Genomic DNA, 283,195 nt, shown 5'->3' with positions numbered 1-283,195 from the left:
TTCCAGTAACTTGCAAACATCAGACTTGTGAATTGAGGATCCCTAGGATCTGGTAGACTAGATTAATTTGTACATGAACGATTTAATTTGGATACTGTGACAACGATTGCTATGTGCTGTAGAATGAGGCTACATCGATGATCATTTTTGTGTTGGAAGCGGAGAATATGTCGGTCGCCATGATCATGTCATTGATGCCGGTGAGGAATGTATAGCAGGTGAGGAAATCGATCAGCAGAAGCACAGAACAGAGGGGAATGTCCAAAAAGGGCAGTATTGTCTGTTGATGGCCATGAATAACTTGAGCCTGGAAGAGCATTATCGGGCACATGAAGACCCACAAAGTGGCATCTATGGTATAGATAAGGATATTACATTCCGCACAACAACGGTACATGAAGAGCAGACAGAAGAAGACCACAACGCAGACAATGAAAGACGTCAGAGCAATGTAGAGCATGGGAGGACATTGCGGCGGTAGCCAGAGTCCGATCAGGAGATAGAAACAAATCAATGCCATGACTTCCAAGACCCAAACATAATCTTCGCCATCCTGGGCGGGTAATAGACAGGCATTTCCCAGGGCCAGCAACAATGCAATCGTGCAGCAAAATATCCAGTTAGCCGGAAACTTGCGACGTAGACGAAGCATATTCACATAAACATTGAACAGGATAAGGCCAAGGCTAATGAGGGAGATGGCCACAATGCAGCTGATATTCCTCGGTTCATCCCGCAGCTCGCCAAGAAACAGAAGTAACAAAATTGACACAAGTATGAAAACGAGGGCAGCTCCAAACACTTGCAGATAGAAGCTGTATTTGTGGAGCGCCACCAGGCCATTCAAAATATCGCTCATCAAATTTCGAATTTTGACTATATCTGTGCTGAGAGTTTTTAAAAGAACACATGATTTAATTATTTAGATTAATACAGGTAAAATCATGAAATCATTAGGGACTCTCTGATTTCAGAAACCAAACAATTTTCATAACACAATATTTTTATTTATTTCCAAAGAACACAGACAAATAACTAAGAATAACATGTAGAGAGACTAATATAAGGATCATTTAAATTTTAGCATAAATGAGAGAATGTAGAAATTTTCTTACGATAACTGACAAGATGCATATATAAAATATAAAACAATATGCATATAGTACAATAAATATGTGAATTAAGACAATTTTAAATGAATAGTATGAAAAAACTGAACGATTTTTGATACAATAATTTCTTTCTTTTGATTTAGCTTTTCCTATTTTTTTTCACTTAATCAAAAGTTATTAATTAATTTATTTTATAATTTTTGGATTCTATTTCCTTTTTTTATCTACCGATGTTTTTCCCCGCCAATTTTATATATTCTTCGTATTTTATGTTAAAAGCAGGGAATAACACCGTAACCGGTATCGAAACTGTTATCCGAAACTAACCGTTTCATTTTTAGTATCAGAACTAAAACCGTAACCAAAATAAATTCTCTTACAAGAACCGAAGGCCATTCAAAATATCGCTCATCAAATTTCGAATTTTGACTATATCTGTGCTGATAGTTTTTGAAAAGAACACATGATTTAATTATTTAGATTAATACAGGTAAAATCATGGAACCATTAGGGGCTCTCTGACTTCAAAAGCCAAACAATTTTCATAGCACATTAATTTTATATATTTTCAAAGAGCACAGATAAATAACTGAGCTACTAAAATAAGGATCATTAAAATGTTAGCAAAAAAGGAGAGAATTTTAATAATTTTTACCGATTACTGACAATACATTATGGGAACTAAGATAATTCTAAATAAAAGTTTGATAAAATTGAATGCTTTCAGTACAATTTTTTCTTCTTTTTGATTTAGCTTTTCCTAATTTTTTTTCCCCACTTAATCAAAGGTTTATTATTATTTTTTTTCAAATAAATTTTGGTACCTTAATTTTTTTTACCTCCTTAATATTTCCTGTTTCTTATCTTCCGATTTTTTTTTTCCGCCAATTCTATAAATTCTTCGTATTTTTTGTTAAAAGCCTTATTATTCACACAGCAATAGACAGAAAAGAGAGAAAAAAGATTCTGTGGATCAAATAAGTCCTTAGGACTCAGAGGTCTTACTTACAAACAAACTTAACCCATTAGAATTCATAGTAGATAATTATGGGATATCAGAAGAATTGAAAATCAACGTTGTAATTATAAAAATATCATTATTAAGATAGTTAAATGTTAAATGAATAATTGATAATTTAGAAAAGTAGGCTACTTTAGATGTTAGTTTTATTTGGCCTTAAAAAAAGTTTATGACGTCACCCATATAATTGAGTTATGACATGTCAGTGTTTGTCATTTAGTCGGGTAGAAAAATAAACAAAATGGGAAGCTTGAATTGTATTTGACAATCAACATGTTTAGCCATATGAGATCTATGTCAGCTCCAGAACTCTACGTACGCTCCACGGATGTGAAAACCACCACGAATCCAACTGGGAATGACACCAACTATTCGTTTAGCTCTGGAGTTGGTTCAAGCACTGATCTTCGCAACCAGGACAGACTACAGCCAGAGCAATCTCAGGAAAATGCCAAATGTAAGTTTTTGATACATCGACCATCTCGGATTGCCTTTCTGTCGTATGTCTACGTGCTGCTCGGGTGTCAAGTGTTTCTATCGACGCTACAATTCTTGTGCTCCACTTATCGCTGGCGTCCTCTGCTCAATGGAGCCGAGAGGAGTCTCTATGTGCTGTTGTTGCTGTTGACCTGGTTGAATTTGTCACTGGCATTTTTTGGATTTCGACGGTTGCAGTTTAGTTATCCCTTTAACTGGATCATCTTTGTGTGCATGTTCGAGAGTCTCACTTTATTAATGGTGTGCCTCTGCATACGTGAATTGGATCTCGCCTGGTACTACATACTTATTGCAGTGACTGTACTTTTACTCTACACACCATTAGGTCTCTGGATTCCCCCCAAGTTGACGGCCAACATTTGGATATTAATACTTTTAGCTGTGTCTGTGCTGATTACCACAATGTTGTCCCTGGCAAGTGGACTCTCCATGCACATCTATGTGCCCCTGACTGCCTGTATTATCTTCTTTGGTCCTTGGACTACCTACAATGCCTTTAGATTGCACACGTTGGCACAGGACAGATACTCCAGATATAGATACTTGGAGTTGGCGGCTAAAATGTATATAACTTATGGCTGCACTGTCGGTGGTCTGGTGTTGGTCAGTCGGATTGCCAATGAATCCATTGAGTCCGAGAATTGCAAAAGTCTTGTGTTTTGCCATAAGAAATCCTTGAGCATCACATATGCACCGTCATCCAATTGAATATGTGTCGAATCGATACATGTTTCCCCACAAACGAAACACAACAACAACAACAAGTATTTTATATTCTTCTTATGTTTTGGTCATTTTACTTACACGGATTGTGCACCAGCAGCCAATAGCACATGGTTACAATGAAGGCATAGACTGTTGCACAGGTGTAGAGCACCCAATAGAGATGATGCAATCGACTCTTCTTCGCCTGCCTCACAATCTCAAAGTCCTCGCGCTCCACCATCATCCCTTGGGTAACAATCCATGCGGCCAGCCAGGCCTGCACTGTACAAAAGAGTAGGCCCCAGTGGGTCAAGTATATCCACCACTTGGCATAGTGGTGCTCATGATGATCCTCAGTCCGGCCAATGTCCAGCAGCGAGCATACCAATGCCGCCAGGCACGTTATGGCCGTTATCCAGCGATAGAACAGATACACAATTCGCACCTGAGTATTGCGTTGCCACTGAAATTGGTTAAAAATGTTTACAATAATTCCAAGCAATGGGATTTCCAAAAACAATTTATGGTTATGCTTATATATCTTTTATATCTATAAATTAAATTAATTGTCGATTTTTTCATTTATTCATATATCTTATTTAAAAATTCAAAAAATTTTTATTCCATACATACTTTAGAGTCTAAAAGTAAAGTTGTGAAGGTAATGTTTTTAAACAAATTTTTTACTCTGTATACAAAACTATTACGTTATTATTAGCAATCTTCGGAATAAGCCTGTTTTTATGCTATCATGTGAATTAATACAGTATTTCGGAAAATAAGTTTTTCTGCTTCTATCTGGAGAAGTGATAACTTCAATCTATATACAAAAATTATAAAAATTTTTATAAAATATGTCTTTTCTATCAATCGTATATTTTCAACACTTTTCTATTGTTTCATATATATTGTTACAATATTACTTAAAATCGGACCAATATATCATATATTTTAACTGTCATACGATCATACGATCGGTCAAAAATGATCTTTTATTTGAAATTGGGTTTGCTTATGTAGATCCAGAGATTTTAATGGTTAACATATCAAACGACTCACAAATTATATAGTTATGTAATCAAAGAAAAAGCAAAAAAAATTATAAATTTATTTTTCAAGTTTTTCTACAATTTTAAATCGAAACATCATAAAAATGTCGAAAAATTTTTATTGTTTCTATTTTTTCAGTCTATATGTCTTAATGTTTGAGATTTAAGAATGGTAAGAAATTATTTATCTATCTAAACTAAACATAATAAAAGTAAAGAAGCTTTTTAGATTGGTAAAAAGTGAATAATTGCTTAAAGTACAGAGAGTGTGACAGTCGATTTTCCCATTTAAATTCCTATAGCATGTTGAAGGGTTCTCAGCTCACCTGACAGAGATAGAAGTTGTGCCGATGTACGTGATCCGGCGTGAACTCCGGAAAGCAACTGTTCCACAATTTGCTAACCATCATTCTCTGATTGCCCAGGCAGCTGGTCGTGTTGTTGGCGAATTGATTGAATCCCTCGCAGCTGTCGTGCGAAGGGTATTGATAGGACTGATAGGCCTGTTGCTGTTGCGATTGATGTCCTGGCAGATGGAGGTGTTGCTGTTGCTGGTGTTGGTTGTGATATTGTTGCTGCTGCTGCTGCTGGTGTTGATGATGATGATGATGTTGCTGATGTTGATGCTGATGCTGATGCTGTTGTTGATGCTGATGCTGTTGTTGGTAGTGATGATAGCGATGTTGTTCCGATTCGCGATGCGACGGATTACCGCTGCCCGTTTCACTGCTTCCACCGCCTCCTGCGCTGCCTCCACCTCCTCCCGATGTTCCGCCGCCTCCTCCGCCCGTTGCTGTTCCTGTTCCAGCTGCTGCTGCTCCTGCTCCTGCTCCGGCTGCTCCGCCGTGCTCCGTTTGATATTCGTGTTGCGGCGGCGTTTTGTGGCTGTGTCTGCTACCGCTGCCGCCGCCGCCGCTGCTGCTGCCGCCGCTGTAAGGGCGTAGAAAATCGGGCAGATCAAGATCAAGTATATGCGCCAGTTGCGCCTCCTCGTCGTCGTCGTCGTCAAACTCCGGATGATGGTTGCTATTGTATTGCAAAAAGCGCACGTCCTCGAGACTCTCACAGTCCGTGGATAACAATGCCGCTGGCAAGCACTCCTCAAGCAGATCGTCCTCGTCTTCAGTGGTGCTGGCAATGCCCGGCAGATAGCCGTAGTTGTCGTACGCGTCGTATCGCCGGCGTGGCGTGGCCTTGTAGCAATAGCCGCCAGCTTGTAGCTCCTCTTCCGCTGCTGCCGCCGCTGCTGCTGCTGCTGCCGCTGCCGCTGTTGCTGTTGCTGCTGCTGCTGCTGCTGACGACGCTGTGAACTCCCGAAACGCCTCCGCTGCTGCTGTTGCTGCTGTTGTTGTTACGGCTGTGGTTGCTGTTGCTGCGGTTGTTCGACTTTTACTGGCGCTGCTGCTGAAATAGTAGTCGGTGGCTACACTGGGCGCTGGTGGCGGTGGTGGCAACACTGGTGCCGGCAGAGCTGGCAGATATCCAGGGGAACTACCTGTGATTGATAGTTACGATTAAAAATAATAAATATAAATTAACAAAATTTTTTAAAAAATTTTATTTTATTTAAGCAAATTTTAATTTGTAATTGAAATTTATGTTTAATAATTACATTTGATTGATATGCAACAGACCCACGAAATCCAATTAAAAACAAAATTGTGTTGTCCCGTGGAAGTACAGTTTGCAAAGTGACAAAGTGATCCTTTCTTGTATATTTAATAATAAATAAATATACTAATAAATAATGTATCAAACCAAAGAAAAAAAACACAAAAAAATGAAGTACTTATACAAATTAATCACAAAAAATAATTACTTTAGTATTTTTTTTAATTTAAATATGTGCACTCCATTTTTATTATATTTTTAGATTGACGCATAAAATGTTTGGCATTTTTCATAGTGTTTGATATTTTAGTTTTTATAGAACTTCTGGTACTTTTGACATTTTCTGATAAATTTGTGAGCGCACTCAATATTTATATTATTTATTCTTATTATTATTTATAAAATATTTTTTTATAAAAAAAATTGAATTTTAAATATTTTTTTCATTTTTTTTTTTGTATTTTGTTAATAATAATGATAAAAAAAATTCAAAGCTGAAAATATAAGATGATTCTGCTAACAGAATACCCCAACCAAAATGATATATCTGGTATTTTTTCATTCAATAGTTAATTTTATGTATATTTTTGATTTTCTAAAGTTGTTAACTCCTATATAGAATGCTTGGTACCTGTCGATGCTGTTAGCAACGGAGTTGGTGAGGCATCAAAATTAATCAACGCTGCTGCTGGATAACCGCCTCCGCTATATCCTAGGCGATATGGATAAGGAGCACCCCCGCTGCTGCTGCTGCCAATGTAAATGTGCGCCGAGGTGGAGGGCAAATGATACCAGCTGTTTAAATTGCTGCTGCCCAGTCCGAAACCCAGGCCCAAACCCAGGCCGAGACCCAGCCCGCTGCCGCTGCTGCTGCCGCGACTAAAGTAATAACTATACTGTTGCTGTTGTTGTTGCTGCTGCTGCAGCTGTTGATGCTGCTGCTGTTGCTGCTGGTGCTGTTGCTGGTGCTGTTGCTGCAGTGGCAGATAGTCGTAGTGATTGCCGCTGGGTAGCCAACGATGACGTCGCTCGTAATATTGCCGTTGATGGTAGAGAAATTGCTGTTGCTGTTGGGCTAACTGCTGTTGTTGCTGTTGCTGCTGCAACTCACGCTCGAGCCGTTGCAGCAGCAGTTGTTGCTGCAGTTGTTGGATCTGCAATTGCTGCTGCTGTTGGGCGAGCAATTGCTGCTGCACTTGCTGCTGTTGCTGGCGCTGCAGCTGCAGCTGTTGTTGCGTCTGATGTGTCTGCTGTTGCGCTAGTTGCTGCTGTTGTTGTTGTTGCTGTTGGCCACTAATTGGCTCCGGTCTAAAGTATAACTGCGCGTAATCCAATGTGAAGGCGTTGCTATTTACTTTGCCTCACGCCTACCACTTAACAAGTGTTGTTGCGGTTACGGCTGCTAATGTTGCTGCCGGTTGCTGGTTGTCGGTTGTCGGTTGCCGTTGTGGTTGCGTTTGCGGTTGCTGTTGCACTTACAGTTGTTGCTGTCGTTGTTCCTGAAATTAGAGCAAGTGAAAAATGCGCTTGGAGTTGAGTACTTCTCACATGTCGCGACATCTTAAGACACTAATTAGACACGTATTAAGTATACGCCTTGTGGTTCTCAATAGATACTTGTGCTGATGTTGCTGTTGCAGTTGCTGCTGTCCTGAGTAAAGATTCGTCAAGTGAATTTTTTCTGACTAAAATATACAACATTTATCTCCCAGGCACTAATTAAATTTATCCCTTGAAGCGTTTCAATGAAATCACAAGCAAAGCCTTTGACTTCTATGAAAGCAGCTGCAACAAAAGAGGAAAAGTTACTTAACGTCAGGCATTTTTATAGACATCACTTCCAATTAGACTGAATAAGCTAAGACGCAATAAACTTGAACAATATGTTAACATAAGAAGTACTTCATAACCCACTTACGTTCTTTTCTAACTTATACTTGTAGTATCTTTACCATTTTCTACTTTTAATTCTTGTTTATACATATACGTATACATGTATACTAAATAAGGTTTTTAGAAACTCTTGCATCACTTTAAACACATTACAATCGAAATTGACGAATTGCGAAATTTATTAAACCATTGTATTAATGGTTTTTGAGTATTTAAATATTAAAAATCAAAACTCTAATTTCAGTTGCTATAAAGTTAAAAAAGTTTGAAAAATGATCCGCAGAATAGAACTTATTCAATCTGTAATTCATAATAATTAAACAGCAAATATCAAATCTCATTTAATTGTAATATTTGAATAAAACAATTTTTTCTATTTAATATATAAGAACGTGAATTAATTGTGATGCTAACAGTAAGTATGCATTAATAAATATCAATAATTTGCAGGAGACTGTGACCCTCATTTTAAGCCACTTTATATAATAACTAATTATTACTAATTTAGAAAACGTGCTTTCACACTTTAATAATTTAATTATTCCGTTAGTAAATTTCAGCTACCCGTAAAGTTTCGAATTCTAATAAAATTGCATTAATATATAATATATTTATTTGCACAACATTTATAAATTTATTTTATACAATTGAATTTAATGAAGCTGAAGCTGGTGCCAATAAACAGAAAGTGGCTAATGCAAATCCTGTTGGCCCACTTTGCTCATTGGATTGTCCAGTGGAGCATCTAATGATTTGTGTGCTTCATTTACCAGCGGCAAATAAATAAACAAACTTAACCGCTAAACTAAATGGTGAAGCAACAACCTGGGCAAACACAAGCGTCAACGACACCAGCAAACAATGCCACGGCAACAACAACAACAACAACAACAACAGCATTAAAATCAGATCAAACTGATTCGCGCGTGCGGCATCAACGACACAAATGGCGGCCACCAACTTCCGGTGCGGCCATTTTGTTTGGTCGGCCGCTTGAATTGAGTTCGGTTCAGTTGAGTTTCAGTTTTATTTTGAGTGTGTGTGTTTTTTTTGGGCTGTGTTGGTTGAGTTGTCTGCATAAAACAACCGAAGCACTGCGCAAGAGTCAGACAAAATATAGAAGAAGAAGGAGGGCGGGGCAGAGGGCGGGGAAAAGGGAGGACAGAGACGTAAGCTAAGTGCATTTTGGTTGAATGTATGTTTGTGTGTGTGTGTGAGTGTGTGAACGTGTGAGTAATAGTGTGCTTGTATGTGCGTGTCCTTTGACGTCAGCAGCGATGGCACGTTGTTGGTGTTGTTGTTATTGCTGATGTTTACACAGCTGCGACGATGGCCGCATTTGTTGTTATTGCTGCTCCGACTGGTTGTTGCAACATTTACATTGGCAATTTGCTTGAATAACACACACACACACACATAGACACTCAAACAACGAATGGCACAAAGTTTCAAGCAACCTAAAGACTGTAAAGCCCTCTTCTAACACAGATACACATACACAAGTTTGTTGTGTTGCTTACATGTACACTTCCGGCCGCAAATACAGTGCTTGGCTTAAACCCAACACTTTCCTTTTTTGCTGTAATTTTCGGGCACTCTTTTGCAGGCCCCAGGGAAAGCGGATAATTCACTTGTTTCACAGATTAAGATTGTAATTTACCAAGGCGTAGATTAGCTAAAAACTAGATAACTAGTCGTGATTTGGAAATGTGAAAGTCCAAAATAAGCAATTACTATTTTATGTTAACAAATCCAATTTCATATTATACAAATTGTGTTCAACTATCCAAGAACATTTAAAAATCCTTTTTTTTTTCCTCAATGTTTTTATGTCTTTTTTTTGCCTTAATTACTTCTAATGCAACTTCCAGTTAATTAAAGGGTATTTACTATTCGCTCAGAAAATATGCAAAGCCCTACAAACCCTTTTTTCTTAGTTTTTTCTTTGAATTGCCTTGGTTTCATTTTTCCTGCCGTTGACTTGAAAAACTTCGTTTAACTTTGAGTTCCAAGTTTTCGCTTCAATCATTTTTACTCTTTTCTGTTTGCGCTAAGCACAGAAAAAACTGAATGAAATATGAAAAGAGAACTGAAAACAAAAAATTGGAAAGTTTGCAGCGGATTCAAGCAGGAATTTGTTGGCTGCTGCTACCGTTTTTTACTGTGTGCTTGGAATGGGGTGTTTATTTATAGCCCCGTTGGCAGGCATGCAAAAAATGTGATAATTATTTTGCAAAGGTAATTAGAAGCATGCAGCACGTAGCATTTGCAACTCATAAGATCGAATAATAAATAAGCCTCCTGGCAATTGTTGCAATTGATATTAAAATAGAAATGTGATAACAGATTACACAGGATAAAGGGAATAAATCTTATTGGGGAGTATGCAAAACATTAAAGGCGTCATAAATTCACTCAAGTGGCTAACAAACAAAGTAAACAAACGTACACGCTTACACACACAGAGGCAGAGACATACATGTCGTATGAGCGATATTTAATGAAGTCACACAAGGCAGCTGCAGATGATGATGACGACAATGGCAACGAGAATACGGGCAGTCTATAATCCCAACGACAACATTAATGCTAATTTAATTACAAAAGCATGTCTCAGCATGTCCGCGTCTGCCCGCCAGCCTCTTCTCCGCCTCTTTTCATGTATGGGCGCAACTGTACTTTCCGCTTGGGCATATCCTTAATGCGTTCAAACTGAGTTTGTTCAAGGCTCTTGGCTTTCTTCTGTCACACACAAAAGAGAATGCACATTCGTTCGATAAGTATGCTTACATTCGTAATGTAAAATATTCTCAGTAAATTTAATGTAGAAATTATTGAGAAATGCTTGAAACGAAGATTTCATAAGCAGAACTTGGCAAGTGGAACTAATGGAAAATATCTTATACATTTCTACTTAATTTAAACTCTTCAAGTTGTTCAAATTACGCTCACATTACATCTAGTTAGTTGAAAGTCCATCAAAAGAGCAGGCTTTTCAAATGAAATTGAAAGCTGTTTTTAGTCAACTTCAGTATAAAGCGAAATTTATAATGACAACGTTCTTAAGAATTTTCTTTAAGTTGAGAACATTTTCTTTGACTGAATAGTATTGTTATGTGAATTTTTAAATGAAATTCTCTTGAATTCTGGGAGTTTATTTATTATATAAAAGAGCAATGAAAGAATAATTTTCTTGGAATTGTGGGACATAAAGGGCACCATGAATTTTATTGTTTGTTTTTTTTTAAATAAAATCAATATTAATTTAAATAATTTATTTCGGAATTATTAATTAATTATTTCGGAACTTGTAGAACATTACTACTTGGTTTCTAGTCTAGCTCCCAAGATCCTTGACTCAATTATTTTCACTAAGTGGTGATTTATCTTGTTTACAGTAGTCTCCACTTTTTTTCTGAGTGCACTTCTTGAGTAACACGTTGAGCTGTCATACGTTGAGCACACATACACGTACACAATTAGCCAGGACACACGCATACAAACACATAGGGAGATCCTGCGTCAGCTGCTGTCACTTGCAGGCCGCGTTGCCTGGTAACGCATTAATTATCCTTTGAAACCGAATTCCGCATTGATTTATCAATAACGGGCGCGTGAATTAATTGCCAACGACTTTTGTATCGAGTGCTAAATGAATTATGACTGCTCCAGACACAGGACACAGACGACTCCAGTCCAGTTGAGTCGAGTCTCAAAAGTTATGCAATATGTTATACAATTAAGCACTTTCATGCACAACGCTGCGTTTGATTAACTGCAAAAATGAAAAACTCTTACTGAAATTCCAAGTCAGTTCCCCTTGGGTAAAACATACAACAAGGCCAAGGGGCAAGAGGCAAGGGGCAAAGGACAGAGTGGCTGACTTCAAGTTGAGTTAAGTTCAGATGAGATTCTGCTACCGCCAGAGAATGCAATTTAATTAAAATGAAAAATATTTCTGTGCCAATAATGTTGCCAAGAGTTTTGTTTTGTGTGCTGTCAAGCAAAAGGAATGAAAACAAAACCAAGATCCTCGTGCTCATCAAATGGCAGCAGCAAAATGTTAAAAATGTCTTAAACATTTACTGCTGCGAATAAGTATTTGTAAAAGCTTTAATCTTCAGCGTTTCCATTGATGTTTTTGGCTTAACTCTAGCTTAGAAAACTATTTAATTGCTTGTAGAAGGTGTTAAAGATCAAACAATATTTACTTGAATAATGTTTATTCGAGGAGAAGCTAACGAGCTGAGAAATTGAGATAACAGCGCGTTTTTGAAATTATTTACAGACTAAATTTATAAAGATACTAAGAGTAATTGTAAATTATGATCAGTCAAGATTTCTGTAATATAATTAAATGTTTGTATAATATACATACATATAATACATAGCTTTTTCTACAAAACAAGATTTTGTTGTTGTATTCTTTAAACAATCTTGAACAAAAATCGAATATAAACTAAAGATAGAACAAAAGCAACTGAGAACGCTCCCTTTATAACAAAAGAAAGTTATAAGTCTTTATGTTTAGCTAAAAGATTTACTCGATTTAAGTTTGTGTTAAAAAGAAGACAATTTTAAACTAAGAATAATTTTTTTCTTAATATTTATTGATTATATTCAAGTAAGTATGTCGTTATTTGTATTATGTTTCTTTTAATTTGGCAAATTTCTGTAAAACTAGGCAGGTGTAATTCTAAAATCAATGGAGTTTTAATGAAAATATACAATGAGTATAATAACATAATTTTCATTTATTTTATTTTTCACAACGATTTTACATTATTCTAATTTATGAAAACATGATATTGAATTGAATTTATAAAAAAAATGCAATCCACAAAGTTGTCCCTCGAGGTAACCATCAAAATGAGAATTATAAAAACATTGTAAAATAGATTTTTAGTTGCCTGCAGGCAAAATTAACTTTTGCAATGCATCCTTCAACGTGAAGCAGCAACAACAACAGCAACAACAATAACGAAAAAAGATGAGCATACAAAATTGCGCGTTGTAGTATTGAAAACAAAATCCTTGTTGAGCTAATGTAAAATTTTTATGCATGTGAGAACGTTCCATATGGGCGAGTGGGAGGTGATCGGTGAGGGGGTAGAAGGGGGCACACAATGAGGGGTAAGCTGCACGTCAGACACATTGATGTGTTTGTTTATGTAAACAGGAAGTGTTGCGCTGCAGGCGCACAGCAAAAACTAACACACGCGGCAAGAGGAAGAGAAGGTGCAATAGAGGGAGAGGATGAGATGGAAGAAGGAAAACAGCGACAGGCAGGAAGCAGAGGGCCTTGCTTGCCAGGCCAGCTATGCAATATACATACTCGCATATATATATATATATATAGTATATATTATACATACGCTTTGCTTTGCATTGCCTTATGACATTTTTTGTTTAGCTGTCTGCGATGCTCGTTTGTTTTATAACCAAATGTTTACCCACATGAAATTATAGTTAAGCTAACATTTAATAAATGGCCCCAACAGGCACTCGCTGCATGTTTGTATGTGTGAGTGTGTGAAAGTTTTAATGAGCTATTTATATGTCCGTTAGTAGCATGCAAGTGCCGTAAAACACTCTTACATCGAGCTGCAGCTTTGAGCACTGAGTCACACGCTGCGTATGAGTAATGTGGCTAAACACTGCAGTCAGAGTTAGCATTTTAGCTATTTTATAGACAGACTTGGCTATTTTAAAATTTAAAAGCCTAGAAAATACTTTTAGATAGAGATCTGAATGTTTTTTTAAATTATTTTACTATTTAATAATAAAATTAAATAAATTAATACAAATGTTTTTCCGTATGTTTGATAATTTTGTTGCCATTTTTAAATGCTACTTTATTTCTATCAAACTAGCTATTCGACCAGCACTGATGTTCACTTAAGTTATTGCCATGGCAACTGACGCATAAAAGGGTTAAACTAAAGTTTTGTTTACTTCGTTGACATAAGGTTAAATTCAACTGGTATTGTGTTGGCCTGTTTATTATCCTGGCCAGAGCAATGGATCCGTGTGTTGAGTCAATTCATTTTACTGTTTGCTTGTTTGTTACGTTAGCCACGTTATGTAAATCCTGGCATTGTCAGTTGCACATATAACACACACACATACAAGCACAATAAACACACTGCCATTCTGTCTGTCAATCAGTCAGTCAGTTGGTCAGTTATGCAGTTGGTTTGCTGGCCAGGACGAGGTCGTGTCTGTTAGTGTTGCATGAACGCCCACTTGCCACAGAATTGGCTGCCAGTTGCAAGCTAACAAAGTGTGTTTAATTGACGCGCTTTTAATGATATTCATTTCATATGGCCATAAATTTACATAACCTACTTGTATTTATCGCATATGTATCTTCATAAGACTCACAACAAACAATGTTATATCCATAATGGTAAAATTCGTTGCATGTTAAAACATTTGTGACATGCTCGTTTAAAACTTGATGCTTTAAGTTGATTGGGTAATGAGTCTTATTTGCAGTTGTGTGAATGTTGTGAATAACAGGTGTTCTGTTATCATGATTATTAAAATTAAATGTTATGGTGATAAAAGTTGAATTTACTAAATGTTGCATTGCAATTATGTCTGAGATGTATATAAGTATGAACAATGTAATTTTTAGAAAAAGAATTACTATTTATAAACAGGTTGTTATTTATTTTTGTATTTTATTTTCTTTAATTGACTCTCCCAGTACTAAAAGCTGTTTTTCAATTACGAACATAATTTTTATTTGACATGACAAATCAAAGGGAGTCATAGAGAAAAAATTTGAATAATATTTATTGATTCATTTTAAATCAATTAATTAAATTTGTGGAAATTAAATGTGAATTTTGTAAAAATGTGATTCATGATTTAGTTTATGCATAAAATATGTTGAACGAAATTGAGATGCGCTCTTACTGTTTGTTTATAAATTGTTATTCGGAGGCATAAAATATTGTTTGCTCGCTTTTAATCGTACATTTTGGACTATCAAATAAATAGGTTGATTCTAAAGCTGAATAAAATTGAACAAAAATAAACATACACTTTATGAAGAGAATTTTCAGTTACATACAGACAAACTCTAGCATAGTAAACTGTATAGTTTACATTTATATATTTTTAATTTAATTAATTTAAATTGAGACAGAAACATTTTAAAGATCAATTTCACAGCTCACTAAAATAAATCTGTTTAATTCATAAATACAAGTAATTATTGAATAATTATAAACTGCAATCTCTCAATGTTATGCTAACTTAAAAATAATACTGCAAAATGCAAAGTTTGAGCAAGAGTTTTCATTGAGCATTTGCTAAAAGAAAAAGCAAAATGTATTATTGTTGATTTAACGCCAGTTTATTGGCAATTATCGGGAAAAGAGATTCATAGATAGAGATATATATGCTTAGCACATCGTTGAATACTACATATACTGGTAGAAGGCATTTGCTGGCTTAAGAATTAAGTCATGCCTTGCGGTTGGCGCATACGATAATCGAAAGTTATGAGCATTGATAAATGGACATCTTAAATTGCAATTTATATGCGAAATTGTTGGCAGCAGTTTGGCGGCTGCCTGACCAGATTAATTTCATTAAAGGGTTGTCACAAAATCCTTGAAAAAGAAAAAGCGGCCAACCAAAAAAAAAAAAAAAAAAATACAGAAATGAGTGAGAAAAAGTGGCCGGGCTGCATATTTAATAGCTGCTCAACTAAAAAGAGAGCACAGAAAAAAAAGAGAGGATAAGCCTCCACAAAATGAATGTTAAATGCATGCCAACAATTTTTCACGCCTGCAACATGAAGCGCACAGCAGCAGCAGCAACAACAACAATAATAACAACGGCAACGACAATGAAGGCAAAATTTATTATCAGTGTTTGCGCAGTTAAACAATAAATAAGAAAAGCTGCCGTTCTCGGAGGGATCTGCGGCCAATGCCTGAGATTATGAATTCCCTGTCCGATAAGCGCATAAAAATTAATTTATACCCTGGCTCAAAGTACAAACCTGGCCAATTGGTTTGGCGCGGCCGTGGCTGAAAAGGATAAAGGCCAGGATAAAGGTGCGTCTGAAAGATGGCCTTCATTTAAGGTCGCTATCTCGCACAGCCTTCCTCTCTCCTTCTCTTGTTCACTCTCTGTTTGTCTGTCTGTCTGTCTGTCTGTCTGTCTGTTAGTTTGTCGCAGCAACAACAGAGCAGAGGCAACTGATTCTGCTATCTGACATTTCGTTTCGTTTCGTTTCGAATGTTTTGACAACTTCCGCGACACTTTTTACATTTTGCCTGATTGTCGTTAGCGGAAATATATTTTCTTCTTCTTCATGTTCGCTTTTTCACATTCAATTTTGCCATGGCATCTTGAGGATACACAAACCCCGACCACCGACCCCACCCACCTCACCCCATTTATCAAGTTTTTCTTTATGCTGCTGCGGCAATATTTTCCTTCGTTTCGTGTGCACATTTTGATTTACGACACTTTCTCCCATTTCTTCCCGAGTTCTGAATCGCATTTGGCAAACTATTTGGTCTCATAGCTTGTGTGTTGCTTCTGTTTTCTATAATCATACCATAGCTAATGCAACAAACACAACCAGCTAATATAAGGGGATGTGATTAAACAACCAGCTCATAAATCGTATCATAATTCAGCCTAGAGTCCTCCAAAGCTAATCAAATTCTGATTACTTCGAAGGCATAAAAGTCTTCACAACGCAATGAAACTTTTTTTCCCATTCAATCAACAGGCAAAAAAAAAATACGAGCTTATAAAAAATATCCTCAACAATAAATTCGAATCCTTCATGCACAAAAGCTTTGTCAATTGAATTCATATAAATAAATGGTTTTGCACAAGCCAAGAAGGTAACAGTTTCATTATCAATTCATTCGTAACATGGCAACGACAATTCATCAACCAAAGATAATTCAAATAACTTGCAATTGCGGCAGCTCTTCCCCCACCCAACTTCAACTACCTCTCGTTGGGGAAATTAACTTCTCATATAACGTATAAGAATGCAAGAGAAAAAAAAGTAACAAGTACAAAAGGCTAACAAGCAAATACCCTTTGAAATTCTTTATATGACCATAACCTTAATATGATATTCAATATAACTTTTATAGTTATTATTTCTTTACAGTAAAATAATGTTCTAATGTTATTGAATGTTGTAGAACTATATGAAATATCTGGTATACACTTTACCATTAATATTGAAATATTGAAAAAATAAATATGTCGGATATCAAAATTTAATTTTTTAAAAACGTTGCTTGTGTATTTATTTATAATTTAATTCAGTGAAATCTGTTCATATTTCAAGAATAGTTAATACTAAGTGTATGAAATCTAATAAATTTAAAAATTTAAATTAAAAGATTATTGAAGATATATTAGTTTTTGATCAAACTGCTCTGATGCTAATTTTTCTTATCAAATTTTAAATACTTCCACCAGGATTTATTGATATGTTAGTTTAAAAGAATAATTAAATTGGTGGCTAACTATCAAAATTTCTTTTAATAAAACAAATTTTTTTATATTCATTAGAGTTGATTAGAAAATGTTTTTATGATTGTTATCTTAATTTCAAATTGAGATTTTAATAAAAGAAACAATAACAACTTACGTATAAATACTTATAGAAGGTTCAACAATTGCTGATAAAATGGAGAAAGAGAGAGAAAGAGCGATAGAGCGATAGAGGGGAGGGAGCGGTAAAGGTAGTCAAGTGGCATACAATAAGCGTTTGTTCATGATGAAACCATATAAGGTATGTCTATTCCATGCTCTGATGACTGCATGAGAGCACAGCACATTTGCAGGCAGAGACAAAGAAGAAGAATAGATGCCACCGCTGCAGCGCTGCTGGCTTTGGTGGCTCAAGTTGAGGGGTGAGGAGTGAGAAGTGAGAATCACATCGACGTTGATTGCGTACGACATCGAACTCAGGCTCGAGGGAGGTAAGGGGTTAACACTGTCAGTGCTTTTGTCGTTTGAGTTGGCTTAATTAAATGTGTTGCCTTTACTAACTATTTTTTTTTTCATTTTTCCATTCACATCGCACAACATTCCGGGGATGGCCTTTCAGATGCCGCTGACAATTGCAGTGTCTCTAAAAGCCCTTTGCCCTACTTGACATGTCATGTAACTAATCAAAGCCGGGAATATCAACCAGTTAAATGAGAGTAGCATAACTCAACTATGAAATAGCTTAAATAGTCTATCATCTTAAAGTAGACTGAATGTATGAATTATAAAAATGGATATATAAACCAATTAATAAAATATATTATAAAAATAGCAGAGTTCTAAATAATATAAAATTATAGCTTTTACATTTTCTGTATCTCTAGAACTATTAGTTAGTGAATTAACTCAAGAAATTTGTATTTCAGTATATAAAAATAAAAATTAAATAAGCAAAATATAAAATAATTACCTGTTCAACAGTATGTGCCTTTATTATTCCCTTTTTACCATAGTTTTTTTTATTATTGTATTTAGTTAAGTTAATTGTATTTAATGAACTCAAAATAACTGGCATACCTTAATAATGGGTTAAAATATGCTGCGAGAAATTCCACACATAAAATCAACTTATAATAAACATATTTTATAAATAAATTTATTTACAGAATGCAATATAATTTAATACTTAAAAGTTATAAAAATGGGTATACTATGTAATATATTCATAAAATTGAATTACAATAAACTGAAATTTCCTTTACTGCATAGAATATAGTCGACCTATTTGGCGCTTCAGTTATAACATGAGTGATTCCCCATTTCAAAGTATTCAATTCATTTTTGCTGTAACTGACAGACACTCATTCGTTCGTTCGTTCGTTCATTCATTCATTTATGTAAATCTATGTTTACTCGTATATATTTATGAGTGTATCGTAAGTTAGTTGTCAGCTGTTGACATTCTTGAAAAATCATACTCACACACCCGCAACACACACACAAAGAGGTAACTGATATATGCGCAAACATGAAAAAAGTATAAAAAAAAAGTAAACGCGATTTTTGCTTTGGGTTTATTCTTTGTGTGTGTGTGTGTGTGTGTGTTTGACCCCCATAAATCACTTAAATGTTGCGGCAGTTGCTGCAACAGCCACAGCAGTGTCAACGTCATTATCCTCAGCAACATCATAATGATCATCAACAACGAGGGAGCAAGCAGCAGTTGCTTTTAGTTCAATTAAGCGGTTACCCCCAGCAACTGGGCAGTAGTTGAGCCTATGCTAATTTATAGGCAATGCCTCTGTGTGCAGCTGTATGTGTGTGTGTGTTTGTGTGTGTGTTCCCTATGATTAATGTGCACTTCGTTTCAACATTTTAAACGTAATTGCAGTTTCATATAGCGTCTGCCTCACACACTCGCACTCGTAATGAGCTACAAATGCAACAAAATTGCGCATACGGCACGTGTTCCAGCTCACATTTCAACATTGCCCAATTATGGGCAATTTTCGTAGCAGATTCATGTAATGAGAGCATGCAGCAGAGGCAACAGTAATTGGAACTGTTACCACAATGGATTTAGTTTCAAATTCAATGGAAAGATGCAAAGGAATAAGCGGCAAAAGGCAGTTGCAAAAAATTGAAAATCATCAATGCATATGGACATCGGTTTAAATTGAAAGGCACAGCATGAGCCACAGTGGTATGCAATGCCATTGAAATAAGTCTAAAACTAAAAAAAAAAATTCAAATAAAATAAATAAAATCATATTTCCTGCTATAAATTTATTATTTAGTTTAAATTCATTATGTGAATAAAGCACCGATTCATTGCAGATTCAATGCATATAACATTTTCAATTAATTAATTAACAGTTTTCAATTAATGTATTATTTCTGAAACGTTTCATTTTTTGTGCGCTAAAAATCATATTTGCTGTTATGAATTTATTATTTAATTTAAATTTAAAATATAAATAAAGCATTTATGTAAATACCGATTCATTGCATATTCAATACTTGTATATCTTAACAATTCTTAGTCAATGTTTTATTTTTGAAACGCTTCACAGTGCGCTGCATTTTCAGATTAAACCGCAATATGAATAAAAATAAGAGAAGCGCATGATGGGGAGAGAACAACGAGCACGCAGATAAACAGAGGCCGACATGTGCATAAAATGCGTATATGTTGCAGTTCCCGATTCCGGCACCACAATGGAAGCGAATCAATTGGCAGCCAGTCGTAAATGCAAACAAACTAAAGCGAAATGTAGGAAAAATAATAAAAGCAAGAAAGCAAAACACGACACAACATGCTCGCAAAACGAGACCACAAAACAAAAATAAGTAAAAGAATACAAAACAAATAAAAAGCAAAGTGGAAAAAGGGGGTAAAAAATACCTGAGCATAGCTCAACTACTGTCAACTACTCGTACCTGCATAGAATTCATGGAAAAAATATTTGCAAATGCGCGTGGCAAGCGCCTAAAACTATGCAACGAAATTTGTTTGTCGAGTTTTTAGATGCTTCCTTTATCCAATTGGATGGAAACAAAGACATAACCACGCTGACCGCAATTAAAGCGAAATGTGCCGGTGAATATGAGCGGTAGCTGGACTGAGGAGGGCGGGAAGGGGGGCGTGGCAACCAGCAGTGCGGTGATGGGAAGATGGAAAGAGAATGGTTTTTGCTGCCTTGGTGAGCAGCCACAAAGGCAGCTCCCCTCTCCCTCTCTCTCTCGCGCTCTCTCTGTCTCTCCTTTGTCCTTCTGTCTCTGACAATTCAGCGAAAATTAAGCACAAGAAATTTACTGTCAACAAAAAAACGTAACAACATTTTTTTGCGTGGCAACAAAGCCCAGGGGAAAGAGAGTGAGAGAGAGAAATAGAAATAGAGAGAGATGGAACTATTGTGATTGCCGGGAGGAAACTTTTCTGAGTTTTGTCAGTTTGACATATGCCAAACTCTGCGAAATGCTTAAACCAAAGAACAAGCGAATGTCCAATATCTTCACAGAAACAAATGCATATGGATAACACAAGGCAAAGATAAATAACAATGATATCTATCACATTTTTTTTTAGGAACTCAGTAACAATTGTCAGATTATATCTATGCGAAATATTCTGAGAACAGAAACCGTATTGGTTGGTTTCCTATTTGATTATGACCAAATTCATATGAACTCAGCGTTGTTTTGTTTTTTCTGCCACTTCGAGGACATATTTTATTACATATTACACTTTCACAAGTTCGATATCCTTGAAGGTGATAACACTTAGCGAATCTTTAAATAAACTTTAGTAGTCAGTTGAAAAATCAATTGAATATACTAAAGGTAATATTCAGAAAGGTAACAGTAAAAGTGAAATAGGTTTTATGTTTTCATTAAATAGGAAAATTTAAAAATTCTTGTAGAATTTAAATTTGTATGTTTTACACTACATTTGGTATACAAAAATTAGTTAACCACTAAAATAGAAAATAGCATATATCCTTTACATTAATTTTTTTTTATTTGTTAAATTTTGGTTTTGAATTTTCAGTCAGCAATCTTGAAGGTTGCTTAAAAAACGGGTATCAAAACGGTTTTAGCTACGATTTCGATAATTCTCAAATTTGGTTATCGGTTTTGCAAAATCGTTCTATATCGGTTTTGTATCGGTTATCGATTTTGTTTTTTGTTTTAATATAGAAAATTGGATAAAAATTGAATTATCAAAAAAAATGTAAAATACTTGTAAGACTGTTAAAAATATGTTAAATATACACAAAAGCTCTTTGAATTGAGAAATATAGAATTATTTAAAAATAAAATACAACAAACTTAACAGCATTATTAATTAACAGCCAAAATATACTTATTAACACTTATACATACTTCGTTTTGAATTATTTCAGTTTATCGGATTCGTTATATAAAAAAGGTGGTTCTCCGTTTACGGTGAGCAATTTCAATCGGTTAATATCGGTTATAGGTTAAAAGTAAAATGCTTCTATATTAATATAAGTCAGTTTATCCGATTAAATGAGTATAATTGACATTAGCTGAACGACAGTTATTTAAGCTCTCGACTGAGTTGCAGGCCAATCTCATTCTCAGTCTCCGTCTGCTTTCAGTCTAAGTCTAAAGTTCCCATTTGCTCTGGCTTGAGACTGAGACATTGTGCGAGCCATGTCAGCTGTTGGCCTGTTTTGCATTTGCTTGATGGCTATAATTAAGGTGCATTTAGAAATGTAAATCGCATTGGCTGTCTTTTAAGTCGTGCATTAATAGTTTATCTGTCAGCAAGAAAGCGAGGCTATCGAACGGGGTTATTGACATGCCAACGTACTGTAATATATAATGTACTTTGTATTGTTCTCCAGTAACTGTTGATGTTTTGATGCGAGTTAATTTGGTTGGGCTTAAAGCGATTTTCCCTCAGGGTTTTCACCATATTCAGCTGGCCAGCTCAAGTGCCTTTGCTGCATTTAATGGTCAACATCAATTTTGGTGTGTGGGCTATTAAAGCTTTAGTTGGCATATCCATATCCAACATACTGGACAAATGGTTGGCTAACCAGACGACAGCTCGTGTCCTTGTCCAATGAGCGGAAGCTGAAAATCGTGGATGTATGAAAATCATGGATGGATAGTTGAGAAAAACAACCAAGTGGCAAGTAAAGCAAAAGCAAAAGCAAAACTGACAACCAGCAGACACACAAGAGACCGAAGCAAATAGCTGAGTGATTTTTATGCTTTTCTCCATAACACACACACATGCTCGCCCTCTCACACACATATGTTCTCCATCTCTTTTTTGGTCTCTCTGGCCATTATATTTTTTGGGCAACAACAAGCAATAGAACATGATGTTAACAATATGCTGAAAAGTATGCCATATAAAACGAAGACCAAGTGATTGTTGAAATACACCCTAGACACCCACACCCAAAAAGTGCAGGGTATGCAAACGAAATTGCTGGCTGAGAGAGATGACGAAGGGGTGCATATGTCGCTCTTTCAGTTTTATGCATTTGTTTTTTGGTTGAAATTGAAGAGGCGCCTAAAAGCATGCAAATGAGCCTTAGAAAGGAATTCTTTTCTTTTCGCCTGTCATGTTGAATGCCAGATCAGGACCAGGAACAGGGTCAGGGAATAGTTGGGTCACAATGACAACTGTCAACAGCTTGTCTCGGCCTGAAAATATATGCAATGTTAAGCCCGCATCATTTGCATGATGACCCAGTAAATTTAGCTAACACGAGAGTATGCAGTGACCTTGCTTTCAAAAACTTTTACTTTTGGCTGCAAATATCGTTGAAAAAAGCCACTTCACACACAAATGCCAAATATTTATCCTCTAATTGCGAGAGATCACATCAAAAGCCTTTCCAATGCCGTTGCCTACTTTGTGTCGCGAAATACAAAGAAACCTTCAATTATGGCATACTCAAAAGTGTGTAGAAGCTGTCTCACCATCTAAAATCATCTTCAGCCTATGAACCGGGGTCACACACACAAACAAGAGGACTCCCTATATCACGACGTGTCTTTTGTGCTCATGCCACTTGTCAAAGCTATCGAAGTTCTCAAATAAACTATGTAGATAGGAACGACACAGTGGGACAAAATGTAATGTAATAGACATACTCACAACAAATCTCTTTCAGTTTAAAAGCAACCTTTTATGATAGAAATTACTCATACTGTTAAGAAAAGCTATGACATCAAAATAAGCAGACCTAGGGGAAAAAAAATTTAAAAATATTTGAATGCAAAAGACCAAATCATGATCAAAATGACATTCCGCTTGAAAATGGGCTCAGTTTTGATCAAGTTTGACAGTTTGAAGTTGGTCAGACTTCGGACTAGCCACTTTACAAGTCCAAATTTTTGTTCAATTTCACATGATTTTTTACAAAAAAATAAAAGGTCTCAGAATCAAGTTTAAAGTGTTGTTTTATACTAATTAGTAATTACGATAAAAAGAGGTTGATTATAAGCGAAAACTTGAGATTTAAAATTTTGAATTTTCGAAATTTCAAAGGGGGGAACCTTAGCATCGAAAATAATGTCTAGTAGAATCTAGAGTACATTTTTTTTAAGAATTCAATAAAACTTAAATGCAGAATAAATTCAAAGGCCAAATCAAGACCAAAATGACATTCCACTTGAAAATCGGTTCAGTTTTGATCAAGTTATGACAGTTTGTTGGTCAGACTTTAGAGCTAGACACTTTAAGTCAAAATTTTTATCCAATTCTTAATGATATTTTACAAAAAAATTAAAGGTCTCAGAATCAAGTTAAAGTGTTGTTTTATACTAATTACGATAAAAGGAGTTGATTAAAAGTGAAAACTTGAGATTTAAAATTTTAAAGTTTCGAAATATCAAAGGGACCCTTACCATCAAAATCGAATCTTGGTCCAAAATAATTAAATTTTCTAAATAAAAAATACAGAATAAATACAGAATGAATTAAGAGGCCCAATCATGATCAAAATGACATTCAGTTTGAAAATCGGTTAATTTTTGATGAAGTTATGACAGTTGGAAGTTGGACAACTCTTTGACCTAGCAACTTTACCACAACCGTACCGGTACAAACGTTTCGGTATTCGGTTCTTGACAGAGTTCTAAAAATGAAACGGTTAGTTTTGGTTAACGGTGCCGTTTTTATTCCCTGATATTAACAGTGATAACATACAAATTAAATAACAGCTTGTCATTTGACTGTTGCTAACAGAACAGCCTGTTAGCATAACTGAAAAATGTTAAAGTTGGTATCATCAATGCTAAAATGCTGTTAGAATAAAGAAACTCTGTTCTCAAAGTAAAAATAGTACAGATAAATAATAAACATGTAACTAATAAAACTTGTGCAATATTTTAGCATGTTAAATAACATACAAATTGCTTAACAGCATGTTAAATCTGTATACAAGATTAAATGCCATAGCAAATTAACCCTGAGGGAAATTACGGAGCGTCCATTAGCTGCTTCGATCCACTGTCTTGAGACTCTTTCAATAGAATACGTGAAGCTAAGTGTGTGAGTGTGTGGGTGTGTGTGTGTGTGTGTGTTTGAGTATGCATTTGTACAGTTGGTTGAGCAGCTGCTGGTTACAAAAGGCATAAGAAATTCACACACACACACATACGTACATATACACATGTAAGTACAAAGAGAGGCCCTAACTGTCATAAACTAGGATTATGTTGCATAAGCTCAGGCGTTCTATTGTTATTCCTACTCTATGTACAAGTGTCTGTGTCTGTGAGAGAGTGTGTGGGTGGGTGTGTGTGTGTGTCTGTGTATGCCCATTGAATTTTAAAACATTTTGTTGTTTGGATGTTTTCGGGATTTCGTTGGCACAACTTGTCGATAATTACTTTTTGGTTTTGACCTTTGTACGGTGCCTCGGGCTTTCTTCTCTATGTCTCCTCACTTGTAATTGATGCGTGTGCGACATTTGTATAAAGGGAAATCGTGTTTATTAAGTATAAAGTCAATGCAAACTCTCGTATCTGGTTGTTGTTATTGCACAATGCTTTCAAATGACTTTATCTACTCCATCGTACTTGTATTGCCAACATAATCATAAGCTTTGGCAACTCCTTCCGATAGGGAAAAAGGCGAGCCGATTCAAAATATGATTCCAAGGTCAAAGTAGGTTGCGAATAAATCTCAGTTTAAATAATTGTAGAGTTTATCTATTTGTGCTTTCATATAGTTATTTACGGAACTTCATCAATGCTCTTGAAGTTATCTCGATGTATTCGGAGCCCTAAAAAATGGCCTCATATATCATGTCGTGTTGTAATCTATGGATTTAATTTTGAAGCTAAGATGGTGAGAAAGGTTTTTCTCTTAGAACATTTTTCTTTCTTTTCTTTTTATTTTCATGTTTTGTTTTGGGAGACTTAGTTTATTATTAAGTGGCAAAACTCTTTCGATTATTACTTTAAATAAAAAGTATAACACTTTTATTTTTGACTGTTTTTAATTGGATAAGGATTTATACTGGGTTTACTAACTAGATGTGTTGAAGAAAATTAAAATTTGTAATAGATCAAAAATTAAACATTGTGTTATAGTATGCAATTTTATTTTAAAAATTTAGCTAAAGAATTTTTTAAATGTTTACTGTTTAGATCAAAAAAATTAAATTTATTCATTTGACTGCCTAATCAAAATATATGAATGTAATAAAAATCCAAATAATAAAATATGATATTGTAAATTTAATGAAGAGTGCATCTTTAAAGTCTTAAATTTTCCAGTTTCAATTTGAAAACAGAAACCATAGTTTCCGTTATGCAACTAAATCAAATTTCCCACAAACACACACACACTCTGCGAAGACATGTGTAGGTATCTAACGGAAGTGGCTGCCGCATAATCGATGCACAGGACAATGGAAAATGGGTAATGGGAAATGGGAAACAGGGAAAGTGGAAAGCAGTCGGTAATAGTTTGACTTGCTGCTTCATTAAATTTAATTTATAAACTTGCTATAAGCACTAAATCACTGAGCACTTGGAAGACTCCAGGACACAGCTGTGCCAAAGGCAACAGAAACGGCAACGGCAACCGCCAAGGCAAACGCAAAGTGAGAGGCGTCTCGGATGCGATGCGGCATAAAAGAAATTGCATAAAATGGCGGCTAGTGGCCAAAATGGTGGGCCATAAACATCATTGCGCTAGCAGTTATTATCGTTGTTGCTGTTGTTCTTGGCCATAATTTGCAAAATAAAAGGAATACTCGTATTTACACCAAAGCCGCAACCACACACAACAAATGCCCCAAACATGGCGATAAAAACCCAAATTGTGGAGAAAAAGCAAAGCAAACAAAAAAAGTTTAATAAAAAAAGTAGAGAGTGTAGTTTTATTTTAGACTAACAGAAAATTAAATACGCTTTAAACGTATTAAAAGTAAATTACTTTACGTAATATATTTTTGAACAAAGAACAATTACTTTTATTATAAATTATGTTCATGGATATATTCGGATAGTTTTTAATTTATTCTCTGTTCCAAAGAAACTCTTAATTTATTAAAAAGCACTAGCTAAATTAAGTTTCTTTACTTGATATCTCTAATTTTCATCATCATCATTTAAATAAATGCAGTACAATTTTCGCATAATATTTATTAATTAAAATAAAATAGATAAAATCTTTATAAGTATATTATATACTTATATTGATTAAAACTAAATGATATCTTTCTAGGTTTTTCACCCAACAGCCAGAAAGATAATCTTAATATAACAATTTTAATAAATGTAAATATGTATGTGTTAAGCCTTTCTGCTGTTCAACCAAAACTAAACAAGGTTCAATAAAGATCTTAAATTAAATATAATACCTAGAGAGCAAGTGTAACTCTGTAAATAAGCTTAATGCTTCCCAAGTTTAGTGTAAGATTCTCAATACAAGGGTATAAAAAGAATAAACTGTAGCAAAAATCAACTCAACGCTTTATACAGACAACAACGACAATAGCCAGCACAAGTGTGCAGTTCATGTTGTTGTAGCTGTCGTTGGCCATGTTGTTAGCTGCCTTTTTGCGACAAGCATTTCCTTTTTTGGCGCTCAAATGTATGCTACACTTTTTGTGTCTGCGCTGCGTTTAGCTTAGTATGTGTTTGTGTGTGTATTGGTGACAGCTGTTGGCCCTTCTGTCGTCTGTCTGTGTCACTGTGTGCGTCTTCAAGTCATGACAATTTATAAGAGGCGTGGCAGCTCGCCCATTTGCCCAAGCTCCACTACAACTTGTCGAAATTAAATGTTTGGGCTGTGCGTGTGTGCCGTGAGATTTTTATGCGTGTTGACTGTTCACTCAATTGACACACCTAAATGTATGACATTTTGTGTGTGTCTGTGGGGTGGGGGGACTTTTTAATTAAGTTGCTGCAATGCGGCTTTGCTTTGGCGACGACTTGGTTGCCAAAATGAAGTTGCAAGTTTTCTATGTAAGCTTCGACGTTGGCGGCGGCGACACAGCCAAAATCTGATGCAAAACTTGGCAGTCACACACGCGAACACACACACACACACGCACACTGCAGTAGCCACACTCAATGTGTTAGCTACTGCATAGCATACTTTTGTGCTCTTGCCAAATTGCAACGCGACCATTGCATGTGAAAATAATGTGCAACGGCAAAACTTTTTATCATATGTGTGACTATGTGTGTGTCCCTGTGTGTGTGTGTGCTATGTGGGCATTTTGTGTGTGGGCTGCTGCGCTTTTGCATGTTAATGTAAATATTTCTCAATGTTGCCAAACTTGCAACGCGTAGGTGTTCTATCTATGGTTATTAAGCCCCATTTCTTACCCCTTTCCCTCTCTCACGCTTTTGATTTTTCCTCTCTGTTTCGCTGTGTATGTGAGCTCGCCTTTCATGTTGGCCCCAGCAGCATTGGGGCAATCATTTGAACTGTGCTTAAACTTTTGCCTCGTAAGCGAGTCGAGAATATGAACACCAAAAATTGTTGAGGTACTTAGAAACCAGCACCGTGCCCATATACATAATATATGTATGAAAGTATAAATGTATATTTTAGTATAATTAATAATTCAAGCATACGTTGCATATTATATGATACTTATACTTTAATATTTATAATAGCAAATGATGAAAGGCGAAAAAGTTAAAACAGTGAGATATTCAGTTGGACATTAATGAATATATATTTGTGGCTTAAATTTTGTACAGTCGTGGACATTTAATCAGGATCATTTACTTCTGGATTAAGGCAATTTAAAAATTAAAAAAAAGTTAATAAAATGGAATATAATAGAAATTAGTAGGATGACAAATATTATTCCTTAAAGGACATTTGATTTTAATCAATTTTAGTTATCAACCACTTGTTTTAAAAGATATTCAATTTAACTATTTATTTTTATTCTTTTACTTTTAAAATAAATATAAAATACTTTTATTTATTTTTGTAATTTTTAAATTTGTAACTATTAAATAAAATATGATGTTTAATTATTATTTTGACTTCTAAAATAAAAATAAAAATATAACACTGAATTTTTTCAAAACATATAAGATTTTTATTAATTTTTCATATTTTTTAGAAACAAAAAGCATTTGAAAAGAAATGTCAAAAATATATTTCCAGCAAGTCTTTTTGTCGATTTGCTAAGAGAATAACTGAAAATTGTATAACATTGAAAATTCATTAGGCTCAAATCGAAGTCAATTGAATGCAGATTGTGAGCACATAATCCCAATTCGTCCATAAGCACAAACGCAGTCATACATATTTGAAACACTCTATCGAATTGGCCAAATATGAACGGCATTTTTAGTGGCAATATCAGGGAGTCATAACTGCAAATGCCGTAAATATAACCATTATCATAAGCCAACCCTGTAAATTTGCCTCATTTGGTTGCACGGACAAGTTGCAACCATGAAAGTGGCACAGAGATACTTTTGATACTTTTGACAGTTAAAGAACGACGAGTACCTAAGCTTGCTTGGCTTACTTGCATTTGAGCTCTTGCTGGCGCCATCTAACGACAGCCGATTGAATTATGTTAAGTGGCTTGGCCGACGCCTGTAGGCGCCACTAAATTTCGTGTGTATGTGTGTGTGTGTGTGTGTCTGAAATTTATTTATTTGCTAGAAATAACGCCGTAAAATGCGGCTCGAAAAGTAGGCAATGGCAGATGACAAAGACGCTTGACCTTAAGGCACAAGCGCAACGAGAGCCTCGAGACACTTTTGCCGAGTCTTTTCGATGGGGTATGAGGAGCAAGAGCAGGGAACGGGGCAGGGACAGGCGAATGTTTTTCGCTAGTAAAACTAGCAGGAAAGGCTACAGTCGGGCAAACTCGACTGGAAAGAGACCAGGTTTTTATTTTTTTTAATCAATTAGATTGGGTCACAGAACGTTTTTGATAAACATAATTTTTAAACGTATATTAACAAATTTAAAATAAAATAGTCGGAAAGGCTATAGGCGAGATCCCGACCATAGAATCCTTGTAACTTATTTCAATATATATTAAAGTACTTTAAAGAAATTACTACCTAATTAAAACTACTGCATACTTTTGGGTGCTTGTATTGCCTTAATTTTTAATAGCTTTGTTTAGCTTTTACTATCGATCTACTTGTCCGATCTTTCTGCGCTTAAGTGAGATAATAGATAATTTTAATATATAACGCTAGTTACCATAACGTATTATCTTAAAAACTGTTGCTGTGGTGGTTTTTCGCGAATTGCGTGGGTGGAAGGGGGCGTGTCAAAAATTTAAAACATACTTGACTTGCGTGGGATCTAAAGAAATTTGGTATCTCTATCTCTTATGGTCTCTGAAATCCAGGCGCTCACACGGAGAGACAGACTCACAACGGACATGGCTATATCGATTCGGCTGTTATTGCTGATCAAGAATATATATACTTTATAGGTTCGGAGATGCCTGCTTCTCCCAGTTAGACAAATTCCAACGAACACAATATACCATTTTACTCATTTTTTAAGTAACGTATATAAAAATTAAGATTAAATAAAATAATTTATAAATATAAATTTAATAAGGTCGCTAGGCGTCGAATCGTGGAACTGAATTGCGAGACTTGCTAAAATCGGGGACACTATTTATCGATTAGGAAAATTACAAATTTGTGATTAATGCTTTAAATGATAATTACTGTTGCAGCAGAACCCAATATTGTATTTGTAGCTTTGTTGTTTATTATTCGAACTCAGGTGACAATATGAAAATTGTAATCTTTGTGTACGCAAAATTTTTAATCTTTACCCTTAAATTGTGCTTATAATTAGGCAGTGTAATTTGTTACTTTAATTTGCGGTTGCGGAAAGAGGTGGGAAAAAAAACTGATCTCTTCAGGATATAGAGGAACATAGAGTCTCTGAAATTTAGGTTTTCATATGGAGAGACAGACAGACCGACAGACTCAGCTGCTGATGGTGATCAAGAATATATATAAGAGAATTTTTTTGGAGGGTACTACGCCTTCTTCTGCCTCTTACACACATTTCGCTTTTGACAATCATATTAGAGCCTTTGTTGTTTTTAAGTACAGGGTCTACAAAAAATTCGCTAAAGTGACACACTGAAATGCTGACACGCCCCCACAGACGCTAAGGTTCGTGTTCATAATGATGCGCTGTTTGTGCCAAGCAGCCTTCCCTCTCTTCTCTCTTCCCTCTTTCTCTATCTCTTTCTTTGGTGCTGTCGTGTGTCCTTTTTCGCAACAGCAGCAATTTTCAATGTTCTGCGCGGAATTGTTGACAAAGTTCGCCTCAAGGCAAACAACTACCGTACTACGAGTATACTCGTCTACAGCAGGGGATTTTTGAGGCGGGGACAAACGAATCAGTTTCAAGGCAACTGTATAAAAATGAAATTGCACAAGAAATTAAATTAGCGCAAATACATAAGTGCGAAAAAAATTTGGTAATAAAAACTGCGAGTCTGACATTGTTGTGACACTTAAGCGGACAAACAGACGCAATGCCAAATAGACAAAGACAGTGTGAGAGAAAGAGAGAGAGAGAGAGAAAGAAAGAGAAGGGAAAACAAACAGTTGTTCAGGCAAAACAATAAATTAAATTCAAACAAGCGGTGCACGTCAAAGGCGATGGCGACTCTTGTTGGCCACAAAAGTGAGACTCAGTCTCAGACCCAGGCTCGGGCTCAGTCTCAAGCTCAAACTACTCAAGTGGCCGCACTCTTAGACCTCGAAAGGACCAAAGTGCCCTTATGATAAGCAGGCAAGTGCAAAGAGGCACAACAAATCCCCCAATACAAATGGCAACATGCAGCTCTGACGTAAAAGTCGCTTCAGTCCCAAGTTACCATGAACAACAATGAACTAACTTGATGATTGTGACGATTGAATACCCTGTAAGCTGCGTTTTGTGTATTTGTTTGATTTTCACAATTCTAGAATTGTGTTTATTGTATTGCGACTGAAAAAGAAAGTGATTGTGATAATTAAATTTCCTGTAATACCCCAAACTTATGTTGCCCTAGAAATAATATATAATCTATGCATTGCAGTTACACTGAAAGAAAGTGAATTTGGCAATTTAAGTATGATAATTGTATACGCTGGAATAAGTGTTTATTGTATTTTTGGTGCAAGATTATTGAATCTCCTAACTCTTAATTTCGCATATTTTTCTTAACTGTAGGGCGTTTCTAAGTTTATGGCGATTTTCTTTAAAAAAGAAAAATAAATTTTCTAAGTATATTTATGTATATTAATTACTGTGACTTTATTATTTTAATATGAAAATTTGTTCGTATTAAATAAAATTAGCTGTTGCTACCCTTTTAAATATAAATTAAACCATGTGTCCAGTCATAAGCTGTTTACTTTATTAATTTGCTTGTACCCTATTCATTGCTTAGCTCACAGGGTATGCATAAATACAATTATGTTTATGTACCTGACCCAAAAAATAAAAACAAATACAATGCCATCCACAAAAACAGCAACAGCTGCTAAAGCGGCTTAAACATCAGATACAACCCAACCAACAAAAAAATAAAAGCAACAATATCTCACCATCATCCTGATACCCTCTCATCTGCACATCCTGCTCCTCTTCTCTCTCAGTTCATTTCATATTTATAAGCTGGCAATTGATTATTTTGTATTTTTTACGGTTTTGTTTTGTTTTTTTTTTTTTGGGCAATTATTTGCAGTGCCAAAAACAGCATTTCCCACCGCAGTAACAACAACAAAGATAAGTGATTGTTTGTATTTGTGTGTGTGTATGTGAGTGAGAAATAAAATAATGGCAACCTGAGAAGATCCTTGGGCAATTTTGATGCACTCACCTTCTGTTTATCCGGCTAAGCTATTGCTCTTTCAATTGCTTTTGCATTCGTGCTATTTCCAATAGATCAACTCTTACTACATCTGAGTACAAATAGCTAATGTCAATAATTAATTATACTTTTTTCCTGGCTAATTATTTTCCGGACATCGTTGTCAATTTACCATAATATAGCTTTTGGTAGTGAGAGTGAAGAGAGAGAAGTACAGTCAGGCACTATACGATTCTCTGCAGTCCTTTGAGAAATGATGACAACAAATTTGCCAAATGGTTTTCGGTCGCTATTTTTGGCAGACGTTGGCATACCTCTGGGTATAAGGAAATATACACACCCACACCCCCACACACACAAACAGTTTTTGGTCTGCAATTTTTTTGCGTTTTGCATATATCAATTTAAAATGCAATTTAAATGCGACAGCAATTGCATCTGACTCTGAGAGTCAGATATATATAGAGAGAGATGCCTGTCAGTTAAAATTTGCCTTGACTTTGGCATCGTTGCACATTTTGTCGCATGTTTGCAAAACAATTTAACAAAAATTGACACACAACTCGTCCGTTGAGTAGACAACGCTGTTGGCCTGGCTTTTCACTTTAACTTTGAGTGGCGCTTTCGGGAATTGGGAGGCGGCCTTGTCACGCCCACATTCCCCAGTCACACCATCGACGCTCTGGCAAATTGCATTTGCCTGCAAATTGTTCTACAAGCTTGTCCTTAATGCACAAAAAAAATAAAGAGAAAAAAGTAAAACACATGCTAAAATGTTATCCAAATTTGTACATTTAAAAAGATTTGTTGCGTGCGACAAACAAAAAAAAGCAGAAAAATTTCCATCACAAGCACAAACTATTAAATTAAATGCTTAAAAACAATTGTGCGTGAGAATTTATATGTGAAGCGACTTAAAAAATGTTCATTTTATAACAGAAAAAATGTAAATTTTATTGCACATAGTTTGTCCAAGCTTTGGACCGGAAAAAAATAACGCTTTAAAATGAAATACAAAATATAATATGCTTGTTTTTTAATAAACGACATCATATGTATTGCAGTTGACGGGGAAATATTATCAATTTCTAATGTGTTTTTAACTCAAAAGTCAACGTAAGCTTTAAAAAATTACGTAGCTTTACAATTTAATTGATTGATTTTCTTTAAAAACAAAAGCTTTGGTATTTGGAGCCTTAAAAGATTCTCAGAAATAAACATCAAACTGCAGCTTAAATGTAGAATATTTTGAGAAACTCAAACTAATTTCAGGAATTTCCGAAATTTAAATTCTTAGAAGTTTTGCAGGCTGAAAATCTTTGATACTATACTTATTGTATTTAACTTTTTTGTGCGCTGTAGGCTTCAACCAAACAATCTCAAATCCTTCAAATTAAAGCTTCAAGCAGATTTGTGCACATAAAATTTGTTAAATTAATAAAAGCAACAAGCAAATGCCAAGCGGCAACAATGCAAACAACTTATTCTAAAGCTCATCAAAAATTCAATACAGTCAGTCTGACAATGAGACAGTTTGTCATTCAGTCAGTTAGTCAAAAGTTGATATCAGAGCCTCGCCTCAACACGCACACAAAACAAACAGAATTTAACAAAAACTCAAGCCCACAAGTCGGGCAGTAAAACATAATTCAATGAAAGTTCAATACACCTTCAGCAACCTGTCTTCTCTCCTACTTCCTAACATGAACTTCCTTCATGAATATGTGGCCAAAAATGTTTTGTGTACAGTGTACACATTTCTTTACGGTGAGAAAAGGCAGATAAATTGAAATTGAAACAAAATAAGAACGAAAAATGTCTTGAACTCTATGTGGGGAGCAAAAATCGACTGGCAACAAACGAACGAAACGAAGCGAACGAGAAGCAAGCAAACGGGCAGATAGAAGGGCGGGTCGATGGGCAGACGTGGCGTATGCGCAATCAATCATGAACGAATTCAATTTCGACCAAACTCAAAGGCCTCGCTGTATAGTTAAGACTGTGCGTGTGTGTATATATATATATATATATATATGTTTGTTCATTTGTATTAGTGTGTGGACTATGGCATAGCAAGGACTTCCTCAACGCCTGGCTATTGCGTAGTTCGTCCTTCACTTTTAGCCCATCTGCTGGATAGCCTGTCAAGTCTGACTCTGTCCTGGCATCAGCTTCTTGTCTATTGGCATCTGCTGCGCAAAAATAACGCTCATTAAAATTGACAAATCATGCGAAATATGTGTAAATAGCAATTATAAGCACTTAATGTACTCACACGGCGTATACGCTACGATAATGGCTACAGTCAGAGCTGCAATTATGGTACACTTAAGTGATGAATCGTTACACACAAAGCATTAACATAATTTTGATTCAAATTTAAATGCAAATTAAAAATACATTATAGTTAAACATGATCTATTTATATTGATTATTATCCAAATATTACTTCAACATTTACATATACATCATTGCACAGTTTAATGTAACAGTAAAAATTAAATAAGAAAAACTATATTTATCACTCAAAGATATTTATTTTATTAACTAACAGCTCGTTAGCATTACTTAATTATTCTACCACGTAGCACAATATTGAAAATAATCTGTACCATAATTATATTTATAATATACTTTAAAAAATTAAATTTATAATAATAAAAATACAAATTCATTTTTTTGAAAAGCAGACATTTTTATGGCTACTTTGACGATTAAAATTAAAACCCTTAGCATCTTTTCTGAAAAGGTAGCAACATAAACTTAACAGCTACCTAACATGACTAAGTAATTTAAGTAACAGCAGACCGAAGCAGTAAATAATAAAATTTGGGAGCTATAAAAATGTATAGCTTATTTCGTAAGAAGTTTTAAAGGTACTCAAAATTCCAAGGAAATACTATTAGTAATACGAGTCGTAAGTACTCGATACTAGAGTATAAAATGGTCATTTTTCTTGTGTATATGCAAATGTATATGTGTTTGTATGTTTATATTCATTTTCTTTTTCGTTACCTTCTTCTGTAAATGTCGGCCTGTTTTGAGGTAGGCCCACATTTTGCATCAATTTGCCCATAGATAGGCCAAAAAATATTGCCAGTCATTTGCTTGCTCCAAACGAGCTTCCTTTTGCCTGGCATTTTCGGCATCTACATCTGCATCTTCATCGGCATCTTTGCTGCCCATTTAACCTAATAGCTTTTCATTGTATTAGTTTCACTTTTGCGGCTCACTCTTACTGATTTTTTCTACGGTTTTTTTTTTTTTTGTTGCTACTCACGGCAATTTGAATTTAAATTCTATACACTTGCTAATATTGACGGAGATATTGGCCCATTTCGAGAGTCATACAAACTGTTTTGCCCTGCACGTCTCACTTGCTATGGTTTGAATTTTAATTACTTCTTTTTAACTCGTCTTTTCAATAAATCAAAACTGAGCCTCTTGATTGATTGCCTAACCGTACTAGTATTATGCGGTTATTACGTAAATTAATAAAATATAAAATATTAACAAACAAATCAAAATTATTTTCTTCTTATAAATTTTTGTTGTGATTCTTTTGGCATTAAAACCTTAACCTATAGACAATTAGATAACGGCACGTTTACTCTAAAACAAACGAGCTCCTCGAGCTATTTAGCCGCTTGACTGAAACGTCTAATGACCTGAATCTTAGCGCTGCGCATTTCCACTTCACCGGCATAATTAAAATTATCTTTTAAATCATACTTTTTTGCGTGGACTTTGAAAAGAAATTTGAGTAGGAGTTTCCGATCGGGATATTCCGTTTTTAAATAGAAAACTTAGTTTGAACAGCAATCTGATAAATTTATCATTAATTTATAATAATGTTAATCAATTTTTTGTATAAATATAGGAGATTGCGACGAAAATATCGATAAAAATTAGAACTATTTATTATATCTATTATTTAAGAAGCAAATAGCAAACTGTAATTCTAAAGTGAATGGGAACATTCAGCAGCAGAATAAACATTTATTTAAATTTTTAGATATATTATACTACTACTAGTTTTTGTTTTAATCTAAATAATAGTCTTAAATAATAATTAAAGTTTAAAATTTTATTTTAGAATCATTATATATCTCATATATTAAATATGTACATAGAAATACGATAAAAATGAATTTTACATGAAAATTGTTTTAATAATTATTTCATAATTTTTTATATCAATTTAAAAAATGGTAGCTTTTTTTTATAATTTGTTAAAAAGCAAGAAATAATATTACACAACATTAAATTATTTATAAATTTATAAAAAGACGGGAAGGATATGATCCTACATAAGCAATTAGTAACCTTTAATCAGCTAACCCCATTAACCCAAATGCTTCAGCTTTCCAGTTTCCCCTTTTGCAAGCAAATTCAAATTGGTTATACTGACGCCGTGCCCCATTTCGTGGCATTTTGGCAGCCTTTTTCACACCTATTCGGCAATTAATTTGGGCCAACACTTGAACGACTAAGCGCTTCAGGCTGTTGGCCTGTAAGTTGGCTCTACGACAGGCCATAAAATCAATGCCACATGTTAAATATCGTGGGAAAAGTACAAATATACGAATAACTACAATACATACCCAGAAAAACATACACATCACACCCACACAGACACACACCCGCATCAACTGAGAGGCTGGCAAATTTGCACAGCGCAATACATAATGAACAATGTTGCTGTTGTTGTTGTCCTTGTTGTTGCTGTTGGGTCATAAAAAGTCGAAAATACTTGAGGCACTCTCAGAAGCCAACGGCTATGACGAAAAGTCAACTTTGTTGTTGTTGTTGCTGTTGTTGTTGCTGTTGTTGCCGCCTGTGCCATAAAGTATGCAATATTTATTTTGTATAAAACGCGTGCAGAGCATTACACCAACAATTAATGCAGAAGTGTGTTCGACTAAGAAATACCCTGCAGCACGTAATGAACATTCAACAGCATTAGCGCTTGCTTATGAAATTCATTTAAACACTTGCCAAGAATCTAAATTTGAAGTCCTTGTAAGTTCAGGATCAAAAGCCTGCAAATTCTGCAGCGAAATTTGTTGGTTATAGTATTTTACAGCTCAACTGACTGCAATGAAATTTCTACGAAACTTTACTTAAATTCCACAAATCCAAAAATGACTTGATGAGTAATTCCTTTGAATAACTTGACTTGAATATTGTTTATAAATTTTTGGTTACAAAAAAATAATTATTGGAAATTTGTTAGTACCACAACAAATAGTAGCATCTAAAATAATCTTAAACCTTTCTTATTATAATTCGAAAGTAATTCAATTTAAAGCAAATATTAAAATTAAATCAAAAATTAAATTCTATGAAGTCCCTCAGCAAGTAGTTTGATATTTAAAAAACATTAGTTTCTCGCACACCAATCAAGTCTCTTGCATAGTTCTTGGGTTATAGGAAGTTCAATCACAACTGTCATACCCACATTGTCCAAATAACAGGTAAAAGGTATACGGACAATAACAACAACGAGAACGACAATGGCGACAACAAAAGGGGCAGCCATTAAAACCGGAAAAGCAAATGAGCGGCGAAAAGACTGCGCCTGAAGGATAAGTGCACATAAATACAACAATTTGCCAGAGTTTCCAGAATACATACACGCGTACATACATACATATGCGAGTATGTACATTTATTTTCGGGGCTCCAGGCACTGTTGGGACATTAATTGAAATATTTATGCCATTCCCAGTAATGCGCTCTGAGCCATCGACAAAAATCTCTGACAGATGTGAGTGACAATTTTGCAAAGCTGTACAAAGAATTTCAATAGCTTTGTTAAGGGTTTTCTGTGAAATGCATTGACCCATTACCAAAAATGCCACGCCCCATTTGCTGATGCCATTTTAATGAGTTTCCACACACTTTTAATGTTTATTAGTTACGGTTCACGGACCACACGATATTTAACTTAAATATTTATCATAATTTATAAACAGTGTTGTCGAGCAGGGGAGTATTTATATTATAATTATTGCTATTATTATTTTGGTTCACTGTCTGTAAATATTATCACATATATTTGCCGTTATCTCACAGGTGAATGGATCTGACCTTTCTTTTCATACAAATAACAACATATTCCCAAGCTCATTAGTAAGCATCTGGTAAACAATAACAAACAACAAATAACAAATCGCAACTACTGCCATAAGGCCCTTTAGCAGTCAGTTAGTGGGGCAGGGTGAAGTATCTACTTAGTTATTATATTATACGTGTACTCATTGTATCTATTGAGCCGTGTAATTATTCTCAAAATATTGCTCAAAGTCAGACCATTAATGATGAATATTTTTGACCTTGACCGACGAAAAGTAAATAATTTCAATAGCCGGTAATAACTGGATTAAATATCTAAAGATAGATTTCAATATTTTATAACAGATTCTGAGAAAAACTCTCTTTATGAGACTTTATAATTATCAGGAAATTAAATATAATTAGTTGAAAGGCAGAGAGTTACCTTTTGTTGTATATGTTCTTATCCAACAGTTAATATCTATACTGATGCCAAACTCTCTCTATGAATTTCAGATTTTATTGTTTTTGGGAAATTATTAAATTGTTTCTTATAAACAATAGTATGAATATAAATATATGTTGAAAAATATTGATATTTATGTGCCTTTTGAATTAAAGTCAACTGAATTGTCAATTAATGATCAGTTATTGATGTCAATTGAATTTGCTGAATTGAATATTGAACGATTTACGCACTTATTACGTCAAAGTTGGATATGGGAGTCTCCCAAAATGTTTTCCCATCGTTTAATTGCAATTTTGCCATTTATCAATATCAACAGAAGCACATAATTCAATTTGTACTGCACGGGAGTCGAGTAGGTGAGTGATCATTGAAGACACAGGTTAAATTTTAATTGAATCAATTGAATCACTGGTCGTGCAATTGCAAATTATAATCGGGCCAATTATGCAGACGCGGAACAAAAAAAAATATATATATATATATCTAATGGTTTCTTAACGATTGCATGACGTTGAGGCTTTTATTGACATTGCCACAATGATTGATCCTTAAGGCAGTGTCAACGAAAGGTGGCTGCCACATGCGTGTGCCCAATGTCGCTGATCGATCGCTTAAAAATCGAGTACTCTCTCCTTCTCCGTCCCTCCCTCTTTCTTTCTCTATTGCCATGCGACACTATCTCTAGTGCCGCTAGATCAATTTAATTAACCGTGCTGACGTCGCGACATCAACCGACAGTTTGACTCTTCTGCAGTGTTGTCATTTAAGCTATTTTTAAGCTAGACTCAGATATTAATTTAATCAGCTAGAAATTTGGATAGTTGGAAATTGAAGAAGAGAGAATAACTTAAGTTTATGGGAAACTAAATATATTCTGCGTCGAAAATATATTGCAATCAAACAAAACCAGTATTAATTAAGGTATTGCAAAATTGTAATTAAGAAAATATTGAGCAAATACGTTTTTTATAGCAATATTATAGAAATGTTATTGATAAAGCTAAATTTTGAGCAAAGGTCTTAAATTATATCTATGCCGAAAATATTAACTGCATTTTAAATAACTATTCTCTACAGCGGATTCAAAAACATTTTAGAGATAAAAGGCTTATCAAAACGTAAACCATGTCTAGTTTTGTAATATTAAATATTTGTTAGTTTACAGATATGAGCATAATAGATGGAAAATATGTTGCACCAAGCTCAAAATTCAATAGAGATCATAATTCGACGAAATATCGTTGATGATAGCGTTGAATAAGAACAAAATTTCATTGTTTTAATTATAAGATAAGTTAAAAAACAATTAACATTTCTAGTTATAAATGGTTACACTTTTTTTTATCAAACTATCTATTTTAGCTGTTCAAGTGTTGGCAACTTTGCTCGTATGTTATACGTACTGTCGATAATAACAATGCTTGCTGTAAGCGTGGGAGCATCTAGCTCAGCGTGTTTCGCTCTCTCTCAAAGAAAGTGCCGCGTAATTGATGCGTGTGTCGCATGTCTCTCATGAGTTGTGTGTCGTGTGTGTCATGTGTGTCGTGTGGAGTGTTGCCACCGAAGGTCACTTGCGATGTCAATTGAGCTTGCCATCTGTTACACTGCTGTGGGCCTAGGTAAAGCCGCAGCGACGCGTCGGCAACAGCATTAACCAAATAATGTGGCACGTTCAATCTGCAATGTTGCGACGCGCCGTGATTTAAGTTGTTGTTGACGTAGTTTATGCCACCAAAATGCATAAGGTGAAGTCGAAACGCAGGCGCAGGAGCACGGATATAAATTCAAGGACATGCACATGATGCACACAGGCAACGTCTGTCCAAAAATAGCGACAGCAAACCAAATGCCATACAACGCCCAAAAGTATGCAATAGAATAGAAAAAAACTGTTACGCCTCATCCTGCCAACTGAATGAAATGCAATTTTAATTTCATTACATTGCAATTCTCCACATTCCACTAATTTGTTTTGGTTTCTGTATTTCGCTTTCTATACGTGTGTGTGTGTCGGTTGAGATTTTATTGCACTCACAGACTCGAAAGTTATTTTAGTTTTCGAATGTCGACATCTGCGTTCCATTAAAATGCATTAGGCGTGGCAAGTGTTGCATGAATGGTTGGTTGCAGCAAAACATTAGCTGTGTGGCAACTAAGAACTTTTCAGCTTTTAAAGCCACCTCTTATTTTCATTTCATTTATAAACAATTCCAAAGCAACATTAAAATTGTGAGAACTATAAAGTTTTCCCCAACCAGCAGTATATTAAAAGTGAGTGTAACAGATGAGAATACACTGGGAGAATAGTCAAGCAACTGCATTAATCTATATAAATGTTGATGACAATTAATTTTAAAAACAACCAAAAACTTAAGTGAGTTCAGTTGGCGGACATAAATTTGGAGTCAACAAATTTATATCAATAAATTAATTACATGAATATGTTGTATGGCTTTTGTAAGAGATTTGCAGAATATGTCTCTATATATATTCAGATTTTATTCCAACGAATCTTTATTGTTTATAAAATATTAAAAATATCGAAAGATGATATGCAGTTCGTACTAAAGAAAATTTGTTAACATATATTCAAAGAATTAGTATTGTCAATATATTGTGAATAAAGCAAATTTTGAAAAAGGTTGATAAACTATGTAAATCCTTAGATTTCTTTATTGAAGAAGTTTACAAATGAATGAATTGGTTTTGTGCTGTCTTGTGAAAATTTACAGCAATTCTCTTTAAAATACTGAAGGATGGTCTGCTTCATAAAATTATTGTTGATGTTGCATGAACACAGTGAAGAAGGAAATTCTGAGAAAATACTGGTAAGCTTAGCACGGGCTTCTTTGCCTAATCGAATTTGTTAGTTTCTTGGAAATTATTGAAATGCATTGCTTCATCAAAAGCAAATTGAAATTCTCATATAATATTTTATTAAACCGCCCACATTGAATGGAGAACACTCAATGCATTAAAAAGTCTCTCGTTCAGAAGGATAAGGATTACGCAAGCTCTTGATGATTACACTTTAGTAGAGAATCATTAAAAACGAGAAATAATAAAGACTTTGTTTAATCTAACTGCAATCAAAGATTCTACTTGAAACAACATTTGAATAAGCCAAAGCTAAAGATAAAAGTTTAGACGTTGCTATAAAAGTGCCGTTTAAAGTCTCTGAAATTCATTATTAGCCATTGGCGAGTAAGTTTTTCAGGAACTTTCGGCAATCCCAGACGTACTGAACTCAAAGCAAGCGTACAAATTTAATTTAACTACCGCAGCTAGGGATCCGGCTCATTGCCGGAACTTTCTAATAGTTTGCATTAATTTTTAATTTTAACGTGTCCTGCGGCCAGAGGGGAAGGGATGGATTTACTGGCGTTTGGCGGTTGGTCAGGTGCTTGCCCGCAGGAAAATGCAAAGCTGTGATGCGCAGCGCGTGAAAATGAAATCAGGAAAACAAGAAAATCAAAAGCAGAATAAAAAGGCTGGCAAAAACAGGCCGAGAAGCTCGTAAAACTCGCACTGGGTAATTATGCGCTTATCTTTGTTGCCCCATTACCATATCCCGAAGTATCCCTCGGCATACCTCAACACCCCAAGCACCCCACAGCACCCTTCAGCACCCCTCGATAGTCCTTTTCAAGGGCTAATTTCATTTAGCATGCAAATCGCACACTTTTCGCCAGCTGCTGTCTTGCGAAAGCAATGCGTTCGATTGTTTCTCTTCGGAAGCGAATTAAAAGCAAAACAACAAAACAACAACAAATGTGAACAAAATAAAAACGAAAACGAAACTTTGAGCAAAAATCTCATTAAAAGTTTTTAGACGCTTGGCAATTCTTAGTCTGAATCTTGGCTTGGCCAGAAAGTCACTGGAGTTGGCCTGAAATGCAGGTAGCCTGCATATCTTTTAAAGCCGCCTCGAGGGCTGCTCTGACCATTCATGCGTGCCTGTGAGAGATCGGAACCAAAAAGAACAACAATTTCAACAGCCTATAATTTTCATTTCTTATTTGGGGTTCTTTATGTAGTCAGCAGCCGGGTGAATGCATCTCGTGCCACACGCAGTGGCAGCCAAAATAATAAAAATAAGGGAGCACGTGGGAACAAATGGGAATATATGTGACATACATATAAGAAATCGAATGCGAATGAAAGTCGAGTGTGTGAATAGAAGAATGCACATTTTGAGGCAAAAAAGTTTGGTTCACACTGTTGGGTGCACATGCCCCTGACATTTAACGGCAATATGTAGCAGCAGCAACAACAACACGAGCCAATGTCATCGCTGTGGCAGCGCCGTTTGCTGATTGGCTGCTGCAGCATAAGGGGAAATTATCATTATTCTATACACTGTTGTTGTAAAGGATATTCGTGAAATATTCATATTCGATACATTGGCATATATATTTGATAAACTCACCTTAAAAGCTACATTCGTAGTTCTTTGGCGTTTTCCAGATAAAATGTCTCAACTCAAACTGAACATAAACAAAAACACTTTTCCTTGCATTTGTTATTGCTGTTGCAGCTTCTGTTGACGATTTGGTTGTGGTTGTTGTTATGCGTTTTGTTGCTGTTATAGCTGCACATAGTTTTTAAAATAGTTGTTGCAAAAATCAAGCGAAAATTTGTTATTATCACGCACTTTTCCCACACAATGTTAGCTAATTGCCAGATCCTTTGACAATTGCAATATTTTCATTGGTTTTCACAAAATTCTTTCCAACATTATACAGTTAGTTACAGCGTTTAACAATTATTCGCTGCGTTTCAGCTCGTCGTGTCTAACGCTTGCAGAGTCTGTAGCCCAACTGAGCAATCGCTGGCGCTGTCAAACGCTCAAAGCCCAATTTGCAAAAACGAGCCTCTCTCTATGTATGTGAGTGTGTGTGTGTATGAGTAAGGAAATATGCTGCCAGGACTGCATGTAGCCCAAAACAGCAGCAGCAGCTAAAACGAATGCCAACCACGTGAACAATAAACGACGACGACAACGATGCATCAGCTGAGCAAGACAGAGAAAGAGCCATGCATAATGAGAGAGAGTAAGTACAAGTACACTCACCACGCCGCGGCGCTCACAAAAGCTTCAAGTCTCTCAATCTCTCTCTCTCTCTCCCCATAGTAACAACGCCGCGGCGTTTGTCTGCGTGAGTCACCAGCACCTGATGTGCGTGTGAGAGCGTGTGTGAGGCGTCACTTATTGTTTTTGTTGTGCATTTGGTTCGTTGTTGCTGTTGTTGTTTTGCAAAAAGCCGGTTTGAAGCTGCTACATTTGTAGTGGCAACACAATTTGCAGAGGCTGTCAAAAATGGACGAAGAGCGACGGTGAGTGAGAGTGAGAGTGAGTGAGCGCAGCTTAGAAGTAGGGGAAGCAAGTGAAAAAAGAGCGAAAATATTTCCTTAGCTCAGCCATATAGTACAAAAGGTACCAGCTATTGCTTTCCTAAAGGGTTAGTAATCGAAGGAATATTGACGCTTAGTCAGGTGGGCTTATAAATGATAGATGTCCGGATAGACAGATGATGGCTTAATATACGACTATACTATATATGGATGGCATCAATAAGAAGAATTGACACTAATTTATATGCAAACAATTTTATTAAAACCAAAGATTGAGACATGCAAAAATCAGCAAATCTAATTTTACAATAATAATAGATATCAAGAATACAACAACACTTTGTTAGTACTCATTTTTTAGTCAGATAATAGTAAAATATTTTATAATGTTTGTTAAACTATGATTTCTTAAAATTTGGATTTTAATATAACGATTATTTTACACATTTAAGACAAGAACAGCCGATCCTAACTGCTGCCAAATTTGTCATCAACGCCATGGTCATTCCAAAGCATCTAAAGGAGACCTTAAGCCGACAGACACCGCGGCGTCAGCTTTCCAGAGAGTTGAGGGTGAAAGAAAGGGTGAGGGTGAGATGCTGTCTCTCTTGGTACATGCATAAAACGGAAATACGCTAGCCAAGATGACGCCTTCGTTTGCCTTACACAGATTCACAGCCTAGTTGAGCAGTCGGTAGGCAGTACCTGCCCCAATGTTCGTGCTCAATGAAAAGCTCCCGCAAGTGCCGCTCACAGCTTTCTTGCTAAAGTTCATGTAACATTTTAAAAAAAGCTTAGACACGGCGGCGCCTACCACAACCACTGCAACAGTGGAACAAACTGCAATTCTGCTGATATCAAAATTTAAATATATTCATATATACAATTGTATTGTATTTATTATTATTATTATAAAAATAAAATCATATTTTAGCATTGTAAAAAACCAAATTTGAGAATATTTTCAACAATTAGAAAAATAATATGAATTATTCAATAAAAACAATTCCAACGGACTTAAATATAATTTTTATTCCACAGTGCGCTGTCCAAGAGTTGACAGTGCAACATGCAAATGTATCCTGGCGCTGAGCATGGTCCTGGTAGCACTCATCACTCGTTGGACGACCCGCTGGGCTGAAGGCCGTTGTCATAATTCTGTATTAGTAAATGTGTTGTGGTTCTTGTTATTGTAGTTGTAGTACTTATTGTTGTTGCTGTGCGTCGTGGGGCGGCTGCAAAGAATAAAATGAAATTTGTAGCAAGTGAAAGCTGCGTTGTGCTTTTCACGAATCCTGTGCACAGCGGCATCTTGGCAGACCTTGACAGCATGCCCAGCCCGAGCGCGGATGGTTGCAACAATAGAGAAATGCAACAAGACAGACAAATGTTTTTTGCGAATATTTGATACCCTATCAATTTGCAACTGAACAGTCCTATGTCATCTATTTGATAAAGAATTTAGGTTTTGAGATATCTTAACAAACAACAATGTTTTTCTTACTAAAGATTGACTTCGATCTTATTTATCTGATCCGGCCGACTTAAATTTAAGAAAAACAACCTTTAGTGTAGTCTGCCACAATTTGTGACATAATTCAAATACCTTTTGAAAGGGTATAAAAAGATAAATGTAGCCGTCACACTTTTGTTATTTGCTCACCTGTCGCAGCTGTTGCAGCAGCCAGTGGCAAGTTAGACTGGCCGATGTCAAAGTGAAAGCACACCTCCTTCAGCCCCGGCAGCTTTCGCTTTTCTTTCGTCCTTTCGTGGATCTGGGTAATTGCCATCTCTTTTAGGCTGTTGTTTTGATTGTTATCCTTGCTGCAGGTCGTGCTGTTGCATTAAAAATTGATTAGTACACAAATTCTCAGGTTTTTAGCGTAATTGAGAAAGTTTTCAGTTTGCTTCTTACTCAAGTAAAGTACAACAACAATAACATCGAAAACAACTATTCCATCACTAAAGCGTTAACCTAGCAACATACTTAACTTTAATGTGAAGGAAAACTGTTTTTACTATCCGTAAGGTTATCAAGTGCTCTTGGGGTGAAATATAAAATATTAGAGCATTTTTGGTAGGTAAAAGAGCGCAAAAAAAAGTTCGCATAACAGACAAAAGGGTGCGCCACAGTTGCGATTAAAATTAAAAAATTTTCTTTTGGGAAAAACATTTTTTTGTTGATTGCTTTCTTAATGATGATGAGAAATATATATACTTTATAATACTCTTGGGGGTTCGAAATGCGGTTTTATTTAATTTGAAAATTTAAAAAAAGCAGTTACAGCAAGCAGTTCAAACAACAAGCAGTTATTTACAGCGCCATCTAGCAGCTGTGAATGGAACTCAATTTAGCGAGTTTTCGAGAAAATGGTTGTTGTCCAATTTTTAAATTTAAAAATAATTTTTTATCTATACTGTGGCGGCCCCTTTTGTTTGTTTTGCGAATTTTTTTTTGTGGCGGCACCTTTTGATTGATTTGCGAATTTATTTTTTTACTCTCTCTCGACAACTCTCGCTAACTTTCACAATTTTTCTGCATTATTTTTGCAAAATTTACGCGGGTAAATTTAAAATTTGTAGATTAATTAAGATTAATTAACTTTTTAAAATGCGATATACTTTATGTATTAAAATCGTTAATGTTTCACTTTTGAGTGGAGTTTGTATTTCGGAATTTTAATTGCCACATGTGGATGAAATTGCAAACGACCAGTGAAACGGATGACGACTTAAATAACGATATCTAAATAAATTAAAATATGAAATGTGAACATAATAATTTGACTAACTTTAAAAGTTTAATCTGCGAAATTAAATGGATGTACTTGCAAGTGGAAATGCATTGAATCCACATTAAACTTAAGCTCCCCTTGCATGCATTCCTATTATCTGGTATCTTTATGACTTCTGGCGATGATAATGACGGGTAGACATCGACACACACACACAGGAAGAGATTTTAAGAATCGACTACTCGAAATAAAATTGCAAGCAAAAAGCAGACGAAACTAAAACGCACTCATTTATCATCATTTTGGGGCCATGCAATTGCGATATTTTGCTTCATTGTGCTGCCAATTGCCAATTGTTGTGATTGGAAGCAAACAGGCGACTAACACACATACAATACACACACACACACAGACTCACATTTACACAACATCAGCATTGATTGCAACACACACACACACACATGCGAGCAGTATATATTCATACATACATACATAAGTGTAATGATTGTTCATGCATAAAGCAAATGGCGCAGTTGTCGAAAATTTCCATTGGCAATTGTGCAAACAGTCAAAGATGCAACAAGTTGCTGCCAATTTGCAAATGGTCTTGCAACAACAAAGGGAAGGGGGCTGCAAGTGTGGTGCAACCAGCAGGCAACAACGTTTTTCGAACCAGAAAATTGCACAAGTAAAGTGCAAAATTAGACAGAGCCGCCAATGACGACAAGAGCGTCTCAAAGAAATTTACAGAGCACACTCACACACACAATCACACACGCACACACACACTCATGTGTGTGGCAAAGAGACATTTGTAATTTACTTTTGTTTGTTAATTGTGGAAGTTGCACTGTGAGACACAAAGGGAACAAGGAAAACGCTGTCAATACAGAAAATGAGGCAGGAGCTTTAAATGTTGCCATTTTAATGGGTCCAGCCAAGCATCATCATTATTAGCATTGTCATCTTCATGATCATCAATTTCCAAGCCAATTACAAATATTCCTTTGGGTTGAAAATATTTGTCGGACAAAGGCCAAGCATCATTAATGAACTAACTGTCAACAGAACTGTAACCTCGTTAAATAATTAAATTAATATTTTTTTAAATATGACTTAAATTCTTGAAATTAACATTGTAAGGCACATTTTGAATTTATATATTTCAACTTATATTAACATTATAAAAATCAAGTATAAATAATAAAAATAGAAAACTAATTTTTTAAAATAAAAAAACAACATTTTCAACGATTTTAAGCTCAAGGTTTAAGGGAAATTTATAAGTTAATGTTCGATAGACATCTCTACCAAAATGTGAACAATTTATTCAAAATTTGAACAAAATTATTTAAATGCTTAATACCACTTTAAAAATGTTTCTTTAATGTAGTTAATTTGCAGAATCCAACAAACTCGTCAACAGTCTTTTATGTTTTAATTTTTACGTAAAATAAATAATGTGTGATGTGGCAGAAAAGTTGGTTAACAGTAATCCTGTTACTGTTGACGTTGAGCCAACTGTCAGTTAATATTTTGGGCCATAACTTTAGTCAGACTGAGTCTCAGTTTGCACATTATCGGGTTTCAATAAATATTTGCAAATTGAAATGTAAATGCAAATGCGATTGCAAACGCATGTGTCAAATGGATTTATCAGTTAATACCATAAATCGTAAAATCTGCCAGGACGCAATCTCCTTCTCTTTTCATTTATATATATTTACATATAACAATATACTCGCATTTAGCCAGAGGTAAACCAAATATGTATTTGCGTAATGTTGTGCGTTACTCAATTAACTGATATAAATATATATTTTATCCATCCTTGTAGTCAGAGTGTCTGCACACATTAATGCAATTAATTTTTGTATTTTTCGCTTGCAAAAAAAAAAAAAAAACAAATTATAATTTAATGCCCTGCGTATTAAGCGAATATCTGCTTTTGCATAGAAAGAATAACTTCGCATTTTTACATTGTTAATTGTTATTTGATCTGCCCATGCAAAATGTATGAATATTTTATTAATAATACTATTTAGATTAAATCAAAATAAAATTATATCTCCCTAATTATGAAATTTGTTGTATGTGAAACTTTGTTTTAGATTTTTTAATTCTATAATTTATAAAAATCATGGCAGTTCTTTTTATTTTCAGCAAGAGTATTAAATACTCACTTAACCGAATCCTTGTACTACTCCCTACTTTTTTTTTGCTTTGCCATTTTTTTACTTTGTTTACTTGCTTTTAAATCGTGTTCGTGGCAGTTAATTATATTTTACAGCTAATGGCAAAATGTCAAAATAATTAAAATGCGTGTTACAATGCAAAAGTTATACACTGCGATAAACAGACAACGTCTGACTCGTTGGGTGGGTGATCAGAATGAAAGGCGTGAATCAACCGGAAAATTTCAGTGTATAATTGACAAGTGGTTGCCAACTGTCAGCGCCGATTAAGGTGTCAATCCGCATAACTATAAATTAAATGTAAATAAAAGTTAGCATATCAACTACAAGCATTTGCTTAAACTAAAAGTAATTATAAGAATATTCAATTCGAAACTAATATATGCTTAATCTGTTATAAAATAAATTGGTCTCATTCTGAATTTCAAATTGGGTAGAAATCTTATCAAGCACGAGTATAATAATACAATTACCACTTGATTTTTGAATTCAAAATCAAACCAATTTGACTTGTATTTAACTTGCAAATAAGCTATTAAATTACAATTATACATTATTGTATATGTGAAAATGCATGTCTTCCCTCACGTCTGCTCATTAAAAATTGTTAAATTTGATATTCAATCTTTTGCAATTTATTTTCTTTTTTTAATTTTGAGTTCTGTTAAGCTCATTTGCAAAGGTCATTAAACATGTGGCACCGCAATTTATTTTCGCACAAAACAATCATTTTAAACTCTCTAATTAGGCGGCGAGTCGATTCGTGATGCATTTTGCATTTATGTCAAATGAAGCGCCTAAAGTTATGCAACAAAATACAAAAGCAATTTATTATTAATAGAACAGCCGCATTGCGAATGGGCGGTGCTATTTGAAACATTTTGTAATTACGAAGAAAAATCCAATGAACCGCATATACTTAACTTCTTTCGACTTTTGGGTTACCCTTTAAAAATAATTCATACTCTTAAAAATACCGAAGCTTTACAATTATATTGTAGAGTACATAAACTAAATCGAGGGAAAAATAGAGTATGTAAATTTTATTTTTTTTCATTCTGAGCTCTAATATTTCTTATTACAACAGTTAATATAAACTCTAATTTTTAATATAAATAATAAAAAACAATGAACTAATTAAATAACCATTTTTAATTACAAATTATGTTTACAAAAACTCTTACTTAAAACTTTTGCACGAAATTTTAGTTTTATGCTTTTAGTATACAAATTTAAATACTTAAAATTAACTTTTAATGAAAATTTATAAGATATAAAGTAAAAAGAAATTGGTAAATAAAAAAATATTTCATTTTTTAATTTATATTTTATCACGATACTAGCTTTAGAGTAAATCATAAAATTCCCACAAGTAGTCAGAAGTACACATTTTGCAGGGTATAATTGGCTGCACGCACAAACATATAATTATAAATTAAAATCTAATTAAATTAGCAGTCTGTCGGAGAACTGACAAAAACGTTCGCACGGTCAACTGACTAAATGAAATGAAATAAATGAATGAGAGAGTAAATGAACGGGTGAATGAATGGATGCATGTTCAAAAGTCGATTTTAAGGGAGGTGAGAGCTAAGCCAAATGTACGCTCAATCAGACATAGGCCACGATAAACGTTGCACGCGTCAATGGCGCCGCATAAGCAATTTAATAATGGAATAAAAGGTGCAAGCACGCACACAGTAATATATAAATATATATATATATATATATAAACACACACACACACATGCACAGATATCAAAACGTGAGTGTTATTTTCTATTCCGACTTAAAACACGTACTCTTGGATTAGTTCCGGTTCGACTTAAACATGTTTTCACTCCCGCAAGACTTTCGTATAGATAGAAGATAGTTCATTACCAAGGCACTATGGGATATATACCATTAATTTTACTTTTATTTAAGTAATCACTTCAGAACTTTTTTGTAGCTCTGTGCAACAAAGTTAGTTTTTTGAAGCATAGAAGTTTGCTTAAGTATTTCTAGTGTGTTGCCATCAAAAGTTTTTTAATTTAAGCAACTTTATTACCGAATTTTATTTGGTAAAATAATCATTTAACCAAAGAACGGTACGTATCGGTACAATAAATGAATTTTGAAACATTTTATATGGTTAAGGTGTCGGTTTATAATAATTATGACCTCGAAATAAATATCTAGATCTAGAGGAATACAGTTTTATAAACGAATTTAATAAAACTTGAATGCAGAATAAATTTATAGGCCAGACTATGATCAAGATGACATTCCGCTTGAAAATCGGTACAGTTTTATCAAAGTTATGAAAGTTCGAAGTTGCTCAAGCCTCCTACGTCGCGACGTAGCAACTTTACAAGTAAAAATATTTCTCAATTTTGACATGATTTTTTACAAGAAAATGAAATGCCTCAAAATCAAGTTTAAAGCGTCGTTTTATGCTAATTACGATATAAGGAGTTGATTAAAAATAAAAACTTGAGATTTAAAATTTGAATTTTCCCAATTTCAAAGGACCCTTACCATAAACGTGGAATCATGGTCAAAAAACAATTGAATTGCCAACTCTTTGACCTAGCAACTTTACCACAACTGTACCGGTAGAAGCTTTTCGGTATTTTGGTTATTGAAAGAGAATTAATTTCGGTTATTTAGCCCATTTTTGGCATTTTCGGCATTTAGCCCATAGTGCAATGCTTAAGAGTGTATCTTTAGGATGCAAGTTGCTACAAGTGGATGCGCGTCAAGTGGAGTAGAGTATACATTTATGCTAGTCTCATTAGCATAGTGATATTGATTTTCTGGTTAACCATCAATCAACAGAACGCCATACACAAAATGAGATTGCTATGCAATTGAGGCTTCAAACCGCAGTACACGCCATGCTCGAATGCCTTGAAGCGTCTGCTTGGAATGCAACAATTTAAGTGCACAGACACACACACACATACACACACACACAACACACAGATACTACAGAGATGAACATACGTTACATTGCGGATGCCTTTCGTATATTCTGGCCAACGACAGAGAAGCTTCAATGTTAATGCTTGCTGCAGGCCTAGAAACTGGTTGGGAGAGCGGGGAACTCTGCAGAAACAGGGAACGTTGTCCTTGCGCGGTCATTTGGCTTCGATAAACAATTATGGCCACAGAGAGAGACAAGTGAATTTGCCGGACGACAAGAACAATTAACAATCTTGCAAATGGCACTAATTAACTATTTGAGTGGAAACAAGCGTATCATCGACGTTGCACTTAAGAACAAATGTGCAGCATTGGAAATTAAATTAAGTTTGTGCTATTTAAAATTTCATAAATTCATCTTTATCAAATCGAAATAAAGTTTTTGTGGGACCTACTTCATTTGCGATTTTTATAGTCTAATATTATTCGCAGTTACATTTTCGTTGAAAAAAATATTCTTAAATTTGTATCTAATTTGTAATACATAAGAGCAGTATATTAGACATAATTTTAGTCAGCTTATTTTTATCGCATAATATTTTGCTTTTCTGACAATTATTTCTCTTTTAGTTAAACAAGAATTACAAGATTTTTCTAAACAATTCAAAATTATAAAAAATTTTCGTATAGACAGATTTTTTAAAGCTTATTTATAAAACTGTAAGTACATTTTTAGTCTTCATTTTAAGTATTTCACAAAATCAGTTGTAATAAACTAACATTATTATATGGCTGCTCATAATTAAAAGTTTCGCAACATATTTTTGACAGCTTCAATATCAGGAAACTTGTTTATCCAAATAGTTAATGAAATTCTATTTATTTTAATTTCTATTAAGGATTTCTAAAGCTTTTACTTTGAATTTCATTGCTGCTCTTTCCGGTTTCAATAATTTAAATAACATAAAACCTTTGACATTCTGTTAATATCAGTAGTTTAACATTGACTAGCATTCTATCTGTTTTTATTTTCTTTAGTTTTTTGTTTCACCTATGACTTATTATAGCGTTATGCATTGTTCCATCGATATCCATTAGCTTACTCAATGATTTATTTATTCATCTATGGATTACATACATACATAAATCATATTGCTGTCTAGTTTAAAAATAGAATAACCTAAACTTACCTGCTCAGTTTGTTTTCACAACAAATTGCACAATTTTGGAACGGAAAAATCATGCACAAGTTGCTGTCAAAAAAAAAAAATATATATATATATAAGAAACTCAATAAGAAATAGTACAAGTCTTTCGGTGCCACGCCCACAGAGAGGCATATCGCCCAAACGCCCACAGACATGGCACAATCAAGTAGATGCTGGGTTACATTCGTTGACTGACTTCCGCTCTACTTGCTGCGACAAAGTAATAGGAAAATTTCATACTTCCGCATATCTTTGTTAAAGCCGCACAATACGCTACTCAAGCTGTTTCCACTTCCACCAATTTCTCTCTTCTGGTTTAGTTTTTCGCATTCTATCAGTCGCTCTCTGCAGTGCCACGCCTCCAGACGCCCCAGCAGTTGTCGCTTGTCGCATATTTTGTGCGCTCTCAATTATACGCTGAAATGAAGCTGCTCATTCAGTGACGCCTCAAGCCGAGCTGCCTCCCATTCCCTCGCTACGACTTCCTCTTTTCCACATGCCGTGGCAATACTTCTTTTAGCCAACCGACTTAGCTGTTTGGTTTGTTGGCATTTCATTTAAGTGCAGCCCCCGAAGTGCAGCATATTTTGTTGTCATTGTTTGTTCTGTGCTCGCGTTGTTTTTGTATTCCTTCCTCTCTGCCATGTCTGCGTCTCAGTCAATCTGGGATGACCCTGCATTTGTCCGTTTGCTTTCTCTTGCTCCGAGTATTTTGTGCAGCTTCAGCACAAATGTAAATCAGTTATTGATAGTCAAAATAATGAATGATTTGCATAGACTATCATTGTGGAGCAGGAAATGTTAGAAGCAGCTACTTTCTCTCTCTCTTTCTCTCTGTCTCTCTCTCTCTCTGTTTCCGTCTTTTTCACTCCACTACTTGCTCTGGGATTTTCTCTAGCAAATCCATTTGCCCTGAAGACATCTAATCGCAGCTATTGCAACAATTCATGGAATTTTAAAATTTTGCGCTCAACAGATTTGCAAATCTGAAATCTTAATGTTAATATATCATGAATATAAAATTGCGTGCTATTACAAAGAGTGCTTCTAACAATATTTACTAAGTAAGACATACCGGATAGTTATTTAAGGCATTGTTTAATTAGCTAAAAACTCAACTGATTCTAAGTTGGAAGTATTTATGGATAAATTTATTTATTTATTTATTTATTGTCAGGCTATGTGCAGACGACACGTAAATATGCTCGTACATTTAAATAATAAATTTAATCACAAAAAAAATTAATTAAATTGATTATTAATATATATTAAAACGTAAATTTAAATGTTCTGTGAGTATCTAAAATGTATTAATAAAAGAACAATTTAGTGTTCTAAAAATTACGTTGCTTATACAGACCCAATTCTGAATCAGAATTATAGCTGAAAACACCTTAAAATGATTTTTTTTTAATAATCATTTAGATAGGAAAAATTACATTTGTATTGATTATAAATTACTGTAAGATATTTACAATAAAAACCATTTGAGAATAATCTCTATAACTTGTAATATAAGCTCTGTTAAAAATCTGACAAGGATTTAATTACTAAGATATTAATTTTGTATGTTGTTAGCTATAATCGGGACAAAATCAAGCTTTTGTGTAAAAAACTTCTTTGTTTTATAAGAAAAAATTTTAGTTGGTCTTATACAGTCGAGTAAAATAAATATTTTCTTTTTTTGGACAGTCTTAGCTTTGCCATAGGAAGTACGGGGTCTCTGGAGTCGAGTATGCTCGACTGAAGCGAGCGAAGCGATCAGTTTATTTTACAGTAAATAAATATATATTTCAACAATTTATATTTATAAATTAATACACATTTAGTCCAGCCACATCTTGCAATTTGTCAGGTATTTTGAGCCACAGCTAATCTTCATCTCATTACGAAATCCGTTCAAAAAAAATACCAACTGCAATTGCAACTGCAACTGAAAGAGACAACCAAATGTGTCAACTCATAGTGACAGCTTGGACACGCCACCACGGGGGATACTTGGACAAGGCAACAGATGGAACAGATGGGACAGATGGGACAGATGGTACAGGTAAACACGTGAACTCTGCGTTCATAAAAAGCTAAGCAACCGCAGCCGGCAAATAGCGAAAGTGTGCAAAATGTAGTGCGAAACAAAAAAAAAAAAATATGAGAATCAGCAAGGACTTCAACTCAACAAAAAAAAACAAGTGCGAAAGGCTATAGTCGAGATCCCGACCATAGGATACCCGTTACTTATTTAAATATATATAAAAGTACTTTAAAGAAATAACAGGCTAAAAAACTACTGCATTCTTTAAGGTGTTGTATTGAAATAATAACTTTATTAATAATTTTGGTTAGCTATTACTCCCGTTCTACTTCTCATATCTTGCTGTGGTTAAGTGAAATTATAGATAATATTAACCCTCTAGTGCCCAAGACCGCCTCTAGACGGGTAAGGTTAAAAACATCGTTATTTTATTCTTTTCATTCCTTTTGACTCAGGTTTGGGTTTTCTAATTCAGGAAAGTCCAAAATTAAGTTCGTTGCGTTTGGAATACATACTAGAGTTTTCAAGCTGCTGTAGTCATTTTAAGCAGAAAATTTGTGCAACTCGGACGAAATAATTATTTTGTAAAAGTGCATAATATATATTTTTTTAAAATATTATAAAAAGTTTGCTGCTGAAATAAAATTGTACGTGTTCCTGATAGTCTCAAGGACTCAAAATACGAAACCCACATTAAAAATAAGTTTTCGCTAGCTTTCTATTGCTTTTATAAGGTATCCCGTCTAGAGGCGGTCTTGGGACAATTGGAAAAAAATTATAGGTAAGTTTGAAAGTGGAACAACCTATGACATATTTAAATACAAATAATTGCTTCAGTAGACATGGAACGACGACAAGTGAATAAGCTATCAGCTCTCCGACGTGGAGATTGAAAAATTTTAATTCAATTGATTTTGACATTGATACGGACGGAGAAGTTCATGGAAAGAAAATAAATCCACAGGAAGAAAACTTTCCTTCGATTAATGATGTACGTTATGATACCGTGGGCCATTTTCAATGTTTTTTATCACGCGCTGACAAAAAAACCTGTAATGGTTGTACTTGAAACTCAAATTGTCTGCCGTAAATGTAATATAATGCTTTAAAAAGTCTGTTTCTATGATTTTCATCACAAATAAGTAATCAAACTTTTGTACACAAATATTTGAAGCTTTGTGAATTTAACTAACTTTAGTTTTAATTGTTATTTTATTTGTTTTCCTTTCTTTATATTATTTATAATAAAACGTGTAAACAAGAATTGATTACCTAATTTTTGTTGGCCTACCTTCCCAAACCGCCTCTAGGCGGTCAGATATAGTCCTATAAAACTCGATCCGTGCAAAAGTAAAGTTTTCTAAAACAAACATTCACTTTTGATACATACTGAATCAAAATAATTTTTTCTTGGAAAAGAAAATTTGGGATAGAGGGTTAATAGATAACGTTAATTACAATAAAAACTGTATTATCTTAAAAGCTGTGTGTGTGGTGGCTTTTCGCGATTTGCGGGGGCGGAGGAAGGCGTGGCTTAAATTTGAAACAAACTTGGTCTGCGTGGGGTCTTTAGAAATCTGTGTGCAAAATTTGGTTAATCTATCTCTTTTTGTCTCTGAGATCCTTTTGTTTATTCAGACGGTTTTTCGCGATTTGTGGGGGCGGAAAGGGGCGTATCAAAAATTTTAATATTAATTAAAAATATTAATTTAATTTAAAAAACTTAAGCTGCTCCAACGTATTTGGAGTCTATGGGTAAAAGTTTGGTATCTCTTTCTCTTATAGTCTCTGAGATCTAGGCGCTCACACAGACGGACAGACGGACATGGCTATAACGACTCGGCTGTTGATGATGATCATAGAATATATACACTTTATAGGGTCGGAGATGCCTCCTTCACCCTGTTACATACATTCCAACGAGCCCAATATACCCTTTTACTTATTTTTTAAGTAACGGGTATAAACATGAGCAAGGGGTTGGTGCAAGGAGTGGCATTGAGACTGCGACTGTAATATGCCAAACAGAAGTGCCATGCAATTCTATCGCATGTTGGCTCGTTGTGAGCCATTGCATATGCACGAGCCACACAGAGAAAAACCCCATGTAGCATACTTTTAGCAGTAAGTGTAAGGTGGGGGCAATGTGTTTGTGTGTGTGTGTGGGTGATAAAGTGAAAGCAGCACAGAACCAGCATGAAAAAACTTTAACTACTTTTTCAATTGTTTGTAAAATGCAAATGCAAATGCGAAGCAGTCGCTCGTCCTTTGGTTCGTTCATTCATGTCCTGTATTTGGTCCGTTGGCTGCTGGCCCTGCTGGTCCTGCCAACTGTCTGCCAGTTTGCTTGTTGGCCATATACGTTATGCATACAATATTTTATGCTCCCTCTGTCTGTCTGTGTCCGTCCGTCTGTCCGTCTGCCTGTCTGTCTTTGTTCTCTTGAACGCCCGCGCTTCGACTGCCGCTTAGCAATAAGGAAAAACATAAAGAAATGATAACGCTTTTAAGCCATTCGAATGACATTATAACTTATGTGTGTGGGCATCTCCCTCTCTACCATATATGGATATGCTCTGTACTCGTATGTGCTTTTGCTTATGGCTTATTCAATTAGAAATTTATTAGCATACGTTGGCCAACCCTTTTAGCGTTTATGAATTGCGGCGGCCATTCAAATTTTGTGATGTGTGAAAAACGCATTAAAGTATGCAACAACTTGTTTCCTGGCCGACTTTTTTATTGGTCTATCTCAAGTAGGCATAAGGGCTTAATTAGACGATATTAATGGTCAACAGCTAACATGTATTACGAGGTAAAAGTCTAATGAAGAAAGCATTTGCATGCCACAAAATCTTTGATATTCTATTTTGATGTCATTAAAAAATGTAACAAATTTTGTAACTCTGTGGTGGTGTGGAGAAACAATTCTTATAGATTTCCTGTCCAAATCAATATATTTAACAAAACGAGTACTGCTTTTTATATTTCTAGAATAATAGTGAAATTAGAGTAATGCCTCAATGAAACTGGTTTAAATGTACACTTCTTCATCCAATCGAAACAATTTTCGAAGCATTTTTGCAACTTGGATCGTGGTACCTCTGAAGGAGAAGTTATACGTGCTGTTCTAAGAATATAAAAACAAATGAGTGCTTTTAGGCGCTTGTATTACTTAAATTATATTAATAATATGCTATTACTGTCGTTCTACGTGTCCGATCCAGCTTGTTCTTCTCGGTTATTATTATATTAATTCTGTTAAGGTAAGTTCCACCTAATAGACAAGTACCAATTAAAAAAAAAACGTATGGATAACTTCGCTTTAATAAGTGGAAACTCGATATTGATTTTAGACTTATGGTTTCTTAATAAATTCATCGTAGATTACGATTTTACACCATACAAATTGACATACTGCAATAATACTTAAGGATAAGATAACAAAATTTGTAGTTTCGGAAGATATCTCCATCAAACTCCCAAGCTATAAATTTTCGTTTGTCTTATACGCTTAGACCGAATTTGCTTCAAATCGGTCCATTATATCATATAGCGGTCATCGGAAAAATCAGTCGTAAATTCAATACAGAGTTTTGCAAGGACAAAAAATCTTCAGCGTCCAGAACGGAATTTAAGAGCCTAAGTGCAGGGTATTTGTCTGTCGAGAGCGCTTGACTGATTCGCTTGTTATTAATTAATGTTGAGATTTGGCTTCGATTGTTATTACAACAGCAATCTTTTATCCTAAAACCAACATATTAAAGCACATCAAGCAAACACTGAATTAATTAATTAAAAACAAGACTAACAGATGACGACAATCAGTCGAACCGCAAAAACCCACTGAGCTAAGTAAATAATTATTAAGTCAAAGTGTTGTCTGGTATTTAATAGTGCATTAGTCATAGTTGTTAGTCAGGCTGTTGACTGTTGACTGTTGCCTGTTGGCCTGGCTGCTTGACTATAAACCTGGCTGTTTAATTCTGTTTTGTTGAAACAAATGCTGCGGGCTTAGTTCAATATGTCATTTAGGCACTTGACCGCTGCAGCACGTTGACCATCGACATTAACCGCCGAACCTCAGCAAACACCTTTCACATGCAACACCAACGGCAACTGCAGTGGCACATGTTGCAGTGGCAAATGTTGCAGTGGCAAGTGTTGCAGCCGCGTGCGTAATTAGTTTTTGGCGTGTTGTTAAGCAATTTTCCAAAAATTTCTTATTTAATGCGCTCGCAAGTGGCCAAAAGGGTTGCCAAAAGCGTTGCGCCTAATTGCAGGCAATCATATTTTGTTTGCCCAAAAAGGCAGACGATGCCACAAGCTAAAAGTGCAAGGAGAGTGGGCGTGGGTGTGCCTGTGGGCGTAGGCGTGGGAGTTGTGAGTGTGGGCGTGGCGTAAAGAGGCAAGTGCATGCAATCAAGCCATGGCTGTCAGTTTCACAGCTGAATGTTCTGGACATGTTTGTGTTTATGCACACGCAGGAAGAGAAAGACAGCTAGAGAAAGAAAGAGAGAAAAAGATGAAAGGAGAAGGAGAGGAAGAGGGAGAAGGAGAAAGGCCGCTTAGCGCCTGAGCTACGCAAATCAATCAATTTAAAAGCAATTGCCGTTAATGTGCAACGCTTGTTTGGCAGCTGTCAAAATACCCTACACATACACACACCCACACACACGTGTGTCTTGGTTTATTAGCCATAGACAAGTACAAGTTTGAGTAGAAATTTTGAGTCAGCGACTGCTTCTCCGAGTGCAGGTCAATGTGTCTCTCTTCTCAGTTCTGCGTCTCAAAAGCTGTTGATTGATGTTTTCAGATTATGATTATTGCTCCTTCAAAGCAGACCAAAAATACTACTACTTATTATACATACTTAAGTAAGTAGGATGAGCAGAATGCTTCAGGAAATTTATTGCAGCGACTGATTGATGTTTCCTGTCAGAGGTCATAATTGGTAGGCTCCTAATTAGTAGTTGAACCTTTCGAGGAGGGCTTAAGCTAGTGCTGGCCCATTGAAAAGCACTCAATTGGTAATAATAGGTACTAATGGCACTTCCAATAATTTAATATTTTGTTGTAATTCAAATTAAGTTTATGACAGTCTGTTTTCGTTTTTCAAAAGCAATCGTCATACAAATCTTTATAAATTTGTAGAAAACACATGAATATAATAATATTTATATTAGATATAACGATTTTTTATCCTGTAGAGACATAAATAATTAATAAATAATATATAAATAAATATATATTATTTTAACGCGCAACTTTTATACATTTATTTAATTCATATAGTTATTAATCTTTGAAAGCGACCTAGTGTCTGATATTGTAAATGACAAATATTTATTCACCATTTTACACTTCACAAGATTAACAGTTTCTTAACTAAATATGTGAAAACGTTGGGTTTTATTTAAAAGAATTGACTTTGATCTGTACATATTTGTTTGCCTTGTCGACAATTGTTTTTCTCTATAATGCTCTTTTTCATGAAAAACAATGGCAAATAGTTGCCAGCAATTATTTCAATTTTCATTTACATTTTTTCCCATAATATTTGAAAAGTTTTTAGCTCTTTTTTTATGAATTTTTAATTTCTGTTTATGAAACATTTTGGGCAGCCAAAGTTGAAAACAAACTCAAAAATAAAGTTGCGTAAATACGAAAAAAAAAAAAAAAACAGCAAAAAGCAAACAGAAAAGTTGACTCTATAATAACAACAAAAATAATGATGAGGAAAGCAGCATTGTTGATCGTCGGTTACCTCTTACTGCTGCCTGTCTGCACTGTTGAAACTGTTCATTTATGGCTACTCGTAGTTCAAAAGAGTTTTAAACGCTTTCGCTGTGCGCACACATACATAAACACGTATATGTATAGCCACAAATTTGACAGGTGTTGTTGGTGCTACTCAAGTGGCATTAAACTTCAACCGACGCGCTCTCGATTTTAGTTAAGCAGCCTTTTAATCAACAAACTGTTGAGGCAGCAGCTGCCACGCCCACTTTTTCGGCAAAAACGCCACACCAAATTGCCAATTTTGCCATATCGGCAGTTTTGTGAGCAATCAATTTCGATGCAAATGCACTTGTACTTGACGACTAAATGAATGAGGCAAGTCTGCGGCCGATGCAACGTGGCGTATGAGTAATGCTCCAACCACGCAACCAGCCAGCCAGTCAGTCAGGCAGGCTGGGTGGCTGGCAGGCAGGCAGGGAAGAGTAGGACTCAACCACATTGACGATGGCAATGCCAACGACGATGGCGATGGAGACGGAAATGCGGATGAGGATCACAATGAGGATGAGCACGACACAAAAGCAGACAACACGCATCATCATCACTCACAACAGCAGCAGCAGCAACAGCAACAGCATCAACAACATTGCACAACTCTCTATTGGGGACTTTCCCGCAGCGAAAACTATAGAAAAGCGCGTATTGCAGCCGGCAGCTTTTGTATCTGTTACGATTACACAGAGTTCAGAGTTAAAATAGGCATTAAATATTAAATAACATATTTTTATACAAATTGGATCAGAGAACTGTCGTGATTTTTAGCCTTAAAACCTTTTCATCGTTAAGCAAAAGGTTGATCAATTCCAATTTTTTGTATACCCCGAAATAAGTTTTTAATTGAAAATTTCATAATAATTAAAGCGTCAATTTATAGCTTAAACTTTAGTTAGAATTTAAATTTAAAACATATTAAAAACAATAATAATTAAAATAAGAACGTTCATTTTAAATTTAAACTCAATTGCTAAAAATTCAACAAAATTTAACTTAGAAAAAAACGTGGAAATTATGAAATTTCACTTAGAAATTTTCTAAAATCAAATGGCGATGAAACTCCAAGGAATAAATTGATCACTCATGAAAAATCGAAGAACAACACCTGCAGAATTAATTATTTTGAACAGATTATCAAATTTCATTTCTATTTAATGTTTAATACTGTTACATGAAACCATACTACTTTATCAATTTTAAATTCCTTGTAATTTAATCACTATTCGGATATATTTTTGAATCAAATATGAAGTTACTTTACTTAATTTACAAAACAAGCTGTACCAACAATTTTAAATGCAGACTTGACTCAACAAGGTTTCTACGTAGTCTTACAGAGTCTGATAAAGTTGTCACTGAATTGAACCCAATGCTTCCTTTCAACTTAACATAGTTCATATTAAATGACGTGTACTTGAAAGTTGTAGATCGTATTCCGATACTAGTAATGTAACTTTTCACCTGAAAAGCAAAAATGTACTTAACTTTTTACACTCAACTCGTCAAGCGGTCATATTTTCACCTCGTTATGCAAATTATTTAAATTGACCGAAAAATAAGATAAATTAAATAAAATATGTATGAATGATCTAAAAAAAATGGGCATGTCGTCGAGATATCCTGTAAACAGATTAAAAATGTACATAAGATAATTTTTAAAGAAACTTAGGTGATAGAATCCGATGTTAGTCAGATAATTAGTAAATGTTACCAGAAAATAGTAAAATAATTTTTTCATTTGAAAATAAATTTTTTTTTTTACTTTTTTATTATTATATTAATTTAAAGTTTTTATCTTAGCAAGAAAAACTAAGAAATATATTTTGAATCACTTCAGGCACGATTAAATATATACTCCGTGCATTTGCTATGTGGGTGGCATTAAAAGAGACAAAAATACAAAGAGCCAACAAGTTGAGCAAGCCGTCCAAATAAAAGAGGTAACCGCTTGCGTTCTGTAAATTGATTTTCAACAATTAATTGTCAGTCGTTACAGCTTTTATTGCTATGGCTGTTGTTGTTGCCATTTAAAATGCAGCAAAAATGTTTGCAACAAAAAAAGAAAATTTTTCAACAATTTTTCACAAGCATTTTTCATATTTTTATGGTCCTCGAAAAGTTAACCTCACACACACATTCACGCACACACATACTCAGATGACCGTGACCACGACCACGCCCACGTCCCGCCCCCCTTTGCTCTATGCAGCGAGAGAGCCATTAAACGTAAGCCGTTTGAGTTTAATTATTTTATAAGCCTATTATTTAAAAAACAAAAATTAATTTCCAACAATTGTTCATAACGATTGGTGCTTTGTCGGCGTGTCTGTGTGTGTGTGTCTGTGTGTGTATGTTTTCATTTGTTGAATGCAGCTGTATGTGTGTATTTGTGAATTGCATTAAACTTATGCGCATTGATTTCATGTGATTTCCTTGTTCGTCGAGTGTTGGCATTTTAAATGCGCTTTAACTTAATATTTATTGTTGTCGTGATTTACCCCCACTCGTCATCATTATACACCGACCCCCCTCACCCAATGCCTGATTTAACCCCAACCTCTCGTCATGTGCGTGTGAGTGTGGCATTTTTATTTTAATTAAAAAGTCGCCGATACAAAGCGAACCAAAAGGATGCCACAGCGGGTGAAGGACGTGCAACAGGAACATCGTGTGGTGTTTCATTGAAGTGGCCATCAGTCGATGCCAAATGTATTTATGGCTTCATTTTGTTGTTATTTGTTCGCCGTTGTCGGTCTGTTGATTTGCCGTACCTTTGAGAATGACGTTAGTCGAGAACTGCAGAAAACGTTACCACTGCATTTCTCATTTCCCAGTTCGCAGCTCCCAGTTCCCAGTTTCCAATTGTATGCCATCGAGTGGCTTTCCAGCTGATGATTATCGACGATTACTTTCATTAGAGATTCGCAAGCCACACGCTGATCATCTAATAATCACGTCTATTAAAACTAACTTATCCAAATTAATTGTTGTTAACCTACATAAAATGCCCAAGTTTGTTTACAATAAAAATTAATATTTAATTTTCAATGTTTATTTCAAAAATTCAAAAAAGTTTTTTTTATTTTTACTATAAAAATAGTTGTAACCGCTTTAATTAAAATTGATGGAACGTCTGACGTTCTATTTTTAAAATATATTAATTTTACCTGTATTCATTTTGTTTATATATTTTTTGAATTATTATCCTAATTTTATTGGTAATCCAAAAAATTGATTTAAACATTTCTCAACATATTGGTTGATTAGATAGAGTTAAATGTTTACTCAAATAATAGCTTAAATCGTTGTGAATAACTTTGAGTTTTATTAATAAATATTTACCTTTCTAATGTGGAAAATATTTGTTACTCTTATCTTATTTATCTTCATAGGAAATTATATACAATAATGTCATCATTCAAATATGCATAAATTTTTCCAGAGCTTCCTTGTTCACATCAGCAATAGAAATGCTGCTCTGCAGCTTAAACACAAATTTGAGATACTCTGAGCATAATCGTCTCAAATGAATGCAGTTTCCAATTAAACTCATACATTGAGCCACGTTTTAAATTTCTTACTTAAGCAAAGAGAAATCTTACTGAGTGCATATATGCAGCTCAAAGAGAGCACTCAAATCAAATATATCTCAAACTCCAATTCTCTTATGCACATCATAAAAATACTCAATTTATAAAGAGAACAAATACAGATAAAAACTCACTTAATACACTCTTTTTGAGCTCACTCGCTCAGTTGCGAGTTAAAAAGAATACTCACTCAAGCGCAAATCATTTCTCTTTCAAAGAGAAAATGTCACTCAGTGCGCTCTTTGAACTCAATTTAATTTCACTCGCATTCTATGCTCAATACTCCCTTTAAATGTTATCCAGCTTCAACTTCATTTGCCTGCAACGAATTCCATTGCAAACACTTTAGCGCCAGCTTGCAAATATTTCAAACGCCGACACATGCAAATATATTGAGAAATTATTGCATACCCACACACACACACATACTCACATATACATGGAAGGAAGCACGCATAAGCATACGCAGAAAAGAAATGGCAGCAATTTGCAATGATTTATGATTTTGATAAATTTTCTTCAGGTGACTTTATTATTTTTCCTAATAATGATCTATGGCTACGTTCTGTCTCAGCATAAAGAAACTATGAAACATTCATTGTGAATGGGGCACAGAAAATCATAGCTGCAAGCTTTTCCATTTTTTTTTTTCACTCTGAGGTAGATCAGTTTACAAATAGTTTGATAAATATTATGTGATATTATGATTTGTTTTCAAACTGAAAACAATAATTTAAGATCAGTTCAAAGTAAATATGTAAATTTATTTATTTTTATAAACTAAGCAAGCACTTATTAATGCTGAGAATTTTGTTATCTTGTAAACTTATCAAATCTGATAAATTACAATTTTTAAATTTTCATGGCATGTTTTTTAAGTCAATTGATAAAGTATACTTTTATTATTAGCCCCAAGTTTACTTTATTTTAGTTTGACAAATTTGTAACTAAATTTTTTTAAATAATTATAAGATATTTAATACAATATATTTAAATTATTGTTAAAAACCTTTGACAAAAAGGTTATATGCCGAATGTCTATTAATTTCAATTTTGATTTAAATTATTTAAAACACATTAATTTTTCGCATTAAATTGCAATAAATGTTAGCAAATTTTTTCAATTCAATGTCTTTTAGTGCAATTAAGTCGAATGAAAAGTGATTTATGGCTGACACTTGTCAGTGAAATGCAAATTGAATGTAAGTTTCATTTCATTTACACATATTTATTTTACTTTAAAAGCGAGCAAAGTTTATTAAAAAGCAACAAACAAAAGTTTAAAGTTGAACGGGGGACATAAACAATTTACAATAAATTTTGTAACAAATTTATGGCAAGGCCACAATCCAAAACCAACGTACCCCCGACTCCAAATCCCTTTGCCTCCCTTTACGCTTCATAAAAAAAAAGAATGTATTCTACAGGAAAACAAACTTGCAATTTTAATGCAGCTTTCGCCAGGCATTTCACATGTAGCAACAACAAATTTGCAACAATAATAAATGCATTTTCATGTAATTGCCTTGCCACACTTTCACATCCCTTACTCCCTCACTACTACCTCTGTCTGTCTCTGTCCGGCGTGTGCGTAGCCAAAAACTCGGCCAAAATCAAAACTTCATTGAGGCAAAAACTTTTTGCATGTCAGCTAAAAATGTTTTACTGGACGCCAAGCAACAAAAACTGAAATGTCGGCTACTAAAACGCATAAATAATAAAATATTTGAGCAATAGCTGTACATACATACCAAGTACATACTATACAGCGTACAGTGTACAGTGTACACATACACACTCTCACATTTGAGAACAACAAAAGTTGCCTAGTCAGAGAGACAAATTACAAGCAAAAATAACAAACAACGCAGCAAAAAACCGCAGCAAATCAACAACACAAAATGCCAAACACACATACACATACAGTGGCAGTAGTGGGAGTGTGGGCGTGGCAGGGCAAGGGCAATTGGTATAGAGCAACAACAAAAATAACAAGATGCAATCGAATATTCACATTTTGAATCAAATTAACTGCACAACTGCCGAAAGCTAAACTCAAAATGCGAATACAAAATTCAAATTTGAATACGTATTCAAATTGGAATCTATTCGTGAATTATACGCAGGCCATGTACACAATGTTGTGTGTGCCAAAAACGCTTTAAGCCAAAGTTAGACGACGAGGAAATAATTCAAAAAGCGCGTAAAATGTCAACTGATACGAGTTTGCCTGTGAGGGGACGGGGGCGTAGTTTAGTAGCAGGGTTAAGGGGGCTAACCTATGAACCTAGCAAATGGCCGGCTGCCAGGAGCAGGAACAGGATCTGGATGTGAACAAGAACTACGATTGGACTACTGGACATTTGGCATGTCAATATAATTGCCTCGAATTAACTTTTAGCTTTTCGGTGCCAAATACCAAACAACAATAAACAAAAACGACAACAACAACAACTGCCATAAGCTGCGTTGTGTGTGTGTGTGTGTGTGTGAATTCTCACCCACACAAAATTTACATATACCAAATAATTTGGCAATACAATGCAGTTTAATTTTGTCTAACATATTTTCACGCACATTGCAATTTTAATTAACGTTCTCTCTTATAAACAATATCATTATTAATTGAAAACCGAAAACAAAACTATGAAAGTCATTTCTATTGAATTATCTATGTATGTGTTTCATTGGAAAACCCATAAGCCACTTTCATTTGGCATGTAATATAAAATAAATAAATTCAAGTTGGTATAAAAATATTCAATTACTGAAATTATTTATTGTAATATTTCCACATTCAATTATTGATTTCATCGTTCAGTACTTTTTATTAGTTACCAACAAACCGCAATTCATTTTCGTTTGATATTCAAAATAAAACTTAAATTAAATGATTCAATAACTGAAGAAAGATGTGCAAGTTGTGCATATGAAGAAAAGTTAAAGTCTTTTCTACTGCTATCTTTGTATATGCTTCAGACTATATGCATTTACCATTTGATTAAAAAATAAAATAATAATTTAATAAATTTAATTGTATATTGCAATATTTCGTGCTGAAATTTCCATTTTATAAACTCAAGTGAGTAAATATTTTCATTTCTGTGGAAAAACTATAATTTTTCACTTAAAATTAACGAATATTAATTAAAATGAAAATATTCAATTAATGAAATTGTTTAATATAATATTTTTCTTAATGAAAATATCGATCGTTTCATGTGGAGCTTTCCATTTTATGAACTTTAATGAACCATTTGCAAAAATAAGCAATGCAAGCAAACTATATTTAATAAAGCGTCATGCATACGGAGTCCGTTTGCTTAAACCACCTAAGCCACCGATCCACTGAGCGACCAACCCCACCCATACTTCATTATTATACAAATACATTTACATATACACGTATGTAAGTGTATAAGTGTGTGCATATACAGAGGCCTATCATGAGCTGAACAGACGCCGTTTGCTGTCCGGTAAGTCTCAGCTGCGTGGACTCTGTTCTGATTAAAACTGATTTATTGCCTTAAATGCAATTTACATGCACAAAAATCGGACAGACAGAAAGACACATAAAAGAGACAGACAGACGGACAGAAGTAAGGCCGAGAAAAATAACGCATTTGCTTTTTAAGTCGTAAATATTAAACATTATGCGTATATATTCATACTTATGTTACATGTATGCAGGTATATGAATTTGTATATTGGTATGGTCAGATATTGCACTACAAGTTTACTTAGCTATGTTTGGTGTAATCGACAGTTGAATGCTCTTACTTATAATATTCTTTTTCTATATATGAAGTAAAATTTCTACGAATTCTATTTTTTTTTATGAAAAAAAATAATTATAATAAATAAAAATGTAGATAATAAAAATATTGAAAAGCATTATTGATCAAAAATGTCATGTTCACTAATTATATGTAACATATAATATACACTGTAAATACTTTTGGCGCACTCTTTTAAACCACAATAAAAATAATAAAATGATTGAAGCTTAGTGTTAATTGAAATGATTTGGATTTAATTCTAAACAAAATGCATTACAAATTTAATAACACACGTAGTAGAGTATCGAAGTGTGAATACCGCGAATGTGCAAATTGAATGTGAAGCATACGCACTGTGAAACATGAGCATTTGCATTCACATTCACATTCACATTCACATTGGCATTCCCGTTCACATTCCCGTTCGCACTCGTATTCGCTGTATTATCAACAATATCGGCGTAAGCAACTTCATTTTGTTGTTGTCGGAATATGGCATGGCATTAATTAAATAAATTACTTGAGCTTTAACGACTGGCGATTCAATTTAGTGCTGTATTTTTAATGTATTTTCAATGCCAGCAGCTAGATTTGGACAGTGTATGTGAGTGTGTGTATGTGAATTGGAAAATACAATACGAGTACAAGTGTGAGTCGTAGAAAGAGTAGAGAGTATGAATAGCTTATGCGGCTGGCCGCATATGTGGGCCAACTTAGTGGCAATAAGTTAAATTAGCATAAACTTAATTAGCATAAAAGTGCTGGGCCGCAGTGCCAACCGGGAATGTAACCAGATACGGGCACACTCTCTCGTCAGTGTGTGTGTGTGTGTGTGTGTGTGTGTGTGAGTGTGTGTAAGTGTCTCTGTCCTGGCATATTTCACAGCAAATCCGCAGCGCATTAAAGGAAAATACGTGGCGAAAAAAATAAAAAATATAAAAGCACAGCAAAACAATGAAAGCAACCAAGCAGCCAGAGTCTGGGGATTGTGCCAATGAAGTAACGAGCGCATCATGCGGTCTATAGAGAGAGAAAGAGAGAGACGGGTCGACCGGGGGGGCAAGTAGTACGCTAAGTGACTGCTGTTTCACATTTAGCACTCTGAAAACCGAGATGTGGAGGTAAAGAGTGTACTGTTTAGTTGTAGATGAGATTGCCAGGCAATATACGAGTACACACAGTCAGTGCAAAGAGTCATAGTATTTTCATATATACAAATGTTGCTCTGCCAGTCGTAGCACCTGCCGCTTGATCCCTAGAGCGACCATACACACACAAAGTGCGCGACAAGATAAAAAACCTGGCACACTAAATCTGCCTCATGTGCGCCAAGGGGCCACACACAGCACTTGCAATGCCAACGCGTCGTATGAGCAACGCAACGATTGCCCCTCTTGATGCTGCCCCCTCAAACAGCTCCTCGTGCATAGGTTTTAGATTTCGAATGAAATCCAGGTATGGGCATTGGTTTGCCTCTTGCCATATGCAAAATAATGCACACCAATTTTTACTGCTCGCTGAATTCACTTAGACAAATGTACTTTATACTAGTGCTTCTCTGTACATCGCTGGCAAATATTTCTGTGTGCAATCTGTGCACGCATTCTACTCGGATTTTTATGATGGGCTTTTAAATTAGTGTTTATGGCAGCATCTAGATGATAACATAAAACAAAGAGTATGCAGATGAGCAGATATCCTGTATAAAAATAAATATATCTAAAATCTATCAGCCGAATTCTTTAAAGCCAGGAACATAAGTTACTTTAGGATTTACTTACAACAAAAAAAAAGTATCTCGTTTTTCAATTAATTAAAATATATAAGTGCAGTTTGAAATATTAAAAAATATGTTAATTAATATTAATAAAAAATATATCATTTATACACTCTAAACTGACGGTTACTGTTAAAAATAATAAGAATTAGCAATATTAAAAGTATAGGGTATACATAACGGATGTCTAGTGGGTATAGCTTCATCCTCTGTAAAGCGTAAGCAACGAGAGGGAAAGAAAAAGAAAAATAGAGCAGAAAAGCAACTGCAACTGGAACTGGAGCTGTTGGACTGCTTAAGTGATTGAGTATGCGCAAAGGCAACTGTCAAATGGGAATAGAAAGCAACATGCACAGATTTTAAGGGATTTAATGATCTGAGCAGCAAGTCTACATGAATCAAATATAAGTAACATTAAGCTTATATTTACACCATATTGGTAAAGGAAAGAAACATGAATATATATCAAACATATTTGTGTCTATCTATCTTGTCATATCCAATCATTTGAACTTGAAACTTGTTGAGTATTAACTATTTTAGGGGAACGTGAGAATGGATAAAAGACTGCGTAAATAAAATTTTACATAAAATACTGCAGTTGGTGACTAGTGTCTTAAACTAGAACTAGGAGGATATTAATAGATCAATAAATATATGAAAATAATTAATATTATTTGCCATCAGCAAATGTTTTAATTCAGCAGTGCGTTGAACTCTGTTATTTAACTAACATACTATTTGTTAAGATCGTTTTCATCAATAAATTCCTGGTATTATAAAATATATTGAAGTTATCTAGATTTTTATAAATTTATTTAATATGCATTCATTTGGGTCACTTTACTTGATGGCATATCATTAATGGCAACTCTTTTAACACTTTTATCGGTGTTGGGCATAAAACTGTTAATTTTACAGAGCACTTTATGTGCTGCAATTTGAGAGGCAGCGTTCTGTACAAGATAACAACAAGAAGTGCATGAAAAACAACAATAATATCGTACATTTGGTGTGCAATAAATTGAAGAAGCAGCCACCTACTTTAAAAGCATTTTCCGAGCAACCATGCAACGGTGCCACCAAGGCAGACACCAGTTCAGAGCACCACCTCACCTCACCTCAACGAACCGAACCAAACCACTCAGGCCACGAGGTTGCTAAAAAGATACCGGAAATGTAACAGGAAACAAAATGACTTAATGGCCGCGATTGCCACGCCATGGGGGCAGCATCAGCTTCAGCTTCAGTTCTGGCTCCATGGGCAACCATTCATTGCTGCCACCGAGGTCAACAGAAAAGATGCAACAACAGAGAAATAACAAACAGTATAAGAGGATAGCCAGCATTGCTGCCCCAAAGCTAAGGTGCACTTACAAAGATCCATAGATTCATAGCCAAAGCAAAATGGAAAATAATGCATTCCATGTCATTAGGACAGCTAAGGGAAAAATATCAATGTTTAATGCGATTATTAAATGAAAGGCAATAATGATAATAAAATCATTGATAAGAATATTTTCTATTAAAACATTTGTCAAATTAACAATAATATGAGAATAATTAAAAACTTTATCGATACGATGTTTTAATAAGTTAAAATTTCATGTTTCAAAACATTTATATACTATAAAAATTAAAAGAAAAAAAACTATTGACATTCTTACTACAATTATAATAAAATGTTAAATAAAAAAAGTTTACTTGTGACTTTAAGCCATAAATAACATCATTGCGCAAAATTTTATGGATATATTTATGTCATCCAAAAATAAGCATCATTGTACAAATTTACTTATTATAATATTAATCATATTAATAGAAAATTTAAACTTTTAATCCAATAATGTTTGATCTTAATAGAATTGCAGTTTTAAATTTAAATATTTAAAATATTAATTTAATTGTTAAATTCAACTTATATTTTGTTTTTATTATTGACAAATATTTTTCGCGTGTTTATTTAACATTAATAAATGTTTAAAAAGTATAAGTAAATATTAAGTTAGGAAAAAGCTTTCTTTTGCTAAACTTTAAATAAATTGGAGAAGAATTAATTACATAGTCTCAATTTTTTAATTCTAATTGAAATCCTTAATAACTTAGCAAAAGTATGCCTAATAACATTGCGGATAAAATTAAACAAAAATATCAAATTTTTGTCATTCAATGAGGTGTCCAGAAAACAAGCTTTCAATGAGCCAAATAATGGACCATCAAATGAACTGCATACTCCTAATTAGCAGCGTTTGGTTAGCACAGACTGCAGTCACACAAACACTCCCACACATATACACTAGAGAGAGAGAGAAAAATACAGAGAGAGACATGTTGCAATGGCTGCGACTTTCTTTGTGCCATAACATATTTCTAATTAAATTAATTAAGCGAAGCGAGAGCGTAGCGTATGCAAGCCAATTAGTGGAAAATGTAAATTAAATGTCTGACCGAGAGTGTCCAACAGACCGCAACGAAGAAGCGACAAGGACATTCCTGACAGACCATCTACTCACTCTTTTGCCCGCCAGTTTAACCACATTAAAAATATCTACGACATACACTTATACTTATATATAAAAAATATTGTCCCCGGGCATTGTTTCACTGTCTAATGTCCGTCTCTCTTTGTTCGTCACTCGGTCATAATTGCGTTTAGACATGTAAGCTTTTATTTTTTATACCCTGGAACTAAACATCCATAAAAGGTGTAGTAAAGATTTTAAAGATTACAAATATTGAATGTTATAATAATAAAGAGCTGAGTCATATTAGCAGTATTTCAATTTGATTTTGAAGACTATAAGAGTAGGGATACAAAACACAGGAAATATTTGCCTTTGATCCCCCCACACAAGTATTTATATCTGTTTTATCATACAGTATTTATATAGCGTTCAATTTGAAAAAGAAACATATTGTAATATTATGATTGAAGTACTTTATTTGTAAGCATGCTAGGTATCTGTTAGTCCATCACTTTCTACATTCTGATTATAACGTTGTGTGATACAATCCGTGTTTACCTGAGTATGTATGTTTATGTGTGTGACTGTATAACAAACTTAATGACAGCATAATTAAACAAAGCAAACAACAGACTAATAAAATTCTTATGCTGCACGTCGCTTACGGCTACCTTGAAAGGCAGCTATACACCTTTTCTCCCCTCTCCTTTCTGCACACTTCTGCACTCCCCGTTTCCCCTCTGCAGGACATTTGTCAAGCGACAATTAAAGCCATGATGATAAAAGTAGGCACAAGACAACGATTTACATACATATCGTATTCTAATACTCCTGTTACCTTTGTCTCACTACTTATCACTCTCTTTTACTTTCCGCCCCCACATTCCCTTGTATCTGTTTAGCCAAATGTGATTCCTTGAATTCCGTGCATGTCTTTTTAGTTATTTATGCACAAAATTCAGCACAAAGGATGAACTCATGCAATGGTTAGAGGTCATAAGCCACCCCCTTCTGCCCCCTGTGGAGTCCCATTTGTTTCAATATTAAAGCTAACTTCGCCTTTGTCTTTGGCCTTTCTTAAATTGGACAAATTAAATTGTTTTAAAACAAAAAAAATTAACTTTCTTGTTTTATTATAGAAAGGCATTCCAATATGTGAAAAATAGGAGGAAAATAGGAGTTATTTTTAAATGTACCCCGCAATAATAAATAGAAAAACATTTATATATTTAATAATTTGCTCAATTTTATCATAAATTTCACTTGAGCTTAAAAATATGCTATATTTTATGTGGATTTCATTTAGAAAATAGAATTCATAGAATACTCCGAAGATTTTATTTTTCGGACATATCTTCTGAGAAGATATTGTTCCATTCAAACTTTTTAATTACTTGTTTGTTTTTTATAATAAATAAATTGGTTAAAAATTAAATGTATGAATTAAATCATGAATTTATAATTAATAGAAAAACATTTCAGTTTTACGAAATTCCCCAACAAATTTTATAGATTTATACCATTTTTAAGCATCAATTACTTGGCTTAAAGAACAGTAGAAGTATATTTTGCGTAATTTTGGGTAGTAGCATAGATTATCAGAACTTGCCTCTTACCTAGAATTTTATTAAAGTTATCTGCTATAGTTTCAACTTTATTGAAGCCAAAACAAATCTTATTTTGGAAAAACTCTTATAAAGTTTGCTTATTAAACTAATCATATTCAAACTTAACAGAAAATATATAAAATGACAAATAATCTTATTCATAAGCTCAGCAAAGTATACAATAGAAATTCCAAAGATTCAACTCGATTTTCATATTGAAATTATATTTTAATTGTAGCCAAATCAAACGTCATTTGGAAATACTCTTATAAAGTTTGCTTTTTAAGCTAATCATATTTAAATTAAACAGAAAATATAAAAAATTACTCTTAATATTATTTACACGCTCAGCAAAGCATACAATAGAAACTCCAAAGATTTAACACGATTTTCATATTGAAATTATCAAATTAATTTATGTCCAAGCACTGCAGATTTTCCATATTAGTTGGCAACTTTTTGTTGACGCGACGTTTGCCCGCATACAGATGCATTTGTAAGCACCAGACTCATGCTCCGAACTGGACAAAGGCTGGCAAATAAGAGTGTAGAGTCAGCGCAGCTGCTTAAATATTTGACAATAAAATGAAAGCAAATGCGATAATATTGAAATAATGCGCAAATTTATTTGCACGACAATTCCCCGGCTCGCTGATATAAAAGCCGCTGAATGGAAATATCTGACGATGCATTAGAAAGCTCATTTAAATACGACTACGATGCAGTTGACCAAGGGAACTTTTCTATTGCTCACGCTCTGCCTCAGTTGTGGTGACATCTGGGCAAAGCCCAGTTTGGATCTGCTCCAAGATATCTGGAATGGACTGGGCGATGCAACTCACGATATCCTCGATGAACTGGCGACTGCCACAAAAAACGGTGCTGAAATTACAAAGGATCTCTTAGGCGATCTGAATAATGCTGCGGAAAGTGCTTTGCATAATACTCTAGAAATTAGTGAACAAATATCGAATGCAATTTCCGAGGCTTTGAACGCTAACCTAAATAACTTATCAACCACCTTACAGAGTACGCTTACAGATCTAGAAACTCTGGTGTCCGAGGAAACAAATCGCATCAAGAGAAATGCGCTGACTAGTGGATTAGACGCCCTCAAAGTTCTCAATTCAAATATTGATAATTTAAAGGAAGAACTGAGCAACATTAGCGAACAGATCGGTGGCACAGTTGAAAGCCAGGTAAATGAAGCAATTAAAGAGCTGCAAGAATGGGGTGAGAATCAATTGGAGCGAGTGAATAACAAAACAGCTGGAGCTGGCACTGAACAAGCTAATGATCTTATTCAGAGTGTGATCCTACGCTTCAACCACGCTCTGAGCAAATCTCTTGAGGAGCTGGACATTTTAACGACCCTGTTCGAAAGAGATGTCAACGAAGCCATCGAAACCTATACAAGATATGCCAGGGAACTAATAGACCAAATGAATAGATGCAAGGCAGCACCTGCTGTTCTATGCCGCATTAATATCAATATATTGTCTGAGAAAGTGCTGACTTCGACCAATCAGCTGATTCGTCTACGTAGATCGGGCCAGCAATTGATCGAATCGGGTCTTTATGCCACCCAACGTGTCGAGAATCTTCTGACTCAGTTGGTTAAAGATATGCTGAAGTGTGAGAAGGATCTTGATGGTATCATTGAGGACAACAAGGACGAACAGGCCGATGGATCTGGTGACTCTGATTCATCTGATGAATCTAGTAATTCATCTGATTCTTCTGATGAATCTAGTAATTCATCTGATTCATCTGATGAATCCAGCAATTCATCTGATTCCTCTGATTCATCTGATGAATCTAGTAAATCTGATGAATCTGGTTCATCTGATGAATCCGGTAATTCTGATGAATCTGGTACAACTGGTGAATCTGGTGAATCTGATGAATCTAATGAATCTGGTAAAACTGGTGAATCTGAGGAATCTGGTACAACTGATGAATCTGGTGAATCTGAGGAATCTGATGAATCTAGTACAACTGATGAATCTAATACAACTGGTGACTCAGACACAATTGGTGAATCTGGTGATGAAACTACTGAGAATAGCACAGATAATGACAATAATGTTGACTAATGCAATCCCGATAGTTCTATCCTAAGAGATACTAAGCCAAACCAACATTGAGACAACAACAATTACATAAACGACTAAATAAATATACATACTTAAGATTTAACGTGGTGGTGGGTGATTACAGCATAATAAAAAAATTTATTTTCAATGCAAAACTTACATCGTTTAATGGAATTTGGTCAATGAATTGTGGCAGTTCAAAATTACACTCAAGTTTCATTTTCATTTTCATTATGTTAAATGTTATTCCTTAAATTTGAGCATGTCAATAAAGTTATAAAATTATAAGCACAAAGTGTGATTCGGTTTTATTCTTAAATTGACTAAGTAAATCAACTTAGACAAATAACTCAAACATCAACCTTCTTGTTTTCATTATCAAAAACGCATCCTAATTGCAAATCAGGTAAATGGATAATAGGAAAAAATAAGAGAAATGTTTTGTGAGACTTAAAAGGGTGTTTCACAAATTAGAATACGGAACTTTATACTGTTCTCTACAATAAATACCATAATAAATTTTAAGTATTTTTGTCTATTAATTCAGTTAAAAATCAATTAAATATATTAAAAAGAAATATTAGACTTGATAAAATATTTCAACAAATATTTTAACATTTTAAAGCATTGATTCATTAGTTTCCAGAACTTAAAAACAATTATTTTGCTTTGCTTTGATTACTTCGAGATTAATAGAACATAAGATTTTTTTAAAGTTAACTGCAAAATTTTTAATTTAATTGGAAATCGAATTAATTTGGTTTTTACATAATCAATAAGAACATAAATATTTAAAAGCAAGCGTTATTTTCAGCTTTTGTTTGTAAGTTATTATTAAAACTAATCAGAAACTATTGAAAGTCGAATTTAATATTATTTAATATTTATTCGCAAAGTGTACAAGACATATTATAAAGATTCAACCCGATTTCCATATTGAAAGTATAATTTCAATTCATGTCAAAATACTGCAGATTTTTCGCATTAGTTTGAAATCATTTGCTGACGCGACATTTTACCGCATGCAGATGCATTTGGAAATTATAATGTACGATATAGCGAGAGCAGCTGCTTAAATATTTGACAATACAGCAAATGCGATAATATTGAAATAACGTGCAAATTTATTTGCACGACAGTTCCCCGGCTCGTTGATATAAAAGCCGCTGAATGGAAACAACTGACGATGCATTAGATAGTTCATTTAAAAACGAGTACGATGCAGTTGACCAAGGGATCTTTTCTATTGCTCACGGTGTGCCTCAGTTGCATTGGCATCTGTTGGACGACTGCAATTTCCGAGGATTTGACGACTAACCTAAAGAACAATTCAACCGCCTTGCAGACTTCGCTTAAAGAACTGGAAACTCTGGTGTCCAATGAAAAAAATAAAATTAGAAAAACGGCACTGACGAGTGGACAAGATTCCCTCAAGGTTCTTCAGTCAAATATTGACGAGCTACAGACAGAAATAGACAAAATTAACAAAGACATCGGTGACACAAATGAAGAACAAGTGAATACTAAAATTGAAGAGTTGCAAACATGGGGAGAAGAGCAATTAAAGCGCGTGAATAAGTCAACAGGTGGCGCTGGCGTTCGACAAGCAAATGATCTTATTCAGAACGTGATCGCACGCTACAGCTACAGTCTGCCCAAGAGCCTCGAGGAGCTGAACATATTGACGGCCCAGTTCGAAAGAGATGTCAACGCTGTCATTAAAACCTATGCAGGATTTGCCAAGGAGCTGATTGCCCGAATGAAAGGATGCAAAGCAGCATCTGCAAATCAATGCCGCGATAATATTGAGATATGGTCAGAGAGAGTGCTTACTTCGACAAATCAGCTAACTCGCCTGCGTAGATCGGGCAAGCAATTGGTCGAATCCGGTCTCTATACCTCTCAACGTGTCGAGAGTCTTCTGACTCAGTTGGCCAAGGATAAGCTAAGGTGTGAAAAGGATCTTGATGGTATCATTGAGGACAATGCCGATGATTCTGATGAAACAACAACAACAGAATCTACTGAAGCGGATGAACCTACTGAATTAGGTGACTAAAACTGGCGTATCAATAAAAAATGATAATAGCAACGCAAATATTGATATTCATGATGACTAATCCAATCCCGATAGTTCAATCTTGAGGGAAACTAAGACAACAAGAACATTGAGACAACAACAATTGTAAAAACGATTAAGTAAACATACTTAAGGTTAATTCTGGTGGTGGGTGATTACAGCATAATTAAAAATATATTTTCAATGCAAAAAATCGCATCGTTTAATGGAATGTGGCAAACGATTTGTGGCAATACAGAATTACACACTGTGGTTCACTTACCTCATGTGCCACGCATTCATTTTCATTTTCATTTTCGCTGCAATTATGATGCCATTCACCGTGCAACATTTTTTCGCTGATCCAAGCGCAACGTGCAACGTGCAGCGCTTGCTTGAGTGCATCGGTGCCTCGCACCGGAACGCTGCCAGTGACCATTGGCAATCGCCAGGCATTAAGTCATTTTGTTTCCTGCTACATTTCCGGTATCTTCCTTTCAGTGCCCTACCTTCCTCCCTCCCTTTTATTCTCCCGTCTTTACAGCTCTCCCTTGTGTGCCATAGATTGAGCTTGGTTTGGGTTTCCAATTGGGTTTATGGACGGAACAGCACTTCTTTTGCTTCTGCTCCTTCTACGATTCTGGTTTTGGCTGCTGTTTGCCAAATTTATTAGCCAACAAATATGTTTCTTCTGTTTTTTTTTATCTTTTGGCCAGAATGTACTTTTTTGCACTGCATAAAAACAACAGTTTTCTTAGATTTTATTACACAAAATCCGTTGCTTAAAACTCAGATATTTTTCTCAATGAAATTCAATAAACGAATTTTATTTTTATTCCATGTCGTTTCAAAAATCGTTCAAGAACACGACAGAAATTAAATTGCAAATTATTTATCAATATTTATTAATTTATCAGTAATGTAATATTTGATTAGAAGGCTTAACAAACACTTTAAATGATAATAAATTGGCGCAAATTGTTTGTTGATTCATGTATGCAATATTTACATGAACGCACTTTAAATATTATTTATGCTGGCAATTTGTTGTTTAGCCAAAAATAATATTATTGTAATATAAAATAATCTTTGTGTGTATCTTTTAGGTAAACCAGCTGATTCCACAAACTATTTAAATAAGTGGCTGTGAAAAACTCTAATGCATTATTTTTGTCGAATTAGAAAAAGTGTACATACAACTAAATTTATTGCTGGAGAAGTAAATGGAATTAGCAAACCATTCTAACAGAATTTTTAATAATAAAAATTTTATTTTTGGAAATATTAATCAAATCAATAAACGCAATTTCATTTAAAATAAGTAAATGAACAACTTAATTTCTGCCATAGCTTAAATAGCTTATTATTGTGAAAAGAGAAATGCAATGTTTGCTCTATTTCTACATAATCAAACCCTTTTTTATATCTCAGAATAATCATATACATAATATTCAATTAGCTGTTTAATTGATTTTCATTGTTTACTGTAAATGCAAATTATTAGAGCGTTCTACAATTGATTAAATATTTGCATTTTTTTTATGTTAACAAACGTGTATTTGTCAACAGTTATCAGAGCATTTTAAAGCGTCACAAAACAAATAAAAACACAATTTACACGCAATTGTTTTCTGTAAGCAAATGAATAGTACGAGTTTTTACCCCTCCAGCAGTAGGTTAAGATATGCTCATTGTCCCTCTTGGATATATTTATCCAAAATTTTGCTATAATTTCAACTCTCCTTTATTAAGTTTCACTTCATGGTTTGAAACTTTGCAATACATTTTCAAGCGTCCTTTTGGACGCTGATATAAAATTAATCCTTTTATAACATTTTAAAATTCTGAACTAACATAGAAAAGTGTTATATCAGCATTTTTGTGTCGTTTTATAATTTTGCTACTGACATAATTTGAAATTTCTTATAACAGTTTAACAGCCAAAGTGTCATATTACGTATACGCAACGTGTTTTATTAAAAGCATAAAAGCTTAGTAAAAGCTTGTTTTACAACCATTTCCATGAAGTATGTATAACAAAAAAAAGTTATAACAGTACATCGCCATAAGGTGTCCTATTATATCAGCACAGCTGCAACGTTCTGCTAGAAAATAAAGTCTACAAAAGAAGGGGTATCTATAAAACATAAAATATATTTCCATTCCACATTAAAAAATAATTTTTTATTATGTTCTTAATTTGCTCACATGCATTTTATTGACCGCAATATAAGTATATTTTGAAAAACAAGCTCCCATATATATGTAAATGGGTTTGCTTAATCACTTAAAAACTATTGAGCACTATTACTAGATATCTTCATTGTATACATATTTGATCTGTTATCATTTAAATTGTTTAGTAGGTGCTTCTGAAGTTTGCTGGTTGCGGTTAAAGCCAAAAATATCATGTGCAATATACTTTGAAGCTTTTAAAATTCGTTTCTGTTTATTGTTAAATTATTTAGTATTTGTTTCTCATTTCAGCGCAAATTCTTGCGATTAGATTAGGGAACTAGCTAACTATATAATGGCTATCATTTTAATTTTGTAGTGCTTAGCTCGGAGGTGTTCTGAAAAAATTAATGCCAAATAGTTTGCAATTGTAAATCTCATATACAGACATTATATTAACAGTACTTGGGGATAGTATTTTCTTTTTGGTACTTATACTTACGAGTAGACTAAACTTATTCTAACAGTTTGACTATAATTTTAGGAATTTCCATAATTTAGGAATAATTTTGTATATATATCGTATTAAGATATATTTAGGATGATCAAAAGAAATGAACCAATTTAAATGCCATTAAATGTAAGTTAATTGAATTATCTTCAAGAACTATGAGAATTGCATTCTTGTGATGGACTGTTGCATGTATTCTCTTTATTGCTCTCTTTGATATGATACGAGTATTGAGCAAAATGTGAGGGGGAATACAACCGCTCTAAAATACAACCGAAATACTATACTCTACTTGAGATATGAAGCTCTGCTCTCTATTTTCGCTGCAAACACTCAACTAATTGGCACAAACACAAACAAAAAATCAAATTATCCAAGGCCTGAGGCCTGATTTATGTCGCCAATTAACTCCAATTCTCAGTGGTATTCCACACGGGCTATAGGAACACCCATATCATCTAAATCAAAAGCGATCATTTTACGTTTCCTTCGCACATTTCCCGGGGGTGCTATCTGCATAGCATTTGCTGTTGCTGCTGTTCTTGTCGTTGTGGTTACTTCCATAAGTGGATTCTTTGGCTTTGCCGTCGTTGTCGTTGTTGTAGTTGTTCTTCTTATAGTGGTTATTGTAGACTTTTGTGTCGTTGTCTTTGCCTGCTGTTGTTTCGTTGTTACACTTGGTTGTGCCTTCACCTGCTCCTTCCCTTCTTTCTGTGTATTTAATTCGCGCATTTTCTGTAGTAACTTTGGTTTCTCGTTGTGCTGCATCTCCGATTGTGCATTTGGACGTTTGGGCAGCGTTGGCAACGCGGGCAGATCGCATCGTTGCCGCAAATGTCGATAAACGGCATCCACACGCTGCACCAATCGATTAACATATTTGGTTGTTGTGCGATCCATTATAGAGGGTGCCTTTATGCAATCATTGCCACCGAATTCACAAACCTGCAGAAATAAAAATATTATAAATGCGAAAGTTTAATTAATGTTTATATATCATTTCATTTCAGTGTTGCTATATATAAAATTTTTTTCTATGGTCAAATAGCAGTGCTGCCATCTTGCAAATTTATGACAGTATGACAGCACTCATTTCACAACCATTTCTTAAACTTTTTAACTTTCAATTTAAATCAAGTAACAGCCCTTTCGAAAGGTAATTTAATTTGCCAAATATCAGACAATTATCAAACTGACGTTGCATAAAATAAATGAATTGATTTAATAATTACACTTACTCGATAATGCTGCAATATGGCCTCCTTTGGCGGCACATTTAACGATCCCATACCGGGTGAAAACTCCCAAACAAAGTGATTCCCCGCCTCGACCACCGCCTCCGGTTTGCAAATATATTTCGAGCGTTGCTTTTGCGGATGCAGCTTGTAGCGCCTGTTGAATAAATAATATTTGATAAGAAATGACTTTATTTAAAGTCTGAAAGACTTACCTGCGTGTCTTGCGCTGTGTGACCAATGAGGCACGCACGCTGCCCAACTGATCGTTGCCCCCTGGTAACCCAGAACTGGCCAGAGGATCGTCGGCAAACTGTAGATAATAAAAGGCATTCTGAAACGAATAAGCGCCTGTATTGCGATTGCGAAAGCGCTGATTAAGAGAGCTGTAAAAATAATGAAATTTAGTTAAATATTTTTGTAATTTGATTAATTTTTATATTTTTGAATATTCTGTATTTAAAAAAAAAAAAAAACAAATGTAATCGCTTATATCCCGGAATTCCTTCTTACCCCAAAAGCTCGTTGAGCGTATCTGTGTAGCGTGGCACAATAAACTCATCAAGATCGACCAGCGCCAGATACTTGTACCGATACATTGTGCGGTAGAGGCAATCGTTGAGCGCTGCAAAGAGTCCTTCGGTGCGTATTTCCTTCTGAGAACGCATGCGTAGATTCCATGGCAGGATGCTAACCGTGGGACGCTGGTAATGCAAGGACTTAAGCACACGTGGCGTTGCATTGTTGGCCGCCTCTGAGGGTTGCAACGGCTCCAGATCATAGGCCGTCAGATTGCCAGGCACCTGTCCACTTTGATAGCTCTGTAGAACACAAGAAGCCCGAGGACCCAGAGTATGATTATAAAAGGTAAAGTGCGAGACGCCCAACAATGCATAAAACTCCAGATACTCCATCAGATACAGAGCCTGATCGTAGCTAAAATGAAAGGGTTTCACACAAACTGCAATCCGATCTGGAATCTGCTCTCCACTGGGTGGTGCATGTGGCAGCGGCCGTCGGGAGTCGCCACTGCCACTGAAATTGGCCAACGGTTGTGCAAAGTCTTCATCCTGATCCGTATTGCGCAAGGTAAGCAAATTGCCAGGCGGTGCACGCAACCTGGACACAATGCTAACATATTGTGGCACATCTAAAGGCGGAGCACGCACCGGGCATAGCACAAAGCAGGCACTGTACTTCAGATTCCAATTCTCTCGAATGATCTGCGGAAACAGAATATGTATTAAAAAGTCGATATTTGTATTTATACATAATAAATAGCTCCAGCAATAAAGGTAATGACACTTAACAGAATGAACTGCAATTTACAGCAGTTTAACATAACTTAACATGTTAACATATTTTATCTAACAGATAATTGACAATTACGATTTTCTCTTATGGTACAATTGTTCCAGACAGAATTTTTAAAATTAGTAAATTGCGTAATTTAATTTTCGAAAATATAAATAAAGGAAAAAACTTGAGTTCAGCAATAAAAAAAATTATATGCAGCATCAGTTTAGTCTTCAAACAATGATCAAAATTACGTTTCGAATAGAAATCAGATAAGTGTTGGTAAATTTATTCAAGTTTAAAATATAATACAATAAAAATACAAATAAAAATAATTCATAAATTGATTTAATATACTTTATATTATATTTATTTATATTATATATTTATATTATATTTTCTTCTTCTACACGTAAAAATGGTAACATTTTAGTAATAATAACATGAATAATCGAGTACATAGTGTACCAGTTTTTGTATTAATGTACCATAATTATTAATCGTGTAGACTATCCGATTAACTGAGTTAACTCACCTTGACGCGAGCCATTACCGTGGCGGATGTGTATTTGGCACGTGCTGTCGACGCGGATGTCTCACTGTTGTTGAGAAGCGTGGGACCGTACCAGAATCTGCACCAGACACGCTCTGGTCCACGTGTTTTGGTTGCGCCAATAACGCGTACCAGGCGTGCACCATCGCGACGATCGAAATAGGCGGAGTAGACAAAGAATTTGAAGCGGGTGCCATTGACAACCTGCCAAGCGCCATCGCTGGGCGCTGTGCCAAATGGGAAATGTGGCAGCGTCTCCTCCACCTTGTCGGGCAGCAGTTGTCCCCATGGTATCAATGGCATATTCAGACCATTGCCAGCACCACCGACACCAACACCGAATGCACCACCTCCCGCACCACCTCCAGCAGCGCCATTGAGCAGCATGCCCGCATAACGTGGACGTTGACCGTCGACGCCTGCGGCTTCTGTGAAATAGTGTGAAATGCATGAGTCACTCGGCGTATACGTTATGAAATGTCGTCGTCCTTTTGTTATCTAAGCGTTGGCCATCTTTGATTGCATTACCAAGTTTGGTTGTGCTGAATGGTTGTGGCATTGTGTCCACTGATTGTTATTTGTTACTCACCTTGAATTTTAAGTTTATTGTCACGAAACTGTATAAAACCTAATTTATTATCACTCAGAATGCTGTCATCCAGATCGTAGTCATCCTGCAAACACACACACAATTTGATTGCCAATCAAAAAATAAATTCAATCATTGGTTGTAGGGCAGGCTTAAGTACATTTCAAGTCCTACAATGAAACTAGCAGCGTAAAATAATCTTAGGACAAACTGTTCAATTAATTCTAAATAGAATTTTAGATTTCAAAACTGCAGCAAAATAGATTAATAAAATAATAAAAAAATCTTTTAATTTACATTTTAGATACCCCCAGAATTTACAGATACATATAATTCCTAATATATTATGTATTTATAACTTTAAAATTGAATTAATTTACTTAGTTTAAATTGTTGCGTCGGCTGTTTATAGTTTCATAATAAACAAATTAGTTAATAAATTATTTGTAAATAAGAGTAAGGAGTCTTTCAGCTAGTGTCATAGTCTCAGTTTATTCAACTGAGATTAAAACGATACACCTGCATTCGTGTTTTCTCATCTCTGCAGAAATGTCAGCTTATGGGTTATGGGAACTATTATGTTTTCACAAGTTAACTTAGTGCATTGCAGAGCACTTGGGTGCAAATAAATCAACTTTTTGTTAGCTTTTGCAACAACAACAAAAATGAAAGATAAAGGAAAAGTAAATCATATGCATTATGCGCTGCGCTGGTTGCTTAAATATGCAAATCTCTTTTGCCTCTCTCGCAAGCCGAAAAGTATGCAACGAAATATGGCAAACGGCAACATCTTTTGTTTTCCCACGGCTCCGCAACGAGTTGAGACCATAAAAAATGGGCGCAATAGTTAAGCTGCCACGCCTTCACCCCCCAACCAACTACTGTAACTACCGCCTCCGCCTTCGCGTTATGGCAGCTGCAAAAATAACAAAAACAATTGTTGACCACTTTTTGGTTGGCAACGCGGGCAACGCACACATTCCCCATGCATTTGCATAACAAAACTTACCTTAACATTATCATAATCCGGCATCGAGTCGCCCATACGACCGCCCAGACTGGCACCGCCCCCGCCGCCCGCCCTCATGGCCATTAAACCGCTGTGGGAGCGTTCGTCGATCATGAAAACCTGCAGCATGAAAAGGATGAAATAAAAGAAGAGAACCATGATAATTTAGAGCTAGAAATGAGCATTTATTTTTAGTCGTGACACGAAATTGCACGACTTTATAAGACTTTTCAGTATAGCAGTAATGATAAATTTAAATGCATAAATATTACTCGTTGTTTTTATAAATGTACAAAAACTTTCGTGCAAGTAAAAAAATATAACAAAAAGTTAAACAAATTAAATTTTTTAACAATATTAGTAAAGAGCCCCTTTTGCTAATCATCCATCTCTATGGGAAGTAACAGCAGGTGCACGAAAAACGTCAGTTGATTTTTAAGCTAATTTCTTTGCCACGCTTTTAGCATTTTAATTGGCGTCTGCTCTGATAATAAATTGCATGCTGAATTTTCAATGCAACTTAATTGCAATTACAAATCTAAGTCCAAGCCAAGAAGAAGAAGCAAAAACAAATTCTATAATTGTGTAATGCATATTTTATAAGCCCTGCGCCAACGAAAAAAAATACTTATGTACTATATGCATGAATTAAAGTAATTTCTAAAGACGTTTCATTCAGGTTACTTTATTAAATTTTATATGTATAACTTATTTATAGCTTTATTTCAATCATGAAATATAAGGAACTATTAACTGAGTTAAAATCAAAGCTTTCATTTTTTAATTTAAATGTAAAGTTTACTTATAATTTTCAATGAATAGAACCGAAACCAATAAGGGTTACGGTTTCGGTTCCTGTACGTACCGAAACAACTATTTCGGTAAAAGGTTCTATTTCAGTTTTCTTCTTTCGGATTCGGTATCAGTGCCAGTACGTAACTGTACACAAAAAAATTAATTTCGAAAAATGATAAGTTGTCGTTTAGTAATAATTATGACATCAAAATAAATATCGAGATCCAGAAAAAAAAAATTTGTTGAACAAATTTGAATTTAGGGTAAATTAAGAGGCCAAACCATGATCAAAATGACATTCCGCTTGAAAATCGGTAAAGTTTTGGCAAAGTTATGACAGTTTGAAGTAGCTCAAGCCTTTGATCTAGCAACTTTACAAGTCAAAATATTTCTTAATTTTGACATGATTTTTTACAAGAAAATTAAAGGCCTCAGAATCAAGTTTAAAGTGTCTTTTTATACTAATTTCGTTATAAGAAGTTGATTAAAAGTATAAACTTGAGATTTCAAATTTTGAATTTTCAAAATTTCGAAGGGGGGACCCTTACTTTAAACGTGGAACCATGGCTATGATGGTCGAAAAATAATAAAATTTTCTAAATGCAAAAAATTTGAATGCAGTATGAATTAAGAGATCGAATCATGATCAATATGGTATTCTGATTGAAAATCGGATCAGTTTTCTTTGAGCTATGACAGTTGGAAGTTTGACAACTCTTTGACCTAGCAACTGTACCACAACTGTACCGGTACAAGCGTTCAGCTTTTGGTTCTTGTAAGAGAATTTATTTCGGTTACGGTTTCAGTTCCGGTACTAAAAATGAAACGGTTAGTTTGGGTTAACGGTTTCGATACCGGTTACGGTGATATTCCCGAAATGTTACTATATATAATTATTTTATTAAAAATTGATTTTGGAAAAAAAAGTAAAATATAAAATAAGGTCAAGGTTGGAAAATTATTTAATTAATATTTCTACAGACTTCAAATTCAAAGAAAATCCGTAAAATTTAGTATTCTAAGCTTACCTCTGTCAATATGATAAGGCCGAAGACAGCGAAGAAGAGAATTACAATAAGGAAACTCATGCTAGATCTCTCCCGGCTGCCCCAATTCTTCTTGCCGCGCTTCATGGTGGGCGTCAATGAGGTGCGACTGCCGTGTGTATGATTTGGATGATGATGTTGATGTCCCAACAGTTGTTGTTGTTGTTGCTGATGATGATAGCAGGCGTGGGAATGACCCAGATAAGCCTGTTGATAGTGATGGCCACTGCACGATTTGGAACTGGAGCCGAGATTGTTGGCGGAGCTGGCGGAGCCCCCCGTTCCCGTTGCGAGTTGCTTGTACGTTGGGGGGCTCCTGTTGCCTAGCATATCGGCGAACAGGAGTTATTTTTGGGTAAGGTGGTTCGTGATTAGTTTTGGACACTTGTTGGGTTATTATTGATGACTTGGCTTATGGACTTGAGTTAGTTTTTTTGCTTTTGGCATGGCTTTTGCTTTTTGGTTTTTGTGGCAACTGAAAAAAACCCAATTGTGACAGCTAATTAACAAATAAATTTGGGTTATGAATGCGCGTAGCAAAACAAAACAAGAAAAGCGGCAAAAGAGCAACAAAAACAAATAGAGAGCGACAGTGAAAGAGAGACAGTGAGAGAGAGAGCGGTAGAGTGGCAGCGAGAGAGTAAGTAAAAGAGAGCGGCAGAACGTCAACTTGGCTGAATGACAGTTTTCCTTGTTAGCCACTTTAAAAGGAAAAATCAATAAATTTCGTGATGCGCTTAACTTTGATTATGTTTTTGAAATTTTCTTATTTTTTTTTTTTGGTTGTATACATATGTTGCTTATGTCAACATTTACTGCCTTTCTGGCCAAAACAAGTGCAATATAAAAAGTCACTTTTGTCTTCCTTTAAAGCACCAGTTTTTGGCTAAGCTTTGCATTTGTTACACACTTTGCACAATCGTTCACCTTTTTAATACATTTCGGTGAACACTGCGTATGCTTAACTGCAACTTATTTTATATTAGTAACTTATCACTGTTGGCTTTTATTGGACTTTTAGCACTTTTTTAACGATTTCTTTCGCTTATTCGTCTGGTTGGTTAGGCCAACTGTCAAAACAGTTTATCTCGCTTAGCATTCTTTCTCATACTCTTTAGCTGTCATTCTTCCGTATTCTCTTTTCAGGAGCACAATACGGAGCAGCTAAAGGACATGCGCAGTTCAGTACAGGACATACTGGAGAATCAGCTGTTTTCCTATATTTATGATTCTAGCCAGCTGGCGTTAAAAAAAAAACATAAATAACCTGTAATAACAACTTTGATCAACTATTTAATTAATCTGATAAATTGATTAAAACGAACTTAATCATTAAGTATTTCTTGCATAAATTTAAGATTTTTATTTTATTCTTAATGAATAATGAACATTCGGTATAATAATAATAAATTAATAATATTAAGTTCATTTAATATATTAATTTCGAATGCTAAAAGTATTTTTATTTAAAATATTTAAAATTAAAATTTTGTTGTCATATATTTTAATATTGAGCATGAAACTTAATTTTAAATAATTTTTAAATGCGTATGCAGATAGAAAGAAAGATGCCTATAAAAATGTGTAAAAATTATTATGTTGATAACAAGGTTAAATTGCATACAAGAAGAAATACATAAATTTTCATTTAAAACTTGTTATTGTCATTTGAATTCTGTATTATGAAAAATGTTAAAAAATATATATTTGAAAATTATTTGTTTTTATTTTTAGAATAGACAAATATGGTTTAATTTTAAATAAGGCTATAGCCTTCTTCTTATTTTTACAATTTTTAAATGAGCTAAATTTTCATAAACCTGCTTAAAATTCACGTAATACTTCTGTTAAATTTTATTAAATTGAAATTAAATTAAAGTGTTATGCACAAGCAAACCATATGCAGTCTCTTAAAAGCACACACGCACACACACAAGCACACACACCAACATAAACATTGAATGAATCGCTACATAATACCCAATCCTAAGTATCTGAAAGTGCTTCATTTCTATGACTTTCATATCCGGACGAACTTTGCTGCATATATCTCTTGGCCATTTTATAGCTGAAAGGATGCCCAAGTCAAATTCTCTCCCTCCACCCTTTGGAACAATCTGTAAGCTGGTGATTTCTTCTTCTTTTTTTTTTGTTGGTGGGGGCGGACTGACTGTTGAATGTGTGTGTTTGGTCTGTTTTCCTCTGACCGGTTACGTCTGTTGAGCTGGACAAAAGAATTAGCGGAAACAATAAAATTCGTAAAGTTTTTGAAAACCAATAAATTTGAAGTGTTTGAAATCAATTGGGAACAAATTGCGAAAGGCAAAAACGAACAGCAAATGAAAACTAGCAGAAAATACATTGAAAAAAAATATAGAGATATATATATTTGCGAGGACACTTTCATGTGGAGAGTATCCCAAAACTTTCTCCAACACTTGCTCTTTATCCCACTAACAGTTGTTGCATTGTATGTGTGTATGTGTGTAAGTCTGCGTGTGCCTTTATTTGTGTGAAAATTCCGCAAGCAATTGAAAAGTTTTCAAAACAAATATGCAAAGAAAAAGGTGCTCGAGTCGACGAGGACGACGACGAGGACTCCAACGCCTGTCTAAGTGGCGATGGAGGTGGCAATGGAGATGGAGATGAAGAAAATGCAAACGGAAACGAAGTGGATGCCATGCTCAGCGTCATCGACCCACAGCCTGTGGGCCTCTGGGGAATAACAGTTTTGTTTGCTAAACTTTTGTCATTGCAACGCCAAACAACGGCAACAATGGCAAAGTAATAGCCAAAGTTCTTGGCCAGAGCTACTAGTAGCAATGATCTAATGCCATAACTCCAGCTAGTACTCCGACAACAACACTTCACATTGCACACTGCACACACCACACTTCTTCAGCAATTTCTTTAATTAATTTGCTTGCTAAATAAGTAACATTGGAATTAACTAATGTGAATTTCAGATAAACAAAAACAAGTTGATACAAAAAAAATGGGGGAAATGTATATATATTCAACAGAATATTCAACTAGGAAAATAAACATGCGACAGTTTCTTTTAGTTGCCCCGTTTCGCTTCCTGCCACTCACTCCGCCAGTGTAAACACTTGAACGCATTCGTTGCACCTCAAGTGAGATTAAATAAAACTGCAGCAAGAAAATTGAAATGAAAATTCAGCAAAGCAAATAAATTCGAGACAACTTATAGCATTTCTCAAGTTCTCTATTTCTCTTTTAGACTGCCAAATATATATTTTATTTATAGACATATATACCTACATATCAGCAGTATATGCCTCTGCCACATGCCACCTGCTGTTTCGCTGCCTTGTAGCCAACTTAACTTTGATGAGTTTGCAAAGTAAAGCTTTTTAGGAGAATCTCTTGTACAACTGAAACTTACCTATTCCACTTCGAATCAGAGTAACCACAGCCTCCACCCTCTTCTTCTATTGCTTGTCCACTTTCTTCTTTTACTTCTTCGTCTGCATCGCGTGCACTCAACTGTATTTGAAATTATGATTAAAATACCAAAATGATGAGCCGGATAACGAGTAAAGCGCACAAAAGTTGAGTAGCTGAGAGAACAGTTTTCCGTTGCTATCTCAATAGAAAATGCAGCGAGGGGCGTATTATAATAAGCGTATTGCTCTGCTAAACTAATTTATCTCAAGAGAACTCAACGTATTGATAAGATAAAAAATAAGTTAAAGGGTATATTGTGTTCGTTGTATGTAACATTGAGAAGGAGGCATCTCTGATCCTATAAGGTATATATATTCTTGATCAGCATCAACCATGTCCGTCTGTCCGTCCGTGTGAGCGCCTAGATCTCAGAGACTATAATAGCTAGAGATACCAAATTTGGCACTCAGATCTCTCTAGATCCCACGCAGGCAGGAAGGTTCCACCACCACACTCACAGATTTAATGGTAGTTAAGGTTATCTTTTATTATTATCTATAATATAACTAAGCCGCAGCAAGATCGGACAAGTAGAGCGGGAGTAATAGCTAAAAAAAATTATTTATAAAGCTATTATTTCAATACAATCATCTAAAAGTATGCAGTAGTTTTTATTAGATATTAATTTCTTTAAAGTACTTTTGTTTTTGAAAAAGTAACGGGTATCCTATGGTCGGGATCTCGACTATAGCCTTTCCCACTTGTTTTTATTATTTATATATTATTATATTGAATACCTCAATATCAGAACTCTTCCATTATTAGGTTGGTTCAATTATATTACATATATAATCATTAATTATTATACAACTGAGCAGCTGAGTATTGCGAGGTTAAATTGAAATTCTAGACGATAAAAGAGAAAGAGTGAGACTATATATTCATGTTGGAAGTGAGAGGTGTTTACATCAGAGAAATTGGCGTAGAATGTGTGAGGCGTATTTGGAGCAGATTCGGAAATACCGAAATCCGATTAACGTCGGGTATCAGATCAGTATGATGGCCAATCTTCAAAATGATTATTTATTTTAATTTTATAATTCACATATTGTCGCATGTATGTGTGCGCTATGATCATGCAAAAAAAAGATAATAACAAGCAGAAATTCACCAATAAATAAAATAAAGAAACTAATATTTAGATCATTAGTCAACGTTTGACTAATTTTTAGTTGGCTCCTTAACATATGTTATTTAAATTTATTTTTTTACACTTTTAAGCTCAATTTTAATTTAGTTTAGAAAACTGAATTACTTTCCAAATCATAAACATCGGTTGTCATAAATGTACATCATATGTTATATGCCATATTATCTTAATTAAAAACAAATGTATTTAACAACAAAAAATCAAAAAGCCAAACACCTATAAAAACATTTGTTATAATTAAATGTTTTGTGAATATTAAATACATTTGTTTGAAAAACACCGCGAATTCATATTCGTTGTTGTTGAGTTTTTATAAATCTGTAAGAAATAATGAATCATTTATTATACTTATCTTTTTGATAGGTCTCTAATTGAATTCTATTACATAAGAAAAAATTTAGCACTATTCGATTGTGTTCTCTGATTTAGTTCTCTTTTGTTACAATACTTATAAGTACTCCTAGTTTATGTCCACATTACTGAGCAAGTGAGCCCAGTGAAAAACCGCAGCTACATTAACAAATAAACATGCAACAATGGCAACAAGCAGCAGTCACAAAAGTTGATGTTGAAAGAATAAAAAAAAGTGTAGCATGCTTCTAGGCATTTCATTAATCTGCACTTCATTTGAGTGGGCAGAGACTGTAAATGCAGTCGGAAAGGGAAAATGACAAAGTGCAGAGAGAGAGAGAGAGAGAGAGAGTAGACAGACGACAGGAGGTCCGGAGCCGACGCCATATCAGCCGGATGCGCGCGTTGTTTGGTAATTTCCTTAACGGAAGCGCATGCAGTTGCAGTTGCCTAGGATCAGAAATGGCCCTGAGACTGGGCTGTGTCTGGGACTAGTCAGGCTAGTCTGGTCCTCGTCTGGACTTATGTGTATGAAAAAAAAGAGCTTGCTCACAAATTTGTTAGAAAAATTTCCGAAGCTAATAAAATGGTAGCTTAGTGTGCAGTTTGAGCATTAAAGGCGTCGCATTGCCCATGGGAGTTGAGCACGGTCATTTCCAATTGATTAAGCACTTTTGCCCAAACAAAACCACAAAAGCACAGACAAGCTCCCCAGTCATCCTCCTAGATCTTGGCTGCCAAACTCTAGGAAAAAATAAAAATAAAAGCACTCATGGAATCAAACCGAATTGAATCGAATGGAATGGAAACGAATCGTTTGGTAACCAAATGCATCGAAATGCGAAACAAGCCGTTTACGAGTTGGCCATGTTAACGCCATGCCTCGACGCTTTAGCTGCATTTGGCTAGATCAGAGCCAGCCGGACTGGACACCAGACCAGGGCCAGACCAGACCGGGAATAGAATCGTGCTTCACTCCGCTCGATTCGCAACTTAAAATACACTTTGGGGGCTTTTTCATTTAGTGCCCCATAAATTAGGCAACGGACTTTTTGCAACTCAGGCAAGGGGCAAAACGTGGCGACAGTTAACTCTCCCTCCCTCCCTTCCTCCCCTCATACAGCCATGTAACCAGACAGTCAAATCCATAGCCTGGCCTGGCAATTAATCTGCCCGGGTCACGTCGGCGCCAGCTAAGTTAAAAATTCAAAAGTCAAAGGGCTGGAAAGGACCAAATAATGGGATAACTCTGCAATTTATAATCAATGTGGTTGGACATGATCGAACACTATACTATATAAACAGCATAAGCAAGTACGCGGGCTTATGGGTGCTTTAAACTATAAGATACCCTGTAAAAGTGCTAAAATTTAGTTAAACACAAATTTTGAATCTAATGGAAATGTCTTAAGTTTTAATTCTTAGAAACTCATAGCTGCGAATTCAATTTATTTATAAATAAAAAAGCTGCTTGATAGCTTAATACGTCTTCAACTTGATGTCAACATTTTTAATCTTTAATAGCTTAAAGATTATTATATTATAGATATATTTGCAATGTAATGTTAAAGATTTATTGGCGAATGTAATTTATTTGATGCGAAAATCGAATATTTATGTATAATGCTTAATAATCCTAATTAATCGGTAAGTTTACATTATTGAATTACCGCTGTTATTGACAGGTGAATGTTATGTTAATTGATAAGTTTAAGAAATTAACAATTTGTTGGACAAATTTTTAATATAATTAAAATTATAGAATGTAAAGCATTTCTGTTCACGGACATAAAATGGAAAATATGGCGATCTGCTATTAACTTTTGTGGAATTTAAAAAATTAAATTAAATTAAAATTTGTAATGAACATAAACATATCTGCTAATTTCCTCACAGAAACTTAACAGTACAGTGTTACACTGTGTGTACACTGTAACTAAAATTTACATTTGATTGCAAAGTTAACGGTTAAACAAATTTGAGAAGAACTTTGGAAAAGTATACTTTGATATTATCAACTTTGTGGTATTCGTTGCTGAAGTGCGAACTTCAAATGGTGCAACGGAAACACAATTAGGCTGAGTGCTGGTCACATGTCCAACTTTGGCCACAAAAGTTCCCTATAAATTGCTACTGCTGAGCTAAGGAGGTTCCTTCGGAACAGAGTACAGACCAAGTCCGAGACGTTTGCCACATAAATTCAATAGCCCAGGCAATAAGTGCATTAGCAGCATATTTTACAGATTGGCAGACACGTCGCTCCATGGGCTACGTTTCGAAACCAAACCAACTGGGGGCGTGGCAGGGAGGGAGGCTGAGGAAGCAACCACGCCGAGCAAGCAGACAACTGACCAGACACTCGCTCGACCAAAAGTAAGCCACAAATTGCACGAGATCATAAATATTTCAAGCATAAAATACAAAATATGCAAAAGTTTTCCATTTTCTTTTGCTCTTTTCGCCATTTGCTTTGCAGTTGCCATTTGCCATTTTACCATTTGGTATTGCAGTTGCTGCCTCTTCTATTCCGAGATAGTATGCACGACATCAAACAAAATAAGAACAGGAAAAGAGCTTTTAGATTGGGAACATCGAAGTTCAAATGCACTTTCAATATGCAAATTTGATAAGAAAAAGAATGCAATTAATCTTGACTTTAATAAAAATGTTAATACTAAATAAAATATGGAGAAATTGGCAAATGTATGTGAAAATATATTATTTTACAAAAATAACAAAAGAATTCATCCAAAAGTTGAGTTTTTCTTCACTTATTATATTTTTCTTGAATGTGAAAGTAATATGCTAAAAATCAAATAAATTAATATGTTAAAAAATTATGAAAATTTGTGTCTGATGGAACGATCCTTGAAAAACCGCAAGGATCCCAACTTGATTTAGGTAATTTACAAATTCATAAAAAATTAAAAAAAAGATCTTTAATTTTTTAATATCTATGTATTGTATGTACCCACGAGTACAATGAGTGTTCCCAGTAAGTCCTCTTGCTTCACCTTCAGGGCTTTAGAAATACTTTACAGTCTATTAACATAGCTAAATCACCTAATGTTAGAGTATAGAACTGTATTGCTAAATTCTCTTTGACAGGAAAGAGCAACTGCAGCAGCAGTAGGAGTTGCAGTAGGTGGTGGGCAGCAGGCATTGAATCTCTTTCTCTCCCGCTCTCTCTCTCTCTCATTCTTGGTACTTGATTCCGGACTTGGCGGCACGTGCACACCAAATGTTGAACGGAAGTTCAAAAAGCGCAAGCAGCGTGTAACGGTACCCAGGAACGGCTTCTACTGTGTATGGTCAGCCGATTGTGGCAACAAATTGCAATAAGCAATTTTTCAATTTTCAATTTTCAATTTTAGACGCGACCATCGACGATACCAAGCGGCGGGTGAACAAACGAAACGACATGCAGAGCACCAAAAACCCAACCAAGACCAGCAGTCAGGTCATAATTCAACAAGAAACACTCACATCCACGTCCGACTCTCAGAGTGTCAGATTCCAGTCACCGGCAGGCGGACAAGACAAATGTGTGCCACTTAAAAAGGTTCCGCCAGTTGACACACAGTTGGCCCATGTGCACAATTAATAAGTAATCTATGGGATTTAGGAACTCTTCTTTCAGTATCTTCCATTCCAATTTTAACTTAGGTTTCACTTGAATGCAAAAAAAACTATTAATACGAGACGTTGTGGAGCATTACTCTAGAGTTCCTGGCTCAAAAAGTATTCAAATATTCGTTTTAATTTGTTTAAAGGGTTTGCTAAGACCCAAAATCTTTTTAAACAAACTTACTAAGCTGCTGATATCGACTATTATTATTATTCATTTAATTAATTAATTAAATTTACAGAGAAAAAAAAGAAGAAAACAACTTGATATGATAAAAAGAATTTAAACCATTTAAAAAAATGTCTATTCAATTTATACTCAACTTTATCAATCATTTGTATTTAATAAATAATGTTTATATTAATATGTTTTTTTTTTATTTGCGCCAACGTTGAATCGTGAACATGGCACCCAGACATAACCACATAATTATGAGAACAATGAGATATGTGGAGATGATAGATTGTTCATCAGAATTTCTTAAAATGAATACCATATTGCGATAATTATGTTCGCAATTCTCACAGCCATTGAAGTCCACATCGACAAAGTCATCCTCACAGGATTCACCAAAGAGTTTTAACTGTCCACGCACCGTCCACACAAGACTGAGCAACGGTATTAACAGACGGCACTGAAAAATCATGGCCAATAAAGTAATACAATTTAAGCCGCTTACAATCAATTAAACAAATGATTTGTTACTGAACGCACGGGCTTATAGACAATTGGGTTTTATAGCACAGTCTGCAGCAAACGCATTAAGTCGAGATTTAAGTACATTCCCAGAATTGAAACATGTCGCTTACAACGATGGAAAAAGTTTACTATTGTTTATAGATAGATTACAATTGAAATGTGGAGAAAAAAAAATAATACTTGCAAGTATACAAATAAATTTTGAGAAGTAGAAACACGTTTGGAATCAAAGTAAGAATCAATCAGATGTTCAGACATCATTTAGTTAATAAATAAAATATATGATGAGTGTGATTCAGACTCATATCTTAAGTATGATTCAAATCGATTCAGAATCATAACTTAGAAATATTGTATTGTACGTATTTATATTGGTCATATAAAGTAAATACCTAAATGTTTTTTATATTGACCAAAGATAGATCATAGTTTATTTAAAATATCTTAAAATTTTCTTTTTCGTAGTAATTGGCTGTAATTTGATATATAGATAAGATTAAATTGAGTACATATTTGATCAATTCAAGAGAAGGTTCAACGTCATAAATTAAAAAATTAGCTAAAATTTGTTATGTCGATTAATTAGATTTAAATAAAGATGTATAATATACTAACCTTTAAATACACACCATAGATTGATCGTGTGTATAAAGTTTAAATCAATATTGGATTGATTTCCAACTGCATATGTACCCATTCATAATTCAGAAACTATCTTATGAATGCAGCTGAAAATTCTTATGTCAATCAAATAAAAAACAAATATGAAAAGTTTGATGTGTTTAGTTTATCATATATCTGTCTAATTCCACATCATGCTCATTAAGCTTAAGATCTATCCACTTTCTGTAGAGCAGCACATTTGAGTAAACTCCCAGCAGCTGAGGACCATCGCAATTTGTGGCACGCGCCAGAAGTCCAATAAGGGCGAACCTATTATTGCTGTTGGACTGGAGGCACATGAGAGGAATGGCACCCGGATCGTCGCACACAAAACTGTCCTTTTCGCCGCCAGCACAGAGTAGGGTGTCATTTAGGGTAAAGTGCCGTCCAAATATGGTCATTCGCAACTTGGAAACGCACTGATCCCGCGGCAGCACGAAGAGGGAGGAACGCCGTAGTAGCGTTCTGTTCTTGAGGAAGTCCCCAAGATGCCAGCCGGCAACATAGCAATCTCTGAGGTTGTGAATAATTTCGGGAGACGGCAGACAAATCACATGCACATGGGCAGTAAGTTGAAAGGGTTTCTCGTGGCTAATTAGAAGCAATGCCAGATTATGACTCATCGATTGTGTGTAATTTGGATGCACCAACAATTTATGCACTGGTCGTGTCTGATGTGCAAATGGTTCCAACTCCACAGCTGCATCCCATTCGCCGGCTACAACACGCAACTCGTATTTTCTCTTGCCGTGGACACAGTTAGCCGCCGTTAGCACCGCTCCTGGTGTGATAAGAGCACCACTGCATAGATAACCACCTTTATCATAGATGGCCACCAGCCAGGGAAATTCGCCAAACTTGGCCTCCTCCTTTGTGGATGTATACTGATGCAAATGAAACCACAAATCCACACGAGATCCACACTTTCCCTGCTGCATTAAGGTGCCATTGTGGGACCTGCAAATGGAGAGCTGTAAATTTAAAGAAAATCCGATTGAATTCAAAGTTTAGTCCCCCAATGCTTTTAAGTTAAATTTCATATTTTTAATAAGGGATTGCAAATCAATTGTCATTAAACTCAATAATCTTTTTTAAAGTTTTTTATGAAAATTAATTTTATTTTTGTTAATAACAAAATTATGGAAAATTAAAGGAAAATTATAATTTTTGTTTTAAAAGGATCACATAATTCTTATTTCTAGTAACACAATTTAATTTTTAATAGAAAATATCAATAAAATTTGCTTAAACATTCATATTTATAAGTATTTAGCGATACGGTCTATGATTTACTTCGGTATTTGAACTTATATTGAACATTTTGAAGTCAATTAAAATGATAAATAAAGAATTCTCTCACCGTATCTTTTAAATGGCAGCACTTCTCCCGATAGTTACAATGTAAATGATCCCGAAATGTCCGATTGAGCTCAGGGTAAAACTGTCCATCTAATCCGTAACTCTCATTGCAGAACTCATAGGGCACACAGTGTTTTTCTGGAGCGCAGGATTTATAGGTAACACTACAGATCATTGGCGGGATAAGCATTATCATCACCAGCACTTGGAAAATTATCATTTTAACACTGTCTTTGGGGCCTTTCCTATAAAAGGCTATCTCAAACCCGATTTCAGACGATCTGTTGTGATTGTGATGAATACAGCTTAACGTCTGAAAATATTTTGCTCGGTCGCAAACAAAGCAACCGCTTCGCTAATCCAACCAATACTATGTAAATGCTCTATTAAAACAAAAGCTCTTTAGCTTTTAGGTACAATATGTTATCTCTGTTTTAATTGGTCTTGTTATACATATATTTACCTAATTTAAAGTCACCATCAAATGAAATTCATCGTTGTTGCATCTTACTTCAAAATACTTAATTTCTTTAATAAAATTTCTTATTCATCAACGGATTGTTAATTTGCAAATTTGTCAATACATTGTGAAAGTTTCAGGAATTGTTATTATTAAAAATTAAAACTTTCTGGATTATATATTATTGTTATACTGCTTAAACTATTATTTCTGAATTAAAGAATTCAATAAGCACATGGAATACAGGGATTATTGCAAGAGTTTATATACTTCATTGTAAGACTTTCGGAATACAAAAAAAAAAAACATTTTAACCACTAAAGCAAAAAATTTTAGGTTTTCGGTTGAAATACGTTTTTTTCAAAACCCCGAATAATTTAAGCTCGTGTAGAATATCTTAAGATAATGAGTATTACAAGTTCGACTTAATGTTAGTCGTTTGAGGGTTCTTAATTTCGTGTAGTTGTTGTTTAAGTATTCTTGCTTTCTTTTTCTACCGACATCAACACGTATCCGTATCTGTTACGGAGCATTAGGTGGTGACGGCGGTACAAGATTTGCGTCAAAGTATCTTAAGTGCACGTAAATTGAATAAAATTTCGACAAGTTTTAATGCTACAGATGCGCATGGAACATGACAGAAAGATACAGAGCGAAAGAGAGAGAGAGAGAGAGAGAGAGTAAGAGAAGAAATGACAGTTTGGGGCCTCCGGTTGAATGGGAATCTGAATGTGAATGCGAATACATAGCTCAATAGACAGACAACACGAGTGAATGTGTACTTACTTACTTGTTAGACTGCAGCTTGTATAGCTGAGATTTACGCAACTTAAACAGATTGTCAACAGGAATTGTTGTCGAGGACAGGTGACGCTCGGAAAGTACAACGTTGTGTGTAAGACACGCGCCAAGTTCGAATGTGCCCCCAAGAATGTTAACTTTGTCCTGCAGAGGTCCTGCAGCAGATCCTGTGCCAGTTCCTATAATGTAAGACTTAATTTGTTAAATCGTGTTCAAACACTTTTAACAGATGTTATCCTCAAGGAAATTAAATGTTATTGCAAAACGCCCCCTCAACTAAATGCTGATTTATACTCATACTATATGTATGGCAATTGGATTGCAATATGTAACCCGCCGCCCATACACGCCACTTTGTTGCATTGTTTTGTTGTTTGAAGCTTGTGGTGAACATGGCCAATAAATATGAACATTTATTATACGCCTTTGTTGAACGAATCGGAAGTTCATTTACCATCACACAAACAATATATTATTTTATAAATTGCAATCTGATTCCCGACTTTGACCTATGGAAACATCATGACAAAAAAATAATAAGCACATTTTGCAATAACCGTAAAATATGCAAATGACGTCAAGAACAAATGCATTTTTAAAAAAATTTAATCTGAAGTGTTAAAAATGTCAAAAAAAAAAAAACAAACAATATAATTCATCAGGGTAACGTTTAACTAACAGTAAAATGTCTTAAAAATAAAAATAACAAAATTTACCTACACAACTGAGTAATATACAACAATTGTCTAAAAATATTTTCATCAACTCTTTTTCCATAAAAATAAGTATTATTTTTAATATGCAAACAAAAAAACCTTAAACAAAAAACCTTTAAAATAAAATTTTTAATCGATGAATAACTCATTACAATATATTCTTTTGAAAAACTAGGCCAAGACTTCGTGTAGAAAAAAAAATTTGAAAAAAACAGCTTTTAACATATTCATATATATTAACAAAGTTTTTTAACTAAAAAGTATTAATTTAAATGAGTTAATTTATATACTTTATAAATAAATTATAACATTTTCAATTATTTTAAAATGTAAAACAGGCTGATTTAAAGGTTAGTATTCAATTTGCTTAACTTAGAGCATTTCTATTTATACGGATTTTAAGTATTTCTATAAACTTTTCCAAAAATAGAATCTTAATCACAACTTGCTTGACTACTATTCTCTTTTTCAACTACTGTTGAGCATCTAAGCTCTCTTTGTACGAAAAGAAACTCAAATGCTTTGGCAACGCGCATCTGATATTCACTCAACCCAAATATGAGTGGAGTGAAATGCTACAAATGCAATGGCTGTTCAATTCTCTTTACAATGAAGCACTCCACTCAAGTGCACTTAAGAGAGACGAGTGCAATTTCAGACTGCGAACACACTGAGCTGATTTTAGAGCGCTTTGTGAGTTGAGGAGAGTCCCTGTTAATACCCCTTTAAAAGTGTTCAAAGAGACGAAATAGCAACTTCCTCGAATCAAAGAGCTCCTGTACCCATTGAGTACCCAGGAAAAATATAAATTCTACTTTACTCTAACTGAGGTTCGTGCTAATATTTACAGTTTATGACAAAACATCGAGCTTTTTTATTTTAATTATAATATAATAATTAATCGTTATGGTATCGAAAGCCACATCATTTGACTGTTTATTACTTTTCGGAATCAGATTACTATATACCAAATTGATATTTATCAGAATAATTCTTGGAAAAAGAATATTGATTAATTATAATCCTGAAAATTAAGTTTCATACAATTAATTAACTAATTTTAAAATTATAACTATACATAAGAATTCAGTTGAGCCAAAAAAAAGTAAACAAAGTACAGGGATCTATTAAGTTTGTTTTAAAGTTTAAAGAGTCGTTTTATACAAACTACGGTATAAGAAGTTGATTAAAAGTAAAAACTTGAGATTTAATAGTTTGAATTTTAAAAATTTTAAAGGTTGGGACCTTTTGGCTTCGACAGTCGGAAAATAATACAATTTTCGAAATTAACAAAATTTGAATACAGAATAAATAAAGAGGCCAAGCCATGAATAAAATGACATTCCGCTTAAAAAACGGTAAATTTTTGCCAAAGTTATGACAGTTCGAAGTTGATCAATTCTCTGACCTAGCTACTTTACAAGTCACAATATTTCTTAACTTTGACATGATTTTTTACAAGAAAATGAAAGGCCTCAGAATAGAAGTTGATTAAAAGTAGAAACTTAACATTTTAAATTTTGAATTTTCAAAATATCAAAGGGGGACCCTTTCCATAAACGTGGAACCATGGCTATAATGGTCGAAAAATAATAACATTTCGGTTCCGATACCGGTTACGGTGTTATTCCCTGATTTAAATAAAATTTTCATCATTGCTCATAAATTTCATATCTTGCCTTTCACAAATCTTCACTTAAACTGCAGTGGTTGAACTAGGGCTTATAGCAGCATTCATTTTAACGTCTTTGTTATTAAACTAAGCCCAATTATAATAATCTCAACCAAACTCTTTAAATCACATCGGGCAGGTTTTCTCAACCGACACTCCATCGATTTTAATGATTATTGTCTTACCGCCGCATAATTAATTCAATTATGTAAACACCAGGAGTAAATAAAAAAACCAATTTTCTTATTTAAAAAATTTTTATGGGCTTCAGAAAATGTAACGGCTTTTGATATTATATTTTCTTCATTTTGAAGGATCTAGGTGGGTGCAACTGCAGATATCAGATATATTAATGGAAATCAATCATTGAAATTACCGCCCAAGAATTTTTGTATAAAACTGTGTTATAAATGTTCGTATGTTGCTATAGAAATACTCTGAAATGGTGTTAGACTCCTTACCCCACCGCAAACCACATTTCAATAAGACGAAGAAAAATGTTTTTACCATTTTAACATAGTTTAGTTTTATTCCACTTAAAAATGAAATCAAATTGTTTCGCATGTTGAACAAAAAAGTAATCTACAAGCAAAATGATATGGAAACATAAGAAGCATACATGAATGTATATATGTGAAAATATCTCGTACATAATATATTGTATTTACTATGCAAATTAATGTCTCATTATGATTAGCAAGACTATCCATTAAAAGCAAAGACCATTAGAATTGTATCTATTGCCCACTCGAATGGACAGTGTTGGGCTGCTGAGAATTGGGGGGGAGGAGAGAGGTGGTCATCTCTGGATCTGTTTACTGGTCAATCTCAGGCAATATCAGTCCATGCATTACGCTGTCCAATCCAGTCCTAGCCAGTTAATGCAACGTCACAGCGTATCGTTGAATAGTCGTTTGGGTTTCTTATAGTTGGGATTGATGGGTCCAGGAAGGACATGTGGCTTCAAAGCACTCTTGCCAGGCTGTCGATTTGCATCGTATGGCAACTGTGGCGACAGCTTCAACTGCCGATAATAGTCACTTTTTGGATAGGCGCTATTGCACTTGGTCATAATGCGAACTCTTTTGCTGCCGCTGTCCGTTTGTGGTGCGCCCATACGAAGACGTTGTACTGGATTCTTGGGCGTGCTCTGCGCAGCGAGTGGATTTAGCAATAGTTTATTGTTGGCCTGTTTTAGTTGCACCTTGCGTGCGGGTACAAAGAAATCCTGTTCACCAGGCTGCAGTGGCTCATTCCAACCGTTGGTTGCCTTCGGAGTAGCTTCAGCAGGTGCAGTTGTAGGTTGTTCTTCCTTGGATGAATCTACGGTTGGTTCCACTTTAGGCTGCTGCTTGGACTGCTTTTTGGACTGCTCCTTGGGCTGCTGTTTGGACTGATCCTCCTTTTGCTTGAGCTGTTCTTCTTTCGGTATTGGCTGCTCCTCCTTGTGCTTGGGTTGTTGCTTGGTTTGCTCCTCCTTCTGCTTAGTCTGCTTTTTTGCCTTCTTTGCCTCCTGTTTGACTGGAGCTGCCTGTTCAGCTGGTTCTGGTTGCTCATCGTTCTCGTCCACCTTCTCCACTACCCAGGCATTGTTTATGCTGGAGCGCACCTTCTCGTTACGTTTCACTTGCTTCTGCAGCTTGGGCGACATGGCTTTAGCAAGAACATCATCCAGATTTTCCTCATCGACCTCTTCAAAATTTATGGAACTCAGAAGACGCTTGCGCTTGGACTTGCTCAATTTCTTAAGGTTGCGCCCAACGCCAAAGGTGTCCTCTTCGAAGTCATCTGCTTCTGCAATCTTCTGCTCCACCATCTCGGCCAGTGTAGTGCCCTCTGGTTTAGGCATATTGCGCACACCCAACGGAAATTCACCACCAGCATACGTCTCAAAGATGTGGACCAATTTGCGGAGTCCTTTGCGTCGTTTGCTGTTGTAGTCCTGGGTCCGTAGCAGCGTCTGCAGCTCGTCCAGCACGCAGTCAGCATTAAGTGGCAACTCAGGCATAAGTACATCCACATTTCCCGCACGTGGATCCAGGGATGTGGATTCCGGCTGTTTGTCTTCCTCCTCCTCCTCTTCTTCATCGAAACCCGAGTCGAGTTTCTCAACATCGTCAATTGAAGCAGTGGGAAAACCCATTTCCTTCCATGCCTTATATTTTTCGCTGTATTCTCGGCCCAGCTCACTCTGATAGAGCAAGTGATAAAGCACTCGCGTGCGACACTGTGCCACCAATTTGGCATCCCTTTGTGTGCCCACATAGTGTACAAACGGCCTGAGGAAGAGATTGACCTGGGCGGCGGTAATTTCTTCATTTGCCGCCTTGGCCAACTCCTCAAAGAATACGTCCATGTAGTGCATGGTGAGTCCACGGGACTTTGGTTGCTCCGCGAGCACAGATTGCTCCATGGTAGCATTGAATGTCTTTATCAATTCTGGAGACCATTTGCTCTTCTTTAATAGACGCAGCATATAACGCAGCATGCGACGCACAAGCATCAGAAATTTATCCATACGCCACTGATCGATGCCAAACCATTCCTGGCACATTGTTCGCATAAATGCACTGAAATAGGCCAGACTGCAGGCGGTGTTGCCGCCAAAGCTGTCCACCATTTGGGCAAGTTGCTCGGCCAGCTCCTCCTGAACCAATGGCTTGTCCGACATCCAGACATTGTAGTACAGACCCTTCCAAATCCTCATAAAATCATCCTCTGTGAAGGGAAACGAACTGACTGCGCGCAGCTGAAACCATTTCCTCAGCTTACGTATCTGGCGATTGCGCTTCGTTAAGTCATTGCAGGCCAACGCACGCACTATTTTCACCTCCTGGGCAATTACCAGCAGCTCTTTCGGCACTTTGGCTTGTGGCACGCCATCCTGGTCCTGGTCCTGGTTTTCATTGTCGTCGTTGTCTATGGCAGCCACCTGAGCGCTGCGCTTAATTGGCCTTTTTCTTGTTACCATAATTGATTATTAACAGAATGACCGGAATAAGTTTTCTTTTTGCAAATTCCTTCGGTGTGTATTGAATTTATTTGACTGTTGCGAGAGAGAGGAGGGCGCACGTGTTGTGCGCAGTGTTGCCAACCTTTTACAGGAAAAAGTAGCTATTTCTGGCTAGAAAGCATCTGAAAAATCGCTGAAAGTGCGATTCAAAATAGCTTAATAAAACTAGTCAACTTTATTAACATTAATTTATTTATCTATACATGAAAAATTAATTACAAAATCTACAGAGATGTCGGTAATATAGGTATCTAATGTAAGTGATGACAGTTTACTTCAAAATTTGTATTACGTGCAACTTTTGCACAGTTTTAGAAAATATATTAATAGCAAAACATAGCTAAATTAAATAAAAAAGCAATTTAAATATATTTCTAGCCATCGAACTCTCTGATAATACCCAAAACTAGCTTTAAAATAGCTAAGTTGGCAACAGTGGGCGGTCAAAAATGTATAGCATTAGAGCTGCCAATTTTTTTTAATAGTCATGTCACAACACATAACGGGCTGGCAGGCTTTGTTCACAGATTTCTACAATTTTAAAGCAAAAATTTTATTTGCAGAATTTTTTATATTAAATTAAATACAACTTAGTTAGTAACTAATAGTTCCACAACTTTTCAAATTAACTAAATATAAGTTCACATTTGAATTGTGTGCCGTGGCTATTTCTCACCGGAAGCAGTGTTAACAAACGTGCGCTAACATGAAGTGCAGCGCTGCCAACTTTTTACAGGAATGATGCTAGAAAGCATCTTAATTTTTTTCTTCAAATTTATTTTAAGTAAGGAACTATGCTCCAATTATAATTTAATAATATAATTATCGTAGCGCACTTTTAATTAATTGTAGTTTACTTTTATGATTTTCATTTAATTGCATTTTTTAACGGCTTTAAACACTGCAATTATAACAGCGCTGGGCAGCACCTTTCGCCAGCTGACATTCTGAAATAGTAATTTCAATTTAATTGGCTTTAAAAAGTTAACATTTCACAAATTTTATCTTCAAAATGCCTGTATTAGTTGTAGAAAATTCCGAAGACTACCAAAAAGCTATAAGCGCCGACAAAACGACCGTTGCTTTATTCTCCGCCGAGTGGGCCGAACAATGTGCTCAGGTCAACGATGTGCTCAAGGAGCTCGCCAACATTCTGGGCGATAAGTTGCAATTCATCACACTTAATGCTGAAAAGTTTCCAGACATTTCAATGAAACACCAGGTAAATATTCGTGTAATGCTTTACGAAATCAGACTACCATATCAATTGAATCGCTGCAGATTGAAGCGGTGCCAACAGTTATATTCTTCAACAAGGGCTCCGCTGTGGATCGTGTGGATGGTGTAGACATTGCCGCCATTAGCAGCAAGTCAAAGAAGCTGGCCGAAAGTGTAAGCAGCGCTGCTGCCACGGGTCAAACTCTGGAGGATCGTCTGAAGGCCCTTATCAACAAGGCACCGCTCATGATATTCATGAAAGGCGATCGAAATGCACCTCGCTGTGGCTTCTCAAAGCAACTTATTGCCATTGTTAATGACACAAAGTATGTCAAATTGATTTGAGCTTCGCTTACATTACACAGTGTAAACCCATCATGACTATAATTACCACTGTTCTCATATAATATTCTCTTGATTACAGTTTACCTTACGAGACTTTTGACATTCTTTCTGATGAAGAAGTTCGACAGGGCTTGAAGACTTATTCCGACTGGCCCACATATCCTCAGGTGTATGTAAAGGGCGAACTAATTGGTGGCTTGGACATTATTAAAGAACTCGTGGCCAACAATGAGCTGGAAGCGTCGCTTAAAGGTTAACTTATCAAGAACAACTTCCCCAATAGACTCAATGAATCAGGAACAAAGACATCGCTTCTTAAAAATGTACAATGTCCAATGACTTTTATATATATAAAATAAAAGCAAACTTTAAACAATACTTGTAAATAAAACTGTACACATAAATTTTCAATGTTTTCGCCAGTGAAATTTACTTCAAAATAAGTAGAAAATAAAAGTTGTACATTTGTATTATTATTTTTTTAACATTTATAGTACCATAAGCAGTGCTGCCAACTTTCGAGCCAGCTATAAAATAACCAAGTTGACAACAGTGACCATAAGGTGAGTTGCATACGCAAATCTGATATGCAGCACATTATTATGTTATCCAACACTGACTGCTTGGCAGCACTGTCGATGCATCAATCTTGATAATCAGCTGCTTGCGAATATTTCTTGAATATTGAAATAGTTTAAATTTAACAACAATACTTGAAAATGGCTGAAGCCAATGCTGCTGAATCAACAAATGGGAGGAAAAGAAACTTTCTGATATATTTTTAAACGGCTGGAATCTCTATGATGAGCTCGAAATCACCGAGCTGCCGTTCAATGGCAACGAGTTTCAGGTGAGAAACGCCAACAATTTATTTAAGTACATATTAATAATATACGTATTTAATAAAGAATAAAGTTAAGTCGGCAATGGGGCTTTTTGAAGAGGCCACGATTATTGTGAACCAAGTGAGCATGTTCAGCGCCAATGAGTTGATCGACGAAGTTTCCACAGATTCGCTTCCCTTTATGCTGCTGCCATACTTTCTGGGCAAGCTCACCACTAAGGTGAACAATCCGAATAGCACAGAAATGCTCGAGCTGGGTGAAATCTATTTCAATGATCATCTGCAACGCTGTCAGGAATACGAACTTTGTGAAGCGCCCAAGAGCAAAGTGGAGCGGGACAACAAAACGGATGCAGCGCAGCAGAAAAGCGAGCAGTGGGAATTAATGCAAGCGGCATATAATCGTAATGATAAAATCGCACAGTATCGCAAGATGAAAGAGATTGACGAATACGTGAACAAAATGCGACAAGCCGTTAAAAACAAAACCGCTGACGATGAAGTGCGTCGTGAGTTCTTTTTAAAGTATTTGGAGAAGAGCATCATGGATACCAAGCAGGAGTTGGAAAACCTACGCGTAATGAAGGAGATGGTTAAAATGCGGCTCTCACACATTAAAGCTGGCGAGAAGGAAGCATCGGGAAGCACTATGGCACCGCAACCACTAAAAGCTGCTGGCCACAGTCATGGACCACATCATCATCATCACCACCATCATCAGGCAGAGTCGAAACCAAAGCCTCTGCAACCCTTTATCATAACCCGCAATGCGACACAGAAGGCTGTTTTTGGCTTAGGTTATCCCAGTTTGCCAATCATGACCGTTGACGAGTTTTATCAGCAGCGTGTCGACGAGGGCATCTTTCCCGACGAACAGAAAATGGCCAAGATTAATCAAGAGAAAGCAATTGCTGCTGCCCTAGATCCCAACGTTCAGGAGGATGAGGAAAAGGCGATTGTCGAGGAACAGGAACAGGATGACGATCCCGAGTATTTGGCACGGATGCGACGCATGGATGAATACAAGGATGTGGTGCGTCGTGGTGATGGAAATCGACACAATCGTAGTTAAACTACTTACTCCGTTTTTTATACGCACTTAATAAAAGTATTTTTTATTTTCAAAATAGAAAACCACGTAAAAGATATCGACTCAAATTTCGCATTGCAGTGCAAAAATACTATAGTAACGATCTAATAATTTAAAAATTAAACAAAAAAATTTAAAACTTTTTTAAATTTCAAAATCTGTTTTTTTAAGCTGTATTCAAAATTTTCTGAGAATATAGTCGTTACTATTATTACAGATTTTTATTTTTATGTAATAAAATCTAAATTTTCTTACGTTTTTTTTTATTTAAAAATTCTAGACAATTAAAAAAAGTTGTTTTGCTCAAATAGCTTTAATTAAACAAAGAGAAAAAGACATTAATTTCTTAATCAATTATAATTAATTATTTTTTATTTTATTTTTAGTACTTAATCGGGTTGCGATTTAAAAAAAAGTATATAAAAAAATTGAGAAAGTTCTAACAAAAATTTGCAAAATTTTTAAAAATTCTAGCCAAAAAAAATAGAATTTAAAAAAAGGAACAAAAATTCAGAATACCTTTTTTTTTTGGAGTGGCAACATCGGCACAACAAAACTTTTCGTTCACTTAAGGAACTGTCTTGGAACTGTATCTATTCGCTGAACTAAATGACCGAGAATCAGGGATTTAGTTCAATCGTTCACTTGAGTGATTAGCTCAATAGATCTAGTCCGAACGATTCGATACAACCACAACAACAACAAAAGACATAAGGCACTTAAAAATTAACATTTTGTTGAGAGCACACCATCCGAGACGCAAATAAAACATTTCGAAGTGCACATCTGTAAAGTTGTTAGCTGGCAGCACAACGCACAAGTAAGCGAATAGTGAATATTCTTGTTTAAATTGTCATAATTGTGATTGGAAACATCAATAGCAATAGCAACCACACGGGTAAAAAAAACAACCAGCACAAGCATGTCTGTCAGTGATTTCATTAAAGGTTTACCCACACACGATTCGAAAAATTTCGCACATCTGAGCAATGATCACGGTATTCGAACGTCACAGAAGCGCGCCTCCATCTACTTGCCTACAGAGGATGTGCCCGAGCCGACGCAGCTGATAGTGATGGACAAGAGGTGTGTCCTGCTAAGATACCTAACACAACAGTGGGACAAGAAGACGCTGCAGCGGAAGCGCGAGCATGGCAATGATGGCAATGCTAACAATGCCAACAGCACTCCCAATGGCAGCAATAGCAAAAAGCGCCCCCGCTTGGATGCCAATGAGCTCAACTGAGGCAGAGGCACTCAAACAAATATAATATGCATAAAAACACACACACACACTCATCAAAAGATAACTCCACAGAGAGCACTACCATTAATTTAAGACTTTTTCCCCATTTATGTTTAAAATAAATACATTAGAATGTAATTCAGTTCGAATACATTTGTTCAACATTCATATATTAAGCAACCGTACGTGGTGAGTTTATTAACAAGATGACATATTCACCACAATCTCTTGAGTTATTTTTATACTGCGCTCGAACGGTGAGCTCAAGATCCTCACTTCATTGGAGTACGCTACCTTGTAAATAATTCCACCATTGCACCTGTTACAATAGGAGTTCGAGCTTGTCCAATTGTTTTGAGTTTTGCAGTGTAATTTTAGCAATCAATAGGAATTTGAGTTTGTCCAATCGTTATTTTTAATTCAGAAACAATAATTGGATTTGACTACGTTATTTTAGGCGCTAGACTTAATGATGTAGGTCCTTGGGATCTGGCTTGCCGTACTGTTTCTCCCACCAAGTCACATATTCTTTCTTGCGCTGTTCACGTTTGGCAAAGTACTCGGGATACTGTGCCTTCTCCAGCGGATGCCAGTAATCGAGCAGCCAATCTGGTGGGAGAACCTCACGCTCAAAGGCACAGCCGCCGGCGCTATTGGCAACTGCAATGAGATGCATTTAAGATGCCTATTTCATGTTACAAGTGCATAAATAAACATACAGTTTCTGGGCTGGAAATGCTTCGTTTCGAAAAGCTCCTGTTGTCCGCAGGCTAGCAGACGTCTACCCTCACCGAGATCCTTCTTGCGGTTCTCATCGAAGCGAGCCCGCATCAGCACTGCCCGGTAACGGAATACCTCACTGGTAGCCAGCATTCAAATAAAAGATGCACAACAATGTTATTATATAATCGAGCGGCCACTGGGATTGCCAGATTGCGTGCACTTACCGGCGATCGTACCACGCCTCCAGATTACGCAGGGCACGCTTGTACAAGCTGCACACCTGGCGCTTGTGCGACACGATTGCCAAGGGAACTTGGGCCATGTTTCGTTGCTGGAATTCTCTAAATTCTGTAAATTGCTAGTGCGAAGCAAAAACAGCTGGCGAGAACTGTCAAAAGTTGTGTGTTGCACAATGTCGTATTCGATATTTTACACAGCACTGTTGAGGAGGGCTGCCAAACTGCACGTTAAATTCAAACATATTTTATGTTTATTCTCGTAGTAAACTATAAACTCAAATATATTTTTAATTTTCGTAATAAATTACTACATATTAAATATGAAACAAAACAATTAAATTTGCGTCATCAGGTTTTGTTGCTGAAATTGTCGAAATTCTAAATTTTGCTGTTACCTAACACTGCTGCGCAGGGCAGACACACTACACGTTAAATTTAAAATAATATTTATTCTCATAATAAAATACATATTAACAAATATGAAATAAAACTAATACTTAATTCAAATGCGTTATTAAATTACGGAAATGAATATTTGCAAACTAACTCATAACATTCAATATAGACTGAACAATATGCTCAGGTATTTGTAGTGGTTGCTCACAGAGTTCGCCAGTCTGTTTGTCGTACATGTAAATCTCATTGACAACACGATCCTCGTGATCAGCATCTAGTGAGGACACCAACACCATGGATCCCTCCGCCAACTCGGCTAATATTTGCTCGATATCGTGTTCGCTTACAGCAGCCGCAGATTTAGGCGATGCTATCGGAGATGGATCGCCAATGAAATCAATTGTAAATATTGTGTCCGCCTGCGATAAAGTGTCTATATCCATATCTGTGACCGTGTCCATGTCGCTAACATAGTTGACCGTGGCATCATCCATATTATTACGCAGAGATTTCTTTTCATCGTCCTCAGTCTGTCCCTCTTCAAGCAGTGAATTTAATTCTCGCTGCAGTTGCTCTCCATTCTCTTTGTTCGATATTTCCTTCTTAATTCTCTCTCTCTTAATATCATGATATGCTGGTGTTGTTCCAGTTTGCTCCAGTTCCAGCTGCTGCTCCAGTTCTTGCAATTGTAGTTGTACTTGACGATGCTCCTCTGAATGTTGCTCCGGCTTCTTGGGCTTCACGGTTCGACGTTTACGCTTAGGTGGAGGCTTTCCATTCCCGTTTTCCAGTTCGGCATTGCGCTTGGCCAATGCCTGCTTGCCTAGCCTCTTCTTGACTACGTGCTCGTTCTCATAGATCAGGTCGCCATCGCTGAGAGCCCGAGCCGCCTTGCTAGCCTGCGACTTGGAACGCTGTAATAAAATATAGAAATCACATTGTCAGATGGATAAATGTTTAGAAATCTCGACAACGCACCCTTTTGGAGTTTGCGACCTGAGTCGACTCAATTGTCTGCCACTGTCGATCCGCCTCGGCACGGTCTTCGTCCTCCTTCTGAAGTTGTTCCTTGAGTTCCTGTATGTTGAATGCCTTTGGATAAAGCAGCGCCTTGTTAATCAGCTGCCCATTGATGCGCTCCTCACGTTTATACTTGAGTTTGATATCACGACGAGTGCGTTTGGGAAACATTTGGCACATGAGCGAGAAATCGGTGCCAATGATTTGCAGGCTACGATAGAAACGCACTGTGTCATCCGCCGACCAGGTGGGAGTGCGCTTGTGCCGCTTGTAGAACCCATTGTCGCCAGTAGTTTCATCCATGAGAATCAGCGATGAGTTGGCTAGTACTTTGCGTGCCTCCACCTCGGCTGTCGTCTCAATCTCCAATGTTTTTTCATCAATTATCATCTCGCCATTGGCATCCAACTTCAGTTGTGGAACTGGCATAGCTGCCGCTGCTTCCTCCGCTTTGGCTTCTAGCAGCTCGGACGTTGCGGGTTTGGCCTCATCGGAGTTGTTGTTGCTGCCATTGGCTTCAGCCTTGATGGTGGTCACCAATGCCTTTTGCTCCATGGGATTGCTATCGGGATTGTAAAAGATCATGTCAAACATTTTAAATGTCGACTTATCGGGCACTCCTTTGTTGAAGCGCGTCTCAAAGTCACGTTTGGCATTAACGCGTTGCTGCGCCAGTGACTGACTCTTCTCCCCGTCTGCCCCCTTGCGCTGCTTGCCCCCGCCACTGTCCGAGAACACAGAGCAACTGGACTCGGTGCGTATGCGTCCCATTCCCGGACTCATAACGCCGCCCATGTATTTGGGAGATGCTTGAATCTGTTGTGGCGTCCCACCTCCTCCTCCTCCACCCATTGAGGATCCACTTAGATAGCGTTCACGTCTTGTAGGTGTCCCCGGCGATTGATAGTCCCCATCATAATCTCCAGCCAGCGGTGAGCCCACAAAGCTATTCCGACGCTGACCAAACACGGGAGTGGGACGCACTCGTTGACGCGCCTGCGCCTTGCTGGGCGACATGGGAAACCCATTCGTTGTCTTCTGCAGATCCATCTGTATGACATTGTCCTCGATATCCGAATGAAACACATCGTCCAACAGGCCGACACAGCTGGTCGCTGGCATTTTAAATGCTATCTCATCTATCACATCTTCCTCTGGACGCTCCTGTTTTGGACTTGGAATTGGGAGTGGTTCGGGCTCAGCTGGCGGCTCTGGATCTGCCGCATCTTCCTTGCGTGCTTTTCGCTTGATTTGACTTAAATTGGCAGCTGCCTTTATACGTTGCCGTCGAGCGGACATTTCGTATATTTTTTGTTTTAAATCTCTCACATGAAATTCAAGTAATTTATTGCGAAATTGTACCGCAAGTGCAAAATACGACAACAATAGCAACAAATGTGCAGCAACACGAGTTTTTACAGAGCAGTGTTGCACAGCGCTCACAAAAATAATAGCATAAAAACAATATGCTGCTTCTGCTTGCCAAGCAAAACTTACTGCAATGACACTGTTTGCTTGTTTTTAATATTAGGGATGTTCCCGAAAAACTCTAAAGCTTGATTATGTTTCGTTTGAGCACTAAGCAATTCTACTAAATAAATATCATTTGACTAATAACAGCCATTTTTAAATAAATATAATAAAATTAAGTTTTATATAAAAATCTGAATATTAAGCAACTTTTTAAAAATGTCATGAAACTTGTGTCAATGTACTATCTTCAAAGTTCTGATAAAGCGTAGTAAGCTGATTCTGATCAGAAATATTTTAAGTAATATACATAATGTAAAAATAAAAAAAATTATTTTAGTATTGTCACTGTCAAACTCAGAAAATTCAATGTTGCTCTGTAGCTTTAATAAGTTTATAATTTTTTGATTTTTGATTGCGATAAAGATATAAACAATAAATAAAGCTTATAAGCTATGTACCGAGCTTAGAACGAGTTCTAAAAGAAATTGTGAGTTTACCAACACAGACACGGAATACAAAAACAACAACAACGACTAGAAGAAGAAGAACAACAACAACACAGTATAAATTGCAGGTTGCACGTTTTGAACAAAAATGTGAGCGCCTTGATAACAAAGCAACAACGAAGTGGAATCTATATTAAACATATGTAGAAATTGTCAACAATCGGAAAAAGAGACAAAACAAAATTATAAAAGTTTAAAGGCAAAGGCGACAAATGTGACAGGTGGTGTGTGTGTGTGTGTCGAAATTTGTAGCGGAGGAACACGGGTGATTAAATATAAATAGAAAATTCGAACAGTACAGCTGCCGCCTTGCCGCTGTCCGACTGTTATGCAAGCAGCGCTGCAACCCCCACCTCACCTCACCAGTGCAGAGAAACAACAACGACAACAACAGCAACAACAATTGAATTAAGCCGGCGGTCGCCATGCTGTTAAATCGTCTAGTGCTGGCCATCAAAAATCAATCGAGAGAAACATTGCGCGCCTGGGGTTATCAATGTGAATCGATAATCGCTCAACGTTCCCGCCGGGTGCAGCAGCTCTTTAGCTTCTATCAGTCGGTGTATGGCACCCAGGGATTGAAGCAACTATGGCGCGCCTATTATCGCAGTGAACTCCAGCCACCGATCCGGGGCATCCTGTTGAGTGCGGTGGGCATCATGGGGTTGAATATGAAACATTTGGGCAGCGATGGCTTCGATTGGAACAAGGAGCGTTTGTCGTTGAGTAACTTTGATTTGTGCCAGCGTGATATTGATTTTATCAATACGCTGTCCGTGAATCAACTATGCGAACGTTGTCAGGCCAAAAAGATGAAATACTGCTACTGTATGCTCGGCAATCAACGGTGTCGCAAAGGTGGCATTGCCGTCCCGCCACCCAACAGTGATCAGAAGCCCATGAAGGAGGAACAAGCGGCGAGCATTAGCAACTGCCAGAAGGCCATGGATTTGGATGTGGCAAGGAGTGCGCCGCAGGGTCAGGTGCGCATACAGGCGCAAGAGGATCGCAATTGGGAGCCATATTTTAGCAAGAATGAGTTTAGCATTTGGCGGCGCGAGGAACGATCCTCACTTTATTCATACAAGGTGTATGCACGATTTGATGACATCACGGCGGATGATTTTCTGCATGTGCAAACGGATCTGGATTATCGCCGGCAATGGGATGATACGGCACTTAGGCTGGAGCTGATAAGTGAAGATCCAGTGCCGGACAGCAATTCACACCTGATCTACTGGGAAATGCAATGGCCACGTTTATTTGCCAATCGAGATTATGTGTATTGCCGGCGTTATCACAAGGATGAGACCAAAAAGATGGTATTCATTTGTAGTCGAGCCGCAAACCATACAGCGTATCCAACCATTTCGGGTAAAGTGCGTGTCACGGACTATTGGAGCCTGATGGTCATTAAACCATTCCGTGGTTTCCATGAGCCGGGATTGCACTTTGTGCTAACGTATTTCGATGATCCCGGTATACCAATACCGCAAAACATTAAGTCCTGGGTCACACAGAAGCAAATGCCTGAGTTCCTTACCAAAATGTATGTGGCAACGAAAAACTATGCCTGCTCCCGTGCCATCAAAATGAAGGACATGTTCAATAGCTTTACAATCATCAACGATGAGTACACGGCCAACGATCAACGCGGCAGCTGGCTGGGAAGCCTCAGCCGTCACAGGCGTAAGCTCAATGATAACGAGAACGAGCGATGAGCTGACAACGCCGCAGTTCCTCCCAAAAAATAAATTAAATAAATAGTCCAGATATAGCAACTGCAGCAAAGGAGTAATACAAACAGATTTATGCCTACCTATCATTTCTTATCATCTTATGTTGTAATTCATTATTAAGCATAAATATATTATACTATAAAAGATTTAGTTAGGGATCATTTATGCTGTTTGTCATCATCACCAAATCCGCAAATGTGCAATAAAAACGCATTCGAAACTTGGAGGCATTTACAAATTTGGAATCTTTTGTGCCACACGGAAGAGATCGATTAGAATACTACAAGTACATAGGAATACAAAATTATATAAGAAATTATATATATGTATTACGACAATTATATTGGTTAAGTTTAGAGGTTTGTTTTAAATCAATTAATTTGAAATTACTGAAATTATACAAAAGTCATGAAAAAAAAAAACAATTACACCGTTCATTTACATTTTCAAATATACAAACAAGTTAGTTGAAGAACCCCAATGGTTTCAAATTTTATTAAGACATTTTTAAATTAATATGCAGCTGGTAAAAAGGAAACTAAGGAAATAAACACCTAGAAATGTATAGCCGAAATTTTTAAGCTCTCTAATCTACAGCCATGAACATATAAATGACACAAATGAAATGCATACAACAATTCGTTATTATTTAATAAAAATACAATTTATAAATATATATGAAAAGTAACACTCAACTCACAATTTCAAATTTTTGTCAGTTTTCTAGCAGAAGAAATGAAAAAAAAAAATAGAAGCAAAGGCGTAATTTTTAAAGTATGATTGATATATAATTTGTGCTTTTTGAATGTTGGATCGTTCAGTAAACAAAAGGTATTGGTGAATTAATTTTACAGGGTTTATAAAGCTGCACTGCCTTTAACTAGCTAAGCTTCACCCAACCATGTATACATATATACCTAAATACACTGTAAAATTATCATAAATATAAGCAGAATATTTTCAACATTTAAACAGTGTAAATGCTTTCCGTTTTGTGATATACCCCAATTTGTGCCATTGTATAACTACTTCTCGCATACTCACAAACTAAGACGCCACTGTAGTAAAATCATTTCCATACTTGTTCTCCTTGTCTCCCTACGCACAAATACTGACGCCACTACACAATCTCCCTTAACAGCTAATGTAAACACACTCTCTGGCCGCTCTCTGCAACGTGCGCTCGCTGTTAAGCACAGCTTTGATCGTTGCATTTGCACTGCTTCTCTCTATAAACACACACCCAACTCGATCTCTCTTTGGTAGTAGAGAAGCGAAAGAGCAACTGCAATAAAGCAGTCAATTAACAGCCGTCGTCAGCTTTAAAAAATTAGAACTTAAATAATTTTCATTTATCCTGCTAAACAATAAATATACAATTTATAACATATATAAATGCAATATAAACATGATTTATTAAGAAATTGTCTTCGGCAAACCGAAGCTTAAATATCCTTGCAAAAGCTTAAAGAAATGCAATTTTAGTTTCAATTAAAGTCTTGTTTTTAGTGAGTCAAATGAGATTTGCATGAGGCAGTTGACAAGTTGGTTAAATGTAAATACAAAATTAATACAGATTACGAGATTCTATCAGGGACTGACCCGGCAGATCACAGCTCGGTGTGTTCCTTAGAAGAGCTGGGTGGATTGTTCATATAGGCAATAAAATCTTTGCTGGTGCGTCCGCCGTTGTAATCCAGCTGGGTCTTGAGGTAGGAGAAGTACAATATGGTGGGATAGCCACGTACATTGTACTTGGCGCACAGCGCTGCATATTTGGTGCAATCCACGGCAACGAAGACAATACGAGGATCATCCTGCAACGCATTCGCAGCGGCTGTAAATTCCGGCTTCGTGTGCTTACAGTGTCCACACCCTGCAGAAGAGAAAAGTATTCGCTAAGTGAGCTAATTATATTTGATAGCAATTCTGGCACTTACATGGAGCATAGAACATGACCAGAGCATGTTTCTTACGCTTGAGTGTGGTGCCGAATGTCTCGTCGTTGAGAAAAAGCACTTCAGTGCTGTCTGCCTCCTCCTCCCAGCTCTTCTCGGGCGGCGGCGGTGGTGGCGGCTCTTTGGGATCCCGCATAAATTCCACAATCTTTGATGCATCGCGTACATTCACATCAAATTTGTAGACACCATTTGAAAAGTATTTAACTGTTGGATATCCCTTGACCTTGTATTTCTCTCCAATGCTCGGCTCCTTGGTGGCATCCAGGGCGGCGAGCACTCCGGGCACATTGTTTTGCTTCATTTCGAGAGCGGCCTTTTCGTATTCCGGTTTCATACGCTTGCAATGACCACACCAGGGAGCGTAGAACATTACCAGAACGGATTTTTCATCATTTAATGCCGGCTCGAATCCCTGTGTGGTCAAGTGCACAATTTCCGAGCTGGTGTCGGCCGACCAATCGGGTTCCTTCGGCTTGGGTGTGGGCTTGACATTGGGATTAAGCATGAAGGCGACCAGTGCATCCTTGGTATTCTCACCCTCGTATGTGAAACGCATTTTACCATTTTCAAAGTAAATTAACGTGGGAAAACCTGTAAGGAATGAAGCTTTCAATATATAAACAGAATTAAGCTGCGATTCCGAAATCTAACCAGTTATATTAAATAGTTTACGAACGGGAGCATTCTCCTGGCGCTCCACATTCATGGCAGCAAGGAGGTATCCACCCTGCGCCTTAAGTTCCGTTGCTGCTTTGTTGTAGTCCGGCTTCATGCGCTTGCAGAAGCCACACCAGGGCACATGGAACATGACCAGCATAGGCCTTATATCCTTGCGAAGATGCTTGCTGAATGCTGCGGCGTCATTGAAGTGCCATACGTCCGAGCCAGCCGGATCCTCTTCCCAAGGTAAATCCCCTGAAGGATCACGCATAAACGTGACCATGGAGCCAACGCTCAACTGTCGATCATAGTCCTTGTGATAGTCACCATCCTTGTAGTGGCGCAGCGAGTACGGTTCCGGTGATACCTTTAGCTTTTTACAGAGCTTCTTCTTCTCCTGGTTGGCACAGTCCACGTATAACATGGTACCCGTGCCGCGAATTGCCTCCGCCGCTTCCCGGAACACTTTCAGCTCGGCGGCAGCCGCTTTAGCGCTGGACACATAAAGGGCCAGCACATTGTTCTTGGTTCGCAGCAGTTTCTTAAAGTCCTTGTAGTCTGCGATGTCCTCTTGCACTGCGGATAATTTAGTTTTAGCGGCAACAAGTGCCAACAGCACCAATAAAAACTGAATCACAAATAGGCGATGAATCAACATTGTAATTCCCCTACACTTTATGCTTAATTAAAGTAATTTACTAATGCAAGATTGATGCTAATTGGTGTAACAATTGTGATTAATTCATGTTTTTTCGTTTATCAAAACAACAATTGCAACAGAAAATGCCGATGAAGACGTCAGCGTTTATATGCTGCCAGCGTTGCCACATCGCATTTTAGACTGTTGATTTAAACGCCTAAAACGTTTATACGCAGTTTTCCCGATTTCACCAATTCATGAATATTAACTGAATAAATTTTATGTCAACCAAGAACAGTTGTTTAAATTATGAAATATTATGACAAATATATGTAGCATTAAAAATTAAAATTCATTTAATAAAACTATTAAATTTAAAAAAACCTGACTTTTTGTAAAAAAATAAAAAAATTTACGTATAAACGTACATAAAATCGCAAGTGAATAGCCAATGCACCACTGTCAAAAGTACGTGGCAGTTGGCAACACTGGCCCTCAACTCTGACACATTAACAAGAGCGTGAAGAAGAAGAACGGCAGCAAGTTTTCAATATAAATAGTGGCTATAATTGTGATTAAGTGTATTAGAAAATTCTTAAACTGTAAGCGGTAAACAACATAAAGATGCCCCTTAAATTGGACATCAAGCGTCGTCTGACATCGCGCTCTGACCGTGTCAAGTGCGTTGATCTGCATCCGGCCGAACCGTGGATGTTGTGTGCTCTATACAATGGCCACGTACACATCATGAATTATGAGAACCAGCAATTGGTAAAAGATTTCGAGGTTTGCGATGTACCGGTACGTTCCGCTCGCTTTGTGGCACGCAAAAATTGGATTATTACCGGTTCCGATGATATGCAAATACGCATTTTCAATTACAACACTCTGGAGAAGGTTCATTCATTCGAAGCGCACTCGGATTACCTGCGCTGTATTGCCGTGCATCCCACACAGCCCCTGGTGCTCACTAGCAGCGGTAGGTGCTATCAACAAATTTAACATTCATAAGAGAATTTTGATTTGGAAATGGAAGTCAAGAAATTTGCTTATCACATAACAAAATCCTCTACTGAATGAAGAAATAATTTCTCTAGATTGGTATTAAATTGTATTATCTTATTGTAGATGATATGCTTATCAAATTGTGGAACTGGGAGAAGATGTGGGCATGTCAGCGCGTCTTTGAGGGACACACTCACTATGTCATGCAGATTGTATTTAATCCCAAGGATAACAACACCTTTGCCTCTGCATCCTTGGATCGCACGGTTAAAGTGTGGCAGCTGGGCTCAAATTTCGCCAATTTCACTCTAGAGGGTCATGAGAAAGGTGTTAATTGTGTGGACTACTATCATGGTGGAGACAAGCCGTATTTAATTTCTGGTGCCGATGATCGCTTCGTTAAGATTTGGGACTATCAGAACAAGACCTGTGTACAAACCCTGGAGGGACATGCCCAAAACATTTCGGCCGTTTGTTTTCATCCCGAATTGCCCATTGTCCTAACTGGTTCTGAAGATGGCACCGTTCGCATTTGGCATTCGGGCACGTATCGCCTGGAGACGTGTCTAAATTATGGCTTCGAACGCGTCTGGACCATTTCCAGCATGCGTGGCACCAACAATGTGGCTCTTGGATATGATGAGGGCTCCATTATCATCAAGGTGGGACGCGAGGAGCCGGCCATGTCTATGGATGTGGTGGGTGGCAAAATTGTTTGGGCCAAACATTCCGAAATGCAACAGGTAAGCCAGGCATCAAAGCCTGAATCTGATCAGTGATGCCAACTACTTGCCACAAGCAAAGACAACGCGACCAAAATAAACGGAAAAAATAAAACATAAAAAAAAATATTTGCAGAAAATAGGGCAAAAGTTTCTTCTTTAAAGTTTTCATGTTAAATATACCAAGTACTTGACAAGAAGTCAAGTAATTGTTTTAAAAATGAAATAATGCACATATATTGATCAGCGAAAAAAACCCTTTTCGTTTTTATGGTTTTTAGAACTACTTAAAAAATAATAAATAATGATTTTCATTGGCTTTGACTATTTAAAAAAAAAAACACTTGTCAAAACACTTGCCTGACAAACCGTACATCAATCCTAGCACCATCCTAAGTATCTTTTTAGCCCGACCCTGAGTCAAATTGTTACTCGAGTAGCTGCAGATTATTATTCAATCGTTAGGAAATTAACAGGGCACATCGGATCACATCATTAGATAAGTTCATGTGTATCAAAACTCAAGATCATTGGCTTAAAGATGATCTTGTAATTGCTTTTGCGTTCTTTGCGAGGTCGGAAGGAAAATGACAAAATTCCAAAACTCCTAGGATATACAGGAAAGCCTACATACCAATTTTGGTGGCCATAGCTCTTACAGTCTCTGAGATCTATGACTCGGTTATTAATGCTAATTACTGCCTAATAACCATGAAGTTTAATAATAAATTTAAATTGTAACCGATTTAATTTCGGTCTAGTGGATGCTTGCTATTGTTTGTTGTAAAAGTAGTTTTTTAAAAAGAATTCATTCAGATTGACAATCACTTATCCTCTCTTTCTTTGCTAAAGGTCAATCTGAAAACCATTGCCGATGGCACCGAGATTAAGGACGGCGAACGATTGCCCGTTGCCGTTAAGGATATGGGCGCCTGTGAAATATATCCTCAGACCATCTCGCACAATCCCAATGGACGCTTTGTGGTCGTCTGCGGCGATGGAGAATATATAATCTATACATCCATGGCGTTGCGTAACAAAGCCTTTGGTTCGGCTCAAGAGTTTGTCTGGGCAATGGAAAGCAATGAGTATGCAATTCGTGAGAATAACGGCACCGTTCGCCTGTTCCGTAACTTCAAGGAACGCAAAAGTTTTACACCCGAATATGGTGCCGAGAGCATCTATGGTGGCTACTACTTTGGTGTGAAAACGTCGTCGGGATTGGCCTTTTACGATTGGGAAACTTTGCAGCTGGTGCGACGCATCGAAGTGCAGCCACGTAATGTATTTTGGAATGAGAGCGGTAGCCTCGTTTGCCTGGCCACCGATGATTCATACTTCATTCTGGGCGTGGACTCGGCACAAGTTGCCAATGCGCTGGAGAGCAAGGAGGGACTCGAGGATGATGGCGTGGAAAGCGCTTTCAATGTGCTCGGTAAGTAGAGAATGTTGTAAATGATTAACTTTAATGGATAAGCACTATACGTGATTACAAAAAGTATTTATTTGAGATATACTTTTTAAAGATAAAATAAATACTTTTGATAAACAAATTTTGAATAGTTGAACAAATTTATAGATAATATGGATATTATTATAGTGCTTAATCTATCGATTGATTGAAAATGTCCATAATCCTTTAGGAATAAACATAAATCTTTAAAAAGTTAATGAAACAAGTCAAATCACTTTAAAATCATTTTTTTTAAGGACATTTGAGAAAGATGACCGATATTATTAAGATTTTTGGTAGCAGTAAATAGTTTTGGCTTTACTATTGATTGAGATTCCACGTTTTATTTAGATACAATTTTTAGATATTATAAAAAAAGTAATAAATAAAATAAACAAGCTTACAGTTCTGCATAATTTGTATACCCTTTTTTTCAATAAGTAAACTATTCCTATATTAGATAGATATAGAATCCCATAGATAGCTTGATAATAAACAGTACATAATTATTACAGGGACTTTTGGCGTTAATATTGAGTGAGTGGAAAATCTTTTGGGACTCCCCAAAATTTTCATAAATGTGAATCATGGAATTCTCTTATTAGATTTGAAAATTCTCAACTGCATGATGAAATAATTATGGTTTGTTTATGATAAACGGTGTTATCTTTTTGCTTATCAAATTGTTTAACTTGGCGTAAATATTTATTTATATTAAGCTAATGATAAATAAGAAATGAATATGAGTATGAGATGTAATTCTTGATTTTTTTTTTCTTCAGGCGAAGTCTCGGAGTCGGTAAAAACTGGACTCTGGGTGGGCGATTGTTTCATCTACACCAATTCGGTGAATCGCATCAACTACTATGTGGGTGGAGAGATTGTTACCATCTCGCATTTGGATCGCACCATGTATTTGCTGGGTTATGTGCCCAAGGATAATCGCTTGTACTTGGGCGACAAGGAGCTGAATGTAATTAGCTTCTGTCTGCAGCTGTCCGTCCTGGAATACCAGACGGCCGTAATGCGTCGCGACTTTGAACGCGCTGATATTGTGCTGCCAACCATACCGAAGGAGCATCGCACACGGGTTGCCCATTTCCTGGAGAAGCAGGGCTTTAAGGCGCAGGCGCTGCAGGTGTCCACCGATGCGGATCACAAATTTGATTTGGCACTGCAAATTGGCGAACTGGATATTGCATTGAAGCTGGCACGCGAGGCGGAGAACTCACAGAAATGGTCACAATTGGCCGATGTGGCGGCGCGCAAGAATAACATGGAATTGGTCAAGGAGTGCATGCAGAAGGCAAATGATTTCAGTGGTTTATTGCTGCTGTCCACCGCCTCCGGGGATGCAAAGATGCTGCAGGAGTTGGGCACGACAAGTTCGACACAGGGACGCCATAATATTGCATTCCTGTCCGCATTCCTTCGTTCCGATGTTGAACGCTGCCTGGAGATTCTCATTGAGACAAACCGTCTGCCCGAGGCGGCGTTCTTTGCACGCACCTACTTGCCCAGCCAGATGTCGCGTGTGGTGGAACTGTGGCGCGAGGAGCTTAGCAAGGTCAATGAGAAGGCCGGCCAATCGCTGGCGGACCCAACGCAATATACAAATCTCTTTCCGGGTCTGGGCGATGCTCTGCGCGTTGAGCAGCATCTGCAGGAGGAGCGAGCACGTAAGGCGCCTGCACGCATCGCCGGACAACTGCCATTGAATAGCGACCGTAATCCTCTGGAGGAACTGCATGCGGTCGAGCAGCAGAGTGGAATTGGACAGCTGGAGGATAAGGAGAAGCCAGCGTTTGTGCCGGCAAGCAGCACAAAGGCTGCGACCATCACTTCGGCAGCTGCAGCTGCAGTCAGTGAGGAAGACGATGACGATGATTTGGATTTGGAGATTGATGGTATAACGTTGGATGATAACATTGATACGACAGATGTTAACCTGGATGATGACTTTTTGAGCGATGATTAGATGCAAAGCACACTCTGTATTCGATAATATGCATAGAAATAACGTAACGTAAATTCGTTGTTGATTCGGGATAAATTGCTTCAAAAATCGCGCATTTTAAAGCTATAAAAATTCCACACCCAAATCTACACATACACACATATACAAATGCATTCACCTTTGATTTGATTGAATGAATGTTTCCCGTGCATTAATTATACCAATCAAATAAAAACACACATATATTATATATTATGTACAACAATTAATTATGCGGCAACAGCAAATTGCAATAAATATAATATTTAAAAAATTTATCGAAAATATATCGAGATGGGTCAAATGGCGCTTCTTCGTATTGTCATTTGTCATTCAGATTTAGTTGAAATCAGCGTTGCCACTGCGTCAGCTGTCAGATGAAATCAGTACGGCAACACAAGAGTATCACAAATACATTTATACGCAGATAACGTGTGTGCGTCTGGATTTTGCTGTATTTTTTATTTAAGAATGAATTATTAATAAACAATTAATAAATTATTATTAAATAAAAATCAGTCAAAAACACCAATAAACCGTAAGTTCATATTAAAACACACACAACCAACGTAGCCACAAGTAACACACACACAATATTCGTAGGCAAAACGTAAATTTTATTGATTTTTGTCAAGCGACGTAGCGACGTTTTACTTTACAGATACACAAAGTTTCTAATTAATTACGTTAAATATGGAACCGAATAACTATCATGGCCATGGACAGCAGCAGCAGCATCTGCACGAGCAGCAAATTCATTTGCAACAACTTCAGCAGCAGCATCTTGAACAACAACAACTGCAGCAGCAGCAGCATGAACAACAACAGCAACAACTGCTGCAACAACAGCCTTTACAAGCTGGTTTTGCACCCCGTCGTCAGTATGACAACATGGGCAACTCATCAGCTGCCCTTGCAGCTGCCTGTTTGGCCAATGGCGCTGCCAGCGGTGGCAGCTCATCGACGGCTAAAATCACAGTGATGCAGCGACCGAAAATCAAGAAGGAGAAACCATTGCAAGCGCTGCAGCAACAGCAGCAGCAACAACAACAACAACAGCTGTCGGAGCTAAGCACTGTGGGCAGCACCGGCATGTTGCCAACTGAGGACACATTGAAGTTTGTCAACGATACTGATGCCAATGGTTTGGCAATGAAGACCCCGGTTAGCATCTTGCAGGAGCTGCTGAGTCGACGCGGCATTACGCCGGGCTATGAATTGGTACAGATAGAGGGTGCCATACATGAGCCAACGTTTCGGTTTCGGGTCTCGTTCAAGGACAAGGATACACCGTTTACCGCCATGGGCGCTGGACGCTCCAAAAAGGAGGCTAAACACGCGGCCGCACGTGCTCTTATCGACAAGCTAATTGGCGTCCAGCTCGAATCATCACAGGGCAGCACAACCGCAACAGCCGCTGTCAACTGCTCGATGACTGGTGGTGGCAGCGGTGGCGATGGCAATGCCAATGTTTCTGGCAGTGGCGAGTAATTATTGTTTCCAAGCTAACTCTCCATCTCTCACTTTGAATTGAATCGGTTATTAAGATCTGTTTTTCTTTTTCAATCATTCATTAATAGTGGCAGCGACAAGATCGTGGGTAATCCAATTGGCTGGCTTCAGGAGATGTGCATGCAACGCCGCTGGCCCCCGCCGTCCTACGAAACGGAGACTGAGGTGGGGCTGCCACACGAGCGACTATTTACGATTGCATGCACCATTTTAAACTATCACGAGGTGGGCAAGGGCAAAAGCAAGAAGATTGCCAAACGTTTGGCCGCCCACAAGATGTGGACACGGCTGCAGGAGACGCCCATTGATGCTGCCAAAATCAATGACAGCATCTGTAGCGAGCTGGAGGGCGATGTGAGTAAATTATCGCTTGTAGATACCGTGCCAGAGCCGGCTGATACCGTGCCACAGCCGGCTATCTCAAGTACTCTAACATCAAGTCCGTATTACGAGCGCATTTCACCAGTTATACAAATTATTGATATTTAAATCTAACAAATATTAATTTCAACTCCTCTTTTTTTTTAATTATAGTTTTTCTGTATCTATTGTTTGTATCTCTAGCGTCTATCTTCTCATCAGTCCTGTATAGTTTTTTGTCATTTTCTATGTTCTGTTATTGAGTAACGTAGATTATATCCTTTCCAAACTTAGCTTACTAGAAGTGTTCATCACTGTTATTGTTTTTTTCATGCTAAATCCAATTTAATTGTTGAGTGGCCATGTGCAATAAAATAAGAAGATTTTGTTAAAATTGTTTACATCAATTTCGTCTTATGTCCTAAATCAGAGGTCGCATATTTTTCTGAAGATTTGAAGGCTGTCTGTTTTCTGCTTTCACTGCTTAAGCAAGGCAATTTTTTTTTATTCGATATTTTCCATGAGCACTTACCAAAAAATATTTTTACAGAGTTTTTGTGACGTTTTCGGCACAGAATTTACTTTAAGAAAGTTACGTAGCGCTCTAAGTTCCGAAAGCCTTTTTCTTTATTAGTTGTTAAGTTTATTACTTAATAAAATGTAATTCATGCTTTTAAATAATGGTTGAGTTTATTTTTGGTAACTACAACTATCTGCAGTTTTGATGAGTACAAAATATAAATATGTTACTTAGAAGTTTTCAATTTCAAGCAATCGATTTATAGAGCATGTCCAAGAGTGTTATTCTGGATTTTCCTTTGGTCATCACAATTTAACACAAACGTACCATGCTCGGTAATGTTAGAGACCGAGCCGATTTATAGTTTTCTGTTCTTGAGCGTTATTTGCGAGCTCTGGTTACCCTAATTTAGGTTAAACTTTAAAGATTAAATAAAAATGATTTGTAGATTTGCAAATTTAAACTTCAAACAAACTGTTTTTAATTTAATTTATTTAGTTTTTAAAGAATTTAAGTTATTGGCAATGTACTCTGATTGCTATAAGTATACATCGCTTCTTAATTAATTTATTTTACATTTTTATCAACCAAAGCCTAAATTTATTTAGTCAGTTGATTCTATCAATTTTGTGACATATGTTAAATTATAATTTACCTAATTTTATATTTAATTTGCTTTAACCTTAACCAAGCTTTGAGGAGAATTTTCTGTTAATTATGTTTTTGTTTGTTTTGGAAAAAAAAAAAACAATTGTGATATGTTTCAACTCACCATTTTTGAGTTGCGAGAGTTCCTGCGTATTGACAAAACGTTGCGCTCTTATTTACAGCCCCGCATTAACGATAATTATTATGGTGATTTGAAAGATATCACTGTGCCAACACTGACCACGCAGCACAGTAATAAAGTATCGCAGTTCCATAAGACCTTGAAAAATGCGACGGGCAAAAAACTGCTTAAATTACAGGTAAATTAAGTTTGCTACTAGAGATGCAGCTATCGCCGCGCTTAGTACAGGCCACAGAAAATATTCAAATACAATAAATATATATATATTTATTATTTGTTTTAATTGATATTTAAGTAATGTTTTTGATTTCCAGAAGACTTGTCTCAAGAACTCGAAGATTGACTACGTCAAACTACTTTCGGAGATTGCCGTCGAGAATCAGTTTGAAGTTACGTACGTGGATATTGAGGAGAAGACGTTTAGCGGCCAGTTCCAGTGCCTGGTTCAGTTATCAACATTGCCGGTTGGCGTTTGCCATCAAATATAAATATGTTACTTATGAAAGTCTTTCAATTTTCAATTGCAATCGATTTATAGAGCATGTCCAAGAGTAGGCTTATTCTAGGATATTATCCTTTGGTCATCAAACAATTAACATCAAATCTAATTATACACTTTTATATAATTGTCGGTAATTTGTTAGAAGACCATGAGCCGATTTATAAGTAATTAATAAAACTGAAATTACACTGAAAATACACGCTGTTATTGACTGCTGTGTGTTAATATAATATAACTTTACATAAAGTATATGTATTTATCATTTAGCCGAATATACATTAAAGTTATGGTGAATGAACACATAATTCGAGTTTTCTTAATAATGGTATTATAAAAATTAAATTTAAATGCATCTTAGATTTTGAAGTGAAAGGGGAATGCTAGTAATCACAGGTAAATTTCAGTTTATATTTTTGCAAGATATTTATTTAAAATATTCAATACTTATTCTAAACTAACAACTATGTGGCGTTACAGGGTATTTACATTAAATGACAGTGTCTGCAGCAATTATCCAACGTAATTCATTGAATCTATTTTTTTTTTCGGTCCTGCGTGCATTTGGGACAAAACCATTTTCCCTTTGGCTTTGTGGTGAGTCCAACGCAGGCAAAGTGGAACCATTCGATGGGGCACTGGCATAAAAAAATGTATAACGTATTAAGTCAAATGAAATATAATAGCAATTTTATTAAAGTTACGTCTGGATTGTCGCAGCCAATCATCTCTCCATATGAAACCTGGTGGCATAGGCAATATGTGGGCTCGTTGGGATCCACAGGCATGTCCATGACATCGCTGGGATGCGTTGCCGCGGTGTGAGAAGATTCCTTCTCCGAGTCATCAACATCAGCAGCTTTCTGTAGTAGAAATAAAAATATAATGTGATGAATTCATTGAAAAAGTAAAGAGGGTTCGTCTTCACAATGGATTCATGCGAGGAGGTGAAATGTAAATGAAAGATGCTAAACCGACTACTGAATATACATACTAATTTATATTAAATAATATTTAGAAGAAGTATTATATAGAGCTCTATCAGCTCTATCGTATATTCAGCACTTTTTCTACCAGGCAAACAAACTAAATAGTTTTTAGAATAGAATAACAAAGTTAACAGAACAAATATGCATTATGGAATAATGTTGATGAAGATGATTTACCTTTTGTGCGCCCCCCTTGCGTGTTTCTTTTTCTTGATTTACCTTGGACTTTTTCTTTTTGCTACCTTGGCCAGCACTGCTGCTGGTATTCAAATTTGTGCCACTGGCACTGTTTGAATGATTACCACCACCACGCCCAGTTTCCTCATCGGAAGAGGCGGTTCTTTTCTTTTTCCCCGTCGCCTTGGCATCCTTAGTCTTTTTGCGACCTCCCTCTGCAAGAACATTACTTGGATTAGACAGGAAAATATAACATGGATTTACTTACTTTTGGCAACTGCTTCCTCAGACTTGGCCCGTGTGGATGAAGCCTTCTCTTGTATTTCGCCCTCGAAGCGCGCCAAATCATTGTCCAGCCTACGGATTTGTTTATCCACCAGCTCGTACGTTTGTATGGCCAGTTGTACCTTATCGTCGCTGTACTCCTTGGCCTTACCAAACAGTGCTTTAATGTCCTCCAATCGCTCCTTGCGATCCTCCTCACTCATTGCACCATTCTCAGCGGTTAGCTTGCGCATAAAATCCTTTGCGTGACTATCGATGCTTTTCATTGCAGTTTGCGCCCGATCATCCAATTTTCTCATTAGCTTAAAGTTTCGCTCCAGTTCGGTAGGCAGAGATTCCAAACCTAGTCCAAAAACAGAAATTGTATGACTTCTTCTGTTCATTTTTGGGTTTTTCTTTTACGTACCATCCAAATAGTTCTCTAAATATATGGCTGATGACATTTTTAAGGCCTTTTTGTGTGATTTTATTTCTTTTTACGCTAATTACAGTTTACTAACAAAAAAAAACAAGCGTCTATTTACGACTTTCCAACAGCTGTTTGCTGAGTCTGCAGTAGAGTTGTATCGAATCGTTCGGGTTAAGTTCTATTGAACTAATTACTAAAGTGAACGAGCGAGCTAAATCCCTGATTGTTCATTTAGTTCAAAGACAGTTCGTTCAGTGAACGAGAAGTGTCGTTGTTTTTCGGCGCTGCGTCCTTAAACCGAGTACTGCCACTCCAGTAAAAATCTCCGATTTTTTCAATTTTTGTGTGAGCTGAAATTTGTTCGGTAACATTCAGCTTCTGTCAGCTACACTTCATAGAGCAGCTGATTTTTTGCGCAAGTCAACATCACTGTTGCCAACTTTTTATAGCTAGTTTTGACTATTTTCAGTGCTCGATTGCTAAAAAAAAATTGGAAAATTGCTATTATCTGAAAATATGATTTTTTTTTAGTTTATATTTAACTATTATTGTTTTATTTTAAAACCATGCAAAAGTGCACACAACACCAAAATAAATGCTTTTCAGCCACAAAAAGCTATTTTTTCCTCTAAAGTTGACAGCACTGCGCAACATTATAGCCAGCTGCTTGGCAAACGAAAGAAAAATCGAACCAAGATGCAAGAGAATTTTACAAAGTTGGGCTAAAATATGCGCTGATGAAATGTGCTGCTGATAAGATAGAGTGCAAAACACGTAGCTTTAGGCGACAGCAACAGAATGCATAAGAAATTGCGCAAAATGTTGCCTAAAATGCGTCCGGTACACTGGCTGATAGTCGCCATCATCTGTATTGGCACCTGTTATTGGCTGCTCGGGATTCGATTGGAACAGGGTACATTATAAAATCCAATACAACTATTATTATTACATATATTATTTGTTTTACCATGCTCAGCTTTTAAGCCACTGACTAAGCTCGCGAGCAGAGGAGACACTCAAGCGGTACAGATTTCAGTTGCTCGTGTTGCCCCTACTTTGGATAACTTTGATTATGAGGAGCAATTGGTGGTGCTGTACAATCGGGTGCCAAAGACTGGATCGACCAGTTTCGTGAACATTGCCTACGATCTCTGCAAGTTAAACAGATATCATGTCTTGCATATTAATGTGACGTCCAATATGCACGTCCTATCGTTGCCGAATCAGGTGCGTCTCCTCCCCGTTATCGCTCTCGATACCAAGACAAGTATTTTAAAGTGTCATTTTGTTAACTTAGATTTCCTTTGTGCGAAATGTGACCAAATGGCATGAAATGAAGCCGGCTCTCTATCATGGGCACATGGCATTTTTGGATTTCTCCAAGTAAGTGAATTCTATATATCTGATTATAGATTTTTAATAAATAGCTTTTTTTTTAAACAGATTCCAAATTGCACATAAGCCTATCTACATTAATCTGGTGCGCAGACCTCTAGATAGACTCGTATCCTATTATTATTTTCTGCGTTATGGAGACAATTACAGACCAAATTTGGTTCGCAAAAAGGCAGGCAATAAAATCGTAAGTACAAGCCAGGGATTAAAACCGTAATCGAAACCTTTAATTGAAATTGGTAACCGTAACTCAAACCCTAACCGAAACAAAATTTTATTATACCGAAACCAAAAATCTGAATTTAAAACACCGTAACCGGTATTATTGTTCGACCATCATGGTTCCACGTTAATGGTAAGGGTCCCCCCTTTGAAATTTTGAAAATTCAAAATTTTAAATCTTAAGTTTTTACTTCTTATCGACTCCTTATATCGTAATTAGTATAAAAGAATACTTTAAACTTGATTCTGAGACCTTTCATTTTTTTGTAAAAAATCATGCCAAATTGGTTAAAAATATGACTTGTAAAGTGGTTAAATCCGAAGTCTGACCAAGTTCAAACTGTCATAACTTGATCAAAACTGAATCGATTTTTAAGCGGAATGTCATTTTAATCATTATTTGGCATTTTAATTCATTCTGCATTTAAATTTTTATTAAATTCTTAAAAAAAATATTTTTCTCTAGATTCTACTAGACTTGATTTCGATTCTAAGGAAATTTCGAAAATTCAAAATTTTAAATCTCAAGTTTTCACTTTTAATCAACTTTTTATATCGTAATTAGTATAAAACAACACTTTAAACTTTCATTTTTTTGTAAAAAATCGTGTATTGTATAAAAATTTTGACTTGTAAAGTGACTAGTTCCGAAGTCTGAACAACTACAAACCCTCATAACTTGATCAAAACTGAACCGATTTTCAAGCGGCATGTTATTTTGAGCATGGTTTGGGATCTTAAATTAATCTGCGTTAAAATTTTACTAATAGATATTTACTTTGATGCCATAATTATTATAAAACGACACATTATCATTTTAAAATGTTACCGAAAGAAGATAACTGAAATAGAAACTTTTACCGAAATAGTTGCTGCGGAACGTTCCGGAACCGAAACCGTAACCCTTTTTGGTTTCGGTTTGATTCTTTGATTCAAAAAATGATAATGAAATGATTTTACATTTTCTGTATGCAGACTTTCGACGAGTGCGTGGTTCAAAAACAACCCGACTGTGATCCCAGAAATATGTGGCTGCAAATACCGTTCTTTTGCGGCCACGCTGCCGAGTGCTGGGAACCCGGTAGTGATTGGGCCTTGAAGCAAGCCAAACGCAATTTGGTCAACGAGTATTTTCTAGTCGGCGTCACGGAGCAAATGTACGAATTTGTGGATCTGCTTGAGAGATCGCTACCAAGGTAAACTTAAATCTTTATATTATGCAATAGGTGGGTTATTATGTAAAACGTATTTAATTACAGAATTTTCCTGGGCTTTCGTGAGCATTATCAAAACTCCAATAAATCTCATTTACGTGTAACCTCATCAAAGTTACCGCCAAGCGAAGCAACCATACAGACCATACAAAGATCTAAGATTTGGCAAATGGAAAACGATTTGTATGAATTTGCACTGGAACAATTTGAATTTACCAAGAAGAAGCTCATGCAGCCCGATAATAAGCATTTGCAGCAGTTTATGTATGAGAAAATACGACCAAAATGATTGCGTTCGAAATGTAAGGATATCAAGGGGAAAAAGCGAGTTAAAAACAGAAAATGGCAGCTCAGGTGCAGGCTGTAGTACTACAGTGTATAACAGTTTAGTTATTAATTATTTGTATATATAGCTCCTTTAGACATGATCTGTACTTAAAAAATCAAGCACACTACTCTTAAAAGACACTAAAGACTTTAACATTGAATATCGATGACATATTAATGTTTATTTGTATGTTAGTTTAAGCCATAATCTGTATAACACTTGATACCGCTTTCTTAGACCTACTTAAGTAATTCCATTCGTCTAGCTAATTTTAATATATTATAACGATTTGACAATACCGTGTAAAGTGGAAGCAGAAAATATGGAACTACACAAACGATTAATAATAAGCTATTTAGAATTTGTAGAAGTTGTAAGTGCAATGATATTACTGGATTCTCACATTTATATCAGCTATTAGCAATTGTAACTATGGAACTCATCAAGTCAAATATATGTATGTAAATATCTCTATATATATATTCAGTACTTTTAGTTTATATATCATCAGCTGTCTGTAAGCGATTAGTTGCATGCAACCGACAAATTGATTATTCCTGTCGAGTGACTATACACAGATGTAACTACAAATATTTGCTTAATGCAATTCGAACTTTGCTTAAGTTGATTGCCGTTGTGCGACATTCCATTGAACTTTAAAAGCTGACGAAGCGCTACCAGCATTGACAGACTGTCTTATTGACGAACTGATCGACTAATCGACTGATTGACTGGTTGACTGTCTCAGGTGTTGAGGTAAAGAAGAAATTGAAATTGAATTAAATTTCGGATACACACAAGTGAAATACTTAATTAATTGCTCGCGTTTCCAACGCAGAGACAATGAGTTTGCAATATCGTCAGTTGTACATTTGCACATAGACACGCAAGTCGTCGTATTCGGATCGTACGACTTGAGACAACGAGTATTTCGGCTTAGGCAGTTAAGTGGTGTTAAGCATTAAAAGTGGGCAATACAAAGTGCGAGCTGAGATTCGAGCCGAGGCAGCACTTTATTACTATTATTAGCATTGTTACCAAGAGTTGTTTCTAACAAGCTCACATGTATATAAATACTATATGTGACCCAGGTAACGCTCTCAGACTTTTCATTAAGTTAATACTTGTTACATGTTAATCGGATTTATAATTCAGAGTTCAAGTGTTCAACAACAATTAAGTAAAGCGTGAGTACACTGTAAACATAAATAAAGTGCACTATCGTATAACAGTTGAAAAAGTGTATAACACTGCAATTAAATTAGCGCTCATCTCTAGATAGAAATTTAAAATGAATAACAGTTTATAAAACGTAGCAAAGTGTGGGTTTCTTTCGGTTGACCTTAACCCTGGTGTTGCTGTTTTTCTACTTTTCTCCTTGGTGAAAGAGGTTTAAAAACGCAAAGCAAAGCCGATGTATAACAGCTGCTTTAAACTTGTTGACGCTGGCCATAATTACTCGCTTTTTAACTGTGTACTTCACGATTGTATGTAATGCATAACTTGGTGTGTGTATGCTCATACATATGTATGTACATTGTACAATACTTAATTGCGTTACTTCTTAACTACTACAGCTCGGTACACCTCGATACACATACGAAACGGGTATAAAATTGTTGAATAAACAGTCTTATATTTTTAGTCTTGAAACGTGCCAAGAACGAGCTAGACCTGTTTAAGAAGCTAAAGTCTAAGGATCTCGATAACAATTGATCATATTTGGATTAGCTGAGGAGCCTGTATTACATATTTTGGTAAGTTATAACAGTTTACCGTTGCGCGATTAGCTAATTCTGTTCTGCTTACGTAACGCATTGCTGTTTCCGTGCATTACTTTGTTATTTTCTTGCTTCTCTTGTGCCCCCCTTCTGCATAATGAAGAGCACCATATTCAATGTCTAATACAAAAGCAATAATAGCAAACACAACAACGCATATGGCAACACTGACAAACTGTCAGATTTTTCGTATCGTTCCTTTTGCATTTACTTTCGGCTGCGTCGCAGCGACTTCGCTTGTTGTTGTTGCTGCTGCTTGCAAAAGGGTCATTGAAATCGTGTCGCGGTGTGAGAAAGAGATCCAAGAGCAAACTTGACGAAGAGTGTAAAATTTTGCATGAGGAGTTCAATAAACAGTTGGCATTGACCCATTTAAAGGTTTAGTACGGCTTCTGTTTTGTTGGTCTTACCGGTAAAAGGTTCATTGCAAACGTGCGGAAATTACATATGTATGTACATACATTTTCATTGCTGTTTGCATCGCGTAATAAGCGGAAAAATTGATTAATTTATCAAGTAAATAACGAACGTAGCGAATCGAATTGTGCATCATTCGTCATGGCAACTGCAACGACTTACATGCATATGACAGTTGCTGTCGGCGTCTCTGCGCCGGCTGCCGTGGAAACAGGTGAGACACGCACATGCACGCACACATACAAATGGTGGGAAAGCCTCTAAAAGTGCTGAACTTGCATTGGAAAATAGCCAACATTTTTTTAACAACAAACTAAATTTGTATTTTTAAAAATTTCTTTTATTTTGTGTATAAGTTAGCCGATGGTATTTTACTAACAGACAATTAGCTCGCAAGTGTAATTAATTAATTAATGGTAATATTTACAGAGTGTCGATCGAATGCATAGCTTAGTATCTAATTTTGGGTTTTAATATTATCATAGACAGAGTATTGCACACAGTTTCTGAAAAATATAAATAGCAAATCATAGCTTAATATATACTTTAAATTGCCAGAATTTTGGCAAATAGCAATTTTAAAATTTTTCTTGTAATCGAACTTTAAAAATAGCGAGAACAAGCTATTAAATAGCTAATTTGGCTACACTGATAACGACACACTCACATACTCATATCCAGAGACAGACGAATGTCACTGCGGACGGCAGTTCGCGTTAGTGACGAAAGCAGCACGAAGGGTGCGAAAGGCGACTAACTATATATACAGCTAAGTTGGAAAATTTTCTACGACTGTCCGATCAGATCGAGTTATATACCGATCGACAGGTTTAGTTCTAACTTACAAAATGGCGTACTAAAACTTTTTCTAACCAACCTGGGTCATGAGTAACGGGGGTGTAAGTGGGAGGGGAAAAATTTTGATAATTGCAGCTTATGGGGCCGTTGGGGCTTTTTGGTAAAATTTTTTATTTTTTAAATTCTACTTAAAATACGCGTCGATTGATACCTCAATCACCCAAATCCGATAACTGGTTCAAAAGATAAATAAATTTGAAAATTTTAGTGGACTTCTCAAAATGAAATGAAAAGTCAGTTTGTTTGTCTGTTTGTCTGTTTGTCTGTTTGCATCAAAGCGCTAAAGAAGCTTAAATGTAATGATGGGATTGATTCCTTTAAAATCTAGAAATGTTTGTTCTACGACTTTTCAATTTCCGCCAGTTTAGCGGAAAACGCTAAATCCAAAATTGAAATCTCAACAGTTTCCAAACCATAGAAGCTACAGATATGTTCTATATATCATTAGAAAGGTGTGTTTGAGGGCTTTTAGGCGTACCTTTAAACTTTTTTTCTGAAGTACTCAGGTAACATTTTACAGCTTACATTTTGGCAATTTCTGACAAAACGGCTCTAACGATTTTTGTTAAATTTTAATATGTTGTAATACGTACAATTTCGCGTTTTTTGGTATATGAAACAAAAATTTTGGTTGAGGGGTTCGGAAGATATTACCTGTTAAGTGAATAAATACATTTTTCTATCGGTCGAAAATCACGTTTTAGTACGAAAAACTTTTCGGTTTTATGAGATATCTCAACCAAAATGATACAATATGCATTTAACTTGGTTTTATATATTCTGACCAAAGTTGGTTCAAATCGGACCACTATATCATATAGCTGTCATAGGACCGATCGGGTCAAAATTAGGTTTTAGTATGAAAAACTTTTTTGTTTAATGAGAAATCTTAACCAAACTAATACAATATGCATTTAACTTGGTTTTATATATCCTGACCAAAGTTGGTTCAAATCGGACCACTATATCATATAGCTGTCATAGGACCGATCGGTCCAATATTAAGTCTTAGTATGAAAAACTTTTTTGTTTTACTAGATATCGTAACCAAACTAATAGAATATGCATTTATTTAAGACTTATATATCCTGAACAATGTTGGTTCTAATCGGAACCACTATATCATATAGCTGTCATAGGACCGATCGGGTGAAATCAAGTCTTAGTATGAAAACTTTTTTTTCATAGTAAGTACGAGTCTCCGACAGTATAGTATGCTCGGCTGTAGCAAAGCGAGCAGGGGCGGAGCCCCTAGTTTTCTTTATAATTAAAGAAAAAATTTTTTAAATATGAAATACGTTCAACAACTAAATTTTTATATTTTACTATTTGCCTGCATTAATGATAAAGTTACAATGTCAAAAGCAAAAGCAATTGCAAAATTTCTGATATCCACAAAAAAACCTCTAAACGAGGTAAGTCTAGTGACGAAACAATTTCTAGAAAATTTCTGATATCAATTTTGTGACAGACAAAATTCAGTTTAATCTAAAATTTTAAATAAAAATATAAATTAATATAAAAAACGAAAATTGGCATTCGGCACTGCAAAGTTATTTTATGTACAAAGAAGATCACCCTTTTACTCACAGTGCACAATGCCAATTTTCGTTTTTTATATTAATTTATATTTTTATTTAAAATTTTAGATTACTGAATTTTGTTCGTCACAAAATTGATATCAAAAGTCTAATTGATCACAGACTTTCCTCGTTTTTTTTTGAGGATATTTATGTCTGTATATAGTAAAGGTGTGGATTTTGTATTTACCTTTTATAAGTTTTTGGCACGTAAGGTTAAAGCACTTTTTACATTGCTCTTGGGTTTGCCCTTGTCATGTACATACATACATACATGCTTTTACCCGTTTTTGTTGCCAAAAACTTCTGACCTCAAAGCAACTTTTACGATCAACGTGGAATTTTCATCATTGCTTTCTGTCATTGCTCTTCTCTTTATCCATATTTTTTACCCGAGCCTCAAATAATAATTTTTAATGTAACCTATACTTAAAACTATTAAGCGCATCAGTTCAGAAGTTCATTTTAATATTTGTGCGTTAACTTAACTCACTTTTTAAGTACAAAATGAAATGTTCGAGTTTTTTAAGATTAAGAATTATAGATCAATAATATTTCTTTGTAACTTAATATTTTATGTGATAACGTCAAAAATATGTGTATAATTTTAATTTTGAAATTCACTACATTATTTTATAATTAATCATTATGAAAAAAAATAATAGGCTCATTTAAAGTTTGCTAAAGTTTATAAGGTAAATGTTTATGGCTTAGCAAGCTCTTTACTCCAGTTGCTATGAAAGATATAAAAAGTCTTTCCATAATTAAAATCTATTTTATTTTGATCTTCTGTTAGTAGTAACTCCCCAATCTAGTATATTTTGTAAGCTTTAAGGCAGCTTTTAGACAAAAACTTTAAAACACACGCTTTTAGACACTGATAACAAGCTTAACGCGATTTCAGAGCTCAAAACGAAATCGAGAGTGGTAAACGAAAATAGAAACCAATGAATGAATGGATGTCTATGATGGAAGAAGGTGCGGCACAAAAGCGCCGCTTCGCACGTGTTGGTTGCCTTTAAGACCAAAAAAAAAAATAGAGAAACAAGTTTGCGAATACGAATTGTCCATGTCTGGAGTGTTATTTGAAACGTGTTAGCCATGTCGTTGTTGTCAAACAGGTGTCATTACTAGGTAATTGCTAATTAACGTGTGTATCATTCACTCACTGGGCACAGCAACATTGAACCGACGGTACAAAGCTTCAGGGTCAAGTAAAATGAGAGAAGTGATTGTTTGAAGCGCACTTGCCCTTTAATTATGCATAAGATGATGCTACTGATCGAAACGCACACACGGATGCTATGGAATACCCCGTTCCCGTCATCAATAGTTAAATGGAAAACAACAACAACAACGACAGCAACAGCTGAGCAACCGCAATGAAAACCAGCTTTCAGTGGCATAATTTCCCAAATGCAATCGCCGTGCAACTCTCAGTTCTCTCTGCCTCTTTTTCTGGCGCTCTCTCTTTCGATATACATTTACAGTGGGTTACCTTTAGTTAATATGGAATATAATTTCAGATGAAATGAAGTACCATAAAACACTATCACAATTAAAATTATTTAATTTGAAAAATAATTTACTGATATTGATATTAATATTAAATTTTGAATTAAATCATCTGGTCGATCACAATATTCTATAGTTATTATAGTTTCGGCTGTTTATAGGAAATTAAATCTCTTTAAATTGGGAGCACTATCATAGGAATAGACCCTTAAAAGTTGAATTCTTTTAGGAAAAACTATATTTATATGATTTTAATCAGATTAATTAATTAATGTTAATTTAAATACTATAATTCAAGGTTCCAAGGGAAGAAATGAGTTTTTTTTTAAACTAAAATTTAGTTAAAATTGTATTACATGATAATTTCTTAGTTCAGCTTAAAGCTGAGCTGAATATAAAAAAGATTTTAATTAGAATTTAATTGATATTTATGTAAAGAGTATTAAATCTTCAATAACTGATTCTTTACTACTCACTCGCTCTCTCTCTCTTTAGCTGGCACGTGAATGTCATGCTCAAGTTCAGCTCAAGTTTCAGTTTTAGCTTCGGGTTCAGCTTCCAATGTACGATATCTCCCCCTTGGTCATGAGTCTGTGACCAGTTTGTGATTCTTGGCCTGGTATAAAATCTCCGTAACGCGCTTTTGGCCACAACAGTTTCGTCAGATCTTTCGGCTTCGTTGCACGCATTGTCTGTCGTTTGCTGTTGCTCCTTCTCCGTCACCTTCTACTAAGTCTTCTTTCAATTCATTCAATTTTATTGTAGCCTCAAATAAAAAAAAACTAGTTTTACGTTTTCGGTCTCGGTTTCGATTAAACTTTTGCGTATTGTGTTGTGTATTGTGTTTGTGCAGAGTGTGTACTAGTTATTTAGATAATATTGTGCTTATTATTATGTTGTTTTTGCCTTTTTTGCAAGCACATTAACAATTCATAAGTTGTTTAAAATTGGGTTTTGCCAAAAAGAAATAAGCGGTCGAAACTTCTCGATAAAATTGGATATTTGGGCGTAAAAGCCTACATTGAAATGTTAACAATAGATTATTTTCTCAGGGTGCTATGACAAATATGATCATCTCTCAACTTCAATCAATGTCAAGCGTTTCCGCTTGAATTCGTTTGCAAATTTGTGACTATTTATCCTTTATTTTGCTATTATTTGCAATTTCAAAATTTAGTTCTAGTTTTGAGAAAATTTATAGCATGACATATGTATTTAGATGATATATCATTATGATGCATTTGTAATTTGAATCCAGAGAGAAAACTTGTTTCAGTTTGCAAATCATTGAATTAGAACTTGTTGAACTCGAGAATTCAGCTCAAGATCTAACTGACAAATATGCATAAATCTTTATGGCAACTGCATTTTAAAAACGAATTTTTAATGACCTGCAAATTAAAATGAAATACTGTTAGCGCAGCATCCGCTATTGATTTTTAAAAATTTGCCAGACAAAAGCGAATGTCAAGGTTAAGGTTAATCGAAGTTAATTCGGTATTTTGATGCAGGTTTAAAAAAAGTAAATGAAACTCTGTAATAATATGCACAATTTATTATAACGCAAACAGAAACCAGAAACTTGACATCTTTTAACAAAAAAAAATTGAATTAAAAGTAAACAAAAGAATATTTAACTTAATTGCAAAAAGCAGCTAAGAAACAACAACAACAAAATGAGTAAGTACTTAATTGTAGAGAGGTCTTAAATAAGAATATAATTGACAATGATTGTTAGTCAGTTCAGTTAGTTATGTCTTAAGTGCACAAGCAAAAGCAAGGGAATCAAAGTGCAGTTCCAATATCTCTCAAAGTCATGTACACTAATTGCATTTTAATTATCATCTTTCCCTTTTCTTCTCACTTATTCAGGAGTGCCCACCATGTTGTCGGAAATCGATAAGCTGCCCTCGATTCAAGTGGGCGACTTTACGCTACAATTCGAACTGGGAGAAGCATCTGCTGCAGCCAAGGAAGTGGCAGTAAAAGAGCTTCGGGAGTCACCCGAACGCCAGAAACAGGCAGCCCAGGAACTTAAACGTCTGCTTGAAGGTAAGTGCAATACAGAATCTTTAATTCAGTTTTAATGATCGAGGCAGAATTTCCGCATAAAAGGGGAAAAAACATCTACATAAACTTTACGTTTAACTGTCTTCAGAACATGGCAATAATTCCATCTTTTTATATCTATTTCAATTTCCTAATAAATATATTTCTTAAGTTAAGGTATTTTCCATATCAGTAGGTTATTTCACAATTTGAAGAGAACTGATGTAATTTAGATGTAATCTAGTTGAGCAATAGCACAAGAAAATTTGTTATTCATCATTGTGGTAAAAAAATCACATTTCCATTTTTATTGAAAGGGATATACTTAATAACCATTTACTGGTACTTGAACCCAATTCACCGAAAGCTGGTTTTTCAAGAAATAAATTTCAATAGATTCGAAAATTAGTTTACATTTAATGTAAAAAATATATTATTATTTAAATTATACAGTAATTGTACTTTTGTATTTGTTTGATATTAGTCAGGGAATAGTAAGTAATAATTTTGTATTATTATTTAAATTATACAGTACTTATACTTATGTATTTGTTTGATATTAGTCAGGGGATAATAAGTAAGAATTTTTTTGAATATAAATATTTATTGAAATATTATTGAAAAAAAATATAATTTTGTTTCTTTAAACTTATACATTTTATTATTGTACCGATTACCGATTTGGATTTAGTTCCCTGATTCCTAGTAATCTACGCAAATTTAATCAATTAACTTACCACCTGAAAGCTCATTGCACAATTTGCTTTCATTTTATCTTGTAATTCTCTGCAATAGATTATAAGCTGAGCTAGGATTAGAAATCATTATGTAATATACAAAAGCTTAAAGCTGCCTGTAAACTTGCACAGATCAATATGATTACCTTTAATAATAAAGTAATTTCGTAGCATGTTGCTAATCACATAGTAAATAAAGATTACGATGGGTTTAAAGTCGATTTCCTGGCCTGCCAAATGACCCCTCCATTAAAGTAACTAAAACTAACATTAATATAAGGTATACAAAAGATGTAATTAGTAGCAGACAGTTTTAATGAAAAGGTCAATAAGATCAACACTTAGCGAAATGTAATTAACTTGATGGATAAATTATATAACATACTAGAAAATATCTGTACTAATTATAATTTGTAATTATAAAATTCTAGCGGAAACCGATCTGTACTGCCCCAAGGACAATGAAGAGTGGCTGATACGCTTCCTGCGTCCCTGCAAGTATTATCCGGAGAGTGCGCGCGACTTGGTAAGCTATTATAACTGATATACTGGAAGATAAATAACCAATAATTATCTTTATTTGCAGATCAAGCGTTACTATTCGTTCAAGGTGAAGCATTCGGATGTGTATAACAATTTGAAGCCCACAAGGGAAGAAAATATCTTCAAGAATAACATACTCACGGTGTTTCCAAATCGAGATCAGTGTGGACGTCGTATTCTTCTGCTGGAACTGGGCAGTAAGTGTACAATCTGAATGTAAACGTATATCATTTTTTTTATCATTGTTAAAACTTTTATTTTAGAGCGCTGGAAGCACAAACAGGTGACGCTAGATGAGGTCTTCAAAGGTGCTGTTATTTTTCTGGAGGCTGCCATGCTGGAACCGGAAACACAAATCAATGGAGCCGTTGTCATCTTCGATATGGATGGACTGAGTCTGCAACAGACCTGGCAGTTTACGCCGCCATTTGCCAAGCGCATTGTGGATTGGCTGCAGGATTCGGTGCCGTTGCGCATCAAGGCAATTCACATTGTGAATCAGCCAAAGATCTTTAATGTTGTCTTTGCGCTATTCAAGCCATTCTTGCGCGAGAAGCTGCGTAGTCGCATCATCTTCCATGGCACCGATCGTGAATCCCTGCACAAGTACATGTCCCCGAAATGTCTGCCATCCTGTTATGGCGGCATCCTTGAGCTGCCCCGCATCGATGGCGATCAATGGTATCAACTGTTGCTCATGTGCGATGCGGAGTACGAGGCGATTAATTCGTATGGTTATAAAAAGAAGTGATTTTCCACCCACATTGATTGTGTACAGCAAGTGATATTTTCTCGTATACCCACAACTCGATTAATATGCATTAAGCTAGTTAACTGTTATACGCTTTTACAGCCAACGCTTGCGATAGTCTTAAAAGCCAAGAAGTTTGCCTTAGTTTTAAGCAATAGATGCGTTCTAATCTGGCAGTAAGTTTAGGTATAACACCTAAAACATAATGAACTTTATACATTTATATTTAAACGGGGTTAAGCGTACTTATAGTGTGTTATATACTTTTATTACTTAGTTAAACGTACTAAAATATATTCATATATAAATCTTACATTTTATAATGAAACACATTTTGTTTTTATTTCAGTTTATTTGACTTTGTTCATCCAAATATTTAACAAATAATAGTTTACATTCGTATAACACTGGCTGCATATCAATAGGTTTTTAAGTGATGTCAAGACTGTCATACAAAGCAATATTCATAGTTTCACACACAATTGGCAAAAAAATGTAATTTTAATGGTCTGAGATTAAGTTTTTCCCACACATATATAGGTTTGTAATGCTTACGTCTATATTTAGCTGTCGACTTCTTTATTCGTCGCATAAAAAGCTACTTTTTTACGTCTCCTGTTGTATACATTAAAAAATTGTATAATAGAAGTATATGCAAAATGATCAAATCAATTGATTCGATTGAAAGGCACAACTGTTATACACTTGTAGTAAATTTTTAGACGTTCTCGCTTTTAATCTACTCGCTACTCAAATTGAGTTGAGTTTTTGAGTTAAATGCCATACAGAAATAAAAGTTCAACTTTTATTCCTTCGTGTTCGTTTTTCCAATTAAGCATTTTACACAAATTTGTAAAGTATATATTTTAATATGCAAGCAAACTATTATTAAAACTTAGCTACTCGTCATCTAATCGAATTTGACTGTTCGAAAGCCATATCTGTTTTATAAATTCTATATAAATTGTTCGTCAATAAATTCAAGAAAAACGATGCAATATGCCAAAGTTTTATGAAAACATTCTAAACAGTTCCAGATTGTTATTTAAGTTGCTGTCCACAAAATACTAGCCAGACAATCAACCGATTGAAAGTTGTACATGTCTGTTATACAGTCAGCTTACAAACTTTTATAAAAGTCAAGCTATATAAATTACTCGTCGCTGAATAATTTATATACGATGCAGCGTTTGAAACTGTTATAAACAATTCATAATTGGTTTGCAAACGATTATTAAATTCGCTCGTTACATTTAAATCGCTAAACGTTAATCGATTGTTGATTGTTCCTTAATCTCATAATCTGTCTACTACATTTGTTTTAATATGTGTTTGGTCTGTGCTAGGACTCGGGCCAACTATCATTTAACCCGACTGGAATATAATGATTGCCTCTGGCTAAGCATTAAAAAGTTAGAAAGAAAAACAAACTTGTTTGTCATACTGTCGCTGTCTGCTTACAGACGGTAATTGGTTGATGGCGCCTTGGGCGAACTACGTGATTGACCAAACAAGTAGCGTGACATTGAGGAGGGTGAACGCATGGCAGCATCTGCAATTTGCCCATCATCAACATCCGCATCGACGACGTCAGCGGTTTTACTCACACCACCGCCGGTGCAGCAATGGCGACGTTGCATCAACCGAATGGGACGCGTTAAATCGATGGAGTCGCCATTCTGTCGCTGTTCCGCTTCCGCCACGCACTCCATTGCCTTCCATTGGCGCAGGCCAAGCATAAAGGCGTCCGTTACATTCGTTGCCGTCTTCGAGGAGGTCTCAATGTGTGACACAATCGATTGATCCGTGCACCATTGTTGCACATCCTCGCGACTCACTTGTCGTTTCTGCTCTCGAATATCATTCTGTGAATTGAAATGACATTGACATTGAATCGGGACTCTCTTCCAGGACAAACACTTACCTTATTGCCCACCACAATGAAGGGGAATCTGTCCGGCTTAACATCCGCATAGTTGATAAACTCGTTGCGCCACAATTTCAGTCCACGGAGACTATCCCGATCATCCAAGGCAAAGCAAAGCAGACAAATGTCAGAACCTCTATAAAAAGGTGTACGCAGTGCCCGAAATCGTTCCTGTCCAGCTGTATCCCATATCTAAATAAAAAGATTTTCTAAATATACTAACAATATATTTCTTAATTGTCTGTCATTCAATTAAGGTTCTATTGAAATTTGCATTAATTGAAACTAACGCGAATCTATAGTCCCTAATTGGGGTCGCACATATATGCATTAAAATCATGGGCAGGTCGGTGAAAAGATAGCAAAAGCTTGCGTAATAACAAGCTACAGTCATACACTAACTAAAATCTCTTAAAACCTAGACAAATGCAGTGGCTGATAATGTCACGCTGATAAGAAAGTCAAAACAAATTCACACAAAAAACATTCAAAACATTGAATATACACAGGTGTGTTAACAAATTGAAAATATATGTTTAACAAAATTTTGCTTAAAGTTTATATGAACTATTCAAGCAATCTCCAAGAATTCAAAAACATAGAGTAAGTATTTCAATATGGTAGCATCAGTCTGGAATTGGGATACTTAGATTTTAATTAAATAAGATATTCAGTTTTTCGTAAAAAAAAAAATAGATATTCTTTCGACATGAAGACTATACACGATATGAAAATGACATTTTCTCACATAAAGACTATAAACGATATGAAAATGACATTTTTACACATTATAGAACAGTACATAAAACATATTTTCGCATTATAGTTTTGACAGTCTTGAAGTACTTACATATATGTGCGTTATGTAAATAGAATATGTAGACATGAACTATTTTTAATAATATTTCTACCTTCAAGTGTCTAGTTTATATGGTTAAAAAGTAAAAATAATTAAAAGATGTTATATAAAAGCTCCGACTATTTTATAATGAATCATATAATTAATTTTTAGTTTGATTAATAGTAACTCTTAAGCAAATAAGAGATATAATATGGAAAACCTTTTAAAAATTTGATTATATAATGTTTTATAATACAAATCGACTACAGATAGTTAATATAATTAAAAAAGCACTTTTTCTGTTATCATCGTTATTTTTACTATTTCCTTTTTAATTAAATGAATCTGCTTTTTTATTTTCAGTTTTCCGGGTATTCCCCCACGTACTCGAATTGTAGCAATCTTGATTCGTTTAGGATTTTCTCAAAGCGCTCGGGAACAGCTCAGAGTTATATTTATGTACATCTATATAATTTGGTTCACATGTACATTTATGTATATAAGAACATTCAGCTTACAAAGTTGCGCACTTCTTGTTATTCTTTTTCGACCAAAATTCAACGAAGCGTTAACATAAAAACTGCTGGTGGCTTTGTCTGCAGCAAATTTCAACAGCAATAAATGACTAATAAGAGCTTTAATTGCCATTGATTTACAAAGTTTTTGTTTTGTAATTTTTTAAGTAACAAGAATTTGTTGTATTGATTAGTAGTTAGTTTAGTCAACATTATTATTCGACTTATTTAAACTGCCATTTAGCACTATTTTCGATGAGTCGTTGTGAGCCGAGTGCACAATCTTAAAGCCTGTTGCATATTTATAAGCCCGACAAAAGCTGTCCGACGGTGGAAATGTGAATTCAAATGGAAGCCGACAGCATAAATAAAATGCATCATCCAGAGGAGGAAAAAGCCGAGCGCGGGAACCGGTTAAGAACTTGGCAAAAACTGTACGCATTCGGAATTTCTATGGATGGTTCCCTAAACATGGAAAGACTGTGCAGGCACACACATACAGTGGGTCACAGCTTATTTGACCTAACTAAATTTTGTGCGCTGCTTGGTTTTTATTGCCTAATTCAAATATAATATACAAAAAGAAAAAATTAAATCATTTGATTAAGTTAAGTATTAAAATTAAATAACAAATCTGCAATAATTAATATACAATTTGTAGAATGTAAAAGCTGTGGGTCAAATAAGTTGGGAGCCACTGTACATGCATACAGACATTCATATGTTACAAATTTGAAAAGTGAAACAAAGTCTTCGCATTGTTGTTAATGTTTGCGGGATTTTTGATACGATGTTAAACTGTACGTTAATTGAGCGTGTGTGTGTGTGTGTGAGTGAGTGGGGGCAGATAAAACAGATAATAGTACGCTGTTCAAATCTAAGCAAAACAAATAAGTTTGTCACTATACAAGTCACTGCTATGTTAATTTAATAAACTGAGATGAATATTAAAAATAAACAAGTAAATTTTGTAATATGACATTATTGTAAACGTATCGTGTAATATAAAACTTTGAGACGCGTTAATTTCTAGAAACCAATTTAAAATGTTTGTCTGTCCAATTGGAATCACAGTAAGAAGAAACAGAACTGAACGAAACTAAGTAAGTAATCTAGTTAGAGATCAACAATTACTTTAGACGGACCTGCAGAGTGTACTTCTCGCCGTCCACTGTAATGTCCTTGTTCATAAACTCTACGCCGATGGTATGGAAGTTGTTCTCATCATACCGGTTCGATACGAAACGGGTGAGAAGCGCCGATTTGCCCACGCCCCCGTCGCCCAGTATGATGACCTTGAGTAGTTTGGTTTTGTGCGGTGGGCGCATATTTGTCATTTTATACGTATGTATTTACACGGGGCAACCGCCGGCACTCTCAATAATTATAATTATACCAAGTAAATTGTTGTAAATAAAAAACTGCGCAACAATAAATTATCTAGACAAATGCGCTTTTTTTCTTTGTATCATCAATCACTGCTTTCGTAGCATTGCATTTATTTACAAAACTAATTTTGTTGCAATTAAAGTAACGTGCACATTTTTTTTCTTTCAAAGGCAACAATTAAACCATTGAAATTGAACACTCAACACAACCGCGCGGCGCTGCGTATCTTATTGGACAACCGTCAGCTGTCAAATACAATTAGAATAATACGATAACGATATATAATAACGATAGGACTATCCGTGGCGGCCTCTCCTTTTTAAACCAATGGGGCAGCTTTGTATACCAGATAAAACTTGCCGATAGCTTGAACGTCTGGCAGCCTTTCATTTCAATAAAAGTGTGAACAGTCTGGCTACTCTAGAAAGCGCACGCGTAATTTTAAAATGTAACAAACAATTGTTTAAGAAAGCAACTATGACAAATCCAATGAATTTTGAAATTATATAAAATAAAGGTGAATAATTTTACTATAAGTTACACAATTTTAAATTTAATTAAATTTGAAAATTAAATAAAGATTTGCGTAATTCAAAAATATATTAAACTAAGACCATTGACATAAATTAAAAACTGGATTTAAAAGATTAACAGATAAACTCATTAGACTTTAGGAAGCATAAAGTTTCTTTACATCAGTTAAAGCATTCTCGAGTTATGATATAAAATTGAATCTACTCTCTAAGGAAAGCAGTTTAAGAAATAGCAATTTTATAAATTTGAAAATGTTTTAGCATGAAAAAAAAATTAATAAGTTACCTAAATCAAATTTGGATTTTAACAAGATAATACAATAGTTTTTGTATTGCTTTAATTGCATTTTAAATATTCTATAAATTAATATTAAACTGAAATCTCGTTTAGCCTTTGATAACTGCAATGGGACGCATTTTGATGCACTTTTTGCTGATTCCCGCCGCATGACAGGTATCCACGACGTCGGTGACATCTTTGTACGCTTCCGGAGCCTCTTCCATGACCAGTTTTGGACTGGCCACACGTATGGCAATGCCAAGTTGATCCAGTTTGTCCAGGACCTCCTTGTAGTCCAGATTGCGACGCGACTTGGCGCGTGACAAAGCGCGACCCTGTAAAGGATTATACATTAAAATACTTGGCTTATCATTGGGATCAACAAGTGGTGCTTACGGCGCCGTGACACGTGCTGCCAAAGGTCTCCTGCATGCCGCGTTCCGTGCCCGTGAGGACGTAGCTGCAGGTGCCCATGGTGCCGCCAACGAGCACAGGTTGTCCGGTTAACTGATAGTCCACTGGGATCAATGGATGATGTGGCGGGAAAGCGCGTGTGGAACCTTTGCGATGCACGAGCAGCTTGCGCTCCTTGCCATCGACCATGTGATTTTCCACCTTGGCAATGTTGTGCGAGACATCGTAGATGACATGCATGTCCAGATCATCGGGAGTTGTGTTGAACATCTTGGCAAACGCCTGACGTGTGAGGAAAGTCATCGAGCTGCGATTGACCCAAGCGAAATTTGCCGCTGCCGCCATGGCCTTCAGGTAATCCTGACCCTCAACAGAGTTGATGCGGGCACAGGCCAATTGGCGATCGTTGGTTTCGATCTTGTCGCGTTTCATTGCCTTCTCCATTTGGACGAGGGCATCGGTGGCCACCTGATGGCCAAAGCCACGGCTGCCCGAGTGTATCATGACCACCACTTGGCCTTTCTCCTCGATGCCCATCTTGGAGGCACTCCACTTGTCGTAGATCTCGTCCACCACTTGAATCTCGGCATAGTGATTGCCAGCGCCCAATGTGCCCAGCTGAGGCAGACCACGTTTCTTGGCCCGCATGCTCACCTTGGCGGGATCAGCGTTCAGCATGCGGCCATACTCCTCGCAGTGCTCCTTGTCCTCGGCCCAGACGTAACCCTCGCGTAGTGACCAATCCATGCCCATTTCGAGTGCCTCCTCCAGATCTCGGGCAGTCATCGGAATGATGCCCTTGGAGCCCACGCCCACAGGTATGTGATCGAATAGCGACTGTGCCAGCTGCTCCTTCACAGGCTGCACATCCTTCTCGTATAGATTTGTGCGCAACAAACGCACGCCACAATTGATGTCGAATCCCACACCGCCCGGACTGACCACAGACAGTGGATCATCCATGTCAAAGGCAGCCATGTTGCCAATGGCAAAGCCATAGCCCGAGTGAATATCAGGCAATCCAATTGAGCGTCCCACAATTCCCGGCAATGCAGCCACATTGGCAATCTGCTTGACCCCCGGCAGAAAGCCGCCAACAGCTCCGGGACGGCAGGAGTTCTTTAGCTCCTCCAGCATCAACTTCTCCAGGCGACTGTTGACAAAGAAACATCCTTCCACGTTCATATTGGGCTGGAAGCCCTTTTTGATGCGCCAACAATGATCATTGATTTTCTCCAGATATTTGAGTTCCTCCTCGTACGTGCGCACCACCATTTTGCACAGTAACTGCTTCTTTCAATTGTTGATAATCTATTTGCTAATTTACTTGTTATTTGATGCAATAAATACAATCTATTTCGTCAGAATTTGCAATGCAATTTGACAATTGCTTGCCGGCAAGTGACCACTGTTGCCAACTTAGCTATTTTAAAGCTAGATCTGGCTATTTTCAGAGTCGTTTGCTACAATCATTTCAAAATTGCTATTAGATGGAAATCTGGCTGTTTTAAATATATATTCAGCTTAGTTTTGCTATTCATATTTTAAGTCAAACTGTACAAAACTGACCACAATAACAAATTTCGATGCTCTCTAGACAGAAACAGTATTGATCCCTCTAAAAACTTGCCAGCACTGGAGTGGAAGATTGCCATGCATATCAACAATAAACGTTGCCACCTGGTTGAAAAAAATGTGAACGTCTGACACCCTTAAAACTATCTAGATCGTTTTTCATTTAAGTTCCTTTTTTCCAAGAAGGAACAAAATTATATTTTCAAAACTAGAATTTTTGAATTTTATTTACAACTTCTCTCCTGACGAACTCCCCAACATTAAATATTTTACCAAATATTGAATCTCAATAATTGCAATTAATTTATTGGTGAAAATATCTAGTTTTTCCCGCGACAGGTGGGCCGTAGACGTCAACGTTACTGGACTGGTAGACAGTGATGCTCAAATGAGGATGCAATTCACTGACTTCACCCACATTAAACATGGTTGTGCCTACTAGCCAATTGATTTTAAAATATCTCAGACGACTGAGGATTGCTTCATCCAGACTGGCCGCATCTTTGTTGTATAAAGCCAAGGTTTCCAACTTCTTTGCAGAGTGCAACAGCAACATCAATTGATTCTGATCCTCAATGTCGCAACGGCTGAGATTCAATTCGCGCAGTGTAGTAGCAATTGTTAGGATTTCCTTAACATAATCGCTGTTTATGTTGGCATGCTGAATTTTGAGTGCTCGGAGTCGTCCACCTTCTTTTGCTCCCACAAAGAGTTGATGCAGAAGGATGAGTACCTCGTCTGATCGAATGGAATAACCCACATTAACATTAAGGCTTTGCAAGTGTCGACCAAGTGCCTGCAACTGTTCTCCATTATATTGTGGCGGGAACCGCATACTGAACTCAAAGTGACGAAATCTGTGGAACTGTCGTTCAATGGCATCATCGATTATAGGATGTACATTACCAAAAATAACCATTAGCTGGTCCAGTGAAAAGTATACGAAAATATTGTCCAGACAATCGTCGTTAAGTGTTAACAGCGAAGTGTTCCATGAATCCATTTTAAATGGCGACTGAAAAAAAGAATTTAAAACTGTCAAATGGGCGCAAAGCTATCGTATATCGGAACAGTCGATAATAAGAACTGTAAGGTTGCCAGACTGCAATCGATTGCAATCCTTGAAATCGATATGATATACTTTTACTATTAAATACGAATTAAGTAGCATTTTTCTTGTTATTTTCTATTAACCCACTTTAATTTAACAGACTTTAAAAATGTATGTTGTGATTTTTTCGGCGCAAAGCTGTGAGTTAAAAAGCTATCGTGTATGGTATCAATCGATAATATATCAGCTGTTGGCGCGTGTGCATGTGTATGTATTGTTTATATCTGTGCTGTCTACGTGTTTGTGGCCGACGCCGCTCCAAAATTCAAGTGAATCATATAAAACTCGTCTCCAACTTGCGCGAAACTCACGAGCAGCAGCGTTCACTGCCAATTCAGCAAAAATATATTTTCAATTCCAAACGCGAGCGCGACGGGTAAAACTTCGACCAGACAGTCGCCGTCGACTCTAAACTGCTGAGTGCTTGTGCTGTTGTTGTTGTCGAGTCGCGGTACATATTAAAAAATTGTTTGCGTGGATTACGAATTTAAGTCAATTAAACTACGTTTGTGTCTGGTTTAAAATGTTCCAATTGGAATTATAGATGTGTCAATAAGTGTATATGTTTACGAGGCGTGGCAACCTCTTTGTGTGCTAACATATAACCCAATTGGAGAATTCAACACACACACACTTACACATAGTCATACCTGAACTAGAACAAGAGCAATTCAAAGGAAACGGTGCAATGGATGATTTAGGTGAGTGCACACCACACAAAAAATACTTCCTGTTAGCGTGAAAGGTGGCACCCTGTATATAACACAGGGTGCGGCAACGTGCTTAGTTAGTTGGCAGTGAAGTTGCTGCTGCTGTGTCTTCAAGGTCAATTGTTTTTAGTTTTAAGCGGCATAGAGATACCTTCATACATAAATACAAATACCTAAGCTAATTAGCATTTTGTGTAAGCAGTTTCTGGCAATGGCTGCTAGATGGCTCATGAATAATTCTTTAAAGTTCTTTGACACCTCAGAATAAGACTCATTCCGTTTCTTATCTGTATTGCTGGCCCGATTAATCATGTATGATTAGTTCCCCCTTTATCATACAAAAATGTATTTTTGAACACCCCGACCAATACTTATCGCAGCTTATGGATAGTTACTTTGCATCCTTGCCATTGCATTCTTTGCGATTTTATGATTTATACGCATTCCTGGAAATCAAAGCGAACAACAGCAACAACAACAGCGATGTTTCGCCGTCGACGTTGCAATCATTCACACGTTAGCAGTCTGCAAGTTATGCACATTGAAAGTCGCCTTTGTCAATCGCCTTCGAATTGTAAATGATGTGGCTTCGTTAAGCTGGCCCAACTGTTAATTGGGATTGCGGTTGATTTGTTTGTTTTGTTTTCCACACACTTGTTTTAGTCATCATCAGCAGAAGTTCATGTATCGTCATTTTGTATCGCAGCTGCTGTTCGGTCTTCTTACTTTATTTTCTTTATGACACAATTTCTCGGCTGTTTACTGCCTGTTGCGCTTGTTCTGAATGTCTCTTGATAAACGTACGCACACATGCATGAATACAAACAGTGGGCAAATTCCTAAGAGTTGAGTAAAGGCCACTCACTCACACTCACACACACACATACACATACACACAAACTGACTAAGTTGACAGCTCGACTGCAACTTTAAGCTCAGCTGACTGCACTTCGCCCACGCACCGTGGTGCACTTACACTCAAAATGAAAGCACAAATTTCCCATTCACGAACGAGTTCGAAATGAGTTGAGTATGCCCACTTTATTGATCAGTGCCGTTGCCGTCAAAGTGACTACCCACTCGACACACGCAACGTCCGGAGTCGGATTGCGTGTGCAGTTGAAGTTGTTGATGTGTCTCTTCTCAGCACTGTCACTCATCACAGCAAAAATTACACTAAACTTAGAATGAACAACGCATTGAGATTTTATATTTAAACCCATTTGTATGTAAATAAAAGCAAATACTATATATGTACATACAAACGTACTTGGCTTATCGAACATATCAGTGCACATTATATTTTTTAATCACAACGTGATCGTCCGAATGCTTTTTTAAACCACTGTAAAGCATTTGACAATCTTTGTCTGCCTTACTGCTTATTCCTCTTTTCGCCTTTTGCCTCCCACTTGGGGCTTTCGTTTTGCGGTTTTGTTGCTGTCGCCGCGACGGCGTTGTCATCACAACCTCATCATCACGACTTGCAGCAACCGCAGTCAGAGCAACGCCGGCTGCGACGCGACGAGTCTCTGACTGAGCTATAGTAAAGCGAAACAGATGAAATGAACAACGTTTCGTTTGTTTATTCGCTCTCTTTCTACTAGTCTCTCTCGGGCGCTCACTGACTGCGCGCGGCGCTCGTGAGAGCAACGCTGCGTTTGTTTCTATTGAAGCTCTTTTGACGCTGCGTTTTGGGGTTCCATTTCATGTTCCATTAGCTAGTGCAAGCGCCAAGTTTCATTTCAGTCGTTTGCGACGCTTTTGCTTAAACGCGACGCAAAACGCGCGCGCTTCACTTGCGTCCATAATGAGGAATAACAACAAAATATGAAAACAAAATTTGAGCATTGGCAATGTCATATTAAAAAATAAAAAAACATTTAAAAACACAGTGCCGGTTGATATACAGTGTAATCGGGCAATCAATCGATAAAGAGAAAAAGTGCCGCCGACAAATCAATCAATTGATCAAGTGCTCAATGTGAATCAAAATACAATCCAAAGACATAAAAACTGCACAAAAAGTCAATGAAAAATCGGTGGGGATTGTGGCAGGTGGTGTAGCGTGGGAAAATTGTTTATTTAGCTCATGTCCACCGAAGCAATAGTACGAGGAGTAGATAATATTTACTATTTTTGTGGGTAAATAAAAGATAATAAATATAAAGCTCTGTAAACTGTATTACTAAGATAAACCAGGAAAGAATTTCAGTAGCTAGAATGATAAGACAAAAAGCCGCCAAATAGGCAAAAGTCAAAAAAGAGACAAAAATATTTATATATATATATTATATAGTCAACAGATTAATGATCTCACTGTCACTCACTAAATCCCGCAAACATCGTTCTATAGCTTTGAGAATTTTAATTTAAACTAATTATGAAGCTAATTTCTAAATCCAATAAGCAACTAAAAAAAGAACAAACTGAATAACGAGGAATATGCCTAAATGTGACAACGGAACAGAAATTTTGGGTAGCGCCATTAATTATAAATGTCCCCGACATGCGGATTATAAGCGATATTAAAAAAATAAGAAAATAAATTGAAACACTAATCGTAGGCGTCCAAAGAGGGAAATCTTTTTGATGAGATCTCATCTAACTAGAACTCGTGACTGGAAAATTGGAACAAACAAAATAAAACGACGCAATAATAATAATTACGAGTCTACGACATTTCCTGACACATATTTCAATCACTTGGCTTGCGACTCTCCTCCCAATCAGTATCTCGGATTACGAAAGCACCCACAAAGTGACTGAAATATTGGATGTATTGGTTTTGGATAGAACTACGCTTGCATCCATTAAATGCACTTAGAGCAATTGCCGCCAAACGAATTTCAATTAGTCACAAAATGTATCTGTATCTTTCGGATGCCACACAATCGTTTGTTTATGACGACACAGCTGTTTTTTTCCCCTCTTAACAATTTTCGCCCACACGCATGCGTTAAGGGCAACTCCAACGAATTCCACTTTACAGTGCCCGATTAAATGTTTGTACAAACCATTAGTTCAAATATCGTAAGAGGAAGAAGAGAAGTTAGCACCTCTTGACTTCTGTCTCTTTCTCTCCCTCTTCCTCTCTTTGCGTTTCTACTGCAATGAGTTCATCGTTCATTTTGTTAGCGTTATTATTGTATAGCTAGTTCTCGTGCTCAATCGGCGAACAGATTCTTATCTCCAAGTGCCAACTCATAAAATTTCAATTAGTGTGCGTTGTTTTTGTTTGCTCGACAAAAGGGAGAACATAACAGCGATCTCTCTCACTCTCCCTTTTAGTATAAAGTTTTCTCAAGAGTAGGGCTTCCTTTATACTTACACAGATCTTCTTTCTTAGACTTCAGTTTAAAACTTTGTATGAATATATGAACTTTATATTTACTATCCAATCGTATTTTCATAGATAGTACAAATTAATTAGACGGAGAACTTCTTACCTCTTACTTTCTTTTTCGTTTTCCTTGTTTAAATAAAGTAACAAATAGAACAAGTCAAGTCAAGTCAGCAAGTCTTTTTTCTATAGATCTTATTCCACTTCAGTCTCCAATTGATGATCACTTTTGATATATTGTAGCCGAAATATACATTTTATGGGAAAAACTCCTGGGTTATATCCATTTGTTATTCTAGACCGGAATAGATCGCAGCTTTGGAAATTTTCAATTCTTTGTCATTGTCTGAAAAATACTACTAGTATTGTTTTTCCTGTTACTCTATTCTTATCTACAACTTATCAGTTCTTTCTCATTTTTGATACACAGATCTTCCTTATTAAACTTAATTTTTAAGCATTCCCTTACTAAACTTTTACGCCTGATAGCGTTAGAACAATAGATCCCACAACTCAAAAAAATAGTTTTCAATAATTTCCGGTCACATACAAAGCTTAGGACAGAATTTAAATAAATTTTACTGCGGCATAAAATGGAGAAATTTATGGGCAGTACGGACAATACTGGTACGGGTTTAGATCACCCACGTGAACGTACACACATATAAGTATATTTTTTTTCACCGTTCGTTTCTCACCTTTGGCGCCTTCAACAAGGTCAGGCACACACGCACACACAACCTTATTTTATGTACTTACCAATAAAATATTTCTATAGTATTTATATAGAGATCGCGTTCATCCGAGGCATCGGTCAACGTGCGTCCAAGTCCATCGAGCACTGGCTCTTGGAATTTCCTTTAGACACAAAAAAAAAACCAAATAAAACAACAAAAATAAAAGAAAAAGAAAAGAGAAAAAAGCTGAAAGAATTATCGTGCCTTTGACTTTTAAATATAGAAACTGGCAAACACGAATCGCGTTTGTTAAATTTGTTGTTGTTCTATTCAGACGTCATAGTAAGACCTGGAAAATGTTGTGGACATTATCCCAGGGCTCCACATTGGAAGCTACCTTTTTGGCAGTGCACTGCGGAAATGTTGTGCCCTTCTTTTTTTATTTTCAATTAATTTCTTTTTTTGGTCTTCAGTTGAAGATTTTGCTCCGCTGACGAGACGAAACGACAAAACGTCGCCTTTGATTTGGCAGAAATTTTATTTTTAGTTCTCGATCAACGTGTTGACGTAATTTGGCAACCTTGATTCCCCGCTAGCATCCATTCCAACAAAAAAAACAACAACTCAAACTAAAATATAAACCTGCTGATGCTGCGCTCTTTTTTCTTTTGTTTTTTTTTTTTTAATTTCTAATTTATGTTTATTATTTGTTACCTTTTCCAATGTGTCGTTATTTGTTTAGACACATGTTAGTTGTGTGCGTCTTGTATTTTCTTTTTGGTATTTTTATGGTTAATAAATCTGGCATTATGGCACTCGGATCAGCGCGATCATCCCAATGTGCTCTTGTCGTCCGTCGAAGCTAATAAATTTCCAAAGTTTCATATATCAACTGTGTATTGCTCCATTTATTTGAACAACCCACGAATGCGATTGATTATAAATTGGGTCATTTTTTATAATAAAGAATCTAGATTTATTAAAGCAAATTAAGTCTAGTTCGATATTTGGAGCCAAAGTAAAAGATAAATCTAACTGACATGATATAAAATTGTTGATTATAATTTTACATTTTAAATGTTGTTTATAGTTTGACCAATTATTTTTCTTCTTTAGCATTTGCAAAAGTCGCTTAAAAATTGTTCAAAAAACGAAAGAATTAGCTGAGATATTTACAGAACATAAAAATGTTAAATTTTATTCAACAAATTATAAATTGATATTAACATTTGGTTTACAGATCTTAAATATGTAACATGACAACAAACGTTTATTCTTCTCAACATAACATGGTAACGTCATTAGCAGTATTTCAGCAGTAACAAAACTTGCATACCTTAATAAAAAGATAACACTGTTAAATATGACTTTTTACTTAATAATTGAGCTAGTCACGGAGTTCTTATCATTTAAGTTGATCCCAACTTAAACGCCCCATCTTGCCATCTTGATGATTCAAAGTGCTCTCTAGGGAAAAATATTTTCTACTTCACCAAGTCGTCATCGATTCTTTATTTTCTCTGTTGATCTTTTCCTTCTCTCTAATCATTGTCAATTTTGGATTATTTGTTGACAACTTTAATAACTGCTAGCACTTTAATGTTCTCTTACAAATCCAATAGACTCCCAGTTCACTCCCAGCAATACATTCATTTCTAATGCATTCTCCCCAGTCATAAATATGTATATCATTAAGTTGATAGGTTTGGGGTGGGACTAAACTATGATAGACAGGCGGATACCGAATGACAGGCGAAACTCAACACAAACAAAGTGACAAATCCGTCGACGGGTCCCGAAAGGCCAAAAATAAAAATGCGCTTATAAATAATTCAAATAGATCTAGGGCCAAGGAGCGGGCTGTAAAAAAGATGTACTCTCTACAAATCTTTTAAATAAATCAACAAATTTTACTCTATATTAGAAATGAAAAGATTTCTGATTTCTCATTGGCTTTTTAATGCAGCTAAAAGATTAAATTGTGTTAAACAATAATGGATAGAACAATGTACGGTAAAATCGATCCGGGTGCTCGACAACCCTATCGCACAGTGAGAAGCAAGGGTATTCAACCGGGCTGTAAGTACTTTATAATAATCCACTTCGACTAACCCAAATCCGGTACTAACTCACATACAAAGTTCAATTTGATTTCGCATTGCACATCGTTCATTTGGAATGAATTTGATCTCCAGAGTTCCACGCAATGCTCGAGACCTCCAATATTATCGGGCTGTCCGACGGACCAGTTGAAATATTCGGCATCCCGTCCGGTGGCCTGAGAGGTGTATACACCCGAAACGGCAAGATCATTAAGGGATATCCAGTAGCTTCTTGATGGATGCAGATAAGGGCTGAGTAACTGTAGCTCTGACTCCGTCTCTAAAGTCACTAGGAAGCCTCCAAGCTGTCGACAAAAGTTGGAGGCTCCAAACCAATTGACACGCTGTGTATCCTCTATAAAGTAAATCTTTGCTCCGATTTGTGTAAAATTGTTCTGCTCGTTAACTATTTGGGATTGTAATCTTGTTATTAATATTCTGTAAAAGAAACATATTTGTACCTCTTCTTCCAATGGTCGTACTGTTAATAGCTATCACCCCTAATGATATTAGTAACAAGTATTTTAAACACATTGCAATGTCCATTTGTAGTCCGAATGCCTGGAACGTATAACTCTGACTGTTGCAAAATTTATTTCCTTTCAACTCAGTTTGCTTCTCAGATAAGACTAGAAATACCTATGATTGTGCTATTGATAATATTAATCGTTTAAAAACTTATCTAATGCTTTAAGCGTTCAAATCGTGAAATAAGGGCAGGTCTTACTTCCAGACTAAATGTTGTTGTCATATTTTTTGGCTAGTTCTGGAAATTTTTAAATTTCGTTTTTTTTTAAAGCTGGCAACATTGGTGCATAGTTGACAAAGCGCCACCTATTGCTCGTTTCAGAAATGTAAAAATATTAAAATCTGTTGCATAATTTTAGGCATTTCGATTTTTCAGTCTATAAAAATTAAGAATTTTGTGCACTTAGACTTTAAACTAAATAGGGATAATAAAATGTTTTAAAATTGTAATACTTTTATAACTTTATTCATATATTTCTTCGTTTATACCCAACAAAAGTGGTATTTGATCTATTTAATGCAACTATTTTAAGGTAACTGATTGTTTTTTAGGGATACATAAAGTTCCCAAAACTTCAATATGATGACACAAGATTAAATATATGTATGTATTTCTATTTAGGCAAAATAAAAATAAAAAATGATACATTTATTTTAGAATATTTGTGTCAAAATAACTCAAAAATGTGATAATTATTAAATAAATCAATTTCTTGCACAATTTCAAACAAAACGTAAGAAATCAATTTGAGATTTTATGCCTGTTGCATACGCAAACGTAAACAAATGTAATACAAACAACAAAATGTGACGTAACATCCTCACAAACATACATGCAAACACAAACACATGCGCATTTTATTGCAACTGTGCTGTTGTGAAAAGGGTCAAGTCAAAATGCCTCCGAATTGATCGCAACTTTTTGTAGCAGATGCTCAATAGATAGTTGCTTGACCTGATCTTTCCACACCCTACATTCTGATGGGTTGTGGAAGGGCATATTTAAATTATAAAAGACAGATGTCAATGCGTTTAAAACGATGAAAACTTAGAAATAGTTGATTATTAGATAAGTTTGAGAGTTTAAATCTATTTAAATTAAAATGAATTACATAATTAATTAGTTTGAATACGATTATATGTTATTTGTTATTATTTATTTAAATAATATAGTTCAAGCTTATTTAATCTAATAATATTAAAGTATAGCATAAGTAAGATGCTCTAAAATGTTCTATAGAGTATCTTTACGTCCAGCAGTTTCTCTATGCTATTGTTTACATTGCTTTTCGCAATTACACACACACACATGTGGATGTGTGTACAAAACAAACACCTAAACATTATTTAGAGATTGCATCGCAAGTGAAGTCTCTACTTGTCAGACATTGATTTGAATATTTTGAATTCAGTTTGTAATTAGACGCCGCGCGGTCTTCAACAACATCGACGTCCGTTCAAATTGTGCATTGAAAAAACATGAAAATCGGTAAGCTGCAATCTGTGAAATTGTGAATCAGACGGGGGCAGGGTTTACGAGTACTACGATGACGACAAACCCCGACGACGTTGTTCATTCATTAGATCATTCTCATAACATTCATTCAACACCCGAAGCGACTGCTTAAAAATATTCGAGTATATTCGTTGTGGGCGTCGTATAGTTTGTGACACTGTTCTGCTTGTTGTCTAGTATCAATATACGTAGTGTTTGTGTGTGTGTGTGTTCAGATGTATTTACCTGTATCGGCGATTGTGTAAGCTCTTAATTGCTAAGGTTTTGTAGTTGATTCAATGTTATAACAATAAGCCTTGGTAAAACAAGTAAGACAGAGTAAGTTTAAAATGAATTACTTTCAGATACCCTGTAACTATACAAACCGGGAGATAAAACTGTTGTTAGTGAAAAATTAACATTAAAATTAGGGAATAACACCGCAACCGTTAGCCTGAACTGAAACCGTAACCGAATGAAAACTCTCTGTCAAGAACCGAATACCGAAACGTTTGTACCGGTGCAGTTGTGGTAAAGTTGCTAGTTTTCCAACTTCCAACTGTCATAACCTGATAAAAACTGAATAGATTTTCAAACGGAATATCATTTTGATCATGATTTATCCTTTACATTCAATCTGTATTCAATTTTGTTTATTTAGAAGATATAATACCAAGATTCGATTTCGATGGTAAGGGACCCCCCTTTGAAATATTGAAAATTAATAATTTTAAATTTCATGCTTTCACTTTTAATCAACTGCTTATATCGTAATTAGCATAAAAAAAAAAACTTTAAACTAGATTCTGAGACCTTTAATTTTTTTGTAAAAAATCTTGAAGAACTGGACAAAAATGTTGATTTGTAAAGTTGCTAGTCCGAAGTCTGACCAACTTCAAACTGTCATAACTTGATCCAAACTGAACCGATTTTTAAGCGGAATGTCATTTCGATCATTATTTGACCTCTTAATTAATTCTGCATTTAAATTTTTAACATCTAAAAAATTTGATATTTTTTCGATTCTAAGCCATCCAACATTCGATTCTCCATACCTACCCTTTGACATTTTTCCAAAAACTTTGATCTCTCATAACTTCATCAAAAATTAACAGATTTTTAAACGGAATGTCATTTTGATTATGATTTGGCCTCTTTATTGATTCTGCATTTATTTTTTTATCATCTAGAAAATTTGAAATTTTTTCGATTGTAAGCCATCTAACATCCAATTTTCCATACGTACAGATACCAGAACCGAAAGAAAAAAATTGAAATAGAACCTTTTACTGCCTTAACTTTTGTAATTATTGTAATTATTGTAATTATTGTCGGATCGTTATGAAATTTGAGGATCACAAAAAAAATACAGTAAATTAGTAAAGAACCAAAAGTCAAAGTAATACCTCTTAAAATGCGAATATAGTTCATAACTTAAGCAAAAAGGAAATACTTATAACATATGGGTATTTATGAATTGACTATAGAGTTTTTTTTTTCGCAATTTACATACCCATTGTTATTAAGTACTGGGTATATTTATCTTTCGTCTACCAGATGTCAATGCAACTTGGGATTAGCATTAAGTAAACCTTTGGCAGACCGGAAATCAGTTTTAAAAACTTGTCGAAATCTTATGGAACCAGTTTGCACATTACTTAGTTTACTTAATCTTTATTTTTGTATATTACAATGTGTTTTAATATATTATATGGAACATATATCATCTTGGGTTGACCACTTTAATTTCCACTTGTTAACCTTTATGAACTGCCAAATAAAAATACAAATAATCTTGGCAATCAATTGTGGGGTTCATCGCTAAAATATAAAAGAAAAATAAAATCCTACAACGAGCTGTCAAATTTATACGAAATAATCAACAGCAACACTTTTAATTTGTTGCCATTCGTTGTTGTTGTTTTTTTGTTGTTGCATACTAATTTTAGTTTTGGTCAAAGTCAAGTGAGTCATCTATCGGGTCCCCAAACACTACAAGTGCGCCGGATACTGTTTGATGATTCTGCTCGACAGGTGGCGCCTCTACGACAAACGCCCACAAAGAAGCCTGTGTGGCACCAACAGCAGCAGCAGCAACGGCAACACAACAAATGGCAACGTTTACTCAACACTTTTTTTGTTGTACAACCAAAAGTGTTGTAATCCACAGCAACAATACCAACAAAACAAATATACACCCATTTGAGTTTGAGCGAGTTTTCCCACCCTCTCTTGAGTGAGTTATGCGCTGCACACTGGTATCAATTTCAAAATCTTTGAGCAAAAAGAAACAAACAAAATTTAATATTTAAATTAATAAATACTATGCTTGTCGAAACCGCTTTTTACACTTTTATAAATTCAACTTCGTCAATACAATATAAATAAATTATTCTACGGTTAAAAAGATAAATTTCAATAAATTAAAAATAAAATAAATTCAATTTAGAATGCTTACTTTATTATAAATGGCAATAAAATTGGTAAAAATATTGAATTTTCTTGTTTATTTATTTACTTTAATCGATAGACACAGCTGTTGTTTGAAACCCGAAATACTAGACTTAGTACCAGTGTGCGCTGCTGCTGTGAGACTCGCAGCAGCCTCAGCTTCAGCAACGGTTTTCGTCGGACGTCTTGTTCAGTTGCTTTTAAGATTTTGCCGAGCGAAAAATAATTTTTGGTGCTCTGTTGCCGTCGCAGTCGCAATTGCTTTGTGCGTGAAAATCGTCGATCGATTGTTTGTGTACTTCTGTTAGCATTTGTTTTATGCAAGTGTGTATGTGTGTGTGCCAAAATAATATTAATACGAAATTTTGGCAGTAAGCGAGCGATCGAGCGAGCGTGTGTGTGTGTGTGTGAGTGAGTGAGTGAGAAGAATTTAATTAAGGCAACCAATTTCAATCAAAGCAACAGCAACAACAACAGCAAATAAATGATTCAGTTGAAAACGAAAGTGACAACAGCAAACTGCAAAAATATGTAACAAAGTCAACAGCAATTGCGAGAAACGTGAAGGAGAAGAAGAAACCGAAGTAACAACAACAACAACATCTGCAGTAGCAGCAGTCAAGAGCATTAACAATAACAACAACAATTGAATATGCGCGTGTTGCTTGACCTGCTCTACGCGTCGTGCTCACCCACGCTCTCTTCCTCTCAGTCTCGCTCGCTGTCCGTCCACACTCTCTCAGAGCACGCAGTGTGCAAACCGTTTCAACAGCTGTCATGTGGTTGACTGTGACTCTAACTATTGTGACTGTTAACTGCAGCTGTCCGTTCACTCCCTCCTTCTGTTGTGTGATTGAGCCACTCTGTGTATCTCTCTCTCTCTTTGCATCTCCGCTGTCTTCGTAGACTTTTGTTGATTAACTGCATCTCTGCAAACTTCAAAGTGTTGTTCACTCAATTGATTCTCTCTCGCTGCTTTTATGGCGGCTTTTAATTGAATTTAATTGCGTTTTGATGAACGCAACTTGACGAAAAATTTAACCAATCGTTTAAATTGTCATCTCAACTGCATTTTGTCGTTGTTTTTTGATGGCTTTTTAATGAATCTCTCACATTGCTTTTGGCACTGTACTCGGGGTGTACACTTGAAGAAATATCTATACAATTTCGCAGAAATTTAAATTTCCTAGAGAAAAGTCGAAGCTTCAATTATTTATTATGCCGACAAAGAGATTTTCTTTTATGGTGATATCTATTAAAATTTCTTTTTTAATCGCTTTTTGAAGTAGTTCTAGCTTACAGATTGAACTAAATCCCGTTGCGACACTCAAAACAAATCATTCACAACAACAACATAGAGTATATATGTAGATGAATAAATTTCAATTTCTGTCACTTTCCGACTCATTTCCTCTCCACCCAGTTCGCATCATAATTCTTTCCACCAAGTTTTGACGTTGACCCACTGAAGCGCGACGCTCTGATAACCCTGTCAGTTCTATATTTAGACCTTCTCCCCTATACAATATAGCGAATTACCATATGGCAGAGAGCAGACTGTAGAATCCACATACGATTTGTACAATATAAAGACAGGCACTCCAAAGAGTCAACCACATGTTCGTAGGCCGATTTTTTAATTGATAAATATTTGTTTTTGGTTCCGTTCCTTTCGATATATTTTAAAGCAAATTGCAAAACAATATGATATTTTCCATACCCGAAAAAGCCTTTTAAATATAGATCATGGTTCAGCGCTTCATCCGTCGTCTCCCTTTTGGCGTTTTTATTATTTATATTTTCACAATAAATTTGCTGCCAAAAAAACGCGTCACACCTTACACTCCCCTTCTTCCACGCCCATTTCTTCACTCATTCTGCTTTTATATAACTCAAGATTTACACTCAATTTGAGTGATTTTCTCGCTCGCCTTTCGCCATTTTGGCATTGGCCCAGTTGCAGGTGTTTATGGGGTATATGGCATAGCTTTTGAACTTATCCGACAATCGATGCCAACAAAAATAAAGATTCGAGTGAGATTCACTAATAGATGCCCTGTACAAAGATATTAAGTGCTTGTAAACTTAACAAAAAATTAATTTTAATATGATAATATTAAATTTTAAATGCAAGTTTCTATAAATAATTAACTAGTTTAGGACAGGATTCCTCTCAGTACACTCTGAAATGTCTCCTGTCAAATGCTTTTATTACTGCAGCACACCTTATTTGTTCATAGAGCTTAGGGTATTCAAGAAGAAAAACTTGATGATTTCTATGATTTATTTTTGGTTTTTTCTTAAGTGATGTCTTAATCGCTGGTTGTCATGTTTTGTGTTGGACAGTGTTTTGTGTGCTAGTTGGGTTTTTTCTTTGGGCTGGGCAGGTCAAATGTATGAGTGACAGTTTCTAGAGCTATCAGAATGTACATCCCTCATCAAATTCAACAATCACATGCCATGTTTTCTAGCAATTTTGTGGCTCTCTATCAATTGATTGTTTGTGTTGCTTTTAGCCAAATTATAGGAAAAACAGAATGCAAACAGCATTAATTTGAACAAATATATACTCACAACATACGCACGCATACATTTACATTCATTCATTAATACTTATATCATCATATATGTGATATTTCTTGCTCTGGTGCGAGATCTTTAGCTCGTTCGACTAGTTCGTCCCACGAAAAACATATCAAAAATGTTGTGTGTAGACCTCGTCTACTGTTGATGGTTGTCGTACCCCTTAGTACCTCTCAAATCCCCCCTTCTTCAATCTTCTCCACTCTGTTTATGGCCACTTTTGGGCGCAGTGTGGGAGTCTCTATAGCTTTGCTTTCTGATTGAGTTTTCTTGACTTCTTGCTCAAATTCGGTCAGTTGGCAACTAAGTTTACAATCGTCGATTTGCTGTATTTGTTGCTGCTATAATTAAGCCAAGTTAACGTGACATTTCTAATAAAGGAATTAACGAAAACGTTCATACCTCATTCAGAGTCTTCAATCGATTTTGGCCATATTTGTTCTGGCTAAGAAATGTCTGCGAAACTGATATCATCATCGTTCCATAGCACGCCCCTCAACGACTGCTTTAAAGTGGGCGCGTTTGAGAGACGTTTAGGTAAGTCCAATACCAAGTTGACGAGCGGGACGAGCGTTGGTTGTTGGCCACTGACTTCAAGTGTGGGACAGCCACCAATGCCAAGGTCAAGTTCAAATGCAACTCGGTTAGGGTGGCACATTACTAACCTAGGTCAAGACTCAATGAACTTTTAAAATTCTCTAGTCGTTTATGGATGAGAAAACTTTTTTTTAGATACAAATTTTATATCACTTACTTTGTTTTCAATCTTTATAAAGTAGCTTCAAAAAAGTCTGTTAAACTATCGTTGTAGCTCTGTTTTCAATACTTTTAAATAACGATCTTGATACAAATTGTAAAGGACATATTTTACACGTTATTGCCTTTTCTATGGTTACGCATTCTATAAACTTTGTAACATTCTTAGTTCAGTAGATTTTTAAATATAATTGTCTTATATATTTTTACATACTCAATATTATATTTTTTTTCAAATTTTTTTAGCATTGTTAATTAAAAATCGTATTTTTTAATCTTAATTTTAAGTGGAAAATAACATTACGTGGACTGCTGTTAGTTCACATTGAATAAATAAATAATAACTTTTTAAAATTGGATTTGCCATAAACCAAGTTGCTCCAATTTGAAAAAGTCCATTTATTACTTTTTACAGAAGGTGAATATTTAACATATTTATGTTAAAGTAAAGTATTCTTTTCATTAGACATTTGAAGATACATTCATAACAGACAATAATCGTTTTTGAACCCATTAATTGAATTTTACAATAGTGTTGTCGAGTATTTTCCAGTTGCAACTTAAGTAATTAAAAATATAACAATCTCAGAGACCTTTAAATCGGACCTATATAAAAGACAGAGCTTTCAATGGTATATTATTTATTTAAGTTAAGACACAAACCGTCAAGTTTTCTATAATAAAGAATGTTGATAAGGCAAAGGCGAAAGGCAAACAAACTGTTGACATACTCACCGAGTATTTTGCTCTTATCAGAACCATTTGTCAAGATATATATAAAAGAAACTAGTAATGAATTTTTTTTTGGGTTGGACGTCAGTAATCAGTGCGCTATGCGTCAGAAAAGCTGCCTCAACTGAGCTAAGACTATAGGCCATGGCTAACTATGGCGATTACGACAATCTGGGTAGAAGTCTTAAGTTGATCTTGACAAGTATTTAATTTTAACTAATTTTTTTTTTTGTCTTTTTTCTCAACTGTAGATGCACTCCTTGCTGATTTGCAGAATAGCGTGCCGGGGCAGCCACAACAACCACAGCCGCAATATGGAACGGTGCAACCCAAGCCGCAACAGCAACAGTTGCAACAGCAGCAGCAGCAGCAGCAGCAACAACAGTTTGTGGACAACACGCCGGGTTATGGCAGTCTGAGGGGAAAGGCGCAGCCGCAAGTGGTAAGTAGCAACTAATACATAAAGATTTCTCCACTAAATATTCCCTCTTTTTTCACAGTATCAGGAGCATTACAGCGTGGAGACGCGCTCTCCAACGGCAGCTGACCTTAATGGTATTAGCCATCAGAGCAATGGTTATCAGAATCAAGGTAACGGCTCACTGCCACGTTCCGGCTATAATAATGGCCAGAACAGCTCGGGATTGTCGGAGCTGGACTCACTGTTGCAGGATTTGCAGAATGCGCGTTATCACAACGGCAGCACGGAGCGAAAAGGTGAGTTGAAAAGGATATTGATCTACCTTCTAGAAAAATAAGTACATGTGCTTGTAAAATTACACAATGTTATAGTAGTTAAAGGACTTATTTTAGTTTTATTTATTTTATATAAATATGTTGAAAAAAACTAAAAAGCTTTTTACAAAAAATACAATTTTAAAAATATTAAAAAAGTAAACTTAACTTAAAAACAAAAACCACTGTGGTACGAAAATGTAGAAACCGAAAAGCAACCATATTTCATTTATATTTATATATTTTCATACGAGAAAATTAAAAAATAAAACTATAGAAACATATTAGTGTGCATAATTCAACTACTTAATAGATTAGCTTATATTATTTCTGATTAAAAAGTAGAAAGGTCGCTAGCCTACAATATACACCATTATTAAATGGCATTATGTTCTTTTGTTAATTTAATTGTATTTATATTGTTACTTTTTTTTAGTACTTATATTTTTAATTGTTTAATTTAATTGTATTTATATTGTTGTTTTTTTAAGTACTTATATTTTTTAAATACCAAAAAAAAAATTGCTTTCTAATGAAAATAAAAAAAAATTTCTTTATCCACAGAAGTCGATGTGCCTGTTAATTACAGCACACCCGTCTCCAAGTACAACACCTACAACAGCTATGCGACGGTGGAGGAGCGACCTACAGTCGATAGTCTTCTAAATGAGCTGGACAATGCGCACATTTATGCAGTGCCAAATGGGTAAGAGACATCTCAATATTCAACTATAGTAAATATATCTTTATTTACCTTTAAAGATCCGCTCACAAATCGCCGACGCCGGGACGTCATGTGACCATCACCGTACGCGAAACGAAAACCGAGAAGCTCTCAGGACCCGATGGACCAGGTACAGTTTATAATTTAATCAAAATTATTTCTTTATAATCAACTATTGCATTTCCTGTTTCCAGTTGGTTCCGTTGAGGAGCAGATTGTGCAACAAAAGGAGTCGTATACACCTAATCTTGCAGCAGCGCCTCAGCATCAGACTCAGACTTACACGTCACAGGCCACCAAGGAATTGGATGATTTAATGGCATCGTTGTCGGAATTTAAGGTGAGAAAACGAAAGATTTACTTTATGATGAATATAAATATCCTTGGGCGATAATTTCTAATGCGAGATTCGAAATTCATTTTCTTAATATCGATCAGCGCCAAAAAGTATGCTATTATTTTATTATTTTTGAATGCTCTAACATTCTATGGCTAGTAAAACAGCAGTTACTAAGACATTTAGAAGGTAGATTTGGATAGATTTTATTTTAATATATAGTATGTAGCCAATTATTTATTGTAAATAAATTGTTTTTATACTGAGGACTTAAAAGAGAAAAAAATATTCTCTCTAGCTCTATTATTCAGTTGTAAATTTGTATGTACATATATCGTCTGCAAACGTTCTGCTTGTTTAATAGTAACTCAAGTTTTCATTTAATGACATTCACAGACATTCTTTTTGAAGACTATACATTTTCTAAGCTTGATACCATTTTTAAAAAAGAATATTTCCTAACATCCGCTGTCATATGAAACTGTTATGCTAATGAGCTGATATTTGTGAGTAATTTATTACTTTGAATATAATTTCTAGAAAATTGATAAACCATTGTTCATTAATCACTCCTTCTTCTGGGCTCGACCTTGAGCCAGCTAAATTCAAATCTTCCAACTTTAATCTTCAAGTTTAAGTTTGTAGTACAGAGAAGGTAGTAAACAAGGTGTCACACATTTCTTCAGAATTTTATTATATTGCTAGCATGAGGCTAAGAAAAATCAAATCTTAATTTTCCTTTTAAAAAGCAAAAACAATTTTTCTTTCATGCATTTGCATCTTATGTTAGTTTTTTGCGAGACAACAAATGTTTTTACTTTTCGCCTGTCGTCTGTACTAATTGGATATTGTAGATAGGCTGATAAATATATATATATACTTAGGGTTCCTTGTGAAATCTTTAAGCTTTTTATAGCTGAAAGCAAATTGTCTGATATTTTGGCACAAACAAAACGGAACCCAAACGTCTGTTGTGCCTTAAATTTCCTTTCTATGTTCAGTTCAGTTTGACTCTTTAGGTAATAAAAACTATAAAATAAACAAATTTATCATCCCAAATCGTGTGACGCAAGTTACTCAAGCAAATCTAATGAGTCCCCACATTTTCCCCCTATCTACCTGTACCTGTATTTCTAATTCCCCCACGCCCTTAGTGGGAAGATAGAATTTAAAAATTTGACTTTGACTTATGTCGAAGAAAATAGATGGAGGATCTTTTAATAGATGCATAAATTTGTTTACTTTATGGTCGCGATTAGCAATCAAAGTATACAAGTTTGAATTATTGTCATATTTATTCGATTTATTGCACACGGCGCTATAAAAAGAGCCGGCCATATATCTTACTAAAAATAATCATCCTAACTCAACACGATGTAGGTCCATGAAACAATCAATCTTTTGGCCATAAAGTAAACAAAATACTTTTTAACCATATTTGCATAAGACGACGCAACAGTTTCCGCTTCTCGATTATTTCTCATTCAGGGATTATAATAAGTATTTTTCATTTTCTATATAATCGCATACTCGTTGCTCGCATCTCTCGTGATCTGACAGTTGTTTTTAGAACTTTCTGACATCGTACACAACGGATGGATGATGATGATATATCTTAACAGATGTGCTCGGCATTTTTGTTGTCGCAAGCACGCGCTTCGTTCCATATAATAACACAAGACAGCTGCCCAGTTATTTTGTTTTGTCTTTTTCACACTTCCATATTGGGTCAAGGCTGAAAGTCCACAGAATCCCCGACCCTTCCCATGACGTTTGTTTAATGATGTCCTTGGTGCCAATTCATGTCTCTGAAAAGCAATTAACTTGAGTGCATAATAAAACATAATGAATCCATCCATAAATAAACAGTGTGCAACGCGGAATAATATATTCAATATAATAATACAATTAAGGAATAACAAGTATTCCCTACCAAAAGCACTTATTTCTTTTACTTTCATAGATCAATCATGCAGTATTGCCGTATTGTTTGATTATTTACTATACTTAAGTATTTTTCTCATTAAAACTTTTCCATTATTATTGGAAATACTTTTAGAACATGTATTGCGTTTGTAGGTTTTTTTTATGTGCTTTTTTCATTAATCAAATAATGAGTTGGTGAAATTTTCTTTAAATTTATATCTTCTAAAATTACTGATAATTTGTAAGACTTTGTAGGTATTTGAGAAGAAAACATTGGTATTTTAAAGAATTGCACTTTTAAAAAGAAAACAATCAGTAAAAACGCAATTATGGTCTGATAAATATTATTAGATCTCAACTTTACAAGTACCTCTATTTCTATCGTTTGTACCTAATCTTTCTTTCACTCGATATTTCATTTTCTTTCTTTTTTTGAGATACTTGTGAAACGATTAGATTTAATAGAATATTATATTTTACAAGTTTATAGCGTTTTGTGCTTTGACCTGATCCGATTTCGATGTCAAAAAGAGTAATTAAATTTAAATACAGTAAAATACAATTAGATATATTTATAGCGATTTATACACTCATGGGAATCGAGTTAGTTATATGGAATATGAAATTTGGATTGTCTATAATAGATGTTATTAGACGATAATCTTTCAAATTGGCAAGTCCAACAGAGATGCAATTAATTAGCCACATTCAGGGGCTGTCGCTTTGATTACTGCAGCTAATTAATTAATAATTAATTACTAAGTGCAAAATATTTTCTTGGCAATTGTTGATGGTCAGTCAAAAAAAAGAAGATGAAGAAGAAGACGGTAAAAGACGTGGCCGGGGATATAAATTGCAATTCAATGTCATTGACAAAAATATGTGAATACAAGATGTATGAGTGTGTAGGTGTGCGTAGTGGGTGTGTGTGTGTGTGTGTGTGTGTTTGTGCGGGGCCATGTCTGTTAATTATTTAATATCATTTTCAATTTTTGCCGTCGTTTCGAGACGCGGCGTGTCCGTGACTTTTGTTGATATGCCGCAAAGAGATGATAAATATGAAAATGAAATTGGCTAGCCATGCATCTGTGTATGTATAAATAAATCCATGTGTGTGTGTCTGTATCTGTCTGTGTGTTTGGATATAGCAAAAAATAAAATACACGAAAAATATATAAACAGTATTGCACACGGCACCTCAGTAGCAAATGTGGTCGATCTATTGGGGTTTGCTTGGTTCTTTTGGGGCGCCCACACGACATTGCCACACGCCCCCTCAAATATCGTCTGCCTCTCGGGTCACCACTGTCAACACATTTTCCACGGATCGCGACCGTTTTAGTTTTTCTAGCTGCTTCTTCTACTGCTACTTCTATTAATTTTTCCATTTATTTTTCTTCATTGCAAATCATTTGCAAGTCTATTTTTGAACACGTTTTTTTAATATTCAAATAGATATGTATGCCTATTTACATACTATATGCATGTATTTTTATAAGCGTGTTTGTATGAATTTTCTATAATCTTATGCTCATTTTCATTGCCGCCCCCAATTGGCAATCTGCTGTCTGTCTTTGGCAATAATTACAATCCCCGGCGTCCAACATCCTACCCGCCATTCATAAAACTTTTGCCTCAATGATCGAAATTTCCTCTTGGCTTCTTCCTGTCTCTATCCACATTTTTTCTCTTTCTCTCGCTTTTCCCCATTTCCTAATCTTTGGCTGCATCTTTATTGGCTAGCGCGAATCATTTTGGGGCAACGTCTCCAATGCGCTTTTTATGGGGAAATCCTGTTGGCCACCCGGCTAGCTTTCAGTTTTATAGCGCCACAACGAGGTTCTGATCTTTTTACATTATATTTGCTTTCGTATACACACGTAGTGCTCTATGAATTATATCTTAAAATAGCAACAAAGTCCCGCCAACGTCAAAAGCTAATATAAAGCGGCGTCAGTAGCGGAGTGCGAGCTGTTTCAGTATTGGGCGCTGGAATGTAAGGCGAGCCCCTTTCAATCGCAATTTGTAAATGATATATAGAAATTAATTGTAAACAATTTTAAACTACCTTTGCACTTGATTGATTGAGATATTACAATTGTTTATCCAAATCAAGATTGTTTATAGAGGAAATCATAACAAGTATTAATTCGTAGAATATCATGAGGTCTAAGTTGGTTTTAAATTTTATATGATTCACTTTGAATTTTATTACATTTAACAGCAGGGAATCACAATGTTTGTAAATAAAACAACATTTTTCTTTCGAATCAAATTAAATTCTGATTTTTTCGTTTTGCAACGCGTGTTAGGGGTTTAATTAACTTCATCAGCGTGTCGAATATTCTATATTATAGTATTCTTGCGAAAAATTTGAGTACACTTATAATATAACTGATTTTAAAGTTGAACTTTTAAAATTTCAAAATTTTAATTTATTGAAGTTATTCCAAAGAAAAACAAGCACAAAAATTGCTATCAATACAAATTTTAAGCGGCCTTTTAACATAACAAATAATGTTCAGGTAATCCAAAAAAAATATACTTAAACTTAATCTAATTAGAGTGTGTAGATAGTTAAACTAAATTTGTAGCATACCATCTGTATAGCATACTTGTTTTATTTTAAATGAAAAAACACATCATTTATACAACATAAAATTTATAGCAACAGAAACTGAATTTTTTAAAACTTGATGGCTGCTAAAACTAAAAAAACAAGTAACTTCCTTATTTAACTTAACTTAACTTAACTTATTTTCCGATCTGCAACATAACATAACTGGTAAAGTGCAAATGTTATTGATAGACTTACTAAGCAGCTGCTTAACAGTAGAGAGCTTAACAGCTAACAGTTATGTTAGCTTTAATGTTAACAGCTTAGCATTTAGCGCCCTCCAATTATTATCCTTTAACGCTGTTTAAACGTACCTGTTATGATAGCCGTATACGCACACACACACTCGCGTAAGCACACGCATACAGTGAGAGAGATAAGTAAAGCACTCAATTAGGCGTCTCTAGGTTTTAGACTTGGGCAGCAAAATCTCTGGCAAACGAAAATGCAAAGTTTATGAAAGAAAATTAAATGTTGAAATGGAAACTCGCGCACGACACGCAGAAACACAGAAACAGAACAGCAGACAGACATAAAAAAAATAAAAATCAAAAATTGTTGTTGCTGTTGTAGTAGTTGTTGTTGTTGGTTTTTCGTATTTTTGGCAATGAACAAAAACTACGTCAACTAGAAACGGCTGCTCAGCGTATTTATGAGGAGAGCGTCGTGCGCAACGAACAGCAGCAGCAGCAACAACAATAACAACAACAACAACAACAACAACGTGCGATTTGTTGAAAGAACATATTTGTTCTATATACTTAATTTTTTCTCTTGGGGTGAAAAAGGCAAAAAGCAAAAGTTTTTGTGTTGGCGCGCGCATAAAATTGAATTCAGTCGAGCCGAGCACATCGAGCAACGACGTAAGGAGGATCAACAGCTAGAACAGCAGAAATTAACTGAACGTTTACTAATTGAACGCACTGTATGTGCTTTTTTATCTATCATCTTGTTTTGGAACAGGTCAACAGCAACGGTTTTGATAGTGGAGCACAACAACAGTTGCAAGCACAACCACAGCAACATCATCATCAGCAACAACATCATCAGCAAACGGTGACGGACTACGCACAACCAACAAGGGGAACACAACAGGCACATTTGACGCAAACCATCGAAGAGACGACAATCGTCGAGGATAGTCGCGAGGATCAGTTGGATTCTATGCTCGGCAATTTACAGGCAAACATGAGTCGCCAGGGTGTCAACACAGTCCAGAAGGGATGCTGCAATGCATGCGAGAAGCCAATTGTGGGCCAAGTTATTACTGCCTTGGGCAAGACCTGGCATCCCGAGCATTTCACATGCAATCATTGTAGCCAGGAGCTCGGTACACGTAATTTCTTTGAACGCGATGGTTTCCCGTATTGCGAACCCGATTATCACAATCTATTTAGTCCACGTTGCGCCTATTGCAATGGCGCCATTTTGGATAAATGTGTGACGGCCCTGGATAAGACCTGGCATACGGAGCATTTCTTTTGCGCCCAGTGTGGCCAGCAATTTGGCGAGGATGGCTTCCATGAGCGTGATGGCAAACCCTATTGCCGCAACGATTACTTCGAGATGTTTGCACCCAAATGCAATGGCTGCAATCGCGCCATTATGGAGAATTATATCTCCGCTTTGAATTCGCAGTGGCATCCCGATTGCTTTGTCTGCAGGGTGAGTTTGATTTCCTTTTCCCTTTTTTTGTCGCCTTAATTTAAAAAGGAAAAATGTATCTTTAACTGTGTATCTATAATTGATTGATAATTTAGGATTGCAAGAAGGCGGTGCGCGGCAAATCCTTCTATGCCATGGAAGGCAAGCCAGTGTGTCCACAATGTGTGGGCGTCGATGAGGAGGAGTAACAACAACAACAACAACAGCAACAAGCACCTACAGCAACAACAACTTGTTGAAGTTCAACAGCACGAAAATAGCCCCCCGCCCAGATACAGATACAAATACTAAAAAAAAAGCAAAAGATACTTATATTTTTTGTTGCTTTTTTTTGTTGTTTATTATGAGGCAGCTGCTGCGTGCCACTTTCACTAGCGCGCACTCTGTCGCTGCTTGTATCTGTCTCGCTCACACTTTATGTCAACTCGGGGCTATTTTCGTTGTAAACGTTTTTTCATTTGTCGGGGCTCAACTTGTTGCCCCATCCAGCAGCAACAGCAACAACTACAACACACACACACATACAATACACACATAGACACAACACACAGCGGCGTCGTTTCCTTTGGCTGCACCACTGCTGACCACCGGTTAAACGGTTGGGTCGGTGGCTGGCGCCCAGAAACAATGCGTTCTTCAGCACTCTTATTTCGAATGATGTCTCACGCCCCTGTTACACGCCCCTGTTACGTGCCCCACCCAACGCCCTTGGCGAAGCCCCTGTTGAACTTTTCTATATGCAAATTTAGCTTTAAGTTTTTAGGTATTTTTTAAATTTAAACTTTTATGAAGCAATATTGTAATTTGTTTTTGTAAATAAAATTTAAATAATTACATATTAAAAAAAAAAAAATAAAAAAAAAAAAAAAAAACCAAACAAAAAACACAAAACAACAATAAAAAGATAAACACTGAATGTTTGGTGGGTACTGCCACGCCCCGTCACGCCTTGTGACAGTTCAAGATCAGTGTCAAGCGGTCTGACCTTGAACTGAACGCGGGTCGCGTCCCTTGACCTTCAGTTGTTGCCCCAAATAAATTACAATATTGCTACATAGTTGTGTGTAGGGGATTCAATAATTCGTATACTCCCCACACCTACTCTTACACCCCCGCTGCGAGCCCTTGACCAGGCTGATTGATGGAGAGTTGAAATAGGGAGAGTGAGAAGAGAGGACTCTAACTAAATAGAAACTATTTTCGTTGCTGACGTTTCTCGCAGCAATAAAACACAAATAAATGTAGAAGATTATTTTATACATTATATATATAACGATCTGCTTTGTACTCACAAGTACTTGGCCAAAACACGTTGTATACATATATCCAATTTTATACATAAGTATTTATATATATTATTAGATTCCTTGCTTATCGTAAGCAAATCTTTGCCCAGTTGGCGTTTTTTGAGATTTTTAAAAACTTAGAATCAATGAAAACCCCTTGAAATTCGCTACTTTCATACATAAAGTTACTTAAGCTCAAAGTATCTGTGCTAAGTTAATCATCGTTTACTTTTTCTAAAAATGGCTTAATTTTGGTCAAGTTCAAGTTATTCCTGTCGCTTGAAATTTAAAAATATGGTATAAATTACTGGTCAAATGCTGAAGTATTTAATTCTGACTCTAAAACTGATAGCTATAGAGACCAAATTTAAATTCCCACCACTTTAGTTGTCCCCAATGATAAGTATTCTTATAGATGTAGCTTTAAAAATTCTCCTACAAATATTTTTAAAACATTTTATATACTTTGAAAACTTCAAAAAATTCGTATCTTTATGGTAAAAATTCTTTAATATATTTTTTTTACATAGATTTCAATTCAATAAGATCACAATTTCGTATTTTTAACTTAAGGAGAATGTGTAGAAGATATTTTATCTTTTACGGATTTTAGTTATCCCTCTCCTATTTTTAATATTTTTTGAAATTTTCCGTTGATAATGCCCACCCAAAAATAATCGAATGCATTCTTTAATTATGCATAATAATAAACTTTCAACAGATTTTACAAAATATATTATATTGAATTCCAATGAAAATTCTTGCTTATTTCAAATATTTCTACACATATCAGCGTCAATTTTTTGACACCCAAAAATGTTAAATGATTTTTGATCTGTGTTTATTGAATAATTGTTGGCCCGGTTAGAAAATCAAAAGAAAATCATGCACCTGTTGTTGTACACTTTCAATGGGTACTATCTGTTGGTTCTTAAATTTGTAAATTAACGAATTGAAATTAAAATTTTGGTTGATCTTCAAGTGATCTTTTTGCTTAATTGCATTATCCTTGATACTTCAAAGTCTCTATAAAAGACTGTTTTGCACTCTATAAGATTCAGTTGATGAATGATCAACAATTTCAATTTTTTTTACTTTCCAATAAAAAACAAGTTTTCTGCTTAAAGACCGTCCCGGGTATTTTAAAAGAAATCAATTCTGAATAAATGTATACAGATTGTTTACTACATCAAAGGCAATTATGTCGCATATATATTATTACTTATATATATGTACAATTACTTAAGTTTCCTTTTATTATCGAATGTGTTTCGACAGCTGTGTGAATGCGCCAAGGAATTATTTAATTGTTGCCAGTTCCATATATTTTAATCTTCATAAATATAAATCTATTCATCTATCTATCTCTGTCTGTTTGTTTTGTTGCTGTATCTTGCATCTCTCTCGCTCCTTGTCGCACCTTGGAAAATGGCCAAAAGCGTGCGCAAAATTCTATTGTTAAAGCGTTTTTGTTTTGTTGTTGTCGTTGCTTCTGCTGCTGTTGTTGTTGTTGTTGTATCTTCAGATATGTTTTTCCAAAACACAAAAAAAACGTCGTCGGAAAATGTGCCAAAAAATGTATCAAATTGATTGTTGGTTTTTTTTTTCTTTTTTTCCTTTTTTTTTTTTCAATTAGCCAAGAACCAATGCCAAAAATTAGCTGAATAGTTTGTTGCTGTGAGTGTGAGCCCTGCTCCACTGTGCACAGTGGCACGATCACGTTTGCCAATAGCCATTTCAATATTTAATTTGACACATTTTGATTTGACAAAATTGTAATTGGCTTTTCTTATTTTTGCCCAGGCATAAAATTTCACACAAATTGCATACGAATAATTTTACAGAATGTCAAATAATTTGAAATTATTTTATCGCAGATGGGAACGAAGAGGATACGCTTGTGCTGGGTACACGGTCATGCTATATGGCCGCTAATTTATAGTTGTAATTAGCATTAGTTGGCCCCAGTTTTGCAGTGACAAAAATTTAAGAACATTTGGCCACATAATAGATCATCCAAAATGCTTATCTCATATTCGGTATGTTTTCAAATAATTTGACTATAGCTGTTGCGCAGTAACAAATTCATATTATTTGAATCTATATGGGAAAACGATGTTCTTTTGCATAATGAAAATTTAAAGTAATTCTAAGTATTTTACTGGGCACAAAAGATCATTTACATACTCACCTGTTTACATGGTGTAATGAATAAAATTTATAATAATTGTCAAATTGTCCACAAAAATTCCTAAATCTTACTCCTGCTCAAAATCTCTTTCAAAAATGCATATAATCAATATTTGGGTTTTAGATTATTTTTAATTTTAAAACCGCCTTTGTAGGTCGAATTATTTGATTAAATATTTAAAATAAATAATAACAATATAAATTATTTATAATTAAATTATAAATATTACAAATTATAATATAATTATAATATAATAATAAGCTAATCTAAATGAATTATTATTATAAAAATTTCGAAACTTACATTTTCATATTTATGTTGATTTTCAGGACTGCCGACAACCGTTCCAGGGCGGTTCGTTCTTTGATCACGAGGGTCTGCCCTATTGCGAGACGCATTATCATGCCAAGCGTGGATCGCTCTGTGCCGGCTGCTCGAAGCCGATTACAGGACGCTGTATTACGGCGATGTTTAAGAAATTTCATCCGGAACACTTTGTTTGCGCTTTCTGTTTGAAGCAGCTGAACAAAGGCACCTTTAAGGAGCAAAAGGACAAGCCCTATTGCCACGCCTGTTTTGATAAGATATTCGGTTGAATACTTTTGGGCACGATTTGTACCAGCCATGTGCTCCAAACTATAGTTATGATATAATGCTGTTTTGTACGAATTATGTCTCTTTTTTTATCAGTAATATTAACAATACATTTGTGCTTTGTATAACCGAGTCAAATTAGTAATATAATTAACACAGACACACAATATATGAATGATAATAATTATAATCAATTTGAAGACACTAATACCCAATCGATATGATGGTCAAACGATATTTCTGCCCTTTCAAAATAAAAACATTACAATGATAAATACATTTAATTGAGTATTTAATTTTACTTGGGACTAACTTAAATATGTAAATGCTAATTAAATATTATCTTATCTAAAATTCAGTCTTGTTTCGAATTAAAAACTTGCATTTAAGTTTTATTTATTTTCAAAATTAACATAGACATTTAAATTGCGCGCCGTTGCATATTGTGGTACTGTTAAGTAAGAAGCAAACTGCTAATTTGGATTAATGTTGCCGCAAGATGGCGCTGCATCCTACTCTGTTAATACAATTTTTTCTTGATCATTATTCTGTTAATTAACAGTCGCTGTGTGTAGCGTAGACACAAACCGAGAAATATCACAAATCTTAGCTATTTTCGGATGCTTTTCAGCCAAAAGCAGCCTCTAGAAGTTGGCAGCACTGCTCACCATCTGCGCACCTCCCATGCATATGCTTGTGGCGCTCTCCCACACTCTCTTTCACTCACACACTTGTGCATATGCGATTCTTATATCTAGCTAAGATGCCGGCCGGCAGTTGAATTTGTCGGCTCGCTCGCACTTGGCACTTGACATTGAGCCGCAGCCTACTTGCTCTCCCGCCACACTCAATTAATACACTCGTACTTACGTTTGTATTTAACTGGCAGCACGCTCCCGCATTCCAGTAAGAAGAGCATACTCTTGCGTTTGAGTGTGTGTAGGGAGCATCTATATAAACGTGGTAGGGCTCGCCGTTCGAGCACGATTGTTATGAATCAGTCAGCGTCAGTTTCGCTTCGCTCATTCACTTTTCATCCGTTGGCGGTGTCGGTTGAGTCGGTCGTGTTGGTCGTGTGGACGGTTGTTGAGTTGCTCTTTTTTATTTGTTAATTAATTTGCGTGCACAGCCGTACAGATTTTTTTGAAAAGTTTATCGTTGCATATAAAGTGCGCTTCCTTTGAAACTTTTATGTGATAAGCCAAGTAATTAGAAAAGCTAGAACCGGCAACAAAAGGTCAAACAAGCAGTAAGAGGAGACAACAAGGAAGCGCTACAGGTTGGTTTACAAAATACACAAATACAAACATGCACATACACACACATGCTTGGGCAGTACACATGTATGTACATAAGTGTATCATTGAATCATTTGACTCTGTTTGGCATGCAATAACGATAGCAATGAAATGCTTACATGTTGTGGTTTATTTGTTGTTATGGTGATGTAATATGAGCTTCCACTCGAGTCCTTATAAAAACAAACAGGGTGTGTGTGGGTGTGTTTGTGTGTGCGAGTCATGATATCATGAGCCAGAGTCAAACACATATTCACACTCAGACACTATCTCACTCTCTGAGAGCCAGAGTAGCAGCAAAGAGAGTGAGTGAGAGAGTGAGCAAGAAGGAGCAGCGGTAACCAAAACACAATTGGGTTTATTGTTGCCACACTCACACAGTTGTCTGTCAATGTGTCGGGCATGTAAATAAAAGTGAAATTTACAGTTGCAGCTATTATTATTGCCATTTGCGACACTTAAAATTCTTGTTCAATTAAATTCCATTGTAAATTCATTTAGTAGTTCCACCCATTACATTTACATATACAAATGGTATATACATATATGTAAGCATGTATTTGTGTGCATATTCAAGGTTAAAACAGGTGTGTTAACAAATTGGTAAATTTGTAAGGCACACACAATTTTCCGCTAATGATTAATGATTGCATTTAATGTGTAGCAATTTGTTATTGCATGCATACCAAATGGGCGGTGATAAATTTGCTTTTAATGGGCGAGAATACTGTGTTGACAGTACTGTGTTGCAACAGTGCAGTTTAGCAGCCACTGAACCACCGGCATCAAGCTCTAACAGTGGCTGTTAAACTAATGCAACATTTACATTGCTTATCAGCTACATTCAACAATGATTCAATTGCCGCTTTTCGGTGTCACCAAGTGGCATAGTGGCTATTATTATTATTTTTTGTATACCCTATAAACGATTATACTGAGGCTTAAGGTTAATGTCATATATGTATGATCAAAATTACCAACCCCATTAATTGATTGTTACTATTAAATTTAATTGCACCTTCCGTAGTTTTTTTTTTTTTTCAAAAAAATTGAAAACACTTATCTTTGATTTAATACTTATACGGAATACTTTTTATTACATAATTTTTGATTTGTTGATTTAATTTCACTTATCACACAATCTAAATTTCAATTGAATTCCAGATAAGATATTGCAATTCAACATTATAATATATTTTGATATTAAAATTACTTAAATATTGGGTATATATGAAGCAATTTTTTTAATCAAAAGCAGATAAATAATTAGATATTTAAGCAAAGTTTAATAAAAAAATTGATAGCGAGTTGAAGAAATGATAAACCAAAGCGGATGTGCGATCGTTGGGTTCAATGATCATAGATCAAGGTGCGCCAGGGTATCGCAGAGTCGATGTGGACTATCGAATTGAATTTGTTGTGTGACAACTGACGCACGCCCACTTTTTCCTAAGCATACTCGAGTACTTCTCGATGTGTATACATATGTATATATAATGTGTGTCAGGGAACCACAATTTGTTTTGCTTGAATTGTCTCACATACATTCCTATATACATCTGCGTTTAGCTATTATGATTGCTCTTGTTCTTTCCATTTCATGGGTGTAAGTAAACATTTATCGTGGCAGAAATACACATAAAAATTATAAATACGAGTAATGTATATAGAAAAGAGTATGTATGCATACATCAGACATGCTCAAATGAGACAGAGAGAAAGGAAGAGAGTGAGTGAGTGAACGAGAGGTGCTAATTAACAGTTTTGCTCCAAGACTTCCATAACAAAACGTTTTTGTTACCTGTCACAAATAATTGTTGTTGCCCTTGTGACGAAAATTACATAAAGTTTCATTCAGAGTTGTCTTCTTATTACTAAGACTGAGAAATGTTGACAACTCTGTGCTAATTGTTAATTAATTGTTTTTAATCTAAGCGGAAATCAGTGTAATCTCTGTATATTCGATATAATAAGCTTATTCTTAATATCTATAACCTTGAATTGTAAAAAATATAAAGAACTATAGCATATATAATATAAGAATTTTTAATTTATGTGATGTTAAATATATTAATTACGAATATTATGTAAACTAACTCATTTTGTAATTTTTCAAATATTCCATTAACAATTCAATAATGTAAATATAGAATCTTTTTTATCATGAATATCATATAACAATAATTCAAAATAACCATACATTTAAATTAATTGGGGAGGTTTCTAAGACTAGAAATTAAAACTTAATTGTAACTTTTAACAACAAATGGCACACTTATTTGTTAAACTCTTAAGCTTTTTTTTTTCAAGTTTTAAATTAGTATTTTTTTATTGTAGCTATATTTTTTTTAATCTTGCTATTAAATAAAATAATGGAGCACTTTCTTGAAGTGCTGGGCACTTGTATTTATAGCTGATAAGCAACGTTTATGATGGCCAAAATAAGTACAGCTTTACAATCTTACAGTACAGAACAAATACTATTATTTCTATTCGATCAGAATGAAGTTTTCAAAGAAAAAATTACTGTTTAAAATTTTTTAGTGTGATTTTATCAGACTTTTGAGTGTTCTTATTTGACATTCGCTTATCTACAATGAATTTGCACTTAACTTGGCCTATTGTTAGATTCTTAACTCTTTTGGGTCCAAATTCGAAGTTGTTGTAATCTGCTTGCTCTTGGGGGGTATATTTTTGTATCGTTATCAAAATTTTGAAGAAATTGATTGTTGCCAGATGGGGAAATACGAATTGTAGATTAAAAACATTTTTAGATGCTTCATAAATCCTCGTTATTGCGGGTTCCACAATTATAACTAAAACTGTGGAGCACGTAAAAGTTTTGGCAGAGTACCGCGAATCTGTAAAATGCAGCTTAGGATTTAACTTAGCATACATTAAAAATCTCTCAAACTGTGTAACCGTGGCATTTATTTTGTCCGTTACTGTAAAGTTACAGCTGCTGCTACAGTACCCTCAAAACTGTAGTCAAGCTCAAGCAGCAAACTGTTAACAGTGGCTCAACTTAACAGTTGCAGTTACTGTTAAGCTAAATATACTTTTATCAAATGAACAATGCGCCTGAAACTGTTAGACTGTAGCTTAGTTGCGTTACAATTGCTGTGCAACCTGGGAATTGTAAATCAGTCAATTGGTTGATAACTTTTAACTGGTTACCGGCTTTTGCAATATTACTATGGCTTCAGTCATTTGCGGATAACTTAGAAAAGTGTCCCACTTCAGTGTAATACAAAATCAATTGCAGACAACTTAATCACTGCATTTTGTTAGCACGTTTACAAGTGTGAACAACACAGCTAAGAATTTTTTTTCTTTATCATTGCAGTTGCAAATATACCTAAACTTATTGCTATAAATATGGCTAGTGTGGATACGAGCTTTATACCCGATCTGCCAGTGAGCGGACCCTTATCGGTTTATCGCAAACGCGCCAATTTTGACTGGAAGCGTTTGCGTTTAATCTTCGAAAAGGAGCAGGCACTGCGTATAAAGGTGAGTGAGCAGCAGGACGAGCAATGAGGAGCAGTGGCTCTAAAACTGTCGACTCTCTTTCATTTGCAGTACAATGTATGGCGTCGTCTGGAAAATGATCCTCTCTTTGCACACGCTTCCCGCACGCTGCCAATGGATGAGCAGAAGCGTCTGGCGGCCATGCAAGTGAACAAGATGAGGGAACTGGAACTGGTTCCCAAGGAAATTGAAAGTTTGAGCTTTTCGGCCAAGACAAAGTGCTTGATGAACATCAATGAGGCATTGGCCAGCTACTCATCCAGTCTCTCCGTGAAGATTGCTCTCGGCGTGGGCCTGTTTAACAATGCGATTCGCGCCATGGGAACGGAGAAGCATACGAAGTACATTGAGGCTGCCTGGAATAGGGAAATCATTACCTGTTTGGCCGTAACGGAAGTATCGCACGGCAGCAACACGAAACGTATTCGGACAACGGCCACGTATGATCCCAGCACTCAGGAGTTTGTGGTCAATACGCCGGACTTTGAGGCGGCCAAGTGTTGGGTGGGAAATCTGGGCAAAATGGCCACTGTGGCCATGACATTTGCCAATCTCATTACGGCGGATGGTGAGAATCATGGACTGCACGGCTTCCTCATACCCATTCGTGATCCCAAGACCTTGCTCTCGTATCCGGGCGTCCTTGTGGGTGACATTGGCGAGAAGAGTGGCCTAAATGGCATCGATAACGGATTTGTGGTCTTTACCAACTATCGCATTCCACTTGACAATCTATTGAATCGCACTGGCAACGTCACGCCCGAAGGCGTCTATGAGAGCGTCTTCGCCGAACCCGGCAAAGCTCTCGGAGCTGCCTTGGAAAGCTTCTCGGCCGGACGCATTGGCATCATGCAGGAGTCGGCCAATACTCTTTGCAGCGCCGCTGTCATTGCGGTCCGTTATGCCGCAGTTCGCAAGCAATTTGGCCCGGAACGTCAGGGCGAGGAGATGGCCATACTCGAGTATCAATTGCATGTAAGTCTTGCAGTGGAGCAACTTCAGCTTAGTTTCCAGCATTCACTAATCCTTTGTATCTGTATCTTTATAGCAATATCGCATATTCCCGTATCTGGCTGCCGCCTGTGTGCAAAAGATTGCCGTCGGGGAGTTGACCAACACTTATCTGGAGATCATAGCACGCTCCCAGGCGGACTCCAATGGATTCGATGTGCTGGTAGGTTTGCCTGGTATTTGCTTTAGGTTCATTATTTATTTCAAATATATAAAATGAATCTGAGGTAATTTCCAGAATTTGAAACCAACTGAAAATCTCCCAATAATATATGAAGTTTTGGGAGATTTTTGGTTGGTTTCGATTTCGATGCATCCTTGAATAATACTGATTCTTAATTAATATTAACAGTCGTTGGGATCTGTTTTAATTCGTCCTTCCACCTTCCATCGGTACGGTTGTGGTAAAGTTGCTAGGTCAAAGAGTTGTCCAACTTTCAACTGTCATAACTTGATCAAAACTGAATAGATTTTCAAACGGAATGTCATTTTGATAATAATTTGGCCTCTAAGTTCATTCTGTATTCCATTTTTGCTCATTTAGAAAATTTAATTACTTTCGACCAAGATTCGATTTCGATGGTAAGGGTCCCCCCTTTGAAATTTCGAAAATTCAAAATTTTAAATCTCAAGTTTTCACATCTAATCAACTCCTTATATCGTAGTTAGTATAAAACAACACTTTAAACTTGATTCTGAGGCCATTCATTTTTTTTGTAAAAAATCATGAAGAATTGGATACAAATTTTGACTTGTAAAGTGGCTAGTCTGAAGTCTGACCAACTTCAAACTGTCATAACTTGAGCAAAACAGAACCGATTTCCAAGCGGAATGTCATTTTGATCATGATTTTGCCTCTTTATTAATTCTGCATTTAAATTTTTAACATCTAGAAAATTTGATATTTTTTCGATTCTAAGCCATTTAACATCCAATTTTCCATACGTACCCCTTGACATTTTTTCAAAAACTTGATCTCTCATAACTTTATCAAAAATTAACCGATTTCCAAGCGGAATGTCATTTTGATCATGATTTTGCCTCTTTATTAACTCAGCATTTAAATTTTTAACATCTAGAAAATTTGATATTTTTTCGATTCTAAGCCATCTAACATTCGATTTTCCATACGTACCCCTTGACATTTTTTCAAAAAATTTGATCTCTCAAAACTTCATCAAAAATTAACCGATTTTCAAGCGGAATGTCATTTTGATCATGCTTTTGCGTCTTTATTAATTCTGCATTTAATTTTTTAACATCTAGAAAATTTGATATTTTTTCGATTCTAAGCTATTTAACATCCAATTTTCCATACGTACCCTTGAAATTTTTTCAAAAACTTTGATCTCTCATAACTTCATAAAAAATAACCGATTTTCAAAAGGAATGATCATCATTTTGATCATTATTTGACCTCAAAATTTCATTTTGCATTCAAAGATTTTTAAATTCTTAAAAAAAAATTTTTTTGCCCTAGGTCTATAAATAGACGATTTGCTGTACTGTTACGTACTGGTACTAATACCGGAACCGAAAGCAAAAATCTGAAATAGAACCTTTTACCGAAATAGTTATTTCGGGACGTACCGGAACCGAAACCGTAACCTATATTTGTTTCGGTTTGATTCCCTGCTTTAAATTTTTAATTTAAGTTTGGATCTAAGACTTTGAATAACACATTCAAATAGACTTACCAACGTATAGCTTTTAATCTCTTCGAACAGTATAGATTAGTTTAAGAAATTATTTATTCATATCATTTTGACCTTATAAAAAGAAAACATGATAAAATTTATACTTTATTTTATGACTTCAGTTTGTTATAAGGATTTAGATTTAGATACTATAGTACTTCCATGATTGGAAAAATTTAGTACCACTTTACATAATATATCTTGTTTAATCCGATTCGAATTAAACTAATTTTAACGGAAGTAAATGAGATGCATATAAGTTATTAACTTTTTATCAACACTGTACACATAATTTATGGAAAATTAGTGCATATTAGGATAGGGTATCTTATATTCGAGCAGTCTTGTTCTTCTCATGTCTAAACATTTTGTATTGCTTCCTTACAGACGCAGAATGCGGCGGAGATTCATGCCATCATTTCGGCATCGAAGCCGCACATTACGTGGTCAGCACGTGACGCCATCCAGGAGGCACGTGAGGCATGTGGCGGACACGGATATTTGCGTGCCGCCAAGCTGGGACAGATGCGCACCGATCACGATCCCCTGTGCACCTATGAGGGGGATAACAATGTGCTTGGCCAACAGGCGTCCAACTGGCTGCTGCGCCAATGGAACGCCAAAGAGCTGGAGACGCCAATTGGTAGCATCAAGTTCTTGGAGCAGCGTCAACAGTTGCTCAAGTTGCAGTACGCACAGCTGGTGCAGCAGAGTCCACTGGACAGCTGGGAATGTGAGTGCTGAAAGTTCTTCGAATCCCATTTCCATTCCGAATAACAATCAATTGACTTGGTTATCCATTGCAGTTGCTTTGACCAGTTACGAGTGGTTGTTGTGCCATCTCATGTCCCACACGAGTGCCCACATTGAGGCACAGTTGACAGCTGGCGTGCATCGTTTTGAGGCACGCAACAACTCGCAAGTGGCAGGTGCCAAGGAACTCTCTTTGGCCTATGCCGAGTACTTTGCATTGAGTCGCTTTGTCGGTCACGTCCGTCAGTTGAATGTGGAGGAATCTTATGCTCGAGTGTTGCGTCTGTTGTACGATGTTTATGCCATGTGGTTGCTGGAGAAGCACATGAGAACCTTCTATGTGGGCGGCTTTGCTGTAGGTCCGGATTTCTCGCAGGCAGTGCAGCAGCGTTTGCTGCAAAGCTGCGCCCAGCTCAAGGATGTGGCTGTGAGTGTGGCGGATGCCATTGCTCCGCCGGACTTTGCCCTCAACTCGGTCATTGCCAAGGCCGATGGACTGCTCTATGAGAATTTGCAGAACGAATTTATGACCAATGCGGGCGCCTTCCAGCGACCCGATTGGTGGCGTGACGTCATCATTCCACAGTCCCAGGAAAAATCAAAGCTATAAGGGAACTTAAACGCTTGAGGGAGAGGAATAGAACGACAAGTGCCTGGGCAGATCGCATAGATCAGCCACACAATTTACACTAATCGTATTTATTGTTATAGCTCCATATCACATGCGATATTACAACAATCATCCTATTAATCGATAACTATCGATAGTATGTTCGATAGTATGTTGACTATGCATTGTTTTATATGTATCCTCCATTACAAATTCCATTCTTAACAGAAGTTTGTCAATAATCGATATTAAATCGATTAAGAGTACTATCGATTACTATAGCACTGTCATTATCATTACCATTTTGTTATTGTTAGCTAGCTGCAAAACTATTATAAATGCATATTGTGTAGCACTGATTATTACTATCGATATTTTCGATATTTGCAACTTTAATTATTCAAACAATGGAGTGTGAATTGTTTCATTTTGTTCCTTAACTAGAAATCAAGACTTGATTTCAATTGTATTAAATATGTATATGTATTATCGTAAGAAACTTGTATTATATAGAAAAAAAACATTGTGCACTCTAATATATATATAAATTTGTACACACCAATATATCGTTTACAATTGTTGTCACTCTTTAGTAGGAATTGTTTGTGGAAAATGTTTACATTTTTCAAATAAATACATATAAAAAAGATCGACTTTCGGCTGTTAACGAACAACACATAGTTCATTCTCATAAATAAATGCACCCAAAATATCAGTTTCGATAGTATTTAAAATTTGTACTATCGGTAATTATACAGATGGTATATTATCTGTATTTAATAAAATCAAAATCTGTAACTTAATAAACATTCGTAGAAATTAATTACAATTCTGTTAGTGTGTCCTTAAAAAATGAATATATACTATACTTACCAATATTGTTGTAAAGAAGAACAGAAAAACACCAGATTAAAATCAAAAATCCACCAGTCTGGTTTCAAACGAACTAAATCATTTTATGTGCAGTTGAGTTTGATAATTATTTATTTCACAATATACATAGATATGAATTCTATATTTATATAGAAATCAAATATGTGCATTTAGTAGACTACGGGTATGCGTACGTAAATTTAATGCAGTTAATTTTAAATTGAATGTATTAATTGCTTCATATTTCCAGCAGCCTTAAGTAATTCTCTATGTATTTATTTTAATAAAGATGCCGCTCGTATTTACATCCAAATTTGAAACACGTGCTGATAGATTTTCTAAAATGCAGAATATATATGAATATATATTTCAAATGCTCGACAGAATCGTAACTACTAAATGAGCTCGTTAGTCAAGCGAAAAGATCTCATCAAATGGTTCGCAAAAAACAAACAAAATCTTTTGTTATAATTAGTCGACAAAGCGAAGCTTCAAAAGCGCAAGCTACCAACATTTTACACCCAAACACAGACCTCTACATTTATATAAAAATACAGCTAGTCAAGTAAATGTTTTGACAAAGAATAAAATTTGCAAGATTGTTATTTATTTTTTAAAATATTTAAATCCATTAAAACTCATTATTTAAATTTCTAAGCACCATAACAAACTAAAATAAAGTTTATAAAAACGAAATACACAGAAATGATTTTTATTAGGTGAGTAAAATTCTTATTATGTCAAAAGAATAAGTTGATTAACAGTATAAAAAATATATTATCTATATGTATCTCTCATCATTGAAAAGTGCCTGTCACTGTCAATAGCTTAGTATGAAGTTCGGACACCATTTATAAGAGGACCTGAACCTACCTGTTTCAGCTCAGACGTTACAAGCTTGCCGATCAGTGAAGACGATCGGTCGTGCTAACAAAGTGAGTGAGAGAGTGAAGACACAGAAAGAGAGAGAACAAACTGTTGTGGGCTTAGAATCATGGGATGTCTAAAGACAGACAAGCATAAATCAATAAAATCGTGTGTGAGCCGAGTTTACGTTTAGTTCTGACAATGAGTCAAGCTACAACATCAAAACAATCCAAAGCAAAGTGATGAGCAAAGATAGAGAGACGAAATATACAAATATATATATATATATATATAGAGAGAGAGAGCGAGCTTGCTGTTCAGAAGAGAGCACTCAAATAGACGCCTCGATTGTGCTATAACTTTGTTGGTTTCGCAAATTTGTGGCGCAGTTTAATTCCGTTTTTGGCCAGTTCGTGTGTATGTGATTGGTAAAGGGGGAAATGTTGATGTTATTAATATGATATTAGAGTGCTTATCAGCGGAACTTACAACACAAAAGTTCCATTAACATAAAACAAGTGAAACATCATTGAGAACAATTAGAGTTAGAAAAAAAGATACAAATCTATCTGCAGGTTTTGCTAAGCCATAAGCCCAGGCATTTTTTCGAAATATATATGTTAATTTAATGTCTGGGTTTTTACAATTGAGAGAAAGAGTTGAGATTGTTATGCAGAGTCCCAATCTAAATATATTAAATGAGATCAGTCCAAAAAAAGAAAGATTGTATAAAAACCCTCGCAATAAACGAAAATCAGACACAAAGTGAAGTGTAATAATGAAATGCTCAAAGATCTTTCAAGTACAAAACAAGTAGCAAAAAAGAAAAATAATAATGAAAACAATAAACAAAAAATAAGAAAGCAAAATGCGCACCAAAAAGTTAAATGCTTTAAAGAACGACAAATTTATTAAATTTGCCTACACAGAAAACAGCAAAAAATAACAAAAACGAAAAACAAAACGATGAATAATGATTAAAGAGCAACCAATTAGGGGAACCGGTTTAGAAATCTCTGGACAAAATATGTACAATATCATATAGAAACTCATTAATTTACATTTCGGGGATTTCCGCTTTGAATTTGGTTATTTTTTCAGTTAAGCGACCCGGTCTCCCACACCCTTTGACCACCCTCTAATACGATTGTCTATAATTATACAATTTCATAATTGAGAAATCGTGTAATTGCAATTATAATCGGCAAAATTGCATACATTTGTTATAAAATAATTATAGATTTCATTTGGAGAAATCGTGTTGGAACCATCAGTATCTCCGGTTGAAAGGGATGACTCCCTTTTCAAGAAAACAATCTTAGATGCGTTGCTATAACCATTTGTAGGTTATGTAAGACCTGACTAATTGATTTCTCATGTCTGTGTCAGATGCAGTATTGCCGTTTCCTTTTTTAAATAACTCAAACATTTTTGTAAAAAGCCACTATATTATCGAAAAACAACCCACCAAACTTGTTTTAAACAAATTTAATTCATTTACATATATATTAATTTAATGTGTGTTTGAGAGCATATAAAATACAATCTGTGTCTTCTAAAACATACATTGACTTAAATCCAAAAGTCACTTTACTCTTTCGGTACTGAAAAACCACTAAAAAAGCCGCCAACACTAGTGGAATGGGATGGGAAAAGATCAATAAGACAATGAAAATGCTAGGCTAAAAATTTGCATTGATCTGAAATTAATACTCGTAGTCATTGCAGTTAGCTGGCTTTACATAAGTTCAACTCGTCTTATCAATTTACTATTAAGAGAGGAAGATCTATACACATTGTTGTAATTCAAGAACAACGAATTCAAGACTAACATCTACAACTTGAAACCGGATCGATTACACTTTATTAAAGACCAGTTTTCAATTGGAATCGTTTTGTTTAACATTTCGTTTTATTATACTTGTATTTTTAGCAAGAACCAACCGAATTTTGTACGCAAATGCAAATTGTTTAAGATGTGGAAATTTTTCATCATTTGTGTCGTAATGAGTGCATTGAATAATGAAGGTGACGCCGCGTCAAGTAAGTACAGGAAGACAACAGACCTCCAATCACTCAGATTATAAAAGACTGTGTGTTATAAATATTTTTATTAATCAGCAAGATCATAGCTTTAGAAATATAGTTGAGTTCAATAACCTTGTGTGATGTACACATTTTCAAAACATTTTAAAAGATTAGCGATTATCATAAATAAAGAATTTATTCCTCAAAAAATTAAATACTTTTTCGAAAAATAAACTTTTTTTTAATTTTATATATTAAATATTAAAATTTTCAATACAAATTCTATTTTCTATTAATGCCTGTCAAAATGGAGAATCTGTAACAAGTTTCTCGGAATTGCTTGGCTTAGTAATAGCATGACAAAGAGATCATGTTTTAAGAACTTTTAAAGCTTAAACAGATTTAAACAATGAGTTCTTTGTTTAATTTGGAAGAACTGACTCACTTTAACCTTTTGACTTTGAAAATTTTCAGAGACATTAAGTATACGAGATATGTATTAATTTATGCAAACAATATGCTTAAGTTGTAATTCCTAAAGATATATAAAACTCGGTTATAAATTGTACATCTTAATTAAGTGGTTTACCATCCTTTATACCTATAAAAATTAAATACTGTTTCGAAAAATAAACTTTTTTTTTAATTTTATATATTAAATATTAAAATTTTCAATACAAATTCTATTTTCTATTAATGCCTGTCAAAATGGAGAATCTGTAACAAGTTTCTCAGAATTGCTTAGCTTAGTAATAGCATGACAAAGAGATCAAGTTTTAAAAACTTTTAAAGCTCAAACAGATTCAAACAATGAGTTCTTTGTTTAATTTGAAGGAACTGACTCACTTTAACCTTTTGACTTTGAAAATTTTCAGAGACATTAAGTATACGAGATATGTATTAATTTATGCAAACAATATGCTTAAGTTGTAATTCCTAAAGATATATAAAACTCGGTTATAAATTGTACATCTTAATTAAGTGGTTTACCATCCTTTATACCTAATTTATCAGATCTTTCAATGTATTTATGTTCAGTTATTAGTTTTTTTTTTTCAAAATTTCAATAAAGATTTGTTTGTTAAAGTAAAATAACTATGTTTGAAAACTAAAAAAGGCTTATATGTATCTTTTAAAATTATGAGGTTGATCATTTTGATATTTTTGTAATTATTTTAATGTGAATTTTAAATATTTTCAAAAAGCTTTTCGTAAACAGAAGATATAACAGTTATTTTCGCAAATTCTGGAAAATTTTCTAAAATATTTTCAATCAAAAGAACTTAACTAATGTTATATGGAATGTAGCTTGGCCTATCATAAATATCTTTATAAAATATAAATATTTTTACTCAAATTATAACATATAATTATTGATTATAATTCTAATTGTTGCACACTTAGTTGATCTTTTTTTAATCTTTATATATTTGTATCATTATTGAAGAATTTGTACTAATTTCTGTTCCATTTTTCAGGCCGTACTCCCTCTCGCCGTCGTCGCGGCTATTCTGGAAGCTACTCGGGAAGCCATGCCAATAGCAATGGTGCCGTAGGTGGCTACACTGGTGGCTACAATGACTATGATGATTATGATTATGGTGGTGGCAGCTATGCACCACAATTTGGCATTACGGATCCCTATCTGTTCCATCAACAGCTGACGAATCAGATTCTGGCCCAGCACTATGCACAACAACAGTGAGCATTGAGTCTTGGTTATATCTTTTTGGTTAATGGTGATGGGGTAATGGTAATGCTAAAATTGCTTGCTATCTATTCTTGTAGAGCTATAACGGGTCTGGCCACCTCTGGCGATGCTTCTGCATACGCGGATGCAACATTAAGCAACGATGACACGTAATTAAACTGCTTTTCTCCTTAGTCCTTTCACTACTAATCCCTAATTAAAATGCCTACATAGGAGCTATGTTGTTAACCCATTTTTTCTTGTGCTTTCACAGTCGCATCCAGCAACAGGTTGCCGCCCACCGGCCGGCTTACCATAATAGAAACCATGGTGTTCACTATGGCGGCAGTGGATCTTCCAACTCGCACCGCTATGCTCCCAGTTATGCAGCAGCCTCCGGCTCAATTGGATCCAATGGACATAGACAGACGGCCTACATAAGTCCTGCCAATCCGGTAAGCTACTAAAGGAACATCTTTCTCGAATTTTCTCAAGCTAATTCCCAACTTTCCACAGGCCACGCCCAATATTGTTAATCGCTTTGGCGCAAGTTCCAGCTCTGGTGGTGGTGGTGGCGGTGGCGGTGGTTACAAGGGCGTCTCTGTGAGCTCCTTTAGCACCAGCAATGGTGATGGAACCAGTCGACGTGGTGCTCAGACCACCATTAATGACAATGGTAAAGTGACGTCATATTCCGTGCACTCCTAGAGCCGATTTCCCTTCCCGGATTTCCTCAACTTTATTTTTGGTGTTTAGCATATTATAAACTGTTCGAAAAAAACCTAATGAAATTCTATTTATGTCGCGCACAAATATTTACATATTATATATCTTTATTTAAATATACACTATCTGCACGACTTTCTCATTTATTGGATCTTTACTGGGCGTGATTTTCGCTATTGTTAGAAAGTTACTTTCTATTGATAAGCTCACGATCATGCAAATTTTTTTTTTGCTCATTTAAAGCTAATGACCTTGATTTTGGCTGCTATGGGGACTATGTTTAGCGATCTATAAGTATTATATACTTGGCAAGAGTTTGCAACAGATAGTGAAACGATCAAAGTTTATCAGGCACCACAGGAAACGGTCTATGTTTAGTTAATTAATTGCACACATTAAAAATACATTAAATTTTATATATAAACATCCTACATGGCAAGTATATAAGGCAGCAACACCATATTAATGTTTTGTTAGCTTAAAAATCTAGGCGGATCCGTGCAATCTCTAGAATTACGGATTTTCAGGTGAATACTTCGAATAATGCTGAAAACATGCAGTCTTTTTTATAACCACACTCTTTATATAAATACTTAGTGAAGTTTTGCCCGCCAGGATTTGCATCTGAATTGACATTTTATATGCTGACCAAATCGGCTTAAAAATTATAAACGGTCGGTCGAAAAACTCACCTCTTTGTGCTTCTCAGTTTGGATTAGGTTTTGATTTTAGACCTATAGTTTCTTTGAGAAATATTCTTAGAATCCTGCTTAGACAACGATTTTGTTGGACGCGTTTTGAAAAAAAATATGTCAGCCCTAATATATCTTATTGATCGGCATCAACAGACGAGCCGATTTACACCTAGATCGCAGTGACTATAAGAGCTAGGGACACAAAACTTGGTATGTAAGCTCCTTTATATCGCAAGCAAATCAAATTTGTTTTTTTTTACTCTTTGATTTGGACCACTATAACATATAGCTGTATGATTGGTCGAAAATGTAGATTATATATCCAGACCGAAGTTGGTACAAATGGGTTTACTGTATTTGAAAAATTTGAAAAATAATCGAAAAATTTACAACAGCGCTTTGCAAGACTATCAAATCTTTGACGTGCATGACGGCATCTGCCTAGGTATCCTATCCTAGGTAAATACTAAATGTTTTTCATTTTCAACAGTCTTAAATAATGTTTTGATTATTAATGAAAATTGAATGAACATAATTAAAATTTTTTGTTGTCATTTAATAATTATTCATAATGAAATCTCGATTTTGTAAGTATTTAAACTAATAAATCAATTTGTGGAGTTAGTAATAATTGAAAATTTGATACATTTAAAAATATGAGGAAATGGTTAACTACTTTTAAAATTGAAAAAAAAAACTTTTACAATTATATAATTTATTAAAATACGAAAAGTTTAGAAAAAATTTCAAAAATCGTCCAGAATGCAATCTTCTGGTCCAAATGTGTAGCCTGCGTCACATTCACACTTCACAGGAGCCTTGCAAAAACTATGAGGACCACATCTTCTATGGCACACTGGTCGACAAACATTTATCTGTTCGATGTAACCCTTGTTATGAGTGCGGGGTCTTCCATAGTTGAGTATGCTCGACAGTAGCATCGCAAACGAATCGAGTTTTCTTCTATACAATATTATACATCCTTTTCACACTTATGCGGGAAAATTATTCGACATTAGTGATGACTTGCTTCTGTCATATCTATTTAATAACGAGAATACTAGTTTCCAGTCCAATTTTCCCCATTGAGTTCCAGTTTCACAAAATTTAATTTTCAATATTATTTATATACTTTCCTGTTATTCGTAAGGTAATCAGATTTCGTATTTTTCCGTTTCAAAGCCTTCTTTGGGATCTTATCTTTTAAATTCAGCTAATTAGCATTTAACGGAAGTAATAAAACTGAAAGTTTTGTTCGTAAGCACCTAACATTATTTTTGTAATTTTTGTATGTTTCATTCTTATCTACAAATCATCAAACATTGTTAATTTCGGGAAGTGGAATTTAAAATTCAAATGCAAACAAATGCTGAAACAGGTTTAAATGAATTTCAATAGTTATTTTAGTAACTACCGAAACTGAAATAAAAATTTTTGAAGTCTTTATATTACTTTTATTATAGAATAATAAGTTTGGACTGAACAATAAAATTTTTGTTTTATCTTAAGCTGATCAAACTCAATTTAGGCACCTAAAACTGGGATTTAAATAGGGAGCTTTGTTTATCGGCACTTAAATTTAAATTTAAACACAATTTTCTAAATATATTTAAGTGCCACTGGTCCCAAGTGTTGAATTTAGTTAAAAGAATTTTAAAAGTAAAACTTTATTTGTAAGATATCTAAATCTTTAAGTGCTCAAATGAATGAGAAATGTTTGGTTTAAATTCATCTGTTGATATGTCAGATATGTTGGGTGAGTTGTTTGCACTATCGGCAAATTTAAATATTAATTTCTATATTTTCCAGTTTAGAGAGTATACTAACAATGTTGTGTACTTGAATATATACACTATGCTCATCTGAAATATATAATTGTATATGTGCACCTCAAACAGACCGTACTGTACATAGCAACGATGTGCGAGTACTCCAAGGTTTCGAAACGAAAACAATTCTCCTATCAGTATATACAAGTACATACACACTAGGTAATTTTCGAACTTATATACTTATGTATATGTGTATATGAATGTCGCAATTACTTTCATCATTTTTAGAAATAAACATTGTCAAGAAGTTCTGCACCAATTCCAAGTTTAATACACAATAATGATGACATTATCTGCTGTGCTTAATGGCATCCTCTCTAGGTCAAGAAGCAATCGGTTCAAGTCCAAACAGATCTCTCCGGGCTTATCAATAATCGTCTGGGCTATTCGTTTGGGTTTTTAAAGCGCGCTCCGAGCGTTCCAATTCATTAGTTCAATTTCAAGCGCGGATCTCGCACGGTTGTACGCAAGAAAAGTGGAAAATATTTGAAAGAAAATCGAAAATGAAGTCAATTTTAGTGCTGGCTTTGTGCCTGGGTGTAGCCTGTGCAGGTAATAAAACTCCCGGAACTTCTTTAAAAATCGTAAAAAATCTATTGATTGCACATCAAAGGCAAAAGTTTAAAAAAGAAAAATCTGGCTTTATAGTTATCGATTCTACTAGTGTTGCAATCCACGTCACATCATTGCATAATGCCCAATTCCCGGAATCCTCTCAGGCTGATAAGACGCTTAGTTCCGTTTCGTCTTATTTTTCCTGAATGAACTTTTACAAAACACAAATTGTGCAATTAACAATCCAATGCTGGCGTGTGTTGAGATAAGACATCAGCTTACTTATATTGAAAATTACCCAACTACAATATAATCGAAAAAATCCAAAGAATACTCATCTTAATCTCTTCGTTTTTCTTTTCTTTTTACAGACTTTAACGCCGAGTAAGTGAATCACTTTGCAACTTATTAAAATCATTGTTAGACATTCTCCATAATCTTTTTATATATTAGGGTATTATCGAGTAGACAGAAAAGGGAGGATTTTCATAGTCGGTAAGTGCCGTGAGGCAATATTGCAGAGATCATTTTGTATTTTACAAAATCGAAATTTACAATTGGCTACATGGTACAAAACCCACTTCGAAACACACACACTAAAAATCTCTGTAAAATTCTATATAATTCGGCGTTTTAATTGTTAATTAACACTATGCAACAAAGTTCCTAGATCTTATTTAGGAGTATTTATCAAATCGTATTTTCATCTTAATCTGAAACTCAGATAACTCATAATAAAAAATTTTCAATACAGATTTACAACTAACAGATTAATTTTTTTTAATTATTTGGGGTATATATATTCGAAAGTATAGTTTTAAGTACCGCTGGAAAAGGTAAATATGATGAAGATTTAATTATTGTGGAAATTAAATGAATTTATCAAATATATAGACATATTTTCACGTGATTAGTTAATTTTTAGTTCAAATTTTGATGTGTTTTATATTTTTTTTTTTATAAGACTTCTGATTAGTGATGTAAGTCCAAAATTTAGATCGAGTGTTAAATCGATATAAAAAATCGGAAAAATAAAAATCGAGTTGTCGATATAGCGGAAAGTTGCAAATATCGAGTTTAAAAAAAATAATTTTTTATCAATTTGAAAACGCAATTGTAATCACAAAATACACGCGTACTTTTATTAGAAATCATATATGTCATGTTTTGCTCAAACTTTGTCAACTTGGTAGGTTATTTATTACGGTCGTTCAACAAAAATTGAACGACCATACTCAATTCTACAAATTAGCTACGTTGAACAATCCCCAGTGATTTGTCGATTTTCCATGGAAATTGATTAAATCAACTCGATAGATCGGCAAACAAATCATCGAGTTGAAGTACTCGACAATTGCTTCCTCGAAAATCGAGTTGTCGATATTCCGAAATATTTTTACATCACTATTTTTAATATGCATACATAGGTATTATGTTGTTAAGATATATTAGTACACCCCTAGGTTAAGCTGTAAAATATCAGCAAATATTTCAAGACATCTAAACTTTGTTGCAGAGTGTAAATTAGAAATAGTTCTTTGTTCTTAAATACTAATCCCATTCATCCGATTCATTTTCTTAGACATTACTCTGCCCATCAGCAGGCAATTGAAACGGCTCGTCGCAATGCCGGTTTGAGTGGCTATAGCGCCAGTGGATCGAACAGCTTTGGCTCCAGTGGATCGAACAGCTATGGCTCCATGGGATCGAACAGCTTTGGCGCTGGTGGCACCGCTGAACTGACTCACGGTGGTGGTGTTGGTGGCTCACTGGGCAATTTGGAGAGCTCTTATGATTCTGTGGGTGCCGTTGAGGGCGTGGACAGCAGCAGCTTGGGCGGTGGTGCAGGATACGTTGGCAACAGTGGTGCAGGGTACGGTGCCAGCAATCAGGCTGCCTTTGGTGCCAACAATGCAGCTTCTTTTGGCTCGAACAGCGCTTTCGCTGCCAATTCGGCCTTCCACACGAGCCACAGTGCCAACTTCAATGCCGCCAGCTCCCACAATGTGGCTAGCAATGTGGAGTTTGCTGACAACAACAATGCCGGCACTGAGGTCAACTTTGGTGGTGCTGGAACCAACACCGTCAACTCTGAGGCTCTGCTCGCCAGAAATGTGCAAGCTCCTGTGGCCCTGACAATGCCCACTTCCAGTGGTAATAATATGGAGTATGTGCAACACACCGAGCGTGTGGTGTCAGCTGCACCACAGCAGGTTGTCTACACAATGCCCGGTGCCTCGCAGCAGTACGTGCAGCATGTGGAGCGCGTTGTCGAGCAGAAGCAGCCGACGGTGCAGTACGTCCAAGTGGCTCAACCCGCTGGCTCCTCCGAGCAATATTATCACCGCAAGGTGACAACCTCATCATCTTCGGCTCCCCAGATCGTTCAGCAGCCCTCGGCCCGCTATACTTATGGCTCAAATGTTGGCTCCACCTTTGGCACCAATTCCGCCTTCAAGGTCAACCAGAATGCTGCTTTTGATAGCAACTTTGGTAGCAACTTTGGCCAACGTTCAGGTGCCCAGACGCAATTCACGACAGGACAAAATGCTGGCTACAACTTTGGCGGCAACTCACAGCTGCATCACCTAATTAACCAGGCCCATCTGACGGCCAAGCAACAAGTTTCCTCTGGCAATACCCAAAGCAGTGGTGCCGGCCTCGCTGCCGCCAATCAAGTTCAACTGGGTGGCTCAAATGCCTTCAACTCCAACTATGGCTTCAACTCTGCCAGCTCCATGAACACCGGCAGCTCCATGAACTCCATGAGCAATTTGAACACTGCCAGCGGTTTGAGTGCCGGTTTGAATGCCGGCAGCAGCGGTTCACTCCTGAGCGGTTCTTTGTTTGGTGGTAGCCAGGGTAATCTGCTTGGTAGTGGCTCACTCTTGGCCAACTCCGGCCTCAACGCCCAAAGCAACTTGGGTCTGAATGCCGGACAACAGTCGTCCAGCTCGGGCAACTTTGGTGGTGCCGGCGGTGCTGGCAGTGGCTACCAGACCAAGCAGTGGGAGAAACAATCCAAGTGGTCTTCCCAGTCTGAGGTGAGTTCTTGTTAGAACTTTCTTCAACCATGTATTGAATTATCTTTTCCAATCCTCAGTTCGATTCCGATGGCCATGTGAAGAACTACAAGGATCTGGCCACTGGTGAGAGCGAGAACTACAACATCAATGGCAAACAGTTTGGTTACAATGCAGCCACCGCATCCGTTGATGACAATGGCAAGACTAGCACCTACAGTGTGCACTCCTAAGGTGCAACCTGCCTGCTTCAATTTTTTATTTGTAGTAACAAATTTCTTATCCTCCGACATGATAAAAACAATAAACTCATTATCAAAATAATATTTATCAAGGACTTTCAGTTAAAAATTCAAATTAAAACAAGAAACTAATATTTTCCTAAGTCTTGTAAGTCGTATATAAATTCTCATATAAAAAAAAACTAGTCGGAAGGCTATAGTCCAGATCCCGACCATAGAAAAGCCGTTACTTTTTTCAATATATATTAAAGTACTTTATAAAAATTACTAAATAATAAAAATAGCTGCATACTTTTAGGTGCTTGTATTGAATTAATATTTTAATAGCTTTGGTTAGCTATTACAGCCGTTCTACTTGTCCGATCTTGCGGCGGTTAGCTGAGATAATGTTAATTACCATAAAGAATGTAATATTTAGAAAACTGTGGGTGTTTTCACAATTTTCGGGTGTCGGAGGAGGCGTGGCTTAGATTTGAAAAAAACTTGATCTGCGTGGAGCTTAAATAAATTTGTGTGCCAAATTTGGTTGCTCTATCTCTTGTGCTCTCTAAGATCTAGAGTCTATATTCTAGACGGTCACACGGACGGACAGACGGACGGGCAGACGGACGGGCAGACGGACAGACTTGGCTGTTGATGCTGATCAAGAATATATATACTTCATAGGGTCGAATATGCCTCCTTCTCCCTGTTACATACATTCAATAAACAACATATACCCTTTAACTTATTTGTTAAGTAACGGGTATAAATATTGTCTATGGATATTAATATCTAAAAATGTTAAATTTATTTTCTTTTAATTTTTGACTACCCAGCAACAATAATACATTTCATGGTTTCAATAAGATTTTTGAGAATTTTGCGGAAGAACTCTTTATGAGAAAGGCTGTTCCAACTTGCCATCGACATTAAGGACATCAGTTTTGACAATTCCCCGTCTGGTGGATCCTCGGATCCCTTTGCTCCCTTTGTTGTCCCGCCGGCGTCTGTAGTCGGTGCCATAGGAGGACATACAGTAGCAGGGCTTCCAACTGGGACGTCGCTGCAGCTGACTCTGTTCATGGGGAGAGCGTTCAGTGGTCCAAACGGGCACATAATGCGTCCAGGTTTCGCCATTGCGATAAATGCTGCCCACATCGGAATTGCCGCTTGTGTAGACATGCTCCGGATAATACTGGGGATAATAGCCTCCTGAGTCGGATCTGGAACCATGTCGATTGCCGGCATGTTCGCTGGAATAATTGGGATTCCATTGTGACTTGGGATCGTAGGGTTGCCTCGACTTGTGCTTAGAGTCGCCACCACTGTGGCTGCTGCTGGCACGACCCTTGTAAATGGGCACACTGGCATCCTCTGAGGGGTGAGGAATACGTGGCGAATGAAAAAGATGCACAAGTGAAAGTGTGTAGTGAAAGTAAGCTGCAAGTGTTGCCGCTTTCACTTACCCTTCTCGCCCTGCTGCTGTGCCGAGCTGGTCTCATTTGCCTCCCCCTCGGCGGTTATTTCGAACGTGATGTCCGTGTGGATTCCCACACGTTTCTTGTGTTTACCCAAGTCCGTAATTTCGACGCTCTCCTTGGACTCTGCTTTGAAGTTGCCAGCTTAGTTTAGTTTGAGTCTCATTTAATTTTGGCCTCTGCTTTGAGCCAATTTAATTACCTTTCGTTTGCTGCTGTCCATCGCCCGTATCGACCGTTACACGCACTCCATGTATTTTCGGTCGATTGCCACTGTTGCCACTTCCAGTACCAGCTCTAGTTCCTCCATCTCCTCCACGTCCTGTTCCCTGATCATAGCCACCGCCGCTGTTACCCTGCTGTCCCTGTCCCTGTCCCTGCCCGATTGTAACTGGCACACCGGTCTGGTTGTTGCTCTCCATGTCATCGAAATCCAACTTGGATGACACTTTATTTGCTTGACCTGGTTACGTTTACAGCCCGTCGTCCATGTCCACGTCCAAGTGCATGTTGTTTGTTTTTGGGTTTAGCATAGAAATTAGATTTAAGCAGAGAAATTTAATTTCACTTATGCAAACACTTCAATCTCCTCTCGCCCCTTTCTCCCTTTGCCACTCCACTGTCCACTCCAGCGAAAGAACCTGGAATGAACTGGAGCGTGTCTGACGTTGAAGCTGTCTATAAGTGTTGCAATTAGCGCATGTTGACTTATTTATGGATACAAATCTATCTCGTAACCACAGACACACTCACACACACATGCACATATGCACACTCACACACTTAAAAATTTACAGTTGACTGCCTTTAAAGTGGACTCTGCGCACTTCATTCAAACTTAATTGCTCCTCAATATGCAAAGTTTTCTTTAGTTAACACATTTATTTAAAACTGCCAATAAAAATAATTAATTATTTATTAATAAATTCTGTTCTCTGATGCAGTGTTTCAGATTTCCATGAATTTTCATTAACTTTTCGAATAAGAATTAAACAGGATCGAGAAAAAGTTAACTTAACACTTTCTAGTCAGGTTTTTCTTTTGCAAGCCGTAATACTATTTGGAAAATTTGTTTATTCTAAAATTTCTAGCCAAAATATTATGTGTTGCATTTTCAGAGATACTGCAATCGTCCTTTTATTCTGAGACATATAATTTCAGTAACCAATTTCAGTGGGACATATAATCCCAATAAGTCTTTCTGACAAGCTACGTAAATTTTGGCCTCGAACCGGTTATGAAAAGAAATAAAATATTCAATATTGGAAAAAACCAAGAAAAAATAAATTTTTGATGTACAAAAAAAATGTATTTCTTAATGCTTTGAACAATAGTTTTTTTATTGCAACTATATTTTGTGCAAGTTCAAGGAATGTTAAGGTTTCATCCGATTGTCTTTAATGGAAATTCAGTACTTATATGCAATACTTTTTCTAAACAGCTATTTACAAATCATATAAAGATTTACAAATCATATAAAGAATATTAATATTTTTAAATCCTCAAGATTTCTTACAAATTTGTCTCAGGATATTTTAATTGCTTTTCCCGCTGAAGTTTATTAGATTACATTTAATAATGTGCTTAATTAGTAACTATCCCAGACATTGTATGAGTTCTTTCGCCTTTTATTGAGGGGATTTTTAGGTGAGCAATGAAAGTTTCCAAATTAGGGGAAATGTCTGAGCACGTTGTCGATAGATTTCAAGTTGTTGGGCACGCTAAGATTGAAATCTTAGTCAAAAAACAATGGCAGCAGCTGTCATTAATTGTTAAATAACCAATTAAGATTTGAAATTGAATAACAACCTTGTGCACAGTGATGAGTCAGCAGAAGGCAGCATAATCCCAAATAGGCCACAAATCCCAGATACATTATTTGGGAATATACACAAACGATGGCAAAAAAAAATTTATTTATTAATAAAATTACAAGTTGTTTTTAACACTTCAGGAACGTTTAGATTTATGGGTTTTTTCAGTGCTGTTGTTGTTGGGAACTTGAAGTTTTTGGTTTGAAGCGCGTTTCAGGTGCGCACTTGAAAACCGCCGACAAATGACTAAAAAAACGGCAACAAACCGATTTCAAATATCTGACGAGATTCATTAAAAAATTAACTAACTAGCCACATGGAGAACTTGGAGAAGTTGGAGAACAACAACAATATTGTTGTTCAGTTTCTCAATTGTTCAGTTTTTGTTGTCTCCATTTCTGTTTCTGTTTCTGTTTCAGATTCAGATTCTATTTCTGTTCTGTTCTGTTCTCTGGTTGACGTTTAAGCTTTGTAGATAACATCTTAACTGGGCCCATAAGTGATTCGCTGAGTTTTGTTGCCGGACTGCAGTAGCTGCACTTTAGTCTCTTGGTGATAGAAAGAGAGAGAAGTTTTGCTTCCAATCGTATAATGCGTATAAAGTCAAAGTCAGTCCCTAGACCCCGTTGGCCCTGTCTAAATTGCGAGTAATCAGTTGGCTGGCATCTTTTGTTATTGTTTTAAGCTGAAGTTTCCGCTGTACAAAGCATCTTGGAGATTCTATTGTATCTGATGAAGTTTTTATACCCTGTTGAAATTCAGGAAAAGGTTTGTTTTGATATATGATATAAAACGAAAAAATATATGCAATTTGATCATCAATAATCAATTATTTAGATGGCTTAGATAAACAGGATAAAGAGTTTAATATAATAAAAAATATTTTATTTTCTATTTAACACACGTATTTAAATTAAATTTTATTTTAATAATATCCCAGAGATACAATTTTACTTATACAATTTTACTTATTTAATTTGTTCAATCAATTGGACGCTTAAAATGTTTTATAGAAATCAAATTGATTATTTGGGTTTTTAAAGTAATTTCTAGCATTCAAATTTATTATTTCATATACAGCAATATTTTTTATTTAGAAAATATATTCGAATTCCATATCAGATTTAATCACAGGGTATTGTCTAATCGATATATTTCAGCAAGAAATAGCTTGTTGTGTTTTTCTGCTGCCGTTTAAGATTTAAAAACTAAACTTTTGTGTTTTGGTCTTTTTCATAATGCTCCCATCATTAATCATTAGCTGGCGATTCGATGTTTCTCAGTTTCGCTGAGCTATCACAATTATATTTTGTGGCAATTTTGACAGCGCAAACGATTATCTTCATTAGCTGTCGACCGACCATATAATATTAGAATCAAATTCAAGTTCAAGTTGAGCTGGCGATTAAAGCAGACTCCATCCTCCTCCCTCTGGTAATCCCCTCCATTTGGTTAAGCTGAATTCACAGTCATTTGTTAGCCAACGCCTCGAACCACCCATTTTGGCTGTTTTATCTTAAGAGGGGAGAAAATTGCATTTGAACCACACATGTTGGAATAATAATGTCAAGCCAAACAAATGTAAGGACCATAAATTCGTTCATTCTTCGAAAAGGGCGCCAGAATTTTTGCCTGGGCTCCCGGGCAATTAATTAGCAATTGCATTTGGTGCTGTCATTACGTGTGATAATTAAAAGGCCACACGAGTCGGAGCCAAGTGCTCAGGGAGTGAAATTCTGGCAAATGTATGGCCATAAATTTGATGACCCGGCCTGGTTCCGTTCAGTTTGGTATTGGCCTTTTCTTGCCCTGGGCTCAACTGCAAATGCACTTTAATCTCGAATTTATCAAGTGTAGTAGTTGGGCCAAGGGCTGGGTCTGTCTAATGGGGTTGAGATTATGGTTGCCCAGGGCAACAGCTCCAATTTTGCCGCACACTTTTGTAATCTGGCGTATTAAAAGCGCACCCACAAAAGCCCACCCACAATTCTCTCCACCACAAGGAGTGTGTGGACATGGGTTGGGCCTGTCTTTGAATCTGGCATTGCCTGCACCTCGTGCAGACCCATTAAACAGATGGATTTCGTTGTCAACATTTTTAATATACTTTTGCTGACTTGAAACTCACATCTGTCTTTCCGTCCGACCGACCGACTGCCTGTCCGTCCGTCCTTCCTTCTCGGAATGCGCCTTCTGGTTTCTATTTGCATAAAGTTTTGCTTGCAACAACTTAATTTTCATTGTTTCTATGCATTTATGTTGCACTTGCTAAACAGACAGTCAGACAGACAGTCGGACGGACGGACGGACAGACGGACGGACGGACGGACAGACAGACTGAATGGACTCACTCAAGTGTAGCTGGTAAGTTCAAGTGCGTCATTGTCTTCCACTCAAGATACTTTCTGCACTTGCATAATTCCGTCTGTCCAAGTGACAACATTCGAAATATTTTGTAGCATTCTTTTAGGGCTCTAAAGTATTTGGAATCAGCAGAACTTGTGATATTATAAAATATTTTTTAGCTTACTTTTAGGACTGCCATTTTTTTTTTGGATCCAAGACACTTTTTGGCAGTCTGAAATACATCTTAAGCTAGGTTGTAGTTCAAATGATATTGACTTTTTAATTAAAAAGTTAAGGAAAATACCAACAACTGAAAAATTGCATAAATTAAGCCATAATTTTATGTTCTGGCTGTTTTCTTTACCAAAGTTGTAATTCATGTAGAAACATTAAAAACTGAATTATTATATAAAAGTTTTCAATAAAATGAATTTATTGTTTTTTTTTTGCAATTAAAGTGTTAACAACCACTCAATAAGATTTATTTCACAGAGAACCATAGTAACAAATGTTCAATAAAATAAAATAAATTAACTTTCCTCTACTGAGTCATCTTGGATTTTCAAAATATTTCACAGCTTTAAATTGCTTAAAAACTATTTTATTTTGGAAATGTCAACCCTATAATGAAATAACTTATTTATTAATTTTAATTTTATGTTAGTTTACACTAATTTATGCTTATTTATATAGTATAAGATATACATTGATTCAATACATTTTCCAATCGTTCTTTCTTAATTTCGCTCTATTTAGTTTTGCGAAACAAATTTAAATTTATATATCTAAACTTACCCGCTTTCCGATTTCAGTCTTAAATCGTTTGAAAATCATTTGAAAATCAATTGTCTAATCATTTCTTTATTATTTCCAAATTTATTGTTAACTTCAATCAATTATCGTTGTTTTGCATAAGTGGTTTTCAATTGCCAATTAAATTTAAATTTGACACACGGGAAAAATGTTTGAAATACCTATTGATTATTAGAGCAATGAATGTAATACTTTTCATTATTTTTATTGGTTCTATCGAAAATGATTTAATTAAAAATTTTGTGAAAATATTTATGAAATGGAAATACCTGAGATGAAATACGATTTTATTTATTAGCTTTGTATTTAACTTTTTTTTGTGTTTGTTTTCTGTTCGACTATAAACTAAGTAAATATGCAATTACCATCTTCAATTAAATGCAGTGTTGTTGGTTAAATATCTTACGTTTTTGGCCATAAATGTTAATTGCAGCAACAAACACATTGTTGAAAGCCAACTCAGATGCAGATACATAGATACGACATGTTTGGCCAACAAAGACAATGCAGACAGAGAAGGACAGACAGACAATGGGAAAGAGAGACAGTGAAAGGAGCAACTGGCTGAGCATTTGGCCAGTTTACAAACAATTAAAATGGCAAAATCAAAATCGAAATACACAAATTTATGAGTCTAGCTGCCAGAGCCATATTACAATAGTACGACAATACTGTAAATAAATTGCACAATTTCGGGGCAGGGAAGGGTCGAGAAGACAATGGTGATGGTAGGGGGGAGGGGTACTGCCGCACAACTAATGAAATAATGGGCCAGCTGAATTAAATTATGGCCCAACAATTCCCTTGAGTGTTGCGTATCTCCGACTCCAGAGTCTAGACAATAACTAAATTTGCACCAAGGTAAAGGAAACGAAAATTTTGATTGCATTGTTGCCGTTTGATTTCTACCACCACCACCACCACCAACACCAGCAGCAGCAGCAGCTGCACCACCAACCCACCCACCAATTTAGTATGCTAGCAAAACCATCCCCAGAGCAAGTTGAATCACCCAGAGCGATCTGACGACCCATTGCTTGATCCGCAGACGACCTGTTTGCAACCTCCACTCAAACACTCATTGACTATTCACACTCATGTTCTTCATACAACACTATTACTACTGCTTTGCGTACATATATCTCCACTGCCATTATTATAATATTTTTATTTCATCTTTTTTTTTCATTCAGCTACATATATAAAATTTTTATTATTTGCTCGTTTACGGCTTTGGGTCTGGCAATCGTCGCTTGGTTGTTTCGCTTTATCGTTTCTCGCATCTCGTTTCTTGTAGTGCGAAATTATCACAAAATGCATTGAATTTGCTTTTATTGTTGTTGGCTTCAGTCGACCACCCACCCTCTATCTCATCCTTCCCCTCACTCAACCGTATCCCTTATCCCTTATTCCTCACCCACATCTCCCTGATTCTGGCTGCAATGCAGCGGAAGTGAGAGGAAGCTGTCGCTGTTGCCGCTGCCACAGCGTCTGTCGTCTTATCGTTTCCTTTGTTGAGTGCCCAACGCAGCCGCCAACGCCACTGTTGCTGCGGTTGCTGCGTAACGGGTGGCACAAAGAGCCAAAGTGGTTCATGATCAGTAGAAAAATTTGTTTTACAATTTCTAAAACAATTCAACATGTTCTTTTGCCATACATTAATTTAAAATACCAATTTTAAAGCTTTATTAAATCTTTTTTAAATATGACTTTCAAAAATGCAATTTTTTTTTACAATTGTAGGCTTTTGAATAACTTTAGTATGACCTAGGACCGTCAATTGCGTATTAACAGAGATCAGTTGGGTTGACAAATTTAAATTTACTACTTTACAATTCACAGTAGCAAAATCAGATAAATTATATCTAAAGAAATAAAGAAAAAAGTGTATTATAAGAAAATGAGGCTTTTACACCATCTATAATCCAACTTTTTTCAACTAATTTGTGAAAGACCAAATGTGAGCTGAAAGAAAAGAATTAAATATAAGAATAGTGTACAATTTGTATTTTTTGTTTCACTGAAGCCCATTGTTCAGCTTAACGTTAAGTTAAGTCTAAAAGATACTTTGATAAAAATTGAATGTAAAATTCAAAACTATCTTTATTTAAAATGTAACAATTAATGGAACAAATGATATTTTACCAACTAGACTTACACTTATTTTAAAAGTCAATTACGACTCTTTGAAAATGATCAATAAAATAGAACTTTGAAATTCTTAATTTTCATTTTAATTGCAGTTTGTATATAATATTATTCTATATATTAAATCATCATCATTTCTTTTATTTCTTATGAATCATCAATATTTTATGTAGTCACTTTTGTATCATCAATATTTCTTTAATTAGTTGTACATTTAATAGTTAAAAACTTTACTTATTTATATAGTTTTTAAGGTACTTCAGGCCACTGTGCATGCAGGGTTTCTTTTTGCCACCGTCCCAACGCGACAAGCAGGTTACTCTGAGAGCAAAAAATTTGTTTTAAGGCCCTTGAAAATGAAAATGGGCTCTGCCGACGTTGCTGCTTTGGCTTCGACTGCGGCTTGTTGACCGTCCAGCACTCCGAGCGTTGCGCCCAGTTATCAACTCCACCCACTGTGCACTCCGGCACTTAGCCGACAATGAGCAGTGACAGCTCCGAGAACATTGATGATGATGATGGCCGGGGTCGAGGTCGGGGTCGGAGTCGGGGTGAGCCTCTTGTGGTTTTTGCCGCAGACAACGGACTGAGCTCTGTCCGTGTCGTCTGCACGTCCGTTGCATCTGTCGCATGCCGGAACTAAACAAAAACAGTGGACACACAAGAGATGTCCCATCATCCCCCCAAAAAATAAGAGGGAAACACAGAGAGTGTAGTTCGTTGCCGATAATGATGCGTACGCGTTGGCGATTATGATGGGTTTGATAGAGACGACAACTACTCGACTTGACATGCATGATTTAGTGAACTCCTCATCCGCTATCCTCAATCCTCCCCCTCTCGCTTCGAGTCTATTTTCCATTTCGCAAATTGCAAATAAGTCGCCGAGGCAGTTGCCGTGTGCCGTGTGACATTTCTCGCAAATTATGTTTTTGTCGGTGCCAGGCCAACCTAATCCGATTAGTGTCTGCTTCTGGATCCACTTTCAACTGCAGTCGCGTTGCAGTTTTTGTATCGCGTTGAGCATATGGCCGTGGACAGTGGCTGTTCGGCATTTACAAGGCATTGTGCTGGTCTGGCCAGGTCTAGGATTCAGGGTTATACACACACGCCCCATAATTGGATTTCGATGACTGCAAATTGGTGATAATTTCGATTCGCTTCCGGCCATCGTGCACGTGATTCGACGCAGTACGCGAAATGTGAGCATCTGCGCCCAACACCGATTCCGGTGTCTGGACTCTTTATGCCCGGTCGTGACTGGATGAACATGGATTCACATATTGCGGCCAAAGCCAAGTCGCAAAATATGTCAGACCTCTGACACTGGCTACGATAACAGCATAGCTTGGCATTTACTTGTCAGTTGGATTCTTAAAGCTCTCAAAAAACTATTAAAATTAGCAAACAAGAGACAAGAAATGTGGGACTACAAAAAATAATAAATACTTAATAAATGAAATGACAAATTTTTATAACAAATAACTTTTGAAATCTGCTCGAAAGAACATGAACTGTGCAACTTAAGCAATTATTAAATAATAAAGTTATTAAATTTAATGAAAAGAGTACACTTATTATAGAAAATATGGGATAGCGGGAAAAAGTTTTATTAGATATAATTACGTTGTAAGATTTGGAATATCGATGGAAAATCCATAAGAGATTTCTAATTAGATTAAATCCAATGGGGTGAGTTGAGTTTATTTAGTTGAACAGATTTCCAATTAGATTTTGATTCATCAAAATTTGGATATATCAATTGATTGATTTAATTATAAAGCCAATGTCTATATTATCATGTAAGGCCTCTCATCTGTACCATAGAGCCCCGTGGATCTCACAATAAAATTGCGTTTTAACATATTATAATAGCGGTCAAACAGATGATAATTGACTTGATTCTTTGATCACTTTAATTTGATTTTTGCCTTTGTCTCTAAGGTGCAGAGTGGTCCATGAACGTCATCCTTTTGTTCTGCAAATGTATTTCTTTTTTTTACTAGAAAAAATTTCACAGGGTTGATTTCAGAATTGAAGTTACAAAAAATAATTCTAGTATTAACTAAAATTTGGGAGGAATACAGTATCTCTGCATATATTTTTGCATTTTGATAATAATAAACAATGATGAATGCTAGAAATAAAATTAGCTTACAAAGAAGTTAAATTACCTCAATCCCTTTCGGATATATTCTATTCTCCCCTCTTTATAATCTTAAAACTAGTCGGAAAGGCTATAGTCGAGATCCCGACCATAGAATACCCGGTACTTATTTCAATATATATTTAAGTACTTTATAGAAATTACTACATAATAAAAACAAGTGCATACTTTTAAGTGCTTGTATTGAATTAAATTTTTAATAACTTTGGTTAGCTATTACAGCCGTTCTACTTGTCCCATCTTGCTGCGGTTAGCTGAGATAATAGATAATATTAATAGATAATGTTAATTACCATAAAGAATGCTTGCTCTATCTCTTGTGGTCTCTGAGATCTAGACGATCACACGGACGGACACACATGGCTATATCGACTTGGGTGTTGAGGTTGATCAAAAATATATATATATTTTAGGGTCGAAAATGCCTCCTTCTCCCTGTTACATACATTCCAACGAACACAACATACCCTTTAACTTATTTTTTAAGTAACGGGTATAATTAGAGGACAGTTATTTCTAAGTTCTAAATTTTTTCTTGATTTTTTTGATATTCTGCGTAGAGCTTAAAGTCCGCCACTGGAAAAATATGAATATGAAAATAATATATTTCAAATACAGATTAAAGATAGAAAATGTGTATAATTTAATTAATTTTTTTCCGAACCAAATCAGTTTTTAAGAAAGTGGTCTTACTTAGTTTCGGGTTCAAGGGGTAAGACCCTTAGTTATTTTTCTGATCACTTTCAGCTTCTTCCTACACTTGACACATGTGGACAACACTTTCGTTTTCCTTGGCCACATTGATGTCTGGGCCTCATTACATTGAATTGTGCCCGCGGGGCGTTTCGTGTCAATTTATGCAACTCTCCTGCAATTTCCGGTATATTAAAGCAATTTCCCGGCCAACACGGATCCATCAACCCATCAACCCACCCGCCCCACTGGACACGGTCATGGTCATGACTTAATGCATATGAATATGTATGTAAGTAGAGTGAGTGTGTAGGTGTGTGTGTGTGTGTGTCGAAAATGCTCTCCTGGGCATTAGGGTGTCCAAACTGTGGGTTCCCCTCAGGTTAATCGTAAGCTAACAGCAACGTTGCTGGGATTCAATTTCAATTAGAGATGAGCAAGTGTCGTGTTTGCGACGTGACACGAATTAATATGACTGATTGTTTGCTTCATTTATTATTGACACTTTCTAATAATCTCACAAATTGATAAACGTCAAAGTCTGTCTGAATTTAAGTTTCATATTCCCTGTCACAGGTCTAATTTCAAGTCTCGAGTACCCGACACTGTTTCTCAAATAGAATTTCAATCTCTTTAGCACAATTTTCCACCTAAATCAAAGTTTAGCGCCCCGCGGCGAACCCTTTGCACCCCCCACCCGCTAAGCTGGGAGAGAGAGAGAGAGACACATTCGCTGAGATGAGACGCAATAAAAAAATTGTTAAAAAAAAAGCTGCGTAAAAATGTCAAAACGTTTTAAGAGCATTGGAAGCAGCACAATAAAATTGAAAATGAGATCGAGACTGAAAATGGGAATGGGAATGGGAATGAGAATGAAAATTCGCCAAGCAGCCAAATGCAATTTATTTGGCGGGTGGGTCGTCAAGTGACGCTGCACCCAGGGGGACTGTTTGATTTACCGTCAACAGGAGATTAAAAAAAAAAAAAAGAAAAACGTTAGTACCCAAAAAGTGAATTAAGAATTTGTGTGGTGGAACGAAGCAACCAATCGAAGGGTGGTTCCACAGTCAACTTGAGTTGAGCTTGGTGGGGGATCAAATTGAGTTGCAACACTTGGCAGGTTTTTATCTACGCACCACAATCAAAACCAACCAGTCGGCCCAGTCGGACAGCTGGGTGGGTCGCAGGTCGCAGGTCGTTGGACAAACCACCAAAACACCAAGCCAACAAACCAAACTGGTCTCTGGCCAACCAGGAGCTGGACGAGCTGTGAACTCTGTTTTGTGTTGGCTCGCGTTGATAACAAGATTTGTTTTTCAAAAATTATGGAGGGTCGTACTTAATTACGTTGAAAAGCGCAATTGAAGCAGAGAGCAGCACAGAAGCCAGATACAGCCCAGCCCAACCCAATCCCCCTCTCATCTCTATCTCATTTCCCGCATTGCGGCAATTTAACTAAATTAATTTTAGAGCGTGCTGCGTTCTTCGAATGCTGAAAAGTGCCAGCAGCAGTTCAGGAGTCAAAAGTATGGCCCAAACGCTTGATTTTGGCCAGATACGGCTAAAAGGCAGACATCCAGAGACTCTACACCAATGGCAGTGTGAGCACGCAACTTCTCCTCCCCTCAGAGTTTCTCTCTCTCTCTCTCTCTCTCTCTCTCTGGGCCAATGCACACACGCATCCTTAGACAAATGTGTCTGTCTGTCAGACTGTTAGCACTCTACATGGATATTCCATTAAACCAGACGGCGAATTGAACAATTTTCACTTTATGATTTATTGTAATGAGTTTTTTTATTTACGGGCCTTGGGTCGTCTTGTTTTCATTGTTGAAAATTGTCTGTTTGGTGGCAGCTTGTTTTGAAATTAAAAATTAATTAGGCATTTATCATTGGCTCCCCCTTTGGTTGCCTTGTTGAAATTCATACGTTTTATCTTTCTGATCTTACACTTTTTTTTTTAAATAAAAAAACAACCAACTTCTATAATAATGTTGAAACTGAACCGATTTTCATGCGCTTTATCTTTCCGATCGTCATTTGAAAAATACATTTATTCTGTGGAAACGCATTCTTTTGAAAATGTCTAACTCGCATACAGACATCGGTTTGGTTCGCGAATTGGTTTATATACTTGCTGAACCCAAGGTTTGCGTTCAAACCTTTGTTCAATTTCATACAAAAAAAAATATTATTATTGTTATATATTTTTCTCTACATTTTGAGCTAATTAAATTTTTTTTTTAAGAAAACAAATTTTGATGTTAACTAAAATTTATTTGAAGATTTAAATATGACTTATTTTAATCCAAAGTCTCAAATAATTGCGTAATATTAGACAACCATAAAATTTATGTAATTATTTATTTTTCGAACAGAACCTTTTATTCCTGTTCAGGCTGCTTAAAAACCTGAACCGAACCGGTTCTACAAGGTTTGGTTCAGAACCGGTTTGCAGCCTTGGTAAAAATAAAGCAAAAGATTCATAGTCAGATTCGGAAGACTTAAGTTACAAAAGTTGGTATGAAGATACTTAAGATACTTTATGTTATACTAGAACTAAGGATTCTTAAGAGTATACTCGAGCACACTTCGTGCAAGCTATTTATACGGCTGCACTTAATGGCAGATACTTTTACATTTTAGATTCACGGAAGTCGCAGCCTTTGTAGTCTTTTAAAGTAAATAGATCAATCTTTTCGGGTTGCAGGCTCAACCAGACTGTTTAGCTTTAATTGCGCAAAATTTCGAACCTAACTGATGATAATTTGTTGGCATAATTATAACCTAAGCAAGCGAACTAAACAAGTTATTCTCGAACACACTCATAACTGCGACTAATGCTTCGAACGGGCATCATCCTGAGCCTGGCAGCGAGGAAAGACACTGCTCTCATAGGTGGGCACCATGTACTTGATGTTGATGAAGGCGTTGGGGCCACCGCAGAACTCCAGTAGCTTCAGTGTGTCCTCAATGACATCGCCAATGCGCTTGCTGCGATCGGGATCGATGCCCTCGCCCAGATTGACATTGACATTTTTGTAGAGATTGCAAACGGCCAGAAGTTGACGATAGAAGGGAACCAGAGCCTGTCCCACACAAGGCCCTAAGTTCCCATGTATATTAGATCATCTCTCAAATCGATCGAAAAGTTTTAAGCTTACCCAATCGAACCATTAGCTGCAGAACCTGAAGGGCCGAGATGATAATGCCCTTGTCACGGGTCTGAAAAGCACGTTTCAGCGGCAGTATTAACTTGGGCAATACCGGGAGCACCTTATGGGGCTGTCTCATGATCAGATCGACAGCTGCATTGAGTGCCAGCATGCGTGTATCGCTGTCTATGTCGGCTAGTCCATCTAGGAAAATGGGCAGATAGTAACAATAATCCAGATCCTCCGGAGTGCAATGCCAGCGCAAAGGACGATCCTTGGTAGGGTCCTGTTTGTTGCTGCGACCCGATAAAGCGACTGGAATATCGCCTCGCATAAAGTAAATCTTAAAGACGGTTTCCTTTACCGGTTGACGCTTAAATATATCAATTCTGAGAGAGTTCTATTAGATAGATATCATGTCTTAGCTCTTTTGACTTACTTTGTGGGAGGTTTTACTACGGTGCCCTTCTGCAGAGCTTGAAAGGTAAAGGCTGGCACCTCACGTTTAACCTAGACAACAGTGAGAGAGTTTTAATAATTCCCCTGTTCCGATCTTCACCACACTTACCCTCTTGGAACGCAAATAGAGCAGCTCACGACAAACTCGACCCGGCTCGTGGATGCGCTTGGCGCGCTCGTGTAGGTCAGGACACTTTTTGGCATCCATGATTAGTATAAAACAGTTGGTAAAAATCTTATTAATTGGACGAGGGAACTAAGCACAGACTATAGAGACAGAACAAGACTTTATGAGACTGTGACCGAAATGTTATTGTTTGAATGGGCTGCTTGGTGGAAATGCCAACGAACCTTATAGTCACAGCACTAAGGCCTACTACACCCAAAAAAAAAACTTTAAGAAAATATAAACAAAAAATAAAAAAATAAAAAATAGATAGAAAAACAATTGATTTAACTGTAAGAATACTGAAATGTCAAAGTTTTTATGATTAAAGTAAAACAAAAATGTTAAGTCATATTTATTTGAAAAATGCGCAAGTTTAATATTTATTTAATTTAATTATTTAATTACACTTGAAACCAATGAGTTCATAAAAGTGAAATATAATATAAATATGTTGAAATTTACTACAATTCATATTTAAATTAAATCAATATTTGAAGCTTAATCATAGGAAAAAGTCTTAATGTTATGGCTGTAGGCTTTGAAGAGAAAATCTACCCCTCGATTCGAAAGACGAACCCAAACCTGAGCACGAGTATGTAAATAAATTACTCGTATAAATATAGATATATATTTATATTTATATAACATTTGCTTATCAAGACGTCGACACGCCAGCACAATCCATAGAAACCGGGGCAGGGAGGGTAGTAATTGGGTGGAAAATAAAGGTCGGCTCAACACCTGAATGTCTCTAAAGAGTCGTAAAGGGAAAGTGCAAACATTTTGCGCACTTTATCATATTTTTCCATTTCCATGTAACGGAAGCTGTAAATATTTTGTAACGCCACCAATTACGGTGTCTGTGAGGAGTCTCTCCACTTTTCCCCTCTGTATCTCTCCTCTTGCCACACTTCACACACATTTTGTAGCCGCGCCTCTAAGCGTATTAACCTACTTTATTCCCCGGATGCAAAAGGAGACACGTGACTTTCCTATTTATCTTCCTATCTATTCCAACATCTCTCTCTCTCTCTCTCTCTCTCTCTCTCTCTTTCTCTCTTTCTCTCGTACATGCTCTTAATTAATTAAAATTCAAGCTGCGAATTAGGTTTTCATCTGTGAGACGCCTTTCTCGTCGTTGAAGTTGACTTTTTAATTACCCACGCACAGCTTTTCACTTTCATTCAACACCGTTGCACGTCGCGATTTATCCGTTTTAATAATCCGCCTCTGTCGCTGCGTCTCCATCTCCGCCCTCGACCACGCCTCTTGGTATGTAAATTTAGTTAGAAGCATTTAACATAATGGGACATAAGCCTGCTGGCAACAAAGATCCCCAACTGACGATATGCGATGCTTGTTAATTGTTGAAATTGCTGCGATAATATGACAAAAAGCTAAATAAAATGTTGAAATTGTGCCTTCGGTGGAAATTTAGTTGATTACACAAACGTTTTCATAGCATACTTTAGTGGGACGCCTGCAAAATGTTATAAACAATATTAATAAACAATAGTGACATAATGCGAATAACATTTATCTCAAAGGACAGCTTTGACTGAAAGTAAGAAGTCTTCTAAAAAATTAAAAAAAAAACATTTTGTAAATCTAACGTAAAATACTTAATATTAAAGAATCAAACCGAAACCAATAAAAGTTTACGGTTTCGGTTCCGGTACGTTCCAAAACATCTATTTCGGTAGAAGGATCTATTTCAGTTTTCTTCTTTCGGTTTCGGTATCAGTACCGGTACGTAACGGTACACCAAATCAATTTTAAAAAATTTTTAAATGATAAGGTGCCGTTTTATAATAATTATGACATCGAAGTAAATCTATATCCAAACGAATAAAAGTTTTTAACGAAAATAATACTTGAATGCAAAATAAATTTAGATGCCGAACCATGATCAAAATGACATTCCGCTTAAAAATCGGTAAAGTTTTGCCAAAGTTATGACAGTTCGAAGTGGCTCAAGCCTCTGACCTAGCAACTTTACAAGTCAAAATTTTTCTTAATTTTGACAAGATTTTTTACAAAAAAATTAAAAATTAAAAGTAAAAATTTGAGATTTAAAATTTTGAATTTTGAAAATTTCAAAGGGGGGACCCTTAGCATCAACATAGAATCATGGCTTCGATAGTCGAAAAATAATACAATTTTCTAAATAAACAAAATTTGAATACAGAATGAATGTAGAGGCCAAACTATGATCATAATGATATTCTGTTTGATAATCGGGTCAGTTTTCTTCAAGTTATGACAGTTGGAAGTTTTTCAACTCTTTGACTTAGCAACTTAACCCCAACCGTACCGGTACAAGCGTTTCGGCTTTCGGTTCTTGACAGAGAAATAATTTCGGTTGCGGCTTCAGCTCCGGTACTAAAAATGAAACGGTTAGTCTCGTTTAACGGTTCCGATACCGATTACGGTGTTATTCCCTGATTAATATACTTGTAAATTCCATACCAAAAACTTCCATATATATAGTATCAGTTGTATTTGTTATTTTTTTTGTAGTCCAAAAATCTATAAATTGTTTTTTAATGATAATTGGGAATTTTAATAATAAATAAAAGAAAAATATGCAATGTTAAAATCTGGGTCGAAAAGCACAAGTCAGGTGCCATTATTAAACATGAAATGAGTGCTTAACATAATACAAATTTATTTAATTTTCTAAGCTGAAGCATCATTCTATATGACGAATAAACAGATTTATGTGAGGCAGTGGCCAGTTGATCAGCTGTCACATTGTGTGGACAATAACAGCCACAAACCTGTGGATTACAGTGTAATCATCTCAAAATGTTTAATGTTTTATCAACAAATTTTTGACGTTGGACTAAAAATTAAACAAAAGCGACGGCAACAAGCCCTGTCCAGAATATTTAAATGACAGCCACACGTTGTTAGAGTCGATGAAGAAGCCTAACAAAAGGCCCTCTAAAAATCAGCCTGATCATAATTTATTGGCCAAAATGAAAAGCATTTCATGCGAACCCAAACAACGAACAAAAAGGACAAAATCAAACAAAGCACCGGTCGGTTAGCTTGGTATGGTCGATAAGGCTGGAATTGTCAGTACACAGAGCGAAAAAACGAAATCCCCAATTTTTAGTTTGATATCTCCGTAAGATTATATTTACTATAATCGAAGGTTTTTAATAGAATTTTAAAAAGAATTTCCTTAGTCAAAAATAAAATTTAAGTATTTTGAATAATATATCGCTCATTCCGAAGCTTGAATACATAATATAGTTTCAGGATTTTGCAAAATCGTTTCTTCGTTTTTGATTAAATAATTTGAGCATATTTTCAGTAATTTGTACATATGTCAAGTATAGATTTAAGCAACAGCAAAAAATTAATTAAGGGACTTTGGAAGGTGATTAGAGTACAACTCTTTTCGCTCTGTGTATGGTCGGTATGGTTGGTTGGCCTGTTTTCGATGATGGGCCTTTGGTTTGGGTGCGATTGTCTAGCTGACACTTTCATTAACAAAAAGTCAGAGAGCGATGACAATCAGTCATTTGCTGGTAAGTGTGTGTGTGTGTTGTTTTTGCATTGTTACAAAGTGCATTTAAGGTGTGGGAGCGGGTGTGTTGTGCCTGTCACACCTCTTGATGGCCATACGTCCGTCTGCGCCGCTGTCTGACAATGCTGCAGTGCGGCACGTAAATCTAAACAGCCACTGACAGCTTTCAACTGGCTTCCTCAACCTCCTCCAACTCTCTTTTGGACTCCCCTCAACCACACCGTAAGCGTCTTTTTATGTAGCTCGAAATGTGCATATCGAGGGTGGAACAGGGGAGACTGGATCGGACTGAAATCGGTGGGCGGCTGTCACATCTTGAGCTACACCTAACGAGCATGAATATGTATCTATCTATCTATATCCTGCACATATATCAGTATATACCCATACATATATATTAACGAGTTTGCATAAAGTCGAGTTGTTTGTCTGAAATTGACATCGCTTGTTGCTGCTCATCATCCCCTACCGCCCCGAATCTGGAATCGGTCATTGCTTTTGTTTTGTCGCCATCCTCATGTTGTCTGGCCGAGATTTTATGTATGCTCGCATACAATTTGAGCGCTTTATTGTTTGCTGAAATTCAGACAATAACTCTCTTACTTCCTATCCTAACCCCCCTGCGACTTATCGTACTAAACGAGTAATCGAGTATCCGACTATACAAGTATCGAAGTGCATGGTAGGTGTTAATCTAATAACTGTCAAATGCAGGATGTTGATACTTCACTCGAGGCCAGGCAAAAAAGGATATATATTGGTCAGATGGCCTTTATGTTAAGACTAAATTGCTCTGCAAATTGATGTGTGATGTTCAGATGGGTTATACAAAGCATGTCAAACAAAATAGAGAGAGTGACAACAAATATTCTAAACTCTTCTAGTCTGATAATGTTCCGAAATCTCAATTGAAATATAAGAAAACAAATATGTTGATAAAACAACGACTAATAAAGCAGCTGGAAAAAGACGTAAATTAATATAATAAAATATTTAAGCTCTGATTTAAACTTATCATTTCTATTTAAATCCATGTTTAATAAATTGCTTAGGAAGTTATAAGACTGTGTAAAATTTTGGGTTTATTTTGTGGTCAATTCTTGAGACTTTCCATTTATATGTCATAAAATACCAATAAAAACATTTTTAACCACTGTAGCTGTCGTTATTTTATTGAATATATATTTATTGACAACAATACTTTAAATATTTAAAATATTTCATATTTAATTAAGGTAAATAACAGATATATTATATACGATTACGTATTATTATTACTAATATTGTATTGTATATTATTTATGAATCAATATTTTTATTATTAAACATTTTTACTTCAATATAAGCCCATATTTAATTATAACCAATTGAATATGTTTATTAAAGTTAGTAAATCAAAGTTCAACTCGGTTTCACTGCACAACACCCCCTTAAATTTTTTTGATAGTTTTACTAGCGATTCGATTTTGTTTATTTGGTTCAATTGGAAGGCCATGAGAGCAACATATCCAAATAATTTCTGCATCACTAAATGCCCATAAAAATCGAATATATATGTATACGTATGCGTACACTTGTATAGAGACATTCATGCAACAAAATGTCCTGCAGACGGGGAAGAGGGAAAGTGCAGTCAAGCATAAAATCGCAAAAACAGCACCGAGAATTTCAGCATAGAGGAAAAAATCCCCAAAACTCCATCCAGACAGAAAAACCAGAGGATTGAGAAATCAAAAAAAAAAGAAACAAAATCGAGAATGCACGTTGTAAGGGTTCGACAAAAAGTTACTCTGTAAAATATGTCAATAAATGATAATAAGTAATCATATAATAATAATTTGAAAATAAAGAATGTAAAAATAATTAAGAAAAGCAGATGGTGTTTTTTTATCAAAATATTCAAAATTATTCACGAAACGTTGGAAATATCTAATGATCTAAGTATACCAACGATTTTGTTAAGAGCTATACAATAAGAAATAATTAAGTTTAGAGGAGTGACATGCTCCGAGAAATATGACTAAATATATGTATTTTATTATCAATTGCTAAGCTGCTCAATATCAATCCGAATACGAGTATAGAGTATTAGAAGTGAAAAACTAAAACAGTTAGAATGTTGGCGCATATAAAGTCGCTAGCATTTTTATGAGTCGTAAATCGAAGCGATAAAATCACACGACCAAAACAGAGACCAGGCCGCCATCATGGTCGGAATACGAGTGTAGTCTTCTGGCCTGGTCAACTCAGACTAGAGTTTGTCTGTCCAGCTGTTCGTCTCATAAGTCACACGATAAATTTTGCAACATTGCGCTAATGACAACAACAGAAGATGGAGCTGCTGATAGAGCGGGAGGGGGAGAGCGAGAAGTGAGAAGAGAAAGAGGGGAAGGGGAAGGCAGTTGCAATCGCTACAAGTCCAAATCCAAAGTCGGCGCCATTTTGCAACGACAAACGACGGAAGTTCATTATTGTCAGTGATTAATGACAAAACAGATGAAGGAAGTTGGAGGATAAGGAGGTAGCATCAAAAGAATGAGGCAAGGGGAAGGGGTAAGGGCATGGCCTCTGCGGATGCCACATAAGTTAGCCAAGCAAATGCGCTGAATACGAGCAACGTTGCTACTGTTGTTGTTGCTGTTGTTGTTGTTGGCAGTCGTCTCTCAGTCTCCCAATTTTCCCAATGACATTTATGGGTTTACTACTTCCGGCACAGAGCAAAAATGGGGTAAATAAAAAAAGATGCGTGCTTGGCATTGGGATGCTTGTCCGGGTTCCAAGCTGTTGACATCCTCGAATGTCGCAGAGTCAGTGCGTCGAGTGAAATGCATTGGTCCAACTGGCAAAATGATTAGCGCGTTGATTTGGCAAACGATTGAGTGCAAAATTGGGATAAAACAGGAGCTGACTGAAGCCTGAAGAAGAACAGGCCGCAGAGGAAAGGGAAGAAGGGCAACACTCAACTGAAGTCGACTTGATGCCAACTTTGTCCTTGTCTCTGGCGTTTCAACTATGCAGCATTAAGCGCCATTGACAACGGCACGCACACCGGCTATGACGAGTTGCACGTTCCCGGGACTGAGGTAGGACTACACTACACTGCAAAGAATATATAACATAAAATATAAAACAACAATAATCAACGTTGCAGTCCAAAAAGAAGTATTTTAATAATTGGAAATAATTATGTAGAAATATTTGGATGCAAAAAACAGATATATTAAATTTCTCAATTGACAACTAAATATATTTCCCCACTTTTTTAGTTTTTGGTTTAATATTTACATATATTTTCGTAATTAAATTTTCAATTTCTATATGTAAAGTATGACATGTAATACATTTTAAGTATTAGCTGTAAAATATTAAATCACAAACAAATTTTTAAACAATAACTAGTGGCCGGCTTAAAATTATACTATATTTACCATTAACCTTAATTCTATTATGTGAACCAACATACATTTTTTGCCGTTCGAATTGGCTTTCGATAAAGAATTCCACGAAAGGTCACTAAAATTATAATTATCAAAATATCACAATCGTTTGAATGAAACACATAAAGTGAATTAACGAAGAATCAAAGTAAAGGCGGGTAGACAAAAAAATAGAGGGATAAATATCATTTTACTGCATTTGCATTTGAATAAACATCATAAATTACTGACGTAAATCCAAACTTTAGATCGAGTTTTATATCGAAAGAGAAAATCGCCAAAAATAAGTATCGAGCTGTCGATATATCGGAAAATAGTATATCGAGTTGCAAATATCGAGTTTTTTTAATTGAAACACTTATTAATTTGAAAATGCAATTGTAATCACAAAATACTCGCGTACTTTTATTAGAAATCTTATTTTTCTTGCATCGTTTTCATGTTTTATTCAAACTTTGTCAACTTGGTAGGTTATTTATTACGGTCGTTCAACAAAAATTGAACGACCAAACTCAATTTTACATATTAACTACGATGAACAATCCTCTGTGAGTTTTCGATTTTTCTTGGTAATCGATTTAATCAACTCGATAGATCGTCAAATAAATCATCGAGTTGAAGTACTCGATAATTGCTTCCGCGAAAATCGAGTTGTCGATCACTAATGTCATCACTAATCATAAATATGAAAACATATAATTATCAAATAATATTACAATCCTCAAAAAAATAAATGTAATAAATGAACATAATAGTTTTAAAAATTATCAAACATTCTGAGAGAAATCCAAGAAAAGGAAAATTCTCTAATTCTGATTCTCCTATAACTTTTTGTCTTTCATCAGCTTAAAATTTTAAGTCGTCCAAATGAAGTGTTTGCAATTGCTGAACAATTAAAATCCATTCCTTTTTATCAGTGTATGATAGGGTTCTCAGGGTTCCGATGGTTCAAACGACAAGTGAAATTAATTTCAAACAATGCAGCAAACAGAAGACAACAGAGAACAGACGAGAGACAAGAAACAAGGGAAAACAACGAGGATGCATACGATGACAGTCAGGCAAATGAAATAAAAATTCCAACACGCCGAACGGAGCAGACATTGAGCAGGAGTTGGCAGCTGTAGATATAACTGAAGCTGTATCTGAACCTAAAGCTGAACTTGCCCCTCCAGAGAAAGAAGAAGACGCAGAAGTTTTCATCATATGGCAGACAGTCAAACTGCCGCTACGTGCCAGCAAAACAACAACAACTCGAACAAAATAGAAAATTGGTGGCAAGCAACTGTCGACGCGTCGGTTCAATGCAAATAGCTGGCGAAAAGTTGTTAAGAGTCCTCAAAACAACAGCCAGCTTGTCGAAAATTATTTCATTTTAATTATGCCAAAGGGCACACGCAACACACACACACACGCCGATCCAACACCAACCCCATCCCTAAACACCACGGAGTTGAAGGGGAATCATATATAGTAATGCTGCAGGACGTGCCGAAATGTGTCGCCATTTTGTATGCACAAATGAAATCACGTCACAGCCAGCTGCCTGCTTTTTTCTCCTTTCTCTCTCTCTCTCTTTCCCTAAGCCTCTCTTTCTCGCTTCCATTAACTCCCGCTCACTTTGTCTCCTTCTTTCTATCTCCAGACACCTACAACTTAAGTCGTCATTATCAATTTGACTTAATTGCCGACACCGTCGCGACGCCTCGCACAATGGGACCGTGAGTTCTTTTCCTGCGCAAAAATAACATAAAATTATTATACATTTGCTCATTGACTTAAAAACAATGACTTAAATAAAATAATACATATTTTTTAGTTAACGATGGAGAATTAATTGTAATTTTATGTTAATATTTTTTAAAAATTTTACATTTTCTCTTTGAGCTACAGCGTAATACTGCACTTTTAGAAACGGGGTTAATTTCATTTATGACAGTATATATTTATATATGATATGCATACATATGTACATAAATACTTAGATATAATATTATTATATTAATATTCAATATGATTTTGTTTTATTAAAGAAATGCAGATACTAACCGATTTTGTAATTTGTATAGTTCAATTGGGTAGAATATATATTATTAAAAATTTGCGTTTTTTATCAGACTGATTCTAAAACTTATACTATAAGTTCTTTGAGATCTACCACTTACATTTTTATACGATTTAATGAGTTTTCAGGAAGTGCGTATGATTTACTTTTAGCGAGTGTTTCCTTCAAGTTTTTGATTTCTGCCTTCGTTTTAGGCATGTTACCCCACAGTGCGTTTACGCTCGCATTGCCATCTCTACGCGTGAGTCGTGACACGCCAGTAAACGTGCTAGGTCTTCGCAATTCTTGAAACTTTACAACATTGTCTGCGACAGTTTAAAAGCGTTTAGTCTAAATTTATTTGTATTACTCTGTCGATTCTGAGAATGTACAGAATGCTGAATTATTCAATTAGACACTTTTCAAATTTTCTAATAAATTGTATGCAACATTTTATTAAAGTTCTGTAATGGTGTAATTTTTGTTATTTCAATGAAAGAAACAAAAGAAGATTATTATTTAAACAAAAATAATAAAATTATTGAAATTTTGTTTACTTACTTACGAAGGCTTCACTGTAATAAAAAAAACTTCGATAAGGGTCTTATTGCCAATCGCCTCTTGTATCGATTAATCGCTTTCCTTTTAAAAATTAAGTTGATACATAAAACGATTTATTTATTATAACGACTATATTGCGTAGAGTATTTTCATGTAATTGTTATATCCGCTGAGCACAGCAAAAGCTTTCCAAGTTGTTATATGTAACTTTCGTGACCGTTGACTTGCTGTTTTTTTAAATATAGATTGTGACTGTCAGCTTTTTATAATTCTTATCACTGTTGTTGATGAATACAATGCAATTATATTCACAATCCTTTACTCGAGAATATTGTGATGAATCCCACAATTATGTCAGCTTAATTGAGTCACAGATATCTATATAAATATATATGAATTTATGAGTGGAAGATGGGAAAAAACTCTCAGGGTATTTCTTTAAAATCTTGACAGCTGCATGTCTAAGCGACACTTTCTTTCATTTTTTGGGGAAGAACATCTACATTAAGGCTCATCAATATGCAACCCCAATTTAATGGGGGAACAATGGTTCTAAGAATAATATAATAGCTTGCGGTTATATGTATCTTTAATAGAACAGAAGACTTTTGCTTTCCATAAAATAACTTTGGTTTTTTTAGGCATATCTGATATTCAAACCGCAAATCCCACAGCATTTTATAATTTGCACATTTTTTCAATGTATTATATGGTTATTGCGTTCTTCAAAGGGTTACAAGCGAATAATAAATTTCTACAATTTTTTTTTATTATTTGAGCTCTTGAGTTTTACAATAATTGCAGTGTGTAAAGAGATAGTATAAGTAACTGCGGAAATAATTGTTTATTGACTTACGTAAACCTGATAAAATTGATTAATTTTTTATAATGATAGTAAATACACTTAGATTTTGAAATTAATAAAAAAAACTTGAAGATTGAAATAAAAATGTTAACATAATATAACATTAAATTATTTTTTATTAAAATAATAATATTAGTTACTATTTCACAAGATAAACATATTTTTCCCAAATCTAATCAAAGTATACAGAAATTAATATATAGAATGTTTAAAGGGATCAATACCTTATCAGAATGTTCCATCTTATCATGAGTGAACTGTTTTTATTGACTGTCAATTTATTGATTGTATTTAAGTGGACTGTAAACCAATCTAGAGCTCAAGAAATTATTAGAATACATTGTAAAACGCATTGCGCACAAAAGAATCCATTATATTTTCCAAGTATAACTATATATTTTTAAAGGATTATTAAACATTATCTTAACCAGGGCAGCTCACAGACAAATGCCATTTGATGTTTACAATTCGCAGTTCGCATAATTAGTTCAGATTCTACAAAGTCCAGATAGATACAGAAACCACTTGGATAACGTTTGCTTCTTTCATCCGCTTCTCGCTGGTCAAAGTTAGTGTAGTTCATGGGAAGCGATTCGTAGTGCCAGTAAAAGTTTTCCATAGAGTGCTGATCGAATTGCCTTGCACCCAGATTTCCACGATGTCCGCCGCTCCAGAAAAAGGAATGGTTATTGGCATGGGCATAACGTCGCATATAGTTGGCCATATAACGCATCTCCTCGGCGGACTCGATGCTCACCAACTTGGCATTAGAGTCGAGAGTCTCGCAGGCAAATCCCGCATGCAGCCAGTCAAGCTAAATAGGAAATAAATCGAATAAAACTTCCTTGACTCCATAGAGATATCTCACCATAGCGGGAACACTGAAGATACGACCATTATACGATACCTTATAGTACTCATAGGTAGGCTGTGAGTCGGGAAATTAAATAAAAACTTGCACTTAAACAGCCATTTTCATACCCACTGCCTTATTGGTCGAGAAGAAGTAACAGCTATTCCCAATCTCCACAAAGGGTTTCATACAACGAGCTATTTATCAGTTAACTAGAAATTTAGTTTTATGAACTGAACTTACGTTTCCAGAACTCCATATAGATGCAGGCATAGCTGATCAGTAGTAAGATAGCAAGTAGAACTCTCTCCCAGGATTTTACCATTTTGAACATTTTATGGGGAGCTTTAACTGAAAACTAAAACTTGATTCGAGCTGTTCTTTCTCTTTTATAGATGCCACATTGAATGTGACACCTAATACTAGCTTAAAATCGGAAAAAAATCAGATGACAAGCTGTGGCATTCTATAGAAGTTACCTGATATTTGCTTGCATATGATATCAAATTTTATAGTAAAGTTTGTTTAGTTTAGTTATTGTGTATTTTATTTCTTAAGAATTTGTCAAATTTAATTGTAATGTAATAGAAACAATATATAATCTAAAAAATATTATGAAGCAATTATTTTAAAATCACATGAATCATTTCTAATTAGTATGAAATGAATATGTGAGTTCAAAGTTGATTCTTTTTTATCTCTACGTATTGTCGATTATTTGATATATCTTTTGTTTTTGTTTTGTGTGATGAAATGAAGACTATGGCAAGGAGTAAGGATAAGACCAAAATATGAAATTTCCATTGATGAAAATATGTTTGCATGCGACGCCAAGGAGTCGTGTATTCGCATATATAATATGGATCATAACCCCACGATCGGATCATATATAGCTCCGAGTCGATAAGTTGCAGACTCAAATTACAATCGGCCGGAGGTGCCTCACCTGGCAGCCATTTTGTATAGGTCAATCTCTGATCCAGCGCCTCCCATTTGAAGGGATTTTCACTATCGTAACTGTGGCCCGATGTGCCAAATGTACTGCCATTCGCATATCCCTTGGACAGTATATAATCCTGCAGTTGAAGCATTTGATCGGACGTTACCACAGACACCAATTCTCCGTCATTCTCCCGACAACTTTTGCGCGCATCGAACCAATCGAAAATGTGTTCATCCTAAAAATATTGGATATTCATTCAATAAACTGGACTTTCCGCTATTATTGTTAAACATATATCTGTATCGTTATCGATATTGTTATCGGCTACTCACACTGAATCCCACGGCTATAAAGTAAGAGGTCTCACCGACCTTATCATACATAAAGCTACATTGACAGACTTGCATTACTGTTAACAGACATATAAATCGACAATACGATTTTTTCAGCATTGTATTTGCAGTTTTCAACGTTCGCGTTCTAGAACCACATTTGAACTGATTCGACGGACGAATGTGCAATGTTCATAATTGTGTTATCATTAAAAAAATATTCTACTCAAACTGAAGCACACATGTATTCATATTCATATGTTCATATGTAAGCCCGACAATGAAACACCCAGTACTCATTTTATATATATGATAATTGTACTTTCACGTTCTATAAGATTGCGCAGCTTTGCTATTCAAAATTGCAAAAATTCCTACATATTTATATTTGCTGAATTCAGCCTAATAAAGCCATAACTAACTATATTTTTATGCGGTCTTGTTCCAATAATATTAAAATTAAATGGATATTATTAGCTCCGAAAAGAGCGAAAATACTCTAACAGTAATTCGAAGATCTTAAATAATTAGTGTATTTTGAATACCGAAAAAATATATTAGAAATACGATTTTTTTTTTTCGATGCGTGGCGACTAAAATTGTAAGTTAAAACATATAGTAATCAAACCGCAAAGTTTTACAAACAGTTGCATAACAATAAATTACACATTTAAATTCTCTTGTACAGGGTATCAAAATAAACATATGTATATATCATGTGTATATATGTATGTATGTGTATACGTTGATAATGCAATGTTTCACATATCACGCAGAGTTTAAAGCTTAAACTGTACTGTTAGTATCGATAACTTGATTGTTTCAAAATATCGGTTAATATAAGGAGTAAATTTTTGAAAAACATATATATACTTCTATATATATAAAACAAATATGAAGTGCGTTTAAAAGAAGAAAAAGTTTTTTCACCAGAAGAGCAGTGTTGACAATAAATATTACAAGTACATATATAAATATAAAATGACTAAACGGGAAATGTGTAAGTGATTTGTAATTTATAAATCATGGTCTCAAAACATGCAAAGTTTTTCGATTATTACTGACTATTTATACATAGATACACTTTTTACACTAGGCATCAACACTTAACATTTATTAATATATGTAGGTATGTTGCTAAACATACTTTTTAAGATTACAGAATCTTTTTAACGGTTAAAATAATATACAGCATGTGACATTGATATTAAAAAAACAAATCTAGGTAAAGAACGATATTTATATATAAAGAATTGTATTCAAGTTCACTTTAGGTAACTTTGACTGTAATATATGAATTATTGTTCTGTAAAGCTTGAAATATGAGTATGTTTGTTTATATTGAGCTATCGGTATCAATAATCAACAGACTTTGAGTCATTTATTGATAAGGAGGGGAAAATCTAAAGGTACACTAAGAAAATATTTTCATTTAATTTATTTGTTTGTTCCATTTTTTTATTTTTCTCTTAAAGTTGTACTGTCTTAAAAATAAATAAATTAAGACGAATAGTTGTGATTTTAGATCAACTTGCACATATTTACGCCCTACGATCGCGTTACCAACATGTTGCTGCAACATGGCATTGCAACAAAAGTATCTGCAAAATGACTTATCAATGCTGGAGAACTTTCAGTGCATGATAGTCGGCTCGTTGATGAGCAGCTGCTCACAGATGTCCACGGCCTGGGCGTGGCAGGAGGCGCTGCTCATGAAGAGCTGTCCTTCTTGGAGCGTGAGGAGCATACAGTTGAGTCCCAAGCGGGGAGTGGGCTCATCCGCCAGCCAATTAGTGTAGTTGATGGCACGGGCGCGTCCAAAGTAATTCCAATAGAACTGCAAGTCACCTGGCCAACGATGTCCGGCACTCCAGAACTGTGTGCCGTTCTGGAATCCAACACCATACAGATAATTGGCCAGAACGTGCATCTCCTCCGCGCTCTCGAGGCACACGCGTGACGTCCGCTTCTCCTGGTAGCAAAAGTTGCTGAACGAAGTGGGCTAAGTGTCAGTTGCAATTAAAATAGTATAGAGTGTGAGTGGGTTGTTGGGTTCGTTTAGGTTCTCTACACTCACCAGAGGCTCCTCGTCGGCGATATAGTAACAGTAATTCTGCTGTACCTTCTCGTAGGGCGCCTTGCAACGCATCGCCCCCACCCCCAGTCCCACTCCCGTTGCCGCCAGGTGCAAAATGAGGAAAACTCTGAGACAGATCAACGCCAATTTCCCGCTGTCTGGCATTGTAACCGCTAACAAACTGCACCACAAATAGTTCCCTTATCACTAACCAACTGAGTTCCGTCCCCAACTCTGATAAGCTCTAAAAACGCTCTCTAATCATTTCTGTTTTGTGCTTTTTATGTTTTATTCAAGTTTTTTTTTTTGTTTACATATGCGAATTGAACGACCCTCAAACGTATTCTTTTTTTTTTAGGAATTCTCACAGTCTTAACGCTCTCACTCTCTCTCTTTCTCTCTCGTACTTCCTATAACGAAACTGATAAGCCAAGTACAGCTCTGGACATATAAAAACAAATTAAAATACTTATATATATTTAGAATATTTGTTGTTTCGTCTCATCGTTCTCAATTGTAATACACAAAATAAAATATTTAAATATATTTTATCAGAGAAAACTTATATAATATATTTTCATAGTCGTACTTTTATATATTTTGTGCTTTTACATATTTAAATAAAAACTCTATATTAATATTAGACTTAGATAAAAATATTTTTATTACGCTTCAAAAACAGAACGTTTTGTACGAATTAATATCATATTAAAAAAAAATTCATATTTTTGTATTTTTGGAATATGCGATAGTTTTCTAGCCTCCATAAAAACTTGGAGACTATTTTCCTTGAGTTTTAAAAGCTTTTAATCTATTTCTCTTAACATCTACTGACTGATCTTTAGTTAAAGTCCCTTCTGTTGTTACCAACTTTGTATCCATTACTTACCAACAGAACAAAATTACTTTAAAATCCAATTCTATTTAAAGTGTTTTCTATTAAAATAATCATTTTATGAATCATCTGTTATTCCTTCTGATTTTTTAAGTAATTTTAGTTAGTTAGTTTACATAAGTCGCTCAACAGGTATTTTAATTTTTATTAAAATGATTTCAATTTTTATTAAGATCTTTTAGATTTCCCCTTTCGATCCGCAAGAGGAACGTAAATTCACTGCTTTACTTATTACAATCCACAATCCACAAGGTTTCATGCCCCTGTTTAACAAAAACTGTACTACGTGCGCTGCAAACCTTTGTGCGTGGGTATTTAACATTGCACGCCAGATGGCGCACACAATGCTCTAATATTGTCTTGTTTATCGACTTCACGACAGACTGTTATGATAACAGTCACGGAGAGGAAGCACTGTTAACATTTAACAGCGATGTGCCGCGTTCCACTATGTTTATAATTAATTACTCGAATTAAAATATAAAAAAAACCACCTAGAACAAAGTGTTTTAATTATACAATTCAATATACAATGTAAAATCAGTTCAACTTTAGTATTTAATTATGAAATGCAAAAATGAATATACTCTGTTTAAATGCGGCGCGCTAGGCAGACGAACAGCTGTTCAAACTGTCGCTGAGCAGAACGCTAACATTTTCATGAAGGCCCTCTGTTAGTTAAAACATTTTACATTAACAGACCTGTTATTCATGAATTCTCTGTTGAAGCGTGTGGTTGTTGCGGCCGGTAAAGGTGATGAAAAAAACGAGAAAACAAACAAAAGTTGCTGTAAAATTGTGTTAAATAGAAAATAAATTGTTTGTGGCAATTCTGGTAATGTTTTAACTATTCGTGTGTTAACAATTTATCGCTTTTCGCTATACTAAGCGACGCCACTGTTATTGGTCTGCGCTCTTAGCTGTTTTCTCTGCGCGTGTGCTTTGCTTTTTATTTTCGTTGATTCGATTGTTTACGAATTTGTGTGTGTGTTGATAAATGTAAAAAAACTAGCGAAAAATTACAATTGTTGAATGAAAATGCCACTGAAAGGCTGGAAATTAACAACAAACATGTTTATTAATAACAAATCAGTGTTTCTGGCGCTGCTGACGCTGACAGCGCTGCTGCTGCGTGATGGCAGCGGCGTCGCTGGCCATTTAAATGTGTTCCTGAATCCCGAAGAAGTGATGCGTTTGCTTGGTAAGTTTTCCCCCCACCAATCAAACTAATTTCCCGATAAGTCGCGCCCTTTGTTATTGATTTCTCCACCTCAACCAACAAATATAACAACAACAACAATGCAAAGCAATTGAGCAATTAGCGACGTTCCATTTGTGTCAACCAATTATGTGGCAGCTTCAATTTTAAATTTTCAATTTACAATTTAAAACTTTACAATTTAGCTCTCATTTAAAACTGAAATGCTTTTCAAAATTATGTTGATTTGTTTGCTTTGGCTTAATTTTAGATGCTCTCTCACTCTGCCCAATCGCTCCCCATTTGCGCTCTCGCTTGTTCCCTCACGCATGCTGTTGCCGCAGGTGTTGTTAAACAGTTAAACAAATAAACAAACAACAAGCAAAAGAAACAACAACAATACGATTTCTTCTTCTTCTGTGTACATAACTTTCAGTTGCTTCGTTAAGAAATTTTACGCTTCGTAAAAAGAAGCGGCAGCAACAACAACAAAAACAACAAAAAATTTACAAGCAGCATTAAATTTATTTCACTGCCAGGGAATATTTTTGAATATTTCTTGGAATTGAAATTCCTCTGCCCAAAAAAAAAAACACACACACACACAAGAGACACGCAAACGAGATGACAACGCAAAGGAAACAACAACGACAAGAACAACAAGAACAAATGCAACGAACAGGCAAAGGCAAAACGTGACTTGGAGCAGCCGCAAACGCAAGACGTGGAGCGTAGCAGCAGGCAAAAGAGACAAAAGCAAGAGAGTTGGCCAGAGAGCAAGACATGGTCGGGAGAGGGCAGCAAAGACAGCAGCGACGCGTCGTCAGCTGTGCGTCTGTGTATGAGTGTGTGTGTGGGGGTGCAACTGTGCACAGTGGGCGTCAAAGGACATGCACATGCTTATTCATTATTTTGTAAAGAATGTTGAACAACGTAATTGTTAGTTAACAAAAACAAATTAATTTTTATCACACAAGCGAATGCAATATAATATTGCTTCTAGTTCATTGTTAGATAGAGAAATAAAGATTAGAATTGTCTAGAATTATTCTGAATAACTTTTCCTTATGTATGTTTATCAATTGCGCCCACTGTGCCACGCCTGTCGTTAGTTTGGCACTCGCATTTTTTTTGGCAAGACGGAAACTTGCGCCGCCCACTGCAAGTGATTTTGCTTGTTGTTGTTGTTTGTCGCTGTTTTTCTGTTGTTGTTGTTGGCATGCTGCCTGCTTGTTAAGTTAAGATAGGAGTTTTTTTTTCAACATTGCCATGTGTGGGATCAGAATTCTTAGTTTTTTTCTTGCTTTTTCTTTTTTAGTTTATTGCCGCCAACGACGATGCGCATAATTTGCGTATGCATTTTGAATTTTGGGGCGTGAAATCAAATATGCAAAATATCGTATGTTTGGATTTGAATTCGGATTTGGATTGTCTATGGAACGCTGTCGAGCACAGTGGGCGACTTGAACGCATTTACAGCGATGCAACATTACGACTAATTAAAACTAAGCTGAAAAGTTTTCAACACTCTTTCCTTGCTCATCTTTTGCTCCTTCTCTTTATCATTTTTCGTTTGCTTCTTCGTGTTCCTTTTTTATTATTTGATATATGCGTGCAATAAAGAAATGCGCTAAGCCATAAATCAATTAGGCAGCATAATTTGCATTTGATTTGTGTGACTTTTGGCAAAAGGGGTTGACTTTCGGACCGCATTCTGTATTTTGTATTCCGTATTCAAGTTTCAAACTCATCCGAGGCTTGAATAAATTTTTATTTGCATTGCATTTTTATAGGAGCAACGGGAGAGCAGCGGCAACAACTCATCCCAACGGGGAGTCATTTCTCTGTCTGTTGTCTGCCGTCTGGGGATTCATTTGAAGAGACCTTTAGTCATAAAGCTGCTATATGATATGATACTCGTATGTGTGTATGTACGATCGTAGTCTGGGTAAAAACGGGCACGGCCAACACGATCGATCGTTTCTGTCACTTGATAAATATTTCATTTGATTTTCCCCATTTCTCTCCCACTCCCCCACAACCAACTCCTTAAATTTTATGTGCATTTTGCTGCTGTGACACGCTTTGGGTATTTTATTATTTAAATTGAATTTTAATACCATTTTATTTTGTACAATTTTCGTAGTTTTTCGTTTGTGTTTTTCTTTTGACAGCTTTTTACGACTTTGACGCTTTGGAATTTGTATTTTGTCTATTTCAAATGATTACTTTTATGGGCCCATTGTACGCTCTTAAATTTTTGTGTGCTTTGCTTTAATTTTATTGCTCATTTGCTGACTGTTAACGAAGAGTTGACGTTAAAGTTGCATTTAAAAGTTCAACGCTAGGAGCTTTATGTCTCTCTCGCTCTCTTAGTAGCTTGCAGTCAATCTTGAAAGTTTTATGCTGCAAATAATTTTAACATGTCTCGCCCTCTCGCTCTATGCTGCACTTGCACATGGTGGGAGTTGGGAGCAATAAGGTAAAGTCCTGAGAGCGCACGCTCTCTCGTTTCCGACGTGCTGATCGTTTTTAGTAGTGTGCTGTGAGAGAATATAAAAACGAAACAAATTAGCGTATCTTGCGGACTTTTCTAACTTTTTGTAATTAGATCTGACAGTTAATTTGCTTCTCTTTCTGGTTTTTAAACAGAGCTTTTGACTTGAATTTATTTATGTAATTGTTATTATCGAATATTAACAGACGACACAAATATTTAAAATTAAAATTAATTTAAATCAAATTAAAAATAATATAAACCAATGACAAGTGACCATTATTTAATAGTATTATTGTTATTTAAAGTTGGAAAATTAAAGTATAATATTCAAAAATATTAATTTAAAGTTTAAAGTCTGACTTCCTATTGTTGTTATTATAATTCCACCATGCACTTGCTGCTGCTGCAAAGTGGGACACGCCCACTGGACAACACCTCTAGCTGAGCTTTAACAGTGATCGATTGAAGCAGCTGCTAAATAACAGCACAGAGAAAAGCAAAGCAAAACAGAACAACAACACGAATGTGTTAAATTTACCACCAACTGTGTGAAATAAATTAAGCTCAGGCCCCCCAAACAGCTTCAATGAGGCTTAAAATATGACTAGAGACATACCACTTTTTCATCTTCTGCTTTGTGCTCTTCTTCTTCTGCTTGCGCTTTGTTTTGCTGGCCAATTTTCAATTTCTATAAATACGAGATTTGCATAAATATTGAAACCGTTTTATCCTCGTTTCGCTATCGTTGCGTTGCGGGCAGTTTGAAGTGAGCCGAGACTAAGCCGCCGCTCAGTGTATCTGCGATGGCAAACAAGCCTAAAGTATCTGAAAGATACACAAAGATGAGCTGCTGTTGCTACCACATTTAGCACCTAGCAATGGCACGTTGCCTTTAAGTATCTGCGTATCGCTTTCGTATCTGGCCATAACAAGCATGCAAGCCACAATATTATCGTCTCGGGTTTATGGCTTGTTCTTCGCGCTGCTCGCCAAGATCATTTCAGCTGATACTCGCCAACAGCTTCTTTTTTTCCTTCTCCTTCTCCATGTTCTTCTTCTTCTACTTATACTTGTCGTGCTAAATGCCTTCCACGAACTGCCAACCGATCTCTGGGGGCCAAAGTTGTGTTAACGGTTTGTGCAATGCCCCAACGATATGATCAGCAGACGTTGCTTTTGTTGCTCTTGTGGCATGATCTATATTTTAATTGGTCGCCTGCTCGCCGGCTTGCCTCCAGTTGTGGCAAGCATTTCTTCTTGTACTTGTTCTCTGGGTGCAGCTGTGTGCTGTGCTATAATGAAGTGGCCATTAGCTAATGAAGCTATATGGCCAATACGATATCTCGTATATGAGGATCTCGTGACACTCTATAAACGTGAAACAATTAACAGCTTTTATAGTGCCTCCTACTTTTTTATTTTCCCCAAAACTGGCACATTATGTTTGTTACTATGATCTATTATACTCGCAACTAAGTATAAATTTAAATCAACGAATTAATCAATAGATTTTCATTGGCTTCAGAGTTTCTATGAATTTCATTTAGAAGGAAAAGCTATTTTACTGAATTTATTTAAAATTCAATAGCTTGTACATCTTGTTTGATCTTGAAAATTCTACAAACAGATAAAGTAAATTATTTATATAGTATGAAAAGTTGTTCTAAAAAACTTTAGAATCAATTTTAATGATGTTGTCTTCCCATTTTTATAAAAATCTATTATTAAACTCGTATTCAAGCTAAATTATCTATATTTTTCATTATTCAGTTTTACACTCCATTACCTATCGAATTTTAAAAGTAAATATTCAAGTTTTCAAAAAGAATATTTTATTTTAAAGCAACTTAGCAATCGCACTGTTTTTAAATTTATCTGAATTATCTTGAGATTTAAAACACAGCTGAATTCATCTCCATTTGTCTTATTCATGAACTGTATATCGCTTTGAATATCGCACATCCGGTTAAGTTTAGTAATTAATTCTAATAGACGTCTCGGCTTACCACGTTGCGACAATCGTTATCGGCTTGAGTCTTGTTTTCACTAGGGCAGCTGAAACGTGACTTGTGAAGATTTTTGTGTTGTCCCTCCTTCATTTGAGGCTCATTATTTTGTTTGATTTGATGTTAAATCTATTGATAATGCTCACCGATCATAATGTGGCCTCGTCGGCGTTATCGATTACAGTTTGATGGGCATTTGACAGGTCATAAAGAGTCATTATTTCGAGTCTAGTATCACAAACATGTGTGTCATTGGAAACTCTCATTTTATAATGAGTCGAGGGGCATTTCCATCTCTGTCTGTTTGTGTCTGGCTGTAAACCGCCATAAACTTGACTAAGCCAGAGCTTAAACTGATTCAGTGCGTGGCCTGGGCATAAAAACTATTGACAAACAACTACGATTATTTAAATAGAGAATAACAAACCATGAGATACCATTTTGCACTCAAAATAACTATTTATGTATTATCTGATCGTTCTGAAATATTCAAAATATTTAATTGCCATAAAAACTTAGGCTTGACAACACAAATCTAGGCTTTAGCTTTTAAAATGTGTTCGTAATACGACTTTTATTAATTTAGTTTTGTTTATAAGCCAATTTTATTGGTCCAGGGTATGAAAACTGCATTTAAATAAACGAAAATCACATAAACCGATTGTCCAACGGCGAATTCAAAACAAGTCAAATCAAACAAACGCGAAATTGTCGATGGTAACGTTCATGTCAAAGGCTTAAAATGCGACCGTCTGTTCCATTGACTCTGTCCATTGTGAACAATGGCAAAGCTGAGGGATTGAGGAGTGTGTTTTGTGGTGTGGTGAGGGGAGGGGAGGGGAGATGGATGTGGTTATCAGTGCCACTGCACAGAGGCTGCAACTTACTACTGTCAACTGATAACCCCGACGGGCAGGCACCATGCACGCTCCATGTCAATAATAAATAAATTCCATTGTTTGCCCGACTTGCTTGCCTCCTCTCTGTTCTATATACGATATATATACGGCATATATATATATATATATATATATAAGATCTATATATATATATTTATATATATACAATACATACAACACACGTTGCTTGTGCAAAAAGGAATAATCATATTTACATTAAATAAAAACAGTAACGAGGAGCAATGAATGAAATTTCAAACTCGCACAGTGGAGCAGATCGAATTATTTATGAGCTACTGAAGATTATTAGTGATTGAATTTAGATTTTTAATATTGACTTAGTATTTTAGTACACTTTAGTATATTTTATTTTTTTAAATTTTTTAGCGTAGTCCAAAATTTTTTGTAAAATGTTCAGTAGTACTTTTAAACTATTTATAATTAAATTTTTGGTAGATATACAAATTTTGTGTCTGTTGGCACTACTAATATTTGTGATTATTCGCTCCACTGTGCGCATCATTCGCTGTCGAGTTTATTTCCATCATGCCTCATGAAGGAAGGTGGCAACGCAAGGGGGCGGGGGGGTGGTGCATGGCAGCTGACAACAGCGAATCCGCTAGTAAGTAACAACTGCAACTGTAAAGGGGCATAAAAGCTGCAAGTTGCAAGTTCTCTCTGTGGCAGCCACATGCATGTACGTCAACTCGCACATGGATCTGCAAATGTATCTGTATCCGTTGTGTTGTTATGTTTATTGAGCTGTACGAGAATGTTTATTTGGGCCATGCACTGTGGGAATTTGCCAGGCAAGGCATGCAACAAACCATGGCAACTTTTGCAGGGCAGCCACAACGTGGCAGCTACATGTAAACTATTTGAAAAGCAGCTTGAGAATGAATACACTCACCGAGTAAGTGAATAAAATAATGCGTTTCGCATTGTTGTTGAAAAGTTCACTGAAATTTCCCTTTGAATCATCATAAATATGTTGAAAACTGCACTGAAATTGTGTATTCAAATAATGAAAAACATAAAATTTTACAGTAAAACATTCTCAGTAACATTTGTATGTTATGTGTTGAGACTGTTAATTAATTGTATCTTAATTTAGCCTTATTTGATTAGCCCAACTCAACTTTTAAGAGTTGTCGGTTTATCTTTGTTTTTGCTTTGGCATATTTCAATTCTCTAATCAGCCGGTCAACATTAGCTGGAATTTTTGAATTCCTAAACTAGAAGTTAGAAATAAAATTCCAAATGCTTTTATAAAATCGTTTAATAAATATTGCATCTCTATAAAGATACTTCCTCCCGCATCTGTTTAATGATTTAAAGCCAAAGTTGGCAGCTCTTAACACTCAACGCCAACGGACTAAAGGCGATTAAGGTTAATTGCTATTGATTTTGGGCATTACAAGCCTGGCCATAAACTTTTGTCAGCTAGTCAAAAGCGTCAAGCGAAAATGTGAATGATTAATTTGAGCCAATTTTCAGGGCATCGAGCCGAAAGGCAAAGAGCCAAAAGATGAGATGAAAAATAACAGCAAACAAAAAATACAAAAACGTAACAAAATCTGTGCCAAATGGTTGCCAAACAACTGAAGAGGCTGGCCCTAAAAACATGGCTAATTTAGCTGGCACAAATTTGTTACAATCAAATCCGTAAACGAGTAACAAGAAACGAGAACGTTGCGCCTGCGGCCCCAAAAGCGGGAAAACACAGAAAAACAGTAAAAGCAAAGCGAAAATATTAGGCAAAATGAAACAACAACAACAACAACAAAAACATCAGCAGCAGCAGCAAGAACAATAAGAAAAGGCGCATCATTTATCATAACGACGACGTGAGACAGCAACGTGGATACAAAAGGCGCAGATACAGATACAAGAAAGACCATAGATAGAGATACATCTACAACTTCAGCTACAGCTAAATATACAACTACAGCTACAGATACAGATACAGATACTTTGACTCAAGGCTCAGAAACATGTTAAATGCTGACATGTGGTAGGCGTTTTGTGGGCGGGGCTGCTGTAAGCTTTTAAGCGATATTATTGTTGTGCGTGATAAGCCCAGTCGCATTAGACCGGCGAGGGGGAAACGAGGGGGAGATCTGAGATTGGAACTGGGAAGGAGAAGGAGAAAGTGGGGAGAAACATCTGCTGTAAAGGCAGCAGATCATTTGTTTTATTTATTTTTCGATTTGGCAACAAAATGCAGCAAATGCAGTCAAAGTGACATATTAGCCATTAAATGGACAGATGAGTAGCTGTCATACCCTGTAAAAATTACATTAGATGGGGAGATGTGCAGTTGGTATACACTGCCAAGTATTTTAAGATGCTGAACAGAAAGACAAAAATTCATATATTAATTTAAATAAATTTATTAAAATTAATAACAGCGAAACAGCTAGACTTTAGATGGCAGATGAAACTATGGAAGATTATTAAAATCGACAACATATCTGTTCCCTTCAATAATTATAACAAACACAATTTGAAAGCTGTAACTCTAAAAAAACACACACAAATAATTATTCCTATGTTTTCACATCTAAAGACTTCATAACAATTGTAAAATAACATTAAAATATTTCTATCAACTGTAATCTATTGAAAGCAGCTGAAGAGTGTGTATTTTATTCTGTTTGTATAATTATGTCTTGAGTTACATCACACAGCAGTAAGGGGTATCTGTCAGCCGGGCATTCCCTACTTTATTTCTCTATTTATCTATAATTCGGTTTTTTGGGGGGGAAAGCGTGCACATCATTTATCATCTATTGCAATTTGATGTGGTATCGTACATGATAATGAAGTAAGGGCTAAAAACCAAGCCAGGTATTATATTTCAAATGAAAAGCTGTGGCTTAAAACTTCCCCTCTTGATATGTGTCTAAATTGAGTATTTGGCAGGCTTTGCTTGCACAGTTGACAAATGAATCGGGTTATATGTACATGTATATGCAATTTGGAAAAGGGCTTTCAGCTTGGCAGTTTACAAACTTTGACCTTTGCTTTAGGAATCAGCATGGTAAATCGACAAAACTTCACGAACTGCAACGCTAATTACAAGAAACTAGAAAATGGAAAATGGAAAATGGTAAAATAATGCTAAAGCCACGGACACAACCAAAAAGCCAAGAGCCAAAAACATTTTTGAGTGTCTAAAACGAGTTGGCAGCTTGGCAGTTGTCTAGTTGCAACTTGACTCCTTTTGCCTGCGAGTCCTACGCGATGCAACTGCTGCCTGCAACAATGGTCACGACTCTCTGTTCAGTAGCAAGCTATTAAAAAATACTGCAACAACAGCAGCAACAACAACAACGGTAACAACAACAGCAACAGCAATTGCAATTGCAATAACAATAACATCAGCGACAACGACAACATCATGACTGCACGCTCTGAAAATTCGACATACGATATGAATACACGTACTCGTATTCGTACTCATACTCATACTCGTAACCGTTTTCACATGCATCCATGGGTCCTGCCTTGCTGCTCCTGCTACCACTGCAGCTCCAGGCACGCCCCAGCAAAGCACAACAGTTAACACCTGCAAGCCGACAGCTTAAATACTCTTATTTGGCATAAGTATGCAGTTTATAATTTAAAATTGATTTTAGCTTAATTAGGCAAAATATTGCTTAACTTTTCGTTCTAATGATAAAAAGATTAATAAGATAGAACGAACAGATCGTTCCAGCTTCAGAAAAACACTTTTTTTTACATTTTACTTCTTAAATCAACTTCAAATTACAAAGTATTTAAACTAGATTCTAGATTATCTACAAAAAACGCTGCTAAAATTTTTTTACAATATAAGTTAATTTTCAGATAGTTTGAATAATAGTAAAATAATAGTAGCTAATATTAAATAAAAAGAATTTTAATAAGGTGAAGTCTCCTAAATATAAAAATTGTGAATGGACTTAATTTTAATTTTGATCACATTTGCTGAAAGATAGTAACATACAATTATTAAATTATATTGTTGAAAAGATAGAGAAAATACGTAAATATATAGAAATAAATATTAAAATTTTATTAAAGTAATCAAAGTGCAGCGAATGTGTTGAAGTAAAATCGAAAAAGATTGTAAAAAAAATGGTTAAAAAATGAAAGTACATTTTATAAATATAATTTGATATAGACGAGGTATTACGATTAACTTTTAAGCTATAACATTTTTAAACTTATCTACTTGCGTTCCAAATGCCATAAGAAATTGTTAATACCCTATGTCAATGACTTGCTCCTTGTCCTGATCTGTCTGTTAGAGTATACAAAAGCATTGAAAAAAACATGCAGCCAGTTATGAACATGGCACACACAAAGGTTAAAAAAGTTCAAGAGCCATCGAGTTGGGCCCATGAGAGTGACATTTGCTCGTGACATGAAGGTAGACGACGACGACGACGACGACGTCGCCACTTGAAGACAGCCTCGCCGGGCGGCGAAGAAGGAGCCTCACCTCCTGCCACTCTCTGCTATCTCTCCTATTGCTTTCTTCTTACCCCACTTCGTTGCAAAGTGCAATAAAGCGGCAACTTTCACATGAGCCTGTGAACTGCACCTCTTGCTTTCCCTCTTGCCCCTTGCTACTCGCTCATGTGGCAATCCATGTCTGCCTCTTCTAAGCCTCAAAGGGTCAATGGAAGCGTGCGGCCTGTCTGCCAACTTGCCCCGCGGCGGGGCGGGACGGGGCGCGTTGCATTTGATTAAGTCATGGGCGCTATTTTTAAAACGCTAGCGAGGCATTTGTCGCAGCTACACAACGTGCAACATGTTGCACATTTGAGCAAGAGAGGAAGTCGCCCTCTGTCTGCTGCTCCTCTGTCGCTGCCAACGTCTCTCTCTCTCTCTCTGCCTCCTACTGTGGCGCAACGTGTCTATGCCTCTGACACAATTTATACGCGACTTTGTCGCCGCCAAGTTGAGACATTCCACAAGGTTAGAGGAGGGAAGGGGGGACGAAGGGGAGCGGTGGTTGCATGCCCCCAAAGTTCTGGGCTATGTCAACCTACATGCTCACTGATTTTTATTGTTATTGCCAGTTGTCAAAGGAAGTGCACCCCGCTATTCTCTCTCTCTCTCTCTTTTTTTTTCTCTCTGTCTTTCGCTTTCTGGTTTTTCATTTGTCGTAAATTATTTCCTGTGCTTTTCTCCTCAGACTCTGAGTGCGGCATGCAACAGCAGGCGGTTCCGAAAGAGTTGAATGCACCACACAGCGAAGGCTTTTTAACTCTTCAGGTTGTTGGCCAACATATTAGCTCGTTTTGGCCAGAATTTTACCAAAATCAAGCTGAGAGCACAAAGAGGGAACAGAGAAAGTGATGAAGATGAATATGAAGTACAAGAATTCGAATTGAGACTGTTCATTTGTAATCCTAAAGGACTTGACTACATGAATATTGAACTAGAATATGAAATTTAAAATCTGTGAGATGAAACTGAGTTATAGCCGTTTTACATTGCCAACTGCAACAGAATTAATAATCAATTTCATGAAAAATTGGATAATCTTTCTTAAAAAGAGTAGACAATTTCTGTATTAAAGTCTAGGAAATCTTGAGAAAATGTTTCTCATTCTGGCACAATTTACAAAATCTAAAATATTCTAAAAATAAAACACTACAAAGATATTTAATTTTGACCCAAGAACAGATCTTAATAATAATTATTATGAATATAGAAAATAGATTCAAACAAAGTTCCATTAACTTGGCCTAATGTGCGTCTGTCTGTGTGTGTGGTCTTGTGAGCTGTACAACATTAAAAACTACCTGCACATTTCATAATCATTAACATAAACACAACAATCCATAACAATTCAAATCAGGGCCAGACATCTTTGCCAGCAGCGCAGTCGCTTCATTAACTTGATTCTTTTTTTGGCCAACACACGGCGGTTGGGTCAAACCGCAAATAAACTCAATGCAAGAATAACAACAAGAAGAAGATGGATAAGCAAAACAACAACAAGATAGAAAAGAATAATAACCGAGCATCAGATTGAGAGCTGAAGGAACAAATCTCAGACATGGTCATGGCTCATTTTCTGTTTGTTTTTAAACCTTTTTGCTTGAAAACCAAATCGTGGTCTGGCGACACGAGCTTGTTACTTGTTTTTGTTACACATAGATATAGATACGAATGCAGATGCAGTGGCAGCGGCAGTTGTAGATGCAGATACAAATACAGATACAGATTTTCAGATACAAATGCTGATAAACTCAAGAAATATTTCCAAGGAATTCCCTAAACTCGGTCGTCCATGTTTATTTATACAATACAAACAAATCTCAACTTTGCTTGATGAGAATTCCATCTAGATAAATTTACATGTAAAGTGCATGAGTTTGTTCCACTTACAAATTTGTTTTTGTTGGGGTTGCTGACGTAGATGTTTTTCTGGATTGATATGAACTATAGTACTTGTAGTTCGACGTGGTTTCTACGGTTTTGCGAATCGCGTGATTCGCGTGATTTTTAAACCATGTTATGAATAGGTTAATAAACTTGTCGAGTGCTAAACAGAGTTGATTGCATTTCAGGATAACAAAAACGGACGATAAAGAGTTTGACGCATTGTGAATACTGTTGGGTATAATTAAACTTAATTTAATTTGAATATTCCTAACCAAGATCTATAAATGTGATATTTATAAAAGTGGAAAGTTAGATAGAAATGTAAATATAGGAAAGGGATCGATAGAAACTATATATTAATATTCAAATTATAAAGACGGAGATAGTTAATTAACTATGCAAAAAGAAGGATATATCTTTAAGTTAATATAATCTTTTGTTTACCCTTTCTCATCCATCTTTATAAAGTCTACACATAACTAATCGAAGGATCTGCTTGTCTGCTTTATTTCCAGGTGTCTCAGCTGAGGTTTACTACGTTCGGGATGGTCACATCAACAACTACGCGCTGAACTTTATCGTTCCGGTTCCGGCGAATGTGAGGGATGTGAGTTTCACGTGGCAATCGTTGGCTGGAAGGCCTCTGGCCTACAGCCTGAATGTGGTCAGCTCGGATCCGGAGGTGTTGCCGCGTCCGACCGTGAATGTGTCGCAGATAGGCGAGATTCCAACCCACATACAGACCTGGGCAGTCGCTCTGCGGTGCAGTGGAGTGCGTGCCGCCGAGGTGGACCTCACGATCAGCCTGGAGGTGATTCTAAATCGTGTGTTGAACAATGTAACGCATCTGGTGTTCCGGCGCAAGAAGATCTGTCTGCTGAGCGAGAGCGACGAGGAGCAGCAACAGATGCTGGCCAATGATCAGGATGATCCACAGTTGCTGGAGACGGTGCTGCCCCCGCCCACGGGATTAATCACACTTGTGGTGGGCGTGACGGTGGCGATGACAGCCGTCTGTGTCCTCCTGGTGATTGCGTATTGTGTTCGTGGAGCGGCGGCCAAGAGACAACATCATCAGCATGGTGGACAACCGATGCGCACCTCCAGCTTCCAGAGACTGAACACTCAGCCGCCTTGCCAGTCCTCCATGGGCTCAGCTGCCTATATGACGCCCTCGTTGATTGCCCCGGTGCATGCCTCTTCTCTGCCCCGGAAGGTGCCCGTCTCCGTGGAGCAACAGCAGCCGGAGGAACTGCATCGTCGCATCTCCGAGTTGACCGTGGAACGCTGCCGTGTCCGACTCTCCAGTCTGCTGCAGGAGGGCACCTTTGGCCGTGTCTATCGAGGCACCTACAACGACAGCCAGGATGTGCTGGTCAAGACGGTGGCCCAACATGCCAGCCAGATGCAAGTGCTGCTCCTGCTGCAGGAAGGCATGCTCCTCTATGGCGCTTCTCATCCGGGAATACTCTCGGTTCTCGGTGTCTCCATCGAGGATCATACAACTCCATTCGTTCTCTATCCCGCCCTCAACAACACCCGCAATCTGAAGCTCTTCCTCTTGGATCCAGCTTGTGCTCGCACTGTAACCACCATTCAGATTGTCATGATGGCCTCACAACTGTCCATGGCATTGGATCATCTGCACAGTCATGGTGTGGTGCACAAGGACATTGCCACAAGGAACTGCATGTGAGTAGAAATTAAGCAACTATATCAAAGGGGGTCTGATCTTGTTTTTCCTCGTCTCCCTATCATCTTTAGCATAAATATTTTAACTAGCTGAAAAGTCTGTTGAAGTATTAAATGAAGAAATTTTCTTAAATGTCAAACATTTAATATATTCTTGATCGAGATGACCTTATAGCCACTTCCAAAAACTAGTCCCTGTTTTAAAGATCTTTTATGTAACATAGCTGATATATGAGCGATCAGTCGAAAATCGATTTTTTGTATGAAAAACCTTGATTTTTTTAAAGTTTTTTAATTTGGGGCCGGTTTTTCAATGTCTATTTAAGGGGTTGGATAAAGATACAACATATATTTTGACGTATGATGTATAGAAATCAATTTCAAAATTGAATTTATCTATTTTATAAAATTTTAATTTAATTTTTAATAAATCTAAACTCACAAGCTGTGAATTAAAATATGACAAACTATATCATAAATCTTTCAGCAAAGATATTGTAGATAGCTAAATAGCTTGTTAATTTCTTAAGCCTTGGTACATTTCATTTGGAATTATACAAAACTATAGATTATTTCTTAAACATAATGTTTTATAATTTCACATTCATTTCTCCACCTTAGCATTGATGATCAGCTGCGTGTGAAGCTCTCCGACAGTTCGCTCTCCCGTGATCTGTTTCCGGCGGACTACAACTGCCTGGGCGACAGTGAGAATCGCCCGATCAAGTGGATGTCCCTCGAGGCGCTGCAGCATAAGCAATTCTCAGAGGCCAGCGATTCTTGGGCCTTTGGTGTGCTCATGTGGGAACTCTGCACATCCGCCAAGCAACCCTACGCTGAGGTGGATCCCTTTGAAATGGAGCACTATCTAAAGGACGGTTATCGTCTGGCGCAGCCTTTCAATTGCCCCGATGAGCTGTAAGTGGAAAGCGCTGGAAAATCTCTGCTTTATAATTCTCATCTGTTGTTTCCTTCCATTTTTTCTCCCTCTCTCTGCAGCTTTACAATTATGGCTTATTGCTGGGCTCTACTTCCCGGAGAGCGTCCCACTTTTGCACAGCTGCAATCCTGTCTCTCGGATTTCTATTCACAGATCACTCGTTACGTCTAAAAAGAAGCAAAAAATATAACTTATCTTAAAGTTTGAGACGCGCACTTGAAAAGCGGCGTGTCTAGTCCATTTAACTGATCGAACGGCCCTCGAATTCCTCAACATCTTTTTAACCATAGTTAGCTGAAGTCCCTTTAGTCTATAAACGGATTGTTGAACTGCCAAATCTAATATTTAGAGTCTCAATTGGGCAAACTTTTGGTATTGTATATATAGAAAAACTATTTATATTTTAAGTTCAAATCAAAGACTCACATACATATAATAACCACACACTCACACACATACATATGCAGAGATTCGCGACTTTAATATGAAATTGCAGATGGTTTTTAATGCAATTTCAATAGAGTTTTTACATATGAACTAACAAATCTAGCAAAAGAACCTTAAACCGAAATCAAATATAGTGATATTTATCTATACAATTTACATATACATTATGTAGTTTATATTAGTGTAATAAGTTTTTTAAGCGTATACCTAAACATATGATAATAATACACATATTTATAAAGAACAACAGCCGCACAATAATATATGGGTAATAGAAATTTATTTCGATTTAATAAAATGACAAAGAAAGAAAAATAAAACATGTAATAAAATGAAATTACTAAAAAATTCAATAAAAATTGTGTTTTCTTGTTCTTAATGCTTAAGTTTTATTACCAATCTTTAGAGAGATTTCCTATAAAGAGGCTTTTTAAACCGATCGCATTTCGGCGAAAAACTTGCTGGCAGTGCGGAAATTTATTGGGGTTGCCTGGAAAATGTTCGGGAATTGGAAAAGGCGTAACCTTGTTTCTAACGAAGATACACAAATACCAAGAGACAGAGAAACACAGAGAGAGAGAGAGAGAGATAGAGTGTGAGAAAGAGACAAAACAACGTTTCGGTCACACAAATTAGCCATAAATTTTAATTTTACATGACAATGTTATTTCGTTTTTTTTCTTTTGGTTCGGGACTGGCCTTAAAGATGGTAAGAGGATAAAGTTGGCTAGCGCCTACGCCCAAAAGCAAGAAGCAAGAAGACGAATCAATTTTGCTTGTGGCTTGTGTCCTTGGCCGCACACACACACACGCACTCACACGTAGACAGAGTCATTCACACAGGATAATGGCAAGATGAGCGTATATATATCTTATGTGGAAACTGCGAAAAGTGCGCTAAGTAGGTGAGGCATGTGGTGTGTGTGTGTGTATACGTGTGTGGCTGATTCGACAACACATGTCCTGAATGCCTGTGCATGTGCATGTGTATGTGTGTGTGCGTGTGTGTCCTTACAGTTTAACAGCCATTCTCAGAGTCATATCGTAAATATTTTGACAGAATCGCTTTTGCTATTGCCTTTCGTGTTGGCCATTGTGTTTCACAGCTTCCCCTCTCTCTCTCTCTCTCTCTCCCTTTTTCTCCTAGTCTTAAGTCGTCTCCTTGTTATTGTTGTGTCCCTGATAGGGGGCGGCACCTGCTGCCTGCGGTAATCCTTGTGTTTGTGACTTGACCTGCTTCGTTTGCCATGGCATTTGGTTATAGCCTTAAGCGGCTTTAAAGTTACATTTACCGTTGCCTGCTGCTGCCTTCAGTTGCCTCCTGTTGCCTGTTGCTTTCGACTTGGCCCTCAAGGAGCCAAAGAGCCAAAGGACTCATGTGATATACGAGCCAGCAGCCAATGTAAACAGTTTGCTTAAGCACATAGTTTGTTTATACTTATTACTTGCTAATGCCCTCTGAAATATATACTATACGTGTGTGCATGTGTACGTGTATGTGTGTGTATATTTTATATATATGCATATACAGAGACTGCAGCAAATTTGACTGAATATTGATATCTATCTTCTGCAGCAGACATATGCCTTCATAATATGTACATCTGCAGCTCATAAAGTGTACATAATTGGGAGTTGATGTGTGCTGTCCTTTAGCTGACTTGTAAACCAATCAGAAAGCCAATAACTTTAGATAATAGTCGAGAAATGAGTACTCTTAAATAACATGCAATCCAAAACAAAAAAATATGCGATGAGATTATCTAATAAGATAGCTTTTCTCTAGGAGAATATCAGAAAGAATTTATTGTTGAATTGTTGACCAGTAAACATATCAAAAAGATGATGTTAAACTGATATATGATATAATAGTAATTTAAGAGGATGAAATTTATAAAATACCTAAGCCTTAAAACATCTTAGCACTAAAAAAACGTTAAAAAAAAAAATATATATAGAAAAGAATTTAATGCAGCTTGTCTATCAAGTTGAACTACAGATATACTAATAAATTGCCTTAACGAACTCACTTGTAATAATTAAATAAAAAAAAAAATAATTTTTTTATTACTAGCCTTGTTTCTGCTGCTACTAGTCCGGACTTTTTCTTTCAATTTATCCTTTAATCAAGTTATCGTTACACATTCTATATCGTTACACATTCTAAGTTCTATACTAAGTAAGTTGTGTGTATATTTTTGCAACATTTCTCAAGCATTTTCAATAAACAGTTCAATTCCTTAAGCAAAATACTGTCTGGCATTTCCGGCTGCTGGGGCGCCAACAGTGCCAGATTCAGACCAAGACCAAGACCCTAGAAGGAACTGCGAGTACTCGTATTTGTGTGTTCCTACAATGCAGCATTTATTTCCGTGGAACATGCAGAGAACGCCGACGACACAGTGACGCACTGAGAGGGGGTGGGTGGAAGGGGTGGGGAGGGGCAGGTCTGGATTTCCATTTCACATGGCCGTGCGATTTCCACGTACGCGAATGACGCTGCCGACCCCGTCAGCTTCTCAAGTGGCAGACGGTTGAACGCGCCCCAATGGGCTGCCCCCCGCACCCTGCCCCCTGCCACACACACACTCGCACACTTACTGTGCGCCTCGGTGATAATTTAAAAAGTTTATATGCCGTCGACTGGCTGGAAACTGAGGCTGGAGCTGCAACTGGAGCTGCAGCCATTCTAATGACAACTTAAATAAACAACTGCACAATGATCGGGAAAGCAAAGGAAACGGAGCAATGTTGTTCAAGTTGTTTTCCCATCGTCGAGGGCGGCACATTGTGTGGAAATATTTATTTTCTATAAATTATTTTCGATTATCGCAAGCAGAGTGAAATTCCTCCCCAAGTTCTCCTCACAATTGGACGGGCCAAACTAAATAAATACAGTGCGCTGCAATTAAAGCTAAACAAAATGCATAATTTCTGGTCACTTGCCGAGGCCCCCATCGATAAGCTTCCCCTCCATACCCCCCTCTGTTGTTCGGGCTATCGAGATAGAGCTCCAAAATTTATGTACAATGCATCCGCTAATGGAATTTTAATGTTTCATTTGAAATAGTCACATGAAATAGTCGGCGCATACATTTTCATTTTATTCAAATATTGAAATCCAGTATTATTTTCCACTGTTTTTATTTTTGTATGGGGAGCATTGTTGTTAATAAGTGAGAATGTTTGTTGATTTTATGTGGAAAAGGTTGGCCAACTATTTATTAGGTACACCTGGCGCCGCTATTCCAAAGAAATGAAATGGAAAATTCATGTGAAAAAGTCGACGGGTAACGAGCTTCAAAAAGAGTGGAGCCAACTCATTGAAAGCAAACATTTACTGTGTAAAAGTCATTGAAATTGTTCGAAACTAACGCGAGTTTGTAGCATTATTTAGGCAGCAAAAAGTATCAGTGATATTGTTAAACTAAATATTGTTCTAAAGTTATTGTATTATAATGACGTTGACGGCTGAAAAGACTCTGACAAAGGTATCTATTATTTAAATTATTGATTTGCATTTCTACTGCTTTGCTTTGTATATCTTAAAATACTATATAGTAAATGTATCATTAAAGAATAATTTTAAGCCCCGAAATAAATTTTTAATAATAACCAAAGTGGCCCAAACATCTATAAAAATACTATAATTGTGATACTCTCCAAACACAAAAGTCATGATAAAGGTGTTATAAATTTTTACTAAAATTTATTTGTAAAAAGGCGGTTGCGATACTATAATCTAATTACTTCGATGAAATAATATAATTAAGTATTGCTAACTGGTTAAGTTTATAGACAGTGAAAGTGTTATTAAAGAAAAAAAGAAATTCCCTACAAATTCAATAAAAATAATACTATAAGAAACTCCAAAATGTTCGACTAGGATTAATAGTGCACATTATATTGACAAAGAATCGACAGCAATGAGCATTATTTCCAGGTCATAATCTAACAAGAAAAGCTGGCAGCAACTTTGCTGTTAACCTGCAAAAACTTAGCCAACTCTTTTCAGCCTTGGCAACTATCCAATGTAAGTCTCTCAGTTGGTTATTCACGCAAATCCTTTAATGCCATTTATCATAGAAGAAGGTGCGCACTGCGCACATCTGAAATGCATGCAAAATATAACGCGTCTTGGCTGATCTCTGGCAAAACAATATTAAATTGAAACAAATTGAACATAAAAAGCATTCAAAATAAAGCAAACACCTCAACGAAGGCGAGCAACTCCAGCAAGGATGCACAGGACCCGATGGAGAGATGAGGATGGGAATGAGTTACTGGCAATGTAAACACACAGTCCAACAGCAAAGTGGGAGCGAAAGTTGGACAGGATGGGATAAGGGAAGAGGAAAAGGGGTAGAGAAAGGGAGACTTGTTGGATGGTTTACTTTGGTAGTTTCAAAAATAGAACGCAAAATCAAGCAAAGGTACACAACAAACTAAGTGAAGATGCGAGAAGGGTGAAGATAGAGAGAGACGAGCTGAGGAGAGACGAGACACTGACAGACTGACAGAGCAGTAAAGGAAACGGAAGTATTTTCTGTTGATACTGAACTCAATTTAGACGAAATCAAGTCAAACATGGCAACAGCTACCGGGACGGGCAAGACGAAGGGAGAAGGGGTGGAAGGGGCGAAAAATGTTGTAGTAAATCATGTGGGAGCACAAAGGTAAAAGGAGGAGTCGGGAGATGGAATCTGGAAGCTATGCACTTGGCGTGTGTCCAAAAGAATGCTCAAGATGGAGACGATGACGATGACGATGACGATGACAGTGTCGTAGAGGTGTTTGGGCCACCTCGAAAGTCAGAAAAACTTGAGGCCTGATTGATGTTTGTGCTCTTAGTTGTTGTTTGCAGACAGGACAACCAATTCAGGATTCAACTCTGAACATGCCATTCAATTTTCGATTAAGGTTTCGTTAGCTGCCACCAAATTGGTTTCGTTTATATTCTGTTCCATTGCAGTCCACACTAATCAGTCGCCACAGTCCAAATATTTATGCCCAGCTCCAGAGAGTGTCAAGCGGACAATAATACAAGGATGCTAGATGCTTCCAAGGAAAGTGAAAGTCAGCGCAAAGAATGAGCAAAGAATAGTGCAGGACTAGCAAACAACATGTTGTTTTGTTACAATTTTCCTCTTTATGCCTGACAGTACAAGCAAATGGGGTATGATATGCAAAGGAAAAATTTTTAATATGGAAATGAATATGGAGTTGATCTGGAGGAACTTGTGGTAATCTGATCGTTAGTCTTCTAAAGTGTTAGCTATTAAGCAATAATTACATGAACATTAGAAGGATTTTTCAGACAGTGATGAATATTTTATATATTACTTCTTATCAAATATTCTTGATGTAAAGATCAGAGTTTGGAAATATGATCTGAATGTAAGAAAACTCAAGATACACTATTTAAAAGGTAAATATGAATTGTTATTATAGCTCGGTAAAAATTATGGCAAAAATAATAAAATTTCCATTATCATTGAAATCTCACAAAATACTACAATACAAAAATATAGTTTTTTTATATACCAAATTTAATATAGCTTTGGAGTGATTGAAATTTTTTTTTTAATTTTGTTAAATATATATTTTTAGTATACAAAAATATATTATATTTATTTTAAAAACTATTTCGATTTGTTTTTTAAGGTAAGGGTAACTTATAGTCGTTCAATTTCCATAACTTTACAGCATTTCTCACTTCTTCCTTTTTTGTGTTCGGTTTCCTTTTGTGAGTCACATTTAATGGGTTTAGCAATGTTATTTTTTTTTATTTTGCTTTCTTCTTTTTGTCGGTTTGCCTCGAACAAAACGTTTTCCTTTCGTGGGTGGTGGTTCAATTTCGATGGTCGGACAATGGATGCGGACTATACAGAGTGTACTCTGACACCATAGAACCAGAGTCAGGACCAGACACAGACCCAGCATGTGGTGTAAGGATTTGTGTCCTTGTGTGAGCCTCATGCTCAGTCCGATTCTTTCATTGCAGGCTGTCGGCACTTTCACTGCCCGCTCTATTTACAGTTTAGGCCAAAACTGCGAGAAGCCGGGAATTGTGTTTGGTAAACATTTTCGACTCTGTTGTTTTTAATAAGAAAATTGGCCAAAGGCCACACACACACAACAACAACAGAAACAATGGCAGCTGAAGCATTCGGAGGAAAAGGAACAGGAACAGGACTAAGGGCAACTCTCTGGCAGATTGCTTTTAAATTTAAGACCCGTTTCTTTTCAGTTTTTATTTTAAGCTGCGGATGTGTGTGTGTGTGTGTGTGTTTTACTGGTGATTTATGCTTGTTTGTTTTGGGCTTGAGCATGGATTTGTGGGTCAAGTCGAGCCGAGCGAGGACTAGAATTAGTTGTTTGGTCCAGCACATTGATAGAGTTTCAAGTGGATAACAGATGACTCGGAAACGAATGAAATTTCGAATGCGGACTGAATAAATAAACTCAACCAAAGCTAAGCCCAAAGCCCAATAGAGTAAACAACAAAATCTAGATGACATTTGCATTATAGATATGAAATCTTTTAATAAACTGCGATAAGATCTCAATATTCTCTTGCTAGGAAAATTCAAATTACCAAATCAAATGCAAATACAAATATGCATTGAATATTTTCACATTCACATTTAGATTTAAATTTAAATAAATAAAATATGAACATAAAATATGTTCAGTGAACAAGAACAAGATGAAGAACATCAAAAGCCGACGTGCGATAAAAATCACAGTCACAATAATCACTGGGGAGCCCAGACTCCAGAGATTGGTGGAAGGGAGGGAACCTCTTATCGAGCCAGACATCGCTTGCAGTGAGAAGGGGTACAACAACAAAGCAGAGCTGAATGCACGTGACTTGGTTTTAGCCTTTTTTTTTTTTTTGAAGATATTCAAGATGGAACCGATGATGATGATGATGATAAAGACGCGGACTTGACTTTGGGGCGTAATCAATTAGGCGGCTCCAAAAGGTAAACACGCAGCTTAAACGCAAGTGAACTGCCTGCTGTCAGTGGCAACCCTGATAAGCGTTGCCTAAACACACTTATCGATAATCTCAGACTGATTAATGTCGATTATTATTATGGGTTTTAGGGGAGGGGCAACAGCAGGTTCAGGTTTTAAATTAATGAGCCAACCATGTTCAATGCTTTCGTCTTGTAAACTTTCATTTGCTTGTTTGCTTAATTTGATAAATGATGGAATTATTGAAGTTCCTTGCTTACCCCTTGACGGGTCCGAGCACAGATCGTGTGTTAATGTGGAAACTCATTATCTGGGGTTGATATTCAGTAAGGGTTTGCTTAAGCATAAAAGATATGCCTTAACATTTATTTACATATTAATAAATGATAATAAGAAATTAAATAAAATGCACTTGGGGTTGTGGATTGTTAAAACATTCACAAAAGCGGCTAACATATAATACCAGTTAAATTAAAATGTAATATACATAAATAATTAATAATGAAAATTAAAAACTATTTTATATATGTAAGATTTTTTTAGCAGAGACTGTAATAAATGTATGTTTCATTTACAAATTGCAATGATTATTTTTGATTTTATTTATTTACTAACAATATTATGATAAATTTTGAGCTATACTTTCATAGCGCAAAAAATAATCGTAACTAAAAAAAAAAATAAAACTTAAACAATAATGCATTTTTAATGTATATAATATAATTTTTTGAGTTAATGAAATGTCTGGAAAAGTCAAAATTACAACTTGATTTTTATTAAAGCAAATATAATCAATATAATTGCAAAGATTATCTTTAAAAAATAATATTGGTTTACTGATAGTAATAATAATTGAATTTGTGGGTTGTTTGCTTTTATTGTTAATACCAATTAAAATTATTCCATATTTTCGTGTGGTATAGGAAGTGAAAAAACGCATTCTTGTTTGGTTGATTAAAATCTCGAACTATTATTTTCAGTGAGGCAACACTTCTGGTCAGCCAAGTCAGTTTATCGTATTTTATAACTGCTCCAGAGCACTAGTCGTAGTACAAGAGACCCCACTTATCTTGGCCTCGAGGCAGTGGCGAGTGAAATGGCCAACCAAATAGGTAAGTGTATACTAAGTAGAGTATGTATATGCAGCTGTCAGACATCAACGGGCAAAGTGTTGACAAAAGCAGTCGACAACATCAGATGTCAGCAGCTGTGGTCCAGGATGACATAGACAGCTCACCAGGATACCAGGATACCATCCCCTTCCCTACTCCTATTCCATTTCCCTTTTCCTCTATCCCTCTTTAACCAAATCCAAGGTATTTGCAACGGAAATAAACTGCGCACATTGCACAAACTTTAGAGTTTTTATGGCAGCGCGGAAAATTGTCTGTGCCGGCGCTAGGTGGAGGGAAGGGTGGGAGGAAGGGAACACAACATGAAGTTTACTAAACATATTAAAAAAAGGAAAGTAGAGAGAAAGATGTACTAAGGCAAAGAGGATCTGTAAAAAATTGGTAGCAGTGCCGCCAAGTGAAATAAAATAAATAGAGAAAAATATATTCGCAGCATAAAAAAAGCAGTTGAAGTTATCCTCTCCCCCGCCCCAAAAACGTCCCCTTTTCAATCCGCTTGGCTGTACGCAGAGTCGCTTTTATGGCCACAAAAGTTTTCAGCGTTTGCAGCTGCGTCTCAGCTGGAAATCACTTCAACTGTGGGCGGCCAAATGGTATGGTATAGTGGGCGTGGCATTGGCTTATTTAGCATAAACTTGACTGCAACTGCAACGACAACGACAGCGGCAACTGCAACAACGCCAAACATGGCTAAACGAATTCCGTATGCAAACTTGGCCCCCAAAAACCCATTGGATATTGTATACAGCAACGAGATCGAGAATAAGACCGTGGAGGGAGGGAGATAGAGGGAGGAAGAGAGAGGGAGAGAGGGAGAAGTACTCGAGTGGGATTCTCGATAGGAGCTGCTCTCGAGAGAGCTAACTGCATTTTATTGCAAAATAATCATTGGCACTCGTGTGGCCTATTGATTAGCATGTCGCTTAGAGAACACAAACTCCCTCTGCCTCTCCCCCTCCCTCCTGCTATACGTGTATGTTGCCACTTTGTGGCCAGCTGTAAATGTGCCTCAGCATTGATACGAGTATCTATAGGTCTGCTTATGCTAATGCTGCAGGTGCAACGCATTTTGGCATTTACATGCAAATTAGTTTCATCATTCGACAGCGGGCTTGCTGAACCTCTTTTAGAGTTCATTCGAATTCGTTCTCGTACTGCCCATTTAAGTATTTAAGCATTTGTGTATCTTTGTATCTTTGTTAACTGTTTAGATGTGCAAACTGCGAAATCAAAGTCAATGTGTCAATATCAGCTAAAATATATATAAGCTTTGAAATATATTTGAGCTATTATGTGCATTATAATTCGATATAGTTTTTTTAAGACTGCCTAGACCAAGTCCGTTATTTGAAGTCTATTAGTCTATAGCATAAATAAAAAATGTACAAATATATTTTTATTCAACTTAAAAAAGGTAAAATATTTTTTAAATTTACAATCGAAAATATTAAAGATATATTCTTCACCCAACAAAATACATATTCTTTTAATCTTTTAAATCAATTAAGTGTTTATAAATATAATTATAACTAGTGTTTTATTTCCGAAGTCAAAATCATTTCACAGTTGTAATGTGTTTTCCATTTTGAATTAAATTTTATTTATTTTTGTAATTTATTTTCCTATAATTAATATCATGATTGTCAGTCAATGTCAAATAAAAGCAAAATATGATTAATAAAACGATCTCTGCGAATCCACATCCAATATTTATCAGTAAAACATAAAAATTATTTATTTTTTTTTTTTTCAATATAAAATCCGTTTTAAACTAGAGTATATTATTGTACTTATATTTTATTTATTATTTTGTTGTACATTATATTTGATTTAACTAAATATCACGACACTCACGTCCGCAAGTCATAGGTCCATCTCTAATGGAAATCTCTGCCCACGCAGCTTCATTTGCATTGGAAAAACCTTTTGCAGAGCAAAATCGATGTATGTCGTATTTGTATTCTTTGGGCAGATCTGTCGGCCTACTACGAGTTAGTGCAAACGACTTGCAATGGTTTTTTAATCAATTTCTGTCAGTTGGCAGTCAGAGGAAATCAGGCAACAGCCTCAGTTTTCTGAGCTGCAGTCTGGATGGCAAATTATGCGCATAGATTTACAAGATTTCTAAGGTCCACAGGGAGAGAGAGAGAGCGAAAAGAGAGCTGACACTGTCCGACAAAACACTGCACAGTGTACACTACACAACATGAACTTGATGCTAGTTGCTGGCGCTGATTTTTAATTAAGATAAGTCACAAGTGCAGCACAAAATTTCATGACCCATTGACAAGGACGAATCGCAGATTGAAGGAAAAAAGGGGGCGGAAACGGTAGAAATATTTCCGCCAACGCGATTAAAATCTAAAGCAAATTGATGTCAAAGTGGAAAATGTTTTCCGTATTTGTCTGAACAACATTGAAGAGCATTTGATGAGCAGATGAAGGGAATTTGGCCAGTTCACTCTGACTGATGCCACTGACCCAATGAGTTAGTTTTTCAGTTTGTTCAACTCTCTTTCGATTGTAAACTGTAACACAAAATGTACCAGAAAAAGGGGGCTAGAATGAATAATGGGAAAAGTGTGTATAAATTGAGTTGCTGTAATGGATTGCTAGAGAAATTGTATCATGCAATACACGAATATGTAACTTAGTCTAAGGATAATATAGTGACAACAACAATCTAATATGATTTCAGAAGTACAGTAGAGATTGACAAATGTGAACTGTCTAGATATTTAAAGAAGCAACTTTGACTGCATTACATGTAGAAAGCTCTTATATTATATCTTAGATTATAATTTGAGATACAATTGTAAAAGCTCATTATTTTTGTGGTTTTACATTTATTTGTATACCGATTTGAGAAGAAAAGAATATACAAATAAAGTATTAAAGAAAAACCAAATAATTCAAGTTATTCTTTATCTAATGTATTTGAATACAACTTTTTATGAACATCAAAGAGCGAGTATGGAGTAACTATTTTTAATACGCTATCTTAGGCAGCTGTTAGCATTGGGACTTCTAATACTTAAAACTTATGTAAACTAGCATAATTATTAATTATGTAATATATAGTTTGAATTTTATTTATTTTTCAAGTTGTACAGCTGTAAGAAAAGTCGTGCTGTTACTAACAAATACAGTCGATGTTAAGCTGCTGTAAATATACATAAAATTTGCATCTTCAAAAGACGATAATGAATCATTCAAGTCTGGGTTACGCCCACTTTTAGAACCTCTCAGACGCCACAAAAGCGCTTTAAGTAATGCCCAAAATGGCGACTACTGAGAAAGAGAGCTGACAGTGGGCCACGAAATACTCGAACCACTCGACTGGATATTTCTACGGATCAGTCATGTTTGCCATTTGGTTGCGTGGGCTGTCCGCCTCAGTGGCAGCTCCTCCTTCTGCCTAATCTCGTTGGGCAGTCTCAGTTTGGATGTGATGTGGCATGAGGCATGTGGCATGGGGCAGAGGCATGCTGTGCGTGCATGACGCATTGCCTCGTTGGCTGTAATGGCCATAATGGCTCAAGCGATCGTGTTTGGGAGGCATCATCATCATCATCATCATCATCCGTCCAAACCGTTGGCCAGGCTGTAGGCTGGTTACAAGCGAATGTTGTTGTTGTTGTTGTTGTCGTTGTTGTTGCTTTTGTGCTGCGTATCACGTTACTTATGCAAATAATTTCAGTGGAAATGAGGAGTCGAGAAATCTGTTGCTTTGCCCCTAACTCCTCTTCCTCTTTCTGCCCTTCCCTCCCCTCCCTCCCTTTCCACTCTTGACTCCTCTTTCTTGTCAGTAATATAATTTTGTGTCTTTTTCACTTTGTTGTAATTTAATAACCAAGCAAGTCATATTTTGCCTCCTGCTGCTAACCCCGAGGCTCCACTGTAACGTTGGGCTGTGGGTGTGGCACAGGCGTGGGTTGTTGTTGTTGTTGCTGCCGCTGCCGCTGCTGCTGTTGTTGTTGGTGCTGTGGCTTTTAAAGCACTTGTGCAATAAATTAAAAAGGCGATTTCGTGTCGCCGTTGTTGTAGCTGTTCATGTTGCTGTTGTTGCTGCTGTTGCTGTTGTTGCTGGTGCTGCAAGTGGTGGCAGACATGCAGATTTTTGACATACTTGTTTGCATTTTGCTGCCGTTGCAGTTGTTGCTGCATCAGCATCAGCTTGTCGCATTCGCAGTCGCAGTTGCTGCTTCAACCTCAAGCAGCAGCAACAACATCAACGGCAACAGCAACAGTTTTGTTGCTGCTGCTGCTGGCGTCTGAAATGTGCTACGTCATTTCTGTTGTGTTGAATGTACACTGAGAGCAATTTTCGTACAACATTTAACTGAAGAAGCTATGAAGATGATTTAAAATTAAAACCAGTTTTATTTATTAATCTATTCTCTCCTAGCTAATAAATTTTAATTTTATCAGCTTGCATCATTTGAAATAATTATGTATACTAAGTTAACTCTGATTTTGAGAAGAAAAAAAAAATTGTTGTGAATTCTCGGATATTTAAAAGTGATAAAATTCGAAAAATTAGAATGATATTCGAAAGTACATTTTTTATAAAAGTTAAATAAAAGCAGAAAAACTTCTATATTATTTAGTACAATGTAAAGATAGTGACAAAGAATGAGGGAGAAAGAATGACCTTTTATCAGAATTTTATAAGACTGTTTAATTTTACCACTGAGAATACCGCTTATAAAAATTATACAATTTAGTATATACTTTATACAGGGAATCAAACCGTACCGGTTCCGGTACGTCCTGAAATAACTATTTCGGTAAAAGGTTCTATTTCAGTTTTTTTCTTTCGGTTCCGGTATCAGTACCGGTACGTAGCTGTACAGCAAATCAATTTTGAAACATTTTAAAATTTTAAGATATTTAATAATAAATATGACATAGAAATAAACCGACCTAGGGCAAACAAAACTTTTTTGAACGAATTTTAAAATATTTGAATGCAGAATGTATTAAGAGGCCAAATCATGATCAAAATAACATTCCGCTTGAAAATCGGCTCAGTTTTGATCAAGTTATGACAGTTTGAAGTTGTTCAGACTGCGGATTTAGCCACTTTATGAGTCCAAATTTTTGTTCAATTTCGTATGATTTTTTACAAAATAATTAAAGGTTTCAGAATCAAGTTTAAAGTGTTGTTTTATACTAATTATGACATAAGAAGTTTATTATAAGTGAAAAATTTTTAAATTAACAAAAATTGAATACAGAATAAATTTAGAAGCCAAATCATGATCAAAATGACATTTCGTTTGAAAATCAATTCAGTTTTGATGAAATTATGACAGTTGAAAGTTGGACAACTCTTTGACCTAGCAACTTTACCACAACCGTACCGGTACAACAGTTTCGGTATTCGGTTCTTAGCAGAGAATTTTTATTCGGTTACGGTTTCAGTTCCGGTACTAGATATGAAACAGTTATTTTCGGTTAATGGTTCCGGTACCGGTTCCGATGTTATTCCCTACATATATATATACAGTCTTCTCAAAAGAACATATAAACATAATGTTAAGAAAGAATTTTTATCTTCTACATAGACATACCATTATACATATTTACTTTTACAATATTTTTATCGCAATTTCTTGCAGTGCATTGAAGATGCGCCTCGCCCAGCTTCATGGCATTCATGTCGTTGCTCTTGGTTTTTGGCTGAGTCGCCTGCGAATGTAGACAGAAGGTTATGGGAGAGGTGAGGGGAGGACGGGACAGGTCTGGTCTGGATGGGTTGGATTCGAGTTCGGATTCGGTTTCGGGTTGGGTTTGTTGTGCTGCGCTTTGGGTGTCGTTGTCAGCTCATGTCCCCAACGAGATGTTTAACATACCCGTAGAAAATTGTTTTTTAGCTGCAGCGTCAGGATTTATGTCCAGCAAGACTGACTTGACTGACTGAACTGCCTGGACCGACTGGACTGAGGCCATGTCGGCTATTTAGTGAATGCAGCAGCTGCCACGCTATGATTTGACCCACTTTTCAACGGGGGGCTATCATGGAAATAGGATTTACTGATGGGGATTTATAAGCTGGCACGTAATGGTCTTTGGGCGCAAGTGGTAAGTGGTCAGCGCTTTGTTGCAGTGCCACCTGCAACAGCAGCAAGTCTCTTGTCTCTGGTCTCTGGTCTCACTTGTGCCCAATGCAATGGCACCTGCGGGAAGCAGCCACTGTCAACCAGCAATAACTTGGCTGAATTTCTGCATTTACTCAGAGCCAAAACTACAACAAAAGCCAAACAACTTGGCACAAGTCACAGCAGGCCTCCGTCGGCCGTACAAATTGTGCCGGGCGAGTGGCACATTGGTGACCAGGACAAGGATGGGGAGAAGGATATCCAGGGAAATGCAAAATTATGACAACTGCATTTGCAGTAAGCCAATGCAGCAACTGCCGCTACCTCTTCCTTTTCCTCATTCTCATCCTCCTACTCTTCCTTCACACTGACAGCATCCTCAGCCTGGCAGGAGGTCCTGTTGCCTGTTCTCTGTTCTCTGTACTGCGTCCGCCTGTTGCCTGCCCCGTTTTGCAAGTGTCAAAGTTAACTCGAAATTATTGTTGGCTAAACTTTTGTGGCGCTTAGTCTGCCCCCCTTTTGCATCCGGACTGCCTCTTCATGCCCAGAATTTATTGTTTGTGGTGCATTCCCCACATTTCAGCTCCGACCTGGCCATGGAACCGAGTGCTCGGCCTCTGCCTCGGCCTGAAGCTCGCTATCGTTCCCTATCTCTGTCTCTTTCTCGTTCTCTGTCTCGGTCTCGGTCTCGGCTTAATCAACTGCAATTGGTGCAATTTTGTGGCTAACATTTTTGCAGTCTCATTCAGCTGAATTTCTTTTCCTCTCTTTCATTTTTTTTTTTTTTATCATCATACTCGTAGTTTCTAGTTTGCTGCCCCGTTGCATTGTTTTGCCTTCAATTTCAAGCCTGACTGCAGTTACATTAAAACTTTTGATTGCTGCTGCATGTTCTGCATGGGAATATGGACGAGATTAGTTGAAAAGGCCGTCAGCAACATGAACTGCAGATGCCACACAACAATTGTTCAACTCGATTTTTACAAATAATTCCTGTTTCAATATCTTATTATATTTATCATTTTTTAGATTAAAAATAAATGAATTTCTCCAAGGTATTTTTGGAGAATAGTTACTCTATTTACAACTGAAATGAATTATGATGAATTTGCAATCTATTCGTTCATACTTCTACATATATCTCTGATAAAACTCCTTTGCTCTCTCTTACTCTACTTTAAACTCCTTTCATTTCTCTTCATATTTCAGAAAGCACAATTAAAAATTTCAAATCTATTACTGCAACCAATTTATAAATCTGATTTTTATTTTTTCCATTGCAACTACTTTCAATAATGTCCCCTGGCATTTTGTGTACTGGTTTTGATTAGGTTAATTGAAAAACAAAACTCTTAAAATATTAATCAATTGAATTTTCCGCTTCGGGCAGCCACAATTTCCACACTCGCTTGACTGTCGCTTGACCTCAATTAGACCTTATCTAATCCATTTTCCACACGCTTTGTTTTGACCTAATCACCTCGGCGGCGAGAGACATCAACTACCTGAACTATGGGTAAATATAAATATATCAAATCGAAGAGGGAGCGGGAGGGAAACCTTCATAAAGACAGCGTGACATTTTCCATGCAGTCATGCCCCTCAAAATGTGGCATTTGTTTTCGGAAAACGGTTCAACTCGAGTCTAATTCCAAGAGGTAATCATTATGTGGGTTACACCCTGTAAAATACTATATTATTTCGTGTGTGTTGTAGGTAGTTTTGGGAGAAAAGAAAGACTCTTCCTCTTCGCTTTATAATCTGTTTTAGCCATGTATTTGGCAATTCTTAACAGGATTAAAAATGTAAGAGTATTATTGTATTTATATTTGTTTAGAGTATTTCTTGGAGGATTTGGATTATAAGAATGTGCAGACTTATCTTTAAGACTTTGGACTTATTTATTTTATTAAAACTTTATTTACTTAACAAGATTCGCGCTGTTGTAATTACTTTAAAACTATCATAATAATATTTTCTATCGAAAGTTTAATTAATGTATTCTCTTTTCGTATTCAAATTATTCGAAAAGTATTCACTTTTCTATAAAGCTTATTATTTTGCAATATCAGCTGTTGTACTGTTACTCGTTGTATTGATATTGTTATCACTTTGCATTTCTTGGGCTACCATAAACCTGATTTCGAATAGAGCTTAAATATTAATTTCCCAGCTTAAGTGTAATTTATTTTAATATTTTCCACGCCTGTCGGTGCCTCGGGAACAATCTGTCATTAAATGAAATGGAAGAGTCGTTAAAGTCAAATGTTAAGTAAAGACGTTGATCGAATCTTGGATGCAATCTGCAGATGACAAGCCACTAAAACCGCTGCATAAAAATCCACAATGTTGCATGCCACAGCAAGTCAAAGCTACAGCTGCAACTGCAACTGCAACAGCAACAACAACTTCAACCTCGTCTCGAGCGTCAACAGCGTCTGATAATAATGACGCTGCATAAATTGCGTTTTAATGTCAACAAAGAGACAAATATTATAATAACCCCAACTCCAGACTCCATATAGCCTGACAGTCGCAGAGTCTCTACAAGTTCCCACTCCCCAACCCCCCCGGCCAGATGTCAAAGTGCGACTGAGCAAACGTGGAGAATTATTTGCGGCTGCCGAAAGATATTTCCTGCGGCTGCTTTTTCATGCCACATGCAACTTGCTGTTGTTGTTGCTGCCGCAATCTAATGGAAATTTATGTTGAAAGCATGCTCCGTCTTCGTTCATGCCATCAACTAAAAGTCCAGCAAATCCCTCCCCTGCTATCTCCCACCTTCCCACCTTACAATTTCTCACATCATCTGAATGGCCAGCTAGTTGACCAGGCAACAACAATTTGTAGGCATTTTCATATTGAACTGCCCCCAACCGACGACCTTATGAATTACACTAGAGAACAAAACAGCATTTATGCATTTGCAAATAACCAATTTAACATTATTTGAAATTCACTTTAAATATAACAATTCATATTTGCAATACAATATTTTTTAAACTTAAAATCAACACAGGAAAAAAACTGATAAAATTGTACAATTATAAGTAATTAAGAATCCAAAAATGTAATTGTATAGTTAATAAAATTATTTGTTAAACATTATATAATTAATAGTGACTTGTGCCATAATTAATAAGCTTTAGCTTGTAGCACTAGGACATAATAATAAATAAATAAAAATAGCAGTTTTCTGTCTAACTAGCAATATCATTAAATGCCAACATATTTTGTGAAAGATTTAATAAAATTTAAAATATGTTCAATGCAATTAATTTTATTTTTTGAATAGCTAAAAAGACACTAATTATAATTTAAATAAATTGATGTGATAGTTTTGTTGACATTTATATTAATAATTGTTGAAATCGTTAATTATAGTTTGTAAATATTAATAAATCAGTTGAATTTTCTAACTCCGAAAATGAAACATATTTCAAAAAAAAGGAAATCTTTGATATTTCAGCAACTGCAACATTTGATTGTTTCCAAAAAAAGTCTCTATTGATTTGTTGTTGTTTAATTTACAGAATATTTTCTGCAGATCTGAGTATAGATCCTGGTAAAAAATGTAATGTTGTCTAGTGTTATTAGACGCCAATTGAGGGCGAAATAAAGCTTCAGTTCGAGTTTGAAGAAATAGAAAGAGTGTGGTGAAGGGGTAAGCCGCAGATGGTTTGTAATTTTGCAATTATTTGCTTGCCGCGGTCATAACTCATAGTGAACGTGGGTGCTATCACACCAGCCTCATGCCTCATGCCGCATGCCACATGCCCCGCGCTTCAGCACTTCATCATCCAGTTGGCCGTTTTCCTTTCACGTTTCCAATGCTTGAACTTTGACACACATTTTGCATTGGACTCGCAGTTCCTAGCAACTCTCCTAGCATGAGACTGAGCTGATAATCGCATGCCAGACTGAAATATGCTCCATGTTTGCGCCTTTGGGGCGTCGGCCCGACCCAGGTCTCGGCCAGGCCACGTGAAAGTTTATTCCATGGCTCTGAAAGGTTTTTCCGCCATTTGCGATTCCAGCTATTTGGCAAAGGAAGGGGGAAGGGGATTGGGTACCTGTACCTTATGCTTACTTATCCCTCGTTGTCGTATCTGTTGCTGCTCTTTCATGGCTATCGGCGTCCTGACAAGAGCACACACATGATCAGACAACGCAGATAAGGATTATAAATCATTTCTATAATATTTTCCACACAAACCAAGATAATAAATCAACTACAAAAATGTCACTTGGCGCCAGCCAACAACCACCATAAAGACACACAGAAACATTTTCCACTTCTCTTTTTTCTTGGGTTTTTTTTAATATTTTTTTTGAAAGAGATTCTTACATATGCATAACGTTGTTACCATCTAATAGATGATTAATGTAAATGCTACGAGTTCTTGATAAACGATTCAAAGGTAATTTGCATAATTCGTGTCGTTTTGTTTCAGGAAATTCAGATATGAATCGACCTTGTCAGAGCCCTTTTCCTATTTTCCTTTTCCCACGACTTGTTGACATTTCAAACGAGTTGGCAGCGCTCGAGTTGCTTATAAAACCAGAAGCAACTGTACCAAGTACTCAGAGTATTAAATGTTTATTGAAGAAGCTTGTAAATATTATCGATAAACGCATCGATTGCTGCGCAATTGTTGCACTTGCCATAAATCACAGCTCTCAACTCGCAGTTGGCCTTATCAGCTGCTCGGCTGTTTGCACTCGTTCGAGTATGTGCCCTACATGATGCGATAACACGAAACGATTTACAAGGCATACAAAACACACGCATACACACACACACACACACACACACACACACATCTGGTTGTAATCGTTGCCTTGAAATCTCACGTAAAAATTGCTTCATTACAATTTGACTCGGATTCCAAAGAAGTTTTCGCCGGACCATCGATCTTCAGACCTCAGTGCTCAGTCCTCAGTCCGCATCCATATAAAAAAGGTGCTGCCAGGCTGCTGCCTTTTTAATTGATTGCTCTCTGCTCTCGTCCAGTGTCTCGCATTATCACAACAAGGCAATCACAGCCTGCACACACACACACACACAATACACAAACACAATAAATAACAACACGCAGCGGGCACTCGAATGGGGTCCACTACGTGCGCTGCCTGTTTAAGGTTAGGCCATAAAGGCCCATAATGAACCCTTTCTTTAGGCCGTCTTTGACTTCATCTCTTACCTTGCCTTGCCTTTGCCTTTGGCTTGCCTCCCGATAAACATCGCCCAGACCTGTGCCCATCGTTAGTCTTCTTCTTGTGTTGTTCTTGTTCTTCGTCTTGTTATACCCTGTAGCTTTTGAATGGAAAAGAAAGGGATTCTGGCCAGAAAATCGTAAATAACAGTTTTAGAAGGAAATTCAAACTAAATAATTAATGTGAATGGAATATTAGGCTTTATTTATCTAAAGCAACATATATCATTTTTATTTAATAGAGTTAAATTTTACTAAAAAATTGAAAATAAAATTATATTTCCATTTTTGGTAAAAAGATACTGAATAATACTTATTTTGAATCCTTTCAGTAAATATCAAAAATAAAAATAATTATTTGGTATATATATTCTTAATTTCTAAAAGTTTTAATGAATTTAAAGTCAACTAATACAAAATTGAATCGACGAATATAGTTACATAGAAAATACTTAGATTAAAATTAAGCAAATAAAAAAATAATGCATTTCAGTCAATTATAAATTTATCCTTCGCTAGCGAAATCTATATCTTAAGAGAAGCTGTGTAACAATCCCTGAATCACTTCTTATTTTATTTAAATTTGTATATACAGTACACACTTATCAGTAAATACAGGGCATCTGCTAGTCTAAGCCCCTCAGCTACTGCATTCTATGTTGTTTAGATTGCCGTTTTGCTTTGCTTTCGTATTTAGTTTCGGCAGCTCCTAACGAGCTTCTACCTGTGCTTCTGCCACAACCTGGACGCAGTTATCGATTGAGCGATTCCAATCGGACCAATTGACCATTGACCATTGCTGAGTTGTGATTGTGATTGTGATTGTGGCTTGATCTGTGTAGCTCACAGGAAGCATGTAACATAATTAAGTGTTTCTGTAATTTGTTTTAGCCATGGCCAAGTTCATAGTTCAGCGTTAACTATGCCACAAATTGCTTGCGGCTTCGTCTGCCACTAAAAACTGTCGCTGCCTGCGGCTTAGTCAGCTGTCAACGGTTGGTAGTTGATGCTTAAGCACCACAGTCAGAGTCAACTTCAGAGTCGAAGTCGAAGTCAAAGTCAGAGTTGGAGTTGGAGTTGGATTCAGGGATAGATACGAGTATATGTAGGACTGGGCGCACCCAGCAGCACATGTGTTGTCATTGCCGTCGTCACTTGCATTATATTTTGACAGTTCATTTGTCACTTCTTTTGATTTGACTGCGGTCTGGATCTGGCCATGAGTATATGTTGTATGTTGTGTATGGTCTGGTCTGGTTTCATTTGGTCTGGTTACATATGGCGACCACCATGTCACAGATGTGTGTTGAAAACTAAACCCACACAATTCAGTTGACACTTGCTGGGGCGACTTTGCAACTTATGGCACTGAATGAGATCTCAATTGACGTTGTTAAATAAATATTATCAGTTGAGTGCAAGATATTTATTTCTTAATTACTAAGGAAAATATCTATATGAATTTTTACTATACTATACCTTAGAAATCAAAAGAGATTCTGTTTAGACGAACTTAACTCAGTCAATCAAACCAAAAATTCTTTCAATATTGTTTTCAGTCAAAGATCTTTTGAGCAAATAATATAATTTTGATGCCATGATATTTTCAATGAAATATATCATCTGTGTTTATAAAAGAATGAATCAATTAAAGAGTTATGTAAAAAAAAACAATAAGAAATTTCAATCTTAACGAGATTTAATTGTATTTAATTATATATATTTATTATTATTTATTTATTTGAAGTACTTTCTTAAAAAAATGACTTTTTTCATCATTTTTAACTCATCAATATATAAAATGAAAAATACTCACATAAGCGATCAAAAAAATATCTAACCAATGTTAGCTAAGAGTTACCCGAAGTTATAAGAAATTTCCTTTTTTAAAGTTATAATATATTCCTTAAACTTGTTGCTAATCAGCAAGCTTTCCATCTACAGATACATTTATATTTTATGCATATGTATTTAAATACGTATGCAGATGTATGTATTTAAATTTATTACCCCATAATATTTGTTTTCTCTCTTTTGTAGCATCGTCGGTCGGTCCTCTCGACAATGACCCCTGTTTTCGATTTGTTAGCAAAATCACCTGCAGTGCGGGCCAAGTCAGCCAACCGAAGGTTTCAATAATACAGACGATACTCTGTTCTGTTTTCTGTTCTCTGTTCTCTGGTTACCAGTTTCCCCTCTCATTCCCCACTTGTTGGCTACCTGCAGCTCAATATGTCGAACTGATTTTGAATGATGCATTTGCTTTGTTACTTGGGGGCCCTTTTGGCTTACCGAGTGCATATGCATATGAAATATTGAACGCATGTCAGAGTTACGAGGGAGTGTAAGTTAAGTTATTGATGCTACCACTTTTAGCCAGCTGCTTAAATACGAAGAGTACCTCCTTTAAGATCTATGTGTTCTTAAAATAATTGAAAACTGTCAAAATATACCATTAACCACAGATCTTTAAGTTCATTTACTGGTGCAGTCTGCAGCCAATGTTCAAGTTCCTATCTGCACTTTTCTAAAGCAATTCCAATTGCCTTTCCATTTGACCACAACAAAATGAATTTGACAGCAACTTCTGTGTTCCTTTTCAGTCAATACTTATTTAAGAAATGCAAGCAAAAAGAATATCGAGAATTCTTTGGCTTTGCTTTAATGGTTTTTCTGTTTCTTGTTTTGCTTTGTGGTCAACAGCTTTGCTCTTTGCTGTTCTGCTTTAACCAAATATCCTGACTAACTTTATTTAATTAATTAACTTCATCTGAAAAGAGTAATTTAATCTTGGTTTACAATTTTTTTAAGCCGAGTGATGATAGGTATTTACTTTTAAACTAATTTTAAATTGGTTATACAATTTGTCTTTTATATTCACAGGACAAGTGAAAGAGCTGGATTGAGTTTAATTGATAAATATAACTGTTAAATGGTAAATTTAATCTATGAATAAGTTTGTACAAAAATGTATCTTAAAGACATAAAGGCAGCGCTTGGCTTTAGCTTAATTCGCCTTAAATGAGTGGCTTAACTTTTTCAAGAAATGTAATTACAAAAGTGCATAAAATTTTAAGAATAGCCGGATTAGTGATAATTCACTTATCGATCGTATATCTCACTCCCTGTCAATGTTCTTATTCACAGTATTTGCTGAAGCATAGACCCTTCGAAATGGCTCATAAAATGCATTGTTATGGCCAAAAGCGAAAGAGAACAAGTTCATTTTATGTCCACAATAAACACAACATGTGATTTTGATTCTCAACGCGTTTCGAGGCATGGAGAGAATTATGTAAATTTGTGCGTCCAACAATGAGAAAACTGTAAACATGTCGCATAAATTTAATTAATTACAATTTCTTTATCCAATCGACCCAGTTTGAAAGGGGCCTCAAATGGCCCCATGTGCTCCATGGTAATCGTTTTATGGTCACACAGCAGCCGCCTACAGATCTTCGAGATTAGACACATAGCCAATAGGCCCCCAAATCACTTGATCACATTTCGGTCGGTTGTCATCCAATCGAAGAGAATTATTCGATTAGATTTCGATTTTAACAAAGAGCGGGACCATTTCTTATTCAAATTTGATTTAGATTTTCGGTTCGGTTAATAGCTGAATACCCCATGCATAGGTCAGTCCATGAGGAGGAAGGTAGCGGGGTCTGGTCGCCTTTGGCAGCTCATTAAGAAAGTTGTTCCGCATTCATTTTTTATCACCGTTGTCGCCCCGTTGCCGCTGATTATCTGAACTTTTCCCCAGCTTGTCTCGTTTTTTATGACCGGGCGTTTATTTTACCTAAATGTTTTGATAAGTTTTTCCAAAAGCCCGCCTGTTGTTGGCCATGTTCTGCTTTGGTAGTTGAGATATTTATGTGGCATCGTTTGTCATTTGGTTTATGGCTTGCTTAAGCTGTACGGGCCAAAAGATCATCTTACCCCTAAGATATAGTCGGATCTTGACTTATCTCAGATGAACTTAAGTTTCTCCTTCCTCTTTTCAAAGTTTTTTTTTAGACTTAACGGTCCTTAAAAGATTCATATTATCTAATGAGAGTATCTTATGCTCATTGTAAAGATCATATTAATGATCTTTTACTTAAGATTTGAGCTGTTCGTTTCTTTGAAAACGGCGATTAAGCGAAAGGTGTAAGTCTTTAAACTTAAGTTATAAACGATCTTTTTTTTCTCTTCTTCAAATTATCTTGTTGTCTTAAAGTGTTTTAATTCTAAGAGAAGATCTTCAGAAAGAAGATCTTGCTTTTCGTACCAAACATTCCCTTAAAAAGCTTTTTATTATTTACAAATATTCTCTTTTAATAGAGAGCATTCTTCTGGATTAGCGCTAAGCGTTATCAAAGTATGATCATTCTAAAAGAGACTCTGTTGCACTTGGTTCTTCTTATCAAGTTGCCTTTTCCATTTTTTATATCATTTACTTACTCACAGCTACTTGTTGACAGATCTTCACGCAAGACACGTCTTTTACGCACATTGGGGCATATAAAGCATAATTTTTTTATAGCCAACTTCCCCGACAGCTGGGTATATATAAACTTATATTTATGTGAGCCATAATTTCAACATTAGGGCATCATAAAAACGTCATGATTATTTTAAAACTCATTCTCGTTCATTTATTCGTTTCTCTCTGAGTTTTTTATGCACAAATTACAACAATTTCATTGAAAAGAAATGAAAAAAGGGGCAGCGCAAAGAATAATATTTTATTAACACTTCGTTCCAATGAAGATCAATATTATTTTTAACCGTAGGCCAAGTGGAGCGCCAGTCAGAGGAAGTTCCTCGTACGGGTTGAGGTTCCACTGGGTTGTTGAGTATTGCCGTAGGGGCTGCTGGCATATATCAAACAACGGCACGGAAATTAATTTCAGTTTCTGGGTCCGCACTTTTCCCATTTTCCATTTCCACACGCTTTAATTGTACAATAAAACCATCAACGACCTGTCGATAAGTTGGAGTGAAAGTGGGAGTGGAATCTGGATGAGGAGACCCAAAACTATCTGCGGTAATTTGTTTATTTTAAATTATATTTGTTGAAGTTTTTATATATTCCTTTTCCATCATAAAGATAGCTGAGTTACTCGCTACGTTTTATAAACAAATAAATCGCTCGTCGAACGCAAATTTTTGTGGGTCTACGATGAGAAAAAGACCACAAAACTCTTTTGGGGTGGGCCATTAGTAGGCATAGCGCCCCTGGCGGTGATTTGTGCCATTTCTCTCTTTCAGTTTTTCTCTTCTTGAGTATAGGTAATTACCGGTCATTAATAATATGCAGATGTGCCTTTTCTTGCCTCAAAAAAGGAACTAAACGAAACTCAAATTTCATTTTGCTGTTTTGAACATTTTCGTTTATGTTGTGTTTATGTTTTTATGGGCAACATTTTCGGATCCCCAAGTATTCTTCAAGTGGCAGTTAAAATTATGTAAAAAAAAAAAACGAAAAGAATGAATGAATGAAGGAATTTTCTCCCCATCTTTCTACCCCTGACCCCAAGGGAGTTTTTTACCACAACAATTTTATACGATGGGAAGATTTCTGCCTGGGCACTTATTACCTGAGTAGGCTCTCGGGACTGCAGAGAGGGGGAGGAAGAGAGGATTGTAAAGTCAATAACTGAGACATTATTTAAGTCGGGGTTGTGCTGTAACAATTGGGGATGTTCCGCATAGATAAAACCTAGTTTAGTTGCATGGTAAAGTGCTTGCAACAGTCCATTCAATAACCATATAAAGTGGACACTATTGCCATCTGTGTCCAACAGAGTTGCCATTTTTACGGTTAACTTTCGAATATCCCCCTTTCTCTCGCTATCTATCTGTATCCCCCTCTCACTCGCTGGGTTAATGAATTGGATGTCCGCATAATAAAATAAAATTTTATTATAGCTGCAGCTGTTGCATGTTGCAACTAATGAATAAGTGTAAATTCTAATGAAAAAGCGTTAAAGCAGCAGAAACAACAGTCACAACAAGAGCAAAAGAAGAAAGAGATAGAAAGAGGGGGGAAGAGAGAAAGGATGCGAGGAAGAGAGCGTTAAAGAATGCCAACTATGGCGAAAATTCAATTAAAAATGTAAAACAACTCTAAAGCGCGAGTTGCGTGGAGGCGGCAAAAGCAGGAGAAGAGAGGGGGTAGTGAGAAGAGGGGAGGCGCAGAGAGGGGTTGGTATGGAAGTGGAAGTGGCAGCTGATGGAGCAACGCAAACGAGCAACAGAACATGCAATTAGAGAAGGAGGAGGCGATGCGCCTGGACACAGTTGGTTTTGATTGCTCAATATGTCCCTACCCCTACCTCCCTCCCTCTCTCTTTTCAACCACCTCTTCCCTCGCTGTGCGGCATATTTATTGTATCGTGGCCTTAGTGCGAATAGTTGCCGTATTCACATAACGCCTATGGAATGGCCGGTCGTACAGTAAAGCTGACAAAGAACTTGGTTAAGTCCCAAACAACATCTGTGGGCAGTGTGGCAGTGGCAGTTGCAGTTGCATTTGCAGTTGCATTGTTGTGGCCCAAACACGCACAACCAACTATAGCATTGGGGCTTATTGTTTGTGATTTGCATTGAATGTCCATGGCATAAAGTTGTGTTGCAAAAAATCACACAGATCGACTGTATGGGCTACAGGTAAATATCATGGACAATATAATCCATTCTAAAATATTCTAACTAAGCTTAGAGTATTCAAAACTTTGTAAGAAAACGTGAAAAAGTGTTAGGTATCAAAAAAGGGATATGTATAATTTTAATGCACCATAAAAGTAACTACAATATCAGTAGGAATTTCGTAATGAAAATTTTGTATGTATACATTAAACAAAATTTAATGATAACTTAACTTTTACTACGTTAAAAAAGGGAAAATATGATATCAATAGAAACTACTTATGCTAAATTAATGCCAAAATTCAAAAATTCTTATAAAAATTTAAAATAATTTATTTAAGACACTACAATTATTGTAGCTTTATATTATAAACTTCATTTATTGTATATTAATTAATTAATTAAATCTTTTAATAATATTAATTCATGTGTTTAACATCTCTAGGCAAAACAAGAATTTCTTAAACAAACTCATAATGTGGTCATCTCCAATGAAAACATTTAATATTTTTTTGTTCCCCTAAAATGATACAGAAGCTTTAAATTTATCTTCTTAAACCAACTCAGTTTAGCCAGCTTAAACTAATTAAATTTTTTGCGTTGGTTAAATCCATTTACAGTGTTTTCTTTTGGCTTGAATAAATCGCAACACTTTTACCCAGGGCTATCATTTATTCAGAAATAAAGAACTTTCTGGTATCTCAGTCTATCCTATCTCTCATTCACTCTCTCTTCTTCTATCATTCAGTGTTGCTCTTTGCCTTTTTAAGCAGTTTGTTACCCTCCAGTTTTAGTGGCCAAGATTTATTTGCCGAGATTTTGAAAGAGTTGTTGGCGTTTCCCAGCCGCGTGATTATCCAGTGCATTGAACGCGGCCAACCATTAATTACCAACAGCTGTTGTGGAGCGGGACTCCCCGAAGACAGAGGCTACCCCTTCCATTCTTCTCCTCTCCATTTTTTAATATTAAGTAGAGAATCCTCGTCGCATATTGGCCTATTTATGAAACATTATTTCAAGTGTTAGGTGAGCATTTTTTTTGTTTTCAACCAAAGGAATTTCCGAGTCATATTTTCCATATTTTTCCTGGGGGAAAAAAAGGGGAATTCAGGCAACTTCGCGTAGGTGTAGAGCGCCTCGGATTTCCATAATGGTCTTGTGGATTTTTTTTGGCCGTGGCCTGTTCCACCCGTTTATGGGGACAGCAGTTTTTATGGTGCCAAAGACATTAAAACTGTCATAGCAGCGGGTACTTAATTTGATATTCGAGTACGGCATAATTGGAACAGACCCCAAAACACAACATATGTAGGAAATTGGTAGACAAACATCCCATCCCCATCCTAAAACGGGGGGTAAAAACTCGTGTTGCGACGAGTATCAACTCTGACGTGTCTGCGGTTCCATGGTTCCATATTTACATGGGTGGCCCACGAGCCTGAGCAGGGGATGTCGTGGGAGTGACTTTCCCTCTAAATGGGAGGCACTTGAGGGGCGGGGAAGCTATTTTTATACCATTGTCTGATACCTGAATAAACTTTTGACATGTTTCTGTATAATGTCTCTCTATAAGGGGAAAACTGTCAAGGAAACACCCACAAAATAACGCCCAAAATTGTCTATGTTAATTTGTGGTTGCTTTTCTAAGTAATAAATTGCTTATTTTTAAATGATTTGACAGACCTTAGCGCCTCTGATATTTAACTTTAAATTATCTGTAACAGTAACAGACAACTGTTAATAAATGATAATGTAACAGCTACTTAACATAATAGTGAAATGTTAGTGAAAACGTCAGACGAAGATATGGTTTCGATATATATACAATTGGTACTTTAGAATTTAGATTGTGTGAGTAAGAGAATACAGAATTTCTATATTTATTTTCTTAATTAATACAACAAATTAGGTTAAGTAAAATAATATTGACCAACAAATTTAGATTAGATCCTTTTGTATTAAATTTCTTTTGATAAGGGAACCCCTGTTTCCTTTTTTATTTTATTCCAACATTGACAACGTCTTAAGGTAACTTTTTCCTGTAAGTACCGACTAGGTAATTACTTTGTCTATGTTTTTACTAAATCCTATTTAAACTTGAGTCGCTTATGATTGCTTCCTTCTCTTTATTTGTCTAATAAATTGTTTCCTGTATGACTCACATATCCGGTAACCAATCCCTAATAATGTCTAGAAACATTTCTCAATGACTTTAGTAGAGATTCAGTAAAGGAGAGAGTTATTCTAGTGATATATCTCTCGAGTACGATAAGAAATCTGCATGGTATTTATAATTTTGTGATATTTATAAACAAATCTCATTAATATGTTTTTTATACATACTCCCCAGCAAAGTTTCTTGAAGTAATTCCCAGTTTAAAGTTGTTCTAGACACATTAAGTGTGAGTAGGAGCGATGATTGCATATGAGCCACAATTTGCCCGTTTCTTATTGCAGAGAGTCTTCCATCTTGCCATCTTTGGCACATTCTTATCGAAATCTCTTGCATAAATCAGAATCACAATCCTCACTCTGTTGGGCTGGTGTGGCATGAGCAATTGCCATGTGGCAAGTAGTATGACCATGGGCCACAGTGGCGACTATTCCCACGCTTTTTGCACACACAGTCTCAGAGAGAGTCATAAAGTTTGCCACCCAAATGCTACGCGAGTCGCCAGCAACGAGGAGTTTGTTGAGACAGAGAGAGAGAGAGAGAGAGAGAGAGGGGGGAGGTGGGGACACATGTCGCTGGTCATAAAGCAAACGACGCCCGACGCAATGTCCTCGTTGAGTGGAGCGCACATAAAAAAGTTCTTCTACAATATAATAAACAATTTCCTGATAAATCAACAAAGGCTATGGCTCTCCCCCTCTCTCCAACTCCCTTTCCCACTCCCTCTCTCTCTCTCTTTGACTCATTGGCATGCAAAGTGATGAGTGGCAGTCGAAATTTATGGATTTTAAAATGTAAGCAAAATATTTAAAGGCCAAATGGGAGGCGTACGTGTCTAATGTGCGAATAGGCCATGGCTCTAATGAGTGCAGCCCCCTTCACTCCCTCCTCCTCCTCCGTCTCCTCCTCCTTTTCCTGGCAGAGACTCTGCAGCAATTCATTGGGCGATTGGTTTGCTTTGCCATGTTGCATTGTTGCACAAATAACTCAAGTTGCAACTAATTACGACGCATTTCGTACTTTACAACTGCGGCAATAAATTTCAAGCGTGTCGCCTGACACGACGTCGCCCATGTTGCAACTCTCAGCTCTGCCACTGGCAACTCACAACTTGCAACTGGCGACTGAGGGCCAAGCAGATTTCAGATTTCAGATTTTCTTCTCTCGCTTGTTGCTGATTTTTTGTACAGCATTTAACACGCCTCGTCATCATATTCGGAAGCAATGCATCATTCGGCGAGGCAGGCTCCACATAGGCCGTGCCACGTCCGCGGCATGTGTCATGGCAACCGAGGCACTTGCCGCAAATTGGTTTGCATTTGCCTCAACTTCGAGGCAGTCAACTGCAACACACGGAAGGGAGGCTGGAGGGGTGCGACCCTCCATTCGTTAGTTGCGTTGCATGTTGCAAATTTTGTGCATGTTGAGCCGTTTACATGACAACCTAAAAAGGGCTAAGGGAGGTGGCGAGGGGTAATGCATCAGGTAGCATGCAACTTGTAAATGAGTTTGATGCCGATGACGAAGCTGACGACACGACAGTCAAGACAACCAAGACGGAAACCTGGCCAAGATGTCGTTGTCAAGCTGACAGCGCAAATACTCCATGTACGTGTACCTGTAATTGGGGCTAATGCGACATAATTCGAGCTCAGCATACGATGTGAGCAAATAGATACCATAATTAAATCGAAATATCATTTCCACACTCACCTCTTCTCCCTAAATGGGTATGTGAATAATGCAGAATGTTGGAGCATGTAGAGTCTTCACTTGTTAATTTAAGGAGCTTATACAACTTGTAATATTTCAAAGAAACCTCTTTAAGAGGTAACAGTCTTGTGACGAAATGTTTTACATGCCCCGATGTTTCTGATATACAATTTTGTTACGAACGATATTGCATGTAGTACATGAGTAATTTAAAAAGGGTCCCGTTTCTTTATACCTAAAAATAGCTATTTTTGGGCTGTGCCGAACGATCAGTTGAAAATAAAACCAGTGTATAAAAAACAGTGCCAAGGATAACATTTCTTTCTGATTTCTGGTCTGGTCTAATATGCATATAAGAAAATAATTTAAATGAAAGTAATTGTCAATGTCTCGACATTTTATTTCTCCCCATCACTTATTTTTTGTTTTTTTTTTTTAGTTACCACTGCGGACAACAGTCCGTGCTAGTGACGAAAGAATCGCGAAAGATGCTAAACTAGCAATATATATAGTATAGTATATATATATAGTATACGTTTAGAAAATAGTATACGTTTCGACAGTTTGTTACACCTAAGTGCTACTGTCCGTATATTTATTATGATAATAATCAGTTTTTGCACTTCAGTTAAATCAATATGCATTAAGTCAGGCGACTCAAACACACGACAAACCAACATTTTTCACACCTAACCATCGACAACAACAACAACTGTACTGCACTCACACCCATAACTCATCCAACTCGACGTCTATCATATAACAACATGGCGACAAATTCGCGACAAATTTGATAATGAGTTGTCTGCTGAATGTAACACAGTTTGTTGAATGTTGTATTTGTTGCATTTGTGTCTATACATAAATTCGCTCTTAATTGTAAGTCAAACATCGCAACAACTGCCGGTCACGCACGTCAGTCCCCAGTTCCCAGTCCCCAGTCAGTGCCCCTCGGACCTAGACTCCTCGTTTCCCGTGTGCGGCTGTTGTTATTGTTGCTGTAGTTGCATACAAATCGCAGCAGCAATTGCCTGCCACGCCCCCTATCGCCTAATCAGGCAAACACATGTGCGCTCCATAATTACACTGGACCTGAATACGTGACCGCCACTGAAACCCAAAATTAAGAGCACTGCAACACCATCGGCAACAACAACATCAACAACAGCACTTGTAATAATAGTGACAACAACAACAACAACAACAATATTAAATGCCGGGCATTAGTTTGGCCCAAAATAGGCTACTCTGAAATGCAACGGCAAAAGGTGTTGCATAGTTGAACAGACACGTGTCCCTTTGTGCTAGGGATGGACAACAAACTTGGATTGATACAAAAAAAAATTGAATTAAAATAATACCTAAAATCACAACTTCACAATAAGAAGATTATGAAAGAATTGAAAACAATGGCAGATGAAAGTGCTTCAAAGTTAACATTGATAGAAATGTAGCCAAGACGCCGTTACAATCAATTTAACACTCTGTAAAGAATATGTGAAAATAAAAATCACGGTTGAAATCATGTTGAGTGCTATGTTCTGGTAAGACTGTTTATTAAATATTAAGGGACTAAAACCTTATTTGTTATAAAGGAAAATGTAGAAAAATAATGAATTAAATTAGTATTCAACATTAACATGACTAACTGCCTTAAAATGACATTTATGAATTCAAATCAAATAAGTTGCAATTATTTTCCAGTTTAAATAGTTAACAAATTTATTCAAATCAAATACTTTTTATTAAATGAGTTAAAGTTATGAAAATACCAGAATTATTGCCATCCAGAAATTATATTTCTGGAAGAAAACATTTTTAAAATGTTAAACCTTATTTATTTGCAAATAACAAACGATTTCAGCAATCGCGATTTAAACATATAATGTTTCATTATGATTAATTCTTTTAAGATAATTCTCGTGTTGTTGCTTCTTGATGACAATCGTGAGTATTTGATTGAGATGCATTCTGCAGTCGCAATTACATTAATCCCTTTGTTTGTGCAATCACATTTCTCAGAATGCTGCCATCCCTGGCGAGCAACGCGCTCATCACGTGCAGCAGCAGCAGCAGCAGCAGCAACTACAACAGCAACATCATCAGCAACAACAATGTCAACAATTGTAACAACAACCGCACAATCAGTTGGCACCCGTCTTTTCCCCGCTTTCCCCTTGCCCTAACCACTCTTTTCCTGGTAGTACTTCCTATAATTCGACTGCGTAAAAATCAGTCACAAATGTTGGTGGGCGGGGAGGGTGTGGGAGGGGGGACATACCGGGGAACCTCGGGTCGTCGAGGCTATTGAAGTTTTATTGGGCAACGGCGGCTGCAGTTGTTGTCGTTGTCGCCGAGTTTCCGTTTGACATTTTGTTAACAATTTCGACCACAATGCGTTTTCATTGCATCGCAAATGATAGAAGAAGAGGCAAGGGGGCGAGGAAGAGGGAGAGGGAGAGGGAGAGGGGAAAGAAGGGGTCTAGGTCGGGGCATGCGTGTGAATGTGAATGTGAATGAATGCATGAATGAGCTCGACGCTGCAACGGGACACACATATCGAAGGGGCAGTCAAAGGCAACAGCAGCAAGGGCAAGGGGTATGTGAAGTGAGAGGGGGCGGGAAGAAATGATGGGAAAGGGGGAAGGGGGGGGGGGTTAAGTTATTGCCCGAGTGAATTCAAACGACAAATGTCACGAAGCTAATGAATTGAAACGTGCCAAAGATTGGTTCGCATGTGACTGCAACTGCCACTCTGCAGATGATTCCGATGATTGTGATGATAATGACGATCATTGTAATGTTGATGATGATGTGCCAACCATGTGGGCGGTTGCAGAGTGGACTTCAAGGGATCGGGGGACCAGAAGAAGGTGTTGTTGCAAGTGTTGTGTTGATTAGAGAAGTGAAACGATTCTAAATCTATGTTAACTGTTTGAAATGAATGCATCAAACAGGAATACTACGACTGGGCAATACCCTAGTTATCGGTTAAGCAATATGTACCCAGATAATAAAGAAATGGTAAATCTATATTAAGTATTATAAGTTTTATAAAAAGTATAACATCATTTTCTGATTAACAGTTCTACTGGAACTTAAAATGTAGCCCTAAAGTACAAAGGACATTGGTAAAACTACAAAATATATAAATTATACTTTAAATAAATAATTATATAATTTAAAAATTTGAAACTTCACTACAACTACTATTTTAAAATAATCGATTAAATTTAATTAAATTTTAATTATCACAGACTTATATAATATCGAAGATTTTGTAAATATTATTATATTCAATTCATATATTTTATTTTTACACTTGTTTTGTATTAATATTGGTTTTAAATTAAAATTAATTAATTTAAATCAAATATTAATACAAAATAAGTGCAGGAGCAATTCAATTTATTTTCCCTAATTATAATAGTTTGAATTTATTGATTAAACGATGGGACATTTTCTTTTTCTGACTGTCACCTACATTTCCAATGAGCAGGAAACTTTTACCAATCCTCTACCTATAAATATAGAGAGCATAAAAACTCATTAACGTACAGAAAGAGAAATGCAAAGTCAAAGGCCAAAGGGCAGTGTGTGAAGAGAAAGGAGTGAGGGGAATTCCATCCAATAGAGAGCGGACAGAGGAGAAAGATATCTAAACGTGGAAGCCGCGAAAGTGGCCCTGGCTAAATAAATATTAAACGCAACGAAGAAGTGTTAAAATATTCACTAACTTTGTAACTCTTTTTAACGAGGAATCCGTAGTGGGCGGAAAGGCGGAGGAGGGAGGCTGACTGGGCGTGGCAACTAAAATAAACACATTTAAAGCGAAACTTTATGCAGAGCCAAACTCATTTGCATGTTAAATATTTTACCAGCGGCAGTCAGGAGATGGAGTTAAGGGGTTTTCGAACAGAGGGAGGGGGTAGGAGAGACAGAGAGAGAGAGACAGAGAGAGAGAGACAGAGAGAGAGAGGCATTTTCTAGGGGCTTTTCCTCTTCCTTCGTCGATGGAAAAGTGTCTTGGAGCTTCACACTTTAAAGCTCAATGTGAAAATCTAAAGAAGAATAAAAAAAGAGGAAACGAAAAAGCGTTGCGAAAATTTTAATTAAAATTTTCGCTCAAGATGAGAGCGCGTAGTGCGTAAGCAGTGGGCGTGGCAGCGGGTGGCAGATGGGCGTGTTGGGAAATTTCAATTAAATGCGCACATGCCAAAAACGGAGGCCAACAAACAACAACAACGAACAACGAACATCGAACAACCAGCGACAACAAGCGAAAAGCCAAAACCAAAACAACAACAAATTGAGCATAGAAACTCTGGAAAAGTGAAACCAGGGAGCCGAACATCGAGTTTGTGGTAAACGATATAGATAAACACTTGAAATGACTAAAGGATTTGCCTTTTAAGCTGCTCCGTGGGCGTGGCCAGAGGGGCGTCGCATGAAATGGAAATTAAGCAAAGCTTTAAAAACCCAGCGAAAGTCGAAAAAGAGGCGAGAAAGAGTGAGAGAGGGAAAAGGGAAAGTAGAAGAGAATAAGGGGGGATTGCAGTCAACTGACTGCGTGTTGCATGCACCAAACAACAGCAACAACAACAAGTACAACTGTCGCGGGTTGTTTAGCGGTTGGCTTGGGGTTGAAGTTGGGATATGGCAACCTGGCAGCTGGCAACTGGCAGCCACTTGAC

General features: G+C 36.1%; 34 protein-coding genes across 55 annotated transcripts in view; 16 read left to right on the top strand and 18 right to left on the bottom strand.

Moving 5' to 3' along the window:
* The window catches only part of LOC117781963, a 938-nt gene extending 64 nt beyond the window's left edge, over nt 1–874 (bottom strand). The window contains exon 1 of the mRNA XM_034618854.1: nt 1–874. This exon is cut by the window's left edge and continues 64 nt beyond it. Within this exon, the coding sequence (XP_034474745.1) occupies nt 110–859 (750 nt within the window). The 5' untranslated portion in view covers nt 860–874 and the 3' untranslated portion in view covers nt 1–109.
* LOC117779853 overlaps nt 1–7,324 on the bottom strand; it is a gene marked incomplete at its 5' end in the record, with an annotated part of 8,952 nt that extends 1,628 nt beyond the window's left edge. The window contains 5 exons of the mRNA XM_034616175.1: nt 3,436–3,799; nt 4,712–4,972; nt 5,033–5,679; nt 5,773–5,880; nt 6,628–7,324. Of these exons, the coding sequence (XP_034472066.1) occupies nt 3,436–3,799; nt 4,712–4,972; nt 5,033–5,679; nt 5,773–5,880; nt 6,628–7,324 (2,077 nt within the window). The remainder of the gene's footprint in view (nt 1–3,435; nt 3,800–4,711; nt 4,973–5,032; nt 5,680–5,772; nt 5,881–6,627) is intronic.
* On the top strand, nt 2,361–3,921 carry LOC117781962. The gene is made up of 2 exons (XM_034618853.1): nt 2,361–3,395; nt 3,455–3,921. The coding sequence occupies exon 1, from the start codon at nt 2,407–2,409 to the stop codon at nt 3,337–3,339; it is 933 nt and encodes a 310-aa protein (XP_034474744.1). The 5' UTR covers nt 2,361–2,406; the 3' UTR covers nt 3,340–3,395; nt 3,455–3,921.
* Nucleotides 7,325–75,376: 68,052 nt separating the features above from the next.
* Nucleotides 75,377–76,940, top strand: LOC117782300. 3 transcript variants are annotated; one of them, XM_034619390.1, is made up of 2 exons: nt 75,377–76,389; nt 76,441–76,940. In XM_034619390.1, exons 1-2 carry the CDS (start codon nt 75,405–75,407, stop codon nt 76,779–76,781), a joined length of 1,326 nt encoding a protein of 441 aa, XP_034475281.1. In that variant the 5' UTR covers nt 75,377–75,404; the 3' UTR covers nt 76,782–76,940. The 3 variants fall into 3 exon arrangements, with proteins under 3 accessions (XP_034475281.1, XP_034475280.1, XP_034475279.1); XM_034619389.1 differs by having other exon boundaries at nt 75,377–76,569; nt 76,615–76,940; XM_034619388.1 differs by having other exon boundaries at nt 75,377–76,589; nt 76,626–76,940.
* Nucleotides 76,941–77,947: 1,007 nt separating this feature from the next.
* On the top strand, nt 77,948–79,054 carry LOC117782301. The gene has a single exon (XM_034619391.1). The coding sequence runs from the start codon at nt 78,001–78,003 to the stop codon at nt 78,838–78,840; it is 840 nt and encodes a 279-aa protein (XP_034475282.1). The 5' UTR covers nt 77,948–78,000; the 3' UTR covers nt 78,841–79,054.
* Nucleotides 79,055–81,026: 1,972 nt separating this feature from the next.
* LOC117781988 lies at nt 81,027–91,562 on the bottom strand. Its single transcript, XM_034618885.1, has 9 exons — nt 91,456–91,562; nt 88,032–88,524; nt 86,209–86,328; nt 85,200–85,284; nt 84,593–85,038; nt 83,275–83,984; nt 82,977–83,147; nt 82,765–82,918; nt 81,027–82,471 (listed from the first exon to the last, which is right to left on the bottom strand). Exons 2-9 carry the CDS (start codon nt 88,377–88,379, stop codon nt 81,944–81,946), a joined length of 2,562 nt encoding a protein of 853 aa, XP_034474776.1. The 5' UTR covers nt 88,380–88,524; nt 91,456–91,562; the 3' UTR covers nt 81,027–81,943.
* Nucleotides 91,563–98,099: 6,537 nt separating this feature from the next.
* On the bottom strand, nt 98,100–99,640 carry LOC117780708 (phenoloxidase-activating factor 2). Of its 2 annotated transcripts, none has more exons than XM_034617339.1 (2): nt 99,369–99,640; nt 98,100–98,979 (listed from the first exon to the last, which is right to left on the bottom strand). In XM_034617339.1, the coding sequence occupies exons 1-2, from the start codon at nt 99,585–99,587 to the stop codon at nt 98,128–98,130; spliced, it is 1,071 nt and encodes a 356-aa protein (XP_034473230.1). In that variant the 5' UTR covers nt 99,588–99,640; the 3' UTR covers nt 98,100–98,127. The 2 variants fall into 2 exon arrangements, with proteins under 2 accessions (XP_034473230.1, XP_034473231.1); XM_034617340.1 differs by having other exon boundaries at nt 98,100–98,965; nt 99,369–99,439.
* A 3,876-nt stretch (nt 99,641–103,516) lies between these two features.
* LOC117780979 (ribosomal RNA processing protein 1 homolog) lies at nt 103,517–106,096 on the bottom strand. The gene has a single exon (XM_034617683.1). The coding sequence runs from the start codon at nt 105,985–105,987 to the stop codon at nt 103,906–103,908; it is 2,082 nt and encodes a 693-aa protein (XP_034473574.1). The 5' UTR covers nt 105,988–106,096; the 3' UTR covers nt 103,517–103,905.
* Nucleotides 106,097–106,967: 871 nt separating this feature from the next.
* Nucleotides 106,968–107,970, top strand: LOC117780176 (glutaredoxin 3). The gene is made up of 3 exons (XM_034616602.1): nt 106,968–107,251; nt 107,311–107,573; nt 107,672–107,970. The coding sequence occupies exons 1-3, from the start codon at nt 107,042–107,044 to the stop codon at nt 107,847–107,849; spliced, it is 651 nt and encodes a 216-aa protein (XP_034472493.1). The 5' UTR covers nt 106,968–107,041; the 3' UTR covers nt 107,850–107,970.
* A 259-nt stretch (nt 107,971–108,229) lies between these two features.
* On the top strand, nt 108,230–109,570 carry LOC117781607 (immunoglobulin-binding protein 1). The gene is made up of 2 exons (XM_034618389.1): nt 108,230–108,442; nt 108,501–109,570. The coding sequence occupies exon 2, from the start codon at nt 108,519–108,521 to the stop codon at nt 109,506–109,508; it is 990 nt and encodes a 329-aa protein (XP_034474280.1). The 5' UTR covers nt 108,230–108,442; nt 108,501–108,518; the 3' UTR covers nt 109,509–109,570.
* Nucleotides 109,571–110,178: 608 nt separating this feature from the next.
* LOC117780919 (DET1- and DDB1-associated protein 1) lies at nt 110,179–110,921 on the top strand. Its single transcript, XM_034617613.1, has 2 exons — nt 110,179–110,346; nt 110,408–110,921. The coding sequence occupies exon 2, from the start codon at nt 110,449–110,451 to the stop codon at nt 110,770–110,772; it is 324 nt and encodes a 107-aa protein (XP_034473504.1). The 5' UTR covers nt 110,179–110,346; nt 110,408–110,448; the 3' UTR covers nt 110,773–110,921.
* Nucleotides 110,922–110,925: 4 nt separating this feature from the next.
* LOC117780918 (NADH dehydrogenase [ubiquinone] 1 beta subcomplex subunit 9) lies at nt 110,926–111,881 on the bottom strand. The gene is made up of 3 exons (XM_034617612.1): nt 111,720–111,881; nt 111,492–111,631; nt 110,926–111,432 (listed from the first exon to the last, which is right to left on the bottom strand). Exons 1-3 carry the CDS (start codon nt 111,815–111,817, stop codon nt 111,239–111,241), a joined length of 432 nt encoding a protein of 143 aa, XP_034473503.1. The 5' UTR covers nt 111,818–111,881; the 3' UTR covers nt 110,926–111,238.
* Nucleotides 111,882–112,163: 282 nt separating this feature from the next.
* On the bottom strand, nt 112,164–114,567 carry LOC117781613 (transcription factor TFIIIB component B'' homolog). The gene is made up of 2 exons (XM_034618396.1): nt 113,109–114,567; nt 112,164–113,044 (listed from the first exon to the last, which is right to left on the bottom strand). The coding sequence occupies exons 1-2, from the start codon at nt 114,447–114,449 to the stop codon at nt 112,277–112,279; spliced, it is 2,109 nt and encodes a 702-aa protein (XP_034474287.1). The 5' UTR covers nt 114,450–114,567; the 3' UTR covers nt 112,164–112,276.
* A 397-nt stretch (nt 114,568–114,964) lies between these two features.
* On the top strand, nt 114,965–117,106 carry LOC117781114 (stAR-related lipid transfer protein 7, mitochondrial). The gene has a single exon (XM_034617835.1). The coding sequence runs from the start codon at nt 115,555–115,557 to the stop codon at nt 116,848–116,850; it is 1,296 nt and encodes a 431-aa protein (XP_034473726.1). The 5' UTR covers nt 114,965–115,554; the 3' UTR covers nt 116,851–117,106.
* Nucleotides 117,107–118,258: 1,152 nt separating this feature from the next.
* Nucleotides 118,259–120,298, bottom strand: LOC117781842 (protein disulfide-isomerase A5). The gene is made up of 3 exons (XM_034618713.1): nt 119,481–120,298; nt 118,809–119,420; nt 118,259–118,744 (listed from the first exon to the last, which is right to left on the bottom strand). Exons 1-3 carry the CDS (start codon nt 120,145–120,147, stop codon nt 118,479–118,481), a joined length of 1,545 nt encoding a protein of 514 aa, XP_034474604.1. The 5' UTR covers nt 120,148–120,298; the 3' UTR covers nt 118,259–118,478.
* A 342-nt stretch (nt 120,299–120,640) lies between these two features.
* LOC117780554 (coatomer subunit beta') lies at nt 120,641–125,516 on the top strand. The gene is made up of 4 exons (XM_034617121.1): nt 120,641–121,108; nt 121,258–121,877; nt 122,709–123,291; nt 124,092–125,516. Exons 1-4 carry the CDS (start codon nt 120,754–120,756, stop codon nt 125,285–125,287), a joined length of 2,754 nt encoding a protein of 917 aa, XP_034473012.1. The 5' UTR covers nt 120,641–120,753; the 3' UTR covers nt 125,288–125,516.
* Nucleotides 125,517–125,704: 188 nt separating this feature from the next.
* On the top strand, nt 125,705–127,858 carry LOC117780243 (homeotic protein female sterile). Its single transcript, XM_034616694.1, has 3 exons — nt 125,705–125,843; nt 125,967–126,792; nt 126,886–127,858. The coding sequence occupies exons 2-3, from the start codon at nt 125,999–126,001 to the stop codon at nt 127,304–127,306; spliced, it is 1,215 nt and encodes a 404-aa protein (XP_034472585.1). The 5' UTR covers nt 125,705–125,843; nt 125,967–125,998; the 3' UTR covers nt 127,307–127,858.
* Nucleotides 127,859–129,387: 1,529 nt separating this feature from the next.
* On the bottom strand, nt 129,388–131,000 carry LOC117780245 (inhibitor of growth protein 5). Of its 2 annotated transcripts, none has more exons than XM_034616696.1 (5): nt 130,844–131,000; nt 130,421–130,780; nt 130,153–130,367; nt 129,691–129,849; nt 129,388–129,624 (listed from the first exon to the last, which is right to left on the bottom strand). In XM_034616696.1, the coding sequence occupies exons 1-5, from the start codon at nt 130,878–130,880 to the stop codon at nt 129,523–129,525; spliced, it is 873 nt and encodes a 290-aa protein (XP_034472587.1). In that variant the 5' UTR covers nt 130,881–131,000; the 3' UTR covers nt 129,388–129,522. The 2 variants fall into 2 exon arrangements, with proteins under 2 accessions (XP_034472587.1, XP_034472588.1); XM_034616697.1 differs by having other exon boundaries at nt 130,195–130,367.
* A 498-nt stretch (nt 131,001–131,498) lies between these two features.
* On the top strand, nt 131,499–134,077 carry LOC117780244 (heparin sulfate O-sulfotransferase). The gene is made up of 6 exons (XM_034616695.1): nt 131,499–131,759; nt 131,823–132,073; nt 132,144–132,229; nt 132,290–132,428; nt 133,439–133,659; nt 133,723–134,077. The coding sequence occupies exons 1-6, from the start codon at nt 131,645–131,647 to the stop codon at nt 133,964–133,966; spliced, it is 1,056 nt and encodes a 351-aa protein (XP_034472586.1). The 5' UTR covers nt 131,499–131,644; the 3' UTR covers nt 133,967–134,077.
* A 1,573-nt stretch (nt 134,078–135,650) lies between these two features.
* On the top strand, nt 135,651–144,564 carry LOC117779999 (alpha-tocopherol transfer protein-like). 4 transcript variants are annotated; one of them, XM_034616364.1, is made up of 6 exons: nt 140,790–141,010; nt 141,728–141,836; nt 142,029–142,208; nt 143,374–143,468; nt 143,529–143,682; nt 143,749–144,564. In XM_034616364.1, exons 2-6 carry the CDS (start codon nt 141,833–141,835, stop codon nt 144,234–144,236), a joined length of 921 nt encoding a protein of 306 aa, XP_034472255.1. In that variant the 5' UTR covers nt 140,790–141,010; nt 141,728–141,832; the 3' UTR covers nt 144,237–144,564. The 4 variants fall into 4 exon arrangements, with proteins under 4 accessions (XP_034472256.1, XP_034472253.1, XP_034472255.1 ...); XM_034616365.1 differs by lacking the exons at nt 140,790–141,010; nt 141,728–141,836 and adding an exon at nt 135,651–135,762; XM_034616362.1 differs by lacking the exons at nt 140,790–141,010; nt 141,728–141,836 and adding an exon at nt 136,401–136,417.
* A 4-nt stretch (nt 144,565–144,568) lies between these two features.
* On the bottom strand, nt 144,569–149,194 carry LOC117780001 (ras-related protein Rab-9A). The gene is made up of 3 exons (XM_034616366.1): nt 148,665–149,194; nt 146,161–146,355; nt 144,569–146,101 (listed from the first exon to the last, which is right to left on the bottom strand). The coding sequence occupies exons 1-3, from the start codon at nt 148,854–148,856 to the stop codon at nt 145,694–145,696; spliced, it is 795 nt and encodes a 264-aa protein (XP_034472257.1). The 5' UTR covers nt 148,857–149,194; the 3' UTR covers nt 144,569–145,693.
* A 543-nt stretch (nt 149,195–149,737) lies between these two features.
* Nucleotides 149,738–151,540, bottom strand: LOC117781579 (tRNA-splicing ligase RtcB homolog). Its single transcript, XM_034618350.1, has 2 exons — nt 150,118–151,540; nt 149,738–150,056 (listed from the first exon to the last, which is right to left on the bottom strand). Exons 1-2 carry the CDS (start codon nt 151,408–151,410, stop codon nt 149,829–149,831), a joined length of 1,521 nt encoding a protein of 506 aa, XP_034474241.1. The 5' UTR covers nt 151,411–151,540; the 3' UTR covers nt 149,738–149,828.
* A 449-nt stretch (nt 151,541–151,989) lies between these two features.
* Nucleotides 151,990–155,008, bottom strand: LOC117782234. Of its 5 annotated transcripts, none has more exons than XM_034619264.1 (2): nt 154,911–155,008; nt 151,990–152,725 (listed from the first exon to the last, which is right to left on the bottom strand). In XM_034619264.1, exon 2 carries the CDS (start codon nt 152,711–152,713, stop codon nt 152,015–152,017), a length of 699 nt encoding a protein of 232 aa, XP_034475155.1. In that variant the 5' UTR covers nt 152,714–152,725; nt 154,911–155,008; the 3' UTR covers nt 151,990–152,014. The 5 variants fall into 5 exon arrangements, with proteins under 5 accessions (XP_034475155.1, XP_034475157.1, XP_034475153.1 ...); XM_034619266.1 differs by lacking the exon at nt 154,911–155,008 and adding an exon at nt 154,802–154,890; XM_034619262.1 differs by lacking the exon at nt 154,911–155,008 and adding an exon at nt 154,508–154,708.
* On the top strand, nt 153,104–180,552 carry LOC117782232 (leupaxin). 6 transcript variants are annotated; one of them, XM_034619259.1, is made up of 8 exons: nt 153,104–153,522; nt 168,450–168,640; nt 168,699–168,915; nt 169,498–169,639; nt 169,696–169,787; nt 169,852–169,997; nt 175,501–176,202; nt 180,009–180,552. In XM_034619259.1, exons 1-8 carry the CDS (start codon nt 153,510–153,512, stop codon nt 180,273–180,275), a joined length of 1,770 nt encoding a protein of 589 aa, XP_034475150.1. In that variant the 5' UTR covers nt 153,104–153,509; the 3' UTR covers nt 180,276–180,552. The 6 variants fall into 6 exon arrangements, with proteins under 6 accessions (XP_034475150.1, XP_034475148.1, XP_034475151.1 ...); XM_034619257.1 differs by lacking the exon at nt 153,104–153,522 and adding an exon at nt 159,518–159,630; XM_034619260.1 differs by lacking the exon at nt 153,104–153,522 and adding an exon at nt 161,580–161,670.
* On the bottom strand, nt 159,494–160,258 carry LOC117782235 (C-type lectin 37Db). The gene is made up of 2 exons (XM_034619268.1): nt 160,115–160,258; nt 159,494–160,059 (listed from the first exon to the last, which is right to left on the bottom strand). Exons 1-2 carry the CDS (start codon nt 160,197–160,199, stop codon nt 159,659–159,661), a joined length of 486 nt encoding a protein of 161 aa, XP_034475159.1. The 5' UTR covers nt 160,200–160,258; the 3' UTR covers nt 159,494–159,658.
* A 720-nt stretch (nt 180,553–181,272) lies between the features above and the next one.
* Nucleotides 181,273–189,844, top strand: LOC117781204 (peroxisomal acyl-coenzyme A oxidase 3). Its single transcript, XM_034617957.1, has 6 exons — nt 181,273–181,552; nt 184,918–185,084; nt 185,154–186,077; nt 186,151–186,276; nt 188,198–188,543; nt 188,617–189,844. The coding sequence occupies exons 2-6, from the start codon at nt 184,950–184,952 to the stop codon at nt 189,171–189,173; spliced, it is 2,088 nt and encodes a 695-aa protein (XP_034473848.1). The 5' UTR covers nt 181,273–181,552; nt 184,918–184,949; the 3' UTR covers nt 189,174–189,844.
* A 1,082-nt stretch (nt 189,845–190,926) lies between these two features.
* On the top strand, nt 190,927–195,491 carry LOC117781682 (RNA-binding protein FUS). 4 transcript variants are annotated; one of them, XM_034618484.1, is made up of 6 exons: nt 190,927–190,981; nt 192,847–192,956; nt 194,420–194,642; nt 194,730–194,801; nt 194,906–195,086; nt 195,148–195,491. In XM_034618484.1, the coding sequence occupies exons 2-6, from the start codon at nt 192,890–192,892 to the stop codon at nt 195,337–195,339; spliced, it is 735 nt and encodes a 244-aa protein (XP_034474375.1). In that variant the 5' UTR covers nt 190,927–190,981; nt 192,847–192,889; the 3' UTR covers nt 195,340–195,491. The 4 variants fall into 4 exon arrangements, with proteins under 4 accessions (XP_034474375.1, XP_034474378.1, XP_034474377.1 ...); XM_034618486.1 differs by lacking the exon at nt 190,927–190,981 and adding an exon at nt 191,315–191,330; XM_034618485.1 differs by lacking the exon at nt 190,927–190,981 and adding an exon at nt 191,324–191,341.
* Nucleotides 195,492–198,315: 2,824 nt separating this feature from the next.
* Nucleotides 198,316–201,788, top strand: LOC117781122 (uncharacterized transmembrane protein DDB_G0289901). Of its 2 annotated transcripts, XM_034617845.1 has the most exons (5): nt 198,316–198,436; nt 198,811–198,823; nt 198,893–198,934; nt 200,022–201,483; nt 201,543–201,788. In XM_034617845.1, the coding sequence occupies exons 1-5, from the start codon at nt 198,388–198,390 to the stop codon at nt 201,693–201,695; spliced, it is 1,719 nt and encodes a 572-aa protein (XP_034473736.1). In that variant the 5' UTR covers nt 198,316–198,387; the 3' UTR covers nt 201,696–201,788. The 2 variants fall into 2 exon arrangements, with proteins under 2 accessions (XP_034473736.1, XP_034473737.1); XM_034617846.1 differs by lacking the exon at nt 198,893–198,934 and having other exon boundaries at nt 198,322–198,436.
* Nucleotides 201,789–202,487: 699 nt separating this feature from the next.
* LOC117780780 (hyphally regulated cell wall protein 1) lies at nt 202,488–205,220 on the bottom strand. 2 transcript variants are annotated; one of them, XM_034617435.1, is made up of 4 exons: nt 204,974–205,220; nt 203,367–203,627; nt 203,153–203,293; nt 202,488–203,060 (listed from the first exon to the last, which is right to left on the bottom strand). In XM_034617435.1, the coding sequence occupies exons 1-4, from the start codon at nt 205,038–205,040 to the stop codon at nt 202,582–202,584; spliced, it is 948 nt and encodes a 315-aa protein (XP_034473326.1). In that variant the 5' UTR covers nt 205,041–205,220; the 3' UTR covers nt 202,488–202,581. The 2 variants fall into 2 exon arrangements, with proteins under 2 accessions (XP_034473326.1, XP_034473327.1); XM_034617436.1 differs by having other exon boundaries at nt 203,153–203,290.
* A 10,621-nt stretch (nt 205,221–215,841) lies between these two features.
* On the bottom strand, nt 215,842–217,079 carry LOC117780448 (parkin coregulated gene protein homolog). The gene is made up of 4 exons (XM_034616986.1): nt 216,869–217,079; nt 216,740–216,810; nt 216,310–216,689; nt 215,842–216,251 (listed from the first exon to the last, which is right to left on the bottom strand). The coding sequence occupies exons 1-4, from the start codon at nt 216,965–216,967 to the stop codon at nt 215,983–215,985; spliced, it is 819 nt and encodes a 272-aa protein (XP_034472877.1). The 5' UTR covers nt 216,968–217,079; the 3' UTR covers nt 215,842–215,982.
* Nucleotides 217,080–227,730: 10,651 nt separating this feature from the next.
* LOC117780102 lies at nt 227,731–228,783 on the bottom strand. The gene is made up of 4 exons (XM_034616504.1): nt 228,470–228,783; nt 228,359–228,423; nt 228,242–228,301; nt 227,731–228,187 (listed from the first exon to the last, which is right to left on the bottom strand). The coding sequence occupies exons 1-4, from the start codon at nt 228,558–228,560 to the stop codon at nt 227,792–227,794; spliced, it is 612 nt and encodes a 203-aa protein (XP_034472395.1). The 5' UTR covers nt 228,561–228,783; the 3' UTR covers nt 227,731–227,791.
* A 91-nt stretch (nt 228,784–228,874) lies between these two features.
* LOC117780101 lies at nt 228,875–229,673 on the bottom strand. The gene is made up of 2 exons (XM_034616503.1): nt 229,502–229,673; nt 228,875–229,404 (listed from the first exon to the last, which is right to left on the bottom strand). The coding sequence occupies exons 1-2, from the start codon at nt 229,619–229,621 to the stop codon at nt 228,904–228,906; spliced, it is 621 nt and encodes a 206-aa protein (XP_034472394.1). The 5' UTR covers nt 229,622–229,673; the 3' UTR covers nt 228,875–228,903.
* Nucleotides 229,674–230,932: 1,259 nt separating this feature from the next.
* On the bottom strand, nt 230,933–231,801 carry LOC117780103. The gene is made up of 2 exons (XM_034616505.1): nt 231,579–231,801; nt 230,933–231,503 (listed from the first exon to the last, which is right to left on the bottom strand). Exons 1-2 carry the CDS (start codon nt 231,741–231,743, stop codon nt 231,135–231,137), a joined length of 534 nt encoding a protein of 177 aa, XP_034472396.1. The 5' UTR covers nt 231,744–231,801; the 3' UTR covers nt 230,933–231,134.
* A 1,385-nt stretch (nt 231,802–233,186) lies between these two features.
* Nucleotides 233,187–248,851, top strand: LOC117780100 (tyrosine-protein kinase Dnt). Its single transcript, XM_034616502.1, has 4 exons — nt 233,187–233,674; nt 245,979–247,155; nt 247,777–248,073; nt 248,155–248,851. Exons 1-4 carry the CDS (start codon nt 233,506–233,508, stop codon nt 248,264–248,266), a joined length of 1,755 nt encoding a protein of 584 aa, XP_034472393.1. The 5' UTR covers nt 233,187–233,505; the 3' UTR covers nt 248,267–248,851.
* Nucleotides 248,852–283,195: the final 34,344 nt, after the last annotated feature.

Source organism: Drosophila innubila (assembly GCF_004354385.1).
Source record: "Drosophila innubila isolate TH190305 chromosome 2L unlocalized genomic scaffold, UK_Dinn_1.0 4_B_2L, whole genome shotgun sequence".
In the NCBI taxonomy this organism is placed as follows: domain Eukaryota; kingdom Metazoa; phylum Arthropoda; class Insecta; order Diptera; family Drosophilidae; genus Drosophila; species Drosophila innubila.
This window is presented reverse-complemented; position numbering and strand designations above follow the sequence as displayed.

What these genes read in the sequence shown, in the direction of transcription:
- LOC117781962 (XM_034618853.1), top strand. Translation starts at nt 2,407, where the DNA reads ATGTTTAGCCATATGAGATCTATGTCAGCTCCAGAACTCTACGTACGC.
- LOC117782300 (XM_034619388.1), top strand. Translation starts at nt 75,405, where the DNA reads ATGCAGTTGACCAAGGGAACTTTTCTATTGCTCACGCTCTGCCTCAGT. An exon ending in GTGAATCTGGTGAATCTGAT is followed by an intron (nt 76,590 to 76,625) that starts GAATCTAATGAA and finishes GGTGAATCTGAG; the next exon opens with GAATCTGGTACAACTGATGA.
- LOC117782301 (XM_034619391.1), top strand. Translation starts at nt 78,001, where the DNA reads ATGCAGTTGACCAAGGGATCTTTTCTATTGCTCACGGTGTGCCTCAGT.
- LOC117781988 (XM_034618885.1), bottom strand. Translation starts at nt 88,379, where the DNA reads ATGCTAGGCAACAGGAGCCCCCCAACGTACAAGCAACTCGCAACGGGA. An exon ending in CGGTAATGGCTCGCGTCAAG is followed by an intron (nt 83,985 to 84,592) that starts GTGAGTTAACTC and finishes CTGTTTCCGCAG; the next exon opens with ATCATTCGAGAGAATTGGAA. An exon ending in ACGCTCAACGAGCTTTTGGG is followed by an intron (nt 83,148 to 83,274) that starts GTAAGAAGGAAT and finishes TTATTTTTACAG; the next exon opens with CTCTCTTAATCAGCGCTTTC.
- LOC117780708 (XM_034617339.1), bottom strand. Translation starts at nt 99,587, where the DNA reads ATGATAATTTTCCAAGTGCTGGTGATGATAATGCTTATCCCGCCAATG. An exon ending in GCTGCCATTTAAAAGATACG is followed by an intron (nt 98,980 to 99,368) that starts GTGAGAGAATTC and finishes TTAAATTTACAG; the next exon opens with CTCTCCATTTGCAGGTCCCA.
- LOC117780979 (XM_034617683.1), bottom strand. Translation starts at nt 105,987, where the DNA reads ATGGTAACAAGAAAAAGGCCAATTAAGCGCAGCGCTCAGGTGGCTGCC.
- LOC117780176 (XM_034616602.1), top strand. Translation starts at nt 107,042, where the DNA reads ATGCCTGTATTAGTTGTAGAAAATTCCGAAGACTACCAAAAAGCTATA. An exon ending in ACATTTCAATGAAACACCAG is followed by an intron (nt 107,252 to 107,310) that starts GTAAATATTCGT and finishes GAATCGCTGCAG; the next exon opens with ATTGAAGCGGTGCCAACAGT. An exon ending in GCCATTGTTAATGACACAAA is followed by an intron (nt 107,574 to 107,671) that starts GTATGTCAAATT and finishes TCTTGATTACAG; the next exon opens with TTTACCTTACGAGACTTTTG.
- LOC117781607 (XM_034618389.1), top strand. Translation starts at nt 108,519, where the DNA reads ATGGGGCTTTTTGAAGAGGCCACGATTATTGTGAACCAAGTGAGCATG.
- LOC117780919 (XM_034617613.1), top strand. Translation starts at nt 110,449, where the DNA reads ATGTCTGTCAGTGATTTCATTAAAGGTTTACCCACACACGATTCGAAA.
- LOC117780918 (XM_034617612.1), bottom strand. Translation starts at nt 111,817, where the DNA reads ATGGCCCAAGTTCCCTTGGCAATCGTGTCGCACAAGCGCCAGGTGTGC. An exon ending in GAGGCGTGGTACGATCGCCG is followed by an intron (nt 111,632 to 111,719) that starts GTAAGTGCACGC and finishes GCTGGCTACCAG; the next exon opens with TGAGGTATTCCGTTACCGGG. An exon ending in GCATTTCCAGCCCAGAAACT is followed by an intron (nt 111,433 to 111,491) that starts GTATGTTTATTT and finishes ATCTCATTGCAG; the next exon opens with TTGCCAATAGCGCCGGCGGC.
- LOC117781613 (XM_034618396.1), bottom strand. Translation starts at nt 114,449, where the DNA reads ATGTCCGCTCGACGGCAACGTATAAAGGCAGCTGCCAATTTAAGTCAA. An exon ending in AGGTCGCAAACTCCAAAAGG is followed by an intron (nt 113,045 to 113,108) that starts GTGCGTTGTCGA and finishes ATTTTATTACAG; the next exon opens with CGTTCCAAGTCGCAGGCTAG.
- LOC117781114 (XM_034617835.1), top strand. Translation starts at nt 115,555, where the DNA reads ATGCTGTTAAATCGTCTAGTGCTGGCCATCAAAAATCAATCGAGAGAA.
- LOC117781842 (XM_034618713.1), bottom strand. Translation starts at nt 120,147, where the DNA reads ATGTTGATTCATCGCCTATTTGTGATTCAGTTTTTATTGGTGCTGTTG. An exon ending in TAAACTATTTAATATAACTG is followed by an intron (nt 119,421 to 119,480) that starts GTTAGATTTCGG and finishes CATTCCTTACAG; the next exon opens with GTTTTCCCACGTTAATTTAC. An exon ending in GGTCATGTTCTATGCTCCAT is followed by an intron (nt 118,745 to 118,808) that starts GTAAGTGCCAGA and finishes TCTCTTCTGCAG; the next exon opens with GGTGTGGACACTGTAAGCAC.
- LOC117780554 (XM_034617121.1), top strand. Translation starts at nt 120,754, where the DNA reads ATGCCCCTTAAATTGGACATCAAGCGTCGTCTGACATCGCGCTCTGAC. An exon ending in CCTGGTGCTCACTAGCAGCG is followed by an intron (nt 121,109 to 121,257) that starts GTAGGTGCTATC and finishes ATCTTATTGTAG; the next exon opens with ATGATATGCTTATCAAATTG. An exon ending in AAGCGCTTTCAATGTGCTCG is followed by an intron (nt 123,292 to 124,091) that starts GTAAGTAGAGAA and finishes TTTTTTCTTCAG; the next exon opens with GCGAAGTCTCGGAGTCGGTA.
- LOC117780243 (XM_034616694.1), top strand. Translation starts at nt 125,999, where the DNA reads ATGGAACCGAATAACTATCATGGCCATGGACAGCAGCAGCAGCATCTG. An exon ending in AATGTTTCTGGCAGTGGCGA is followed by an intron (nt 126,793 to 126,885) that starts GTAATTATTGTT and finishes ATTCATTAATAG; the next exon opens with TGGCAGCGACAAGATCGTGG.
- LOC117780245 (XM_034616696.1), bottom strand. Translation starts at nt 130,880, where the DNA reads ATGTCATCAGCCATATATTTAGAGAACTATTTGGATG. An exon ending in TGAGGAAGCAGTTGCCAAAA is followed by an intron (nt 130,368 to 130,420) that starts GTAAGTAAATCC and finishes ATGTTCTTGCAG; the next exon opens with AGGGAGGTCGCAAAAAGACT. An exon ending in TTGGCTGCGACAATCCAGAC is followed by an intron (nt 129,625 to 129,690) that starts GTAACTTTAATA and finishes TTTTTATGCCAG; the next exon opens with TGCCCCATCGAATGGTTCCA.
- LOC117780244 (XM_034616695.1), top strand. Translation starts at nt 131,645, where the DNA reads ATGCATAAGAAATTGCGCAAAATGTTGCCTAAAATGCGTCCGGTACAC. An exon ending in AAAAGGCAGGCAATAAAATC is followed by an intron (nt 132,429 to 133,438) that starts GTAAGTACAAGC and finishes TTCTGTATGCAG; the next exon opens with ACTTTCGACGAGTGCGTGGT. An exon ending in CTTGAGAGATCGCTACCAAG is followed by an intron (nt 133,660 to 133,722) that starts GTAAACTTAAAT and finishes ATTTAATTACAG; the next exon opens with AATTTTCCTGGGCTTTCGTG.
- LOC117779999 (XM_034616364.1), top strand. An exon ending in ACTTAAACGTCTGCTTGAAG is followed by an intron (nt 142,209 to 143,373) that starts GTAAGTGCAATA and finishes ATAAAATTCTAG; the next exon opens with CGGAAACCGATCTGTACTGC. An exon ending in TCTTCTGCTGGAACTGGGCA is followed by an intron (nt 143,683 to 143,748) that starts GTAAGTGTACAA and finishes CTTTTATTTTAG; the next exon opens with AGCGCTGGAAGCACAAACAG.
- LOC117780001 (XM_034616366.1), bottom strand. Translation starts at nt 148,856, where the DNA reads ATGACAAATATGCGCCCACCGCACAAAACCAAACTACTCAAGGTCATC. An exon ending in GCGAGAAGTACACTCTGCAG is followed by an intron (nt 146,356 to 148,664) that starts GTCCGTCTAAAG and finishes CTTTTTATTTAG; the next exon opens with ATATGGGATACAGCTGGACA. An exon ending in TCATTGTGGTGGGCAATAAG is followed by an intron (nt 146,102 to 146,160) that starts GTAAGTGTTTGT and finishes TTCAATTCACAG; the next exon opens with AATGATATTCGAGAGCAGAA.
- LOC117781579 (XM_034618350.1), bottom strand. Translation starts at nt 151,410, where the DNA reads ATGGTGGTGCGCACGTACGAGGAGGAACTCAAATATCTGGAGAAAATC. An exon ending in GCAGCACGTGTCACGGCGCC is followed by an intron (nt 150,057 to 150,117) that starts GTAAGCACCACT and finishes AATCCTTTACAG; the next exon opens with GGTCGCGCTTTGTCACGCGC.
- LOC117782234 (XM_034619264.1), bottom strand. Translation starts at nt 152,713, where the DNA reads ATGGATTCATGGAACACTTCGCTGTTAACACTTAACGACGATTGTCTG.
- LOC117782232 (XM_034619257.1), top strand. Translation starts at nt 159,546, where the DNA reads ATGGATAGAACAATGTACGGTAAAATCGATCCGGGTGCTCGACAACCC. An exon ending in CTCAGGACCCGATGGACCAG is followed by an intron (nt 169,788 to 169,851) that starts GTACAGTTTATA and finishes TCCTGTTTCCAG; the next exon opens with TTGGTTCCGTTGAGGAGCAG. An exon ending in CCGATTGCTTTGTCTGCAGG is followed by an intron (nt 176,203 to 180,008) that starts GTGAGTTTGATT and finishes GTTGATTTTCAG; the next exon opens with GACTGCCGACAACCGTTCCA.
- LOC117782235 (XM_034619268.1), bottom strand. Translation starts at nt 160,199, where the DNA reads ATGGACATTGCAATGTGTTTAAAATACTTGTTACTAATATCATTAGGG. An exon ending in TACGACCATTGGAAGAAGAG is followed by an intron (nt 160,060 to 160,114) that starts GTACAAATATGT and finishes AATCCCAAATAG; the next exon opens with TTAACGAGCAGAACAATTTT.
- LOC117781204 (XM_034617957.1), top strand. Translation starts at nt 184,950, where the DNA reads ATGGCTAGTGTGGATACGAGCTTTATACCCGATCTGCCAGTGAGCGGA. An exon ending in CCAATGGATTCGATGTGCTG is followed by an intron (nt 186,277 to 188,197) that starts GTAGGTTTGCCT and finishes GCTTCCTTACAG; the next exon opens with ACGCAGAATGCGGCGGAGAT. An exon ending in TCCACTGGACAGCTGGGAAT is followed by an intron (nt 188,544 to 188,616) that starts GTGAGTGCTGAA and finishes TATCCATTGCAG; the next exon opens with TTGCTTTGACCAGTTACGAG.
- LOC117781682 (XM_034618484.1), top strand. Translation starts at nt 192,890, where the DNA reads ATGTGGAAATTTTTCATCATTTGTGTCGTAATGAGTGCATTGAATAAT. An exon ending in ACATTAAGCAACGATGACAC is followed by an intron (nt 194,802 to 194,905) that starts GTAATTAAACTG and finishes GTGCTTTCACAG; the next exon opens with TCGCATCCAGCAACAGGTTG. An exon ending in ACATAAGTCCTGCCAATCCG is followed by an intron (nt 195,087 to 195,147) that starts GTAAGCTACTAA and finishes AACTTTCCACAG; the next exon opens with GCCACGCCCAATATTGTTAA.
- LOC117781122 (XM_034617845.1), top strand. Translation starts at nt 198,388, where the DNA reads ATGAAGTCAATTTTAGTGCTGGCTTTGTGCCTGGGTGTAGCCTGTGCA. An exon ending in AGGGAGGATTTTCATAGTCG is followed by an intron (nt 198,935 to 200,021) that starts GTAAGTGCCGTG and finishes TCATTTTCTTAG; the next exon opens with ACATTACTCTGCCCATCAGC. An exon ending in AGTGGTCTTCCCAGTCTGAG is followed by an intron (nt 201,484 to 201,542) that starts GTGAGTTCTTGT and finishes TCCAATCCTCAG; the next exon opens with TTCGATTCCGATGGCCATGT.
- LOC117780780 (XM_034617435.1), bottom strand. Translation starts at nt 205,040, where the DNA reads ATGTATCTGGGATTTGTGGCCTATTTGGGATTATGCTGCCTTCTGCTG. An exon ending in GACTCATCACTGTGCACAAG is followed by an intron (nt 203,628 to 204,973) that starts GTTGTTATTCAA and finishes AAACGTAACCAG; the next exon opens with GTCAAGCAAATAAAGTGTCA. An exon ending in TGGACAGCAGCAAACGAAAG is followed by an intron (nt 203,294 to 203,366) that starts GTAATTAAATTG and finishes GCAACTTCAAAG; the next exon opens with CAGAGTCCAAGGAGAGCGTC.
- LOC117780448 (XM_034616986.1), bottom strand. Translation starts at nt 216,967, where the DNA reads ATGGATGCCAAAAAGTGTCCTGACCTACACGAGCGCGCCAAGCGCATC. An exon ending in TCTATTTGCGTTCCAAGAGG is followed by an intron (nt 216,811 to 216,868) that starts GTAAGTGTGGTG and finishes ACTGTTGTCTAG; the next exon opens with GTTAAACGTGAGGTGCCAGC. An exon ending in GTAGTAAAACCTCCCACAAA is followed by an intron (nt 216,690 to 216,739) that starts GTAAGTCAAAAG and finishes GAACTCTCTCAG; the next exon opens with AATTGATATATTTAAGCGTC.
- LOC117780102 (XM_034616504.1), bottom strand. Translation starts at nt 228,560, where the DNA reads ATGTTCAAAATGGTAAAATCCTGGGAGAGAGTTCTACTTGCTATCTTA. An exon ending in TCTTCTCGACCAATAAGGCA is followed by an intron (nt 228,302 to 228,358) that starts GTGGGTATGAAA and finishes CCCGACTCACAG; the next exon opens with CCTACCTATGAGTACTATAA. An exon ending in TCTTCAGTGTTCCCGCTATG is followed by an intron (nt 228,188 to 228,241) that starts GTGAGATATCTC and finishes TTTCCTATTTAG; the next exon opens with CTTGACTGGCTGCATGCGGG.
- LOC117780101 (XM_034616503.1), bottom strand. Translation starts at nt 229,621, where the DNA reads ATGCTGAAAAAATCGTATTGTCGATTTATATGTCTGTTAACAGTAATG. An exon ending in TTATAGCCGTGGGATTCAGT is followed by an intron (nt 229,405 to 229,501) that starts GTGAGTAGCCGA and finishes CAATATTTTTAG; the next exon opens with GATGAACACATTTTCGATTG.
- LOC117780103 (XM_034616505.1), bottom strand. Translation starts at nt 231,743, where the DNA reads ATGCCAGACAGCGGGAAATTGGCGTTGATCTGTCTCAGAGTTTTCCTC. An exon ending in TCGCCGACGAGGAGCCTCTG is followed by an intron (nt 231,504 to 231,578) that starts GTGAGTGTAGAG and finishes ACTGACACTTAG; the next exon opens with CCCACTTCGTTCAGCAACTT.
- LOC117780100 (XM_034616502.1), top strand. Translation starts at nt 233,506, where the DNA reads ATGAAAATGCCACTGAAAGGCTGGAAATTAACAACAAACATGTTTATT. An exon ending in AGAAGTGATGCGTTTGCTTG is followed by an intron (nt 233,675 to 245,978) that starts GTAAGTTTTCCC and finishes CTTTATTTCCAG; the next exon opens with GTGTCTCAGCTGAGGTTTAC. An exon ending in ATTGCCACAAGGAACTGCAT is followed by an intron (nt 247,156 to 247,776) that starts GTGAGTAGAAAT and finishes TCTCCACCTTAG; the next exon opens with CATTGATGATCAGCTGCGTG.